General features: G+C 40.3%; 6 protein-coding genes across 8 annotated transcripts; 2 read left to right on the plus strand and 4 right to left on the minus strand.

The window, feature by feature from the left end:
- Nucleotides 1-3,341: 3,341 nt before the first annotated feature.
- si:dkey-22o22.2 (neural-cadherin) lies at nucleotides 3,342-161,931 on the plus strand (the record flags this gene model as incomplete). The annotated part of the gene is made up of 34 exons (XM_061717353.1): nucleotides 3,342-4,269; nucleotides 81,824-82,012; nucleotides 84,472-84,697; nucleotides 87,405-87,609; nucleotides 92,635-92,746; nucleotides 93,971-94,220; nucleotides 94,780-94,922; nucleotides 98,640-98,812; nucleotides 98,912-99,080; nucleotides 99,290-99,460; nucleotides 100,856-101,028; nucleotides 102,031-102,198; nucleotides 115,228-115,477; nucleotides 116,399-116,526; nucleotides 116,609-116,795; nucleotides 118,811-118,954; nucleotides 132,809-133,092; nucleotides 135,959-136,588; nucleotides 137,358-138,354; nucleotides 140,052-140,145; nucleotides 143,700-143,884; nucleotides 144,187-144,425; nucleotides 146,435-146,712; nucleotides 147,846-148,060; nucleotides 149,406-149,533; nucleotides 149,684-149,811; nucleotides 149,976-150,087; nucleotides 151,995-152,175; nucleotides 152,338-152,504; nucleotides 153,952-154,216; nucleotides 154,361-154,541; nucleotides 155,246-155,496; nucleotides 156,409-156,566; nucleotides 158,217-161,931. Coding segments are annotated over 34 exons (8,763 nt in total), but the record flags the coding sequence as incomplete, so codon positions are not given.
- Nucleotides 161,932-164,042: 2,111 nt separating this feature from the next.
- Nucleotides 164,043-171,296, minus strand: ccne2 (cyclin E2). The gene is made up of 12 exons (XM_061717354.1): nucleotides 171,279-171,296; nucleotides 169,672-169,708; nucleotides 168,665-168,746; nucleotides 168,519-168,572; nucleotides 168,060-168,202; nucleotides 167,661-167,796; nucleotides 167,409-167,555; nucleotides 167,202-167,297; nucleotides 166,867-167,001; nucleotides 166,595-166,706; nucleotides 166,281-166,438; nucleotides 164,043-165,382 (listed from the first exon to the last, which is right to left on the minus strand). The coding sequence occupies exons 2-12, from the start codon at nucleotides 169,683-169,685 to the stop codon at nucleotides 165,272-165,274; spliced, it is 1,188 nt and encodes a 395-aa protein (XP_061573338.1). The 5' UTR covers nucleotides 169,686-169,708; nucleotides 171,279-171,296; the 3' UTR covers nucleotides 164,043-165,271.
- A 3,436-nt stretch (nucleotides 171,297-174,732) lies between these two features.
- tp53inp1 (tumor protein p53 inducible nuclear protein 1) lies at nucleotides 174,733-188,845 on the minus strand. Its single transcript, XM_061717355.1, has 4 exons — nucleotides 188,615-188,845; nucleotides 184,001-184,363; nucleotides 180,017-180,563; nucleotides 174,733-178,984 (listed from the first exon to the last, which is right to left on the minus strand). The coding sequence occupies exons 2-4, from the start codon at nucleotides 184,125-184,127 to the stop codon at nucleotides 178,762-178,764; spliced, it is 897 nt and encodes a 298-aa protein (XP_061573339.1). The 5' UTR covers nucleotides 184,128-184,363; nucleotides 188,615-188,845; the 3' UTR covers nucleotides 174,733-178,761.
- A 7,524-nt stretch (nucleotides 188,846-196,369) lies between these two features.
- Nucleotides 196,370-216,395, minus strand: nagpa (N-acetylglucosamine-1-phosphodiester alpha-N-acetylglucosaminidase). The gene is made up of 12 exons (XM_061717356.1): nucleotides 216,239-216,395; nucleotides 214,152-214,357; nucleotides 213,445-213,712; nucleotides 210,830-210,969; nucleotides 210,011-210,119; nucleotides 208,337-208,465; nucleotides 208,054-208,256; nucleotides 207,656-207,703; nucleotides 202,166-202,294; nucleotides 201,668-201,799; nucleotides 200,469-200,544; nucleotides 196,370-197,774 (listed from the first exon to the last, which is right to left on the minus strand). The coding sequence occupies exons 1-12, from the start codon at nucleotides 216,319-216,321 to the stop codon at nucleotides 197,516-197,518; spliced, it is 1,782 nt and encodes a 593-aa protein (XP_061573340.1). The 5' UTR covers nucleotides 216,322-216,395; the 3' UTR covers nucleotides 196,370-197,515.
- Nucleotides 216,396-217,072: 677 nt separating this feature from the next.
- On the plus strand, nucleotides 217,073-242,642 carry ndufaf6 (NADH:ubiquinone oxidoreductase complex assembly factor 6). Of its 2 annotated transcripts, none has more exons than XM_061718501.1 (9): nucleotides 217,073-217,284; nucleotides 217,946-218,045; nucleotides 218,196-218,318; nucleotides 218,561-218,617; nucleotides 218,886-218,988; nucleotides 222,010-222,143; nucleotides 225,519-225,620; nucleotides 234,005-234,061; nucleotides 242,174-242,641. In XM_061718501.1, the coding sequence occupies exons 1-9, from the start codon at nucleotides 217,094-217,096 to the stop codon at nucleotides 242,300-242,302; spliced, it is 996 nt and encodes a 331-aa protein (XP_061574485.1). In that variant the 5' UTR covers nucleotides 217,073-217,093; the 3' UTR covers nucleotides 242,303-242,641. The 2 variants fall into 2 exon arrangements, with proteins under 2 accessions (XP_061574485.1, XP_061574486.1); XM_061718502.1 differs by having other exon boundaries at nucleotides 217,150-217,284; nucleotides 217,946-218,049; nucleotides 242,174-242,642.
- Nucleotides 242,643-276,505: 33,863 nt separating this feature from the next.
- Nucleotides 276,506-280,226, minus strand: LOC133441113 (beta-2 adrenergic receptor). 2 transcript variants are annotated; one of them, XM_061718504.1, is made up of 2 exons: nucleotides 280,015-280,226; nucleotides 276,506-277,865 (listed from the first exon to the last, which is right to left on the minus strand). In XM_061718504.1, exon 2 carries the CDS (start codon nucleotides 277,829-277,831, stop codon nucleotides 276,797-276,799), a length of 1,035 nt encoding a protein of 344 aa, XP_061574488.1. In that variant the 5' UTR covers nucleotides 277,832-277,865; nucleotides 280,015-280,226; the 3' UTR covers nucleotides 276,506-276,796. The 2 variants fall into 2 exon arrangements, with proteins under 2 accessions (XP_061574488.1, XP_061574489.1); XM_061718505.1 differs by lacking the exon at nucleotides 280,015-280,226 and adding an exon at nucleotides 278,978-279,196.
- Between the last annotated feature and the right edge of the window lie 8,132 nt (nucleotides 280,227-288,358).

Below are 288,358 nucleotides of genomic sequence, written 5' to 3' on the forward strand. Positions count from 1 at the left end.
TACAGCATGATCAGTCACACTCACGTTGTCTGAATTTTTCTGTTCATCTGTCTGCAGCAATTTACACGTTGGTGTGTCAAAAATCTTATGATATACTACTATGTCCAGACTGTTAAGAGTGAAGTTCCCAAATGGTGCAGAAAAATGCCAGAAAGGTGTTCAGACATGACACGGACGTGATTAGTTACGACAAGATTGATATAAAAAACTCTTGCTTCTACACAGTGGCAATGTGGCTGCCTTTGGGACGGGAGACCCTACATGTAGTGGGTGTTTTCTATCAGGGTCAGGGTAAGGCTACAGTTACTTTGGCTACAGAACCATGTATGAGAGACATAATCATATTTATATACATACATATGAAAAAAAATACACATGTATATATATATATATAAAATCTCTTTATTTGTCAGTATACATGGAAATACACCGAAATGTGTCCTCTTTTTTTAACCCATCACTAGTTAGACCAGGAGCAGTGGGCTGCCATTATTCTGTCGCCCGGGAAGCAATTAGGGTGAAGGGCCTTGCTCAGGGGCCCAAAGTGGTATATATATATATATATATATATATATATATATATATATATATATATATATATATATATATATATATATATATATATATATATATATATATATATATGCAGTAACTCGTGGATAGGTAGTGGTTGGAATCAGTAAGTACTCGGCATCTTCTTTTTTCTGTTAACACTTTGGTACAGCGTTAATTCATAACTAATGATGAGAGATATCAGAATGATCAGTTCAAAGATATTCATTAGGGAATCTTTAATATTTAATTAATGTAGGATCTTCTAGTCCTTTCTCTGGTAAAGTCTTAATGGCTACTGTTAAGAATTTTTAAGGAATTACTTAATTATTCATGAACCAGCCAGTCATTCCTGATTAGTTAATCATTTTGTTTTGATGATTCTATGATTAACTAACCATCACTTTACTTAAAACCACCTATAAGACTTGAGGATAAACCAATGGTTAAGCACTTATTTGTTTGTTAGTAATTGAGCAAAATATCTTATTGTGAAGTGTAAGTGACATTTCTTAAAGTGTATTTAAGTGTACTATGTCACTGGTAGTTCCTAGAATTTCCCTGCAGTTGTACTTGATGTGGAAAATAAAACTACTGTATAACTATGTTCAGCTGCCAGATGCCACTCCTCTGTCGCTGTAAATAATGGTACCATAAGACACTGCTACAAATTAAACACAAACACAAACCCTTCCACAAGTTGAGAGGCAGGGGAAAGATTGTCCAGCTGCAGCTGGAAGACAAACGCTCCATCGGCTGATCCAGGGCCACCAGGATCTTTACACTCATCCATAAAGCTGATGAAGTGAGGGACAGAAGGTCACCGAACAAACTGCTCTCCATCTCGGACAGTCCATCTCAACCCCTTCATGACTCACTGCAGAGACAGCTCATCTCTGCGTCACAGGTGAGCACACCATCACACTCCACATCTGTATATACTATTAATATTTTAATAAGTACTGCCATCCTGTGCCACCTCCCACATGTTGTCTATAATTTATGTAATTGCATTATTACATTAAACCTTCTGTACAGATATGCAGTCAAACCTGGAAGGTTAATATACTGAGGTGCGGAATGCTTCCTGAGAAGACTTTATTTTGAGAAAATATGTGCCTTTATTAGATGTAGAAACGTCTAGATCAGGGGTCGGCAACCCGCGGCTCTAGAGCCGCATGCGGCTCTTTAGCGCCACCCTAGTGGCTCCTGGAGCTTTTTCAAAAATGTTTCACCTTTTTTTCCTTTTTTTCCCCTTTTTCTTCTTTTTTTTCTTCCTTTTTTCTCTTTCTTTTCTCTTTTTTTTCCTTTTTTTCTTTCTTTTCTTGTTTTTTTTTGCTTTTTTCTTCTTTTTTTCCCTTTTTTCTTCTTTTTTTCCCTTTTTTCTTCTTTTTTTCTTCCTTTTTTTCTCTTTCTTTGTCTTTATTTTCTCTTTTTTTTCTTTTTTTCCTTTCTTTTCTTGTTTTTTCTTCTTTCTTTCCTTTTTTTTCCTCTTTTTTTTCCTTTTTCCTTTCCTTTTTAATCTCGACATTTCGGCTTTTTTCTCGACATTTCAACTTTTTTCTCAACATTTCGACTTTTTTCTCAACATTTCGAGTTTTCTCAACATTTGAACTTTTTTCTCGAGATTGTACTTCAACATTAATCTCAACATTTTGACTTTTTTCTCTAAATTTTGACTTTTTTCTCCACATTTTGACTTCTTTTTCGACATTTCTCCTTTCACCATTTGTCTTCATTCTAAGGTTTATACAAGACCTTTCATTTTTTGCGGCTCCAGACATATTCGTTTTTTGTGTTTTTGGTCCAATATGGCTCTTTCAACATTTTGGGTTGCCGACCCCTGGTCTAGATCCTCCATAATGGACTGACTGAGCTGCACCTCGTCCCCATGTCTTAAGAAACTTGTTTAATTTATGTCATCATCAGTAGTCAGCAGATGTGACTGAGAACATTTAAAAAACAAATCAAAACAGCAAACTGGTCGTGATTGGTGAAGGTTTAAATCCTCCACCAGACCCGTCCTCCTGTCTCTCTCCCCTTTGCTCTCCATCAGAAGCTTTCCAGTGGGCGGATCCCACGGCCTGTCACTCAGCCCTTCCCCGCTCACTGATTGGTTCTCCTCCTCCAGGGGCAGAGGGCGGTGCGATCAGCCACATGGAGCCAGTTTGGTGTCTCTGTGGCCGTTAGTCGGAACAGTTCTCCGACGAAGTCTCATCACACAGTGTGGAAGAGTTTCGCGCATCATCAACATCTCCTGAGCTGGAAGATATTCGAATTTACCTGCGCAAAACTTAAGATTTATTCCTCTTTTCATTTCAACCTCTATCCATGTTGCTTAATTTTCTTCAGGAGCAGCAAGGAAGAAAAGACTTATTCCTCCTGTCGTTCGTCAAAGTCCTTATTGATTGAACTAATTAACGGGATGGGGATGCCGGCGTCATAATTTCACTGGTTTCTTTTGCGCTTCTGGATTGACTTTAATCTCACTTGTGGAAAAGGGACTGAGCTGGCAGTGAATCATCTAACTAACACATAACTTTGCAATCATACCTGGGAAGAAATAATCATATTTAATTATAATTGTTCTAAAACAAAAACAAAGAAATTGCCGAGTTAAATCTGTACAGAAGACTGGAGCGCTTTTTGTGGCTTTGGCTGAGACTCAACTGTATTTTGCACGTAAAAAGTGTTTTGATGGAAACATGAGCAAAGCTGCGCCGGGACCGCGTCTCCTGCCCAGCCTGCAGCTGCTCCAGCTGTTCCAGCTGTTCCAGCTGCTGCTGCTGCTGCTGCTGCTGCTGCTCCAGGTCCCGCCGGGGCGCCTCTCCGTCTCCGCGCACCGCGGCCACCCGGCGCGCTACTCCGGCCACATCGCGGAGAACTCTCCGGCCGGGACCCCGGTGGTCGGGGTGAGGGTTCCGATCGCACCCGCGGGCTGTGCCGGCCTCAATGCCAGCCTCAAAGGGGATTACGCGTCTGACTTTAGACTCATCCATCGGCCCGGACCCCGGAGCAACTCCCGGGGCCACCTGGGCTTGGTCTCCGCCAAAGCTCTGGACAGAGAGTTCATAGCCATGTACGAGCTGCTGCTGGAGCTGGAGCTGCCGCCGCGCTGTCACAGGAGACCGGCCGTCGTTCAGGTCGAGGTGTCGGACAGGAACGACAACATACCCCGGTTCACCAGCGGAAACAAGACGGTCGAAGTAGACGAGTTGACGCTTCTCGGAACCGAGCTGGCTCGCTTTGACGCGAAGGACGGAGACGCGGAGAGGAACGGACGCGTGACTTTTTACGCATGGCCAGAGTCTGATGTTTTGCACGTGGTTCCGCAAACGGGCCAGGTGAGGCTCGTCGGGTCTCTGCTGGGGATCAGTCAGGCGACTCTGCGCGTGTGCGTGAAGGACGGCGGGGATGTGAGTCTGACGGGAGAGCCGGTGTTCCTGCGCGTCAGCGTCCGTGCGTCCGGCGGAGCGCGCCGGAGGCCCCGCGCCCTGACCGAGGACGTCACCTACACGGTGACCGTCCCCGACCGCGTCCGAGTCGGGGACCTGGTGTTCACGGTGCCGGACCTCAGGTTCGACCGGCGCTGGTTCGAGGTGATATCCGAGGCGGACTCCGCCGTGGTGCAGGTGGAGAGGGAGTCGGGGCGCCTGTACTTGGCGCGCAGCCTGCGGGAGCCGGCAGAGGTGGTGGTGAAGATCCAGAGCCTCACAGGTAAGACTCTAGCGTGATTTATGGTTCCGCGTTAAATCGACGGCGTACGGTACCCTACCCTACGCGTACTCTACGCCGTAGGCTCTGCGTTGGTGTAACGCGGAACCATAAAACAACCGTCTGTCTCCTATTTCAGTGCGTAAAAACGCAACAAAGTTACACATCCTCACGCTGGTTAGGGAGTCTGGTCCTTTTCGGACGCATACATATTTTTTGTTGTTGTTGCTTTTACATATATACATATAGAAATGAAGTTTAACGCTGATGGTTTACAGATCTGAAGTTATCAAGTTAAGATTAGATTAGATTAGATTAATTTATTATACAGTTGGGTAAATTTGGTTTACAGTGAGTGCTTCCTCATATAATCCAAAACCAGTACTCGAGTTGTAAAAAAAAATCTGGATTTTATCATATGGGGACAGATAATTTGTGCTGATTAAAGTAAAAAAGTAAAAAAAGAGTAAACAAATCTTATTACACTTAAAACAAGACTCGTCACTGGAAAAAACAACAATTTTCACCTGTTTCAAGTAGATTTTCACTTGAAATAAGTAGAAAAATCTGCCAATGGAACAAGATTTTTTTGCTTGTAATGCAAAGATAAATCTTGTCCCACTGGCAGATTTTTCTACTTATTTAAAGTGAAAATTTACTTGAAACAAGTGAAAATTGTCAAAAAGGTTATTTTTCTGGTGATGACTCTAAATGTTGAAATAGCAGTAAAACCACATTCATTGATGAAATGACATAAGGGATGGAAAGGGGAGGTGGCAGTTTTACAGGGGGGATGATTTTGACAGTTTTTATTTCAGGGGGGATGCCATCCCCCCTCATCCCCCCTCAACTCGAGTACTGTCCAAAACCATACACTCAACAACACAGGACAAGATAAAGTGACGACAGTGCTTTGGCTAAAAGAACAAAGAACAAAAAGGACGACCCCAAGATAAGAAGCAAGTTAAGTTAAAACATCAGTAGATAAAAACACTAAAATATTCAAACCAAGCCAAAGGATAAAAAACGTGCCTTTTCATAAAAACGAGATAAAGGAAACGATACAAAACATAAATACAAAGTTATGTTGCAGTTTCTCTCACTTGTTAATAGCACTGATGGCTGCTGGTACAAAGCTGTTTTTGTAGCGTTTGGTTTTGCAAGCAGGTACCATGAACCTCCGACCTGATGGAGCAGCTGAAACTCACCTTTAAGAGGGTGGGAGCGGTCTTTTAAAATAGAGCCAGCTATCCTCTGTAACTGTTTAGTATACAGGGATTCTGGATGAAGCTGAGACTCACCAATCAGCTTGCTCGACCATTTCACGATTTGGTTTAAACAATTTTTGTTTTTAAGGGACACATTTCCAAACCATGAAGCAAGACAGAAAGATAAAACTGATTCTATAAAAGCATGATAAAACAAGATCAGCATGGTCCTGGCAATGTTAAAAGTGGACAGTTTTCTCAGACAAAACAGGCGCTGGCATCCCTTTTGGTACACAGCTTGACAGTTTGCCTCAAAGTTCAATTTGTTGTCGATGACGGTTCCAAGATAACTCAAGTTAACTCGTGCTAGGTTGAGTCATGAACACCAAGGCAACACAAGGTGCTCCTTAAAAGGTAAACTGATCCTGTCAGGATGCTTAATGTGCTCATTTTATAGTTAATATTTCCTCAGAAATGACAAATGAGAGCAGAGGTTGCATGTGGAGGGTTTTTTTTATCCAGGGGTCAAAGGTTGATATCCTTGGTTGTCATTTGTACTTCTGGGTGTATTTCCATTGAAAGTGTATTGCAGGTTTTTTCCCCTTTAAGGACTGAGGGGTGTTCATTCACTCAGCTGGCTTTTTTCCAGCTGAGTTTGAATCCACCTCAACCGTCATCGGCTTCTTTCCACTCTTTCATTCATTCCTTCCAGCCACTAGACACAGCAGTGCCAAGTGTGTGTGCGTGTGTGTGTGCGTGTGTGTGTGTGTGTGTGTGTGTGTGTATGTGAATGAGACAGAGAGAGTCAGACTAGGTGTGTTGCCAGCAAGACGGTAAAGGACAAACAGAACTGACAGTGTTTAGTGTGTGAGGTGAGAGAAAGAGTAAACACACCCCAAAACACTTCACACTCAAATTTTACCTTCGCAGTTTACACAGACACTCAAACACAAGCCCACACATCCTGATATGTGACTGATAGCTCTCTTTAACAAGTTGACTGGAGCAAATTACTCAGGTGCTTAAAGGAATTTGTTTTGGTCTACGTACTTGGCTTTCTGCAGTGCTGCAGTTTCTCTTCTGTATTAGTAAAGGTCACTCAACCTGGACAGGAATATAAATGTCAGTGCCATCCAAAACTCTATAATACTCATCTGCCACTTCTCTTTTGCCCTTTTGGATCTCTTTAATGTCTCTTCTCAAGTGCAGTAATCTCTTTTCCATAGAATGTAACTGTTGATTTTCGTCACGTGGTGTTGTGGTTTAAGAATACTGCTTTTAGTATGGTCAAGTTTAAAAGGATTCAGACTTGCTTGGAGTTATCTCTGCCTGGCAGGCTCAGTTTAAAGGAAAACCGTCTTCCTTCTTTAAGCCGATCTCCCCAATTCTCTGCAGCCATCTTCCTTTTCTGATTTAGGGGTGCGAATGAGCAACTTACACCATCATTCGACACTTGAAGACTATTTTAGCTCACAGTTTGATGAGGTATATCTTATGTATACAAAATATTTCTATTCAATTGTATAAAAAATGTTGGAAAAAATAATATTGTCTCACAATTTTTACAACATTTTCCAGCGCTGCTTTATTTTGCAATCACTTAATGTCAGTTATTATTAATCTTCAGGATCTCAAATTGTAATATTTGACAAAGTGTATTCCAGTAAACATTTGTCATGCATTTAGATGAAAAGCTCAACACCTGAATGTTGCAATGGCTACATTCTTTTAGTTGTAAGCTACATTCCTTTAGTTGTAAGCCAAATTACAAAGCAGATCCCTGAAAAAAGCAATTTTTTGTTCTTGCATCCAAAGCTTCAAAAAGTTTCCTATGGCAACCAATGAATAGAATTGTCACGTGAGTTCTCAACTTTTAGTGTGACAAGGACATTTTTGTAAAATAAAAAACGTTTGAAATGTTTCAGAAGCATTTAGATGCAATGACACACCTTACTATGCCATTCTATAGTTCTTCTAACAGGAATTTACTGCTGCTATTTATTCAAGACTTTTCTTTTCTCTTCATATCTCATCTTGTTTTATTGCTGTTATTGCGACAGCAAGAGAGCTGCTAGACATCATTTTGTTTTAAAAAGCACATAAGATGTCTTATTTTTCCACTGAAAGGATTGATGAAACCATCTTAAGGATTGCAGATTTTTACATACCATCAATGAAAATACACCAACAGAGCAGTTTCATATGCATTTGACTAAAGTCCCTTGGAGAAGGTTATGAGTTACATTTCTTTTCCATTTAGTGAGATTGAAAGTTAGAAAACTCTGGGACGGATAACTTAAGAACATTGACAAAAATAAAAATGTATGCACGTACAAAAACAGTTCAAACCCATCTGCCTGATGCTGTGTGGCTGTTTTTAAGCAAAAAGGGCAAAGTTTGAGAAGAGAATTAATCACGTTTACCGGTCAACATTTTGTCAGTCAGAAATGTGCTGATGTCTTGCAGCTCGGATCTGTTTGACAGGATGAAACGACATCCAGATGCTGGTGCGGACGCCCCTCCAAAGTAAATGTTTAACCAAGTGCCTAAAGTCCTCACGTGTGGATGATGGTGGTGGCAATTTGATGTTCTAGTGAGATCTGGCTAATCAGTCAATCCAAACTGCATCTCAGCTGTTTATTTGTACAAATTAGTTGTGTTTGCTCACCTGGAGCTCTCCGAGGTCTGAACACATGGCTGTGACAGAACCAGCGCCCCGGACAGGAAGCTTTATTTGTGTTGAGGAAAACTGCAGAGCTCAGGTCGGATCTGGTTTGTGGCTTTAGTGGAAAAGCATGTGATTTGGTCGACATGGAGTTAAACGTGATGTAAACAGGCCGCCTGATTAGGACTGCCTGCCTTTTGTCTGGCGGTTCTGATGTTGATCCGTGGGAACACGGTATGAACAGATGTGGTACATTGGCATCTCATTGGTCAGCTAGTTCGGATGCTCTCACGTTAGTTCAACTGAAAACACACTTGTTTTATTGTCATTTGTAACAATTATGAATTTTGGGCCATCTGGTAATGAAGGCATTCATAAAGGCATAAGATGAGTCACTATTCTTATAAGAATGAATCCCTCTCTCAGCATCTTCCAGGCCCGCACATTTCTATTCAGACCTCATCTCCTGTGTATAATAAATTGCTCACACACGGCCCTCACAGCACAGACAGATATCTACATCATCTACTCACACGCGTACACACACGGAGGTCTATTTTACTCCACAGCGTCTCGTCCATCACTGCAGATGGCAGTGAATCTACTGAGTCGGTTTTATCCTTGACTCTTAATAAATGTTAACATACACACACACACTTGTTTGTCCTTTTGTGTGTGTGGAGGCCATGACTTCAGTGACTAAAGCCATTTCATCTACTTTTATAAACTCTATGAACTGCGTGATGGCTGGCACCGTGACAAAGGGTTCTTAGATCAAACAGGAAGGATAGAAAAAGACTGATACAGATATAAGACAAGTGAAATATGAGGATAAGATTAAATTATATTAAAGAGGAACATGATGAATCTGCATCGTAATTCAGCAGCGTTTTAGAAGATAACTGTAGTTTGTCATGAGGGTGAGACTGGAACACAAAAATAACACCGAGGTTTAACAATGTTTGTCCTGTCTGCTTATTTTCACATAATAGCACTATATAAGTGTAGATATATCAAAATGTGTAATAAAATGTATTTCATACACCAGTGATGTAAGTTTTATGTTATTTTCATGCAAATTATTTAAATTTAGAGATGCATTGATTGACTGGTTGTCTTCAGTCTGACTGTGAGCGGCTGGTCATGTCACTTTTTTAACCGACTCCATTGTGGTCCATATGTACAGCAGCACATTCCGGGCGAAAGTGATGCGCACGCTCTCAGCAGGTGTGACTTGGTAGTGTGGAAATATTTTACTGAGTGAAACATATACGCAACAACACCCCATAGGTTTTCTGAAAAGCAGGAAAATAGGCCCGGGAAGCCATCTGGAACACGCCCATCTTATGTCAAACGCTGTTAGCCGTCGCTACCAGCTCCTTCAGTCAATCCATGCAGGAGAAGCTGCTGGCTAATTTTTACATCAGGATATCCTGTTACAAATGTCATTTTGGTGGTGAAATCAAAGATGGCCGCTGTCTTTAGGCGATGCTGGGTTAGTACCGGTGACTACAAACTACTGATTGCTTCACTAAATTTCATAATTTGAGATGAAGAAGTGATGATGGCTAGCCATGGGCTAAGCTGACTGCCAATCAAAAGGCTATTTTCCATGTTATAAATCATTTTATTGCTTTATATTAATTATCTGAATGGTATGCACGTGTTATTGTGGGTGAAATCTGGTTATGGAGATCAAAACTGTTTCTTCAACCTAGCTGTAAATATTTGTATTACTTATGCAAAGTTGGACGTTTGAACATTGGAACCAATCGAGGTCATCCATCCATCCATCCATCCATCCATCCATCCATCCATCCATCCATCCATCCATCCATCCATCCATCCATCCATCCATCCATCCATCCATCCATCCATCCATCCATCCATCCATCCATCCATCCATCCATCCATCTCCTTTCATGTAATTCTTTGTACTGTCTTGCACTCGAATTAAAACTTCTTATCTTGTCCAAATCTTTTAGTGAAACCTTGATCTCTGCTTGCTTGTTTCACACTAATGTATGAAACACGTATGTAAGCAAGTGTGATTAATTGAAACGTGTATTCTGTCAAGTTAATGTGCTCTTCTCAGAAGATAATTTGTTGGAAAAAGATGTAACGCCATCAGTTCGTAGACTGTGTCTCTTTCAACATGAACAACCACGAGTCCTCATGGGTGAAACAAGCGAGTAAATCATATCAAATCAGTCTCAAGAGTAAGAGTTAAACATTCATGACTACCCGGTCCATATTTCAAGCTTAACAGTTGAACAGATACATCTGTCAGATACAATCTGGATTGAGGGGGTGAGCATCTCAACTTAGCACCACAACTCTTTAGTGTATCTGCTTTTTTTTTTTTTTCATAGCTTGAGAGGCTCATGACAGAAGATTTGCCAAATATTTTAATTTGAGATAGCTTTAAGCCTTAACACATAAAATGGATTTCACATAGACAGATTTTTCAAACAAGTGTCTATTTCAAACACAGCCATGTACTGTCAGTGCAGTCGTTCTCCAGATTGCATAATTACAGCATTGGTCTAGAGTGCAAAATGTGGCTGTTCTGCAATAAAAAGCTTTAAAAATGTTGGTAAACTGTTACTTTTCCAACATATAAATCATTGCACTTTCTTGACATTGAAAGTGTTGCTTCCATGCCTTTTGTTGTATCCGTACATTAATTATTACATTAAAACGGTCAAGATAGTCAGAAATCATAAAATGACTACATTTTCAAGGCGTCAAAAACATTACATGCGCACATTTTCCTTTGCTAATTGATTACTTTTTGCATTATGGGAAAGTTAAGCAATTGCGTGGAAGGTGGCACCAGACTGTCACACCAGATACCCGTGTTTGATGATGGGTAGGATGAGGAAATTAAAGAAAATAAATGTGGCTTTATATTGATAAATGGTGACATGCTAGTGGGAGATGCTACATGTTTACAATTTCTGTGCCTTTATTTTTGACACATAGACAAAAATATAAAATAATTTTTGTACTTATCCTACTAAAAGAGGCAGATAACTGGCCTACTAGCTATATCACCAATACAATTTTACACATGTTACAATTTTTGTGGTTTTCATGTATTTTGAATCGTTATGCAGTTGCGAGCTAGTATGTGGCATTTTATTTCTTGCATTATATATTATTTTCTTCAAAGCAGCTGGGCTACTCCTGAATCTTTCAGGTTTTTAGAGCAGCTTTACTGAGGAATTTGAAAGGCTTTAGATTCATTTTGCTAACTGAAGACAGGATTCAGAGTCAATAAAATGCCATAAACCCTACAAGCAAGGCAAACTAAAGCATCAGGTTTGCACATGTGAAACAGAGGGTTTGAGAGCTCTATTTAGAGGAAGAGAGCTGGAAGTAGGTAATGTAGCACAGGCACAGTCTTCACAAAACACATATCTTATATTTTTCACTGTCTCATAAAATGTAGTGAATGTATTTATCTGCATATTTAAATGCGAAAATCTTTCCTGTTGGCTAAAATGAATATGTGTGCCTCCACACTGACAGGCCGGTTCCCTCATTACAGCTCAGATGATGTTAACTATTATTAATTGTTTTAGCCAAAGTGTGTTCAAATGAGACAAGCGCACACACACCCATGCACATTATTACACAAACATGGTCCTGCTCTGTCAGGTTTTCACACAGATTTCCTGTGCTTGGCAGCCCCGAGGTGACAAACAAGCAAACATTTTTTTCCTCTGGTTTATTCCATTGTCTTTATTTCTGGATTTAGCCCGAGGCATGAAACAACCTGCCACAGCGCGTGTGTGTGTGTGTGTGTGTGTGTGTGTGTGTGTGTGTGTGTGTGTGTGTGTGTGTGTGCGTGTGTGTGTGTGTGTGTGTGTGTGTGTGTGTGTGACACCAAACACGACAGGGCTGTGTATCCTCGAGGCTGCTAAGCCTCACAAGTGTTTGTGTGTTTGTCAGTGTCACATGCATTGATCACATTCAAAATGCATGTTTATTTGCTGGGATTTCACAAGGTATATGTGTTTTCGTGCATGTGTGTGTTTGTACATGCATGCATTAATATTTGACCTTCACCAGATTCTTATTTCTTCTCACGTTTAAGTTGGACTCAGTAAGAAACAATGTTTCTTGGACTCTGTATGTCTTCTTGCTAGTTCTCATTTAGTTAAAAGTTGCTTTAGGGGTTAATGTTAAATTTAGGTTGAGGATAGGGGTAAAACATAGGCTCCAACAGACAACTGTCTCCCCGAATAGGAAGAACGGGTATAAATAATGAAAAGATGGGGGAAAAGTTGGCTTTAAGTTGATTGTTTTATAGTTCTCATAAGGATAAGGAGCTAGGGAATGCTTTATAATGAATGTTCCCAAAAAGATGCCAATACAAGTATTAGTGTTTGTGGGTGTGTGAGACACAGTGTAAAATGCTGCAGGATAAATGATTATGACAATGCAGTGAAGCTCCCCTGCTAGACCTTTTCAAATGGCAACAAAGCAGCAACATGCACATTAATAATACACAATATTCAGTGAATGTATCTGTTTTGACATGTACAAATACAGATGCATATGTTCAAATGTACATGACTATATTCATTTGAGGAAAGAGCTTCAGAAAAGTGTCATTTTGAATGAAGATGATAGCTCCCCATTTAATTATCATTAGCTGTTGTTGCTCTAAACTGCTGTTGTTAAAGAGTAAGTGTAATATCAATGTTCTATACAATTCAGTTTTAATTACGTACACTGTGGAGATAATTCTACAATTTGAGGAAATCCTGAATGCTCAAAGAAAGGTTTTCCTAAGCCCAAATAAAATACAGTCCAGACTTCTGGTCTTCACTTTTCTTCAGGTTCAGATCCAAGGTATTCCAAACTAACATTTGTGACTGCTGCAAGTTTTTATTAGCCTTAAACTATCAGTGAGAAAAATCAAAAACAAACTCAACTCCATTCTTGTTAAGTATGTGAAACCATTACATCTGTATATTTAAGAAACAACATTTGAGCCCTTTAGGATATTACAGATTTTAATTTGTAAGAGCAAAACTCAAATTACCACAATAATGTAGTAATGTAATAAAAACTACAGCCTCTTGGATTCTCTAAAGAAACTATTGCTAAGTCTGAAACCATATACGATCTGCTGCACTTATAATCTAGTATATCATATGCATGGTCCAGGGGTCATTAGTGCATGGTATGCCACCGTGAACACAGCTTTGCAACAGCGTAAACAGAAGCTGGTCATGGAAGCATTTACATATCTCTTGCATAATGCAAATCGTACAATGGTTTGCAAATGTTGAAAGAGCCATATTGGACCAAAAAAACGAATATGTCTGGAGCCGCAAAAAATTAAAAGTCTTGTATAAGCCTTATAATGAAGACTACACATGCTGTATGTATTTATATTATTTATATTATTAACATGCAGGCAATGAATGCAAATGATTCGGTCCAAGAAACGTTGAATCCGCTTTTCTCCTCAGTTATTTTTCTCTTTTTCCCTTTGGAAACAATCCCTTTGGCCGGTTTGTTTACAAAAGCCACCTGCCTGGCACCCCGCCCTGCTGGTGTGTGTAAATCTTCGTAAACAGAAATGTTGAAATTTAATATTTATTCTACACATTTTTACAGCATTGGAAAAAGTTAAGAATGTTTGTGTCATGTTTGTTCTACAACAGAAACCATATTAAAACAAAACATATATTTCCCTCCGCCATCTATTTCCATTTTCAAACGTTTTTGAAAAAGCTCCGGGGAGCCACTAGGGCGGCGCTAAAGAGCCGCATGCAGCTCTAGAGCTGCGGGTTGCCGACCCCCGGCATATGCATAACAGGGAGTTTTGAAAACAGGCTATGTTTCTTTAATTTCCTGTCCGTCCTCATTCCCTCTGTACATCTGACTCTGACACTCAATCATCTCTGTTTCACCCTGTTGTCCTAATAGGTTATTGATAGCCAATCAGCTGTGTCCTCAGGCCAGATGGCTCACCAGTCACCAAGTAGGACAAGGTCAACTGAGGAAAAAAAATGTCACAGAACTCAACTAAAATAAATAATGTTGAAATGTCACAGGTAGTTGGAATTCTTCATTGCTTTGGTAACATCAAACTAATGATTTCAACATAAAACAGTCAATAAATACTCATAAATACATGCAGTACGTTTTGGATTACTAGCTGTTTAAAGTCAGAAATACGATTATTTTTCAGATAGACTTTAGGGAGTTAGATAAGGACCAAAGATGCAGACAGTGCTGCTGATATTGGGAACTTTTATCAAGATAGCTGAGATCACTGAACTGATTTTAAGAAAAACATGTAAATATAAAAGGAATCAAGACAATCTTGGCTGAACTGGTAGCAGAGTTCGTACGTCACACACACAGTTGGGTTTGTTGTGCATGATGGCATACCGGCTTTTTTCGACCGTCTATCTTTTTTCCAGTTGTTCTCCAGCCTCCCTGTTTCCACTCTCTGGCCTTTAGCCTCTCCACCTCTGTCCCGGATTACACAACCTCATGTGGGTCACTCACTGAAGACAGTCTGCCTGCACACTCAGAGGGAGTCTGGCAGGATGGATTGCATGGATATTTTAATGTTGTCCTTGATTAAAAGAAAAGTTATTTATTTAACAAGAAAAACACAAAGGCTGGTCTCAAAACAGAACAATATTTGGAAACCTTCATACAATATCCCATACAATACAGATGAGGAAGTGTATGTCCATTCCTTCTAAAGGGCTGCTATGGAAGCTTCATTACTGTATTTAATGCACTAGTTTTTCATTTCACATTCACAAACAAATGTGAAATGGCCCCAAACTGGAGCAGCAGGTCATTTTTGTTATACTCAGGTTATATTTTTGTTGTTGTATGAAAAGGTGAGCCAGCATGGTGGAACACACCACCCCTACGATCAGTGCTGCCGCCACTCATCTATGAAGCTGGTTAGCTGTGGTTAATTACACATAGATGTTGTGCCAGCTCAGTCTGTGTCAATTATCAAGTGGGTGCAGAGGCCATTTAATGAGCACAGGCCTTTTTTTTTTTTTATGACAATATGGAGTAAAGTCTGTATGAAAAGGGCTTCAAAGTTAATACAGTCTGACTTACTCCGGAAAAGCAAGACTAATCTGCAATCAGACTCAGACTTCATGTCTTTAGTAACTGAAAAACGATTACAAATCCATGAAGATTAGCCTCTGCTTGCCAATCCAATCGTTTTATTTACACAAATGCAAGAAACAGCACTTAAGCATACACATGTAGGATCTCAGCTCTGCACATGTCCTGCTAAACATGTATGTGTGAAATGTTTCACTTCTGTTAACCCATTCCCCCAATACAAACTTAAACATGAGCACAAACATTGATTGCTTTTTACGTTGCTACGCCTCATCGTTTGTGTGTGTTTTCTCACTTATTTGCTAATTATCGCCCTCCACACTCTGCTGCGGTTTTCTTATAGCTCAGGATGGATGGATGGATGGATGGATGGAAATGTGGATGGAGCTGCTACTGTGCCTATAAACTCAAAAGGGCATTTATTAATGTTGAACTAATGCTTCATGGGTTAATCCCGGTTTATTATCTCCCGCTCTTTTCCGGGAACCACTTGTTCCTCAGGGTTCTGTCCTTAGTCCACTTCTTTCCATCATTTATTTACTTGCTCTTGGACATATCTTTCATGAATTCAACATCAACTTCTGATGACACCCAGCTCTATGTGTCCACCAAATCATCCTGATCCCTTCCAATCACCTCTCTCATTGGCTCACTCATAGCTATTAAGTCCTGCTTTTCCTGCAATTGACTTTAAGTCAACAGTAAACAAAATCGAGGTTCTATATATTTGTTCTAATATACTCTTACAAAATTTTACATCTTTTCAACCGCACTTGACAACTTGACTGTTTCCCCTTCCCGACAGGGGATGCCCTCTTTTCATGCCTGACGACTCACCTCAATGATGAATTACGTTTTTCAGCACATCACAAATTTTGGTTGAGACTTCAGTTTCAGCAGTAAAGAATTGACTCTCACCACATCATTTGTGTCAATAGACCTTTTAGAAAACTGTCTTTGTCCAACAATAGTTATATATTATATATTGTAGGTGAAGTATAATATAAATTTAACTATATGCTGTGTTATCAAACAACCACGTATGCATCTTCAGGTCATATGTGGTTCTACCTTCATATTTTAGACTTTTAGAAGAGTTGAACAAAGGATTGCAGGCCTTCTCTCATAATGAATTTGAGGTTTAGGTCATCTCGTTTAAATAGGCTTTACTAGGATTTTCTGTGGACAAAACAGGCTGCTTCTGGGGTTTATTAACTTGAAGGGAGGTAGGGGCAGTCGCCCAGCGAGAGAGAGAGAGAGTGAGAGTGAGAGAGAACACGGTTTTTCTTCTTTTTTAATTAACAAAAAGACATTTGTAGTGTTTGTAATGAATTTCCACGAATAGTGACCGTTGCACTTTTGCTCGAGATTAATAGGCAGTTAATTGTTCTCCAGGTCATTGCATGCTTACTCATAAGGAGTTGCAGCGTTTCTCTCTGTCAGGTTGTCGGTTCTTTATTTTACTTTATTAAGCGTATGAGATGCCTTATAGTTAAATCTTATTGTAAAACTGTCAACCAAAACATGCAATGTGAATCAAGCTGGATGCTGCAGTGCAATGGCTGCTGGCAAATGTAAATAATCAAGAAAATGAAGAAAAAAAACATTGCTTGAAATGATTGAATCCTGATGTCAAAGTTGACAAAGTCAGAAAGAATGGTTTCTCTTTACCTTCAGTTTTAATTCGTGTTTTACTTAAGATAGTCATAAAAATCTCCCAGTAATTTGAAGATCTGGATTTAATAACTAGATGCTTTAGTAGGAAGGATTCATAAGCCCTACAGACATTTGCAAAGGATGACTAATGACATTGATTAATTAAATGATTATTACAGCATATTTCCGTGCATTACTTTGAGAAACAAGGTCAGGTAAGAAATATCTAGGGGTGTAACGATACACTAATCTCACGATACGGTACAATACACGATACTGAGGTCACGATTACGATACGATACGATATTATAGCAGTATTTTTTTAACAACCTTGAATGAGGAACATATGACTGGAAAAAATGGTCTTTTATTTGAAAGACACAAAATACAATACTGTGCGTTTGCCCTATTGTTACAGTTTGTAATGCTTTCTAACTGTTTAAGTTTTAAAGAGCAAGCCAGGCCAACCATTTTCCACAAACTGAACTAAAAGTAAATGTCAGGTTTGCATTATGCATCTTCAGTTTCATAAAATAGTAAAAATATTTTGCCACAAACTGAATAGTTTCTCTCATGTATGATTTGACTTTTTTCTTTTCCAGAAATTTAACAACTAAAATTAAATAAATAAATAAATAAAAGTAAATAAATACATACAATTTTACATCATAAAAAAGATTGATTCATGCTCACCTTATAAGTGTAAGAGGAGATTTATTTTTGTTAAGAAGGTTATTTTGGTAATTCAGGGTTCATTATTTTATAAATATATTCTTTATATTCTGATGTAAATCAGGGACTATAATAACACTAGTCAGTTTATCTGTAGTGATTAGTCTGTTTTAGATTGGGCGGAGTGATACGCCACAGTACGGCACGAGGTGCTGTGTTGATGTTCTAAAATCCTACACTGTTGAGCGGACATTAAAGTACACTGGAACTCACGCAGAAGTTGTCCCCTGTTTATCCTACTCACGACCCGAAAAAGGTTTAATTTAATAAGGTATGGCTTAACTTTACACCAGCCTTACATAAGTAAAAGTTCAGAGCTCAAAACCCTGCAAGAGTCCCGTGATCGGGACCAAAACGGTACTAGTTTCTTCTGAGCGTAGTAAGATTTTTGTCCGCGGGTGGCGGCGCGGTTGGCACCAATACACTGCGCGTTAATAAAGATATTAATAAAGATATTCACACAAACATTACAAATTCTTTTCAGATATATCTTATATGTAGATATGGTTCCCAGAGCTCAGCAAAGTCTTTTCGTCTGCCCCGTGGCAATTTACTTTAATCTTTCCAGTCCAATAGATACAGAAAGCTTCTTTACCCACATTCTCAATGTAGAAGCATCCATGCTCTTCCAACACAATGCAATAACTCTCCTGGCTTGAAGAAGTCCAAAGTCCAGAACTGGATACTGCTTTGATGTTTGCAGAAAGTTCTCCGGGTATATTCCATCACACGCAGTTTGGTATTTAAGGGGACCTGAGCATTAAACGTCACTCACAGAAATTTTATAACCTCCTTCCAGAACTTCTGGATCTTTGAACTTTCCCATACGCAATAAAATAAAGTTCCTTTCTCATTCAAACATTTAGTGCAAACATCTGTAACATTATCAGACATGTGGTGGAGTTTAACAGGGGGTTATATATACTCTCATTAACCACTTGTATTGAAGTTATTGAAACCTTGTTTATTGTACGTTTTGCGATTTTAAAACAGGCACCATTTCAATCGAATGTCGTCCTTTTTCCAAGCATTTGATTTATCTAATGTTGAGTCAGTGCTATGTACAACTAATATACTGTAATATTTAGATACATGTCCCCTCCCTTCCAAATTTGCAAGTGTTATTGCTTTCTAATTTAGATAAAGATGGTAAACAAACAAACTTTTCGTGCTTGGAAGACATATAGCTTTTAAACTGTAAATATTTAAGTGTTTGTTTGAGATTTGGAATCCTGTGCATAATTGATTAAATGAAAGCAAAACGCCATCTACAGTACATATAGGTCTTTCCCTTTCTGAATACCTTTTGTATTCCATGACCTAAATCTTCCATCTTTCCAGCCTGGTGTAAACGGTTTATTACCCCGAAATAGGGGTGAACTGAGACAATGCAGCCATACCAAACTGTGATGCTATTTTTAAGAAGAGGATTTTTTGTACATCTTTTCAGTGTTTTAATGTCTGAAGAATATAGATATAAACTTAATGGTAGATTGGGGATGGACTCATGCTAACCCAGGCAGGGGGCGCCGTACTGAAATAGTATGATGCTGATATTAATTGGGCAGCCATATACCACCCAAGGGTGGGAAGTTGTAATCCTCCCCTTTCATAAGGCAGATATAATATTTTAAGACAAAGTCTGACTTTCCTATCATTCCAGATGAATTGACCCAATAATTTGTCAAGTTGATCATGAAACATCTTTGAAAGCGGCAGTGGGAGCGTGTAAAAATAGCCGAAGAACTGGGGAAGGATAGTCATTTTTATCGAATTTAGTCAGCCGACCATCGATAAAGGCAAAGTAGATAATCGATTCAATGTCTCATTTACTCTTTCCAGCAGGGCGTCATAATTAGCTGGAATTAAGGAATTTAAATCAGGAGCAATTTTCACACCTTAGTAGCTAAAGCCATCTTGTTGAACTTACTTGAGTTGTCTGTGACACTCCTAACACACGCAACTCAGAAAGTACTTTTATGTTTAAAAGACAACACAAGATCAAAGAGTCCTGTTTTTAGGAAAAGATTATGTCTTTAAAGCAGTGAGGATGACAGAGGTCACTCAATACAAGCGCGACAAGGGAAACCTTTTCAGAATAAGGATGAACTGTCAGACTCAGTGGCTCTAAGTGCAGAGATTTGTCAGTTTTATCCAGCAGTAGTTTATGACCTTCACTGATCCCTGCTGCGTGGAGAATCACTTTAAAAACCTTTGCGTCTCCAGAGTCCTGGCCTGTCCATCAATCGTCACCATGACACTCCTACTGCTCTCTTTGTCCTCGTCCTCCTTCTCTCCCTCGGGCTCTTTTTCCTCACAGCCCTTCTTGTTGACTCCAGGGGATACAGTTACTCTGTTGGAGGAAAGGACAGGGGGAGATGAAGGGAGGATTTCTGCTCGCTTTTCCTTTGCTTCATGCTAAGGTCGCAGTGCAGATTTAAAAGTATACTCGCTGCTCTTCAGCTTATCATCTCTTGCATGCTGTTTTTCAGAAGATCAAGGGGAGGAGACAAGAGGGAAATTTTGATCCCCGTCCTCCGAAATGTCCCTCCACTTTGCCATCGCTACCATCTTTGCTTGGACAACAAAACACTTGTGTAATCTGTGTGGAACTGTTGACAGTTGGATCGTTCTGTCTCTTTCCATAATCTATCCACCTCATGAGGTTCAGGTTTAATCTGTCTATCTTTAATTATAAATCTAAATTTCCAAATATATATATACTGTAGGGCTGGGCGATATGGACCAAAAGTCATATCTCGATATTTTCTAGCTAAATGGCGATACTCGATATATATCTCGATATTTTTTCTGTGCCTTAATTGGGGTTTCCCCCAAAGCATTATAGCATAGCATCTCTGTTAGCATCTCTGTTAGCTTCATTTTTTTCTGAGGCAAACCCTTAAAAAAACAGTCAGTTTTAATACAAAGCCTCGTGCCAAATGTCACACAGGTACCTTTATTAACAGAGGTCTGCACAATATCAACATGTATAAAACAAATTAAATAAAAATAAACTGCCTGCATATATAGAATAAAAATGCTTCTTGAATAAAATAAAACAAATATCCCTTTCCTGCATAACAATTAAATTAAAATACACTGTGCAATTAATACAATGTAGACAGTAACAGGCAGACTTTTCCACTGAGGTTGACAGTTGTGCAAATAACAAAACATTTGTGCAAATCTCAAATAAAACATTCAAGTCAATTTGTCACAAAATAAGCTATATCAAAATCATTAAAAAAAAATGTAAAAAAAAAAAAATATATATATATTTAAAAAAAAAAAAAATCGATATAAACGATATTGTCTCGTACCATATCGTGTTTGAAAATATATCGATATATATTAAAATCTCGATATATCGCCCAGCCCTAATATACTGTATATATTTGTTCCCCCAACATACAATCTTATGGGCTCTGGAGCTACAATAAATAAAAGTTATCACCAGACTGTGCAAAGACAACCGAACCAAACCTTCTGTGATATCATCGATATGTTTCTGAACTTTGAAGCGTAGTTATGAGTCATAGCCACCTTGGTAAGACCTGACTCGGTGAAACTTCGACTAAATCCAAACATAAGCGAGTTGGCTGGATCCTCATTTACCACAAGCTAGCTTTTTAAGCCCAGCTAATATCCATCAACCCTATGGTAATAACACAACGTTACATTTATTTTAATCAAATCCACTTATTCATGTTTTAAATTTCAATTTTGAAAGGGCATCTTAAACAAGGATTGTAAACATCGGAAATGATGACTGCTGGTTCTCTGGCACAGCTGGTCCAACCACAACTTTGTAATAAGAAGGACTATGCTCAGTTACGTCTGTTACTGATCAAAGCCAAACCCACCAAAATTACTAAGAGGTTAATGTGATGATAGCCAGCTATTTGAAACCATAGACCACATTGCTGCGGTGAAAAAAATAAATAAATAAATACGCCGATAATTATGAATAAATTGTGGTCTTACTGATGACATACATAGAAATCCAGTGGTCATGGATACAAAATGTAACTATGGAGGCCAAAGAAATGATTTTGGACCAGGATGTAAAGCATATTTATTTCTATTGTAAAGTCAAACAATCAGGGCAGATGGGATCAAGGAAGTCAAGACAAAAGTAAAAGACCATGACATGAGTTTTTAACATAAAACTCATAAAACATGGTAGCTTGTCTGTTTCCGGACAAACGCAACTTGAAAAGGCTGAGGTATAAAGGGGATTCGTACAAACTAGGGCAGGGGTCGGCAACCCGCGGCTCTAGAGCCGCATGCGGCTCTTTAGCGCCGCCCTAGTGGCTCCTGGAGCTTTTTTAAAAATGTTGGACCTTTTTTTTTCTTTCCTTTTTTTCTTTTTTTTCTTCTTTTTTCCTCTTTTTTCTTCCTTTTTCCTTTCCTTTTTAATCTTGACATTTCGACCTTTTTCTCGAAATTTTGACTTTTTTCTCGAGATTGTACTTCAACATTAATTTTGACATTTCGACTTTTTTCTTGAAATTTTGACTTTTTTCTTGACATTTCGACTTTTTTCTTGAAATTTTGACTTTTTTCTTGACATTTCAACTTTTTTCTCAACATCTCGACTTTTTCCACTAAATTTTGACTATTTCCTCGACATTTCGACTTTTTGCTCGAAATCTTGACTTTTTTCTCTACATTTCGACTTTTTTCTCAAGATTGTACTTCAACATTAATCTTGACATTTAGACTTTTTTCTTGAAATTTTGACATTTTTCTCGACATTTCCACTTTTTTCTCAACATTTTGACTTTTTTTTCGAAGTGCATAATGAAAAAAAAAATCTTCCATGTGTGTGTTGCCTTCATTCTAAGGCTTATACAAGACTTGTCATTTTTTTGCGGCTCCAGACATATTTGTTTTTTGTGTTTTTGGTCCAATATGGCTCTTTCAACATTTTGGGTTGCCGACCCCTGAACTAGGGGTATCTACTGGTTTTGACTGAATAGAGCCAATCTATGTGTAAGTTCTTGAGTCCAAGCTCTGGGTTAGAAGGCATTACAATATCTGAATACACAATCAAGAAATTACACCCTCAGATTGAAAGAGCTCACTCTTGAGAAAAGATTGAAATATACTGCTGCAGGAAAACTTCATTCGCTCAAACAAGCAGACAAACAGTTCCTCCGGAGGATGCAGCGGCAGCAGTTCAGGGAGCGTGCTTTAAGAAGAAGAAGGGCTTTCATTATGGCTTCGTCTGCACTCACAAATACACACACATGCACGCACGTCTTGCCTTCTTGCTGCTTATCACCTTTTGCTAAGCCGTGGGAGAGAAGATATTGGGGACATTCAACACTTTCAGGAGGCAGCTTGGTTTCCAGCAGTAAAAGCAGGATTTTTTCTAAGCAAGAACTGTGGTGAACTTCCTGTCACCCACTTTTCTCTTCCTCCTCCCTCCAACTTCTACATGCCGTGTCTAACAAGGTATTCCAGTTAATACTATAACACAGTTTTGTAGATTTGTACACATTGTTATTACAAGTTTATTTGAAATATTTGGCCGGTACTGTTCACTCAACTAAACCTGCCTATCCAAGCAGTTTAAGGTTTGAATTAATGACATGAAGTGGAAGAGTTAGACATGCTTGCAATAGTCGGGGTATGATGTTTTGAAGGAAATACATCTTTATTTTCATGGAGTCTCCACATGCAGGAACATTTTGAGAATATTAAAACACAACATGGCTTTTTATTTCATTGCTCCTCATCACAGTTGCTGGCTCTGGTGTTTCCACAACTGCTGTCCAAACTAAAGAAGAAAATAGGAGCAGATTTCAAGGCATGCCTTTTCTGTTGTATGTTTGTTTATTTTAATTGAAAAACAATGTAATCCTCCTATTTCTGGTTCTTGTAGAAGAGTTATAAGGTCTGTGATTGGATTGTTCCTTCCCCAAATGCACTTTTGTTGATGACGGGTGCAGGAAAAAAAAAAGTGAGCCAGTCTTTTATCAAAGAACAGCGCTTTATTAACAGGTGTGTGCTCTGGGCAATAACAATATTGCTTTTGTGTGAACATACGCTATTCCAGAGTAATAAATGATCACTGCCACAGCTGCAGTTGCTGTAATGCATCGGATGTGGATAAAAATAACGTTTGATTTTGTAAAAAGTATTATCAGTAAAGTAACATATGATGTAAATTATGCCAGATTTTGGAGAGCCATAATAACTGTGATCAAGCACTATCTTTCAAAATGATCCAAGCAAATTGTGACGGATCCATCATCTCCCATCGACCTTTTGGACTTCAGAGTTATGCTATCATTTCATCCACCATGCTGCACGCAGCGAGACGACTTCTCTCCAGAGTTTAAACGGCATGTCCTCTGATGTTCCAGTCTGACCAATCCATCTGCCGCGGACACACATACACACACATGCACACACACAGACACAACCAGCTGTCACGCAGCGTTCCCAGGGTACCTGACCCATTTGCCTCCTTCAACACATGGACACATATTTAAACACACACATATTTAAACCCACACACACACACACACACACACACACACACACACACACACACACACACACACGCACACACACGCACACGCACCCTGCAATTTAATGTAAAACAGGAATTACCACTACGCTGCACTTTACATTGATCTGTCCTCTATTCCGGAATTATGACAATAAATAATGGCCATTATGACGCTGTGATGCCGACCTTTGACCTTCTGGACATTTTATGAAAGGGTCTTCCATCTCTCTGTCCTTGTCTTACCAATACTTCAAGAACACCTTGAGGAAATATTGTCAGATTTATGTCATTTGGGATTCAGGGAGGTACAGATTTGATGTACATGTCTGAAGGGCTAAACTAATGAAGAGATGACATTTTATATCATGAGGTTCAAGGTTTATGAAGATGACAAAGGTGTGTTAGGTGACCTGCAGGCATCCTGATGTGTATGTTCATCAAGTCTCTTATAACCTGGTCTGTGGTTCATGACAGGAATGACAAGTAAAGCATGGATGAAAGCTGATGGATCAAGGACAAATGGTGGAAAATGCAAAAAGCTTTTTACTTTTTTGCAACGGTGTGAACACAAGTATTTATTTCAGGGTTGCAACAGATTGCAATGGGAATCTGGTACAGGGGCAATTTTATTTAATTCAATGCTTGATAGTGGTGAAAGAGCAAAACTAATGATATATCAAATATTTTAACAGTTGATAATAATTATGGTTTTGTACAAAAAGCAGTATCCTTGAAAAGATGAGTCTTTAAAGAGACAGAGCCTTTAAGGCAGAGAGGCGATTTCCATTGATGTGAGAGTAAATCACTGGAATTAGTTAATCACAGAAACATTCAAAGTTATTTGCATGTTTCATCTTCTTCAGTGCATATTATTATCAATCACTGAGATTTCACAGCAGCACACAGCTTTTTCATCAACGTCCGTGCATTGTTCAACAAGAAAAGCACATGTTTATACACATTACAGAGGGATGGCTGAGGAAGAAGTCAGCACAGGTAGCGAACTGGCCTTCCTGCAGTCCTGACCTCCCTCCCCAGAACAAATGAGTGCAGAGTTTTGAAATGAAGACTGCAGTGACGACGACGTCCGCTGTGTTTGCAGGAAGAATGTGGCAAAATAACCATTTTGCGTTGGCACGCGGTATCCTCCCTGCCTGAACACCTTTTTCAGTATTGTGACAAAGAAAAGTGCTACATTACAAGTTGATAAAAGCTTTTACTGTCCCAACTTTTTGGGAATATGTTCGGCCTGAAATGCGATTATTATTATTACATTTGTGTGTGTTTTGTGTTTTATATCCTAATGAAATATCCACTCAGTATTTGGATCATGTGGATTCAGACAAAAACCTCATGAACGTCTTCGCTGTGACACCGTTGTTTGAGAAGTTGGACTCGTTCATGACACCAAATAGTCCATCTTTAAACAAAGTCCTTGCTTTTCAAACAAACCTTGCCTAAAAGTCCAACACATCCAAGTGTTCCCGACAGAGACAGAGGTACAACTGAAGCGCGTGTACCCTTGAACTACCGGCCCGTCGAATCAAACTCCACCAAGTGAAAACACACTCTGAGAGGTAGATATAACATGACAATCAACCTGAGCACAGCACACACTTAAAGACACACACACACTACATTAAAAACAGGACTAAACTTCATCCAGGTGTCACATGATGCTTCAGGGATGACAACCAAATTGTGTACACAAATCCAGATCCAAGCTCACACACACACACACACTCCTTCAGAGCGGGGCCGGTAATCCAAAATGAAGCACATTTGTGTTTGCAACACTGTGGCCTCAAATCAGCTCTGACAGGACGCCCGCCGCTCGCTCTCACACACCCCGAGGGTCTACCGCGTCGTGTCACCGTGCCAACCAGTCCAGCCACCGTGACCTGCTAGCACCTCGCCGAGCACCTCGCTCAGCTGCGTGTGTTTGGTCTGTTCATGCTTGTGAGCGTAGTGACCCTGTTCCTCACCGTCTTGTCCCATTTTGTCTCGGGTGTGTTGACTGGCATCATTTTTCTTTCTTTTTTTTTACGTATATGTTCGACAAAAAAGTAGTATCTTTTTTTTTAATCTCCTTTACTTTTTCTTCTACTACCACTATCAAGACACAACTTTTGGATCAAACCCAAAACTTATAGCATGAATGTCTAGCTTCTTATGTTTTTTCATTGTTTTCACTACATATAAAACATCTGTCAAACTATTTTTTTTTTTTAATTTTAATTAGTAGCAAATATAATTTGGAAGATGTAGAAAAAATGTTACATCATTGATTGGAATTGGCAGCTTCAGTTCCTGATAAGAACCTCTGGTTTTAAACTGCTGTTTATTTTATATTATTTGGTATTAAAGCTTACTTTAAAGCACTTATAAATATGTTTAACTGAAAAATGAACACATGATCTCTTACTACAACTCAAAACATACATTTTATTCTCTTACACACCTGTTTAAAAGCATCATACGCTTGAAAAACCTGGCAGAAGGTTGTCCAAAGGCAGAGTTGAGTATCTGCAAGTCTGAGTACTCACGAAGGTAGGTCATTTCATGTGATGTTTCTGGATGTGCTCTTTTTCAAAAGTGTCTGAAACACAAAAGTGTAAAACTAGGAACATGGACACATACACAGCCTGACATACACTCCCCGCTGAACGCTGATGCACTGAAGGTGTGAGGACATTTCCATCTTCCCGCCTGCTGACTTATTGATGCCACTTGTCAAATATAAATGCATCTCTGTGATCCAGCAGAGATACACATACAAAGCAGAAGAAATATGGAAAAAAGAAAAGGAAAAACAGACATAGAGAGGATGTTTCACTGTTAGTTTGCCTCTCTGGAGGTTGTTGGTTTTTCTGTCTGATGTTCAGGGGGGTGGAGGATGAAGACGGGGAGAAGACAGAGGAAGAAGAGCAGGATTTCAAACTTGCTTCCAGGCTGGAGAGTGTTTTACTGGAGATATATTGCAGCCATGTTCATGGCTTTTCTTTGTGGTTGTTTCCTCTGGGGTGGTGATGGTTAAACAGTTGGTCACACAAACACCAAACACACACACGCAGGCTTTTTCTTTTGCAAAAGAGCATGAATCGTTATCTGGATTCAAGCATTCAAGAGTGTACTTTTGTTTTTGATGAGGATTGGGATCTTTTTTCTCAGACTGTCTGAGGAGTTTGCAGTATGACAAAGCTTTGTGAAGAACCTATTTTGGGATTTTTGTTTTTTATGGACTACAGATGGTTAAAAAAAAAATAATAATAACATATATAATAAATTTTACTCCTGCTTTCATTTTGGTGCATTTACACAGCATCTGTGTATGGTTTTTAATCCATATTCAGTTTTTCTTGTTAAATAACACAGGCTTAAATTGAATTAAGAATCATGTATGTATATATATATATATATATATATATATATATATATATATATATATATATATATATATATATATATATATATATATATATATATATATATATTTACTGCAAATCCTCACGTTATAGAGAAGTAGCCAGTGAGAAGTGTACAGTAAATGAAAGTTCAGGTGGCTTCATGATTGAAAACAAAATACCTCAATACCAGTAGTTGTGATTTATGGTTGATTGGCTAATATACAGCGATTTGGCACCCAGACTTTCATTTCTCTTTTTTCGTGATTGAAGATTGGGAGTTGTAGTTTCCCCACTTGCTTGATTTTTTTACATGTTGGTTTCTGACACAAAATAAATGACACAGATATTCTTAAACATTTTGTTAAGCTGATTGATACTGGAAACATCATCATCATCATTAATACATAAATTAAGAGCATATTTATTCAAACCAGGTATTTGGGGAAAAAAAAAATCTAAATTACAGTCCATAATTGGAAGGCGCTGTTAACAATGAATCGTGTCAGATTATCAGTTTTGAGAGGTGATGACATTTTTATTCTACTTTGTTTTGAAATGTCTTGAATTCCACTGGAGGTGAATTCTTTCGTCTATTAGTGGCAGCTGCAGGTGTGTTCATGAGTTTCAGACTCTAAAACAAACGTCCGGCAGTACTGTCATCGCTACGCTGCTGGAAACTCTGAACCGGCTTTACTTTGTTAAATGAGACGTGATGAAACGGACGTTTTTGTGCCCAAGTGTGTTTCTGAAGTTGTTGGGAGAGTCGCGTGAGAGTCAAACAGAGTGATTGCTGATGACAGACGCCGCGCTGGGGGTCCTGCAGCTGCAACAGCAGCTCACCTTCCATTGCCTGCAGTTTTATATGAAGCTTTGTCTGTTTGACATAGGTGTAACAGCTAGAATTAATTCTTAATGTTAAAAGAGAGAGCAAACTGAGATAAAAGGATAAAGCACAAAAAACGCAGTCCTTGTAACACGAATGTCTGGGCACAGTCTGCTTTGGCGATGTGAACCCATGAAACTGTGCAAATATTTTGTTTCAGCAGCCATATGGGGGACACGAGTCTGTCAACACACTCAGCAGAGACTCCATTTCCCAGACAACACTGCTCAGAAGTGACTTCTCAAATAACATGGCATGTTTCAGCATTTGAAAGACTCGATGACAGGTGGAGGGATGTGATGGATTGGTGAGATCCACCGGGCCGACAGCATCGGCGTGGGCACGTAGTGACAGGTTTATGTGAGACAGAGCTGGAGTGAGAACTATGTAACCAAAAGGTCACATGCACGTTTTCTGAATTAAAACTAGCCTTTAGTAACAGAATGGGTGCAGCGTCCTGTAAAGTCAGTTAATATATTGCTTTCAACTTGTCCTTTCAATTATTACATCGTCCATCATTCGCCAAGGAGACATCTGTAAAACATTTGTCTCCAGAGAGGAAGCAGTCTTCAATTCGGCTGTTTTTGTTTTAATGAGTGCAAGTCATTCTTATGTCCAAATTAAAAGATGTAAATATGTAAATATTATCAGATGAACCTCTACTCACAGAAAAATTTAAAAATGACACCTTTGCACATCTTAACTTCAAACAATCATTTCAGACATGACAAATATGGCAAAAAGCTCAGTCACTAAAAGGAAAGAAATGCCCAAACAACTATTGTATTAGGCTCGAGGGACATGTCTCATTATAGACGCAATATTAAAGACAGAGTGGAGGTTGTGATAAATGAAACAAAAATAAAACACTGGGTGGTGTTGTGTCCACATTCTTTAACTCTGACTTCTTTTATCTCAGGTTAAATACATATATAGGCAAAAAATGAAAACAGTTCTGCAGGTTTTTGTTCTATTGTAGTTACACTCAGAATGACTGATGCTTTTCAGTGAGAGGTGTTTGTTTGTCTCCATTGCAGACTTAAATGCGGTGAAGGGAGAACATTTTCTTATTCCCAGCAAGCTAGATTAATGTCTAAACTTAAGTGGCTTCAGTGCCTGAATTAATTCAAATAGCGTTGAAAACAGGAGTAGAAAACAAAACACCACCACATTGTTGACAGAGCAGCTAGTTGACAATCGTGCGTGTACAGCAACATCCTTCAGCCTTCAAATACGGAGTTTATCAACCATTAAACTGGATAAATGTGCCTTCTTGAAACATCTGTACATCTTTAGGTAATTATTTTCTTTCCAAAGCTTAAAACAAGGAAACTTGACCTCATTTTCTTTTGTTCTTGAAGACGTTTCACCTTCTTTCTGGAAGACTTCGTCAGTCCTGATGTCAGTCCTGATGTCAGTCCTGATGACAAAGTAAATTTGCTTTGTTTCTAGCCTTTGAGATAAACCATGATCTGTATATTTAAGAATCTACACCAGGGCAAAACTATCTTCCTGCCCATGTATGTGGGCAAAAAAAAACAAAAAAAACTTTTAATACAAGTTTTGAGGGGAAAGAAACACAGAACAGTTTTTAATTTAGCTCTATTACAAAAAAAAAACAAACTCGCTAGCTTTGTTTGACTAGACATCTTCATGTGTATTTTCTGTGAAGATGAAAGTCTGAATATTTGTCCCATCTGTAGTAATAAAACATGTTGTGCACACAAACACAAACACACACCTGACTCAACAGTCTCTCACTGAGCCCCAAAACAAGATTCATCAAGTAAAGCTGAACACACAGCCTGGAGCCAGACCTCGTTCACCTCCAAACACCTCCCGCAGGGCACTTCCTCCTCTTTAAACTCCCCTTATCCTTCCCCTCCCTCGTTCCCTCTACTGCTACCCTTGTTTACCCCTCTCTTTCTTCTCATAGTGCACTTTCTGTTTATCATTATTATTTTCATCCATCCCTTTCTCTTCCCTCCATGTCTCCATCACTCTGCTTCTCTTCATGCTTTTCTCTTGGTGTTTTTTCTTTTATCTCCTTCACATTTATTTCCCCTTTTCTCTTACTTCCTCTGTTCAGAGCATGAATCATATCTTTCTTCTACCCTCTTTCTTTCTTTTCTCCAACTTTTTCCTGTCTTGTATTTTTGTCCCACCTATTCTCCTAATGCACTTCTTTTTTATCGTTTGCTTTCTTCCATCATCTCCTTTTCTTGTGTCCTGTGTCCTCTTCTTCTCCTTCTTCTTCATATTTTTCAGTCCTGATGTGTCTTTCTTCCCCCTCCAACAACAAACTGTTTCAGATTCTGCCCCCCACTGACATTTGATTTACATTTTGGGGTTGTGTTTTTTTTTTTCCCCCTCAGAAGGAAGTTGAGTCCTCATAATACGACCTTGTAAACAGGTTTATGTCCCCAGAACATGTGCAATACAAGTACAAGTACACACAGCTAATGTCAGGAGGCCACAGCAGCAGAGGTCAAAGATCAACGTTCAAAGGAGGAGATGAAAGCTTTGATCAAAGCTTGATTATTTGTAAAGATGGAGATCATTTCAAACGCCTCTTTTTTTTTGTTCATCAGTTCCTTTTTTTCTTTCAAATATTTAGATTATGTATCATTGTTTATAAATGGTGACAGATGACTGAATATGATTTTCCATCCCATTACTTCTCTGTTTTCTTTCCGATTTTAACTGATTCTCTTGGTTTTCTTCTTCTTCTTCCCTCTCCTCTCTGCCTCCCCACTCTCCCTTTTCTTTCTTCCTCTCTGCCCTGATTCTCTCTCTCTCTCTCTCTCTTGCCGTCTTTCCCCTTCTCTGCTGTCGGATGCCTGGGGTGCATGTATCCTCAGATGTGTGCGGGCCAAAAGCAGGGTTGTGTGAGGATGCTGTGTGTATGTGTGTGCGCGCGTGCCAGCTGGCGACGTGTTCAGAGCTGGTGGAATGTTCTGGAGGGCTTCACAGCCTGCGACGAGGAGAGATAAGACACCAGACACACTGTCACACAGGCGCGTGCATGCATGTGCTTTTTGTGAGGGCAGCAGATCTTTAGGCTAACCTCAATCATCACAGGTAAACGCTAAAAGACGAAAAGCATACGTATAGATGGACATATGGCAAGGTGTGGCACCACCCACTGGTTTGCACTGGTGCCAGCTGAAGTCCCAGAGCTGCAATTTATGGAGCCGTCCATTTCAACTGCAGTTTGAACCCCCTCCCCCACCACATAAGGGGTGTGGGATGTTTTTAAGACATGCTTCAATGCATCAGTCTAGTATCCAACACAGACTTGATGTAAAAATTGCAAGCTGGGATTAAAGGGGGATATATTATGCCTTTTTTTTTTTTTTTTGTTAAATAGGCACAATTTTCTGAGGTACTAATCAAATAGCTGTGACATGTTTTGGTGAAAATACAACAGTGATACAGGTTAAAAAAAAAAAAACAAGCTTGGGGGGGTGGGGGGTGGAACGGAGTCAGTCACTCCACTTCACTCCTTCAGCTTCTTCTCCAGGGGGCACCTTTTCAAAATCGATGCTTCAGCTTTGGGCCACATTTTTTTGTGGTGCTGCAGAACGCAGCATGATGTGAAGTTTGGGGTAGATAAAGATGCAGAAGATGGATCACTCCTTTCTGATCTGGATTTTTGATGTCGCAATATCCTGCGAACCAGAATGCCTCAACTGACCCTCAAACAAAGGGATGAGGTTGTCATGTCATGTTTTAATGAGTTTATAGTCACCCAGCGTCTGAGTATCTGCTCTCAAAAACAGAAAATACCTTTTTGTTTAGTCCTTTAGCAACTTCATCCATCCATCCATTATCTATACCCGCTTTAGCCGGGTCATGGGGGTCTGCTGGAGCATATCTCAGCTCATCACAGGCGAGAGGCAGGGGTTCACCCTGGACAGGTCACCAGTCTATCGCAGGGCCTTTAGCAACTTCAGTCTTGGTAAAATATTGCATGACTTTAACTTCTGAATAAATCAACTCATTGACCACTAAAGAGTAAAACAGTTAAAAACAAGCACCAACTACTCATATTTGGGCAGGTTCAGAAAGAGGAGGGAGCAAATCATAATGAGGTAGTAATTTCCAATCTTTCAGTGAGGGCCCTAATGTTTGTTCTTAGATTATTTGCATTTGAAGAGACTAACAAACAAGCGTCATCCCTGAGCTGTGGCTGCTTCTGCTTGGTCTTACCTCCCAATCGGCCCCAGGTCTGACCTAAAGCAAACACTTTCTAAAGTGTCCTCACTCTCAAATTGGTCCTCACAAAGACAGATGTGGAAACACACACACACGCTCACACACACACAAACACACACATACATAAGTAAACTGAAGATGTGGACAAAGTCAGTTGCAAGTGTGTACTCACGCAGCTGATCTCTGTGGCACGCACACTCTCACACATCAGTTCAAATCAGTCAGTCGCTCGGTAAACAGGCTGGAAGAAGAGCAACTGTTAGCCGAGATTGGTTCAGAGACAAGAGAAGAAAACAGAGCAATTAGAGAGGAATTACTGATGTAACATTGTAAAGTAAAGCACAAACAAGTTTAGTGTTATTTTGTAATGGTAAAACACAGCGAGTCAGAGGCTGAGTCAGCCACCTCATGCTGTTAGTGAAAATCTGTTTAACCACTGCTGACATGAAATGCAAATGCAAAGTGCTTCAGTTGACACAATCAAACTCCTCTTCAACATCCAATCCGTCTTATAATATAGGAGTATTCATTTGTTTAAGGTGGAGACGGATTGTGGGGCGATGAGGTACTGGTACATTTGTTGGATGTGCAGTTTTTTTTAAGTATGAGGTTATGATGGTGCGATTACATGCTGTGGACATTTATGATTTCCTACCATTATTTTTACTATCTTCGGCATCACTGCATATGCAAAAACTTTTTCTTTGAAATGTGCTGGGCAGTAGGCCATACCACCACTTTCTTTTTACTTCGGCCACTCTGTTTGACCTTTCATCACCTGCAGCCCCAGGACAAAATCTCTTGATATTTTATAATCTAATTGGCAGATGGCCATGCAATTCATTAAGTGTGTTCATATTTTCCAAGTCTCCCTTTGATTTTAACGCCCCCCGTGACCTTTCCATCTCTCTGCCCTGAGGTCAAAGCTTCCACATGAGCACAGGAAATATCACAAAACTAACGGCTGATTTGGTATTAAATTCGTAGAGAGCACGCAACATTATCCATCATAGCCTCTCAGTAATGTTCATGTTTTTCTGAACTGTTATATTTGATCAGTCATTATATTCTTGTACCTTGATTTATTTCCCATTTGTCTTGAAGGAAGCAGCTTACCAAACTACATTGAATTCTATTGTTTCACTTTCTGTTGGTTTCTTTTTTAAATTATTTTTTCAAAGAACAAAGAGACAAAATGCAAACAATTGCCTACATATCATGCGCTTTGGACATTCAGTAATAAAGATCACAGAACACACACTCTTTACACTCCTGTGTGTTTGTGCACATGCCATCGCAACGGCAGCCTGGCACGGTGACTCTCGGCTAACACCCAATTTGTCTTCATAAAGCTCAAAGATCAGACAAAACGGAGCGGAAATGCAAAAAGGAAACATGAGAAAAAATGTAGATTTGGCACTAATAAGGAGCGCGCGAAGGGTAGCCGTGGCTACACTAACGACTTCCTGCTTCAGTAATTGGAAAATAAACGAGTGAAGGAAGAAATGACTTAGTACAGCCTGAAAAGATACTGTTAGTTATTATTTCATCGTCCTCCTTCCCCACTCTTTAATCATTCCCTCCATCCTCCACCTTCCCATCTTCCCATTACTCCTTCATCTTTTACCATCTCCCTCTTTTTTCCGTCCCTTTATACTCCAGCTGGCTCCATTTTTTTATCATCTCATCCACATAACTTTTTATTGGCTAATATTCCTCCCATCTTCATTCTTTCATCGTATCTGTCCTTCTTTACTTCATTTCCATTTTATCATTTTTGACATCTGCTTTTTATCTACATCTTCTTCCCCTTTGTCTTTTTTATTTCCCATGTTCTATTCATCTTTCCTTCCTCTCCTCAGCTTCTGTTATCCTTCACCATATCTTTTCTGCCCCATCACCCCTCTCTCTACCTCAGTTTCTTATCTTTCATCTCTCACTTTCCTTGATTCCTTGGTTCCATCTCTCTGTCTTCATTTAACCTTACACATACGTTCATCTGTCTTTAATTTCATACATCCCTCTCTTTGTCTTTGATTTCTTAATGCATCCTCAATCTTCCACCTTTTTGTTCATGTCTTTTATTTTGCATCTACCTTTAATTTATCATCTCCTAGCACCCACCTATCCAATACCCCTTTCTTTTTCTTTAAATTTCCTTCTTCTTTCTGCCCACATTATCAATCATCTCCCAAAAAAACTCCTCAGATTCTCATCCATTTCTCCATCCTCCTGTGTTCCACTGCTTCTCGTTATCTCTTTGCCTTTCTCCCATCCCTCCATCACATTATGTCTTCCTTTCATCCCCTGGCTCTTTCCCCCAGCTCATTTCACACTTTCGTTTCTCGCCCATCCATCTTTGTCACCCTCCACCCATGTTTCCTCTCCTTCCCTCCACCCTCTTGCTCCATGCTAACAGGATTAGCGCTGCCTCTTAACTATGCAGAGAAAATAATTAGTCGTGTCACTGATAACATTTCCACACCTCATTAGCAGGCCATAAGTCCTGCTTCTGTCTTCTTGCTCTGACTTTCCTCTCATCCCTCTGTCCTTCTGCCACACTTCGTTTCTCCTCTCTGTCTCTCCTTTCCATCCTGGGAGCTCACAGCTGTGAGAGTGTTGAATCCAGCATGATAGTGAAATGTCAGTTTCTCTAGCGGTCGTTTAAGTTGGCTAATTTCCCAAAAAGTTCAGTTGAAAAAGATCTGAGTCTTTTGCATACGGTATGCGCCTCCTTAAAGAATAATGTTCTGTCTCTTGTCTTGACTTATGGCTTTTTTCTTACAGTATGTTCTCTTGATCTGTGCTTTTTTATTTTAAGTTCTGTGTTCTTTATTACCAGTTCACCTTATTCCTTTACCGTTGGATGGATTTTTCCGTACTTCCTGTTTTATTTTGAAGAGCCAGATATAGGTTTGAATGCTCAATAGTTTGTACTTAACCCAGCAGAAGGCACTTCAGAAGACGGAGTTTGGATTTTCTGCTAACAGCAGGATACATCTCAGCTCACATAGCGCACCCACGCATTTCTGAAACTGTTTTCAAATAAGGGCGATCTTGAGAAGTCAATCTCAGACATTATGTTGGAAGAAATACAGGGAGTATAATCTTAAAACTACATTTTGTCCAAAAACCAATAGTATTTACGCCATTAATACTGCACATTCATGCAAAACACATCTCGGATAGTTAATTGTTTCAAATCTCCTTGATGAAATGGTCTCCTGTGCATCACAGGAATAACATTAGAGATCTCCAGAAGAGCACAGTCCAAAGAGCAGTGCAGCTGCTGTGCAGAACCCTCAAACTCCCAGGCCTCTGGTTGAGGACCTGAGCTTGAAGAAGGCAGCTGCCCACAGAATAATTAGTGAGGGTGCAGTTATATGACATATCTGCATGTATATATATATACGTGTATACACACTCACAACCCTTTATCAGGTGTGAGTTTTTTTTAAATATCAGATGCTCATCTTTTCTCTGTTTGCGATTTGTGTTCATTTCCTTCGGGGGCCCCTGGCTCGTTCGTTGCTGAGCTGAGGATTACAGTTTTCGACCTACAACGGCACTGTCTTTGGTTTTGTTCCTCAGTCATTAAACTCTCCCTTTGTTGTTCACTTGTCTGCCTCCGGTCTGTGAGACTGCGTTTGGATCTGTGACACCGCTCGGTTGTGCAGAAGAGCAACTTCGCGAGCAAGTAGTTTCATGTAAACTCTTCTTCTTGGAGGTACAATTTATGCATCATTACATTGTGGATAGATATTCTTTACAACAGACTACTCTTGGTAAGATGTAGGGCTGGACGATATATCGAGTATAGTCGATGTATCTCGGCTTCTACTCTGTGCGATTTACAAAATGACTATATCGTGAATATTCGAGTATACATTGCCACGCATTTGCTTTTAGCCGCGGGCATTAAATTACAGGCTTTTCTCACTCTCTCGTCTCATCTCTCCTTCTCAGAGACATAAAACAAGTGCACCTAGTTACACTCGTCAGTCACGTGGGTCCTTATACGACCAGCTGCTGGTGTCGGCGCTGCTGTCCGGGACCGTGGGTCAGTTCCACCTGCTTTAACTTTAACTTAACTTTAATTTAACTTTAACTTTCCCAAACGCGGCCTGTTTGCGCCGTGAGCTCATCCGCGCGGTTGCTACGCGCGACGGACTCTTCAAAGCAAACTGGGACGGTTTAGTAAAGACGGGAGGGGATGTTTTCTCCTCGCACGACGCGCACGGCTCTCGGGAGAGCCGAGGAGCCGCTCAGTGCGACACGCGTCCGCGCGCAGCCGAGGTTTTCTCTTCCAGAGCTGAGAAACGTCACCTAGTGTTGGTTAAATGTGGCCACATGAATTCAATCACTATCATCGAAACAAAGTCAAACAAGACTATATGACGTCATATTAGGGCTGGGCGATATATCGAGATTTGAATATATATCGATATATTTTCAAACGCGATATGGTACGAGACAATATCATTTATATCGATTATTAAATTTTTTTTTGATATAGCTTATTTTGTGACAAATTGACTTGAATGTTTTATTTGAGATTTGCACAAATGTTTTGTTATTTGCACAACTATCAACCTCATTGGAAAAGTCTGCCTGTTACTGTCTACATTGTATTAATTGCACAGTGTATTTTAATTTAATTGTTATGCAGGAAAGCGATATTTGTTTTATTTTATTCAAGAAGCATTTTTATTCTATATATGCAGGCAGTTTATTTTTATTTCATTTGTTTTATACATTTTGATATTGTGCAGACCTCTGTTAATAAAAGGTACCTGTGTCACATTTGGCACGTGGCTTTGTATTAAAACTGACTGTTTTTTTAAGGGTTTGCCTCAGAAAAAAATGAAGCTAACAGAGATGCTATGCTATAATGCTTTTGGGGAAACCCCAATTATGGCACAGAAAAAATATCGATATATATCGAGTATCGCCATTCAGCTAGAAAATATCGAGATATGACTTTTGGTCCATATCGCCCAGCCCTATGTCATATTGCTAAAAGTAAGTGAAAGTGATGCAAAGTAAAGGAGGAGAGGATGAAACATTGCAGTCCCTACACCTACAATAGTCTTCATATAAAGGTGCTCTAAAGGCCCCTCCTGCTCAGCAGCTCATCCTGGTAAAACCAGATAAAACCAGTTAAAACCGGGACCAGAAGATGTTCTTAGCAGATGTTCTTCAGACGGGGAGTCAGAGAGATGCAACGTGCACTTTCTGTTTTGAAATGACACTCACTGCTTAGTAACTGTTTAATAAAAACAGTTTTGGTAAATTTGACTTATTCCCCCTTTTTGCATGTAAGTTAGTTAAAATAAGCATATATTAATGCAGTATGAACAAGAATGTTTTAATGTAGACATATAGAATCATCATACTGGTGTGATTGTATGCATCAAAGTGTTAATTCAGGGCTAAGGCAAAATGTTGAGATATATATCGTGACATGGCCTAAAAATATCGAGATATTAATAAAAGGCCATATCGCCCAGCCCTAGTAAGATGCTTATTACACTCGTGTGAATAACTTGTGCTTCATACACAAACAGTTGCTGTTGGTGACCTTACCATTTTAATTAATTCGTTATGTCTGAAATCTCCTAATTAAAGCCTTTTTTTTAAAGACTTCAGCTACTTGGAGGATTGCTAGACACTTTTTACCGAGGAACCTGCCCTGTGTTTTATTAGCTGTCCCCAAGTAAAATGTCACATAGATGTATTACCCAGTTGGCAGTGTGGGATAATTTGGACGTTAAGGGGAACGAATGAAATGCCAAACCATGCAATTTAATTTATAAACACAAGATAAAGTTGAGAAAGAAAGAGAACTGAAATATCAAGGGAGAGAGATGGTGAAACAGTTCAGTGTAAAAAACAACAACAAAACTAAAGAAGCCTCAAGTATCAATCCAAAGATGAATAATATGGAGTAATAAAACTGAATGTACAAGTCTAATCTTTGAACACTTGCAAACTCTCTCTAAAAAGGAATCATATTAGACCGAATTTACATCACCAGACTACAGTCTAGTCTGACTCATCAAAGCTTCTTGGTATGTAGTTGATTTAGTTCCATCTCTAAAGCTGCAAAGTTTTCTTTTTCTTTATAGCAGGAAGTTAAAAGTTGCACATTAAAAATAACGTGTTGCTCCTAAACTGTAGCTGACGTCTGAATGTGTTTTTAGCGACACCTTTCTGAGCTCAGCTCGTCTGACATCAGCACGAACAGATCATGATGAAGATCTACCTCTTATTTATTTTCTGCATCTGTTTTTGAAAGGTACAGTACTGCTGCACTGATCAATTCATATTACAATATTAACCAACGGCCATGTTATGTACAATATTAAATCACCCCGGAGGCTTTGATTTGTCTCTTACATGTGAAATATTCTCGTATTGAGTAAATATACAATTCCAATATTATTCTATGTTATTTAAAGGGGACCTATTATGGCATCTAATACCTATTTTAAACAAGCCTTGAATGTCTTAAAAACAAGCTTTTGATTGTTTTTGCTAAATAAATGAGAAATTCAGCCTCTGAGCCATGTCTTTATCATCCCATTCTCTAACCTCATTATCTATGCAGGATTCTGAGTGGGCGGGGCTATGATAATGAGGCACTGTGCTGATTGGCTGCCTGAATGACGCGATACACCGCTACGAAAAAATGGCGGAAGCTCCGGCCGTCAGAGTTAGTTGTGGGCGTGGTTTCACGCATCGGAGGCCAACCTATGTAAATCGCATTTTGGTTACGTAACGGAAAGGAGCAGAACCTGAACGGCTCGTAGAAGCCACATGACACTGGACGGCTCATCCGGGCGGCTGTACAGACACTGCAGAATTTGGTTGCTTTCCTCCTTCTCTGAGTTGGCAGGCTGAGGGGAGACCACTTTATATATGTTAAAGCAAGAGAAAACATGTTTTTCATAATAGGTCCCCTTTAAGGGTTGCAAAGGATGCTTGATCGTAGTGTGTGAGTGTGAGTGGACATGGCTGCTTCTTCTTTCTCTCTGCGTGGTGATTGAAAGCCATCCTGTTCAGGGTACACCATGAACGAATGATGAATTAATTAATAGCATCACAGACAATGTTTTCTTTTGCTTGTTTGTGACGGGCCTCATCTTATGAGGCCACATTTAACATAATTAATTGTAAAACCGTCAGATTTTAGAGCCTAGAACTATTAAAGCTTAACTTTTTAATTAATTAACCAGTGTTTTACAAACAAAATCAGCGTTTCTGTCCACCTTCAGCCGCTGGGCCCCCATCCACCCCTCCATTCCTACTTTCTAACGGATCAAGCCACTCGTGTGAACGCAGCGCGCCATGAAACAAAACCGTCTTTTGCTCGTCAGTGTGGGCAGAAGGCACTGCATCATTTCATGTGCAAATGAAGCTCTCTAATTACAGAGGCCTCAATTAGATTCAGTGCTATTAAAAAAAAAGAAAAAACAAAACAGCAGTGAGACGACGAGAGCATTTCACCCGTGTTCAGGTTCATTTTCCTGGCAGAAATGTGCTAAAAACTGAGAACAGATGAGCAGAGGATGCACCTGCTGCATCCGTGTGCTTTTTTTCCTGCATTCCCAAGTGCAGATGGATTTATTTTTGAATATTTCTGTGTGTGCATTTGCCGTGTGTATCCGAGGTCTCACACACAAACAAGCTCTTGCCATACTTGCCCCACTGTGAACTCCCCAATAATTGCTGTCACTCAAACCCTCCAAACACACGTGTGAACACAAATCCCATACTCCGTCTTTCCTCTGAGGACCCACACAACACCCCAAACCTAAGAAGACACCCCCAGATCAAGACGAGAAGCGACACCTCAGCCTGAATGTGAGACAAAAGCCACAACTGTCTGAGTGGAAGGTTGCCTGTCAAGCCTGCTGAATAGACTCATTGTCCCACTCTTTAGCCCACGTTGTCGGCTTAATTGGCCCCTTTTGAGGCGAGGTCGGGAACTCTTTCTGCAGACAAGGGCCCCAGAGAACCGCCATGATGTTTTAAAGGGCAAAGACATAGCAGGAGAGAGGTGGAAAGGGTCATGTTTACTGCAAACAGACAGGATGAGATTTTGTCAAAGCAGCGCGGGGCTGAAAGCACACTGTGGATACGAGGCCATGAAGGACGGCCACTCTGTGTCACACTGGGGTTTGTTATGTGGAAGCAGCATGTGTGTATGTGCTTAGACTACAAAATGTCTCTCTACATACAGCTGGCTGTGTGCAAAGCTGACAACAATAAGATTTCTTTGGAAGTGCACTCTCTTGGGTTTTAACTAACAATAGTGCTGTTGCCACAAATGGAGAAAATAATACAAACATATGAAAAAGAACAATTCCTTAATATTGACATTAATCCATTATTTATTTTTATTTTTTTTTAAGTGAACATGTTACAAAGGACTCAAATGGAGCACATTTCCATCATACTTACACTACATGGGCTTTAATTACAGGCACTCTTTACTCTGATACTGAGCTCAAACCACCAATATCTTGGCAATGCGACTTCAAGCTAGCTTACAGTTACAGAGTTAAACTTGAGCTCACTGTCTGACTAAATGTAATCCTTCTTTGAGGAACAACACTTTGTGTCTTGTATTCATGTTACAACGTTGTTTTGTTTAGGATTTTGTTGAAATCGTTTAAGATGGATATTAGCAATATGTGTTGGTTGAATGAAAAAATAGGATTAACATCTACAAAGAACAAGTATAACCACTACTAATGATTCGAAACAAGCAATTATTACATATGATGAAGCCGCACAAATTAGTTTTTTTCATAAAAAAGTGTAAATGTATGAAACGAGAGAGTGACATACAAGAGACCATAAAAGCGATTTGATCGCCACAGCTATAAGAGAATTCACAGAATTTTAACATTAGATTGTTTTCTGTCAAGTTCAATTTTTTAAATGTATTATTTTGCCTTTATATCAATTTTCACGTGCGGATCCTTGTGTTGTAAAATAGGTGTAAAACAACAATTACAAACGATGTAAAAAAAAAAGCTACAGATATTGTGTTTTTAAACGAATGTCTTCTTTTTACCACAACACAAAATCATTAGAGATGAACTGGATCAATGATTGCAACATGTGTAATGTGTCACTTAACCATTAATGGCTGTGGTTGCCTGACTACTTGGTGAAGCCATTAAAAAAAGCAGAGGTTGCACAAAGATTGTGTGCTTTCTGCTTTTTTTATTATTCCCCTGTAAAACCTGCTCTAAGACAGCGGCAGCCAGAACTGAGGCTGACGCAAAAATGTTAAAACAAAATGATTAACATATTTTGCATTGCGGTTATAACATTTTTAACTTCACTTTTTCTTTGAAATTAATATGCATGTTTTTCGATAAAAGCAATTTATTTCAGTTCTATCAACACATTTAAGGGGCCTCTCTCCCTGCATGAAACTCCGTGTTTGTGTTTTAACTGAGATGAAACCAATCATCCTCATTAATTTTTAAATGTCATATTTTTATAACCAGATGAGCCTTGTAAATCCAACCAGATGACTGGTGTGCTAATCTGGCGGGGGTCCTGTGAGGGTCCCTGCAGCACTGCAGGATAGCAGATTCAGTGTCAGTTTGTGCATAAGGTTTCAGGGACTTGATGGCATCACGCAGCAGATGGACATGAATATGAGTCCACTGTGACTGAGAGTCACGGACTGGTGGTGTTAAAGCTGTTGTTAGTTCAGTCCAGCAAATAAACAAGAAGAAACATGCTGTCTGTGTGCATGTGAACAGGATTATCCATGCAGGATTATTGCTGGTTCAACTGTTGTTTAAAGTGAACAGCAGCTGTGAGCTGGCAGGAAGACAACACAAATTTTTACTCGTCTATGATTTTTGTGTTTTTTGTTCATGAAAAATGAGCCTGCTGCATTTCCTCATGCAAAGATGCATTCTTAGCAGTTACAAGTTCATTCATTTAGGTTAAAATGAGCCAAAAATACATGTTTAATGTGTAGTTCATCATATTCAAGCAATTATTTATTATTTCTTATGTGAATATGTCCTGATTGGACAATTAAAATGTTGTCATGTGTTATAATCAGATATGTCAAGCATTAAGACTACATATGCAGAAACACAATATTGTTCTTTAAAGGGGACCTATTATGGCATCTAATACCTATTTTAAACAGGCCTTGAATGTCTTAAGAAATAGATAATAATAGATAATAGAAATTAAGCCTCTGAACCATGTCTTTATCATCCCAGTCTCTAACCTCATTATCTATGCAGGATTCTGAGTGGGCGGGGCTATGATAATGAGGCTCTGTGCTGATTGGCTGCCTGAATGACGCGATACACGGCTACAAAAAAATGGCGGAAGCTCCGGCCGGCGGAGTTAGTTGTGGGCGGGGTTTCACGCATCGAAGGCCAACCTATGTAAATCGCATTTTCGTTACGTAAGGACGGGAGCAGAATCTGAACGGCTCGTAGATCCACATCACACTGGATGGATCATCCGGGCGGCTGTACAGACACTGCAGAATTTGGATGCTTTCCTCCTTCTCTGAGTTGGCAGGCTGAGGGGAGACCACTTTATATATGTTAAAGCAAGAGAAAACGTGTTTTTCATAATAGGTCCCCTTTAAATATGTCTTATCGCCTTTTATTACTATCTAAACCTTGTCATGTGCACTTTTTTTAACTTCTGTATGTAGTTTGGTGCTCAGACATGCTCACAGATTAGGATTCAGTGGCTGTTTGAGGGTGTCAGCTGCTCTCGTTGGCCTGCTGTGTCCTCTCTCTGCTTCTATCATTGTTTCCTCCCAACAGTCCTGTCCTTTAACCCCACATGCCAATCACATCCGAGCTAAGGCAGAGACTTTGAGGTGGGAAATGACAGAGGTGTCAAAGGGGTGGCACTCTGGGGTCCCATGGGTGATGATGCGAATGTGTCTTTATTGACATGACAGAGGGCATAAGCACTATGTTTTGCCATCCCCCACTTTGTCTCTTTCAATCTTTTGAACATGAACCACACTAATACACATTGTATTGCTCAGACACACAAAATCCCAATATCTTTTCAGAGAAACTGCTAAATTATTTGCCTATACTGTTTCAACTATACCATATTCTTCTGCACTCACATTGTATTCTTTTGTTAATTCATTGCAGGCAATGCACATAATACACATATTTAGGTGTCTGAATTGGCTGCCAACTGTAAAACTTTGAGACAACACAACCAGCTTCCTCATCTCCACATCCTTCTAAAATTGTATACAAAAGTGGGGGGCACAACGCTGTAAAACTCAGGTTATATGAAATTTCATTGGTCCGATTTCAGTTTCAGAAAGTATGTTAGCCTGACTGAACTGTCATAGCTGAACTAAAACATCCAGATGAAGCGGTTAGATGTCGAGTTGATGTTGCATGTAAACATTAAACTGGACTGATGCTGGCCTACATGCTTTGTTTATCTGTTGTTTTTGTGTTGAGGCGTGATAGGTCAGCTGGAAAAGCCCAGTGGTAACAAGCTGAAAGCTGACACTGTTATAAAGCTTTTTTTTTTTTCTCTTTCTCCTCCATAAATTGACCAACCAGTGGAAATGATGGGCAACAACAACAGCACATGAAGTTAAACAAATTCTTTATTAATAAATATAGATTCAGATGTTTACTACTTTAACCCTCCAGATAAAGGTCATTGTCTTAAACATCTGCAGCTGGGGGGGCTGAAGCTCCTTGGCCTGGTGCGGGGCAAAGACAGGCATGGGCAAGTGGGGCTGCTGTGCGGATCTACTGCTGCATCCTGACCACTCTGCAGGAGCTGCACCACTGATTAGCTGTTGCCTCTGAGCAACATACACTTGGCACTCTCAGCCTACAGTTCAGGGGAACCCCAGCAGTGACACCGCACACCCAACCGCAGGCCAGCCTCTGCACACGGGAGGGGGCAGACAGACTGAAGAGAGCCACGTGTGTTGCTAATTAAGCTGCTCACCCGACCGCACCTGTATCATCATGTCAGTCATGCCATCGCCACAGACACACCCACCATGTGAAGACCTCACCCCACTCAGTATCCACAGCACTCAACAGACTGAGGCCGAATCTCAATTCTCCCCCTACTTTTCTCCACTCGCCCTTCTTTTCTTCACTCGCCCTTCTTTTCTTCCCTACCCCGTAAAAAATAAGGGGGAGATTTTAGGGCACTTGAGATCTAGGGCACTTGGCCCAGGTGCCTGTCCCAATTCTCCTACTCCCCCTCGTTTTCATCCCTACCCTGATCAGGAAGCTGAGAGCCAAAAGCTGTTTTAATTTCAGCTGTGGCGCTGTTAATATGGCACTTTATTAAGTTTTAATATTTTTTCAGGCGTAAAAGTAACCTTTAAGATCCCCAACCTGGACTCAGTTTATCCAAATAACGCCTGTTAAGAAATTTCGGCGTAGGTTACGTAGCCTATGGCGTAGGTTACGTAGCCTATGGCGTAACCTAACAGCCTTTACTCCGGCGCGATTTTCGCGAACAACGGACAAAAAAGGGATTATGTACATTCACTGAGTGAATATTATGAAAGTAGAATATATATTTCTTGCTAGAAATGTAATCAAAACGCATTTTTATGCAGAAACTAACTCAAAATATTGATTTTATTCACTAAAAAATAAAAAAATGTACCCAATTTAATCCTGTACAGGGTCACGGGGGTCTGCTGGAGCCCAACCCAGCTCATTACAGAAGGAGAGGCAGGGGTTACACCCTGGATAGGTCAAAGTGCATAATCTGTCCCCTTAAAATTTATAGGTAGGATTAACTGAGAATGTTATTTAAAAAAAGAAAAGTAATTACAGCTTAAGTTACAGGAACCAATGAATACAGTATTAGTAATCTTGTGGTTTACTTAAAATAAAATACTTTTTTAATAACAAAAATGAAAACTTCATTAGTTAGCTAATAAATACAATCTGTCAAATGTATGTATCCCCCTCTTACGTGTAATATAATACAAATATAGGAGTGTACCTTTTCAAAAATATTTTGAGAAGTTGTTTCATGGTGTTTTGACCTTAAGTGTTCTTGGAAATTGTATTCTGAGTCCCGATAACTGTTTGGTAATTTATTTTGTCTCTCAGATGCTTTTCAACTTCTTGGGTTTTGCTGGCTGACTGAGGGCGGAGCATCTGACATTACTCTGAATGACTGACAGATGTCAGAGTAACACTCTTTTAAGATCTAATCTGGTTCTAGTCTAAAAGCATTTCCATACCTTTTTTAATACAGTTGAATTCCTCATGAATTCTGGCGATACGAAGACATGGAGTCCATCAAATCCTAATAATTAGGGTGAAAGGCACCAAAGGCTTTTACAGTAGAAGACCTGTTGGTCCACTGGTAGCGTGGCAGGTCAGTGTTTTTGCCTCAGATATCAATGAGAAGGAATGTCGTTTAAAGAAAAGAGCTTATTGTAAAACCAGACTGTCATTTGGAACATTTGGCCTGGAACATCCCTTGTCTTAAATAAATAATTTTTATGTTTCCACCTCTTAAGTGCTTGCTCATGGGAATTGTTGGGGTTGTCTTTTTGTTGTGCATTGTTGTGCATTGTCATGAAACTAATTTGAATTTAATGTTTTATTCCAAGTGTATTAATTAAAATGTTACTGAGTACTGCCCACACATTTAATGTAAAGTAGATAAATGACCATAAACCTGGATAATCTCAACCCAGACTAAAGAACCAAACTTTTATTGTTTTTTTCTCCATTATTGTGGAATTTCTTATCTCAGAATCACTGATGGGCTTCGTGTTTTTGTGATTATGTTTCATAATTTACAGGAGGACGGATTTAAAGCTTTTGTGCCCGCCTCGTTCACTTTCCCTCTCATTAAACAAAGTGCCACATCCATGTTCCATTTTAATTGCGTTTCCCTGACAACCCTGTGTTCAGGCCTGTTTTACTTTATTCTGGTCCCCCTTTGGGTGTTAACACACAAATACACACATGCACACACACTTCTCCGGCAGTTTAATTAAATCCATTAAAAGCCTCGTAGGCGCCGAGTGGCTCGGATCAATCCTCACCTGAATGGCTGCTGACTAATTGTTCCGTTAACGGAGGGTTAACGGACAGATCAAAGGCTCCGGCGGCGTAATTAGCAGAGGGGAGAGAGAAAATGGGAGAGCGAATTAATGAGAAACAAAGAATGCTGGGAGTTTTCTCTCTGAAATGTCAAATTAAAAGACTCGAAGCTTGGGTTTTTTCTTTTTTCTTTCACTGTAAACATCTATTCTCTAAATTTAATACTACATTACCCATCATTCTTGTTCTCCTTATTTCCTTATCCTGGAGGGGAATAAACATTTGGGAGCTGACTTTTTCATCTTGCACTATCTGACATCAGCAGGAAATCCTGAGTGCTTTAGTTTTCCGTGAATAGTATATAAGAGGAGGATGAGGATGAGGAAGAGGGGGAGATGAGTGAACAAATAATTAATGAAAGTATAACAGGCAAGGAAGAGACATGAAGGAGAAGTGGTGACTGGTTAAAGGAAGCAAAGTGTTAGGAGGAGATACAGAGGAACGTTGGATAGAAATAAGAAATTAAGGACAAAACGAAAATAATAAATGAGAAATTGGAAAAATAGATTGAATTCAAGTCCAAGAATAGAACTGACCACGGAAGTTTAAGACAAAGAAAAAAATAACTAACTGGTGTTTTACGTGACGTATTCAGATACTGGCAGGATATAAGATGTATTCTAGTCCTAAACTTTAGCATAAAGCTTTCTATGCAAAAATATCAATTCCATGAAGAAATATATGCTTACTTCATCCAGCTATTGTGGTTGTCCGTCCTTTTTATCAGCATAAACCAGCCAAAATCACTGGACACCCGTCCCTGTGATCTCTTGTGACAACTGAGAATCGATAGTGGACCTCAAGGCAAAGGTGACTAAGACACTCAAGAAACTAATGGCAAAAGAGAAAACGAGAGTGACCGAGCAAAGGACCAAACAAGCGTTAATGTTGCACAGCTACTTAAAATCCACACCTGCAGATGGCCTCTCCGAGTTAGAAGCTGCACAAGTTCCCAAGTGTCACTTTAAGTAACGTGAGGTGTGTTTTTCTATTCTATTTTTCTTTCCAATGGGGGATGGGGGGGTCTGTACTGATCAGAAGTAGCATCCCGTGGTTACTACTTTCTTCTTCTCTTTCTTCTTTTGCTGCATTCTTCTTTTTCATCTTCCAAATGTGCATTATTGCCATCACACGGTACGCAATGTTATTTGTTAGGTCAGTGGCACTTGGTTTACCCTGAATATCCGCATCATGGAAACACTTTATTGCTTAAACCAAACTGGTAGGCAACCAAAGGGGCTGTCATAACATATTGACATGTCACTGAAGAAATGTGACATTGTAAAATTAACATATTCATTACTAATCACCATTATTTAACCTAACCAGAGTCATTTTGATTTTAAACCACATAGTTATATTGTCAACACTATTGTTTGTACATGTAAGTCATATCTGATGGATGTAACACACATCTCACCTGGATATTTAGTTTTTAGATGTACAATACATCCTTCTACCTGTGGGGGCAGCAGTGCACAAAAAAGTGTGCAGAATGTTGCAGGAAGGCAACCAACAGAGGAGCATGTGCGTATTATTTTATCATCTCTTCACGTGATTACCTGTTAACTTTAGTGCTCATTGTCGCTGCATAATTTTGGGGTTTCAACACGGACAGACTCCTCAGAACATTTCTCACTCTTCAAGGCCCCCACATCTGATAGTAAAATATCAGTTGATCCCGCGTGGATGTCTGCTGTGCTGCTGACGTCCCTGACCCCCCAGTCTGGCCCTCGGCAGGAGGGCCCCCCTTATGAGCCTGGTCCTGCTCAAGGTTTCTTTCCTCCTAAAGGGGAGTTTTTTCTTGCCACTGTTTGGCTTAAGGCTTTTCTCCCACTAGGGGAGTTTTTACGTGCCATTGTTTATGTAATAATTGCTCGGGGGTCATGTTCTGGGTCTCTGGAAAGCGTCTAGAGACAACTTTTGTTGTATTAGACGCTATACAAATAAAATTGAATTGAAAAATTGAATTGAATTGAAAGTTCTTGTAAAAACTTTAAGAGCAGAGCAGACTGCACTCCTCATATTCAGACTTAAATTTCAGATGAATTGGCTTAATCCCTGTATAGAAACGTACAGCTGAATTGACACTGGCCTATGCAACTTACTTGACTTACTTTGGTAAGCAAATCATTTACCTTCATGTGCACGTTTATCACGATAACGAAATGAGTTAAGCTTTAGCTGTAGCTTAACTAAACTTTTCAGCTAAACACAGTCATATTTGGACTATTGCATTTTATTACCTCGTATTTATGTTCCATTGATGCCTTTAACAAGCACCCGACAATGTCGGACAATCTTTTAGTCAGAGATGGCATTGATGTAATCATGCATAATTGTTTTTTATGTCTTTTCCAGTCTTTTTTATTGATTTTTTTTTTTCTCTTTTTGTGCATTTTAGTGAAGCACTTAGTGATTTTCTGTGGATGGATCTGTGGAGAAGTGCTACATAAATAAACTATACTTACTTATTGACTTGGTAGCCGGGAGGGGAAAAGAAGGAAGGAAGACCTTAAAGAAAAAGAGAAGGAGATTAAAGTATAGTGACACGACGAGTGGGGACGAGGAGGGGCCACAGACGAATGGAAATTATCAAAAAAAGGTCTGTGGAAAGAAAACAACACACGGATCAGGAATATAATGATGTAGAACAAAAGAAAGTAGACACGACTGTCTGTCGCTGTGCTTGTGCGTGTGTGTGTGTGTGTTTTATACATCACAGCCTGCAGGCTTGCTGCAACTTTTAGCCCCAGTGTCCATCCGGCCTCGATTACAGCAGAGCCCAGCAGGCTTGCATCACACACACACACACACACACACACACATGCACACATGAGCAACACACACAGCCTGCAGCCCGTTCCTGTGTGTGCACGACTGTATGTATATTCTCGTGCGTGAGCGTGCTCTGCCTGCCAGGCCCCCCCCCCTCAGCCCCTCTCGGATCAGAGAGGGTTTTTCAACATTAAGCACTTTACGCCATGTCCTGCTCTTCTTCTCCTTCTACCTCCTCCTTCTCCTCTTCCTAGTCCTCCACCACCTTCTCTTCCTTCCTTTTAATTTTTCATCTTCTGCCATTTTCCTCCTCTTGTTTTATTCTTCTCTCCCATCTTTAGGTCTCATTGCATCATCCCCCTTTTCTCATCTTATAGTCCCTCATTCTCAACTTCTCAATACTCTACCTCTTCTTCTTCTCAAATCCGGTTTTTTCCTTCTCTGGTCTTCATTCTCTCCTGAGCTGCTTCTTCTACTTTTTTTTTATCTTGTCATTTTTTTGCCAGCTCATCTCTGGGGCTCACCCCTCTTTCCCTAAAGCCTCCTCCACTTTAGTCTTCTCTCACCTTTTTGCTTTCTACTAATCTCACACATTTTCTTACTGCTTTTCTTCCGCTCACTTCTTCCACTTCCACTTCTCCTTTAATCTTTATTTTTGTTCTGTCATCTTTTTTCTTACCCTGTCTTCTCTTTCTGCCTTTCTCTTTTTTATCTCATTTCATCTTATCCTATCGTTACCTCTGGATCCTCTTAACGTCATCTTCTTCTCTCCATCTTTACTTCCCACCCTTCCACTCTTTCTTCATAGATTGTCATTCTTTTTTGTTGTTGTTGTATGCTCTTCATTTTTTAACCTCCTGCCAGATTTTCTTGCTTTCATCACATTTCTGTCTCTTTCTTATCCTCCGTTTTCTCATCTTTGTACTTTCCTCTCCTCAGTATCACTGTCAAGGTTTAACATGTCCCAGTTCACACAAAGATATTTATTATATATTTCTTCCTTTCTTTTGGTTGATTCTTCTCTCTGCGGTGATAGGGGAATCAGGTGACTGCTTCCTAAGCTGACTGTTGATCTGTAGCTCTGTGAGGAAGGGATCTCTGATCCTCAGCATCTCTTTGACACGCAGAGTCTCTTCTGCTGGATTTCAGTTTCCTCACTAAGCCTCCGTCCTCGGGACCTCCCGGCTCCGTTGTGGACGGGAGCGGAGTGTCTCCTGTGAGCTGAGCTCAGTTAGACGGTCCTCAGCGTTTCCATGGAGTCCCCACTTCTCTCCATGCTGACTGTCTGTTAGGGATGGACGGTATGGACTAAAAAATGTATCACGATAATTTCTGGCATTTATCCTGATAACGAAAAAAATGACGATAAAAAAAATACCAATTCAACTCCACCTTTTTAACTATAAATCTATCTCGCTCTCAGATCCGCCATGTTTGTTACACAAAAACATCATCAACGGGAATTTATCTTTCTTTCTTTCTTTCTTTCTTTCTTTCTTTCTTTCTTTCTTTCTTTCTTTCTTTCTTTCTTTCTTTCTTTCTTTCTTTCTTTCTTTCTTTCTTTCTTTCTTTTAGGCTCCTTTCTTTCTTTCTTTCTTTCTTTCTTTCTTTCTTTCTTTCTTTCTTTCTTTCTTTCTTTCTTTTAGGCTCCTTTCTTTCTTTCTTTCTTTCTTTCTTTTAGGCTCCTTTCTTTCTTTCTTTCAGGCTCATTTCTTACTTTCTTTCTTTCAGGCTCATTTCTTACTTTCTTTCTTTCAGGCTCATTTCTTTCTTTCTTTCTTTCTTTCTTTCTTTCTTTCTTTCTTTCTTTCAGGCTCATTTCTTACTTTCTTTCTTTCTTTCTTTCTTTCTTTCTTTCTTTCTTTCTTTCTTTCTTTCTTTCTTTCTTTCTTTCAGGCTCATTTCTTTCTTTCTTTCAGGTTCATTTCTTTCTTTCTTTCTTTCTTTCTTTCTTTTAGGCTCCTTTCTTTCTTTCTTTCTTTCTTTCAGGCTCATTTCTTTCTTTCTTTGTTTCAGGTTCATTTCTTTCTGGCTCATTTCTTTCTTTCTTTCTTTCTTTCTTTCTTTCTTTCTTTCTTTCTTTCTTTCTTTCTGGCTCCTTTCTTTCAGGCTCTTTTCTTTCTTTCTTTCTTTCTTTCTTTCTTTCTTTCTTTCTTTCTGGCTCCTTTCTTTCAGGCTCTTTTCTTTCTTTCTTTCTTTCTTTCTTTCTTTCTTTCTTTCTTTCTTTCTTTTAGGCTCCTTTCTTTCTTTCTTTCTTTCTTTTAGGCTCCTTTCTTTCTTTCTTTCTTTCTTTCTTTCTTTCTTTCTTTCTGGCTCATTTCCTTCCTTCCTTCCTTCCTTCCTTCCTTCCTTCCTTCCTTCCTTCCTTCCTTCCTTCCTTCCTTCATGTACGTTGTGGGTGGATTTAACGCAGAACCATAAATCAGCTTCACACAAAAACGTCATCAACGGGAATTTATCGTTTTTATCGCAAGATGACAAATTCTTACCGTGGGGATTTTTTTTGACGGTTTATCGTGAACGGTATAATATCACCCATTCCTACTGTCTGTCTCAGATCCTGCTGTTATCTTTACCACCGACTGACTGACCCTCACTGCTGCTTCACGCTTTCTCCATCTCCGTCAGTCCTGCATTTCTCGTGTGTCTCAGCCGTCACACTTCAGCCGACTGCAGCTACACATTTCATCCTCTTCTCTGGGACACTTCCTCAGTCAATTAACGGGCACCAATCAGCAGCTCTCTGCTCGTGGCATGTGACACTGCAGAGCTCGGGTAGTGCACTGGGTATCAAAACTGAAAACTGTTGCAAGTGCTTCTCGTGCCTCTTTGAAACAGAACGTTCAAAGACACATCAGCAGCTGCTCCTCATCATCTTCACCAAACGACTGTCAGCTTCCTGTCATCATCCTTGCCTCCTGCGTTCTTATCTGAAATGCAACAGCAGCTTGAGCTTGCACGACGCTGTCCAACCTGCTGCTCAGCAGCCGCTGATGAAATAGGAGATGTCTATAAATGATTGTATCATGGTAGAAATTTCTCCAGGTCTGATTCGGGAAGTCGGCTCCGACATTCGTCCTCAGTCTCCTGAGGCTTCGACGCCGAGTTTCCTCGGTTGCTGTTGAATTTCTTTGCACGACTTTTTCTGATGTTTTGTGTCTCGGCTGATGTTCTGTCTCTTTGTGTTTCCGCCTCATCGGTTGTTTTGCATTCGCTTCTGATTATTTTGTTTCTCTTTGCACAATTCTTGCATCTTGTGTTTTATCTCTGCATTTCTTTTGTACTTCTCTGCATATTTGTTTTCTATGTTTTTTTCCACAGCTTTCATTTTTTTTACTGTTTGCCCTCCTTGACTAAAATCTCAATCATCTGAGTATGAAACTTCTTTTTTCTGAGTTGAAACAAATGGAGACTCCTTATTTCAACGTATTTGTTTCTTTGAAATAATTTTCAGGTAAAAAAAAAGTTGGATATTTCTTACATTTTTGTCAAGATGACAAAAGTGAACCCTGGGCTTTCTTCCAGGCTGTTTTGAGCATTCCTTCACATTGCATCTCCCCCGATCTTCTTACATGAATATGAGTAGATAAGAGAGCACCGGGGCTAGAGAGCCAGAGACAACCTAAAACCGCAGACACAGACAAATTCTGATGTATGCCATCAGTGAAGATGAGTCAGGCGTTAACATTTCCTTGACTGTCTCTTTGATGTGAGTCATCTTCACTCTGCTGCTGAGTACAACAGGGGCAGAGAGAAAGATCAAGTGAGACATAATGAGAACACACGTTTGTCATGTGGAACTAACTCATAACTCCAATTTTGGTCATTTTCAAGGTTTTCACTTCAGTTTAAGTGTGGAGATGTTTCAATACGGGCTGAGAAAAAACTCAGCACGGAACCCTGTAAAGCAAGATGAAGTGTTTTATGTCACTTTAGAAGTGAATTCACCTCAGAAAAAGAGGAAGGTATGAGATCAGAGGCGGAGAGCTGGAAATGTGAAAATAATTTAGTTTAACAAATCATTGAAATGTAGCTATGATAGGGACTGAGTTGAAAAAAAAGATATACACCAATATCACTGTCTACAGGGGCACTGTTTCTATATAGTACCTCAAAGCAACATCTGTGATAACCTGCAGCAGCAGGTGGCAAATAAGCATACCAGTATATGTGGGAAAAGCAAAAATCTATTGATTTGCAAAAACTAAAGTTGATCATTTGGAGACATGTTTTGATATTTAACTGACTTTTGTGTGTGAAACAAAAATGCGGTTTTTAGTTTTTCATATATTTAATTCTGTTCTGACTAGGGCTGGGGATCGATTCAAATGTCAAGAATCGATTCGATTCCGATTCTTAAGATTCAGAATCGATTATCAAGATTTGATTCGATCCGATTCCGATATTGATTTGGGTTACTGTTATCAAAACAGTTTTTTGAGCTGTTGCATGAATTATATGACTGTAGTTATGCAAAATATTACTACTAGTATTATATTGAGATTAAACAGCAAGTATTGGCAGCTAATGATGCTGTAAGGACCAATCAGCTCCCAGAATGCTGATAGAACTGCTTTCAGAAACATCATGTGGGTCAGAATTACCAAACAGATCCAGGGAGGAAACAGAGACGGATGAAATCGGTTTTATTTTTTCCCACATTCCGTTTTTATTTGTTCTATTTTCGGTCTATTTTGGTTTTTAATTTTTGAGCATTTGGTTTTTAGCATTTTTTGCAAATGTAACACCAAGACAGTATATAAAGTAATGAAATATAGACAATGTATGCAATTATAACTTAACACTTTAATGTTTTCATACCTTTAAACATATTTAAAGGCAAAAACATGGCACTAGTTATTCTCGTGTCCAACAAAACATTCCTTTTTTGGGGATAAACAAAAAAATAACCAAAAGTTGTAATATAATGATGAAAAAAAATACATAAATAAATAAAAAATAATAATAAAAAAAAAGAAAAAAAATCGATGTTTAGACATATGAATCGATTTTTAGGAATTAATATGAGAATCGATTTAGAATTGGGAAATCGATTTTTTTCAACACAGGCCTAGTTCTGACTGCTTTTTCCCCCCTCTTTTGGGTGTTCTGTATTTTGTATGGTTCACCACAGTATCATCATGTTCAGCACTGATTAAGCATAGGTTTATGTACCTGAGTACTTCCTGAAACAACCCTTCTCATTTATCCGGGCTTAGGACTACCACACTGAGCGCATCAGGCAGTAGGCATTGTGGGAAAGTGCCATGCCCACATGTACACTGTGCCATGTGATGGAGCTGGGGATTGATCTGGCAGCCTTCCAGTTGGAGGGGTACCAACTCTACCCACTGCACCAAGACCGCCTCATTTTTGTTTGTTACAGTACACACGGCTGTTGTGGTTTAAAAACCAGTCTGTTGTATTTAAATTATATATTTTGTATCAATGCTTGGGAGAAGTGAGTAGTTCTGAGATTTGGGGAGGTTGTGGAATAGAAGAAAGGCCTTCAGGGACCCATTTATGTCCCTGAACCACACTTTGAGTAACAGATTACACTTGATAACCTTGAGGTCCTCTTTCTGACTGCTTTCCAACCTCTGACCCCGGCAGAAATGCGATGGAGGAGGGTCTTGGAAAGAGGTGATGATGAAGATGCTGCGTGGGATGCTGTATCACTGGTAGAGGAGAGGGCATCGTCATAGAGACGGGATGGGAGGCAGATTGAATATGACAGAGACTGTGCTGAGAGTGAAGTGAGAGCAGAGTTCCCTTCCTCCTGGGACGCACTGCACTGCATGTGTGTGTGTGTGTGCACATGTGTATGTGTGTGTGCTGCAGGCTTCTGTGCCTCGACAGATGCTCTCATTAGTCAAACAGACCGTCCGCTCTGCGAGCCTCATTAACCAGCACACTTCGACACAATTAACCCAACCTGCACCATCCTTCTTACCTCAGCTGGAAGAAGAAAACTTTAACGTTGTCTTTTAAGAGACCATGAATACTTCTAAAAGTTTCAAATATAGTGGGGAAATACACTTAATTCCTCAAGCTCATCTTTGTGTTAGCTACTGACAGTACTTTGTGCTCATTTGACTGATTACATCACTCTGATGAGCCAGTTTCTACAAGCCACGGGTCGGAACGCCAAGGCCAGTGCCTATGGCTAATGTTCTCGACACATCACACCCTACCCATATGCCCCCTCCTGCAGGTCGTGTGATCACAGGATCCACACGAGTGGGGGAGGAATGGAGGGCATGTTGACAGGCAGGTCGGTGCAGAATCTGCACTAACCCAACAAAGAGCTGAGCCAGGAGGCAACGTCTGGTTAATCTATGTTAATAAAATGTGGGAAGGGGCTGAAAGAACAAGATCGTGGAAATAAGCTTCTGCTATGGGTTTCTTTTGCAGAGTTGCTAGAAGTTCAATCATTCAGGTGGGACTTGAGGAGCCACTGCTCCTCCATACTGAGAGGGGAAGTGGTGGAGGGGGTTCAGATCTGGGAGTATAATGCCTCCTAGACACCTTAGCCTGTCTAATTGGAAGAAGCCCTCTAGGTAGACATGCTGGAGGGATGATGTCCTTTGCCTGGCCTGGAAACTCCTTGTTATCCTGGAGGAGGTGGAGGAGGTGGCCGAGGAGGAGATGGAGATCTGAGCTCTCTGCTGTGGCTATTGCCTCTGCAACCTAAATCTAGATTAGTGGAAGTTAATGGATGGAAGGATCTCACTAATGAACTCTGGGTCACACTGTGTACCAGGAAAGCAGTCTCTCGAGTGAAGTCTCATGTTGCACCAGTGATCAGTGGCTCAGCTGTCACTCCATGTTCTCCAGATAAGATCCAGACGAGTCGAGCAAACTGAGATGGGAAGTGGTTTAAGTTCTTTAATGGGTGTAAATTTGAGAAGTGGGTCAAAAATGTACAGTAATGATAGGACTATAAAATGCTGCAAACACAGACTGTTGCCTGGCATCAGACAAATTAGACGTAACATGCTCTTTGAGCTCAAAGGCAGGTGACTGTGTGGGTCAAGTGACGGGACTTTGTTGGAATTAATCTTTTTCTAACTAGATCCCTTGACAGGTGATAAAAATATCTAGTTTAAGATATTCAACTGCAGTTTTTTGGGGTAAAGTATATTGTGACTTCAGATTTGCAGGTAGGATGCACACATGAAGCAAAGCTTTTAGGATTCAACATCACTCCCAGTTTGTCGACTTTGATCATTATTTGGATTTGGCTGTAAATATTGTAGATATAAAAAATATTCATACTTATCTTCTCGTGGAGTTTTGCTAAATTCTTAATACATTAGTTCTGGCATAAACTTGCTAACAGATACACAGACAAGCAAACCATAGCCGAAACCTAGTCTTATTATCTGTAAATACTTTATATAACGTTCACTCCTAATTAAATTTGGTTTGTCATCAGGAACATTTAACTTTGCGTATTCTCAATGATGTGGAGATTTGAACTTTTAGTTTTCCATGGGTGGTTTAAAACATGAAAATGATTCAGATGTGTTTCTGTGTTTCAATACTGTCCAAAAGAGACAGAGATATACCTCTATTTCCAGGTTCCCATTAGTTACAGTCTATGTCACACCTCCAACGGTCAATACCATATTTGACAAAACCCGAAAGCCACATATGTACATGTATCCATTTTGACCAGTGTTTTCTTTTTGTTTGTTCTTTTTTGTGCATGGGTGTGTGTGAGTGTTTTCTTTACCAGTCCTCTTGACAGTCTACAATATTTTATTGACCCCTACAAAAAAAGATATATATCGATTACATGAAAGTAATATATACTATAAATGTATCTTTAAATGTTCATGCATATGTAAATATACCAATATGAAACATGCAAGTCATAAGATTATCATCTATTTAGATATTTTATATGGTGTAGTGTGTACTATATAATGAGTCATGGCTAGCACACATAATGTGAAACATGTTTGAAACACATACACCTTTGTATGTGTTTGAATATACATACATACAAATAAACATATATAAATGCATACCTGAATATATATACATATATATATATATATATATGTATATATATGTATATATATTCAGGTTAGGTTTTTTATAATAATAACCAGTCATAAAAATAATAATAGTAATGATTTCAATGTTAATTCTGACTAAAGCAATGTTACAGCACCTTTTTTCTGGTGATTGTTACAAAGTAGCTCGAAGATTTTCATGCAGCTTTTCTGCTGTTTTACTTTTTCAATTTTGTTGAAATCAAACCTTTTTCCATCTATCTTGTTGGGCAAATTTGTTTTTAGTGAGTAAAGTTCTAGATCTTTCTATTTTTACATAATTTAGATTTTTAAAGAATAAACAGGATTGGAAATATAGGTAATATTTCACTTTGAAAAGCCATTCAAAGCTATGAAAATGTGAAAAGGTGTTTGCAAGTTTTGTAAAATTGAAAGACAAACATCAACTCTAGGTCAATGCAGCTGTTAGAAAAAAGATTTTATGTTTTTTATCTTTACACCAAAAATTCAAAGGTATCAAGATTGACTGTTATTGATGCGCAAAAAAAAAGGAAAGTGTCAGCTTGTTCAATGTAAAGTTTGTCAAATTATGTTAAAGTCTATCTGCACCTACGTGGCACATTCATGGCAGCCTTGAAACCACTGAGCCCTCACATAATAAATCCCAATTCAAACCCTCTTCTTAAGCATCACCCTGCTTTACCGATCTGAGGAAAGCATCGTAACTGGGACTCTGAAATCTTTTGACTTTTAGTTCAAAAGGAAAAACAGCTTGAAATCATCAATCCTGAGCAAAATGAGAGGCCCAGGAACAAGAGTACAGATTTCGTTTGGGAGTCGTAGGATCTCTCATGTGCTGAATTTTACTTCACACAGAGTGTAGATGACAGTAAAAACCTCATCTAGAGCATCACGGAGAAAAAAAAAGCTGATTTCAGGAGATTGTGGGGATAAACGAGACCTGGCAGAATCACTGATGGTGCAAATGAAGATGCAGAGTTTCAGCTGGGGTTGACAAAAAGGTCATGTGCTGACACAGTTCTCAGATGAAAGGAAAATTTAACTGATGTGTCTTAGGTTTCTTCCTCCAGTTGCTCTGAATTTCCTTGAGAAAGCATCACATCATGTGCAGATGCTGTCACTTTCATTTGTAAGACGTCTTAACTCCCCTGTGATGAATTACACCAGCTTTCCTGGCTCGCGTTGCGTGGTGTATTTCAACAGATTTCAACACTCTTAAGCCTCATAGCAGCTTTGCAGTGCTGAATGAGGTTAGCAGCAAACTCTACCGTTGCCTGCAATGGATTTATATTGATCCGAGGGCTGCAGAACGCTCAGGACGCCCACCGCCAGGCTTCCACAACCACCGTAACAAAGTGCTTTGGTCGCACTGGTTTCAGCAGGCCTCCTCGATTCGAATTAGCCAAAGTGCCGGCTTTGGAAGATTGGCCCAAATTGGCCGTGTGTGTACGCTTCATATTGTGTTGTTGTGTTGGATGACTGTGTTCCTGGGTGTCTGAAAAGCTGGGTGTTTATCCACACAATGGAGCAAATCTAAGCCTTTGATCACCAGGCCGAGTCGCCAAATCTGCGGGGAAGACTGCATGTGTGTGTGTGTGTGTGTGTGTGTGTGCGGGTGTAATCCTGCCTCTGTATTTGTGAGGACCGGCTTCGTCCTTAGACTATTTGAGCGAAGATATTTTGAGAAAGTCAGGATATTTTGGACGGTCCACATTTTAGGATAAACACTTCAGGAGTTGTTTGAGGGTTAATGCTTCATGTTTATATAGACTTGGGAGGTGGGGGGGGCTTCACATTTCTATGTTTGGATTTAAAAAAGGGGCCTGGGTATTTCAGAGAAAGTCCTCACAAAGATGAAAGTGTTGTGTATGTGTGCAGAACTAAAGTGCAAAGAAGTTTATCATATGAAGAAATACAGTAGGTGACGATATTAGCTTAATTCTGTTTAGCTGAAAATATTCCTATTATGTGTGTGTGTGTGTGTTATCTGAGTGCATGAGTTCATCAGTTCACTTTTTCATATGATGTATAATAAAACATAGATATTAATAACAATTTTCTTTGTTTTTTGGGGTTTCACAAAGGATGCGATATGCACTTGCTGCAGTGTTTGGGTTCAGCACAGGGCAAAAATCAGACCCATGTAGGGCACCAGTTGCTAGGCGACCAGAAAGCTTTCCCGGGAGTGGTCAACGGATATGAACGGCAGCAGACGTCCTCGTGGGCCGGTGTCCTGCACGTCTTAGATGTTTCTCTGCTTTAACACTCCTGATTCTAATTATTGGTCGTCATCGGCATGCCATCAAGTTCTGCACAAATCTGATAATGACACAGCCATTTGTATCACGGTGTGCTGAACAAGAGAAACATCTAAAAAGTGCAGGACACCGAAGACCAGGGGCCTCATTTATAAAGCTTGCTTGCGCACAAAGCAGGGCTTGAAAGATGCGCACGCCACCTTCTACGCAAAGGTTGGCATTTTAAAAAAAAACTAACCGAAAAATGTGTGTATCTTTTTGCCAACCCTGACCCTCGCGCACAAATATTTTGAAGATATGGGGAACTGGCAACGCAGACGGTGAGGTGGTGAAATGAAGCCAGATTCATGTCATACTTTTAATGTCATCACATATCAGACTTATAATACAATAGCGCTGATCGTGTCCCTCTGTGTTTGAAGCACAGCGTCAGCGCTTGGTGCGCTCTGGAGCTGCTGCTGCTGCAGCCGCGGTGCACGACACGCCGGGAACCTCCTCGTCACCCACCGCTACCAACTGTAGAGTGACTGAGGACAGAACAAATGAGTCCCGGGCCACTCTACGGAGCCCCTAAAGGGACACTGATTTTTTTCATATATATAATGAGTTTGCGCGCGCGTGAAACCTTTACGCGCACGCATAAGCCTAAATTATGGTTCCGCGTTACACCAACGCAGAGCCTACGGCGTAGGGTACGCGGCGACGCGCAACTACGCCGTAGGCTCTGCGTTGGTGTAACGTGGAACCATAAATCAGCCTTAAAGGTTTCGCGCGCACGTAAAACTCATTATATATATAAAAAAATCCGTGTCCCTTTAGGGGATCCGTACCTCTTGGCCTCCACCTTCAAATCACACTACTTCTTTTTTTTCTGCAACAGATCTGTCATTGGCACTCACGGCGTTTAGCGCAGCAACGACGTGCTGCCACTCACTCGCTTTATTTTATACTATTTATATACTATTTATACTTTTACTGTGACCACCAAATAATCTCGTTTTCCTGGCCTCCACCTCATCCACAACATCTTGATCTCAGTCTCCGTGAAATTTAGTGGCACAGTTGCCCGGCTCGACACGTCTCATTCATCCTGACGCGCAGCAGAAACAGACTGCAGGAAGCCGCTGCGCATGCTCAGCAGGCTCATTCATATGCAAATACAATCATCGTGTAGTTTGCATTGCCCATTTATGGTAGAAAGTGGGCGTGTAGAGGGCGGGATATGAGGCGAATTCACGTGCGCAACCTTCCAGCTGGACTGTGATTTATGCACTTTTAGTATGGATCCTACGCACTCTTTTATAAATGAGGCCCCGGGTCTATAACATATCCTTCTGTATATCAGCAAAATGCAGTCTTCATTTGTACTGAAGAGGAGTAGGATGTGAGCTGCAGCTAAGAAGAAAAAGCTGTTAGTTCATGATATCCCCAAGCCAAGGCAGGCGAGAGTTCAGGCTTGTCCAGGTGCCGAAGCTATAAGCTGCATTTTCAGGTGATTTTCAGGAGCAACTTGACTCCCAGATTCTCTGGGTACCTGACAGATTCTCTCCAACTGGATGCATAAAGGTGTCACAGGGAGCTGGATCTAAGTTTATGGATTGTTTTTTTTTTTCTTTTAGCTTAAGCGTGCAGGGAAGACCTCACGCCTCCTTTCCAATTGCCTCTGGAAAATCCATATGAAATTAGCTATAATCATGCAGTGTTAAATGCAAAGAAGTACAGCTCTAAACAAACAGCTCAATGCTCGAATGCCAACTTGCAGCTGAGGAGGAATAATGTTTTCTTAATGTTTCCAATAGCCTGAACTTGTTTTTTTCTCTTTCTACCTGCTTTTTCCTTTGGGCGTCACCACAGGAGATCAATCTGTTAACACCTTACTCTGTTGTTATAACCCTCCTCATTTTATCTAAGCTTGGGACAGGCACTGACACCTCTGGCTCGTGGGTTCAACAACCTAACTTGTAGAATTTGATAGTGGAGGGTCCTTGTCTTCTTTGAAAGCCTGTTTCGAGTTGTTGATTAACTAACACCTGCTACTTGCTTTGATACATAGTCAGATAAAAAAAATCCCTAAGCCCCAGCAGTTATTTTTAATTCATCCTAATAGGCTTCGCCAAGCTTCTTATAAAATTGGGATAATTACCTCTCTGGGTTGAGGTGCGGTTTAGAAATGTTTTGATACGTGGAGCCCTCTATGTCAAATACATAAACGTAGTTGGACATTTGATGGACAGGTACAGGCCACACCTTTGTTTTTTCCTCAACAATTGAGCTGTTAGAAGTCTCGCTGTTACCTTGAACCTCCTACATGCTGCCAAAGGAGAAGATAGAACTGCAGTCATATATCAAAGGGATCAAACGACAATCTGCATGAAAACTTGACAGTACGCACACATGCACGCGCACACAGTATCGCACACAAGTATGCACAATGACAAAAAACATGAAACAGACTGTAGATAAAACAAAGGACGCACACACACACACAAACAGTAATGGTACGGCGTTCAGCCTCTGTTGATTTTTCTTTGTCATTTCATATCATAGTGAGATAAATTCAACACACACGGACACAAAAACATGTGATGAGGAAATCCCATCGCGAGTCGAACGCTCAAGCATCAGGCACACACACTTACACTTTGTCAGAAGTCCTGAGTGTCACAGCAAGAGCCAAGCTGACACACACACACACACACACACACAAGCTCATAAAGTGCACTAAAATACACGCTGTTACCCAGATGCAGAGCCAGTAGCTCCACAGCTGCACTCCTTCAAATCCCTGGAGGTGACCTGCGCACTATTTACAGGCTCCACCCACCAGTAGACCTCTTCCACCAGCCAAGGAGACACATATATTTTTGGAAAGTATGAGTTACAAAACAAATCTCCATTGCTGCGACAATGCACTCATACTGACATGCGAACACGGAGGGAAAGGAGAAGCCCACCTGGTTTTCAGTTTGAGGAGACACACACACACCTCACTTTCACAGATGTCAGCACTGAAGTTCCTCCATCAATAATCAACAAAGTACCACACTAAACTTTTTAAATAGCTGACAAAAGTCTTTGGATATTCATAATTCAGACAACAGCTACTGTTTCTCACATCACCCTCGATTATTCCTTTCTTCTTCTTTTTTGTTCGTCAGTGTGGAGATGATCGGGAGGAGATAGTGAGCAACTCACATAAATCTACCTGACAGAGGTCTGTAGTATCCCATAACCTGTTGACCCCTTTACCCCAGAGTCCTCACTAATACCTCTTTAAAACTTACCTTTAGATCCTGTGAGAACCTCAACCATGCTGTAAATCACCCATCCTTTGGAAAAATGAGCATCCATGCCATCATTAGAATAACAAAGTCAACTCTTTGTGTCTTCTAACGACTTCTTTACTGGTCCTCCTTCTAATCTGTTCTCAACTTAACTTCTTATCTTGAATACTTTTGTCAAGTTTAGGTTTCTCTTGTCCAGTTTTATGGGGACAAGTCACATCTGGTTTATTCTGGGCTGACTTTGACTTTGAGCGTATCGGGTGTATTCTCTTCGACCAGTCCGGTCTGGGTGATTAGTTGATTAGTTGCCCTGGTTTTTGTATGTGGCCTCCCTTCATCTAATCCATTCTGGTCTTTTTTGCTCATTTTCCTTCTTCATTGTGTCGCGTCTATGTTTCACCGTGTCACTTTTGCAATCTCCTCCATCTTTTCTCCTGTATTTTTCTTTCTGCAATCAATTTTTCTGGTTGATTTCCATCACGATTGCACTTCAAATATTAAATTTCTCCTTTTCCTTTCAGCAATTTTTCACTGTCCTTTCATGTTCCCTGGCGTTCTCGTCATCTTTTCATCTTCTGCTGTAACTCTGGCAGAACAAATCTCACCGACTCACGCACGCAGAGACACATCAAATACACTCCTGTGATTGCTGAAGCGCTTGTTATTTTTTGAGGCCGTGTTGCTGTGCTCCACCTGTCTGTACCATCAGGCAGATTGAAACAACCATTAGGAGTTATTGATAAATCCTGTTCGACTTGTCCGGATGCCCTACTTCCCATGATGTGTTTTCCACTTGGCCAATCACAAGGAGAGATCAGACAGAGAAATTCACCGTTGACTGACTTGATTCTCGGTCTTTGATTTTCCTTTTATTCTTTCAGTGCTTTTTCTTTCTTTTTCTTTTCTCTCCCATTCCTGTTTTTGTTTTGTTTTTTTGCTGCATTTTCTCCCTCTCTTTTTGTCCCTCTTCTCTCACCATCATTTTCTTCTCTCACCCGTCTGTTTCCTCTAATGTGTCATTGATCCTCTGCAGTCGTGTCAATACAAATCAAGCTTGTGGATTCACTGTTTGTCTGTATTGATTGGACTCAGGGGCCACTGAGGTTCCTGAGCACTGGAGTGGGGGGGCCCCCCCAGGGCTATGTTTTATCCATGGGAAACAGGGATTCTCTCTGTCAACTGGAGCAAAGCTGCGCTTAGTTTGAGCCTGGGCTCGCTGGGAACTGAATGATGATGGCTGATGCAATGATGTCATCAGTTTGCTCGGTGGACTCAGTGGCCATATTTAATTTATGTTGCTCTAAAGTCTCATCTGATCCCTCTTTTGATCTTCAAACTCCTAGTTTGTTACATTACAGCAGAGGGATTGTACTGTTAACACAATCCCACAATACTGAATTATGTTTACATGTTCATGGACTTTGCCAGAAAGATACTCATTCATTAAGGAAGTAGACACTTAAAACCATATATCCTTTAAAATGTCAATCAATTGGTTCAGTCTTTGCATTATTAAACTAGGAAGGTAAAGTAAAGGTAAGTGGTTAAACTCTTCAATTATTAATGAAGCAACAGACTGAGTGTAGTATATGAAGAGATTTGCCTCATTCTATTTTTTTCTTATCAAAACCAGAAAACGTAATTGCTAGGTAAAGTGTCGTGGTGTCCGGTGGAAACAGAGTAAAAACAAATATATATAAAACATTAGTGCATAAATCTGAAAAACGTAGTCTTGCGTATACAAATTTGGAATATATTCACAACAGAATAAAAAAGAGACAAATAAAAGGGTCAAAAAGATAATTAAATACATAGAAAGTAAAACATATATACAGAACAGTGGAAGAGGGATGACAAGCACTGCAAATGAAAGTGACTGAGTTTGGAGGGTGCGGGTGTCAACACTGGCGGGAGTTGACTGCAGTGGGGAAGAAGCAGTTTTTGTGGCGTGAGGTCCTGGACCTGATGGATCGGGACCGGGAGGGTCTGACAAAAGTTGTGTCCAGGATGAGAGGGGTCGACTCGGCTGCTATCCTTGCTGCACGTCTTCAGCTCCTTGATAGATGGGAGCAGAATGAATGACGCACTGCAGCTTGGCCGTGTCCCTGGCCGTGGCTGCAGCAAACCAGACAGTGATGGAGGATGGATGCGATGATGGCAGTGTAGAGGTTCACCATCATCTTCACCAAAAGATGTTACTTCTTTCGCTGCTGTAGGAAGTACATCATCTGCTGACTCTTCTTGGTGAGTGAGCTGATGTTTTGCTCCCGCTTGAGCTCCTGGGTGGTGGTGGTGCCCAGGAATCTGAAGGAGCCATGTTGGCACAGGGTTATAGCAGAGACGTTTTATAAAAGAGACACCCCACTACGGTTGGGTTTCCTGTATCTGTGTCACGTGGGTTTCCCCACTCCCCCGCCCCTGTAGGAGACTAACAGCAGGTCCTGAGTCTATTGAGTCCTATGGGAAAAGTGAACGTGAGCACAGATTATTACCAATTCCTTCGCCCCATAGTAACCTAAGTAAATATGGGACCCATTTTTCAAAAGCCACAAACCTGAACATTCTGACACCAAAATGGCAATTTTCAGACCGACAAATTAGGAGAAAATTAACTTTGTTTGAGACCTGTCTCTGTCTGAGCAACACACTCTCATGGGATTTAGCTCTCATAGCTCTCCTCTCTGGTGCTGATTCAGAGATTCAGAGTCGTCAGTCATTGCAGAACTGCCAACGTTGTTTTCCGATCGGATAAACTGAAATTTAAAACTAAAATAAAACTTGCTTCTTTGCTTAATAATACGGTTATTGTTATTATTGAAGTCTTTTTGGAAGGGAAAAAAAGAATATTAGACTCATCTGATGGTTTTGTACTGGGTTGATATCAGACATTAAGGTAGCAGATAAAAAAAAAAAACGAGCGGCAAAATAAGGCGCAAATATTAAAGTTGTACTGTATCTAGTGTTGTCCATCCACACACACACACACACACACACACACACACACACACACACACACACACACACACACACACACACACACACACGTTCACAACACTTCCAAAAGGATGTGGGGAGAGGGGCGACCACGCCCACTTAGGAGACAGGAAGTGTATACCATTTCATAGCATTAGCAGAAATGGTAATGCGTGATCTTCTGTATAGAGTATCTTTGGTTATAGTTAACTGCTAACAGTCACCGCTATGGCTACTTAGAACTTAACTCTTAACTTTTGAGCTGTGTATAAAGTCCCAACAATGCATAACCTTTCGTACTTTCTAATTTTGCAATCTATTTAGCAATTGTTATTTTAAAAGGTACCGCCAGAGTGCCATGACCGTCTCTGCGATGACCCCGGAGGGTCTGAGGGCAAAGCTTAGTTAAGTAGCAGGCAGCAGCTCCTTTCCCTCACGGAAGGTTGCTAGCCGGGCTGACTGATGGATCGCCCCTGGTGGCGCCGGCCGCTCGGCCAGACAGCCAGCTCCTCCAGCTCCTCCAGCTCCTCCAGCTCCTCCAGCTGAGCCATAATCCAGGTTGGAAAGATGTTAGACCTGCTGCTTGGCCTTGACAGGGATTTATCTGTGATGAAGCCCTGGTGACCCGGAGGCTGCGGCCAGTCAGCTGAGTATCAGCTAGTCAGGGGGAGCTTTTCCAGTTCAAGTTCTATCACACATTGTGTGTCCATGTCAGTGCTTCCTGACTTCTTTTGACACAGAATGATGGAAGGCACTCAGTCTGGGTCAACTTGCTTATCACAGGTTATCAGTTTGGTCCCGTCTGGCCTGGACGAGTCTGCTAAAGATTTTCCTTCTCCATCTGATTTAACCCTCACTCAGGTCTGATTATTTCTTGCACCCTCTCCTATTTTGTTGAAGAAATACTGTTAGTTTTCTTGTCGTGTTGAGCTCATCCCTGATACACTTTATTTCTCCTGCGCGTCTTTCATTTTCTTTCCATTCTTTCGGTATTCCTCCCTTCCTCCTCCTTTTCCACTCTGACCACGGAATCAAACCCTAATTGCGTTTTCATGTTACTGTTCGCTCTTCCTCTGCACCCTTGAGAGCCCAGATGTCATATATGTGTCCTCCAGGACTTATGGTAGACATTAGTGGTGACATTAGTGGTCAGGACGAGGACGGGACAGACAAGGCACAAAACACACGCGAACACATGCTTGATTCCTAGAGTTTGTGCCTAAATATAATTTTCTTCAAAGCATTAGATTCAATAATCCTACAGGATAAGTACCCTCTTTATTTAACCCTCTCTTAAGTCAAACACATGATAGATTACAGTCATACAGGAGGAGATCCTGCTTTGGCCGGACTTTCTAAAAAAGAGCTTTTGGAAAATGCTTTCATGAAACTATCTACAAACAGACTCTCATCATTCCTTTGCACATAATCTTAAAACCGTTTTAGCCAGACTTGTTATCTGCAGCACGGTTGCCTGCTTGCTGTCACATGATTTATATCAGGTTGTCAGTGTCCCATCTGGTTTGTGTTATATTTGATGTTTTTTAATTTTGTGTTGCTACCTTTTAGCTGCCCGCAATAACTTGTTTTACTGGTTTTCTTTAGCGCTACATCTTCGCTGCGTGCTTGACTCAGATATATGCATTTTCTTTGCTTCCTCTGATGAGCTTTGCTTGTTGACGATTGATGGTTAATTTAACATTTGGTAAAAGTACAACAAAATCTAACATATTTGTATTTCTTGGAGTTGTTTTACATGGTGAATAATTTTCCCTCACTAAAATGAACATATTTTTCCCCAGCAGTCAAATTAGTGATAAATTAATCTATTTTCCCCATCAAATAGGCAGATAGATCGTAAATATTGATTTGTAATTTTCTTGTCATTTGTTATTCTCATCATCATTTGCCTTGTTATCTTAACTCTAAAATCTCCCTCTCTCTTGTTCCTTTCTTCCCTCCACTTTTATCCTTCTCTCTTCATCAGTAGTGAAAAATGGGGTTTAATTAACTGAGTGCCTGCAGGACTTTGGCTTTCTGTGCATATTTGTGTGTGTGTGTGCGTGTTTGTGTGTGTCCATGTGCATGCTGAGGTAAAGTAGGCCAGTCTATAAGGTGGTTAATTAGGATGCAGCAGGCCTCTGTCCATTGGCTCTTAGGGACCAGATGGAGAGCCGGGTTCACAAACAGAGGAGGGTTTGTTCCTTGTTTTTAAGTTTGCTTTGACTTGACTGCAAAACAGAACCCACATGGAAATGTCCTTCATTGCACATCACTCAGTTCTCACTGAGTAAGGGGATGTTTTAATGCTCTAATTCCATGTGTAACTAGTACCTGTCTCATTAGCATTGGTTGGAAATCTACATCCCTTTTCAAATTAATATTTAGCTACTTTGGCAAATATTAAATCTGAGCTTCATGCCTCAGCTACTACTATACCAATCAAAGTTACAGTTAGCGCATAGTTACTCTGGCTGTTGCGTTAAGCTGGAAACATGTTAAAAATGAAACTCCCAGTGCCAGAATTCTGAAATATATGTAATGATAAAGATATAAACATCTACAGTATATGTATGATTAAAATATGCCCAATAGATATGAACTCCCTCTGCTGACAAAGGAAATTTAGATTTTTAATCTTTTGATAACTGCTGAAACTGAAATACAGTGTTTTACGCTGATTGCTTAAAATTGTCCGATAAAAACATCTGACAATATGTTGTTTGCACACATGAAAATATGAATGTAGTTGATACAGTAAACAGCAACTGGCAAATCTTATCGCTCTTGGTGCCTGTATGTAAGAGCCACTTTCTGGAAAAGAATCAAACAACTTCCTGATCACGTTTAAAAGGAATACAAATTATAACTCACCGGATTCTTTTTTTTTTTTTTAAATATTTTTATCCCAATCTTTTCCCCTTTTTATCACCCAGTGCTCCTACCTAAGTGACAGTCCTGGGCACTGTTGTCCTCTACCAACCCCGGGAGGGCCCTGCACTGAGCTCAAGTCTCCTCCTTAACCTGAGGAGTGAGCAGCAGCTTCTTTTCACCAGACAGGGTGGGGTTTCTCCGGCCAGACGTAGCGCGTGGAAGGATCACGTTATTCCGGCCAGATCCTCCCCACCCCATCTGGTTGGCCCGGTTGGCCAGAGGGGGCATGTATAGCCCAGGACTGTTGCATGTTTTTGTGAGGGTAGCTCACAGTAGCTACCCAAGGGAACACGGGGAGAACATGCAAACTCCACACAGAAAGGCCCTTTCACCAACCCCACCCAGGGTGTGGGCACTGAAGACATGGGGGAACTTAACACGCACTTCAGCGCCGACAGCGTCCCCGGCGGGAATTGAACCCAGGACCTTCTTGCTGTGAGACGGCTGCACTACCAGCTGCGCCACCGTGCCCCAACTCACCCGATTCTTAATGGATTTTCCAGCAGTTTTTTTTTCTTGTTGCAAAAGTCAGATATGTTGCTATGATATATGATGCTTAGTTACACCGAAAATTGATATTTTCATGGTATTAGTAGGCCAAACAGTAATATAATATTTCGTGGCTGTGTCCAGGTACATGATGTACACAGTGTATCACAAAACACACATGCATGCATAGAGAAACAGTTCTGGTCATTTTTACTTAATTAAGAAAGAAGAAATAACATCTGATTCTATTAATATTATCAGTATAAACAGTACATATATACTGACAGAGAGATATTTAAAATGTTCAAATGCATCTGTAACATGAATATATTCACACATATACACAATACTTACCCACACATACTATCCTGTCCAAATTCTTTGTCTTGAAGTGTTGGCTACATATCACACAGGAGTTACTGCTGGTAAATCCCCCTCTCCCCACAGCAATTTCCCACTTCTTCCTTAACTCTTCAGTTTTAGGAAAGCTTCACAATGAAAAGACACTGGAGATGTGGGAGAGTCTACAGAGACATCTTTAAAAAGGAGGTCAAGTTCCTTTTTCTTCTTTCAAATTTTTTAAAATGTTTCTCCAACATAAGGTTAATACATATTTATTCTGAACCAACAAAAACATACTGTTATTGTATGAAAGTAGATGGAGATGGGATGAAACAGGAGAAATATTTTGCTTTGGTGCGAGATAATCGTTTAGTCTGTGACACGCCTCCTGTGCAAAATACTCTGCTCTAACAGTGTTATACCCGTCACACTGGGCTTATTTTTACAACAGCATTCATAATTTCAGCCGTAATCCCCATCTGTGTTGTAGAATGTATGATTTATACAGTTTCATAGATTTACTTTCATAGCTAGCGCTAAACATACCAGCTGGGCATCATTTCACTGGTATAATAATATTGATTTTCAATTGTGAAAAGTAATTCCCCGTTCCATGATTTTTGATGGTCTGAACGCTGCGCTTTTGTGACCGGTCCAAGATGGTGGCGACCTCCAGGGGTTCCTTTATGATTATTTTTGCAACCAATCTACTCTGGTCGATTGGTACACATTTCAAATTTCTAGGAAATTAGATGGTAAGTATCAAACGTACCACTTCACATTAGCCTGTGCCAATAATACATTTCTAAATGTTATATAAATGCAGCTATTTATGCCTATACCTTGAATTAATTCACCCAAAACAATCACTATAAATTATGTAATTATGAATAGTAATAATTTTAGGTTATGTTAGTTACTTTATTCTGAGTATGTAATAATAAACCTACATATAAATAAAAAAAGAGAATAACATAAAAATAAAGTCAACACCAAACAAATCAAAATATCATGCATGCCTTGAAAGGAGTGACAAGAAGTACAGACTAAATTGTTTAAATTCTTCCTCACCATTAGCCTTGTAATGATAATTTAACACAAAAAAACAACTATCATAAAAGTCTAAAATCCGCTATTTAAAATGTTTGAATACTTAAATATTGAAAATACTGAAACGCCAGGTCACAGGCTTTCAGCCTCTCAAACACATTAGGTAGCAACCACAGATATACACACACACACACATTTAAACACACACACACACTGACACACACATACAAAAACGCACACACACACACACACACTGACACAAAGCTGGAGTGCTTTAAGATGTTACAGAGAGGAATCATGTTGTCTCGGCAACCAGTCCCACAAGAACACCTGTAGACACGCCCCATGCTGTCAGTCAGAAAAACTAAAACAATTATGAAAGCTGTAGCAAAACACTTTTCTTTAAGAAATTCACTGTAAACCAGTTAAAACAATATTCATAAGTGCATAGTTCCTCAAACCTGGCTCAAGCTCTGTCGTGTTTATTTTTCCTGTCAGCATATTTTATCCGTGTTGATCCTTTTGGGACAGAAACAGGTGATCGTTCATGTGATCAGCCATGTTCTGTTGTGAAGGAATCTCTATCTGCCTTTGAGTCACAGCATCTACAACATCAACGTCTAAACATTTTAAAGGCAATTGTTCCCAAAGAGATAAATGTTGTGAACATAGTTTATTTTGGGGGTTATTATCCTCTGCATGTTTGACCTCTGACTACAAAAGAATGATGTGAAAGCACCTATAGTGTCTGTTTATTTGTATTTTGCAACTGATTATGAGAATTTTCTGGACCTTTTTTTCTGCAAATATCTTTTTATTTCAGTCGTCTTTTGAAGCCTCACAAACAATCTTGGCAGATTTAGGAGGTTATCTGGGGGTCTTTGTACTGCTTTTCTCCAGGTCTTTGCCTGTTTTGTCTTCTGTGTGTTTGACAACCTCCCGCACTTTCTTCTCATCTTTAATGTCTCTTCTCCGTTTTGATCTCAGTTTTTCTTTGCTGCTGCTCTGCGAGTAGGTTGTGAGCAACGGAAGTGTTAAAAGCACTTTTTATGGAAACTTGTCTTCCACTTTAATCACGTTTCATCATCGGCTGCCTGACAACCTGTGGGCGCGACCACATTTTCACTCAACAACCCCCCCCTTAGCTTGTTTCCCATCCCTCCTCTAATTGAAGCCCCTGTGAGCACCAACGTTCCAAGCGGTTTGCAGTTCTTGAAGCTTACTTAGTTGGCTGTCGGAGCTCCACATCCCACTTAACACATCAAGCTGCTGTTCAAGTCAGATACTCAGAAGAGAAAGACAGAAAATGTTTCGTCTCATTGTCTCTCCGTCCTCTCGATTGTGTTGCCTCTCACTCTGATCCTGATACGCTGCACATTAAACAAACCAATCCCCTCGCCCCGACAAACAAATGAATTTAAATTAAATAACAGCAGAATGAGAGTTTGGGGTAAACAAAGCTCAATTCCCCTTCTCTTTTCAGGCTCGTTTGCATAAAAAGGCGTAACACGCTCTGCATTGAGATTCAAATGAGTAAGTGGCAGCTTAAGATGGACTTAGCCACACTTCACTGGGAATATTTATCCGCTTGTGTAGAGAATGTGCCATTCTCGACTCTTACTGTTTAAATGGCTGAGGACAAAACATCGTTCTCTGTTCAGCACATCAGATTGTGAGGAGTTTTTAACCGCTGAGAGCTTTATGAAACTTTATTGATCGCTGCCAGAAAATCAGGGCATTGGCTCAGCCACACTGATCCGGCAGATAGCAGAGGACAATCAACTCACACAAACAGAATAAAGAGCTCCAAGCTCTGCCAACACTCATTGTATAAATATATTTACGTCAGGATTTTTTTTTTTCTCCAAAAAACATTTTGCTCTGAAGATACAACCAGAGGAAGAATGCATTGTGCCAAACATGAAGATTGCATAAACAATGTGACAGCAGTTCACCAGGGACCTAAATCTACAGTATATGAGAGGCACAGTAGAGATGACAGTAAGAGGTCGAATTAGATGGAGTTTAGAAAAAAAAAGAGGATTGAGGAAAAAAAAAGAAAACGAGTGGCATTTTTCCCAAAAAACAGCAGCTTTTCAGTTTTCTTTGTGTTGAAATCCAGCAGGGACTTCCAGCATCACACCACTGTTGTACTGTATTTCATCTCACTTGATGACAATATCATCATTCTTATGTTAGCCAGCCTCAATGTATCAGGACATGTAACATTTTTTGAAATTAATAAATAAAAATCTTGTCTTTGTGTGGTAAATACAGTCTGAGGCAGATGACAAACACATTTGAATCACATTTAATAGCAATCGTTTTATTGCCTTGCCATTGTGTCTTCTTTTTTCCTTTAACTACAAACACCTCTACTTTGGTCGCGTTTGTTGCTACAGTCTTGTGGATTGTTCAAGTGCAGTTTTGCCTACTTAAGTCATGTTCTCATGCTCTTTTAAGAGATAGGAGGCTTTCTCTTGACAACTCTTCTAAAACTGGCTATACTTGCATCCACACAGTCTTTTTCTAATTTTACTGTCATAAAATGATACGTTTGTGCATGTTCAATGAGGCCTGTGGAGTCTGAGATGTTCAGAGATGCTGTTAGGTTTTTGCAGATTCCTTAAACTTGGGATGAATTTACAAGGACATCCACCAATGAGAAGAAGTGTAATTATCGCCTTCATATTCTTTGGAATCCATAGTCTTGCAATCATTCATAGATTGAGAAGTAGCAACAATTACTTCACTAAAATCAATATTGATCAATTTTCCCAAACGGCTAACTGCCAGTCCTTTTGTTAGATATTCTGACACGTGATTTTCATTTGATGTTTTTTGGTTTGTCTCACAGATTGTAAAACTCCTGTTGTGTGTTTTGTTTTTTGGTGTTTTGTGTTGTAATTATAATTATTCTTCTGCTTTAGTGTGAAGTTCTTATTTCAAAATATTCTGCACCAGCTTTAGTTCCCATATTTGGCTTCCTTCCGTTGTTTATTTTAGTTAGCCATGTTACTGGTAAAATGGAGGCTGTAAAACATTGAGTACAGAATTGGTCATGAGTGTATTTCTTTCCTTTTTCAGAAAAAAATAACTAAGAATTCCTACAAATTGACATTTTTATCGTACGTCCACAAAGGGAGTTGGAGTGTAATACATGCATGTCATATACTTCAACCTCTGAAAACAACAGAAATGTTTACATGCCAAATTTGATTTTGTTAAATGCAAGAATCTAAACTGCTGCTGGAGCCTCGAAGAAACTGGCTTGTTTCCACAATTTTCAGCCCTTCAGCTTTGGCAAGAAAGTATTCTGACCTGCAGCAACAGATACAAAAGAACATATTGATTTTATAAACACAGCCTCTCCACAGATGCAGTCAGCTGCCTTGTTTACAAAGTATAACTTCCTATTGCTTCTGTATTTCAGTTGACTTTTTTTTGTCAGGTAAGATCAATGATGCTGTACTGCATGTCTTAACTTCACCATTCATCGACCGCCTCCCCTCGAGTGTGGATTGTGCTCGTAAAGACATAGATTTTAACGGAGTCGCTGCTCTGTGAAGAAACTCACTCGTTTGTCTAGCATGAATAATTGCGGCTCAGTTCAGTGCCAGTGAAAATTTCCTCTCACCAGTGTAAGGAACTCACCCCAAAACACAAGGGGATATGGGCAGAAGCAGAGGGATGAAAGGAATCATGCATGTAAAGCTGAGCAGAACAAATTCAATCTCATCTTTAGGCATTTGGTCATGCGTTAGACAGTCCAAAAAAGATGAAACACATCTTAACTCGCCGGCAGATGTGTTTCAGACTCACTTCAGTAAATAGACATCGTGAGGTTAACTAGAAAGTGTCAAAACAGAAATAAAACCTGAAGCTCACTTAAATGTCATCCTTTTAAACTCTTCATGACTGAGATGTGGAAGAAGTCAGTTAAATGACATTATGTTTGAGAGGTCAAACACTTCAATCCAGCGTGGAATTGGCTCCTAACTCAGGTTTTCAGTCAGCCATTCTTCTTCTTCCACTCCTCTTCCTCGCTCCAGGCTGACTGCTCCTGTGAGTGTTTGCATTTTTGCATGCATGCATACGTAAGCATATGCATGCACACAAGTGTTCATTGAGCACTGGCTCGAGATCAGTACACCGTTCAGGCTCCGAGGCACATTTATATGGTAGGAGGGAGTCCCACATTTCAACTAAACTAAAAGCAGTTGGTAAACTTTAGAAAACCGTTGTCCTTGGTTGGTAAAAAAGGCAAACCAACAACACTGACTTCAGTTGTCTTCGGTTATTGCACTTATAGTAAAATATCTATGGGCCATAGGCTATATAGATGACTGATTTGTGTCAGAAAAGTTCATTGTGGAGCAGTTCCATTTCCACAAATGTATTTTTTACTCAACAATTTTTTTTCTCTCAATCACTTTTAGATGCAATTTTACTCCTCTTTGAATCTTCCTTGAATAAATAATATGTTTGGTTAAATCTCGTGGCGAAGCCAGGATCTACATGCAGACTTTTTTCTTTGCTCTAAGCAACAAAAGCGCTGTCCTCTGTGAAACGATGTCCCACTCCAAACTCCTTCTTTTAATCAAACGGTTGGTAAAAACTTATTGGGATTCCTCAAGTGCACAGGTTTATACTGCAAATAGGTCTGTAATCTCCTAGTCAACTGGTCGATTTATTAGTCGATGCGCCTGGGTCGACGAAAATTCTGATTGGTCGATTCTTTAAATTCTTTTTACTATAGACGAATCCGGCGACCGGTTTGTGTGCGCTGCCATCTTGCGGCGGCGCCATCGCTGCGGTGGCAGGTGTCAATCTGCCACCGCAGCGCTGTTATTGTAACCTGACGCTCTACAGCATCATTATAGCTGGATTGATGATGTTAGACAGTGGCCTTCCATAAATAATGAAGGTATCTTAAATTAATGCTGATGTTAATTTATAAATAATGATTTGTTTGAGCGATAAGCAGGAAAGAATAGAGGAATAGGGAGATAAGGGAGTGTATGATTAAACACTGTAATATAGCTCTGTCCACCTCCTCTCCTTACGAGGCACGTCTGCACAATTAAATATTACCTGTTTATGTTTTGTTTTATTTTAGGTATCCAAGAATATTTTATTGATCGCCTGGCGTCCGATGACGAAAAAAAACGCAATTACAGGTCTCTAATTGAAGGGCAGAACTATCTCAGCTCCCGATGATACAGAATACATACATACATAACCCCAATCTGCAGATAAAACTAGTTTGTTTAGGAAAAAATATCAACTCTATTTGTAGCTGCAGAAGAAAAAAATAATCTCACGAGGAAAAGAAAAATATTGCTCACGCCATCGGAGCCTCTTCAGCATAAAAAAAAGAAAAGAGAAGTAAGAGTAATAAAAAAGATGTAGGCTACTGTATGTTGTTATATTATACTAATTTATTGAAACACATGGCGAGTCAAACATTTACCAAAGCAGCTGCCAAACACTAAACAAGGTAGTAAGACGTGGGTTGTGCAGAACTGCGGCAGTAAATCCTCATCGGAGCTCCATTCTTTAGGGATTTCATATGGATCCAAACCGTTAATAATCATTATTTTCTCCATATACCGCTCCCTGGCTTCCTTGTTTAAGGTATCCAGGTAAATTCCAGTTCCTTTCCAGCAGTTTAACATCTTTTTTTGCGTTCCGTCTGTTCACTTGGTGAAACAGAAAAGTAGTTTTGAAAGTCCCTCCCGTCTTCATTCACTATCAAAACAAATGCACGTGACGGGACAGGAGTTTTCCGATGATACAAATACATTAAGAGACCCTGGCAGGGAGCGGAGTAATAGATCCATACGTCTATGGGCTGGAGCGGAGGAGCGGAGCCGCCACCGCAGTAATGGCGGCCGCTCGACTTCCGGGTTTCGCCGGATTCGTCTATATTTCATTTTTTACTATATTACTATATTGAATTTTTTACTATATTACTATATTTACTACATTATTTTACTATATTTTAATTTTTTAGACCAAACCTCTTTCACAGGTAATGGTCTATCTTTAGACACCCCCTTGTTTTTGCTATTTTGGATCAGCCCAACCCATTGACTAGAGACGGATAGATAGATTGTAAAGTAGAAGGACAAGGTCCGGTGATTTGTTGAACTCTATCATGTCAAAGACATCTGCAGTGGCGGAATTTCATAAAAATAGACAATGGAAAAAAAGTTGAACGCAAACTTTTCAAGCAACCGTTTGGACATCACATCTCCACATCAAACATGACGTCGGCCTATCAGCTGAAAACGGTAGGCCAACTTGCCCCGTCCCTTCTGACAATATGAGCACATCAGAATTGACATATTTCAATTTTTTTGTCTAATAATTGTAACTGAAGGCGCCTGCCCGCAACAACGGCGGCATCCCGCTGCAAACTGAACCACCTGTATGCTGTTAAGTAATTAGCGTCGTCTCGCTTAATTACTGTTTAATTTCAGTTTAACACACTGTTGGAAAAAAGCACATTTAATAGCATTAACAAACTTGGTGTGGTCCAAGCAAGATCTTTTCTGCACTAGGAACCAACAATTATGATTTATTAGGGAAAGAATTGTAGTTTTGCTTCAAATATACTTCTTTCCAACATGACTCCAGTGTGTAGGATAAAACACCATTTCGCCAAGTTTACTGCTTTGTTGAGACATTATACTTAAGATCTACTTCTGAATTGATTTATGTTATAATAATTTCGAACAAAATGCAAAATTTGACACAGTTGGAGTCAGATTGGACTGTGCGAACCATCTATTTTAGTGATTAAAGCTCAAGATCTGGAACACTGCAAATCTGAGAACACATCTTCAAAACAGGCCGAGCATGTTTTCATAAGATTGATGGTAAACTAAGTAACTGCTGTTGTCATGGGTCATAAAGAACCCTCGGAACCTTAACATACATTTTCTGACAATGAAAGTTTACATCACATCACTCAAGGCCTTTTAGACACCGAGGCATGATTAAAATTGTGACCTCACATTAATTGAGTGCAGTGAATTAAGAAAAAAAAATTGCTGAAATGAAGTTTAGTCATGCAGAAGTCACTAAAAGTGCAAATCCCATTCCCTGGGAGCATGTTTGCAAGTATTGGTGACTGAACTTGATGCATCATCTAAACATGTCCTGTTTAAGTTAATAAAAACAGATACCAGCCACCGTTTATGCTTAAAAACCTGCAGCATTTGCAGTTCCAATTTCAATGTTTAGAGCACTGATATCTGAAAGATGGAGTTCGTCATGTTGAGCACAGGACTGACAACTTCTGATGCAACTCAAACTGACCAACATTCAGTCATAGAAAAACTGCTTCAAAGCCTCGTAAAAGTGAAATAACTCGCTCTCATGAATGTTTACCGTAGTCTCATGCAGCTTTGTTGATTGTCATTCTTGTCAGTCTCTCGGTTTTAGACCTTTTCAAACTCCTCGTTGACATTCTTTACCGTCTTAGTGACTTGAGGGGTTATTTGCCACCTTTTTCTATCTGCAGTAAAGATGTTAGAAGCCATAACGCAACACTGTCTTGGTATAACAGTATTATTCGGTAACGCTGGGTCTCGTGAGCTCTCCATCTGCTGTTGATAAAAGTCTCCGAAAGGGATTCTTCTAGTGTCAGTGACCTTTAATGTGGCTGGAGGTGTGAAGGAGGCATTTCGTCCAGCTGGCAGCTCTGCCGCCTCCCTCCCCCTGCTGGATATGTTTCCATACAGAGTGCTAGAGATCTTCCAGTTAGTGCCGGGGCTGACATGGTGCTGACCTCTGGTGCTGCTTCTGAGCGCGTTGATGTTTGTCACGATAATGGAAAAGATTTCATTTCACTTCCGTGCACGGCCCACAGCCCGCAGTATGTAAAACAACGCACCGAAATAGATGTAATTATTCTGGATTTTATGGCGTTACTGAAGACTGAAAACCGGTCACGCAGAAGAAGACAAGGGAGCACTGATTTGGAAGACTTCTTCATTATCGCTTCATCCTCCTCTTCTAAACTTTTTCCAGTTTGTTGTCCTGCTCTTTTTCTTTATAGGTTTCAGCAGACTCGCTGCATATATTAGCCTGGTATAGCGTATACTGTTATTTTTAGATTAAGCTGTCCATCTCACAAATAACATTAGTTTATTTTTCATGTTTTAGGACAACTTTGACACTGGAAAAAAACAATAAAGAACTATTTTCTGATGCAGTGTTCAAGAGCCATGATTAGCTAGTATTCTCAGCTTTAATGATTTTGGATTTCTTTATGTAATATAAACAAAAATGGTGACGTCACCATAAATTAAATGGGATTTGTCTTGAGCTGATTTTCATTTGTGTTAAAGATTAATTATCCCATGAATTTACATGTGATAGAGCCAGCCTGAATGACATTTAATGCTCTCTGGAGCTTCATTAGAAGAAGAATGAATATTCAGAGCTTGATCCGGCGGTGGTGACGGGTGATGCAGCAATATGATAAATGTATAACACTTTACATGTAACATGTACAAATGAAACACAACAGCAGCCATACTTGTTGGTCTTGGACTGCACAGCGCCACAAAAAGCAGGCTAGTAATTATATACATTATCAGCTGCAACACCATTAGCTAAGTGTAGCAACAACTATCTTTTTTCTTTTTCTAGTTCAGTCCTATTAATTACTTAGTAAACCGATCAATCCGGTGATTGTTCATGGCTGTCGTGCCATCGTGGGAGAACACACCAAAACTGCCAATACAGCCGTCTTGCCGTCAGTCCACTTAAAGCGTCGCCACACAGCTGAGCTCTGGCATCACTGTGGGTGACGTTCACACGCGCCGTTTTGTAAGAACGCCGTTTGGGTGGGCATTTTTTCTTCCACATTTTATGGCGTTATAAAGACTCTAACATGCTGCTAAATGCAGTTTGTTATTTGCACAGAAGAGTATTTTCATATTTTGACTATTCAAGTTCAACTCAAGAGGTAATGAACTGAATTTCTGAGAAGTTATTTGTTTTGTTTTGTTTATTTCTGTGTTCATCTGTTTGTGGATGAGACAGGGAGTAACAATATCCCCAGTGTATTTTGCATTAAGAAAGTTTGACAGAACCCCAGAAGGAGTGGAGCTTTTACTGAATATTCTCAATGCTCCCTTTCTTTATCCTTTATCTCACCGAGCCATTGACTTCATCTATACTTTGGATGATTTCTTTTCTTATTTTGTTTATTATCTTTACTTGCTATTTTCTTCCTCTGTACATCTCCTCCCCACTTCTTCTTCACCTCTTCACCTGCACGTCTTCATTGATGGGTACATCAGGGCCCGGGCGTCCTCATCCTCTATCCTTCTGCGCATCCTTCCCTCGCTCTCCTGCTCCAAGTTTCTTGAGGTGATATAAAAAGATGCAGTTGTGTTGTCACTTCCACTTCTCCTCCTCTCCTGTCACCAGCTCATCCCTCTCTTTCTCTTTGGTCTCTCTGAATTGAAGTTTCCTTTCTTATCTCCTGCACTTGCTGTGAAACGATGCAGATGCCAAAACATCAGCACCTCCGCACTGAACAAATCCCTCCTCAGAAACAGACAGACGCAAAACAACATAAAGAAAGGGACTGAAATCATACAGATGAACCTGTGTGTGTCTGTGTGTGTATTTTTGACTGGGCAAATGGGAGCACCTGCTGCGTTAGCGGCTGCGTGTTCTTTTGAAAGCTTTGCTTTATTTTGGAGGAGCCGTATCCTTTTCTCTCTTCCACCGTGTCCCTCCTTCAGTCTTCTCATGCAGAAAGGTGAAGATGAAACGTGCAACAACATGACAAATGCTGTGGAGAAATGTCACCTTGTCCCCTTTGGCTGAGAATTGCTCCTTTTTTATGCTGCTGTTTTTGAACACGTAAAGCTAAATTAGTGAGCAGACGTCACCACTACAAAGCTGAGACAACAACAGCAGCCAATTACAGAAGCAGCAACTAAAAAAACATCAAGATTTTGCCTGTAGAGTGTAAAAAGCAGCATTCAGATGGATAAAGAGAAAAGAACATTGACGTGCACATATTTTAATAGCTTATGTTGCTGTTAATGAAGGTGACACAGGGGAACTTTTGCCATTTTTGGCTCAGAAAGTCCACCTCGAGGCGTGAGGTGAGGTTGCTTTTACAACACTGTTTTTATTCCTCTGTCAAGCTCTTTCTTTCTTCTGTCGTTTCTTTCTTGACTCTGTTAGTCGCCTAGCTCTGGGAGCTGCGACTCTGTCATTGCTGATGTGTGACATAATGCCATAAAGTGATAGGGCGGTCGTTGCTAAACACGGCTGGGACAGAAGTTCAAAGTTACTTTGTAGGATGTTTTTTGGCTGGATCGCAGCATATTTTCGATCTGCGGATCGGATCGCAGCATCCCTATTTGCACTGAAGCTAAGAATAGTACTTTCCTTTTGGAAATTAAGAGTAATGTTACCCGGTTTGATATAGTTATCATAGCAGTATTATTTCTGCGCTCGCCTTCACTGATGGTCTGATGCTGCAGTTTATGCACTCAAACATCAATGTAACTAATCTCAAAAGTAGGGCTAAAGAGAGTAGTTAAGAAAAGAAGAATCAAACTAAGATTATTTATTTCATCTGTTCATCCTTCGGAAAAGAAACACTTTTACAGCACTAACTTGACTTGCCTGCTCGACTTTTAATTTTTAATTCTGTTTAGATGATAAAACTAAATGTGAATATTAAGCTGTTTCAGTTTATAAAAAAGGAGTAGTTTGTTATGACTTCACTACTGCAATAATATGAAATATTAAAAAATCAAGTAATGAGTGTTTTTTCTTCTTCTTCCCTTTGCAGGTGATGAGTGGTACCTGTGCAGGTTGGCTCTGAGCATGCCCAGTCAGGCTGACCTGCAGTGGGCGATGTTTCCCTCACCTTACCTGGCCACTGTGGGCCCTGACGCCAGTCCCAGCTCCGTAGTCTACAGACTATCGGCACGGCAACGAGATGGGATAATGGGACAAGTCCAGTTCTTACTACTGGATGGTAAGAGCTTTATTCAGATGTCTTTCTTTGCATAATGATAAAAAATGACCAATGTTGAGTTTATTTGGAGCACAGTACTGAAAGTCCACAGAAAAGAACTGTTAAGAGTTTATAAAGAATCTTCAGTCCTGACAAATAATGTTCAAAATGCACGAAAAGGTCTTTTAACATGCAAATTTACTCTATTTGGCAGCATGTTTTTTTTTATTGCATACCATATACAAACCTACGTTTTCTCCAGTCAATTTCCTTACGAGCTGCAATGTGTCTGCTCCTACTTTTATCTCCTGCCTGTATCTTTAATTAGGTCCGCTGCTGCGCTGCATGGCATTCTGTGACAAACCTGTTTTGCTCAAAAGAGCGATTTATAAATAAAATTTGACTTGTTGAACATCAATTACCGTCAAGTGCGAGAGGGAGAGAAAAGCGCACATAAATGGCATGGAGCTGCACTGTTAATCACTCCCCGAGGCAAAGAAAGCTCCCAGATTCGAGAATAAGGAGAAAGTCTCTGGAGAGGCAGCGAGTGGGAGCGTTGCAGGGTGGGCGTATAGGCGCCAGTGGCTGTAGATTTTTTTATATTTTTAATTTTTAATTCTTTTTTAAAGAAGAAGAAGAAGAAAGAGAAGGAAATCGAAAGAAGTAGGAGTGATATTTTATTTTAGGAGCTAATTTCTAATGCCATCATCTTAAACGCGCCTGATTTCCCTTTGGCAAAATGCTACTTGTGTTCTGACAAATAATCCAATATTTTCCATAGAAAACAGTTTCTTGCATCATATCCGTTTGTAAACATGTTTAGACAGTTTGCATATGCATGGGTTCACGTGTGAAGCCCTCAATGATATTTTACAAATGGTCAGAGAAGGGAAATTGGTTTTCCTTGGTAAAGGTTTGAGCTTTTGATGAGTTTCCATGTGGAAAAAAGCTACAAAGTGTCCTTATTTCTCTAAAAGCTTTCACATTGTACCTCATTATGCTAATTAACACTTACAGCCTTTGTGACATCCATGATTGAGGGCCTTCTCCTGAAGCAGCCACACACATTGCAACTATTTTCCTGATTAGTGCAACACATGGAATCATTTGTGGAGATAAGTCAGATAATAAAGTACACCGTTAAGAGGTTTGGACAGAAATTTAGTCTGCGGATGCCAAACTGTGCTCTCACTCTTTCAGCGAGCATCACATAAACTCTTGTTTATCACTCCACAAATAGACCAAGGAGGAGGAGATGATTGACAGCTTGGATGCAGCTGTTGGTTCAAAACCCTCTGGTCAACAGCTGGGGATTCTTCTCTTGTTTTTCTTTTTTTTCTTCCCAAACCTGACATATTATTCTCTCTCATCTCCTTTTGTTATTTCCCCTCCCTTGCACCTATGCAGGCGTCACTGAATTTCTATCATTTTCACAACTTGCTTGTTGTTCTCTGTTCTGTTTTTGTTTTTTTTGCCTTATATCATGCATTTTTTTCCCTTCGTTCCATCACTCCATCACTGCTTTTTCTCCTCCAGATTTCTCCACACGCTTTCAGCCTCTTAACCTCAGGGGGGGCGTGGGTGAAAATGAGGCCGCTATCCTCTTTTGAGTCTTCAGAGACTGTTAACAGCTAACGCAAAAACACACACACACATGCACAGAAATAAACACACACACACACACGGAGGTAAACAAGCACGCAGCATCCCTCCAGCAGCAATTTTCCTCAATTGGCTTTTCATAATAGGACAGCTGGGACTTCATCGAATTATTTAAATACAAGTGGGCAAGTTGAAAGACTAATTCACGCTTGTTTACATGACCAACTTAAATGAACCCATTGTTCAGATAAGAGCAACATTTAATATTCTTACACTACTACACCTATAAAGTCCTTGTTGCAGTAATGTCAGGAAAAGTGTCAGCAGAAGCAGAGAGCCATATCTGACCTACTTTCAGATTTGATTAAGTGGTACATTTTTATTTTGCTTTCTTTCAGTGTTTATGCTGAAAACTGGGCCAAACTATGCCAACATTTCACCTTGTGGGGTAGAAAAGTGTAATGATTAGTAAATAAAAGCCTACACAGAGAAATGTGAGAAAAAAGACATCCCCCAGGTGGCGCTATCACGGCAAACGTTACTGTTGTGCAACAGTAAAGTCACGTTATATGCTGTAAAAGAAAATGTTTGCATGAAATATTTTTGTGTTCTTCAAAATGTTTTGATTTTATGGTTTAGGTGTATAAGATATAGTTATGATTTTACAAGAGAGATGTTGTCATGTTTCTGGGCCCACCATGATTTAACACATCAAGTATTTCTTCAGAAATGATTACATTTTATGGGTAAGTGTAATGTATAAATGAAGGCGGATTTTCTGAAAGCTTTTCTTCCAATGCGACAGGCTTTTGATAATGCTCGAGTTCATGTACACAAGCCTCTTTGCCTCATTCCTCATCTCACCTCTGCCTGTTCAGGTGCTGAGGAGTGTTTCGAAGTGGACCGTCGAAGCGGTGTGATCAGGACAACAGGACGACCGCTAACACCCAGCAAAGAGTACCTGCTGCAGGTGCAGGCGGTGGACGGACGAGGCCGGAAAAGTCCGCCAGCCACCGTAGCCGTCCTCGCCGGGTACCGACCGCCACAGTTCACCAACTCCACCTACAGCCTGAACGTGCCTGAGAACGCTCCTGCTGGCCAACCGTGAGTCCTCGCAGAAACCCGACCGTCCTCTCATCTCTCGCTTCTGAGATGTGTCAACAAAAAGAAACTGTCAAAGTACTGCTAACTTTACTCGTAGCAGGACCGACTAGTGAGTCAAAGAAAATGGTAACGTTAAAGTGGTTTGACAGAATGAGCAACAACAGAGTTTTTTAAGGGGCTTATAGTGCAGATAATAGCTGTCATGCAAATATTTGTATTTGCTGTAATTTCAAAAGCATAGTGACTTTTCTATTTACGTACTCGTTAAAGAGCAATGCCTCCAGCTAGATTTGTCAAGGTTTTTTTCCCCCAATCTTTTTTGGTCAGACCTCTCAACAAACCACTATTTTGATTGATGACCTATTTTTTTATTATTTTTTTCAGCCATCCACGATCAGACCTTTAGCGTACACATTACTCCAACGTCTTCCCTTCGCCGTGGTTTCATGTAAAGTGACTCTAGTTCATTATTATTTTCATGTCACTTCCAGTTACCCAATGAACCGTAGTTACAGTCATTTCTGTTTTTAGTTGCTGCTGTTAGAGAGGCAGAAAATAATCTCAACACGGCGGTAAAGAAACCCTGGTGCCCACCAAAGCTGACGCTCCGTCACATTGTTAAAAATGCCTACGAAGATAGAAGTCAGTTAATGCTTAGGCACTTATTAAATGTCTTATTATCGAGCTGTGACAAAACTGCTGCTGTTTAATTGGTCAGTTGTAAAACAAAAAAAGTCCTGTACTATTACTAAAGGGAAAGATTTACATTTGACAGTGATTTCCATATGAACATCCAATAATAATACATATTCCATTAGTGCATGCAAAGGCAAAATTGTTCATCGCTCGCTACCTCATTCATGTTCAGAGAACCATCATTTACTTGTCACTGCTTTAAAAACCGAGTGTGAAAATGGCATTTGAGCATTTGCACGTCTGCCTCTGCGCATGTTTGACTGTGCACGTTTCCGTGGCCTTTGCTTTGCATGTCATGTGATGCGTGAAAAGATGAGCCCTGTAGAGCAAGACAAAAGAAAAGGGGAAGAGAAAGGACGAAAGGGAGGTGGAGGGACGGTGGCAGAAGGAAGCAGAGAGAGAAGAGAAGCAGAGGATGGAGGGATGATGAGGAGAAGGGGGTGGGATGGATGAAGAGGACCCAGATGTATGAACGTGGCCTGAGGCTGAGAATTTGAAAGTGTGGCAAATTCAAATATTTATTAAAAGTGAACCCTGGATAAACATGAAGGGGTGTGTGTGTGTGTGTGTTTGAATCCCTCAGGGCTTCTGGCGCAAAGCACATTGTATTAATATCCAGGCATCCTTGCCACCCTGTGAGCAGTGTGTGGGTGTATCTCAGTCTGTGTTTTTTCTTCTGTGTGTTTCTGCATCTATTATGTCCCTTTATGTGTTTTACATCCCCATGTGTGTCTGTGTGTGTATATTTGTGTGAGTGCGTGTTTTAATCAAATTAATTAAGCAGGTTGTCATGGTCTCGGAGCTGAGGGAACCCGTTAAGGCTGCACACTTTAAACGCAGCACTACAGCTCAGCCAGCATGTAACAGCTCATCTTTATTTTACAGGTCTGTTTGGAAAACAGAAATATGCAGATGCTTTTTCTCTGACCTGTGGTCCTGTTTACACTTGGCAAGACAGGGCAAGGTTGTGTAGAGAGCACATTACATATAAACAAATACTTGACACTGTCAAGAAATAAAGTGGATGGCACTGTCTGATATAGCAGGAATAAAAACGAGAGAAATAACAGTGCTATAATGAGTATGTAGATGTATCAAGAGCAATATTCATGATGGATAGATGTTAACAAACTTGGAGTGAGTATCTGAATGATGAGCATAACATAATTCTTCAATGTGGAGACAGGACGCCGCTCCTTTTTTGTCACTTATCGAACCAAATTTCAGTGGTTGTTCTACAACTAGAGGGACTTTGTGACTGATTAGAGCAAAGACCAGAATACATTTGGGAAAAATCTGCTATCTGTTATATATGATGCTGTACAACTGATCTTGTCCCAGAGGTTCTTCGGTTAGGGACAAGCCCCAGTAATGAGGAGCTACAGCTCTATCATGAGCAGGACATTTATCACATGTAGCAGAAATGGAGGGGAAAAAAATCACGATCAATTAATTCTAAGAAAAGTGCAAGAAATGAATAACTTTAAACTGAATGAGTAGTAATCTCCTGGACAAAATAATCTGTATTTTGGCATTACCTTTTGAGTTGGAGGACAATCAAGGCACATGTGTTGATGGCCCACCTGCAATAAGTCAAGTCTGCACAGTTACACATGCTTCCCCTGCACAGAGATGGCAGTGTAGTGATCTCTTGAACTGGTGCTGATGAAAAAATGTATGCAACATGACAGCTGATGCAGAAACCAGCCATGCTCACCTTTTCTCAACATGCACCCCGGAGACAAACTTCAGCTACATTTTTAGTTAAACAAAACCCTTGTTTCCAAAACTCTGTGTTCAAGATCCGTTTTTATGTTGTGGCCTACGAGCCCCTCCATGACACAAATGGGGGCTTGTCCGGGATCTGACCTTTTGCCGTGCCGGTGGATGTGTCGTTATAGTGCGAATGATGTGACGATTCAGCGCCTGTAACGCTTGTAATGGCATAAATGTCACTGCCCTTGTGTCCCTCTAACCCCTGCCCTCCTTTGTGTGTGTGTGTTCCGATCAGTGTCGCTGTGGTCCAAGCCGTCTCCTTCCAGAAGAAGACTTTATCGTACATGCTCCAGGTGAATCCTGGAAATCTCTTCAGCATCAATCAGGAAAGCGGCGCGCTCAGCCTGACCAGGACCGTAGACTACGAGAGCGGTCATAACCTCCACACGCTGCAGGTCCGAGCCTCCGAACCCGACACCGGCCTCAGCAGCGCGGCAGAGGTACAACAGCAAACACTTTCTCACATGCATACCATGCCAGATTTAAATGTGTATTTCTGTCTAATGACAACAGGAAAGTACTGTCTTTGGAGAAAAATTTGCAAAAAACTTTGAATAAAAACATGCTTTTCTGAGAATACGATCACAAGAAAGAAGTAAGGGAGTACATATAAGAGTATATGTATGTGTATATATATATATGTATGTATGTGTGTATATATGTATATATATATATATATATATATATATATATATATATGTATGTATGTATGTATGTATGTATGTGTGTGTGTGTATATATATATATATATATATATATATATATATATATATATATATATATTAGGGATGCAAATTATCGATTATTTCATTAATTGATAGTTGATAACCTTATCGATCGATCATCGATTAGTTGATAAGCGGCGTTTTTCCCCCATCTGAGATACAAACATAATTTTTTTTGCTTATATAAAATACAAAGGACATTTTAATGTATTCCTTAATCAAATATTTATTTGATACAAAAGTAACAAAAAGACATTTTTGTACCACAAGGAATATAATATAAAGTGCACTTCAAGGCTATTAGTAGTAGCAGCAGCCATAATAGTGTCATTTGTGTCAAGCAAATTTTAAGTTCTAGTTACGTTTTAAGTTAGAGTTTTGGCAGTGTTCAAAATAAAATGATGAGACCTGCTGTATTGGAGCACATTTTCTTTTAGTTAAAACTGTAGCGGGGACAGAGGTTTAGAGAAACCTATGTATGTACCGGGTGAAGGCTGATTTATGGTTCCGCGTTACAACAACGCAGAGCCGCCGCCGTAGGCTACGGCGGCGGCTCTGCGTCGATTTAAGGCGGAACCATAATTCAGGCTTTAGGGGAACATTTCGGAGAACAACCAGAAGAATATAGAGTGGATTAAAAATAAAAGTTAAGCACTGAGCTACATGTGTCTCCCGTCTGGGCCATTGCAAACTCATTGCCTGAGCATGATATTACTAAAACCAAACATATCCGCCGTCTCTTTCTTCTGTGTGCGCCGCGGCGGCAGCGAGTTGTGTCGCATTAAATGTGGTCCGGGCGTAATACCAGCTGGTGAAATTAAACGAAAAAAATAAATAAATAAATAAATAGATTAATTGTAATCGTTATTTTTAATCGGGTAATTTCATAACGGCAATTAATCGAAAATCGATTAATTATTAACATCCCTAATATATATATATATATATGTGTGTGTGTATATATAAAAACATGTATATGTGTGTGTATACACATGTAGTTGTGTGTAGTCAGTCTTTTCTTTGTTGAAGAAAAGACTCGAGAGGCACGCAATCATCAGTTAAAAGTAGGCTGCTATAATTTTTAAATCACCCTTTTTTTTTCCGGAGTCCAACGGGTTCTTTACGGCATTGGGCCCCAGGGCTTAAAGCCCTGCGTATTAAGACAGCACTGCTCCTTGGTTGCAAGTTATGGGTTACTCTTTGTGTTCACGTATTAATGCGCTCCTAAGGTTTTGCGAAAGCCGTGCAAGTCTGGACCATGCTGTAGCCTACGTGGTATCATTGCCCCTCTTTCAACACCAAACAGAGTAAATCCAAATTAAACCGGCAGCACTCGTCAAAAACACTCATTTGACAACAAAATGTGCAGGGGTTCACCCTCAAACCTCAAACAAGCTGATCTCTTATGAAAACTCATTAATTTCAAATGAGAGAATGTGCTACTGCTGAATCAGACGCTGTGATGCAACTGTTTCATGTACTGTTTATTCTGCATTTGGGCTCATTATGCAGGCGTGAGATGAAAAACACACTTCCCATGCTTCCCCAGCTTCCCATGAACTTCTCATGATGAAAACCTGGTGAAAACGCATATATTTAAAGCTACGTTCAGAGATATGGGTTAAGCATACGCTCACTCACACGCATGAAATCCTTACAAAATGCTAATCCTATCTGCTAAACACTGACTCCTGCCTTTAAAGTGAAGCTCTCTAGACTTTTTAAGCTTGGGATCCAGATTTTAAAAATAACACGCTCTCACACGCACACTCAGACCAATCCATTATCACCTGCTCTCAGTGTCCGAGTTGTTCAGACAGAGGAGAAAGTTGCTAAACTACCAGCCTTCCTCCTAAAGGTCCCTGCTGCTCTATAAGCTCGGCTGGCTAATTCACTCTAAAGGCTCCTCTATTCGTGTCGTTATTTGTCAGCTGTGTAGCCGCAGCCTCTTTAGCAGAGCTTATTTTAGGTACCTTCTGGCGTTTCTGTTGCCTACAGCTTCATCAGACATTTTGAAACCATCAACATGTGGTTAATCTTTTTCCATCTCTGTATAAAAGCTTCATAATGACACATGCTGTAACGCTATGGCTGTTTGAATAAAACCATTCTGCCAACATTATCCGCAGTGCAAAGAATGTCATGGTTAAATCATTTAAATCAAAATGTTTAAATGGAAAAAACAGCTAAAAAACAAAGGATAATCAGTGGTAACAGTGATTAGAGACTGAGAGTATCTTTAAGGAGATGGTATATCCTCATCTCTTTGGGTGTCTGAATTGACTACGAAGTCAAAAACTGTCAAAAGAAAATTTAAAAAAAGAACTAAAAACAAAAGAAATACGGCTCCATCACTTTGTTTGGGCTTAAATATGTAATTCAGTGAGATGTTCATACTTTCGGTGAACTGACACCAAAGACTTTGCTCAAACTCTCCCCACATCTTTATCTCCATCCAACTTTATTTTTATTTTGTATATCTATTTATTTTTTCAGTTGAAAGTTGAAAATCCTGAAATGCATCACAGGTTGAGCACATGAGGCTGCCACGATAAAACTACACTTGTAAATATATGTGAAATATAAAGAAACCACTTCTGAAGCTCCAAACCCTTCAAGGACAGAAGGTCCACAGTGAAGCCAAGGACCTATGGGGCATAGGACAACTGTTGGTTGTTGAATTTGCCACTTTCTGGCCATGGCAGGATTTCTTCTTTGCTGTGGAGTTTTCCCAACCTGGACCGGCTTAATGTATGGCAACAACGCGTTGTCTATAGGAGAGGTCAATGTTTCCGGCTGAGCCACACCACAGGGAAATCTTTGAGAGTGAAACTGGGTTGGTGTGTGGTGGCGTGAGCATGGCCGGCTGTCTGCACTGCGCGAGCGCTCTACCCCTTACTCTTTGCCTGGTAACTCAGGATTGTCAGCATCATCGTGTGAAGAAAAGGGAACGATATCAAGTCTCCTGTGGCAAAGTTAATCCTGAACTGCTGACTCAAAGAGAACATAAAATGGATACTGATACGCCATGTAGATGGGAAATTCTTCCAACTATCTCCTATCCGGTTTTGATTAACATTAAATATGTTAAAACTTTTGAAATAGTCTTGTTTAATTTTATCAAAAAAAAAAATAGACAAAAACATCTTGAGTGTTAAACATATTATTGAAACTGCTGTGAAAATAACCGACGGAGGATGAAGTGATGGTGTGATGCAGTATGTAAGTAGTGTTATAGTGAACAGTTGGTGTGTTGAAGGTTCAGGACTGCAGAGGAAATCTGTGCCCAGGAGTTTTAAAAAGAGGTAAAGGATGAGGCGAGGAGGGAAATACGTTTCTTTTCCCTTGCAGAAGGTATTTTTATAAAAAAAGTCTTGCATGAATTATGTTGGAGAACAGGAATATTGGTTAATTGAGAACAGTCAGTGCGGTTACATGCGCATCTAAATCAAGCTATTGGCAACAATCTAGCTAAGGATTAAACTGGAGTTTCAGAGAAATCTGAGTATACATAAGCACGAAGACAATCGATTATTGAGTGAGGTGCGTTCGACTCGCGACACTACTTGCGTTGTCATTCTTCCGGTAAAGTTAGTAAACAAGCGCGAAGGAGGACAACTACATATGACAAAATGGACTCTTAACGATGCAGCAGCTCTGTAAATGTCACACATACTAATCCTGATCACGTTGCAGGTAAGATGCAGCTAAGCCTTCCTCTTCCTCTTCCTCTTCTGTTACCGTGTTGTTGTGATGCCGTGACTGTTATTATTCCCGCTCCCGCGGTTTGTCACTTCCGGAAGCGGGAGTCAGTAGCTCGGCTTAGCGTGGGTTGCCTATACATGCCGGAATAACTGGGATGAGGACGCATTATCTGGCACTAAAAGCTCGATCTCAAGAGCTTCAGTTCAGTTCGACTACAGCCCGGTTAAGGTGTATACATGGCTTTTAAAACTTCGATATTGGTCGGATTAAAGGCAACAATTCAAATTTCTGTTCAGTGCATGTAAACGTAATGTCTCTCGACTCAATGCAAATGTGACACATGAGAAGTTTCCTCTTCAACAGAAAAATCTCACGTCAAGTACAACAGGGGTATTGTGCTTTCAGTTCTGACGACGACTAACTACATTTATCTATTTACATTTATTTATGTATTATTCATTTATTTAAGTCTTCAACAATCACAGTAATTACTGTAATCATCCATATAACCTGATACATGCGTGTCCTAGGTATTCTGTTGGGGGGTTCTTCGAGACCATAGCGTACTGGGTCTTTTGCCACACAGCCCCTTTACTAATAAACCAGAGGTCTGGTTTCTGACAGGAAGTGTGATTTGTCCAGCAAAGTGGTGCAAGAGGTCTGGTTTGGTGGCCTCAGGGTTCCCTCTCTACTTTCTGCAGAAGGCATGAACCTGTGGCCATCATCAATCTTTTAGTTTATCAAGCTTTGATATGTGCTCTCTCTGGGTTGGGGGTGGGGTTCTCCCTTTGGTGGAGGAGCTCAAGTACATCGGTCTCCTGTTCATGAGTGGGGGAAGAATCAATACCCAGCTTTGATCTAAATTATTAAACAAAAATTCAGTTTGCAGAACTTTAACCACCTTTCAGGTGATCAAAAACCTCCTGGAATCCACGACGAAATCCCCGTTGGGCTTGTGTGACTCAGACAACCTGACAGTACCTTTGAGAATACATCTGCAGTCGTACCAGATGATTAAAGAGATTTTCTCTGCAGGTTGTTGTACATGTAATGGATGAGAACGACTGCACACCTGAGTTCCTGCACTCCATTTACACCAGAGACAACATACCTGAGAGTGTAGCAGCTGGAACGTCCCTGCTGCAAGGTAACACGCACACGCACACACACACACACACACACACACACACACACACACACACACACACACACACACACACACGCACACACACTGATCTGTGGAACATGCTCTGCTAAACTATTTGCTCTCTATCATTGAACACAACTGCAACACATTTATACTGGTGGTTTTACTGTGAATTGTGCATGTGTGTGTGTGGGCGTGTGTGTGTGCGTGCGTGTGTGTGTGTGTGTGTGTGTGTGTGTGTGTGTGTGTGTGTGGGCGTGCGTGTGTCTCAGAGCCATCTGTCGGAGCTGCTGGTGGCTGCTGGAGATCAAACAGTCCAACTTCAGCAAGGCTTTGCTCTTATTAGGCAAAGAGCCAGCAACACATACTCTCTCACACACTTGTGTTCTCAAACATCTTTGCAAAGACCTGCGCTGGTGTGCTGCACCGCCAGGCCTCTCATCCTAACCCCAACCCCTTATACCTGAGCCATCAAAGAACCCTGAAAACAATGTAATCGGTCCTCACAAAGATAGACTAACAAGTAGCTGCATACATTCATTAGCGCACAAACAGTGTTTATGAAATCTGTAAAGTCTTCATCTTCTCCTGTCTTTGGACTCCTCTCGTCATATTTTCCTTCACGTCCTTCACTCCTTGTCACTTTTTCACCATGTTACTTTCTTTTACTGTCTATTTTATTTTTACTTTTATTTTTTCTTCATCCCATTCTCATTCACTCATTCTCTCCCGTTTCCTTCCTTGACTTTGAGCTTCTTCCTGCTTGTTGTATGTTATGACTTGTAATCCGTCACTTTTTTCTTTCATCCATTCCTCATTTAACATAATTATCCATCATTTCTTCTCTTTCACACTTTCCTTTTTCTCTCCTTTTATCCTCCTACAACACTTCTCTCTTCCTTGCCTTTTTCCTTGTGTTGTTTTTTTCCTTGTTTTTTTATTTCCAAGTCTCTTCTCCTTCCCCTTTCATCGTTTTTCTACTTTTCATCCGTCTTTTTTGTTGTATTCCTCTTCCTTTTAACCCCCCTTTCCCATTCTCTACCTCTTTTTCTCTCTACCATTATTCTCCCATCATCCTCTACCTGACTTTATCTCGTCTGTCCCTATTTTCTAAATTCCCTCCTCTCCTGCATCTCTATCCATCTCTTCACCGCCTCTCTTTCCCATTCCTATTCTCACCCTCATTTTTAACTCTTTCACTTCTTCTCCTTTATTTCCCATCAGTTCTGGCTCGTGACTGTGACTCAGGAGTCAACTCAGAGCTCTCTTACTTCGTACCAAGTGATGATTTTGACATCACATCTGGAGGTGTGGTCAGCCCCGCCCATCGCCTGGACTACGAACGACCTAATCACATCTACGAGTTTGTGGTCGTCGCCGTGGATGCGGGGACGCCCCCTCGCACCGGGACAGCCTCTGTCCGCATCCGGGTCGCCAATAGCAACGATGAGGCGCCCGTCTTCTCCCAGAGCATGTAAGATAATATCTATTTTATAGCTCATATCTATATGTGTGTGTATGTATATGTATATATATATATATATATATATATATATATATATATGCTCTGCTTCACACTATTTCTGATACTTTAAGTTTCCTTCTCATTGTTAATCTCAGGTTAATTATTAATGAAGCGTCTTCCTGTTTCTCTCCTTCTGTCTGAATCTCCCACCCACAGAGTCAATCTATTAATTAAAGGGGTGTCAAAATAAGAATCTATTTTAAAACCGCTGTTTTCCTCCATCTGTTTTCACTTCATCTTCACTTCCCCTCTCACTGTCTGTTTGCTTCGCACATCTGTTTTTTTTATATTCCTACTTAACCATTAATTTAGCTTTTCTTCCACTTAATTCAACTTTTTTAATGTCTGTAATATTTTCTCTTTCTGCGCTCTTTCTTGTTTTCTTCTTTTGTGTTCTTCCTGCCTTGTCTGCTTGCATCAGTTTTTATCTGTCCCCACTTTCTGAAACCCACCCTTGCAACGCCAGTAAACAACAGTCATCATCTCTTTCTCTCGCCCTCCCTGCCAGATATAAGACCTTCCTCAGTGAGGATGCTGGTCCTGACACGCTGGTCGCCATCGTTCATGCCAACGACCCAGATGGCGACGGGGTCTCCTACGCCATCACCGGCGGCAACGAGGACAGCAACTTCCAGCTGGACAACCAGAAGGGTGAGAGACAAGTGATAGGTGCAAACAGATCATGCTAGTTTTATGAGCCATCAAAAACAGGAACCAGGTGAAGAAATTGTGACTAAAAGAGCAGTTTTACTAATGCAGCATCGTCTGGTCAGTTATGTATCAAATGTATTTTTATGCTCAAATTCAGCTTATCTCACTAAACATAGAAGTAACAAAAACACCTAAAGTTCCCTTCACAAACCACTTAGAGTTGTTTGCGAAGTGAAACAGCTGTTCTGACTTTGCTCTGACAGATATGTTAGACACTCAAAACCCCTGAGCCTGTAAAGGTTTCACACCTTTCTGTTGCTAAACATGCACTCTGAGAGGTACAAGAGTCTAAAAAGTTCCAGCAACAGACAGCAAACAAAACTATGATGACCAAGCCCCTATATTCTCGTCATGTGTGTGTGTGTGTATGAGATAAAGAAAATGTGGAAACATGGCAAATTCCATTTCAGACATCAAGAAGAAAGAGGAAGACAGCTAAAGTCTTTCCTTGAAAAAGACCAAAAGAGTGAAAGTAAAAGGTTGTAAAAAGTTGAAATAAAGCAGATCACTAGATTAAATGTCAATCTTACTTTTAGGTAGTTTTTTTTTGTTTTTTTTATTTTTTAGCTTAGGAGACAGTCATATATAGTTGCACATTTCTATCCCGCTCTTCCTCTAATGGGACAAAAACAATTGTAAACATGTTGTTTGTTAAAAAGCCACTAGCTTTAATACACACAAACAACAGAAACAATCTTTTTTTTTTTCTTTTTTAACAAATGTTCACAGCAGCTTTCAGAATCACGACAACCCTCTAGACTGCAAAGTGGTTGTTTCCATAGAAACACGCATTTGGGGATAAGTGTGCTAGCAGTAACGAGGCCAGTGAACCCCCTGGTTGACACACTCACACAAATGGATAAATAACAAACATGAATACACGCGTGTATAATCATTACAAGCTCTCACATGCAAACTGTTGATGTTCTGCTCGACGTCGCAGACAGACGTGGTCGGCTCATTTCAATCCTTGTGCGTCTATCTTTGAGGACCTCCGGAGTTCAGGACCTTTAAACCTTTTGCCATTGACAGAATGAAAATCTGCATTTGCATGTTCAAAAACAGGAGAAGCAAGTGTTTATGTTCCTTGAACGTCCATCGTACTGTTAAAGTGGAGGCTGCTGGTATCACGTCCTTGGGTTTGTGCGTCCTTGGTGTCCTCACGAACACGATATCTCAAGAAAGCTTTGGGGGAATGGATGATATGCAGCTGGGCGCTGTGACAGAGCTGGAAGCTTGAGAAGACGGATGGAATAAGATGATCCGCTGTAGTGACCCATAAAGGGAAAAGTTGAAGAAGGAAAAAGGCTTTAAGGGAATTTTTAAAATGTTACTCATATAGTCACTTGGTGCCAAGCGTCTATGGTTTATGATCTGTTGCATCTTTTCAACATCATCCGCATCTAAAGCATTTATTGTAGCATATAATAGGAATCAATATGTTCCTTTTCATGCAGACCTAACTGTGCATTTAAGGCTTAGGTACAGTGTAGTAGTGTTTCAAATTAAAAACAGCAACCCGTGGTGCAACACAACGATGTAGGCGTCCGACCTACAAGTCGTTGGCTTGTGGTTGCTGCTCTTTTATTACACAGGCGCCATCCTAACTCCATGAAACATCAGAAATGTTCAACAAACTGTATTCTGGGCCGAAACAGGGCAAAAATAGGCAACAGGACAAGGATCCCTAAACGTTAAGTGCTGTGGTTGGACCTTAACAGAGCTGAGCATAAACGAAAGTGTGGAATCCTCAATTAATGTAATTAACAGAGGAGATAATTACTATTACTAATTAGTGATTAACTATTGTTCATCTGCAGTTTTGCCTACATCGTTTTAAGATCTGGCAAGGACGAGATAATATTTGTATTTGTTGTGACACGTAACACCTTAGATTTCAAAGATATTGTACTTTTATCTCGACTATAATCATCATTTGTAATCCTATAAAAATAGCAATTTGTATATTCCCGCCCCCATCGATTTCAGTCGTCTCCCTACCCAGTCCTCTTTCTCCCCTTTCTCTTCATTCTGCCGACTGTAAAGCAAAAACACTGTCGAATAAGAAGAATGAGAAGAATGATATGAGGTACAATAGGGAGCAGTTTGCATTTCTGCTGGCACAGCAAATGTAAAGCCAAAGCTGAGTATTATTCTGTTTGATTTCTGTGAACTGACAGATTCATTGCACCACATGTGTGCTGATGAAATGAAAATGAGGTTTAGGTCAGGGTGAGGGTCTGCTTTAAACAATGTTTTTCTTTTTTTTTTTGTATACATATTTGTGGCTGTTTTTATAGATATAGTTTGTCATCTGTTTTTGCATGTGTGTTTTATGTGTGTCTTAATCTCTAAGCTTCTCTGTCACCTTATCACCAACATGCACCGCTGCACTGCTCTAGTGCACACATGTCCATACAAAAACGGTTATGCATGTAAACCTAAACGATATATCAGGACTCTTGCACACACTCAGGCAGCAGGTGGCCTCTGGCTTGCTCATCTGTGTGGTTTTGTCACTTCAAAGAGTCGTGAAGAAGTTTCATGTCGATGTGATCCCGTCCTCCCATCCTCCCAGCCTCTATGCCTATATTCATGTTGCTACCAAAGCTGCTTTTTTGCTTGTTTGTTTATTTGTCTGCTCTGCCGCTCTGTTATGTTAATGTGGAAGTCATTGTCATTGTTAGTGCAGAAACGGGAAACTACTTTTTAAGCCTCACTTAGAATAATGTAGGTTGTTTTTTTTTGCAGCCTGCTGCTTGAGTTGACAGTTGCTGTCTTTCTGAGCTTAACATGTCAGTTTTTATTTGCTGTATTTACCTTTCCAATTCCCACAGATACGATTGACGAGGTTGGAAAACTGAAAATACTCACATGTACTGCATAACTGGGAGGCAAACTGTCTCAATTGTTGCTCACAATTTATAATGTGCAGCAGCTACGGGGTGCCACCCCCCCATATTTTTTAAATATTTTACATTTTCCTCTCCCGCAGAGCAGTTTGTGTACTGGGAAATGAGTTGCATCCTCTGGTAGAAGAAAACATGGGAGTAAATATAGTCAGTGTTTACATTTTCAAGTGAAAATATGCAAAATTAAATTAAACTTTCAGTCTTACAAACGTATATCAAAGGTCTGTCCCTAAAGTTGTCTTAAAAAAAAAGAGGTTAGATTCATTTACCGGTTGGTGTGAAAGTAAAACTGGATTTTAGTGATGATACCAAAAAAAAAAAAAAAATGCAGTTCCCAACTCTTTGTCCTGCGTGTTCCTGATTTGATGAATTCCTCTTTTAACACTGATATGTTAATATGTGAATAACATTTTCCTGCTGAACTGCATTTGTTCAAAGTGAGACTCATTTCAGCTATTTTATAAACAGATTTAGTTTGTGGTTCCCAAACTTGAAGCAAAAGCAGACAGTTCATAAAATTAGCATAAATTTACATTTGTTTTTCCAGACATTTTTTTTCTGCTTGTGAAATATTTGATAACTTGTATTTATGTGCATCCACTGGTGTTAAGTAACTGGAAAAGGCTCAACATATGGCTGTGGAGCACAGTGGACTTGTTAGGCAGCGTTCAGTGGGAACCATTTTAGTTAATTAGTCTATATGCTTCGTGCTAATGCTTTTATACTTTGTTTTTTTTTGGTGCAGGCATCATTAAGCTGCGGCGGAGTCCACCTCCGAGGTTGAGGGGCCCACAGTACGTCCTCAACATCACGGCCACGGATGATAATGCATCCGGTGGGCCGTACCCGCTCAGCAGCTCTGCTCAAGTCATCGTTGGGATCAACGACATCAACAACAACAAGCCGGTGTTCGAGGAGGTGACTGAAGTCGTTCGGGATTACTATCACTTCATCTAAAAGAAATAACATACATATTACACTAGTTCTAGTCTTTGATTGTGCTATTTTTGCTTTCAGTGTCAAAACTACGGCCAGAATGCGGCGGTGCTGGAGAACCAGCCACCGGGAACATTTGTTCAGCGCGTGCAGGCTCACGACGCTGACATGGGGGTCAACGGCGAGGTCAAATATGGCATCATGCACAGAGACGGCGTGTCGTCTGGGTTTAACATCGATCCTGACACTGGTAAGTGCCGTGGCGGCACGTAATCTCAGTAATGTTTGTGTCAAAATACACTCAAGACCAGAGCCATCAGTGCTCAGAAATAATTGAAGATGACAAAATGTTCTTCTGCTGTGTGTCTGTGAACTTCTTCACAATAACATCCACACAGTGACTAGCAGGAATGCTGACTGCAACAGTTGCCACGCTAAATTGGCTCTTGTATTCGCCAGGCGTGATCACGACCACGGTGAGCTTCGACCGCGAGCGTCAGAGGGAGTTCACACTGTCCGTGACGGCCACCGATCAGGCCGAGGAGCCGCTCATCGGAATCTGTCAGATCACGGTGGTGATCTTAGATCAGAACGACAACGGCCCCAAGTTTGAAAACAGCCGCTACCAGTGTAAGTACCTCTGCACGACCTGGATGGACTCCAAAAGCCCTGCATGTGTATCGGCAGGAACCTGAGTGTGGCGGAAACATGTTGACTGCATTTATTGTCACTTTCAAGCTGAAATCTGCATCCTTGTGATCCTGAAAAGCTCTTAAGACTGATGAAACGTTCCCCGCCGGCCCCTACGGGCCCGTGTTTGTTTACTATCTGCGCAAATATATGTTTTGATTAGGATCGTGTCAGAAGTTCTCCTCGTGTGATTAGTGAAAATACACAGAGGCTCATTAACTATTTAAGAGTGAGATTGAAATGTTTCTGGGACACGCACTCATTCACAGCTGGTTACTCTGTATGTATGTTGTTTTCACGGGACATTCCTACCAGAAAACACCTCTTTCTTCAGCCTCCTTTTTATTCATCCTACGGTCTTTATCAACATACAACGCCTCGCAAAGGTTCTGGACTTTAGGAAACGACACGACAAGCAGCTTGTGGGGGTTTTCACTCTATTTTCTGTTAGCTGTAACGTATTCAGAGAACCCCCTCCCTCCTGCAGAGAAGTCTGTTTACTGTGGAGAGAACAGTGTCCTCTGGCAGCAGAAACAAATTGCAGATGCCTGTGAAACATGAAAGTAAATTAAATTTAGTGTTCTTTTAAAAGCAAAATGTTGGTGTTCTGCAGTCAACATCTGCAATGAAAAGGAAAATACAAGCCTCAGCAGGCAAACTTCTGTCAAGCGTTGCATGTAGATGTGCTATTCCACTTGGGTTAAACTTCCTTTGCTATGTAGCCATTCAGCCACTTTATTGGCTTTGAAAATGTGCTTGTTTGGTCGGTTTTACAAAAGCTGATCCGAGAACAGATCATTCAAGGGTAATATTAAACTGACATGATCACTTTGCCTGCTGCTCCTGGTTGCTTGGGTGAAACCCATCAGGCCCAGCAGGATCTGAGATCTGTGACGCAGCACAAATGCACCCACGGACATCCAGGAATGGGAAACGGACATTATTATTGACATAATACTTGAAATGCAGTACTAGGGAGGGAAAACCAGCAGACCGCCTCCTCGCCGCTCATTGTTTTTGTTGTCCGATCAGCGCTGACGTGCATCACAGTCAGCAGGATTGGAGGTTATATTCATAAATTTAAAAATGTGCATGTTGACTTTGCAGAGTGAGACCCAGAAATGACAAAACGAGGTGACACACTGCTGACGCATCACAATGCTGTTTTCCCAATATTATAATATCTGCTTACCATCACAGAACACGCTGTTACACCGCCTTCAGTCAAACTCAATGAAATCCAGCCTCCGTGCATTCGCCGCAGGCTTCAGTCCGACTGGGATTCTGGGTAGAAGCTTGTTTTCCTTTTTACCGTTAATCCTTTGCTCCTCTCAGACTTCCTGAGGGAGGACACCCCAGTTGGGACCAGTTTCCTGCGAGCGGCGGCCCATGACGACGACCAGGGAAGCAACGCGGCCATCACTTACTCGCTGTCCAACCAAAATCCAGCTTACCTGCACATCAACCCCAGCACAGGCTGGGTTTATGTCAACCATCCCATCTCACAGGTGAGCAGCATCGCAGCAGTCCCCTCACACCCAAAAGAGCCTCACCAGGATCCCCCTAAGGATTTTATTCAACCCCTTTAAGCCCCCCTGAAGTGGGTGTTGCTGCTGGGCCGGTGGTGGTGTCCCTCTCTAGTTGGTTTACCTCTAAAGCAGGTTACTTTCCAGACGTCAGAGAGCTGGATCATCGTTTGTAGAACCCCACGGTGCAGGGAAACAGCTTATTTTCTACTCAGTGTTTGTCCAGTCATAATGCATTTTAAAATGTTGCCGCAATCAGCGGTTGTGTGTCCCTCTGTCATGTCCACAGCCATAATATCCATAAATGACTAAGTATCCCATGGTCCTTAATATTCACATTTAATGCTTTATCCTGCTTAAAACCGTCTGAAAATGTTCCCCTACTTCAAATTATAGTTTCACTGCTGCAGTCTTTCATGCTTTTCAGATCAAACTATTTTCCTGTGTACCTGTTTCCAGTGTTGTACAGATCCCGACGGCGTAGCCAGGATTATGAGCTTTCTGCTGTTTCTATCCTAAAAACACAAAACCTGTTCTCTGTGTGTGCATGGGGGGGTCTTTCCCTCCTAAAATTTGGCAAAGTCAGAATAAAAATCCACAATGAGATGAATCAAATGCCTGCCATGAATGATGCAAACCTTTCTTCCAACACTGTTACGTCCTCTCCGCTCGTCTTTTCTGCTTCTTTTAAAGAGACCTTCAGTCAATAATTAAATAAAGGCAGATTTATCCCTACCCACTTTCTCTCTTGACTCTTTTCCTCAAACCAAAACATTCTGACTTTTCTTTTTCTTTGATTAATGTTGAAGAAATGCTTGATATTTAAGATCTGACTGACAAAGCCATTAAAAAGGCAAACAATCTCTTCAGAAGGGTAGAAATGTGTAAAGAGCCAAACCAACACTTGAAGCAGCTCTGAATAAACACCACAGACGGATAACACTCTTTAAGCCGATCTTGACTTTTCTGCGCGTCTCCCTTTAGACATCCAGGATCAACCAGCAGATCGTGGCATCTGACGGGGGGAACCGCAGCAGCTCTGTGGAACTGACCGTCATCATCACCAACGTCCACAACCAGCCGCCGCAGTGGGAGCAGCCTGAGTACTGGGTCACTGTGCCGGAAAACACAGTGCGAGATGCCAAGATAGTGGTGAGTGAGAGGCAACCACACTCCCATTCTGTGTTTCCAGGTTAAGGAGGCACGATTTACATGTTTGAGACACTTATTTTCCAGGAAAACCATTAACTCAATAACACCCCCAAATTCAAATGTAATAATCAATAGGCAAGGCAAGGCAAATTTATTTATAAAGCACATTTCACACGACGAGCATGGACTCAATGTGCTCAAATACATAAACAAACAAACAAACAAAATTGCAGGTTTACAATAACAGAAACAGACAAAAGGATGTCCTATAGTATCCATTATGTTTATATTCAAATTTCTTTTTGAGTATGGGGGATTTGATTTTGGCCAATACTTAAAAATAAAAAAATGTAGCCCTGCTTCTTGCTCAAAGAGAACTGGGATAAGCTCCATAAGGACCCTGGATGGATGGATGGATGGATGGGTTTATCAGTTATTTATCTAACTTTGCCACAAGTAATTATCAACCCGAAAAACACTGGACAGAGATTAGCCAAAACCTGCAATTTAACACTTTTTTTTTTTTTTTATACTTTTTATTTTGTCTTTTTCAAGTTACACAGAAAGGAAAGAGAAGGGAAAAAAATTATAATAATAAAAATAAAAAATGATAGTAACAATCATAACATAACTACCTGGGGGAGATGTAATATTTTGACATTCTTTTCTTTCCCTTCTTTAAGGGCATAGCTGGGATTTGACCTTAAATGTAGACCATTTTTGCCACTTTTGAGCAAAATCCCTTCCTCTAATTCTCAAACAAAAAGTCAATTTTTCCATGGCGTATATTTCTTCAACAATGTCGAGCCATTGTCTCAGTCCTGGGGGATCGCTTCTCATCCAGAGTCTTGTCAGGGCCTTCTTAGCAGCAACAGTCAATATTTTGAAGAGGTAGATGTCTCTCTTTTCAGGGACTTCAACAGGCATAAGTCCCAGATATACAGTCCTTGGATCTTTAGGTATTCTCAGATTTAGAATTTCCTCCATTGTTTGGACAACATTGTGCCAGAATAATTGTATTTTTGGCAATTTAACACTTTTAATATTATTACAAAACCTGTACTATTGATCGTTACATTTGACTTGCTGGGTGTTATTGAGTTAATGGTTTTCCTCGAAAATAGGTGTCTCAAAAGTGCCTTTTTTTCTCTCTTCTTCTTTTCCTGGCCAGTCCCCTTTGTGGTGGCTTTCACTTCTACAAAAGGGCTTTAATTATCCTAGTGTGCTTTTAAAAGTTGCTGATCAGGAAATGAAAGCTCCTCTGATCATTATAAGGAGCTCCGAAGCGACATCGCAGGGAAGCAGACGCGTTAAAAGAGAGGAATGTTTAAACCGAGTCGTCCTCCTGCAGCAGGGAGAGAGCTCTGCTTTCTTTGGCCCCCTTCTCCACGACTGTGCAGAGCAGCCTGAGGAGGCTAGAAACGCTCTCTTCCTTTTCATCACACTCTCCTCCCTTTTCCTCTCATTCATCCCCCCGTCTTTCCCTCCATCTCTGTGTCAGCACGTTTAGCTGAGCTTCCAAACATTTTCTGCCAAGCTAACAAGAAACCCGCCCTGAGTCTGTCTCACCTGACTCACCGCTACCAGCACACACAGATTTCTCGTAGACCTCTGGTGATTTTTTTTTTCCTCTTTTGATCCCTCCATCCTAATTTACTCTCTTTTCCTAAGCCGTTGGTAAGAATATGGAGGAGTTTACACCCTCCAGCTGCTCGATTTCATGGAGGTTAGTCAGTTTTCAAATAGTTGTGGGGTGTGAGAGTGTGTGCGTGTGTGTGTGTGTGTTTTAGTTGTGTTGCTATGCTACTTTTAGACCTTGCTTCTTTTTCTTTACTGAAAATGATGGTAATGATGATTGGAGGTTGTTCCACCCACAGATCCATCTGTCAGAGATGATTGAAGCGAGGGAGAAAATTACACCTGCTGTCGCTGCATCACAATGGACTCTCATCACCTCCGAAAAACAGACGTTTAATTACTGTGTTTAACCTGACAGAGGCTGTGTGATGCGCAGAGGGGAAAAAAGTGGGAGGATTGGAGTCAAATGGAGAACATAAAGTGTTGATTTTAGTCTTAATATGGGACTTGTTGACAACGCAGACTTTTCCCCCAGAGGATAGTGATATAACTTTTTAGAACAGCCTACCCTCTCCGTGGCTGTATGCCCATAACATTAGAGAGCTGAAAGATGTTTTCAGATTCTTTACTCAAATAAAAACACCAAGACAACAAAGTAAAACATTTTATCGGAGGTAAAACTCTTACTTGAAAGACCCTACACAAGTGAAAATGCGGCATTTGGAGAAAAACATGATTATAGTATCAACGTAGACATCAGATGGTGATTTGCAGGCACATCTGTCTTATCCGGAGTATTGTACGTTAACCTTGCACCCATTTTACCTCAAAACCATTATTACTTTTGAATGTTACGTCCTGACTTGCAAGGGGAAGTAAATTATCTTTACTGTCATTATACAGGACTGTCTCAGAAAATTAGAATATTGTTATAAAGTCCTTTTATTTTCTGTAATGCAAAAATGTCATACATTCTGGATTCATTACAAACCAACTGAAATATTGCAAGCCTTTTACTATTTTAATATTGCTGATCATGGCTTACAGCTTAAGAAAACTCAAATATCCTATCTCAATCTCAAAATTTGAATATTCTGGCAATCTTAATCTTAAACTGTAAACCATAATCAGCAATATTAAAATAATAAAAGGCTTGCAATATTTCAGTTGATTTGTAATTAATCCAGAATGTATGACATTTTTGTTTTTTTTAATTGCATTACAGAAAATAAAGAATTGTATCACAATATTCTAATTTTCTGAGACAGTCCTGTATGTAGTACAATGACATTCAACTTGGCTTTTTCTTTAGTGTATAAGCAATAAATAAATCTAATAAATGAATGTATGCAAGGAAGAAAGTAAACTTAGCAAAAGTTAGCCGTACAGTATCCAGTTTAAAGTGTCTGTAGCCAGTGAAAGTGTCCTCGGGGGCATATCGTTTGTATGTTGATGTGTCGGAGTATTTATGCACCCTGTTTACAGTTATGTGTGTAGTGTGGTGGAAGTTGGAGTCATGGAGGCCAACAAGGCTGTTGCTGAGCCTGTTGGTTCCTGCTCTGATTGTTTTGAACCGTTTGCCAGGTAGCGCGGGTCAAAGGAAGATGTCCAGTGCTGTCCTTGCTGATCCTGTCTGACTGGCTTCTTTTCAACCCGGGGGCATAGATGGAGTCCAGATGTGGGAGCCCCAGCGCAACAGTGCACTCATTGCAGAGCTTTCCTCCCTGCAGCAGTCCCGACATACTGTACCACACCGATGCACCATTTGTCAGGATGAAGTCCAGTGTACTCCCGTAGAAGTTAAGCAGCAGTTTTTGTGGGAAGTCCGTTTCAGCTCTCTCAGGAAGAAGGATCTTTGTTGTGCTTTCTTGACTAGCTGGGAGGTATTAGTGGACCATGTGAGAGTGAGGTGTTGTTTCTGGACCATTACACCTCCTGAAGCCAAAAATAAACTTGATGTAATTAGCAAAAAAAAGTTTTTTTCGTTTCTTTTTAATTAAAATCAGGAGTTCAGCTCGACATCAAGCAAATGGAAGGGAGGAAAAAAGCTGTTAGCTGCTGCCCAATTAAAATACAATTAAAATGTAATCAAAACATTGTTACCTGAAGTTTAGAATCAAAGTCTCACGCTGTCGTTTTCTTTTTTTTTTTTGACGAGTTTACGATAATGTTAAACTAATTTTAAATTTAAACAATAAAAACTATTTTGAAAAAATAAACAATACAAAAAAGTATTATTTAGAATGTGTGAAAGACAATATTAAAGATTTTTTATTTTATATCAGTATATAACCCTTTTAAAAAAGAAAAACCAGCTACTCCAAATCTTTGAATGTCGGAAAACCAGATAGATTAAAGGGGGAAGAAAATGTTAAAAAAAACAAAACTGTTCAGTTTTTGGAATTTTCTATCTCTAAAAAACAAAAACAATCACCATGTTAATTTTTTTAATAAATAAAGGGACATCTGAAATGTGACTCCAACCATGCGCTGATGCTCATGATGTCAGAACCTAGAAATCACAGATTTGATCATTTTCCTAAGATGCTGGTTAAAAAAAATATGTCACTTCAGAATATTTACCTATGTACCACTAAACCGATGGGCTCAGCGGTTCAGCATCTCACAAGAACTGTGTGAAGAATTAAAATAGTGTCATAATGTTGAGGTAGTATTGTTTTTTTTAATGCATTAATTCTTTTGAAAGTTCACTTAATAAGTCAAACTTCCCAAAACTGACAACTTATACAAATCACTGTTTGAAATGAGTCCTCCTCCTCTTCCTCCTTTGTTCTTCATCTCCTCTGCCGCGTTAATTGCACTGAGGAGGAACTGTTGTTTTAAATTTAGCAGCTTAATAAGGTCTGTTAATCATGAGTTAGAGGAAGAGAGATGCTGCAGAGGTGGAAGCTGCTGTGTTAAATCTCCATATCAATAAGCTGAAGTCATCTCGCCCTCATGTTAGAACAGTCTGCTCATCAGCTGACTTCCTTCTGTTTCCTTTCATATCCTATTTATGTCTTCTGTGATTATTGAAGACACTCTGCTTTTCTTCATTTTGTTTAAATCTTTATTTTTTTTGTCTGTTTTCTGGAGGTCTGTACATCAAACAGAGGACTAACCTCAGATGGGCATGCACATATCTGAGAACTGATCTCTGCTCATGGGCCTAACTTCTCTTGAGGGTCAAAGTATTGTCTTTGCATTTTTCATAATGTCATTGCCAAAGTTTTCACATGGTTGATCCAATCACTGGGCAGGTGGAGCTGTGACACTTTATCCCTTTAATGGGCATATAATACAAAATGTTGCACTTAATGTTTGTGACCTCCACATTCAGTATATATGAGCTTAGGAAATTTTAATGAGCAAGTTAGGTTCTAACATCCAATTATGAAACTTTCCACATAATATAATGCCACCGGCAGGACTTGGACTCGTGTAAGAGGTTACAAATTACTGTTCTGAGGGGAGGAGTAGCAAACAAAGCCGTGCTACTAGTTAAAGTAAAAGTGGTGCAGTGCAGGATAGCCGAAAGAGAAGAACAAAAAAAAACAAAGGACAAAGAAATCTAAACAAGAAAACTGAGCACAACAGGGTAGGAAAACAGACTGCAAGGGAAGGGATGAAAAACAGGACAGCGTATACTCTAAGGGGCTGACAAGATACCAATGTCAACAATCAAGGAAGGCAGCAAGAGGTGGAGGCGCAGTTTAGAGAGAAAAAAACACTAAACAGAGGCCAGACAAAGAAGAGAACAAGAAAATCAAAACTGGCCAGAAGAACAAAAAAAGCTAAAAAGCACATCAGTAAATCAACAAGAAAGAGGAAAGAGAGAGGTTAAGGTCTTTAAGTCATCTCTGCCAAGATGTCCACTGTAGCGGTAGATAGTTTTGATCTTATAAAGTCCAAAGTTACTTTGGGTGGTTTTTGTTGATGAGAGTCTGTCTAATAGTCAAACTTGAGGGATCTAAAGTTTGAAAAATGCAGTTGCCTCGAACAGGTTGTGTTAATTTGATTGGCGAGAGACACCCCTCAGAAATTGAGCCCAAGTGATCAAATTAATTTCAAATAAGAGAAGGCTCCTTTTCTGTTCTAATACATGCTGCCTTTTGTTTTCTTTAATGACAATTTTGTGTAAAAAATCAGCACAGAGGCAGTTGTTTAGGTTTTCATTGTGAAAAATTTTTTTTTGTCATTTTCCAACAAACTGAACCAGTATAGTGAATTGGCTCAATTTCAAGTAAATCACAATCATTTACTCAACTTGCCCAAATACAGGAAAAAAAAACAAGTGATGGATTTAGGCCCTATAACATCTGAAGCTTTCTTTCACACAACGGCAATGTCATAATGCAGGGGGAAGAAAGAAAGATATCATCATGAACCCGCTGATGTCGAACTTTGTTCATTCAAACCGACCAACTAAAGAGGTGGTATTGTAGAATTAGTTCAGAGGCAGAAGTGTTTATGGTTTTTAATACTTTTAATCCTTGTATTTAATCTGCATAGAGAGTAATCTGTTGGAATAATTGTCCCTTACACTCAGACACCTTTATTTGGCTCTGTGTTTACTTGGTGTGTCAGATTTGATCCACCTCTAGTTTTGCCTTCATACCTTGCAAATTCAAACAATCAGGTATGACGTTGAAGACTAAGTACTGATAGGTAACCAATGTTCCACCATGGTTTCCATTAGGTGGGGTCTGGGGTAAATATCTATGTAGCTGGAATTGTAACACGGCCAACCTCCTCCTTGTCCCTCGGGCATCGTGTCATCTTTACAGTGGCAGATCCGGTAAGAACTGACATGCACCACAGAGGTGGCAATGAACGAGAAAAGATGACTCATACTCGAAAGGGAGCAAATTGAGACAGGTGAACTGTGTCATTTCCTGAGCACAGAATACCCCCATCAGCACGATTCAACCACCCCCACCTAGCCATATTTTGGTACGCTGAAGTACCTTACCCAAGGCAGATGCTTCCCAAGTTCCCAATAGTCCTCTGTTCCTGATAATGGTGAGACGTGACATGTTTGAGGGCCCTTAAAACTGCCAAGAACAGAAACCCACCCTATGTTGATATTTCATAAGTAAATACTCCGAAACATCCTATACGTGACTTATGTAGACATGTGTGTGCAATATATACGTACATTTACAAAGTCAAAGTAAAACAGCCTCTAAAATCACAATCATCACATTAAAGTTATATATGTATGTATGTATTTATGTTTATCTTTGAAATTAATAATAATAATAATAATGAATGGATCTAAGTTAATAATCCCAGTTACTAGTTGAAACTAACGGGATGGTTTGTACTCCAGCTGCTGAATCAGTCCCAGCACCAGCCGCACCAGTTGAGAGCAATTTCTCGCCATATCTCCACAGGCATTAATCTGTGTGGGAGAAGACAGCAGACATTGTTCTGCTCAGAACGCTGCAGTGGCGTCTAATGAGATGATTTCTCATTAGCGGTGATTCCATGCGCTCCGCTGCCCCGGCCCGCTGCAGAGCTGCAGAGCTGCAGGGCTGCGTGACGCCGCTCTAACATGTCCCGACATGACTCCTCACCTGGAAACTAGACGGCTAATACTTAAGCATTATTCAAATTAAAATGCAATTTTAGCAGATTATGCAAAAACCCAATGAGAAAATAATAGAGGAGATTGTGAAAGGTTGTAAATAATAATAGGAATAAAATAAAAAGAAAATCAAATGTAGATACTCATTATTTAAAAAGTGGTTCATGTTGTATATCAGCATGCACTAACTGGTGGTGGCGATTTAGACAATCTGACTGTTTAGAAATGCAATTTTGTTATATTTCTGCCATTCTGAAGTTTGCTTGAATATTATCAAGAGTCACTGTGGTCATTTTGTTTGTTTATTTGTTTGTTTGCCAGTATGCTAAGTGGCTCGCTGGGGCACAATGCTGTCACTGTGAGAGTGACAGCAGAGTGGGTTTTGGTGTTTTCAAGTGGGAGACAGCGTTTGTCACTCAGGAAATGGCATTTTAACTCTGAAGGAAATGTCAGCCACATCTGGAGTTGTACAGAGGTCTTGTTTTTCTCGTTGAACTGAGCTTCGCTAACAGTTTCTCCTTCTTTGTATTGTTTGTGAAAACTTAGGCTATCAGCTTGTCCTTGGCCGAGGGGCTCAAATGATTTTTCGTTGACTGTACTTAGGGAAATTGTAGTGGTCACTTTCCAAAAGACATTCAATGTCAGATTGACATTTGCAGATACATTAACACTGAAACATTTTGCATGCACGGCAGCAACAAAGGACTGGTGCACTGTTCAGCTCACTCTCCAGTGGTGGATGCCACCTGTTCTTGCTTTGCTCTTTTTTTCACTAAGCCAACTACCTGTCCAATGACGGTAGTTGGGGGACTGAAGTCCTAGTCTCCCCACACCACCTTTTGAGCCGAAATTGAAATTTTGTTTGTTAGGTTTTTTTATGTTGAAGTTCCATGGCTTTTTAGGATTTATTTTCCTAATTCATCAACTTTCAGAGGTACATAGCAGTATGGACAGAAGACAGCTTTTGTACAGTGTCAGTTTCAGCTTCTGTCCTTGCTGAGACAGCTCATGGTGTCACTGCCTGCCCCTCCACCGTCCTTGGTAATGCTGCATAGTAGTGATGTGCTGATCAATACTGAAATATCGATACTGCCGATACCACATATGTATGCTCTAAAATCAATTCTCAAATGAAAATATTGATACTTTTGATACTTCAGTCATTTGTGGTAATGTATATCATTAACAGGAATACAGTGGAAGGTAACTAAACAATTCAGATTTTGTCTAAATGACACGCTGCTGGTAGGAACTACTTTTTAAATTTTTATAGTAGTTCTTATTTTTGTTTATTATTCTCTTATTTATTTGAATGGTTTTACTACTTTACTTAGGATCTTTTTTTAGTGATGGAAAAACCTTTTTAAAACACTGGTTTTTCTGTTGTTGTAATAGCTCGGCTATATTGTGAATCAGGCTGCTACCTCAGTATGCTTCTGACTTTAAAATAAGTAGCTAAATAAGTGACTCTGATGTCTTGCATTCTTAAGCTATCTAAAATATACCAATTTGTTTTGATTTACCGGGCACATTAAGTGTATTTGGACAATCTATCGAATCGATATCGCCGATACCAGCCTGAATTTTACTCAATATTGGATCGGAAAGGAAATGGGTGGTATCGAACATCACTACTTCCTAGGCAAGTGAGCACTAAAAGCTAAATGCCTTAATGATCAGCTGTAACGGTGGATGAGAAAGCTCACGATGGTAATTTTAAACTTCAAAATACTACTGTTGTTGTGTAACAGAATGTAGTTTTAAGATTTTCATGCAAGCATTTAGTTATTGTAACTTCTAACTAAGTTTGTGGTCAATTCATAAAGATATAACCTGTTTTCAAATGTCTAAAGCTTTTATTTGAAGATGTGAAGATCTACTAGCTGCTGTAATGTCCTCAACGACAGAATTTTTCCAATAGCAGAAAGTTTTTACTGCATCCTCACGGCCTTCAAAGTATGTTCTCCTGAGTCGAACTTGCCATGAATGAACTACCAAGTACACAAACCCAATCTTGCTGTACTTAGTATTTAGAAACAGCTTTGATTTTCTACTGCTCAGAAGACGTTCTGTTTGATCCTCAGAGATTCTCATAGGCTGTATTAGAATAACTAAACAAACCCCCCTGTCACTTTACCCATAGGTTGCGTGAAGAGTACCTACGCACTCTCTTTCCCCGTCTTACTGCTACATGTTGCAGATAAACAAATCGAGCAGGCCTGAAGGGCAGCTGGAACAGACTCAACTTAGTTCAGTCATCACAACTTAGCGATTTTAGCTTCACTGGCTTAGCTTATGCTAACCTATGTCAATAATTAATATTGATTTACATTATTGTTATCAGATCCTTCCAATCATCCGTATTTCAAGTGTTGGTACAAAAATAACATCCCAAACAGCATCCGTAAGTGCTGCCAGAACTGAAAGTAGTCTAGCTGAGCTCTGTTGGGACCTCTCATCACTTTGCTAGCTGCATGCAGGGGTTGCACCTGCTGCAGGATCCAAAGCAGAAGAGGAGCTGCGTCCGAGCGGGACCTCTTGTTTCAGATGTCCTTTCACTGGCGGCATCAGAAATGACCCCCTGCATTTAGGTGACAAACAGTTCTCATGTGTCTGATGTGGTACAAAAATGAAGAAAAGTCACCTTCTGTAGAGTTGCCTCAACCATTTTGGCTTAATCCCGATGAGCAGAGGGGTCGCCACAGTGGATCATAGTCTTCACATCAATTTGGCCTGATTTCACACCAGATGCCCTTCACCATTCACGCTCACACACACCTATGGGCTATTCAGAATTGTTAATCAGCCAAGACGTACATGTTTTTGGACTGTGGGAGGAAGCCGGAGTACCCGGAGAGAACCCGGAGTGTGTGTGTGTCATTGTGAAAGAGCATGGAGCTTTTAAGATCCTTGTCCTTCAGGACAACACTCTTCCAATCTTTCCAGATAAGGATTGTATCTTTCACGGTTCACCGATGCCAACACATTTTAGAGTAAGAGATATGACCTGGATCGACCTATATGAGTAATACAAGCACATGTACACACATTCATACTCTCTTTCTCTAAGTCTCTCTCTGTGTGTCTCTGTCTCTCTCTCTCTCTCTCTCTCTCTCTCTCTCTCTCTCTCTCTCTCTCTCTCTCTCTCTCTCTCTCTCTCTCTCTCTCTCTCTCTCTCTCTCTCTCTCTCTCTCTCTTCTCTCTCTCTCTAAGGACAGGTTTATGTACTGCCAAGAAAATAACATGCATCTTAAAAGCTCTTTTGCTGGTTCATGCCTAGTGCAAGACATCGTGCAGGGACACGAACACACACACACACACACACACACACACACACACACACACACACACACACACACAGATCCATATTCATCCTTTCAAAATAAAATGAAAAAAGAAAGGAAAAATAAATCAAGTGAAGAAAAGTATCAACAAAGAAGAAACTGAAGCCTTTTTAGGCATGTTGCATAAGTACTGCGTTTTTTCTTCAAGTGTGTCATTTCCAAAGAAGGAAATGAAAGAGTTTAACTGCTCCTCTGGCCGTTAAAACGCTGCTTTCTATGAAATGTAGTTGTGTATTAGAGAGTGTCATTTTTCTGGTGAGCGTTATTGTTTATGGGTCTGGAGGCTGTTGGAGCAGTTGCAAAGATGAACAACCTCACTGTCGACACCAGCAGCTGTGTGATGACATGATGTCCACATGAACTCATACAGTTCTCTTTGGGTTGATCATTAGCATTATATTATATTGGCATTTGTACTTGAGAGATTATGTCTTGAAGCTTAAAAAGGAATATGTAGATATTAGAAGAGCTGAGCCATTCAGTGGCATTCACAGAGACATCATTTATTCTCTCTAAACTGTCCACTATTTACTCACCAGGAACTTTAGTAAGGTACGGCTGGTATACCTAACTCACCACTTTATTAGGTGTACCAGCTGTACTTGAGAAAGTGGCTGGCGAGTGTATGTTCATCCGAAGTGAAGCTCTTGTATTGAGCAACGTCACTAACTACAGAAACTACAACTTCATTGCAACCACCTGACTAGGGGTGGGTATTGGGAAGGACCTCACGATACGATACGCATCACGATACTTGAGCCACGATACGATACACATTGCGATATCCCGATTATGCGATATCCCGATTATTATATTCTACATAGTTCACCGAAAAATTTAAAAATGCATTACACATCTTAAAATCCAAGTTGTATGTACATCAGATGATAGTGATGGATCTTAAAATCCGAGTTGCACGTTCATTAGATTATAGTGACAATTCATGGGACAAACTGAGTCAAAACAATGTTTATATTATAACTACACAAGCTAAAGTTACAACATATTTGTATGTATATGTTTTTCATATTATTTACATCATATGAAATTAACATAAAATTTAGTATGAGGTTGCTTTAATTATGTGGCAAATGATAATAAACACAAGAAAGATGGGTACTAAAACCAAGGACAGGCACAGTGATCAGTCAGTATATATATAAATCCATAAATAAATAAACCTCTGTCCATTATTTTTCATTTTTTAAGGACAGGCAATTGTGTTATATAAAAAATAAATTATAAAATGAAATAAAACGTGAAATAAAACCGGAGCTCAGTGCAGGGCCCTCCCAGGGTTGGTAGAGAGTGGCAATGCCCAGGACTGTCACTTAGGTAGGAGCACTGGGTGATATAATGGGAAAAAGATCGGGGATTAAAAAAATAAATAAATAAAAAGAAAAAAAATCGATATTCAAATTTTGAATATCGATATTGAATCGGCTGGAAAAGTATCGCGATATATTGCCATATCGATATTTTTGCCCACCCCTACACCTGACCCAAACTCCTTACTCCAGTCTCAGTTATGCTGGAGCCTTTTTGCTGCTTGTACGGACTTTGTCACATTGCTTTAAGAGCCTGTTTGATTACTCATACAGTAAGAACCAGCATAATGGAGCACAACGGAGAAAATCTGCCATTATCGACATTCATTTTTTGTTGTTTTGTTTTTTGTTTTTCTTGTGAAATAAAGCCCTTTCACGTTTTTTGATTTTTGGATTATGCTGCCATGTTGGTAAATGATTGTCACCGGGAACCATTGCGACCACACTGTCGAGGAAACATAAACGTCATCTGCATATGATGCAACCTTATTGCGCCCAAGCTCACCTCTTTCAACCATGCCAACCATGTCATTATCAGGAATCAGGCTGTGCTTGAGCATCAGACAGAGCGCAGCACTTGTCAAACGAACAGACTTTGGGCATAAATCATATTTGCATGGTAGAGATTGCCTCGCGTCAGTGCTCACTAAGAGTCCTCGTAGTTATTTTAGGCTGTTTTTCTCGGTAAGGATTAAAAGTACCAGGAGGAGCCAAGGAAACCCATTTTCTTCCCCAAACTGTTTTAAAGCTGCTTTAATGCTGTGTCACCTGTTCTCCTTTGCTTTATTTCTGCTCTAAAAATATTTAAAGCGTCTCTGTGGGAAAGAAATGTGGGGATGAGGGGGAAAAAAAACAAATTAACATTGCCTTGGAAGCTCAGAGATAAGCAAGCAAACTTGCTGAGGCAGTTGAGCGTTCAAATGTTTGTTTTTGAATGTCTCATATAAAAGAAACACTTGGCCTGTTTACCATCATGTTGAAAGAGTGGTTGTATTCCAGCTGGAGGAATAAAGATTTGGTTGATCAACGTCTCCTTGGACTTACTCACAGTACGCTCATGGGACTGCAGAGACAAAAGCACCACGTGCTGCATGTGTTTCTGAGTGTTTCTGTGGAAAGAAGAAACACATATATAAGTATAAACCATTGATCATTTACCTTATAATTATTTTTCTCCATGTCCATTCAGACTGTCAAGGCCACATCTCCCCTTGGTGACCCGCGGGTGACCTACAACCTGGAGGAAGGTCAGGTACCTGAGACCAACATGCCAGTGCGCTTCTACATCAAACCAAACCGGGCAGATGGTTCAGCATCAATCCTGGTAGCTGAGAACCTTGACTATGAGACAACGCGCTTCTTCACACTGAGAGTTCGAGTGCAGAACGTTGCCGCTGTGCCACTCGCATCCTTCACCACCGTGTACGTCAACGTCACAGGTAAGATCGAGGAAGGAGTGTGCGCAAGGAACACCCAAAGCAAACAAAAGAAGCAGCGTAGAGAAGGGGAAAAAAAGGGAAAAAACATCCAATTTTGCACATTTCCACTTAATTTCAAGACAACATGACACAAGACAAAGTTAATGAATATCCTCCATTAGTATTACGCTAAGATTTTGCTATTATTTACTTCATTTAGTGCCTGAATCCATCACAGGAGCAGGAAGGATGTGCCAGTATATGACAATTGAAAGGGAACCAGTCTTTACTTCAATGATTTGACTGAAATTATTGGGATATTAGCGCGCATGGAAAATTGTCACAATTCCACTCTGACAAGGCAGAAGCATCAGTAACATAAATTAATTTATAACGAGCAGCAGTGCTGAAAAGGAGTGGACAAGGTGTAGCTGATATCAATGGCTGTCTCTGGGAAAAATAATGATAATTAAAAAGAAAATGCCAGGAACTTGTGGGGTGACCTTTATGCCAACTCGTCACTTTAACGGTGACTCATTTTCTAATCAGCATCTGTGGGTGGGTGGAGAGAAGGAACCAGGAGAAAACACTTCCTGATGTTGATTGGCTCTGAACAAACCCACACTGGATGCAGTAATTGGCTTAGCAGCGCTTGAAAGTGAACTGACAAGCAGCTTTGTGGACTCTTCTGGGCGTCGGAGGATAATTCCTCACTAATAACTCAATTTTCATTAGCGCGGGCAGATACGGTCCATCTTCACTTTCTGATGGATTTCAGACTTTTTTTTAATTCTCTCCTTTTGTTTCTTCAGAGACAATTTTTGCGATTTAATTTACTTTTCTAGAGCAAATGTTTCAAAAATCATGAAGACAAGAATGATGGCATTTAAGAAAATAAAAGATGATACGACTGATGCTCTGCCTTTCCTCTTCTGTCTTTAGACGTCAACGACAATGTTCCTTTCTTCCTGTCATCCACTTACGAGGCCACGGTTCCTGAAGGAGCGCAGATCGGCACGTCGGTGGTGCAGGTGTCGGCCACAGACCTGGACTCTGGTCCGCACGGGATGGTGAGAAAGCGCTGCACTTATTACTGGCGTGGATCTTCCTTTCTTTCTCCTCTTCCTCAGCTTCTGCTCCCTACTTCCTCAGATCCACTATGTGATCCTGAAGGATGCGAGCGGGGATTCTCAGTTCTTCAGCATCGACTCGCACAGCGGCGTCATCTTCACTCGCGCCTCATTTGACCGCGAGCAGAAAGCGTCCTACCTGATCGAGGTGCAGTCGCAGGACGGCTCAGAGTCAGCCCGACAGGGCCAGCAAGGCCAGCCGAACACAGGTATCACACGCACCCAACTACTGCAGCACTATGACTGCTTCCCCCTTTGCATTTACCAATGACACCAAGAGGTCATAATACTGAAATGTATCAGGCATCTTTTCCACATGGCAAACAAGAAATAGTAGTTTTTCTTGTTTTTTCCATACTACCCAGCATGATGTCAGTGATGCATTTCAGTGGGACATTTAGTTTGTTTCCAACAGGATTACGTGTTTTAGACAGAGGTTATGTAAAGATATACCAATGTATTGATGTTACCAGAGCACACAATCTTTGTCTTTTGAGCTGTGTGTGCTCTCTTTTGGAGCGAGTAAACTTCTAGCATTTTCTCTTCTGAATATTTTGCCTTTTTCGGTTAAAAACAGACAAAGTTGGATATACAGCCACAAATTGGCCATAATTATGAGCTGTCAGGTTACACAGTTACTGTCAGTAAACCTGACACTTGCTTATTTGCTTAAATCATAAATGACCTATTTAATGAAAGCAGTGAGGTTTACCTAACGTTACCCATGTTTTTTTTCTCATACCTAACATACCTAACCTTAACCATTTACTTTCTTGAGTGCATGTTCTCTTCCAATCCAAACAGTGGCTTGAAGGGCACCTTTTTCACAGAAATCAAAAAGGATTTTTCAAAGTAAAGTTGCTTTAAAGGTATGGAAAATGGCCAACCACAGCACCAAACCTCTCTGACCTACAAATGCAGACTTTGTTGCCTGTTAACACAAATAGATAAACACAAAGATTGTGACAGTTAATAAACCTTTATCCCTCATTGGAATAAAAAAAAATGTATACACAGTATACACATATATATATATATATAAAATCTCTTCACATTTAACCACAAAACTTTGTTTTACTTGTGGAGTAAGAGTTAGCTGCTATTACACTGATCTTTTTTTATCAGTTTATAAGTGTTCACTTGTGCATGTTGGTTATTTTTGTGGAGTCAGAGACTATTTAAATAAGAGGCAGAGATTATTTATCTATGTTAAGTAGACTAGCCAGCCACACCAATTCACTTCATAAACATTTCCTCTTGTGAAATGGGCCGTTTCCACCGGTACAGCAATCCCAGCAAGGAGGGCTTTGTGCAATGACTCATACAGACAAGCCCAAGAACTACTACTCAAAACAACCACAGCTGTAGGATACTGCTCATAAAACTTTGGATTAACAATTTTGTCTGTGCAAAACCAACAACAATCATTCACCTTTGTTTCTGCTCCACTGGGTGTGTTTAGTTGAAGCTAGTCTGGTTGTCACACTGTCTCTATCACGCGCTTGGTTTCTCTGATTGTATGGCTATCCAGTGGTGTGTACAGGCAGTTCCTCTTGGGCCCATTGGTACTGACCCCTGATTACCAGATTAATTGATTTTATCAAAGAAGAAAATAAACAGGATGACTTGCCACGCTTTATGATAAGTTTCTTGATATTATTTATTGTTATTGCCTCCTAAATAAATGAAAGAGGAATCATGATAATATATTCTATGGGCGTGAACTAAATCTGTGAATTGAAACAGCCGATCTAACTAGGTAGTAGAACCGCTATGAGTCCTTAAAAGTTCTCACTTCCTTCCTACAGTTAACATGAACGTTATTCAGCTGAAACTAATGTTGCATTTTGTTGCATTGACACAGATGCTGTTGGTGATGTTACACTGCTTTACTTTTAACTGTCAGCTTTTTTTAATGATTTTCTTTGTCTGACTGACTGATTACTTTAGTCCACAACCATGTTTTAAATCAATAAATCACAGTGTTAAAGTGCAACATTAACCCATTAACCCTTTAGCAGGGGAAATCAACCATATTTGATAACCTCAGAAGACCTACATAACATGGAAATGTGGGGGAAAAAAAGTTACAAAGTAAAAGAGGATCTTTCAATATTCTCTAATAACCCTCTGAGATGTCAAGTACTGACTGGCTTTAAAGGGTTAATGCACTGGATTCACCAAAAAAACATACAAGTAAAAGAAAGATTGTGTCTTCACTCAGACACGGCCTACATCAGGATCTTCATCACTGACGTCAACGACAACGCCCCGGCATTCGCCCAGCCGGTGTACGAGGTGAGCGTGGAGGAGGACAAGGAGGTTGGGTTCGTCCTCATCACCGTCACGGCCAACGACGAGGATGAAGGTCAGTCTGGTTTTTATCGTCTGTGGCTCCACTGAAGTCACTTTCGGTATTGATTCATGTCAGTTCAGTCAGACTGATCGAAGTCTCGTGCTGAAGACAATTTTAATCTCAAAGAGGAAATTAATGAAATCAGTGAACTCTTCTTTTATTCCTTTGGCATTTTTCCTTTCGGTCTCTTTTTTCTGATTAGTCTTGTTTTTTATTCGATCCTCCTATCTTTTTACTCTTCTCATCCTTTTCATTTTCTACTTATTTTCTCATCTGTTCTCCCCCACTCTTCATGTCAGTTCTTTTCTTCCTTTCATTTTATTCATCCTCCTCTCCTCTCTTTAATGTTTTCGGCACTCCATACCGCTTTAAATAATTTATTCTCGTTTCCTTTTCCTTTTGTCTTTTTCCTCCTCTGACTTTTTAAATCACATCCATGCTCTGCATTTAGCCATCGGGCCTGTTTGCGTTTGCTTTTTAGGCTTTGTTTTTATTTTTTTATATTTCATTGCTCTTGTTTTGGTCCGCAATATTCTGTGCAAGAAAAGAATTAAGTGGGTCACTTGTTCTCCCTCTTTGACAAGTAGCTCACTCAAGAAGCTCCTGGTCCAGGATGTTGACTCCACAGGTGCATGCTGGTCCTGCAGGATTCATTTTCAGACTCACACCGTTTCCCAGTCAGACCTAGAATTGATACGTTGCAGACGAATAGGCACATCTCTTTTTTGGAATTGGGAAAAAATTGTAGTTCAGGGCTAAGAGTTTAAATAAACCAAATACACATATGTTGCTTCTTAAATGTTTCTTAATGAAATGTATACTGATATAATGGCACGTCATTTTCAAGTGGACGTCCTTCAGTCAGAAGGTAGCAGCTTCAATCACCAGCTTCCCATTCAACTTGTCCAAAGTGTCCTTGGGCAGGATACTTAACCCCACATTGGCCCCAAACGTGCTCCTCTCCTGTAATTTGCTTTGGATAAAAGTGTCTGCTTAATGAACGTAATGCAATGCAATAAACTGAAATGTGAAATGATGTGTTACATGTGGCTGCTTGAGATAATGGTTTAAGTGTCTTCCAGACAGGAAATCCTGTAAATGAGCTTTGAATTATGTTTGTCCCTGGTCATTAGTAGCAGATATAGAGGGAGTGTCTGTCCTGGTTCTTGTGTGTAGTTCCTATGCGGTCTTCTTTTCTTTCTTTTTTTTACTAATAAAACTAATCTGTATGTGATCACTGGGATTTAAAGAGGTTGAAAAAGTTTGGCCTTTTTCAAGATTCTTATTATTAATGTCTTTTTCTGCCTTTCTGGCACTTATGTTTTCCCTTCAATTTTTTTGCCCCTTTTCCTCCTCATTGCCTTCCTCACTCGTCGTCTCCTTTCCTTGTTTTGTCTCCTCTGTTGTATCTCCTTTGCGCGTCTCCTCCTTCTTCTTCTCTTGCTTGTCACAGCTCGTTAGCGAGCGCCGCTGCTCCCTTGAGGTCGGCAGTTTTGATGTTTGTCTCTTTGTTTGTTTGTCCCTCATTCCTCTTCCTCCTCCGCAAAAAAAAAAACCAATAAGCAGCAGGAGCTAAAAAAGATAAAAAAAAATATCAAAAAGCAAGTGAGAAAAAAATGCCTCTCTCTTTCCTGCTCTCTGCTTCTTAATGGCGGTTGCCGGTGCCAACTCGATGCCTCTGAGGTTTTCTTTACTCAGAGTGGGAGCGGAGGAAAGTTTTTTCTCCCCTCTCTTTTTAATCTTTAACCTTTTTTTTTTCCTTGTTTACTGCAATCCGCTTTCATACAGTGTGACTCATTCACATTCTGCTTCATATTATTTCAGATTTACTCTGATTCCCTCAGGAGATCCCCAGACTTACTGTCACTCATCTTCCTTCCTCTCATTTCTCCAAACTTTCTCCCTACAGTTTTATCGGATATCAGAATTGGCCATATTTTTGTATATGCTTAAAATAAAACAAGGGAACTGCTCGGCACAAGAACTCAGTAACGGATGCCTCCAGTTCTCAGCTATGCGCTGCTACAAACGGAGTAAAGGTGTATAATTAACTCAGTCAAGCAGATATATATTAAGTCACATTCAAGAGATGATTCAGTTCAAGTGAAGGATACGTAACACTGCTGGCATATAACACGCATCTCTAAGGTGTTACTTTGGTTTTGTTAATTAATTGAAACTGAAATAGCTTTATTTGTCATTGAGCCAGCGTCCCGACACAACGAAATTACATTCCAGTAGAGCCCATCAAGACCACAGAATTAAATCAGTATTAACAACATCACTTTCCCACTGTTAGCTGTTATCATGTGAGAATGAATCCAGTGGGCAACATTTTGAGTTAAGAGTCAGTTCATGTCAATCTTTAAAAATATATCCCACCACTTCTTTTTTTTTTTGTGGTTTTGATGTGTTTTCTTTTTTCTTTTGACGTATTATGGAGCAAATCCCAAATAATAAAGCCATTGGGGAGTTTTTTATCAAAAAACAGTTCCTTTTTACAGAGAGCTGGCTTGATTTAAAAGAAGAAAAAAAATCAGTGTAGAAGTTAAGAGGGCCGTCTTGGAAATTATGCTTACTGGTATCTAAAATGTTATTCATGAGGGAGGAATGGTATTTAATAGGCCTAAAAGATTTGGGAAAAATATCGCAATGCACTTTAACTGACAATTATTGTAATCATGCTTTGATTTGCAATACCAAGGCCAGACTCAATATTCCTCTGTAATGGTTTTCTGAGACGTGTTGGAGCATCGCTCATCGTGTGGTTCAACTTGGACTCTGTCATCCTACTTGATTACAAATCAATTGCCGTTGTTATCATCTACATAGGGTTTCTGTTGGGTTGTTGTTTTCCTGTGTTCTTTTGTTTCATAGTATTTTTGTGACTATTTTATAATTTTGGAAAATTTAATTTATATTTCTGGATCAGTTGATTTTTTTTTTTTTCTGCTTGATATTTTAGTGTGGCTTCGATTTTATTATCATTTGAGCATCTTTCAGTGTCTATGCTGGATATTGTTCTTCGTCTCCTTCCTTCTCTGCTAATCCGTCAGATTCATCGTCTTTCCGCATCGCTCTGCCCATCCTTCTCCTTGCCTCTGTCTGTCTCGATGTCAGTCATTTGTACTTTGTTTCATTACTCCTTGTGTTGCCTGTTGGTTGATTTTTTTTGGGGGGGGTTTGAAGATCCTGCTTTTTAGAGGACTGTTTGATTGCTCATCTCTTACATTTGGGTCCTCCTCCCCTGAAACATGACACAAAAACTCCACATTTTTCAGCTCCATCTCTTCTTTTATCAAATGTTCTGCATACAATTCTGGGTAGCTATTATGTCTTTAGCCAAGAAGTTGGTAACTGAGTTTATTATCCCTACGTTTCATTAACTTAGCAGAAATATCAGAAGTAGAATTTCATGACTGTTTATTTTTTATGTTTTTACAGTGACCTGTAGTGCTGCTTTAATAGTGTTTATGGGCTCATGGTGTTGCAAGTAAATGAGGAGAACCGCACTTCTCATTGGTGACTGTAGCTTTGACTCTCTGACTACAGTGATCAGCAAATATATTAAAGCCTTCGTCAGACGCCACATAATGTACAATAATAATTGCAGCCTGTGCAGTTTACTAACTGTACTATTTCAAAGTTTTATTTGAATTTAAATAATTTATCAGGATCTACCTATTTTGTCTGAATTGTGTTTTCCAACTAAATTTCTGGAGGTGCAAATGTATGACTAAATATCCAAATGGCATAAAAGTGAAATAAAGAACATGCATCAACTTCACTGAGAAATTTGTGCCACTTTAAGTTTTAACTTAGTATTTTCTACGGCAACAAAGACGTTGGAAAAATTCAAAAACTATTTTGTTAATTTTCATCAATTCTCTGGTTGTCTGGTTCGACTTCATTTTATTGGCCATACTGTTTGTATTAGACTTCATTAAGACTCTTTCCACTTTCTAGCATCCAATTATTTGAGACTCCTGAGATTTGTAATTTCCATGATACCTATGATCATGTAGCTGCTTCTCTCATGTGCCGTTGTTGCTGGAAATGTCTCGATTTAGTACTTATTCCCTCCAGACTGATCCCTGCAAGGTTCAGAAAGATGCTGAACATGGGATTATGAAATGCAAAGATTGCAAATGCCTGCTGAGTCCCTCCAAAATGCTGATGCTTGATGCAGTTTCTTAGTCTTACCAAGGACTCCTTGCAGTAATTATTAACAACCCCCGACTCCATACCACTCAGGAGTCCAGAGACTGAGCTAAGGAGCATCAGCCATCTAAGCTCAAACATCCCACTAAAACCTTCCTAACTAGCCAGGTAGGTGGGGGTCTTACTAGGATTAACTAAAACCTCAAATCTGATCCCTGCTGAGTCAGCACTGCAAGTTAAGAAAGAGATATCTGTTGAGTTGTACGCATGTTTTTGAATATCTACCACTAATCCCCAATAAGCACATGTTTTTCTCATTGTGTATCTTTACATGAAACCTCTTCTACTGGTTTGACATTCAGCTAAAAACAAATATAGGAATGAAAAGCTTTGTTTGAAATCTATTATCATGAATGATGGATTAGTGTAGTGATTTTATCAGTCTGTCCTCTCAAAAACAAGTGAATGAGTAATGTATAACACAAACGTATGCATTTGTAGGCCTTGGCACAGAGTAGCAGTGTACAAATGCAGAAACACGTGAGAATAATATTTGCTACGATATGGAAATATTCATAGCCTATAAGTGATATCAGAAGGAGTGATCCCATTTGTTCGTTGAGGTCACAGGATCTCAGTCCCCCCTTCTGATCAGGTAATGCTGACATTGTTACCTTGATCACTTACGGGAGTCCAAACTTTGGGGACATCCCTCTGATTTGTATTGAAGGCTATGAACAAATGAACCTATTTAGTCGTATGGATATGAGGGCTTTATGTCTATAGTTTGTTCTAAAATGCAGTAACTTTCCAGTGACGCACTTCTGAAAGTGTAATTAGGAATCACTGCCCTCACGAGGAAGATCTGACTAAATGAACAATCTATATTTTTTATTAAAAGAATAGAGCATTTCGTACCAAACCAGCTGTTGGACAAAAAATATACAAAACTAAAAGGTTGAAACTTGGTAATTGAGTGTCTTCTATTCATTAAATGAACTTAAAGACCCTAAATCACCTTAATCATACTTTATAGAGAAGTTATGGTTACATAACTCCTCTTAAAAGCCATAAGATGAGATAAGATTTGTGTCCACTGGATTGCAGTATTTGCATCTTTAAGGTCTTATAAATGATCTGTGACAGTAATCATCTTAAAGATACAGTCCTAGTTGATCATATCGGTTCCCTTTTTGTTTGGTCGGTTGATTGCGAGTGAAGGTTCAGGTCTTTTCTGATTGTTGTCTGCTCTTTGACTCCTTATGCTCTCTTTAGTTCCTGATCTACAGTATTTGTTAGTTAGTTTACTCTTGGATCTCTGACTAAAATTGCAGTGGAAATGTAATGGATCTGTTTTTCATTTGTTGTCAAACAGAGATGGTGTTATATGATGTGGTGTACAGCAGTGGATGAATTCCACTGAACAGGAATATCATTCAGACTTCTCTGGAAACTTTGAATTTGTAATTTGTTGTGAATGGTGCTATACAAGTAAAGTGAATTGCATTGAACCAATATTGTAATCTTGCTTATATGTAATTCTACTATATATCTAATACAGCTGCAGAGCATGGGCAGATATGTTAGACCAGAAACAGATTCAAGACACACTATCCAGGGAGGAAATGTGTTTCTTGGTTCAATATATTTCCATTCCCATGTAGGCCTGCTGATATATGCCTGCTGATATTGGTGTATATCCAGCGTATAGCAGTTATGGACAGTTTAAGGTCACTGGGGGTAAAGAAAGAAATTTCTGAAAGAGTTAACGCTGCAATCAGAGATTGATGAGCTTCAAACTGCACTGAAGGTTTTATCCTGTGATTGAAGCAGCTGAACTGTCACCTTGACTTCAACACTGTGTGTGTGTAGGTTGTACATTATGTCCGGTTTCTTGTGGAAGCTGACAGGTTGAAGGACCAGTGACGTTCAGTCTAGATAAAAACTGTCCAACACACACACAGTTAGAGGATACACACACTCACACACACACAGTGTGATATAAAACTCCTGCATTTATTTCAGTTCAACTTTGTTGGAGTTGTCGAAGGTGGGGTGGAGGGGCTGGATGTGTGGGTTTAGATTACCACTCTTCTCCCCCTCTTCACCCGAAAGCTGATTAAACGCAGCAGCTTTTGTCACCCGTGGAGTTTTCTGGACCCATTTGGGCCTCCCAGTGGAAAATGTGCCGATTTAAAAGTGTTCAGTAATGAGATCAAGAGGCTTTTCTTTTTTTTTTTCTCAATTCTGCTGAGTTTGGTGTTTCAAGTGTCGCCTTGGGGTTTAGTAAACACGCACAAACACCTACCGCTGCACTGAGCCTGAATGATGATAAAGGATGAGCGAGCGAGTGTGAGTGATTGGTCATTTCACACGGACCAGAAGTGACGCTCCTGTGCAGACAGACACGTGTGACGGAGACGATAGCACGTAACTGAATGTGGCACGCAACGATTGCTACTTCATAATCAAAAGGGATTCCAGTCAGAGTGAGTAACAAGTCTGATAAATAATGCAGGGCCTGCCAGCCAACTCATGTCTGCTGCAGCATCCACACAGCATGCTCTTCTCACTGCAACTCACCTTTTTGATCCTGATGAGGTATTTAAGCACTCAGCACTCCGCTCATTCCTTCACTGCATGCCTGCTGCCACGGTGCTCACCAGACTGCCATCCCGCTGCTCGCTGTTTCCAATATACACTCTGCATCTGTATCCCCCCTTGGTGGGAGTTTAGTATCATCCTTCCCAAAGGGAAGCTCAGCAGGGAGCAGGAGCACAGTGAGGTTGAAACCCAGAAGATAAACGCTAATGTTGCTCACGTGGTACTTTTACATAATAATTTCCTCCTTGGAAGCTGACTGACTGAAGGTATAAGCGCCATCTTATCAGATAATTGTGCAGTATGGATAGAGCTTTCTAGTAAATAACTGCATGATACAGCGCAATCGTTCGCTGACACACTGCTGCAGTAGAGTTAGAATAAAGACCTAATTTTGTCTCCTGTCATGCCCGGATCATTTACACTTTTGATCCCAGAAGTGCATCTCAGGTCTTTTTCTTCTTATGATCTTTAATAGGCATGACACAGGAAAGCAAAACTAGGGTTATCACCACTTCAGTATGCTCAGAGTTGTGAGGAACTGCAGCCTGTCCCAGTTGACTTTGAGCGAGAGACTTAGTCCCCAGTCCATCAAAGGGCTAACGCGGTGTGACGGACAACCGTGCATGCTCAGAGCCGTGACCAGTTTGGCAGAAACAGTTACGTTAGTGTATAATTTTGTGAACTCTTGGAGGAAATTGGTGCACTAAACAGAAACACCACACAAACTTATGCAAATGTGAGGTTCAGAACAGGAGCCCTGTTGGTATTCGGGGGTAAGTTCTAACAATGTGCCACTGTGCTGCTGCAGCCTCACTCTAGAAATGGAGCAGATATGCATTGGCTGTGTTGCTCTTCGGTTTTTCATAGTTCATATTTTAATCCCTGTGAACTGAAGTTAATAACCACATTCTCAGGAAAACCACTGATGTTACCTTTTCCTTTGCCATCTGCATATAGTGATTCAAATAAACAGTCATAAAATAATGGCATTGTTCTTTGGGGTGCTTTGTAACACAAACAAGATAAACAGAAATACAACAAAAACTCAACCAGGTCACAAATTCTTCCATATACCGGTACTTAATTATGGTTCATAAAATGAATACAGAGGGTCTGCACCCCATGGCCCATATGTTAGGCCGCTACCTGTCCCACATACTGTAGCACCTGACTCAATGGCCCCTCCTGCAGGTGCTGGGCCCGCAGGACGGGCCATCCACATCATTTATTTGACTCAAGCCGACCGGGCCTCTTGATTGAAAGCCTAGTAACCAGACGCTCTTGAACAAGCCCCTTCCCCAGGCTCGGCTCCAGGGTGGAACGCATATTAGTATTTGAATCGCCCATGTCTGGCCCATCTCCTAGGACCGATTTGTCTTGGGGAACCATAGCAGCACCCGCTTCTGGGATCGTTCAGACATGAACTCTTCCACTACTATAAGGTGGCGATTCAAGGTGGAAACTGTGGGGATGAGGGCTTTTGTTTATGCTTCTGTCCCGAATTTGGATAAGTGGAAATGGATGGATGGATGGATGGATGGATGGATGGATGGATGGATGGATGGATGAAAAAGAATACTATTATTCAAAAAAGGAAAAAAACACAAATCTAATGAAAAATTGGAATTTACACTTGGTATTAATATGTTTCTTTAGCAATGAATAAATTGATCAGTAGCTTTTAGATGCTTTGGTGCTTTTTCAAGCACCTGCCCCCTCAGATATTATTGCTCCTCAGTTATTACTCATTTTTTCAGAGAAATTCATTCTTCTAGTAATTTTTTTTTTTTACTTTGGTTATAATGTATCAAATCTCAGAAACTGCTAATTGCAGAAAACCTCCATTTGACATGAATGTAGCACAAATCACAGCAGGACTGTTATTGCTTAATGTGACACAGTTACCAGTTGTTGTAATTTGTAGTCTCATCACAGCACAAAAGGGGTTTATTAGCTAAATCATATCCATGGTATCATGTCCCATTCCACTTTAAGGCAAACGCTGTGAGATGTAAGATGGAATTACACCACATTTTCCCAGTTGTAACATACTGGGGCCCATGTTCTGTATCAGTTATGAATCAAAGCAGAACTCAAGCATTACACCAGATTTCTGGGCACCGCAGTGAACTGAGTTTTAAAGGCTGCAGTATCACTTGCAGCCATTTGAGGCAACAACTTGTAATACTTTCTAATGTGCTTTTGAAATGAAAGGAAAATTCCTCTAGTGATGAGTTTAGTCCTTCAAAGTGTCGACCTGCAGTCTGTGCTCAGGGACAACATTCCCCTCCGGTCCATCTCTCGAGGAGCAGAGATCTGACCTTAATCTCAATTTTGGTTCTCCTGCTAGGCTGCGAATTAAATCAGCCCTATCCCCCGGTGTGTACGCGTGTGTGTGTGTGTGTGCATGTGTGTACTTGTGTATGTTAAGAGTGCAGCACCATATGGCCAGACTGATCATTAGGGAGGCTGCCTAAGGCAGAAACTGCTGTAGCCATTCCCCTTACACACATTTACACATATTCCCATTTACACACATACGCTGAGACGCTCGGTGAGCGTCACGACAGATCGTGCTTAAAGGCTCTGACGGACCAGTGCACTTAAGCTTTTTCCTCGAACACACAAACGCACACTCCCCAGTGACGTAATGAAGGTCCTCCATGTCTCCACAGATGGTGTTTGTCTCCTAAAGTCTCCTTGTTGCCGGTAAAACGGGAGAGTGAACTGAATCCAGACAGACCTGCCTCTGGGCTATAAACGTGTGTGTGTGTGTGTGTGTGTGTGTGTGTGTGTGTGTGTGTGTGTGTGTGTGTGTGTGTGTGTGTGTGTGTGTGTGTGTGTGTGTGTGTGTGTGTGTGTGTGTGTGTGTGTGTGTGTGTGTGTGTGTGTGTGTGTGTGTGTGTGTGTGTGTGTGTGTGTGTGTGTGTGTGTGTGTTAGCATTTCTCCACTTCATCTAGAGGAGAATCCATTTGAGAAAGGACAGGAATGAGGGGGAGAGTGAGCAGAAATGGAAGAAATATTTAAAAAATCTGAGAATGCAAACGAGATATAAGGTGAAAAAGGATATCAGGGGAGGATAGACGCAGGGCCTGATGAATATTGGACAAAAATGGCTTTTTCCTAACTAGCTATACTTAGTCAAATTCAATTCAATTTTATTTATACAGTGTCTATTACAATACAAGTTGTCTCCAGGCGCTTTCCAGAGACCCAGAACATGACCCGTGAGAAATTATTAAATTAACAATGGCAGGTAAAAACTCCTCTTGCGGGAGAAAAAGCTTAAGTTAAACAGTGGCAAGGAAATAGGGAAGAAACCTTGAGCAGGACCTGGATCATAAGGGAGGATGCTCTTGCCGAAGGCCAGCTGGGCAGAGCAGGAAAAGGGAGACAGGAAAGAGAGAATGACGAACAGAGAGATGAGATGCACAGATACAGTATATTGTCAAAGGTACAAAACAGAAGATATTAGTATTAATTATCCGTGAGCAGGAGAGCTTAGAGTTGTACGTACATATGACTGATACATGGTTAGTTGGTGGACGACAGAGAGGACTGTATAAACAGATTTAGACAGCAGACACTCAGGTGGTCAGAGGGCGGGAATGCAGATCAGGATGAAGCTCTTTAAGCTCTTGCCTGCAAACATGGACAGAAGAGAAAAAGAGGACAAGCACAATGGAGCCTGATTATGTTCATGAGATACTTCTAATCGATAACTATGGATGGAGCTGAAGAAAGGAAAGAGAGAAAGAGGAGAGAAAACAGGTGAGGGGCATCGCTCAGTGGATCATGTTGGTGTGCCGCTGCAGTGTAGCCCTAGCGCAGGATGAAGCTAGGTTTACAACGAGCCTTACCTTAGCTTACAAGATCTTACCTCTTTGGCATTGTGTTACCAGACACCTGAATGCTCCAGTTTAGCAAACTCACAATGTTTGGAAAGGAATTAATTTATCAAGCCAAGTATTTTTCTTACCCCCTTGATGCAGTGGCAGACCTTTTGTGTTATAAGGGTCTTTCACAGTACTCAGATGGCTGTATTGACGACGGTGGCATAACAGCTTCTTATTCACTGCCACCTGAAGACTCAAAATTCAAACTGAAACTGAAGAAGGAGAAGAAGAAAGAAAGAAGATGGTGTTTTTTTAGGGGTGTTAACACTGCAAAATGAAGATGAGTTGCTGTCCCAAGTGAGAGTGTTCAAGTATCCTGGGGTCCTATGGTTAGTGGGTTGGAGGGAAAGTGGATTTTTTGAGACAGACAGAGTCAGCAGTAATGTAGATGTTGTACCAGAGCATCGGGGGGGAAGAGAGAAGTTGGCTTCAAGGCATCTCTGAGAATTTAAGAGTTGACATAAATTTCAGCTCTCGTCTGTGCTCAGATAGCGAGCGATGGTGTACTCGTTAGGTGTCGGCCCATGGAGGGAGCTCAGAGTTGAGCTGCTGCTCCTTTACGTCATATAAGGTGGTTCATGCATTTTTCCAGGTTGCATGCAGAGCAACCTACTTTGAAAAGTCTCTGGACATGTTCCATGTAGGAGATCCCTGGTCATGCAGGCTGGGAATGCTGCAGCCAAAGGGTAAACAACAATTTTATTGGGCCTTAAATGTATTTTTTATATATATATATATATATATATATATATATATATATATATATATATATATATATATATATATATATATATATATATATATATATATATATATATATATATATAAATCTTTAGGATATGGTAAGTTTGAGGTTATGATTCAAGTTGAGCTGACGGACAAATGGTTTAAGCCAATGTCGTGTCCTCTGCAGCAATGGAATACCAACTCTTGTGTCTGCGTCAGTATATGTGAGCTACGCGAGTGGTGGACAGGATCTAATGATCCCCACTGTGGGAGAGACACAAATACATGGTTTTTGAGAATATTAGTTGCTGCAGTCTGCGCTTGGTCATCAGTGTTTGTATGATCTCTTGCCAGCCAGAAGGTTTGAGGACCTTGTATATGCCCGTGTGTTTACTGAGATATTATTCAAAAGTTTGACTTCCCAATGAGACGTCCAGTCGACAGCTCATGGTGCTTAAAAAGTCAGAAACTCCACAATATTTGTTTTGCCTGCAACTGTATTAAAGATGTAACTGCATGTTCAATATAATTTATGCATTTAGTTCAGTTTAATCCGCGTTGCCGAGAAAGAGAAAGAAAGAAAGATTAAAATTGGTTAAAATATTCCTTTGAGCTTTGTTTGCATCAGACTATTTCCGAACCTGAACTTTTGGGATATTGTATTAAACCCTTCACGTTACATTAAGCAGACGCTTTAATCTGAAGTGACTTACAGCAGAGGAAAACAGTCAAAGTACAGTAACATAGTAGATCACAAAGCAGGTGTAGATAAAAAACTATTTAAATAATTGCCACTAAGACGACATTCAAGTGCAGCTCGGGAAGTTATAGGGGAGTGCAGTTCACGATGGAGGGTGTTCTTGGAAGAGGACGGTTTTCAACACCTTCTTGAACATGGAGATCTATGGTGCCACAGGTAACTTAAGTCAGGGTAACTGTCTTGAAGATTTTTTACCTTCTACCCAGCTAGATTGGAGATTCAAGGCTGCATTGTAGGTGTTTTATAGGGGGAAACCTGAGTCCACCTCCTCTTTTTAGTGTTGGAATTTCCAATTTCACATAGATGGCTTCTTTTAAACTATCTGTTCTCTGTCCAAATTGTGAGCTTTATTGTCTTCGTAGGAATGTTTGTTATCCCTAAGGTTCAGGTGGACCTTTAAATAATGACCTGATGAGCTGACTCTCCTGTGTTGTGCCAGCATTTGTCGAGTTTAGTTTCTCAGATGTAAAGGTCGTGCATTATCCAAAACCGCAGTTTTTACTTGCATGCTTTCTCCTTAGGATGAACCGTTTTTTTTGCCAGAGGGTGCTGTTGGGTTTGAAGTTAATATCTTATGTTTAGAAAAGATCCCTCTGAGTTTCTTAGACATTCCTGTTTTTCCAGCTTTCTTGGCTGACTTGAAAAAGGCCAAGCAGAACTCAATCAATAAATGAATGAATAAATAAAAAAGGTTTGGTGTATGTGTGTAGTTTACCGGTAAACCTGTGTTCAGACTTTTATCCTCCTCAATATGCAGATCACATGCCAAAAATGGCAGCCTTTTGTCATTGTTTTTGTTTTCTTTTGTTGTTTTCTGCATCCTCTCTGGTGAACTTGATATTGCTGTCCACTGCATTGTGAAGGAATTTCCTTCATGTGTCTGGATTTTGACCCGAGGTGGTATTTACAGTTCACCATGATATTGATCCTATCAGTAATTACATTCTGTCTTTAGGTAATTCGGTTGGTCAATATTCCCAGTCAAGATTTAAAATACTTTCTTCATGATGAAACACTTGAGTTTTGGCATCCGGGGTCCGATCTAGAAATACCACATTTGTTTTATTGTTTATTTTATTTTATCACCAAAGAGCGAATTTACCGGAGTCAAATTCCTTGTTGGACAATGTTCGAACCTGGCCAATAAAGATGATTCTGATTCTGATCTAATCAGTCCCAACTTTGTTAGGCATACGTAGAGATATTGAGGAGTTAGGGTGATGAACATGGAGAACATAATTTAACCCCTTTCATAGGCCCCTTGAGAGCCTACAGATGGATTTTGGGGAGGAAATGGGATTTTCAGAGCAGCGGTGAGCATGAAAAGTGAATCAACGGCAACAGTGAGCGTGGCAGACAAGAGACATCAGAATGCATGAAGAGATGAGTCCCTTTTGGTCCTTAAATAGGCCTATGAGCAAGCTGGAGTAATTGGAATAAACCATGCAGGGGGTTGACAGCAAGCACAAAACACTGCTCTGGATGTCCCTGAGCGATCTCCCTAGGTGTTTCCTCATTTACTAGTATAAATATACGGTAAATCATACGATGATGTTATACACTTACCACTTTATTAGATATGTCAGGTGTACCTAATAAAGTGTCAGGTGAGTGTATATGTGCCAAGCGGGAGCATTGCTTAATTGGGCCCACTGACACAAAACCAAATACATATAAAAACAGCACAAAGTGACAGCAGCTCCATTTCTTCCGTCCAGGTGCCAATGCAAAGCTGCGCTACCAGATCACCTCAGGAAACACCATGGGAACCTTTGACGTGGAGCCCGAGGTGGGCACCGTCTTCGTGGCTCAGCCACTCGACTACGAGATGGTTCAGCGCTACGAGCTGCGGCTGGTGGCTTCTGACGGGAAGTGGGAGAACGAGACGCTGGTGGTGGTTCAGGTGGTCAACCGCAACGATGAGGCGCCCGTTTTCAGCCAGACCGAGTATCACGCCACGGTGACGGAGGAGCTCACCCTGCTCCCTGTGTTCATCCTGGAGGTTAGTGGCTGTGTTTGCATGAGTCTAATGTACCAAAAGTACTTTTTCTCCCCAAAAAAATAATACAAAACTCACTACTTACTTGCCTTCAGGTGCTAATGAGACCCTGTGCGGTACAAGTGGAGACTGAAAATAGATAAAACGATGGATTGATTTCACAGTAAATGTGCTTTGGTTTTTTCTTACTAATGCGCCACATCTTTTAACCATAACCACTGATCAAATATCAAATGTCAAACCATTTCTAATGAAATTATTTCAAATGTTAACGTGGGAGACTAGTCCTTCAGGGTAAAGGAATTTGTTGTCAAAATGACAAATCTTATGTAAAGAATTTGTGGAAAATGTACCAGGTTTATCTAACACTTCTCGTTACGCCTTAAACGTGGAGGTGAACTAGCCCGGAGCAACACCTCCACGGAGATCCGGTGTCCTCATCCTAACATATCACACATGTATGACGCAGTCTAACACTGAAACAGCTGCTGAAGGCACCAGCGTTTGACAGGAACCTCCTGAGTGAGCCGTCTGAAAAGTTGCCGGCGAAAAGTCAGAGCTGACCTTCTTCTTTAGCTTTCATTCGCCTTTCGTCACACATTTCTTCGGTAATTCACCGTAATGTGCAAGCGCCGCCAAGCTAAATCAGATTAAAAAGGTGGAAGCGCATCTAGGAGGCCGTGGAAGTAATCTCCGTCAGCGAGGCATGTGTCACCTAGTCCTCAACCTGGGCCTGCTTCCCCCTCGCCTGCTGGAATTGATTTGATGTGCGTTTCGTTCCTTGCTAGCATTCCCAATAGTTTTTCTGGCACGCGGCAAACAGGCCCTCCCTCCGCGCACACAACTCTCAGCCCCGTGTACTAATACAATTCAGCAGATAGCGAACGGGGGAGAAAATCCAATTTGAAATGAATATTTTTTGACTTCACCTGTGCGGCAGTCTCCTCCGCGGTGCCACCACCGCTCATCTTCACTTTTATGTACCTGCATCACGTTGTCTGGAAATGCAAAGAGACAACATGGTGGAGGTGGCTGCGGAAAGAGGGGAGGGCGGATGGGGCGGGGGACTTCAAAGGCTTCTGTAAACAACCCCTCTGGTAAGAAAAGAGGAGAAGAAAGGGTAAAAGTGTGCTTTTTCTTGCTTTGTCGGCGTCTATTAACTTTTAATTGCATTGTGCGTCTCGGTGACAGATGCGAGAGCGTGTCTCCTCGCTGCGGCTCTTGTCCTCTTGTTCAGGGAGATAGCAGGGAGGCAGGTTAATTAAGCAAACAGGACAAAACAAGGGAGAAATGTTTATTCCTGTGTTGTGGAGTCCCAGTGTGCAGGGCCAGCTGCTGCAATCTGCTCCCTGCTGCATGTCCTATGTGCTGGGTTGACATTTTTATATAATGAATTACTATTTTGATAAGAGCCCCTTTGCTGGGGGGGGGAAGGAACAAGAAGAAATAGCTTCATAGTAACAAGAAGAATGTTACTGAACTGCAATGACACGTCAACATTGCACCTTTGACTAGTTTACCAAATCGAATGTGACAACGAACTGCTGCGGTTCTCATCTAAAAATAATAATTTATTGCCAAGAAAAACTAACGGCTGGTGTTTTCTTTCTCTATTATTCAGTATTGCTAAAATTTTTATTTATCAGTATGAATTACAAGATTTTTTTTCTTAAAGTTCCTGACTAAAGGTGCTGTAACCACCTGATCATTTTGATGTGTAAAGTGCATTTCTAATTTCATTTTTGACATTTACTTTGCTGTATTTTTTTTAGGCTTTTCAAGGTTGAAACGTAGAGGTACAGACATTTGGTTTTAGATCTGAAGGGTTTTATTGTCTTTTTTAACATCATATGGACGTTTCCCAAACATAAAAACAGATCCTGCAGATTCATAGGTGTCAGATATGAGGTAAATTAACTATTTCTGAGACTGTTATATCAGCCAAGACACATAAGTCAGTCTTGGGCTCATGCACATTTATAGCTCAGAAAACTGTCAGACAATCAAACAGGCACTTTTTGTGACACATTTTAAGGTTTTTAGAAGGCAAAAAAAATCAGTTCCAGTATGTGACTTTATTATATGTCTAGCTTTCCATTAGTAACACTGATTAAGTTTACATGCAGTCAAAATTTGGGTTATTGCTAATATTCCGGTTACTGAAACATTCAGAGTATTCCATTTACATGGTAATTAATCATTTGGGAATCTCTCGATCAAACCAGTGACGCGCGGAGAACATCATGACGCAATTCCCGTCATTTCCGCTTCTTCTTCCTGTATCCAAATTCAAAACAAATGCTGCTTTGCGCAACTTTTCGCTCACCTTCTTGTAAAACTTCTATCCCGGTACTTTCTACCGTCTACAAATGCCAAAATGTTCATATCCTTCATCCTTCTTTATAAAATAATTAGTCTCCTCCTCACTCCAAAAGTGTGGCGTGGTCTTGCGTTTCTCCGTGTTTAGAAATACTTCCTGGACTCAAAAGACCAGGATTCCTTGCGAACAGAGCATGCGCAGAAAACAAATTCATGTTCCGTTTGATGGGGATATCTCGTTTGGCGTTTACATGACCGAATATTCAGGTTTTAAAAGGAGTAACCCAGGGGTCATATTCAGGTTTTTAAAAACCCGAATATGAGCAAATTCGGGTTATTCAAAGGGGTTATTGGTGTTTACATGGCCGTGCAAATTCGGGTTATTGCCAGTATTCGGGTTTTAAAACGGTTATTGACTGCATGTAAACGCAGTCAATGAGTGAATGTTTGGACGTACAGATCTATTCCATATCTCATGTCATCTCGTCTGAATTCAGATTGGCATATCACTGAGTGATGAAGGAGTTTTCTTTCGTCACCTTTTTCACAGGTGTCCGCCACCGATCCAGACCAGGAGGCCGACCAAAACGCCCTCCGCTACTCCCTCCACGGCCAGGGTGCCGGTGGCGAGTTCACCATCGACGAACGCACCGGGACCATATACGCCCAGCGTCGCTTGGACCGCGAGGAACGGCCCGCCTGGAGATTCCTCGTCCTCGCCACCGATGAAGCGGGGGCTGGGCTCACGGGATTCGCCGATGTGTTGTTAGAAGTCACAGACATCAACGATAACGTCCCCTTCTTCCCCTGCCCAGCTCTGGAAGTAGACGGATGCTTTGTCGGGCATGTACCCGAAAATTCCCCCGCAGACACTTCCATCATGGAGATGCGGGCGATGGACCTGGACGACCCCAACGAGGGCAGGAACGCCATGCTCACCTACAGCATCATCAAGAACATTCGCAATGAGATCAACCTCAACTTGTTCGCCATCAACTCAACCACGGGGACGATCTACACCGTTCTACGTTCTTTGGACCGGGAGACGGAAGGCCGGTATCTGGTGGTGGTGGAGGCTCGTGACGGAGGCGGCTTGTCAGGAACCGGGACAGCCACCATCCTAGTCTCAGACGTTAATGACCACCCACCCGTTTTCACTCAGAGGGTCTACTCCACTCAGGTAAGTCAAGCTGCCGGAAGCATTTGTTTATTTGTTTATTTAATTGGATCCCCATTAGCTGCCACCAGAGTGGCAGCTACTCTTCCTGTGGTCCACACACAACAAAACATCACATAAGACACAATAAATCAACAAAACGTAAACACAATAAGACATCAACAAAACATCACATGAAACACAATAGATATCATGTCTGACAAAACATAAAAACAATAAAAACAAGTAAAGCAAATATACAAAAACAATGCAAGACATAAAAAAAACATAAAAACAAACGGTATAGACTTCAAATTAAAACAAACTAAAGTACACTAAAACTAACCATCACAATACATTAAATTATATCCCATCTAATTCCCTCAGATTTAGATAACATTTGGATTCAAATGAATGTGTTTTTTAAAAAGTTTTTTAAAACTTGCCTTAGTCGTTGCTTCAATAATCGTAATTGGCAACTTGTTCCACACAGAAAGAGCCCGATATATTATGGACTTCCGGACTGCATCTGTTCTGGGTTTTGGTTTCACTAAAGAACCTCTAGTCGCCTGCCTAGTATTGTAACTGTGGTGATCTCTTACATGATGTAATTGTGAATACAGATGGTTTGGTTGTTTCTGTTTCATGTTTCTGAAAAAAAAACATTGAGTTACAAGCCAACCTCTCCTGGACTCTGAGCCATGAGAGACTGGCATGCAAACTTTCAGTTTTCAGCATGCACCTGCTTTTCTGTCGACATCAACAAGAAATCCTGTATTTTTATGTCCATCAGGTGACTGAAGACCTCGAGGTGAACAGTGAAGTTCTTGTAGTTTCCGCCACTGATGGAGACCAGGGGGAGAACGCTGCTGTAACCTTCAGCATCGTCGGCGGAGACGAGGACAGGAAGTTCTTTGTGGAGACGGACAAGCTGAATAGACGTGGCGTGATAAAACTCAAGAAGAAGGTCGACTTTGAGAAACCACAAGAGAGATCTTTCAATCTGACCTTGAAGGCTGAGGATGCAGATTTCTTCAGTCTGGCCTACTGTCTGGTTCAGGTGGAGGACTCCAACGACCACGCTCCCGTCTTCCTCCCACAGTTCTACGAGTCGCCCGCCATGTCAGAAGATGTCCCTGTGGGGACAATTGTCGCTCAGGTCACCGCGTCCGACCTGGACTCGGGGCAAAACGGACGCTTTTCGTACAGCATCTCCAGAGAGTCCGACCCGTACGGTCAGTTCCTGGTGGACCAGTCGGGTTGGGTGGTGGTGGCCGATTCTCTGGACAGGGAGAAAATCTCTCAGCACAGGATCATGGTCCTCGCTACTGATGCCGGTACTCCACCTCTGACTGGCACCGCCATCGTCATGGTGACCGTGCTCGACATCAACGACAACGGGCCGGAATTTGAAGCTCCCTATAAGCCCGTGGTGTGGGAGAACACCCCAGCAACCCAGGCGGTACGAATGAATGAAACGTCCCTGCTCCTTCACGCCACTGACTGCGACACGGCCTCTAACGGAGGCCCGTTCTCCATCCGGCTCCTCATGCTCACCTCGGACGCCACCAACTTCAACCTGACAGACTTCAGGAATGGAAGCGCGGCCATCACCACCCTACGCACCTTCGACCGCGAGCGCCAGAAGGAGTACCGCCTCCCAATTCTCATGATTGACAGCGGCTCTCCTCCTATGAGCTCAACCAGCACGCTGACTGTTGTCATCGGCGACAGGAATGACCACCCACACTTACCTGGACACACCCACTTTATTGTCTACAGTTATGAAGGTACGGTTTGGTTTTTTGTCAGTACCAGATATAAATGGGAATATGGGATAAATGAGAAATGGCGATCTCCTTTATTTTTATTATTTATGGTCCAATTGATTAAGAATTTCACTTAAAACTATACCCTTCTTATGTGATATACTTTTTCAATAATTATGACGAAAGAAGGCACCAAGGAAAAATGTCTTTTTTAGCCTCTGAACTTGATTTAAAGTCCCAAATGTCAGTGATAAAAGCTAATGGAGTTATACTATTTTACCTCATGTACAACCACCACATTGGTACTGCCTGCAAAATATTGATATTGACTGGTATCGATTTGCACTTGGTACCCAGAATGGTCCACAGCCTCTAAATGCCCAGAAGGCTTTCCAAAAAGTAGTACATGGGATTGTAGCCATGACGGACTTCACTAGTGATCAGACAGTTTGATGGGAGAGACGGCTAGTCTGTTTGTATAAAATAAAAATCTGTTTCCATTTTTCTATTTTTTCATATTCATGATGTTGCATCTCTGTACCTTTTTTTCTGTTAATAGATTAAAGGCCTACCAGACTCGAACATGCCTATAGGAACCCCACATTTATAAAACACAATGGTGGCTCAATGTAATGTGATTAAAACAGGCAAAAAGATTTTTGGAAAAGGACTACGGATCTTTTCCTAATTTAGTAGAGGATCAAAGTGAACCTCTCAAAAATTCAGAATCCATTGATTTGATATCTGTGCTTGTCACATTTACAAAATGTAGAAGTTGTTTTAGATTCATTTAGATTTTTTTTTTGTACTTGGTAACTTTCATCTATCCAGGAACAGGTATTAGTGATACCAGTTTTTCACCTGAGACTCTCACATCGCAAACTCATCCTTTCTCCTCCAGTGGAGAAGTTGGGGTCATAGGCTGCCTTGCTCTGAGGCATCCTTAAATCCTTGAGGTGGTTGTAGCCGAGGAACATTTGTCATTCCCTCATAAATGACTGTTCCAGCGGATCCTGACCAGCGTCTTTGCGATCGCAGGCAAACTCCTCTAACCTTCAGGTCCTCTGGCGATCCTCCCACCACCTCCTGAGTGCTCCATGTTCATGTTGTTAAGATTGTACTTGTCACACTCGACTTCACACAGCCTCCCACTGCAGCCCGCATCACTTATTTAGCGCTTCATACCATCTGTCAGCCGACTGTAATTTGGTAGAAAAACTAAAGTTTTCTGTAATGTATTTTTAGTGGATTCCCTCTCCGGGGTCTTTCCACATGAAAGTGCATTAACCTTTTAATACAAATCCATCATGTACTTCAACAACATGCAATGAACCAAACAATTAATTCCAGCTTAAGTCCAAAAGTTTGACATGCACATAAACAGGATACACTTTTAAAAGGCGGCTTATTTCATGGCTAAAGAGATTAAAGCACTGTGTTTGGCGTTTTTTTTTTTTTTTTTTGTTGGAAGACGGGGGAAAACAGTGCAAGTGATTCTAATGCGGGCACATTTTCCTGCTGTGCCATCAAACATTGACTGTGCATGCCAATGAGGCGTAGCCCGGCACCTTATCTCTTCAAAGAAGCCTCCACATTCCCCCCTTCACCTCTAATATTTTGGTTTTACCACGGGGAGAGGCTTTTTTTTTTGTAAAACTAATTGCTATAGCTAATACATTTTTGACTTTTTTTGTGTGTCTTTTACTCTCGTCCTTCAGGTATTCTCCCGACGACTGTGCTCGGTCAAATACAGTCCCCTGACCTTGATGACTGGAGTGAGAAAGTGTACCGGTTCGAAGGCAAATCAACCAGGTAATCCGACCGTGTTTGGTGAAACTTGCCTGAAAGATGATCTGCAAAAAAAAAAAAAAAGTGATGGAGTTGAACGTTGAAATGGACGGATAAACTAGATTAAGATTAACTAAACATACTAGTTAAAAAGAAGAGCAGCGCCTCAAGGTCTTACAGAAGATAACTATGCAAAGACCCAAATGAGTTGTAAAACTGATTAATGATTAGTGGAAAAATGTTCAAAATTGGTTCAATTTTAAAACTGATTCCAAGAGACTAGTTTGGTCGAGGTTTCCCAGCTAAGTAAAATGACCTGGAAGCATGAAAAAAAACTAAAAACGTGAAGGAAAGGAGCTTCAGTACTTCCTTTGTTATCTCCTTAAGCCAGGGAAACACTGGGTAACTGCTTTAGAGAAGAAAGGAGATCATTCCTCATCCTAACTCCTAGAAACAATAACAGCGTGACATTTTCATCTTATAAATAACAAGAAGGTGTGTGTGAGGAGCATATGTGAGCAGCAACAACATCATTCTTCACTTTTCAGCTTTTTATAAATTACCAGCTTAGGTGGAAATGCTGTATATTATATTTTTATACTAATATTATATAGAAAGTATGTGAATATAATTTTACCAAAGTGAAACAGTGATAAAAACACATTAGGAGAGGTCAATTATGCAATTTTTTTCTCCATTTTGTGGAGAAAAAGTGTGATCAGATTCTCATTCCATCTTTTCCAAAATCCTTACAAATGTCTTAACTCTGTCTTTAACTCATAATTTTTTCTAAAGAAAGGTGCTCGAGAAAAAAGCTAAAGATACAGTACAGACCAAAAGTTTGGACACGCTTCCCCATTTGTTTGAATGATAAAAGGGGTGTCCGAACTTTTGGTCTGTACTGTATATATCTTTTTTTAACTTTTTATCTGAGTCTGGCGGTTAAACGTTCCCATGTAGCCCCCGGTTCACCGAGGCAGTTAAAGCGCTGCGACAGAACCTCTTCTTTAGCGCAGAGGACCAACGTGTGGGCGTGGAGGTTAAGTCGCTTTTATGTTCTGTTCAGTTCTGCCGCTTGTTCTTTACGCTCATTACTTTCTTGAGTCTCTTAGACACGTCTCCCATGATGTCCACTCGAGCTCCGTGAGTTAGCTTCATTAAAGTTGATATGTGACATAATGCGGTAATGCTATATGCGGTTGTTACAAGGGTCAACCAGGATGGGAGTCCAAAGTCACTTTGGGTTGTTTCTTGCCAGTAGGAATACCAAGATGACAATACCTAAAATATTCCTTTAAATGATATTGAAACTGATATTTTATCAAGAAAAAACTATTTTGTGCTGCTTTAGTAGGAAAAATAAGTATTCAGAGTGGGCTAAAAGGGGTTGCCTTCATTAAAACCACATCTCATAATCTTGTAAACCACACAGCCTGGTTTTGGTTTCAGGGAATGCTCCATATATTATCGGTTGAACCTTTCATTGGTTGGCAGCGTCCTGCCTTTATAGTCCCAAGTAAGCTACATTTCTTCACGAAATATTCATTACTTATATTTCACCTACCCCAAACAATAAAAAGTTTAGACACATTCCTCATGAATAGCTTGTAATTTCCAAACAATACAATTCTAAGATCCAGAATGCAGTTTAATGTTTAATAGTTTATGTTTTATGCGAGCCTTCATGGGAGCTGCCAAAATTAAAACAGAGAGGAAGAGACAGTACAAAGATGCACTGGGACAAAAAGAGGAAAGATGAAATTGGGATGGAAAAACAGACAGTTTGAAGGGAGAAACAAAGACAGAATGAAAGGGGGAGAGAACAGAGAGGAGAGAGAGATAGAAAAGGGGATCTGACTTGTCAGGAACATTGCTATTAATACTTCATAACCAGCGGTATTGAAAATTCCCAGTGAAGCGCAGCGAGGGCGCACTCATTTTGTTTGATGAGGTGAGGCTTCATGCGGACGCATTGAAAGGAGAGCCTGATTGTGCTCCCTGCCACCTCCTCTTCTAATGAGATACCTACAAGGAGGAACGACGAGAGATGACAAGAAAGGGACGACAACAAAGGAACCACCTTGGAGAGAATTACCATGCGCACCCCTGAACCACCGCCTGTACTCCGTGCATCCAGCAGATAGCAATTTGTTCACAGAACGGATCAGGTTTAGGCTGGAGGTTATTTACATATAGAAAAGATAAAACCTAGAGGAAAATAAGAAGTGCAAAGAGTGCAGATGAAGAAACCCCGGCTGTCACCTCAAAGGCGGTCAATACAAGCAGTATGCTCCGTAAAAAGCCCAGAATATATGAACCTTGGTAGACGAGACCTTTTTAATATACTTTTTTCTTGTTTGTTTATTTTCTGTCTGCAAGCACTGCGATGTGAAACCTAAAAAAAATCTAAATTTATTCAAGGAAACTGCACTCTAACCATCCCCACATGCAGCGCAGGCTTGATCCTAAATTAATTTTTGCTTCAGCTTGATGATGGGTAACCAATCTATCCAGTCTGAAGTCTGGAGGTTGCAGCTGTTTGAAGAGGTTAAACAGCTACATGACCCTTTGGCAAATGTCCCGGATGATGGTTTGGCAGCAAAGTGTGCCAGATTATTCCAGATCAAGAGTCATGAACTTCTACATACTGGACAACTGACCTCCATCTGGTCATAGTCAGATCTGAGAAATCCCATCTGGGCAGGACGTTACCCAGGTTTAACATCCCTGGGGGCAATTATAAAGAAGAAGAATCAACTCAATCAATGTTCCTACATCTTAACTTGACAAAAGACATGTGAAATAGTGCTTTTAAACCTTTGCAATGTGAATATGTATTTTATTTTATTATATTTAAAGAGCTGCCTGCTCCATAAAACCAGTCCAACTGTTTGCTTCACATCTCAGATGCAAATTATGGGAAAAATACTCAGTATCCAAAGAATGTAAGGGTTTCAAAACTCCTGATCCAGTCCCATGATTTCCCTGCTCAGTGTGTCGACTTTACTGAGGAGGTTAAGGCATAAGTCGCAATAAACCAGAATTGATTTGTCTGGTGGCCCAGCATTTTATGGAGTTACTTTAAGAAGTCGAAGTGTTCCTGACACTTGGCATAGATTATTTCAAAGTTCTGACAGTTAATTGTTAGCGAGGGGATGACAGACGGTCCATGACACTAGTCGATGAGCAGCTCTTTTGTAAAATGCACAATTTGCACAGAGCACTGTAATAAGACTCCGGTGCAAGAACTCTGAGTGGAAACAAACTAAGAGCCAGTGTGTCTCAAACCTCCTTACTCTGTCTCCAAATGATAAATTAATCATCATCATCATTATTGTTATGATTATTTTTACTGACTAATGTATCTTTTAAATCACCATATGAAAAACAGTATGAACTGGAATTCATCATCCATCTGAACTGACCTATAAAACAAAACTCTACAACAAGAAATGTAACTTTTCCTTTTAGCAGTTGGTTCTATTCTTCCCCACAGACTGCAGCACGCTTCATGTACATCAACAAGCTACTGTATGTATCCATGACGATGGAAGTCTCCTGTGCTCTCTCCGGGTTAGGTTGTTCGGTCTGGACCAGAGATCCGGTCAGCTCAGTATCAGAGAGGGAGCTCCTCCGGGCTCGTACCTCCTGCGGGTGCGTGTGTCAGACCGCACCTGGCCCGACGTCACGTCTGCCGCTCAGGTGGACGTGACAGAGCTGCATCAAGACGCCTTGCAGCGAGCCGCCTCCATCCGCCTGACCAGTAAGTCCCCTGTTGATGATGCTCATGAGAGAATATCAGAGCAAATGTTGTAAAAAGATGTGCTGAAGTTACATCCTGACACCAGAAGCATGTTTGCAGGGCTCTGAGGTTTTCCTTAGCAAATGTAGTTGATGGGACACATTGAAATACCATTTTAAGGCCATCAGTTGGACTCATCTTCTGTTGGTTCTGTCTTCTCTTTCTGTTTTAATAATATTTGTGTTTTACTTGGTGCTTCTGCTTCCACTTGAACATTCATACCTTCAGGTTCTCAACTCTTTTATGGATTGTTCTGCTTCCAGATCTTACAGTGGAGGAGTTTTTCACGAGCAGCGGTGGTGGCGACCAGAGTCGGTTCCACCGTCTGGGACGGGCATTGTCTGAAATCCTGCAGATTTTGCCGAAGAACGTTCAGATCTTCTCTGTAGCGAACTCCAGCCAGCCGGGCGAGAAGGCGCTCAACGTTTGGTTCGCTGCTCACGGCTCGCCGTACTACAAGGCAGAGAAACTGCATGGCTACGTGGCAGCAAACAAAGCCAAGGTGAGGAGAGCATTGTAACTAAAAAAAAAAGGTGGAAGAAAACCTGAAATGTTGCATTTCTCCCCTGAATACCAACTTTAGATGGGACAAGTCATAGAAACTTGTTTTGAAAGCTTATAATGCATTAATTACACACACAGCTCAGCAGACACTAGAGATACTTAACACGTTAATCACTGCACACTTATACACTCACAAATTAGAAAAGGTTAAATAAGGATGCCACACAACGAAATGCAGACACATCGCTCCAGTAAGCACCTCTGTTTTGCAATGCGCTGCAATATATTCATATGAAGATTCCCATGCGCACTGGTTTACATATAAATGAATATTTCAGATGCGCCACCGCTGATTTCAAATCAGCTTGTTGAGAAGCAGAAGAATGATGGCACTTATGAACCATGGATACACGTGTTGAACATGAATTGTACACACTTGCACTCGTAGTCCTCTGAGCAAGGTCATATTCAAATAACTAACGCCGTCTTCTCCCTCTGCTGATGTTTCCTTAGACTATAAAAAGGTCATAAAACTGCCAAAGGAGCAATAAAAGGAGATAAAGTATCAGAATATCATGTCACACAAAACAGAAAGACATAAAAAAAGAAGTATTTGTTTTAACGAGTAGACGCTGAACTAGTTTCAAAGATAAAACAATATATACCATAATGCATAGTAATAGTACAATTGCCTGTTTGAAAATAACCTGAACATCAGTTCCCGAAGAAGAAATGTGTGTCTTTTAATTTGTCTGAAGTTAAAAGGCTGATTTAGAACAACAATGTCAGATAAACCGAAAGTCGGCACAAAAGAAAGATTATGTTGAAGCTGGCTCTGGAGACAAGGATTGAAGCCCTGCCTGGGGAGTATAAGTCACTGTGGATAAGAGTGTCAAGGGAATCACTAAACTCCAAAAAAAGAAATACAGACAGAGACGGGAAACCCTGAGGGAGTAGGATGAAAACCCCTCACCCATGTAGACAAAACAAGAGAGAGGGAGAGAGAAGAATCTGAATGACGAGCAGCGAAAGTGACGAATTTGGCAGCAGAAAGCAAATGACGGCAAAAGGGGACGTGACAAAGAAACAACAAAGTGCATAAATAACATTAAGGGAAATGGAGTGAAATCAGAAATCATTGATGCAGTTAGGATTCAGATCAAAAGCAAATGCTTTCATTGTCTGAAATACTATAATATGTTCAAACGCTGCTGATGACTTCAGTGTTGTTGTTTCTAGTTCGTCTTGCTTTGTTTCGTGGTCCCAGTGACTCTTACATTACTTCTATAGTCAATATTCGCTTTGATTTTAGCTATATGTACACTAAGCTTATTAGTATCAGTTATTTTACTTCTAGTTTATTTTTTTATTATCTTTTTTGTACTTTTTTCTTAATTTTCATGCTTTTGCTTCAGCAAGTTTTAATGATCTTCGTCCTAGTTTGTTTTCTTTTTTCCTCCCACATTTGGCTTTATGGGCCTGTTATGCATTACAAAGAGCTATTTTGGTTTCCGTGGTTAGTTGTCTGTGGGTTACGTATCGTTACAGCTTTAGTTATGTGCTCTTAGATCTGTTTATTATCATGGATGTGTCACCCTGACTTCATCCTGAATTGGGCTAATTGTAATCAGCTTTAATTCTGCTGCTCTGTAGTACTTCCAGATAGTGTACAATAGCTTTTATTCTTGCTACACGCATCAGTTTGTCATCCTAGTTTGAGTTAGTTTAATATTTTGGATGTCTGCCAGGTTCATCTTTTGTTATACTTTATTTCATTTTTGGGATAACCTTTGCCTCGACCCCTGTACCTCAGCATTTTAATGTCCTTCTTGTTGTCGTTTCTTCTAGTTACATTTGGCTTCAGCTCTTATGTTTGGTTTCTGTTGTCTTTATCTTTATTTTTCACAGCATTTTCCCCTTTTAAGTTTCATTTTTCATTAAACAAAACATTTGACTTTGTTTTTAAGCTCATTAACACATCATTCTTCTGCCGTTGTTGTTTTGCAGCTGGAGGCCGCGTTGGGGGTGTCGGTCTCTCAGGTGGGTGTAGACGACTGTCCCTACACCGAGTGCTCCCAGTCTGGAGGCTGCAGCAACGAGGTTTCGTTCGGTCAGACCCCCGTGGCTCTCAGCTCCGGTAACGTCTCTCTGGTGTCGCTCTCGGCCTCTTCCACTGCGCGGTGCGGCTGCAGGGGCCGAGAGCTGGTGCACCTGCCCTGCTCCGCGCACTTCTTCAACCCCTGCCTCAATGGGGGCACCTGCCAGGACGGACCGCTGGGATACCGGTGGGTTGGAAGAGCAATCAACACAAATGCAAGACATTTCAGTTTATTTTAACTGCTCGGAAAAAACGTTATTTGGAGCAACATAATTTTGACATCGCCGTTTAACTTCCAAAGACCTGGCGTACACACATAGACATATATACGTAGACGGCCATCGAGCGGTGAGCCGTACGTCAACGACGCCGCCATATTGGATGTGGCAAGACTGCGCTGTAAACTAATACAAGTAAATTGACTTATTTTCATAAAGCGCCTTTCTACAAAGAAATTTACGTTTTACGTCTCATTTATTCATTCACACACGCACTAATATACTTGGGAAACAGTTAGGCACCAAATATAATATATTTAATTTTCTCAGATGGCAAAAATAAGAACTTTATTGATCCCACATATAAGTAATTCATGTTATATCAGCTATAGAGAACAAGGTAGTGCCGAAAACAATATATATCCCCCCTCACAAAAATAATGTTATTTGTTGTCTGAAAAATGGTTCAAATGTTATTTTATTGTCTGAAAAATGGTTCAAATATGTTATTTTGTTACTTGAAAATTTTTAAATATGTTTCTCTATTTTTCCTATTTTTCTGAGGTGGGATATATTTTGTTTTTCGGCACTACCTTGTTCCCTATAGCTGATATAACATGAATTACTCCTATGTGGGATCAATAAAGTTCCTTTTTTTGCCATCTGAGAAAATTAAATATATTATATTTGGTGCCTAACTGTTTCCCAAGTATATTAGTGCGTGTGTGAATGAATAAATGAGACGTAAAACATACATTTCTTTGTAGAAAGACGCTTTATGAAAATAAGTCCATTTACTTGTATTAGTTTACAGCGCAGTCTTGCCACATCCAATATGGCGGCGACGTTGACGTACGGCTCAGCGGGCAAAACCACTCGATGCGGCGTCTACGTATATATGTCTATGGCGTACACACATGTGGACGTCACACGTTTTGTTGTCTATGTCATAATATTTAATTTCTTAACGGGCAACAAGAAAAAAAATTGGAGGATGATTCAGACTGGTGTTGTTAGGGATCTACTGGCTGCTGGTGAATCATAGACAAGGAAACACTGGAAATAATATGAAGCAGTGATGGAAACTCCTCCTGTCTCTCAGATGCAAGTGTCCTCCCATGTTCGACGGTCCGGAGTGCCAGCAAACCAAACACAGCTTCGGTGGGCAGGGATACGCCTGGTTCCCTCCCATCAAGCCTTGCTTCCAGAGCCACATCTCCTTGGAGTTCCTGGCCGAGTCGGCCAACGGGCTGCTGTTTTACAACGGGCCGCTCGGCCTCGTCCTCCCCGGGGAGCAGGAGGACTTCATCGCCGTAGGTGAGTTCATGGCTAAAAGTGCTTCCAAGGTAAAGTCCAACTGTTTGTGCTTTAAAAAACAATAAAGTTTCAAGCAATTACACCGCCACGTGGTTGACCCATCCTCTAAACTTGCCCAGTTACTCCCATTAACCACTGAGGCCTAGATTTACCTTTTGTGAAGGTATATACAATACCGGTAGTTCCTGTCCTAACATCTTACCGGAGCAATCAATACCACACATCAAAATGATTCCTTCACTAGCACTGTTGATCCCAAACTTCTTTTAGGTGCAGTCATCATGAATCATGTATAAAACTTGCCCAGATGTTAAAACAACAGTCGGATGCAGGTGCTGAAGTAATACAGCAGCCAGGGTTGCTCAACACCGGATTTCACTGTCACTTACGTCGGTTCTTTTTTTGTTTTAGACCCTCCGGCACCTTTTAATGGCGTGACGAACGAAAAGGTGCAAAAACGAGAGCACACAGCAGCTCGCAGCATCCAATAGATTTCCATCTGCTACTGTGAGCGGTGGTGACGCAGGCGTTGCTTCACCGCGGCAGTGACGCTACTGACTTTACTAAAAGTAAAAACGTAATTTTAGCACCTGAGCTCAGTACACACTCGTACTGCAGCTCATACTGCAGGTCTGTTGTTGTAAATATGTTTTCTGAGTGGAGTGAACACTTCATAAACTCTCAGTTCCAGCAGTCCTCATTAGGTAGCACTGGATTAACCTCCCAGCGCCCTTTCAGACGCCTGTTGCATAATGTGTTAGTATAGGTTATGTAATTATTGAACCCCGGTTGTTGCCGCGTGGATCCGGGACAGGAAAATCAAAGATGACACCACCACTAATGTTTCAGAAGCGTTTTATTTGTTTTTTTTTTCTACTTTCACGTTCAACATGTCGAGGGCGAGTTTGATCGGGGGGGGCGGCACAAACGCGCGTCTCTGACGGCAACAGCAGGCTGGTGTTGGAGGAGACGCGTAAAAACACTGATGGACCGGATTCCTGCAGTTGCTGATGGGATATGGCAGCTTACACAGCGATTCAAAAAGTTTTGTCGATGCAAACATCAAGTTTTTTTAAACAAAAAATTTAGTTTGACAAAGAAACAGCTCAGGACAAGCAAAAAAAAAAACATCTTGGTACAAATATTACACACAGCAGTTTCAACCTCCAAAAGCGTTTTTACAGCATTTGTTTTCTTTATTTTACACAACTGACGTGTTACCTTGATGCTTTTAAGCCCGTCTCCGTCGGTGATGAGGGGGAGTTTATGGCTGCTGCGTTTTTTTTACTGTAGGCTAGAAAGATAAAAATAAAAACTTAAGAACCCATCACATCTCCCCACCCAGAGTTGAGGAACGGGATTCCGACGCTGAGCGTAAACCACGGATCGGGAACGCTGACCCTTCAGCTCCCGCCCAAATCCACCATCAACGACCGGGGATGGCATCGCCTCGACATCTTCAGCGATGGAAAGGTAAGAGAGTCAGAGAAATGGGTGGATGACTGAGAAGGCAGCAGGTCCACGAATGGATGACAGAATGGTTAATGGTCAGTTAGGCAGATGAACTAAATAATGAGTTAAATATGGGATTATTTGAACTGTTTTCAATCTTTCTGTGTTCAGGTTGTGCAGCTGGTGCTGGACCAGTGTGGAGGCGTGGCGGTTAATGAGCTGGAGGGAATTGGAGGCCAAGCCTGGGAGATGGATGAATCCGGCTGCAGGGCTAGAGGAGAGACGCCCGGGAACCAGCGGTACGAGCGACCCTGCAGAGATTACAAACTCATGTCACTGCACACATTTAAGTCAATACTGTCTTCAATTTCTGTTTTTGAATCTGTTTTTATTCCCTCTGCCTTCTCTCCTTCTTACACACCGTTCCTTTTCTACATCGTCCCTCCTTCCCTCCCACCTTCAGCTATCTAAATGTGTTCCAGCCGCTTCAGTTGGGGGGAGTGAAGGAAATGTCTCCTTACAGACGTTACAGAAGTTTCACCGGCTGCATCCGAAACCTGGTGGTTGACAGTCAGGTAACGCCGTGCACAAATATGTTTCCACTGCCAAAATGAAAAAAATCTGCTGCCTTCTTGGAAAAAAGATAAAGTCCCTTTCATGTATATCATTCAATAAAGTCATGTTTAGACCAGGATTATGATTAAAAGGGTGCTGATTAGGATTAAGGTGAGGTTTCTTCAAAATCAGTGTCCTCTGAAGAGAATAAAAGCATAGTGCATGAGTGTTTCTGCGTTTTTAAAGTCTACAAGTCTGCATCTGTGTGTTTGTAGATGCATGAATTCACCCACATGAGCCCCTCGGTGGATAGTTTGTGTTTGTGTGTATCATATGACTATGTGCCCATGTGCTCGGGTGGTGGTGGAACAGATGGTGGTCTAAGCTCTGCTCAGAAGCCAAGGCTAACATAACAACATCACAGTCCAAAATGCAATATAAATGAAAAGAAGCCTCATCTTCTTCCTTGTCCTCCTGAAACTAAGCAAGCTGCTGCTGTTCCTCTGCTGCACAGTGGAAACCTCAACCACCTCCCAAAGATCCCTAAATATTCCCAAAGACATCAGATAGCTTCTCAAATGAGAAGACTTTGCAATTTGTTATCATTTCATCAACCCAGCATTGCAACTACTGTGTCAGTTCACCACGAATCCCTTGTGTTTTGGGGTTGTTTTATGTAGTTATTAAAGAGATTTGGATGATATTTTCCCTCAGTATGAGGATGACCACAGCTGAGATGAAAGCTGTGCTTACACTGCATGATACAGGTTAACTCAGCCGCATCATAGCATGAACACCATCTGCACGGATGTGCATGCACTTCCTCCGTCTGAGAACAATCCATGGTGCCAACTGTGTGCAGTTCATCTCGCGCGGGTTTATGTCGGTATAAATACAGGTGACTAAACTCTGACCACTTAAGAGACTGCAGTATTTTCACATCCTCTTCAAGTCCCCTTGTAGCTCAATTTTAAACATTTCCTGAGTACTTACAAAGAATGCATCAAAGTGTTATCTGAAATAGAAGCACTGTCGTTCTGAGAACTTCGGCTCTCTGCCGCCATCTAGTGGTAGTGTCACCACAAGACTGTCTTTTTTTTCAAATGCATAATCGGTACTCTTGAGAGAAATACACTTTTAGGTGTATGACTGGCTAATCACTGAAAAATATGTCCCTGAACACGTGATCAAATTGATCAAGCGCTCTTTTGAGCGCTCTTCTCTAATCCAGAGAGAGTGCGCAGGGAGCGAATGACACAAGAAATATTAGATGTCTTGGATTAAAGGTCACAGATGATGGATGGATTGGTTTTCTCATAAAGGCGATTCAAAGCTGCCATCTTCTCCGACGGACCCAGAAGTCTGTGATCACTGTAGCTGATGGTTTGTTCAAACTTATTCATTGGTTCCAGGTCAGGTTGACAGCAGTGATAAAATCCCATTTTAGGTGTACAGACAGACATTTAAAGACGCAAACAAAAGATAAACATGGAACACTTTTGGTGATCTGAGTTCAGATTTGTTGGGCATTGTGCTGTTTGAATGAAAAGATGCATCCACCCGTTCTGAAACAGCAAAAATGTGGTAATGAGTGGGTCTTAATGCGTTGTGGGTCTCTAACCTTTCCTCTGGTGACACCACCATGGCAACCAGAATGGCATGAAGAGAAAAGAGATGTTTTTCTTTGTTGTGTGATCAAAGCTGGTTTCCCAGGTGCCTTTCGAAGAATTCTAAACACATTTTGGAGCACATTTATTAAACCACACAGAGATGTAACCACAGTGCAAACTCCAGATTCCTGCTTATTGCACTTTAGACTGTAGTGAGGGAAATTGCATGCTTTTTAAAAATAACTCCCCCTCTCCTGGAGGGTTAAAGGAAGAACAAGAATCCTCCCTCTCAGTTCCTGGCTCTTGTTGTCCCTCAGGTGTACGACCTAGCAGCTCCTGGGGAGAGTGTGGACAGCGCTCCGGGCTGCAGGCTGACAGACGGGGTGTGTGTAACGGCAGCTGGTCCCTCTTGTGGTGTTCACGCCTCCTGTCTCGCTGACTGGGGCTCCTTCAGCTGCGAATGCCACCCAGGATACTCCGGACACAAGTGTGACAAGGGTGAGGGAACAAATGTGAACATGTCAGATCTTCTCCTTCGGGGTCACACATGAACATAAAAAAAAAAAAGCTGACTCGGAGACATTTGATTCCCTAACTTTCCCTGAGTTCATGCAGCTGTGACACATGAATTACATCACGTCTGTATCCCCCCCCCTTCAGCCCTCCCGGAGTTCTCCTTGGACTCGAATAGCGTGGTGCGTTTTCAGCTCAGAGGAGGTGGCAGCTCTCGACGTACCAGCATCCAGATGCTCCTCCGAACACGAGCCACTTCAGGCACCCTGCTCTCTGCTGCGTCCCGGGAAGCCAACGAGTACATTGTCCTGGAGGTCAGTGCAGTCCTGGGACGACTTTTGTTTTTTTTTACAAATATTTTTATTGACTTTTTCAATTACAGAACAAAGACACAAAACAGAACAAGGCACATTAATATGTACAAATAGGCACTTGAAGATATTCCAAATGTAGAGATTTAAGTGGTATATTTTACTCTTGTGGTACATACACACATTCTGTGCTTAAAGAACGCTGCATATATAAGTTGCATATATAAAAATAAGAATAAAAAATATATAATACAACAGTAGACTACAAAGCTGCAATAAAACCCCTACAGAAATTGCATAAAAGAGCCCCAAATCTTCTCAAATATGTTATATTTCCCTTTAACAACATACAGGACTGTCTTAGAAAATTAGAATAGTGTGATAAAGTTCTTTATTTTCTGTAATGCAATAAACAAAAACAAAAATGTCATACATTCTGGATTCATTACAAATCAACTGAAATATTGCAAGCCTTTTATTATTTTAATATTGCTGATTATGGCTTACAGTTTAAGATTAAGATTCCCAGAATATTCTAATTTTTTGAGATAGGATATTTGAGTTTTCTTAAGCTGTAAGCCATGATCAGCAATATTAAAATAATAAAAGGCTTGCAATATTTCAGTTGATTTGTAATGAATCCAGAATGTATGACATTTTTGCATTACAGAAAATAAAGGACTTTATCACAATATTCTAATTTTCTGAGACAGTCCTGTATGTAAGTTTCTCTAAAGCAAGGCATTGCAGTAATCCCTCAACCCAACTCTGCCTACTTGGTCTGTGAACAGATTTCCATGACAGTGCAATTTTATGTTTACTGTAGCTTCTAGAAGACAAAATACCACCATCTTCTTCCTGCTATCGTTCAAAGTACAGCTTGCAGGGAAAAAACCAAAAATACAAAACTTGAGACAGAGAGGAAGTTGCTTTTTGATGAACAGAGATTTAATTGTAATAATCTCTTTCCAAAATTCTTGAATGAGGGTACATTCCCAGAGACAGTGAAACGAGCTACCTTCCTGTACACCACACTTGACGCAAGTATCTGGTGTATTAGGATAAATGTGGTGTAGTAACTCTGATACATATATGTTCTCATCACCCGTTTATATTGTACGAGTTTGAACCTTGTGTTTATTGTTTGTACTTGGCACCGGTAACCTGGGACGACTTTTAACCTCCAACCTCATGTGACCTCTGTACGGCATCATGGGCTAGCTTACCAAAAGCGGCCTTACATTTCTTTCTTCTTTTTTTTTCTCCCCTTGTCTGCAGATATATTAATGGTTAATACCAAGTTTGGTAAAACTTTAAGCATATATGCATTTTAATCTTTTTTTTTTTTTCTAAATGAACTATAGTTTTTTTCTTTATAAGAATGGTGGCGGGATGGTTTGGATTGTGAAGGATTCATCTTCTAACGTCTGAATAACCTTTTTTTTCTTAGGTCATCGAAGGCCACATCTCAGTGCGTGCCAACCTGGGTGACGGCGCGCACGCGCTGCGCCTGCCCAACCACCGAGTGGACATCGGGCAGTGGGTTCTGGTCAGCCTCAGTCGCTATGACAACACGTTCACCCTGCGACTGGAGCAGGGCGGCGGCTCGCGGGAGGTCCGGGCTCGGCTGGGGAGCCGCAAGGAGATTGTGGTTCATCCGGCCAGCGTAACGGTTGGCAACGGGCCAAAGGCCGGAGACAAGACCGACTTCACGGGTAGGAAATGAACCCATTTGGATTTTTCTTCTCATCAAAAAGTCATTGTTTGTACAAGGATGTACCAGTCCATCTTTTCAAGAACACAAACGTCTTTAGTCCACAAAACAAATCAAACGAGGCCGTGTCATGTCCTGTGCGCAGGCTGTCTGCGGGACGTCCGGTTCAACGGTCAGGCCCTCCCTCTGGATGGGCAGAGCCGGGACTTGGTGACGGTGCTGGAGAGGCGAGGGGTCAGCTCCGGTTGCTCCAGCAGCGCCTGCAGCGGTCAGCCCTGCCGCAGCCCGCTGCGCTGCATCGACCTGTGGCGGAAGCACCAGTGCAAGTAGGTGAACCGTAAACACAAACGGCCGGGACTTCCGATCGTCTGCCACAGATTTAATCTTGGACTTATTAATTACATACAAAAATATTCAATTTTGGAGAACTCTTTTTAGTCATGCATATGCGCAATTTTAACTCTCCAATTGTCAAAATATTAGATACCTTCCCCTGCCTCATCATCATCATCTCTAGCCTCGACGCGGGGCCCCGCGGCTGCTTGAGACCCGGTCGGATCGGTGATTTTTGTAACAAATTTATCAAACGAGCCTTTCAGAGAGGCATTAAACTCTTCCATTTTCTTTAGTTTTTTTCTTTTTTCATCCCGATGGAAATTTCCTGAATCCGTCTCGTTCTCTCGACATTGTGTGACAGTTTGTTCCAACTCCACCCGTCTGGATCAGAGCAGCTGGTGTCAATGAGCCTGGTCTGACGCAGTTGTATTGAACAACGACATCAATCAGCAAGCACATCATTGCACATATATTTAGTGATATTCACAGACTAGTACACATTTAGGTCTGTAATGGAACGTGACTGTTGATATTTATAAGGGAAAAAAGGAAAAAAAAAAAACGAAAAAGAAAAATAAAATTGGAAAAAAAAAACGGCCCATAGCGCGAGGCCCCGTGCGGTCGCACGGTTCGCACACCCCTTGCGGCGGCCCTGCCTGCCGGTTACTCATCTCGTCATCTCTCCTCCTCCCAGGTGTCCCGGCGCTCAGGTGACGGTGACGGACGACTCCGGGGAGCAGCGCTGCGTGCCGTCGCCCTGCGGACCGTCCTCCTGCCGTAACGGCGGCACCTGCCAGGCGCTGTCCCCCGACAGCTACCGGTGCCGGTGTCAGGAGGGATTCAGGGGTCAGCACTGCGAACTGGGGCAGGTCAAAGGTCAGCGGCTGGCCGCCCTCAGTCCCAGCTCCATCCTGGCCATCAGCATGTGTCTGCTCTTCTTCATCGGTAAGGGCTGAGGATTCTAAGGAGAACTTTACTGAACTGTTTTTGTTCCGCTGAGACAAATCTCACTGACTTTGCTGGAACCAGAAGAGAAAAAACAACCTTTAACAATAAGAAGAAACTCTTTTAATGGAAATGTATCAGAGCTTTGATACATTTGATACATTTGATCCAGCATCTGACCTCAGACGACCTTGTCCGTCATTTTCCCAATCTGCTCTCGAATTTGATTTGAATCCAAGTCCTGTGATGATTTCTGATTGATCAGCTTCAGCTCTCTGCAGAGTCAGCCTGAGGTAAACTGTAAGCATTAGAGTCTCTGAAAGCCAGAAGAAAATAAATCGCCTGGCAAATGTCACACATGCACACGCAATATTGGATTAGGGCTTTTGTTTCAGCTTGTGTAACCGTTTGCAGATCAATCACTTTTCCATTAGATCAGGAACATGAGAGACAGAGCTGTCGCTGTGACGTGAGTTACGTAAGAGTTGACATGTCGGTCAGCAGCAGTTTCTCCTCTCAGCCTCAACACAAACCCAACGTTACGGTTCGGGTTCTTTTTTTTTCTCTTCAATTAATACGCTTCATTTCCTTGCAACTCTATTAATCTCTGCTTTCCTCTAAAGTGAGTGCTGGAGGTGATTTCCAAATTAGATGTTCTTCTGAATCTAAGTTTCTAACTCCCCTGCCAAAAAAGAAATGCTGTGTAAGCACTAGACCTTCATTATGTTCATCTTCGTCTTGGTAATGGTCCTTTTGGTCGTGGATCCACCTTGTGAAGGAAATGGCTCCACAGTGCTGTTTAACAGAACTTTAATACACACATACGAGTAAAGAAGATGCATATTTGTCCTTCCGGTGCGGAAACCCACTCATGAAAGATGCTGTATTTTCCTCTCCTCCGTTTGTGTGTAGTGGTGCTGGTGGCCGTGACGGTTTGGAACCAGAAAGGCAGCCGGAACAAGTTCAGGAAACGGGGAGTGTACCACATCCCTGCTGAACACGAGAGCTGGGAGGACATCCGCGAAAACATCCTCAACTACAACGAGGAGGGAGGAGGAGAGCAAGACCAGGTGCCCAAACGCATCTTCTCATTTTAAAGTGCCTTTCTGATAACACTGGGAACAAGTTAGCAGGCAACAAACATTTAAATCTATGTGTTTGAACACTGTAGACCTGGTCCTCAAGGACCGGGACTGCTACGTTGCTGTAGACACTGACGAACCAAAGTTCTTTCCAGTTTAGTGTTTGGAAACATGTTTTAACTGACTCTTTGACAGAGTTTGGCCTTAAGTGTTGAGTTTTGACCCAAACTTGACTGAAAAGATGCAGTCACGACACCCTTGGCTCATTGCCTTCATCATTTTTCCAAAAAGTTGTTTCTATGATTTTTGTCTCTTTCTTTTTCTTTTAACGTTTTGCTTTGCACTAAATTGTAGATTTTTTTATTTATTCTTTTAGTTTTCATTTCATACAGTGAAGCTGGACAGCGAAGCTAAAAGGCTTAAACAAATTACAGATTTAAAGTTTTGTTGCATTGTGGAAAACCTACTAACTTTTCTGGGAATTGAGTTTTGTGCTTTTATGCATTTTGCACACTTTCTCAAGTCACAAGATATTATTATAAAGTACCAGTTTAAGCAAGACCAATTTGAGACTACGCCTTGTCAGTCTGTATCCACAACATGAACTCATTATTGGCCAGTTTTGCCTCTTTTCTGGTAACATGCTCTTCCAAGTCCATCAATATTTTTTTGAGTAATACTGCCAACAAGTTAAATAAAAAGAAGAAAAACAACCCTGAAACCTCGGTGCCACAGACCACAGTTGTGGTCTGCAAGAAAACCAGCATAAACAGTTTACAAAAGGGCATTTTTACGGTCTCGGCAATGAAATAGAAATATTCAGATTTAAAAAAAATACAGTTTTGTATTTTGGTTTTGAGTATTGGACCATCTATTGTACAACAACAGTGTCACCATCAGTGAGCGGCTACAGCAGCATTGGCGCCGTCACCACGACTACAACATTTGGTCAAAACTTGAAGGAAAAAAACCCCAAAACAAAACAAACCTGATGATTTCTTAGCAGAGAGGAAACTGGTACCCTGTGGTTCTGTGTTTCACCTAGAACAACCAGCTGGAGTTCTGCACTTTTGTCTTCATTCATTGTCTGAGGTCATTCTTTATAAAAAAATAAATAAATAAAAATGCATACCTGTTTTTCACACACATTTCTACACATTCTTCACACAGATTTCAAATCTGCAATCATTTAAAACATCCATTCAGTCAGAAAAATCTCAAACTTTATTCTCTAAAAAAATGTTGTGTTGATGCATCTTTCACCCAACAATATTGTGTATAACACTAAACTGAGCAAGGCGTTCAAACGGGTCCTGAAGCTGAGCTCAGCCTAAATCTCAGTGTATCATTTGTTCCTTTGGCTGCATTTCTAGTTGTGATGTCTGTGATGTGTCCGACAGCCCATCACCTCTCTAATCCAGCCAGATGTGACCAGTATCATCTCTGTTGTCACTGATGCAGCTTTTCCAGCATTAAGAATTTCATGTATGACTGTGAAGAGCAGCGAAGTCCCGGAACAATATGAATAATTTCAGATGGTTGTTACAATCTTTATGACCTAAGTGGCCTCAACGGCTATTAAAATACAGTCTATTTATTCAACCTTGCATGTTTTCTTTGTTCTTTCCATCCCGGCAGAACGGCTATGACATCACAGAACTGAAGCGTCCGCTGTGCTCCAGTTTGTCTCAGTCGTCCTCCTGCACCACCGCCCCGCTCATCAAATCCTCGCCGGGCTCCCAGGAAGAGGTTCACCCGTCCAGCTCCTCCTGCAGCTCGGGCGCTCCCTACCTCAGCATCTCGCAGCACCATCACCACCACCACCAGCACGCCGCCGCCGACGCCAGCTACCACAACTACAGCGCTCACGCAGGCAGAGAAGTGGAGACGAGCGACGCCGGCAGCTACGCCGACGCCCCGTCCGGGTCGCGCTCCCACGGGGACTTCAAAAGCTACGTGGCGCGAATCATCTGGGAGGCGGACAACGACGGCGAGGCCCTCCCGCCGGACTCCTACCACGTGTGGTGCGTGGAAGGCTCCGGGTCGGCAGCGGGCAGCCTCAGCTCCCTCGGGTCTGCCGTCTCCCGCAGGAGGATTTCCACAGGCGACAAGGAGGAGCAGGAGGAAGATGACGAGCGGGGTTTTGTGAACGACAGGTTGTCGCGCTGGGGACCCAAGTTTCAGACACTGAGTGACATGTACGACCGGCCCCAGCTGGGCCTCACGTACAGAGACACGATAGCCTACATGCAGAGGAACCACAGCCATGACCCCCTGCCTCAGCACCAATAGGGAGCGCTGCACGACCACAAACACACACTCAAACTCCATGTGCATGAGAGGGAGCTCGGTGCTGCGTTCACTGCACATCTGAGGAAAAAAGAAGGGAAAAAGGCTGATAATCCTCAATATTGTTATTATCAATGAATGTTAATAGTAAGAAGAGAACGTATCCTCTGACTGATAATTCTGCAAAGTAACTGCAGTAATACTCACTGCAGTGTTACACGGCCCAATGTAAGTGTCGCGTGCATCGATTAGACATAATGATCCACAGAGGAACGATCAAGAAAACATCAAAACAATACAAGAAGCAGCAGAAGCAAAGTTTGGTGATGTTTGGTTAGTCCTGAAAGTACCTCAGTGATGTCTGTTCCAGACGAGCAAAATCAAAGATAATCAATGCAAAACATCACGAAAGTGAAAGTATTAATAAGACTGAGAGCTGTTTTGGTTCGTGCACCAAAGATCTACATTCCTGACAAATAAATCTGACTGGTGGTCTTAGACACAAACTCAGCAAACTCATAGCAGTTCTGGGTTGAATGGGTTTAACTTTATTCTGACGGTGTAGTTGCATGTGTTTGTACATTTTCAGAATTTTTTTTTTTTATTTCAAAAATCTTTTCATCTATTTTGAATGCAAACCAGTTTGGTTGTACTTTGCTCATATAAATGGATTCCCAGTGTCTCCTCTGTCAGGGCAGTGATGTGGACCTTTTAAAGGGTGAAAACAAAAAAAATAAAAAATGTAGATCGCCCTCAAAACAAACACGGTGCCAACAGACATCACGTGTTCTCTGAGAAGTTCTGGAACATCTCTGTGTGGATCAGATGTAGCGTGAACACAGCGCCAGCGCTCCCGTGTCCCAGGTCAATGATGGCATTAAACTCGCCTCTTTCAAGGCGGGAGCTTTACTTTTGTGCTCTTTGTGTTTTTCTTGTGTGGAAGGAGAGAGGAAGAAGAAAGTCATCGTGGTTCAGAAGCTTGTTACTGCTTCATTTCCCAGCTTCATCCAACGTCACACAACTTTTCTTTGTTTTTCTTCATTTCTAACATTTAAAAAGCTGTTCTTTGCATTTGTAGTAACTCAATCGCTGCGCTCCGCTCTCTCAAAACAAGACTTTCAGGGTCAAAAGATTTTGTTTTCTGAGGGAATATTGTCTCCACAATATGGTGGAAATGTTCAGGGAGAGTGGAGGTGCAAGTGTGGAGCAGTTTCACAGGACTTTCTTATTTGAGGGCAGTAAAGTGGAGCATTTCAGATGTTTTTTTGATCTCTGCCATGACAGTTGGCTTTGATCCATGTGTGAAACATCAGGACCACAAAGAAATGCTCCAAAGAAAAAAAGGTTTCACTCTTCAACTCATCTACAGTATGTGACTTTGTGCTCTTTGAATTTTCATAGGGGAAAAAAAAAACGCCATCAAAGCACCCGATGATGAGCTCCTAGTTTCTTTTCTACCTTCTCTTGGCACTAGCAGACGGTTGAGAGCTTTCAGACGGGACTTCAGGACCGGTCCACGGATGAGCCGTTTACCCTGCTGTGTTTTCACCCTGTAAAGTCAGATGAGAGATTATTTTTGTACTCACTTTAACAAATTCCCCAGAACGTCCTTTCCACTTGCTGTTGGTTATTTGCCGTGTTGTTGTGCTCTGTTGCCATTTCAACAATATTTTCTTCATTGTCTGTTAAAAGGGAGTCAGAGGAAGGAGAAGCTCAGCTGCTATCAAATATGTTTCTGTCTACTTGAGGGAAAAAATAAAATAACAGTAATGCTGTCAATGTATTTCTTGATGACAAGTTGCTTTTAAGCAGACCTAAGGTTGTGGTTATCGACTAGGTGCACATTCAGACACTAGATGGCGCTGCAGAGAGACACAACTGGCAGGACTTAACTACAAATGTTCAGATTTGAAGGGAAAAACTCAGGTTAGGTTTCTGTAAAGCTGAAGATTGATTTTGCTGATAAAGTCTTTGAAAATGATGAACTTAACCCCCAAATGAAACTCAGAAAAGCTTTTTCCTTAGCTGAATTTGAAAAAGTAAATACATCAGCTACATAGTGAACATCTATTTCTAATGTGAAATGTTATTATCCTCTAAATCTTTTTCTTTTTTTTTTATTCTATTATATGCTTTACAATTTTCATTTGAAGACCTGTTGCCATCAGACTTATTTTATGATCACTTGATAGAGTTTTCATGGCTCAGCTCGTGTAAATCCCTTAAATCAGACCAGTTTTTGTGATTACATTTCTCTGAGCAAATCCCTGAGGGTGTGATGAGACGCGATCTCTCGTGGTTACCAAGGACACAAACGTTTCCTTCCACATCTTTTCAAGCAGCAAGACTTTTTTTTTTAATTTGATTAAGAAAAAGATAGATTTTGGTTCAAAAATCATGTTCTTGTTACCTTTTGGCCTCATACATTTTCTTGACACCGCATGATGAATGTACTTTTCTATACGAGACGCCATTGAAGCAAGCAAGAGTACAATCATAGCAAAAACATTTCTCTCAAAGTCTCACCTGATAAAAGCATTTGATAAATGTGCGTAACTCAATCCTCAGCCATCACAAGGTCGACACGGAAGAGTTTCCTGGTTGCATTTAAAAAAGTCACGATTCTCTCCCAGAAGCTGTTTTTGACCGGCAGCTGAAATCGTGGGATATTTCAGGTCCAAATGTCAGAATATTTGCAGCTGAGATTGGGCTTACAGTGCTTGCTTTGGTGATATTTTCTAGTCCAGAGGAAAGAAGCGAGCCCTGAAAGAACCGCTCTCCAAGCTCTGCATCCAAATGACATGACGCAGGTGTCTTTTTAAACTGATGTGAAGCAGGTGTGTGTGAGTTTGGGCTTGTACAGTGTGTGACATCTCTTGGCGTATGTCGTAAATCCTGTGCTTTTGAAAGCAGTTTCATACATGTGTGAATGTTGGTGTTGAATTCAAACACAATTATAAGCCTGAGGGTTTTGGTGTCAGTCGTCGCTGCGTGGAGCTGATCTGTATGATATGATGTAAATATAGACGTTTTATAGTAGCCTATCATTGAATATTCCTTTTGTATGTGACTTTAATAAAAAAAAAAGTTAAAAAAAATCTTTTTCCCCAGAGATTTTATTATTATTTTTATTATTGTTGGCGGAGGTGGTGAATTGTTGGAAAAATAAACCTTTTTGTTAAACTACATTTAATGCAAAACAGGGATTATTATGAAATTAAAAATACTTTTTCTGTGCTTGAGAGCATATACTTAGGTATCTGATGTGGCTACCAACTCAAAAACCACTGAAAAAACTGGAGAAACTATAAATAAATAACCCTGCAACCATGCCAAAGTCTGAAAATGTCTCATCATGGGGACTGTGATGTCACGTGCCCTGGAGTGCACATGTGACCCACTGACCCCTGTGACTATGGATGCACTTTTAAGTCCTACGTCCAGTTCAGAGAAGAATTGTCCAGCTTTTAAAAGAAATGATCCAGCTTCCCCGAGACGCAGGCAGAGGCCATGAACGCTCCTCCCTCTGCAGCCGTCTGTAATCCACTCGTACAGACTCGTGACAACGGATGCAAACTGGAAGGACATTCCTGTACAAAGCATCCTTGTGTAAAATGAAGGTATAGGAAGGTGTAAAAAAAAAGATATATTCGATGTTAAAATGGCATTGGTTCGTTTGTAAGGACCCTATCGAAGTGATAATAATTTTGAGTTATTTCGGAGGCTTAAAATAGCTATTTGTTTCTGACGTCGGCACTTACATTAATAACCATTGTAATGCAAACATAAAACGTTGATCTCATGTTTGATTTTTGGTATATAAGGAAGATTTAGACTTCATACCAGGTAACTATAACTGAAAGCTAAATGAAAAACAAATTGCAACTCAGTGTCTTTGTTTGGTGCTGTATTTTGGAGCTTAAACTCACATCTAGACTTAACCTCTTGTGCGAGTCATAGTTTGTTGGGAACGTGACCTCTGACCCTCAAGCAGCCCTCGCGCCTCCCTGTCACACATGTAGAGCAAGCGTGGAGTTGACACGAAGCATACGCATTGTTGTACACAATGGTGCTGTGATGCAGCTGCCGTTGTCTTGGTCTCGTCGCGGGGACCAATCTGAGCATCAGACCGTGACAGAGAGGACAGTTTGGAGGTGTCTGTCTGGGGCGGCTCGGTTTCTTTAAACAGAACAATGAAAGAGGGAAAGCTGCCATTTTTATACATGCTTAAGACAATTTCCCCCCCCTCTTAAATCTTTTAATGACACAGCACATTCAGGTCTTTCAGCAAAGAAAACATGGAGGATGAAGACATGCAGCGTCCTCCCTACAATAGACATGTCCCTAGCATCATTTATGACCTCATTAGGAGAGGGCTTTCAATGTCTCCGAAAAACAATGACCGATGACAACTTAAGACACTTTTTGTTTAGCGTCATCAGGAAAACAGATGATTCAGCTACTAATATTTATTTTATCTAAGTGACTAACCCTTTATACAGAGGAACTTCTCACTCACTGTTTACTGATTGACTGCATCATTTGTTAAAACAATCACTTCGTAATCATCTATTGACCTCCTGATAGTTGATTATTGCAGGAAATGTCAAGTCGAAGGATACCCAGTGGGTTTTTTTTTTTTTTTTCCTTATTTGAGATTGTTTTGTTTCTCATCCCAACGTGATACTTTCACTTTCGGAGAGATGCTCCAGTCTGCTGGTATGGACACACAAGCGAATCACTGTCATCTATCGTGATATGGTACAGATGCAACTTTCTTTTCCTGTAAGTTGGGGATCATAAAATTCAGGGTGAAGATTTCTATTTCAAACAGTTCAATTTATGTGGGATGAAGCGACAAACCCCCAGTCCAGCGGGAGGATCTCCTTCACCGATGAAGGGCTGAAGAGACGTGGGCACGGATGCAGGAGACCCTGATGCTACACACCACCGGCAACTTCAAGTGGACATTAGAGCACAAGACAGCTTTAGCCATCCCTAATATGCATTTTACCACCCCACCTCCCTGACTAGATTTCTGCAACTCAAATGTAGTTAATCAAGACTGCCAACAAGGAGAAAGAAGCAGAGTAACATGTCAAATACTGAAAGATTAAGGATGTCTCAAACTGGAAAAAGACCCAAACAAAAAACAACTAATCTCTTCTCATTTATTTAAAACAATACAATATAAAAGAGAAAATACACTTCTGAAATGCTGTATTTACAAAAATAAACATTTTTTCCGTATCTTCCTACAGTTCACGTGGTTCATTGTTCACTGTGGAGGTTTACAGTCACAGGTTTATTCAATCACCACATTCTGGCGTTCTCTGGCTTAAATTAAGTAATGTACAGTTCTTCTTTTTCCCCCTCAAAAAGGCACTAATTCATAAAAGGCTAATGTACATTTAATGCAGAACTGGAATTCATCAGTTGTCAGAGCAGAGAAAAATCATAAATAGCGCTTGCCTTTGGCGGTGATGACGCTGAGCTCACTCACTGAGATTTTACATATGAACATTTTTCTTTACACATTAAGGCTTATTAATAAATACAAGCACTTAAACATGGGGGAATAGAAGAAAAATAAAATGTGTACAAATGTCAAGTTTACCAGGAATGTAACACGAGGATGCAACAGGGAGAGAAAAAAAAACAAGCAGGTCAGGTACATTAAAAACAGCCACACATCAGAGAGCCAGAACTTTCCTTTGGCTCCCGTAGATATAACGATGTGTAGCTCATACGTCCCTCTGTGGCACTAATGTACAGTAAATGCACATCAATTTAAATTACAGGTGTTGGTATTCATTTAAACACTCAATTTATTTTCAAAGTCAAATGTGAGCGATTGGAGAGGAGAAACATTAAAAAAAAAAAGAAAAAAAATTCCTCATTTCCTGAGAATCAATTGAAGCAGCACCTGACAGCATCCGAGGCTCATTTTAAAAGTAGCACCGGTGAAATTCCCAGATAATACTTATCAAATTATAAGATTTCACAAAACTAAAACTTTATTTAAAAGAAAAGCTTGTTCACCTGGCTTCCACCAGCGTCTCCACTTGAAGCAGCGGATTCATGTAAAAACATCCGTCTCGTCCAGACGGCTGCTGCTGGTTCAGACCAAAATTCACACTAACGGGGGGGGAGGAGGGAAAAAAAAAAAAGACAGCCGCTGGTACTGGTCTGCGGCAGATTGTCCCCCTACTCAACTACTTATCTGATGACTGCCTTTGGTACCAGGAGCCTGAGCTTAGTGTTTATTAAAAAAATAAAAAATAAAAAATCTGGTCCTTTTTGCCCAAACTGCATCCTGCGTAGCCTGCTGCGGTCCGAGACGTCTGCGTTCACATCAGGTCCGACTGAAGACAGGTAACACCTTTCACGGGATCTCATCTTATTCAGGGATTGGCAGGTTTCTCTGCACTGCTGGGTGGCGTTAGCAACAGTCCCGAAGCAACCGGCGAAAGCTGACAATCTGGGCTGTCAATCTGCCGCTCCTGAGCTTTCCTCTGCAGCACAAGGAGAGAAAAGAGAAGAGGGTGAGTTATCTGAACACCACGTGTAGTAACAGGACTTAAAACAGGCCGACTTCAAACCTAAACAATTGACTTGGAAGTGACTGCAAGTGTTGCCTTTTCACCACCAATGAAATGTCTAGATGTCTCAAGGTGAAGTTCTGAGGTCATTTCTATCTTTTACATATCACTGTTTCAAGGTAATATATTAAAAACACACCACACCTTCACTTTTGCAAATGTTGACATTTAAAAAGTGTAACTGCTCAACTCCAGTTATACTGGTAATGCTGAAAGGTCAATCTCAACAATTTCATTTAAATCCTCTGAATGCATGCGCACCATTTAGTTCAGCCCTGCTGCGACGCCACACTTGATGTTTGCCTCAAAAGATTCTCTTGCCGCAATTTTGCAGATAAGATCTCTCAAGAAATGGAGCACAATCAGCGCCATGCAATACGTCGAGCATGACACGTTGGCCCCAGTTCTACCACATGATCGTCTTCTGTGTCTCAATTAGTTCAAGTTGTGTTTATTGCCAAATGTGTGAGCTGTAAGTATGCAACAATTAGTTAATAAGTGTTACTCTAGAAGCTACTAGTAGTCATATACAAGCGTGTTTGATATTTAAAGTTTGCAATCGGAGACCCCAACTTGATTTGAGGCAATATAATTTCTTTAAAAGAAATTAATAAATAAAAAACATGAAGATTGATGCCATATACGCTTCACTGGACAAGTAACTGGTGGCTGTGAGGCTCGAGTCGGGCCACACTCGATCATTGGAAGCCTAAAGTTGTCTGGTGTGGTGCCATTGCTCTTTGGTAAAAATCAAGCTTTTTTGCGTCCAATTAAAATGTGAAAATTACTTCAATGGGTCAATTTTGCTCACCAGCAGGTCCAGATAGGTCACATGCGTCTGGATGTTGTGTCTTTCAGTTGTGTCAACTTTTGGAAATGTCTTGAGTTGAGGTTTGTCTTCAGATCGCAGGGTATCCATGAAGGGACTCATCCACTGCACACAGGAGGACACGCTTTCCCATGTCAGGCCTGTGAGAGACAAACATTTACACTTTTACCAATTTTGCATATGAACGCCATGCTTAATTGACATAATAAAAAAAAAAAAAAAAAAAACAACCTCAAATAAAGACAAAGGCTACAAAATGTACAGTCTTAATGGGTAAAGCAGATAAGGTGACCAACCTGAGACTTTATGAACAACGTCGAAAGTGGAGAAGTGGCAGAAGGCGGCAGCAGCAAGAATGCTGTAGCTGTAGTCCAACGAACTGATGTCCATCATACACAAATCCAACAACTGCAAAATACATAGTATGCGACATGTCAAGAGAGGGTCCTTACAGCATGCCATGCAAATATCACCTTCTATTACTTAGACATTAAGTCTTTCAACAGGAAAGGAGAAAAGAGGTGTGATCCTCTTCTAGTTCAAGAGGACGTGGCAGATGTGAAGGTACCTGTGTGATCTGGATGTACGTTTCCTGAGAGAACTGTGGCTCCAGAAAATTCTCTCCATCTTTCTGAGCTTCCACCTGTGAATACAGCTTCAGCCAGGAGATGGGCGTCTCTGGACACAACTTCCAGTCCAATGCCTGCAGGGGGACATTTCCATCATATTAAAAAAAGAAAAAAATATGTAGGAGTGCAGCACAAACATAGTTGAAGTTATTAGTCATTTTCTACAAGCTCTACTGTTAACTGGATGCTTATGGTGTGTACAGTGCAAGTTTGTTCCTGAAACCACCAGCTCCATTCAGCAGGTTAAAAAAAGAACAGTACTCAGTTAACATACCTTCATTATGTGAAGTTCTGTGCGCTGGATGTCCCACATGTCGCAGGCTCCATCTGTGACGTATGCAAACTCAAAGATTTTTGGAGGGTAGATTTCCTGAAAATAAAAATTAAAGTAGAATTATAAAAAGTGTCAAAAACATTGGTAAATGGCACATTTATTGCAAAGAACCGGCCTCAGCTGAATCTGCATGGAGAAGGTACTCACCTCAATCTTGGAGGCAATGAAGAGCGCTGTGATGCCAATGAGCTGCAAGTAATCCTTGTTGACGTTCTCTTGAGTCAGCATGAAGCGGTCAAAGTAGTCCTGAGCGAGGTATGCCGTTTGCCTCTGGAGGCTGTAAACTTCACTCACCTGTGTAAAGAAGCAAATGCAGATCAGTCTATAAGGCCTTACTCAAATGGCTGTAATCAAATGTAAATAAATGAATACATTTTCAAGTCCAGTATGAGAACTCACCTCCAGCAGCCAGTCTAAGAGAATTGCCCTCATCTTGGGCTGCAGATTGGGATGCCGCTGCAGGTAGCTCTTGTCATGGACATAGGAAAGTTCCTTGTTGAGCATTTTTATCCATACATCATCTGAACTGGCCCAGCTGAAAAACAAAAAACATATTTATTCAGTTAAGTTTTCTCTTCTTTTTTCCCCCTCAATAATTATTGATTCAATTCTTAGCTAAGGACAAGCATATTGACCAGACATGGAAAGGAGACGGAGGGACAAAAGCTTAAACCAATTCACACATCTGACTTTATCTGAAGGATTCAGATTTGATACTCAGACTGACCTCGTCAAACCAGAGCATTCAAATCTGAATACAGAGTTGAGGGAGTTTTTAGTTGTATAATTCTAAATTACCTCAGGCGAGGAATGGGGGACGCCTTGATGAAGAGGTTCTTAAAGCTGTACTGCCTGAAACCCGACGGGTCAGTGGGCTCCAGCTCTTTGTGGGGGGTTTCAATGAGAAGACAGGGACTCACATCATCCGCTGGCCAGCACTTCTGGAAAAGGAAAATAAAAACATAATGAACTCCATAAAAAAAGAAAAGGCCCTTCATATTATTCAGAGTTAATAACTAACGTATTTGACACTTAGGGAACTATCAAAATAAGATAAGCTACTTTGAGGCAGCTCACAGGAAACTCGTAGAAATACACAGTTGAACATAAATATAAAGAACAGGGTGTGTCACAATGGAGGGAGGGCTGTCCGTCCATCACAAACCAGATAAGACTTAAGCTTGGGATGTGTTACCAGTTTATTATCAGTTCTTAACACGCAATCATTAAGAGTTCAGGAGATGTGGAGACACTGACCTGTATTTCATAGCTCTGTTTCTTAGCAGAAGGTTGCAGCTTTTTCTTGGAAGGCTAAGGAAGAAAAAAGGTAAAGTTGCATTTATGTTTGAGTAAAAGACAGTAATACCAGAGTTATTAACCATATCCAAAAGAAAGAAACAAACCTCCGACTTCCTTTTCTTGAGGGGAGGTCTGACTGTTGGTCCAGGCGTGTTTGAATCTCTGGCTTGAAGTGTGATACGACCACTGAAATAAAAAAAAACACTTATATTAATGTCCACCTTAGGTTTATCTTATGATTAAGCACACAGGGCATTCATTTCAACTACACCCCATTTACTGCCCTTCACCGAAAATGCATTACTACTTGATATTCAACACTATGACTTAATTCTCACAAATGCAACTTCTGATTTATTTTTATTTTTCACTAAAACGGTTTGTAACTGGTTCAAGTGCACGTACACATCATTGTACTTTGTATCAAACAGTTGAATGGACTTCACTGAGTCTAATGAGAAAATCACATATGTTAATATTTATTGCAAAAGCATTACTGGGTAAACTACCGCTGTACATATCCAATTTATTAAAATATTACTCTAGCAGCTATAATACCAGATCAGAGAAAATTCTCCTCATGGTCCCAAGCACTCGAACAGAGTTGGGTAAATCAGCCTTTTCCTTTTATGCACCGCAAGTTTGGAATGAGCTACAACACATACTCAACCTTAAATATTTACCCTCTCTTAACATGTTCAAACACATGTTAAAATCAGTTTTTACAGAACAATGTCATTGTTTTTAATCAAGTGTCATTCTTGTCATGAATTCTTTTTAGCTTTCTGATCCTTGTATGTTTTATGTTTTGATATTTTTTTATTTTTTACAAGTTACTTGTCCTTGTATGTATTTTCTTTTATATGAAACTGAATTTATTTTTTTGCTGCCATCTTGACCAGGACTCCCTGGCAGAAGAGATATTGTATCTCAATGGGACTTTCCTGAATAAATAAAAGGATAAAATAAATAGATTCATTTGAGCATAAAGATGAAACTGTTTTTACATGACACAGGAAGTTTCAGTAGTAAACTCATCGATCCCCCAGGGGGGAAAAAGGGGGGAAGGTAGTTTCTCTGAACAGCAGGGTCTCCAAAAAAATTTGCTTACCTGCGTCTGGACATGATGGTGGCTTTAATTATGGCTCCTTTGTGAAAGAAAAAAAAGAAATAATGAGTTTATAATCAGTTTTATATTTCCACACCAACACTATGAGAGGATATGTGAGCATTTGTAAACAGTTTTAGGAGTAATAAGACACTAAAAAGCTGCTGACACCATTTCACCAGCTACCAGATTTGGGGCTCATGTGAGTCATCGAGTCCACAGGTTGCTCAAGATAGCTCTACTATAGTGAAATGGCTCTAAAACTAATAAATACACACTAAAGCTGTAATAAGTTGTAATAATCCTACAGGAAAGTGCTGTTTGAGTTGTTTTGATGGCTCAGTTTGGACATGGTTACAGTCTGTGGCCCAGCTTATGATAACCGATACAGCTTCGATACATTAGCTTCTGGTCGTCAATAAAACTGCATACAGTCGGGTTTTAATCATTATACCCAGCTACAAACAAAGGTGAAGGACCGTGTGTAAACACTGCTTAACTCTCAACCTCTAAGAAAACTGGAAAAAGTGACAAAAATGAAGAATAAAAAGAGCCAAACTAGCTTTCTGCAAGCTAGTGCTGCAGCAGCAGCTGCCTGGGAGGAGGGGGTTGGCGGTTCACTTTCAAACAAAAAAACCTTAAAAATACGGCCATCTAAGCAACCTTTCTGGTCTTCAGTGGTAAACTACCCTTCTTGGCACTTCTATTGTGTAGTTTTATTATTGAAATCGGCCAGATTTCCACTTTTATTGAGGACTGAAACTCAATGACGCGCCAATTTCTGAGACGCAGAAGCGGGAGGATTTGAGCCTCTGAAACTCTGCAAATCAGGGAGGGAAAACGAGGCAGAAAACCCCCAAATATCACCTATAATACAGTATATCCACTGCCCAATGCTGCAATAAACACCAGAGAGCCATATATCTTAGTGGGACCTCGTTCAAAGCCCATTACGCGCCAATAAAGTAAAGTAAAGTGCGGCCACCTCGGGGCTAAGCTGTGTGAGCTCTGTACCAGCAAAAGGTATGATTTATGGTTCTGCGTTACACCGACGCAGAGCTTCGCAGCATAAGGGTGCGCGTCGCCGCGTACTCTACGCCGTAGGCTACGTGCGTCGATTTAACCTAGAACCATAATTCAGGGCAACTTTAACTCTCAATGTTCAATATCACAGATAAAACTGATCGTCTACCTCTTTTACACACATGCAGTTTGATATCTGCAGAGAAAAAACGACTGAAAGAGGCGAAGGGCATCCTGAAAACATACTTTTCTAACTACTACTCGATGTGGGAGCCAAAAAAAAAACCCAAACCCCCCAAAAAAATCAAATATCAAGCTTGCAAAACACAATATACAATAAAACACAGATCCAGTGCAAGTATATAATACTATAGCAAGTCAGGAATTGAAACTTATCAGATCTGCACCCCCCTCTCTTCTCCTCTTCTCTTTTTCCAAGTCGTTTTAACCAAATAACCACATTTCTACTTGTATATTAAGCTCAAATCTCACTTTCTACACACTCTGAGGGCTTTGTGGGTAGAAATCTGGCCTAAAAGTGCGGATATTAAGCGGTAAAGCTGTCCTACTGGGGTCGGTGGTCTTACCTCTCGGGTGAAGAATGAATGAATGCATCAGCTGTGGCGCCGGCGCCAATCCTTATATCCGTGTGTCTGCCGCGCCCAGTACGCATGCGCGTTCCCGGTTCACATAAACCCGCTAAATGTTCAAATTCGAACCGAGATTCTCGCAAATGATCAACACTGAGCGGCGTAAACGGGACTAAGTTATTCCCTTCTACTGTAAAATAGGTTATTACGAGAATCAGGCGAAGGGAAACCGATTATTTACCGTGTTTTGGTAACCCCTATGTGCATTTCTAATGGAGACTGAATCGCATGAACCTTTTGTGAGGTTAATAAGGGTTTCTCTACATTGCGGTTGGATTTAAACGAAAAGGCAAGCGCCTAGGTCACCCTTTTGGTCGTATTTACATGGTATTACGTGGGAATAGTGGATGCAAAGTGTGTTTTTTTACGCGGTAAGAAACTGCTTCCGTGTGCGACTCCCACCCATGGGAGGAGCCTCCGTGACGTCAGGCCAATCAGAGGGCGAGTAGCGACGTCCACGTGGTTCCTCTGCAGAATGTAAACACAGGCTACACGTGGAGACGCTGTCAAACAGAGCTGCACTAAAGGGCTGCTCACACTACTGCTAGCACCGGTCGTTTAAAATAGGCATTAAGATAATCAAAGATATTATCGAGTCTACGATTAAAAGACATCATCCAAAAAAATAAATCCGAAGTACAAAGAAGATCGGGAATACATTAAGATACAAAGCCGCATCCCAAAGAAACCTTAGCACTGTCAAAGTACTAAAACAGTCAAACTGAGGGAAAAAAAGATCACAAGGAGGAAAAATGGCTATAAGGAGAGACTAGAGCACACTAAAGGATAAATTAAAGCAGAAAATATGTCAAACTCCAAATCCAAAAAAGTTGGCACACCATTTTAAATGTAAATAAAGACCAAATACAATTATTTGTAAATCTCATTTTATTGCCAATAGAATATAAAGAACATATAGGATGTTAAAACTGAGACATTTTGCCATTTCATGGGAAATATCAGCTAATTTGTTTGCAGCAGCAGCAGCTCTAGTGGGCTTTATTCAGAGTGTAGACAGGAAGGGGGTAGAGAGGGAGAATGGGGACGACATGCAGCAAATGGCCGCAGGCCGGGACTCGGAAAAATCCAAAGTACAAAGAAGATCGTGAATACATTAAGATACTGTACAAAGCAACATCCCAAAGAAACCCTAGCACTGTCAAAGCACTAAAAAAGTCAAACTGAGGAAAAAAAGATCACAAGGAGGGAAAAAATGACTACAAAAAGAGACTAGAGCACACTAAAGGATAAATTAAAGCAGAAAATATGTAAAACTCCAAATCCCAAAAAGTTGGCACACCATGTAAAATGTAAATAAAGACCAAATACAAATATTTGCAAATCTCCTTTTATTGCCAATAGAATATAAGGCAAGGCAGGCAAGTTTATTTATATAGCACAATTCAACACAAGGTATTTCAAAGTGCTTTACATTGACATTAAAAGCGGCAAGACATAATTAGATAGTAAATAACAAATAATATTGAATAAAATTATGAATAAGATGATAAGAAAAGAAGTAAAATAATAAAAAGCACAAGCTGTTAAAAATAAGGGCAGTAGAGTCCAGCAGGTAATTTAAGTACGCTTGAGTAAACAGTAATGTTTTTAACCCTGATTTAAAGGAGCTGACAGTTGGAGCAGACCTCAGGTCTACAGGAAGTTTGTTCCACCGGTGAGGAGCAGAATAACTGAATGCTGCCTCACCTTGCTTGGTTCTGGTTCTTGGGAACCACAACAAACCAGATTTAGATGACCACCAAAGAACATATAGGATGTTAAAACTGAGATATTTTGCCATTTCATGGAAAATATCAGCTCATTTGATGGCAGCAGCAGCAGCTCTAGTGGCCTTTATTCAGAGTGTAGACAGAGAGAATGGGGAGGATATGCAGAAAGGGCAGCAGGCCGGGACTCGAACCTGTGAACGCTGCAGGAGGACTGTAGCCTCAGTACATGGGCGGCTTGCTTTAACCACTGTTCCACCCAGCAGCTATTAATAACTGTCTGGAAAGTGAGAAGGCCAGTTGCTGGAGTTTTAGGCCAGTTCAGCAATTGGAATCTCTCCTGCAAAGACATGCTGATGGTATGATGTTGTTTACGATTGTTTTGCTGAAATATACGAGGCCTTCTCTGAAACAGACATTGTCTGGATGGGAGCACATGCCCTTTTACAACCTCTGTGTAATTTTCAGAATCAATGGCAACTTCCCAAATATGTAAGCTTTCCACACCACCCCATATCATCAGAGATGCAGGCTTTTAAACTGGATGCTGATAATAAGCTGGATGTTCCCTCTCCTATGTAGTCCACAGGACACAGCATCCATGGTTTCCGATTAAGAGTTTCACATTTTGATTAATCTGACCACAGAAGAGTTTTCTGTTTTGACTCAAACTATTTTAAATTAGCTTTGATCCAATGAAGACAGTAGCATTTCTGGCTCTTTTCATATAGGGCTTCTTCTTTTCACGATAGAGCCATGAGCGGCATTTGTGGATTGCATGGTGAATTGTCTGAAGATCACCCGCATTGAGTTTTGAACTTTGGCCTTGTCCCTTATGCACAGAGAAAACTGGTGATTGCAGGATCTTCATAGTCTGCAATTTTACATTGAGGACCATTTTCATGACATTGTTTTGATGTAGTGTGTTTCAGATTGATGAACCTCTGCCCGTCTTTACATCTGAGAGGCTCTGGCAATAAAGAGATATAAACTGAACACAAAGTGACAACAAATGACCACAGGGACACTACATATCAAATGACTACAGCGAGGCACTAAATGAGACATCAAAACATACACCACTCAGCACTGACATTATGGCTACCTGCCTCATATCAAGTTCGCTCTCTCCATCCCACAGTCTGGTATCAGGATGATCAGTAGGTTTTTAGGGGTGGTGGGTTGTAGTCTTTGTGTGGAGTGGTTGCATCTCACATGTTGTCAGATATCCGATCACATCAGACTGTAATCTGGGGAGTTCATAGGCCAGCTGAACCCCTCACACTATTGTTGGGTTCTTTGAGCCTTTAAAACAGACTTTTTACAGTAGCCACTTCTGCTCTGCAAAATAGTTTGTTGACCAGTTTTTCCTGCAGTACATTGCAGTAGATGGTGAATATTGTTACTCACATTACCTATTTGTGTTTTATCTGTGTACAGTACTCTGTAAAACAAAATGAAAATAGATGAAAAATAATTGGAAGAGCAGTAAAACTACATTCACTTTTCAAAAGTAGATGTTTTTTTCCTCATAACCTTTACTATTTCTTTATAATTATGTAATATGTTTGCACATTTTCATTACATTTTGCAAAGAAAGATATTTTGGTCTTGGTATTTTTCTCATTCCTTTTACCAGGGATTATACAAAAATCCTAAAGCTAAAAATAATAAGCCCCTCAGCCAGACATTTGTGTATGAAAACATTTATTATAGTTATAAGAGATCACATGTATTAACTATTACAGTTGCAAAACAGTTGACCCCACATTTTATTTGCTTTTTTTGTTTCTGACATCAGAACAGAGTGAATTGATCGGTCTTACATCAAAAATACAAAGAAGGAGAACAGTTATGTTGATAAATAAAAAGTTAACCCAGAAATCCCTACAACTTTTTTTTTTATTTTATCTTATTTTATTTTTTTACTTTTTGGCAAAGTGCTGTATTATTCCAGTAAACTACACAATAAACAAATATGTCTAACACTCGGTGAAAAATAAAAATGCCACAAGATAATCTTCACACTTTAAAAATAATAATAATAAAAAATGAGAAAAAAGGTTTTGCTACATCTTTCTGTCTGGTTTGTTGAGTCATTTAAAAAAATCTGTACTCAGGCTGGGCGGATGGTGACGGCGAGAGCGTATAAGCTTCCTCCGAGTGATGCATAGTTGGTTTCTGATGTCTATTTATCTATTTTTATGTACTACGTCCAATCAGAACGTTGGAAAAAAAAATTAAAAGAGTTCAAGTTCTTCATTGATGCATTGTCATTCCAACATTTCAACCTGGAAGGCACGTGATCCACAAATTTCAAGGCATTGAACAAAAACATTAGAAATCCCTGTTAGTTACTGTGGTGGAGAGATGAGCTGACAACAGAAACTAAACACAAAAATAAAACATTAAAGGATCCTGACAGCAGGAGGACCCTCTAACATCTCCTCCGATTCCTTCTTCAATTCCTTTTAAATTTACCTTTTTGAAAAACATTGCAGTAACAGAATAAAACATTGCTTGTAATTGCAAAAAACTGATAGCAGAGAGAGTGAAACATTCAATAACTAAAAGAAAAAATTAAATACACCAGAGACTCCCTCCACTATTGCATTATTTACAGCAAAACACACAAAAGGGCTAATAAAAGTGTGTTAGTGCTTTCTTTTTAACGCTACCATTCCACTAACGCTACCAAAGACTCGAAACCACACTGCAAAAAGGTTTTCATCCCAAGTGACTGCGTGCTTTCTAAAACCGTTTTCAGCGAACGTGTTCATACAGTACTGAACCGACAGGATCCATTCCCTGAACTTTGACTTCAAACTGAATAACTTTACGTGAGTCAATCTCTGGTGACGAGTAAAATATCAGGTTTGAATGACACCATTCAAAGAATTCTTGAGTAAAAACGCAAAACGTGAAGTTTAAGTTCTTCACTTGATTAAAGATGATGTCAGATTTACAGCTTAAAGCGAAGCCCATGTCTGACTGGGGAAAAGTTGAGTGTGATTCAAAATCACTGCTTCATAGCTTATAACTGTGGGGAAAAAATCAAATAAATAGACAATAATCAAGCTTTAATAAATTCCTCTTATCTTAGTTTGACCAATTTTGGCTTCAACCGAGTCAAAATCTTGAGAAAAGGAGTTATATTTGACTTTTTTGGATCATTGGTCTAATACTATATGTACCTACCGGTACTTTGTTATTATAAATTTAACTTTTTTTCCCCCTTTACAGTAATGATTTTGAGAAGCCCTCTGTCACTTTGACTGATTGTATATTTCTGTCTTCCTGCAGTGTGGTGACTCGGCCTCAGTCATGCGTTCCTCGCGACACATTCAAAAACTAAGCAGTCCACTATTTGAGAGCACTGAGGCCAAGAGGCCTAGGTTAACAAACACTATATGCAAAAGAACATCTGTATTACACGTTAGTGAAAAGTTAAAGAGCACTGCTACTTTTTTTTTTGGTTTAAATATTAGTAAAACAAAATGTAACTAATTCAGAATGGAAAATAAAACAAGAGGAAATAGTCGATTTCTCAAAGCATGTTAGGTACACTTGAGCAAAATAATATATCACTGATGAACACCAACAGTTTGTCTGCAACTTGATGGATTCCCAATAACCGGGTGCCGGTCTATTTTCACAGTCCTGGGACCAAAATAAGCTTTTAAGACACTGAACTAAAAGTTAATTAACTTTTCGCAAATGATTTCACGAGGAAAAGCTCGCAAGGACGAGCTGGAACAGTCCAAGCGCGCGCACAGAATCATCAGCCATCAAGTAAATCTGCATTTTCCTAAAGTGTAAAGGTGATTGGTTGTGACCCTGAGAAGTGGACTGCAGATTCATTTGAGAACAAACGTAAAGAAGAAAAAAATAGTACTTTTCCATTTTCTTTTCTTTTTCCACTGCCGTTACATGAACACAACTCTACAACCATGCAACACGTCGCACACTAACATACAGTAAACCAAACATACCTAAGCAAGAAACTATAGATGTGTATAACTTCATACTGATATGTAATTTGTTTTTTTTTCTCTTTTCAAAAAATAACATGGAAGTTTTTTTTTTTTAAACATACTTTTTTTTTTTTTACATCTTTTCTATTCATCTCAAAGCTACCGTTAAAACAAGGCGTTTAGTGATATTTAACCCAGTAAATTTTAAAGTCTTTTTTTTTTCTTTGAAACAAAAAAAAAGTACTGAATTATAAAGTCAGAAGCAGGTTCAGTGTGGGCCACAGGAAGCGTTGAATTTACAAAATAGTGGTGTTGCAGGAGAATAAAGTAGGTATAAAAATTAGGTGCTAGAGAGCTCAGAAGAATTATAAAAAAAAAAAATCAAAGAAAATTGATCTACTAAACAAGGGTCTAACACAATAACAGCTGCTGATATTGGGTTTTGCTTCTTGGCTTCATTTCTAACTGTGAGGTTCTACGATTCTTAGTAAATAACTGACTATATTAGAGAAATATGAGGTTAAATGAATAAAAAAAAGGCAAGAAGCTCTCAGATAAACACACAAAGACTAAATATCAGTATCTGAGGCTACAAGAGCAGAAAACAGACTACGAGGAAAAGCAGCTACGGTACAGGGGCAAGTCTGAAACTGTCTACTGTCTCTCCCTTTTCAGTCACTACACCCTCCAGCTTAACAGGAAAACCTGTCATGATCGCGTCTAAGTTGGCTAAATGGATCTACAGCAAATACATCCTCGCCAGGAACTTCAAATATGGACTTAAAATATTGTAGTTTAACACTTCAGCCGTGGAAGTACCGCGTTCTCTTGTGAAATGCAGAAACGTAGTAGAAACAGGTGGAAAATTGACATTTACAGCTATCATATTATTTTACAGGCTTTTATCCTTTAAGGTTTTAAGTTCCTGTTTCTCTCCTACTGTATAGCACCAGCAATACTGACAACACTCTGCGCACAAATCTTCATCACAACATTCCTGAACTGATTAAAAAGAAAATTTGTACTGCTGTGTTGAACACATTCAAGTGATTTAGGATGTTTCATGACTCCTGTCACCTTGCAAAGTTGTTTAAAAGTTGCCAGGCATCCATGTATCATTTTTTTGTGAAGACCCTGAAAAAGAAAAAAAAAAAAAAAAACCACCACAGGAACATCCTGCCACACCGTGAACCTGCCGCTGAGTAAAGTGACCTACAGCGTTGTTTTCTACACATTACGTTGTCCGTTAAGAACAATGAAGAGAAAGAGGTGAGGGAGTCACTGTGGCACCTCTTTCTCTCTGTGATTGGACATAAAGTAGTCAGAAAAGAGGGAAGAAGCAAAAGACTTAAAGAGGAAGGGGGATGACTTGATAAGTTTTTTTTCTTTTCTTTTCTTTTTTTACATCCTTTCTTTCCAGCATCAATGTGAAGGAGGATGGATGAATAAATGGGGGGAAAGAGGGGGATGAAAGAGACTCTCCACTGGCCACATGATCTGATACAAAACAAAAACAAAAACATTCCCTGTTTCTCTATCCTTTCAGTTTAAGGTGGGTCACCGGTGGTTGATGATGTAACTAGTTGGTTGCTGGTGTTTGTTTCTTGACAAGAGAGAGACGAAAAAAACAGAGGTTGATGTTTATGGATGACCAGTGTTTGAATCCCGTATTGTACTGAGGTTGATAATGGGGGGGTGGGTTGAGGGGATCATGGCGCCTCAGAAGTTGAGGTGCCTCTGGCTGGGCTGGTGCAGGTGGATGGTGCCACCCTTGGGTGGGCGCAGCAGGTTGAGACGTCGCAGGGCCTTGCGGGAGAGCGGCTGGGCGCGCTGGGCCGCGATGCTGGGCCGCGGCTGCAGGAGGCCGGTGTTGGGGGAGAGCGCCGCAGCGTAGCAGGCGGAGTGGAGACTGGAGCGGCGCGGCACAACCGCTACATCTGGCCTACAGGGGGCGAGAGACACACGAGCGCAGAGAAGATTAGATAACTGACACGCAAATGATGGCGGTCAACAAAGCTGAGTAAACACACTCTGGTTCCTTAGATGTTTCACTTCTATCACAAATCAGAGAAAATACAGTGTTTACAAAGTAAAATATTATAGCTACTCTATATTCAAATAGTACCAGAAATGTATTCTAGTTACATCACTACTTTTTTTTATTTTCTTCCCAACAGAAAGTAAATTATTTAATTTTGTGGTTCTTCAAGCAGAAAATAATCTCAGCTGTATTTAACCTGTCGGCACTAGGTCTGTGTTGAAAAAAATATAATTTCCAATTCTAAATCGATTCCCATATTAATTCCTAAAAACCGATTCATATGTCTAAAGATAGATTTTTTTTTCATCATTACATTACAACTTTTGGTATTTTTTTGTTTATGCCCAAAAAAGGAATGTTTTGTTGGACACGAGAATAACTATTGCCATGTTTTTGCCTATTTTAAAAGGTATGAAAACATTAAAGTTTCAGTTATAATTGCATACATTGTCTATATTTCATTATTTTATAAACTATCTTGGGGTTACATTTGCATAAAATACTTAGAACCAAATTCTCAAAAATTAAAAACCGAAAAAGACAGAAAATGGGAAAAAAACAAAACAGGATGTGGTAAAATATAAAACCAATTTCATACTACTCTGTTTGCTGCCCTGGATCTGTTTGATGCTGTAATTCTGTTCCACGATGTTTCTGAAAGCAGTTCTATCAGCATTCTGGGAGGTGATTGGTCCTTACAGCCATTATTAGCTGCCGATACTTGCTGTTGAATCTCAATATAATACTAGTATTCATATGTTGCATAACTACAATCATATAATTCATGCAACAGCTCAAAAAACTGTTTTAATAACACTAACCCAATCGGATCGAATCAAATCTTGATAATCGATTCTGAATCTTAAGAATTGGAATCGAACCGATTCTTGACATTTGAATTGATCCCCAGCCCTGGTCGGCACATGGGTTTACCTGTGTCGAGCTCCATCTAGCGCACATCTCGCCTTCTCCTTTCCGCCTGAGATCGTTGGGTCGGAAGGCCTGTTGCTGGACAAAAAGTCCAGCTCCCCGTCAAGAGCGCGTTGTGGCAAGGGGTCGAGGGTCAAGCGCGGGGGGCTGTGGTGGGCGTAGACGGACATGCTGGGGTGTTCGATCAGCAGGTTCTCCAGAGGGCTGGCCTCCAGAAGGACCTGCTGGCTGCTGCGGCCGGTGAAGCAGGGCGGAGGGGTGACGAACCAGCTCTCCTCCAGAGAGCCGGCGTCCAGGCGCAGGAAGCCGCCTTCCTCCTCATCATCCACATCTTCATCGTCCTCTGCTCCGCCTTCTGGGTCGGTGTCAGCCATAGAGTTGAGGGAGGTGCAGGAGGCATAGCGGACAGCGGGACTGGCTATAGGGGATGGGATCATCACCAGGTCATCCTCATCCTCCTCTTCCTCCCCCTCCTCTTCTCCATCTTCCTCACCAGGACTGACCCTGGATCCAGGAAAGCCGTCACCACAGTGACTGGAGCAGGCTTCAGCTGCAGAGGGAGGAAGAAGAGAAGGAAACAGAATTAAGTAATGTCATACTTTTACTAACAAATAAATGTTCTTTGAAGTCCTGCCTGTCTGAGCAATAAAAACCCAATGTGTGTGTTATGAGTTTGTGTAAAGAATGAATACATCCTTAGTGTGCTCAAATGTGGTAAAGTTTTACTGAAGTCCCTCTTTTATTTGGTATTTGAGGCAAAAACTAAATTTTCATTTTTTATTTTATATCAAGGACATTAAGAAACCATCCTTGAGCAATAGTTAAATAGTTCAGCTTCCTCGTTTGGCAGACCTTTTGTTCAGCAAATATTGACTTATGTTCTAATTTTAACATAAAACTATGACAGTGTTCTGACTTCAGTCCACCAGCAGATGCCACTGCAGCCTGTCAGTCTGCTAGGATGCATTTAGGGTGTGCTAAGCAGCCAGAGGGTGCTGGAAAACATTTGTCCACTTGTCTCTTTTAACATTCACTCAATTTATCAGTCCCTTACTGTGCCAGGCCAGTTGTTTGTACACTTTTTGTACACTGTTTGTACATCTTTTACAGTTGACTACCCCCCAATGCCTGTTCCAGCCACAGGGGATGTTTGTCACAGCGGGGGTGCTTATTGTTGCACAACACAGCCTAACACCTCAGGACTGCATGTCCAACTGATGCCACAGCCTGCACACATGTTTCTGAGCAGCAGACATACATGCATGCTGCTAAGCCCGTCTCACACTCTTAAGAGTGGCTTAATCGCTTCACAACCACCTAATCCTTATTTCGTCCACAAGGGGAAACAAAAACAACCGCTTGCGCATTCTTCTGCACATAAATCAGCTGTGAGCGTTGCAGGATCTTTCACTGCTCGACACCTAACTCTGCTCGTGCAAAACTGGTCACTTACAAAAAGATGCTGGTGAACAGATGAGTCTTGTTTTTAATCCAGCATCGACTTCTAATGATTAACTGAGAAACAGGAAGTTATGAGGTGGAAACATGATCTCTGGCTAGCAGTCTGAATGCTAAAAATAACCTTGTGTCAACTAAGCAGATGTCTCTGTTTGATTTCAGTTCTGTTTAAGGACACGAGATTTTCTCCAGTGGTCAAATAAAGCTTGCAAATAAAAGACATATTCCACCTCAGCCTGACTCTGCAGTGTTCGGTACTTTACCAAACACACAAACAACTCAGATTTAAGACAGCTCCATCAGATAATCTCCTCCTCTGACCCATCTGCTCTCACTCAGAAGGTACACAAAGGTGAGACCACTACGTGAACTGTTGCCATGCATGTGAGCAAGAGTCTGGAGCTCGCTTCCACATGTGGAATGAGCAGCATCTGGTGGCTCTGACTCGCAGGATTTCACAGAGGAATCCTTGTTTACCGACAACAAGACAAAGAACTTGCAACGGTGCTGACTCAGAGGCCATCAGCTCACATGCACAGTTTATCATCTCAGCAGCAGCGGTGAAATCCTCACGGTACGAATCCGTCAGGAGCTGATCGCCTCTTGCACACACGTGCAGGTGGAGGTGTCAGCTGAGCAATCAGACTTTCCAGCATGAAAAAAAGGCCCTGTCATTACAAAGAATGCCAGCAGGGATTTGAAGACTGGCTGGCTGTGTGTGTTGCTCTGGTTAGGAAATGAACCGGGTGACCCTCCGCATCAGTCTGTCTTCTCTGCAAACCACAAAGACTCACGAGGGATTCACAAGAGCAGCTTTCTTCACCTCTAACCAGACAAGCTTCATCTCCTCACCCTCATTGACCGTTGATATTTTTGCAAAAATATCCCAGTGACTTCGATTCAGATTAAATACCATACCTCCCATGCAACTGCTGCCTATTTTGCAAACAGCAAAAAACATAAACACAAATCTGCTTAGTAAATTAGTACAATGTGCATGGAGTTCTCCACCATTTAGGTTTCCTGTTTCTGCAGGGATCTGCATCTCTGGGTCACAAGTGTTAATATATTTTAATAGCAGTTTGTAGGGAAATTAGGACAGTACTGTTTAGGGAGGGTGCAGGGGACAGCTTTGAGACCATAAATGTCTACCTACACTGGTCAAAAAAGGTAACCATCGGGGTGTATTTTTACCTCCTCTGACTCCTTCAGCGCTTTTGTTTGGCTTATTTATAGGCTGATATCTCCATAACGTCCCTGATGTCCAATATCCTCCTCTGCGGCTGAAACATAGCCCACCCATCCTCCCCCTAACCTAAATATTCACACAGTGCAGGAATCGGAGACTTGAAGAGTCAAGTCAGAACTGGCAGGTGATTGCAGGGCCAAAACAAAGTGGCTCCAAGATTCAGTGAGCCATTTGGACGCCCCTGCTGTGTGTCATGTTGCCACATTCAGCTTTTGAAACTTGCTGAACTCTGCTCTTGTCTGCTCCGTCTGCGATCTGTTGTTGGTCTCAGACAGCTCTGGAAACTTGGCTCCACATTTACCTGCCATTACGAGCCTCTAAAATTATACAGTATCTTTCCCTCCAACCTGTCGCTCCATGCTGGTTTTATCTTCTCTCTGCACATTAAGTGTCAAAGTAATCTTAACTCAAGGTCTGTTTACCAAAACAAAAAAAGCATCTTCAGAGTGTATATTTATGCTTTTGCTCTACTATTCTTTCAACTGATTTTTTCCTTTTCTAATCACTTGCGAAGAAAAAAAAAACACACCAGCTGACTGATATCGTGAGTTAAACGTGACTCAAAGGTATAAGATAAAGAAATGCAGGTCAGTCAATAGTGTGAACTGTGTTACCTCTAAACTGATGTGAACTGAATTTTAACTGTTAAGGTGGAGCGTTGACACGTTGAGAGAAGCGGACGTGCATATAATTCCATTCATACCACTTTTTAAGAGGATGCAAAATACCACTTCTGTGTCCAGTTAACGACAGCAAACCTTTTTGCACAGCCTCTTTTAACACATGTCGTATATAACAGCCGCAAACATGTGTTCTGTAACTACCAGGGTTCATACGACACAAACAAAGGTCAGGGGATGGACACCAAACTGACGCTGACACTGTCAAGCAAACAGAAGCCATTTTTTTGACTCTTCAGTGTGCATTTAGACTATGGGGGATATCAGCTGACCATTTGTGTTTGTTTTCCTCTGTTTTCATCATTGTTACATGACCATTTTAGTATTTTTCACTGTGTGGTCCAAGATGCCACTTAAAGACCTTACTGTTACCGTTTCTCACACTTTATTACAATTATAATAATGTCAGATGGGGAGCAAAGTCGCAGATGCAGACTTAGCATCATTTGATACTTTTGACTTCACCCAGGAGGAGTCAACACAAACTCGCTCCATCTCTAAAAGCTACAGATAAATTAAAAACATGGCAGTAGATATTAGAGATGAAGCTTTGAATGTTAGGTAACTTTTTACTATCATTTATCTGTGCATCATACTAACCAAGGTAGTTGACTAGAATCCAGTCTTCGTCCTCTTCTTCTTCCTCTTTGTCGACAACGGGTCTGCTGCATCGATTCAGCTCCTGCACGTCGTCCCCGAACAGAGCGCTGGCGACCCTCTGGAACATCCCGGTGCGTCCTGCAGGGGCGTGAGGCTGAGGGAGGGGCGTAGCTCAGGGCGACCGCGGAGAAGCGGGGCAGTCTTTTTGGTCATCAGCTGCAGGGTGAACAGTGGGCGGAAGGCTCCGGAAAGGTGCTAAAGTGCATCAATAGGTGTGGTCATGGATCACCTGATGGCCAGCAGACACAGGCTGGACATCGCTCAACATCAACAAGTCAACGAGTGCAAAAGTACAAAAAAGCCCTGTGACGAGAGAAGAAATGACAAAAATCAGCAATTTTATAATGTTCCTCAAATCAACTGAGATAAATACAAGGCAAGTCTTAAACATTTAGTTCAGATACATTCAATTCACATTTTCAGTAAATATAGAGTACAGTAACATTGACATCACAGCTCTCTTTTTGTCTCCATCATTCCTTAGAGAGTTGTTCTGACTGAATGCTCCACATTTTTCACCAGTTTATCTTTAAACTGAGTTTGCTTGCTATTTTCTGCTGAGTAAGTTATGTGCTGTTGCTATAACAAATCTGACCGGTGCAGCTGGAAACTCTGAGTCTGTAGCAGCCGGTACATGCAGACCAGAAAAACCAAAACAGAAGCTGGAAAGACTTGCTTTCCAATGGTTTGGAGTTATGCGAAGTATTAGTGAGATAAAAATGGTTGGATAAGGCAGATTTACATTTACAGCATCTCAATGGCTTTTTTTCCCCCAAATCAAATGGGTTTTTTTGGCTATTTTTTTTTTTTACAGCATTTTAAAGTGGAGAGTAGAAGTGGGTTCACAGTGCTCCATAAGGTTTTTGTCCAAAAATAAAATATGGCTCCAAAGGTGTTATGAAAGTAGGTTGCCAAGTAATTATCAAGTTACTAATGACCTTATCAACCAGGACAGATACTGTAAATACTATGCACCCCTAGGGAGAAGATCCACAGAAATGGTGTAACAAAAATCTTATATCCATGTGGTAGTGGTGTGTTTCAAAATATATTTCTATGTTTTCTCTTCTCCTGTTTTAGGATTTGGCTAGTTATTTCTCATCATTTGCTGTATTTTCACACAGCCTGATACTTCTACAAAAGCATAATCTATTGTTTGTTGTCATGCCCAACTGTAAACATTAACAGCTGCAACTTTGACCTGCCAAGAGTCATCGCCTCATTCCTCATAAATGATATTCAGAAGAAGGCTGGTAAACAATGCAGCCCAGATTAATAAAAGCACACAACAAAGACTCCAACAATGTCTTTGTTAGTATTGTATGTTGATGCACAATTATCTGGGCTGTAAAGTGAATCACCATCATTGGATTAATTTCCTTTTCAGGCCTTATGGATGCACGCAACAGCTGCAGCTCTTGTGATATTGATCTGATGGAGGCAAACACAGAGAAGCTGTACTGCCTGTGTGTAACATTCAGCTACGAATAAAGAGCTCTGCTGTCCTGTGGGTCACACAGACACAGCTGGCTGGAAGCCTGCGTGTTGAACTCACTGCAATGTTTCACATTAGGAAAGTAGACCAAATGAAAAGTGATCACTATAACCGTCCCACATGCAGCTGCTCTATCAATGGCATCCACTGGCACAGTACTAGTGGGCCAGAGCCAAGTCTGCACTGCTTTGGTTGTGTGTTAAAACTATGTCATCTGTCATTTTATGATTTCACTTCAATAACGACGATCCTCTTTCCATCCAGCTGCCAAAATATATATCTTGGTTTAAGTGGTGATATCGTCTAAATCAAGATGAAAAAAGATCTAAAGAGTGCATAGACTGACAGGTTATGTCTATGTTTTGCCTTTAAGAATATTTAAAAATAGATGTAGACATAAAATGTGCTAAATGCAGATGAAACCCTCAGCATGTGTTGGTGGAAATAAATGCATAAAACTATTTTTGGCAGATGCATGAAAATAACTCAATGTAATGGCACAAACGTTTAAACAGAAAAGAAAATAATTCAGGAGACTTTTTTTCGTTAAAAAACAAATTCAGCACACAAGAAAGGTAACAACACTTTCATGGAAAAAATGTATCTGTTACACTGATTAATCTTTATGGACATAGTAAATAAACTCTTTTCTGTGTGACAAAAAAAAGAGGGTGAAAAAAGCTTATACAGATTGGTTAGGTTTGATTAACACTTTATTTCTGACCCCCTAAATATATAATTATATAAGTTAAACAAAACTGTCCACCAGGTTAAATGAGCATTGAAGAGTAAGTTATTTTGAGATAACAAATTGTACAAAAATAAATGGAGCAGAGGTAGAAAAAAAATGCAAAAAAAATGTGAAGAAGCAAAAGATGCTCTCCTTCATATATTTGTTTAATGATACATGTAAAGAGTATTAGTAAAGGTAAAAGTATGGGTTATATTTTAGAACTCAATGCTCTTTAAACCAAACAAAGGCTTATGTTTTGCTTAAATTCCGTATTGCCCTTCAACATGAACATTATCTGTTGTAATAACTCATAATCACCACTAGAAGGCAGACATGAATACTTAACCTAAATCCGAACCAGTTTATGCGTCCAACAACATGAAATCACATATTTCCGAGTTTTTCTGTCTGCATGTAAACGCGCCCCACTTTTCAGTCAAAATCCTTCTGATGCATTCAAGTCCCCAAGCGCGCGGTCGTATTTCCCAGCTGTCAATTTTCACTTCAACTATAGAAGAAAACACTGAAAGTGCTTTACTAAAAACAGTACATGATCTCCGCCTCTTTTAAACATCGAGCAGCTGACGAAAAGCAAACAGAGAGAGGTTTTAAGATAACTAACTGATAGTTAGTTTTACCATCAACAACAAGCTGATAATCTTTTGCACCTGTTTCTCCTCCATTATTCACCCCCCTGCCTAGTCGGCAGTGCATTTCATAAATACGAAAAGGGATTTCTGCCGTGTGACCATAGATCATTGTACGCATGAATATCCTTTAATCGGTCAGACAGAGCAGGGATATGTGCTGAACCAATACGCATTTGTATCTATTACATCAGATCCCACATTATTTATTCATGAAAATGTAAAGCAGGCAGTTAATAAAGTGGGCTCCGTGGGACGCAGAGAAAATCCTTCAATCCGATTTTTTATTATATGTAGGCGACTGGATTGAGGATAAACCACAATGGATGACTCTTAATCAGGCACATAGGAGGATAAAGCACAGATTACATGCATTTTAGTTGGCAAACAGGAGTTTATAGCTACACTTTACAGACTCTAGCCTGTAGATATTGTAGATTTATATTGTAGATTTATATTTGTCTCATCACCTTTTTAGTCTCTCTCGGTGCAAAATAACAGTAAATTCCCCCCTTTTCTTTTTTTTTTACAATCTTCCCTACAAAGTACTGCTTCTAACCTGTATGTCATTCAATGTTATATGAGTTTAAAAATGTCTCCAATGTAAACAAGTGTAATGCTTTCTTGGAATAATGCATTTTAGTTGACTTTGTATCAGCGAATCTGTACTGTCATGAAACTGTACCCTATCCTATGCAACTCTCCTAATAAATTCTTCAATCAATTCAATCAATCAGAGGTTGCTTTATTCACAGGGATCTCTCATTTTACTGGTCTTACTTGTTGTGTAAAGATGCAAACTGCACCTCAGTATAACAACTTCAGGGCCAGTTGATGAATCTCAGAAAACAGCTGTGTCTACCATAATTTTCACGTAACCCAATATTTTAAAATATGTTTTCATCACCAATTAAATTCCAAAGAGATTGACTAAAGGAGTAAACTCTAAACGTAAGGCATTTTTCATTTCATGTCATTTCATTTATTCCATTCATGGTATATATTCTCAATAATGTTGTACAAAATTTCATGAAGTACACATTATCACCATGAAAGAAAAGGAGCAGGAAGAAGAAAACTTATGATTTCACCCAGTACATGAAGGATTATCAACGTTCTCCTTGATAAGGTCTTTAATCGTTGGACTGATCGACTAATGGGCTAATTTCCTCGGTGTTAATTTGATTCGTGCAGCAGTGTGCAGAGGGAAACTGGTGTGGTGATCGCCTAATGTGAGGCAGCAGCAGCAGGCTGGGAGCTGGACGAGCTGTGATGGTTAAACAACGGGAAGGGGAGGAGAATGTAATTCTACACTAGCCAGGCGAGACCGCACAGCTCGGCTGCTTGTTAAAGTGCATATCCATGAAAATGTCATGAAATATGTTTCACAACTACATAAAAACCTTCATTGACAAGACAAAACAAGCCATTAAGTCTTGGGGTGATAAAGCCGATAGGGGCTCGCGTTTGAAAAGCCTATCAGGTTTGAGCTGAGAAGACGAAGACGAATAAAAATCGGAAAAAATGAAGGCGTAATAACACATTATGTCTCCTTGATATCACGCCAAAAACTTATGCATGAACTGTCTTAACTGTTATGCAAATAATAAGGTCATTTGCATCAACAAAAGAGACAACGAGGCCGTTAATTTTCACCAAGAGGAAAACAAAGAACCCACCTGCGGCAGAAAGAGGAGATGTAAACGACCCCAGATAGAGATAAAAATCCTTAAAACGGAGGTAGATTCGTCACTTTTCGAAAAATAGAAAAACGTGAGGTTTCTTCGCGGAAGAAATAAAATAGGAAAGTCGTTAATTTAAGGACTGTACATCGGGTTTCACAGTGCGTCTGAGCGTTTTTTCTTGCAGTCCGTTTCCTCTTCAGTTCCCCGACTGCGCCTTCTTTTGTTGTTGTTGTGGAGCTCAAACAGCTGATCGCAGTGACGTCAGCAAGGACGGCCTCTCCGAGGGGGCGGGGCCTGGAGCCGCTCGTCCAATCAGAATGCACGGCGCCGGCAGTCACTAACCCACGTGACGCGCCCCCTCCTCTTAAAAAAAGGGCATGACTGGGCAAAGCGCCTCGTTGAGCAGGAGTCAAATGTAAGCTTTCCCCTAAAACGGAGAAATGTTACATAAACAGGCCTGCATCCGGCGCGAGCATCGGGCTTCCTGTTTTCAGAGTATCCACCCAGCTTATTAATACCACAATTTTAATGGAATACCGCTGCACAGCTGTCAGGCTTCAGTAATAGAGCCAGGAAACTTGAGCAGACAAAGAAAACATTAAGTGGACATTTTCAGAAAGAAACTTAAAAAAAAAACTTCCTAGTTACATTTAATTGCTTTATGTTTTTATACTTGGCAGTTTTGTTCTAGTCATCCTAAAGCACTCTGCAGGGTCTTGAATGTCCACGCTGTGTCCTGAGTTATCTGGTATGGTGACATGACACAATGTTTTCCTCCACTAAACTAACTATAATGTATCAATCCAAGGCCAGGACAACATCTTAAGGCCCGTGGCTGTACTGAATTCAGAAATGCATAAATAATCAAAACATTTGTGATGTCTGTTTTGGTAGTTTTTTTTTTTGTCTCCACACAAACTTGAAAAAAAAAAAGAAAACCATCATAGGCACCTGTTGCATATCAAAAGATACAAAGTTATCAATTTCTAAACTGCGAAACTGTTTCTTTTAGCAGTTAAAAGTGTGAATACGATAAATAGTTGATAAACTATTAAAGAGTGTAGTACAAAGCACAAAAAAGCAAAAAATCACAACAATAGTATTTATAGACATGAAAACAGGTTTTGAATGCAGGATTTATCATTTTATCACAAACTAACTTGAGGACAGCAACTGGTGCCTTAATAATAGTTAACAACAATTACTGTACTTTTAAGGATGTTAAAAATGATGTCACAAATGAATAGTGATGGTTGCCTCAGCACCAGCAAAAATAAAGAAGCAGGTCCATTTTTCATAATTTATATTGTCTTTATTTACGTATTTATTTGCATTAATGTTCCATTTTCATGGATCTGCCATTTATAGGGAAATGACAAACAATAAAAGCTTTCAATTGCTTAACTGAATAGAACTGAAATATTAAGTGTCTGGTTCTGTTTTCAAGGTCCAAACAACATGAACGCTCACTTTACAGAAAATACTTTTTTCCAATAAAATGTGTAATTTATCATAAATAATGGACATTTTCTGGGCACTGTTTGCAATTCCCATTCTTTTAATGAGCCGAGCATCTTAAAAGTACTAATCTACAACAGCTGCTGGTCTCAAATTATTTCATGTATCTGGGATAGCTTCGTGCCTTATTCTGGCTGTTTTGTGTTTTTATGGGGGATTTCTGCATCTCTTTGTGGTCAAACATTTAACTATTTTGACTTTCTAGCAAGCCCTGCGTTGGACCAGCGACCTGTCCAGGGTGAGCCCCAGCCTGGCGCCTGTAATTAGCTGGGATAGACTCCAGCAGACCCCGTGACCTTGCAAAGGATAAAGCGGGTATAGAAGATGGATGGATGGACTTTCTAGCAATAAATATCACCTCAAACACCATTTCCAGACATGGGGCCCTAAAACCCTGACAGTGTCATTGCTGGGATCAGGATACAGGTGTTCTGTCACAGAGAAGCAGGGCAAATTTTTCCAGTAACACAAAAAAAACCCTTCAAAACATCCATGAGGTGGAAGGTGGGGGGGGTGGGGTGTCATACAGCAGCAGGACATGGGAACATGGGAACATGTTACCCTAGATTTTTCCATTCTCAAATAACAAGGACACACCTGTACAATTTTGACATCACAACACTGATAAGATGTCCTTCACTGCTCACTTCCTGCGAGTGTGCCTGTGCTTTTTATATGTTCACAATTTACCCCAACCTACAGCTTGAAACCAGACAATCTGCACCATCTGGGCTCTGAAAGTTGGCAATGAGAAACATATATATGAAAAAAAAAGAAAAAAAACGGTAATGCAAAATACAATATAGGCCTATTTATGTACTGATTAACCACACTGTGTGAGTAACAGCCCTTTGTAATTTTTAACCGCTCGGAGTACATTTTGTTCAGCTGCTCCAAAATCTACAAAAACAAAAGCATCACATTTGAATCACAATTAATCTGCCACCTGTGAAAACAGCCCCTAACAAATTAACAGTGAGGTCATGTTTGAGAAACATTTGCTAAAATCCCAGACCAGCTATTTCAGCTTTATATGTAAAGTGTTGACAATAATCTTAGGACTAACTTTAACAACGAGGTGAGGAGCCACATGGCTTTAGTTATTGTAAAGTGATGCAAAGGATGTATGTTTGTCTTTTAATTGATACTACAGCCCTAATGAAATCCACACGGTGTTCGATACACAACGTCCATGTGTGCGTGTTTATGTTGTCGGGAGATTGTGAGGCCTTGACATCCTTATGAAAGACAATAAAGGCCAGTCCGTACATGATAAACCATTATTAACCTGGTTTAAACTTACAATGAAGTTAAAGTTATATGAGATGTAGTATAACCGTTTATATTGACGAGTCTCCAGAAATAAAAGTAATTACTGTCCTCTGAAGACATGAATACACTGGATTTGTATGTGTGCTAAAGTGACCTTGTAAACATGATTTCAAGCTTTACGATATAATAAACTACGATAACATTCATCCGTCACAACAATGCACAGTTGTGATCCTCCTGCCGCGTCTTTATGTAATCTGGCTAATGTTTACTGTCAGTGTTGCATAAATTTGTTCTCCGAGTGGATAGTGAGGTCAACAACCCTGTGCTGTTCCCACCAATGACTCACTGAGTGAAGAGGAAATTTTTGCTTGTTTGTGCTCAACCTAAAGTCATTTTCTCCCAAGGCATTTTTTGGAGAAAAAAAACATAAAAAAAAGCTTCAATTATAGTTGTGAGTTTGAATTAATCTATTTTTAATGCTTGAAGTGAGTATTAAAGAATCAAGAACAATGTTTCATCTAAAATTTCTGTTGTGTGATTTCTAAATTTGAATTTACACAATAATTATGAGGAGAGAACTTCGATCGTTTGCTTACAGTAGGTGAAAGTAACAAACCATTTGTGATCACTCAATGGTGCAGAAGTTATATGTTTTGATTTATTAAAGTAACATAAATTAAATGGCCTGAAGCTGTATCATACTCTATTTTTATCTTATTAGATATTTTATGTCCCAATCTTGTGCTAGATTAGATAGTTGCTGTGGTTTTGAATGTGGAATATCCAGAGCACACTCTTGGTCTGTTGTCAGTCCCTTCTCCAGCTTCTGATTGTCGTCATGGAGACGTGACATCACTCAAGGTTCGTCATTAGGTTTAAGCACACAGGTAGGAATGTGAACAGATCTGACCTCTGATGGTTTACCAACAGTGCAGTAACCTTCTGCATGTACAAGATATTCAGGAATCTACCAGGATCCTCTGACGTTCTCTATGAAATTTGAAGTCCGGCATCTAAGTTTGATTCATTTCATAGAATTTCAATGTGCTCACTCAGGCTTCAGACAAAGATCAGTTTCATGTCAGGAGCTTCAAGTACTTGCATGCTTTGGCGAGCTGTGAAGCCACATGAATCCTTCATTGGATGTCGGCATCGTAATTTATTTCAATCACATGCTGTCATTGTGTGAGAAAGAGCTGAGCTCAAATAAGATGATCAAAAATCTGAAAAAGTAAAGCGGGATTAACTGAATTTCTTCTTTTCCCCCATTATTTTGGGTCCAAAGTTCACTTAAAAAAATACAATCAAACATGCCCATGCACGCATCCAACAAAACTGCAACAGAGCAAACTTCTGTTAAGGAGACAGAGTACGAGACAATTATTATATATAAAAAAAAGAACTTATTAATAAACGTGGTTAAGTTTGCATTTTAAAGGCATTAAGGAAGGAAGCAGGCAAGCGAAAAGGCAAAACGGCCTTCTGTGAGACTATGAGAAAGTTTTTATTGATTAATCTACAGATGTAAAGTGTATTCAGCTAACCGGCAGGTGGACCAACTTCATGGGCAACAGTGTGTTTGATGAATTATTTGTTATAAAAAACATTAAATAATAGATTCAAAAACCCTGTTAACATCTCCAAATGGTTATTTTGTCTAAGCAACTGTCCGAACGCCAAAGATACATAATTTACAATATTATAAAACAAAAAGTATAAAAAAGAAAAATCCTTCCACTGGAAGATGTAACCAGCTAATGTAGGTTACTATTACCAGTGATGGAAAGAAGTTCCATAGGCTAATTTATAAAAGAAACAATATTTGCTCTAGATATAGTTTTTTTTCTTGCTGTTTGAAGTTAGTGTGTAATGAGTGAATCTGCTTCCTGCTTCCAACTGTCACCTTCATGGGAATGGGTTGGTCTGGAGTGAAGGTGATGAGTCAGATGGGAACTGGAAGAAGGTGGAGAAATACCAAAAAGTTGACAAGCTATCCTTTCAGTACGCAAGTGTTTTTTTTACATCTGTACTATATATTTCCGGATATTCTGCACCACATGTGTCTGGCCATGTAAGGTAATAGTATAAAAACAAGGGTGGAGAAGGAGAACATTGTTCTGAAGTGGACATTTCCAGGGTTTCACCTCTGAGTGACTGAATTCAAGGTGTTATGGATTATAAATGAGGAAACACAATGCTGCAAGTTCTGAATGTTTCAGTTTTTGATACCCATTTTGGGTGGAGTGTCTCCTGAACTTACTTAATCTTTTACATGCAGAACCACAAACAAAAACATGTGAGCACACCCAGAGGAAAAATGCAGTGCGAGAGGTTGGAGGGTTTGATGAGCTGATATCACACGCAGACGGTACAAAAAGCCGACTCAGAGGAAAAAAAAGAAGAGTTAATTCCCAAACAGAATGAAAAAGAAAAAAAGAAATCCTTTCAAACTAGTCTGGGAAGTCCAAACGGTGAACTGAAAATGACATCCTCCTCTGGAGTTGCATCAGCCGTGCTGAGCAGAGAGGGAGGTGGGACGAGTCGCAGTCAGAAAGTCACAGGATTTGAATGTGTTGTCAAACATTTATCTGTGAATTTGTTTTCCTGCTGGCTGAGCTGCAGTCATGTAGCTCATAAAGCAAGATAATGATATAGGCCACGTTATAAAAACAAACCGTTTTGTTCCTCCTACAGGACAGGCATTAACCCATCAGGCTGGAGAAAAGTTCAACTGCTCGTGACGTAGTGAGACAGTTGAAGAGAAATGTCAACAGAGCATTTTGCCAGGCAGCCGCCCAAAAAAACTGTTGGATTATGCAAGACTATAATTGATTTTCATTAATGAGTAATCTTTTACTTCTAAACCAGAATTAAAAAGAAGTTTAATTTAATCTAATAATTTGTTTTTCTTCATGTAGCATCAGTTTACAGCAGTGCAGAGAAAAACCCAACAGTTCCCTTTCAGCAATCACTTGGCGGGAGTGCTAAGGAAGAGTAAATTAATCACAATCCTTGCAAAATGAAAAGAAAACAGTCAGTTCCTTGCTTGTGAGAAGTTGGAACCATGAAGCAGCTTTCATTTTCTTATGACACAAATAAAGATCTAATGATTTCCATATGATTTCCGTATGAAATACATTCTTAAATATGTTCTTATCCGTCTGTTTTAGAACCTGTGGTGGATTGGCATACATACTTATAAATAAATATCAAGCCAAGTTTTATGTTGATAGAGTTCCAACATCCAACAAACAAAACAAACGATCATGCATGTACTCATGTACATGCATAAACGGTAACTGGTCTCATTCCACAATGAACAATAATATAACATTTATGTCACTTTTGGATTACAGACTAATGGAAAAATTATGGTAATCATGGAAATAACTTGATTCCAACAACAACAAAAAACCCAAATGATAATGATTAATGTTACGTTGATGCTAACATGAGCTCTTTTTGCCCTAAATTTAGGATTTGCATGAAGTAACTCTTTGCAATTGGGAAGTCATATGGGAGACTTTTGAGGGGCTGCTGTAATTTAAAAGTTGAGGGTCAACCGTCCATCTGGTTGGTACTGTGCTGTAAATCCCTCTAATCCAGATGGGTAAGAATCCTCAGACGCCTCACTAAGCTTCAGGACGGATTCATCACAGCTACAGAAAAAAAAAAGAAAAGAAAGAAACCTTCGAACTTCAACTGAGGTTCTCCTCCTCTTTGCAAAAACAAATAAAAAAATTTAAATAAATTATAATACACTGCAAACAGGTTCATTGACAAATGCTTGCAAAATACCTGGACCTGTGTTGATATCCATCCTGAGTGTTTCCATCCACAGTTGAGCAGAGCTTCAGTACTGTTCCAACTCAGATATGTGGTTGATGATCATGTGGTTAAATCATCCTCTGTGGCTTGAAACAATGAAGTAGGGATTGACACATATGCACTTCCTTAAGGTTATTCAGTCAGTAAATCATCTGCTTCAGTTTTAGATTAGGTTTTCATTAACTATAGTGACACTGATCTGAACCAATCACCACATTATACCTATGAAAAAGTCCCTGCAGGTTAAAAGATCCTAAACAGTAAGAAACATTAATCTATTTAAAAGTACATGAAGTGAAAATGGAAACTCAAGTTGTCCGGGCCGTGGTCGAGGGTCAGTGCCGCCCTGCGGCGTCGCTGGCCAACAAAAACGCTGCTTCAGTTCCAGAGATCTGTGGGTCAAAGTTCAGCCAAACAGCTACAATGGTGCGCTGCAGTGTCTTCACGGTGATGCAACTCTGATTAAGCCAATCGATGAGGTGGAAATGTCAACAAATTTACCCAGGGAAACATGTAATTAAACGTATTTACTTGTGTGATTTTAGAGAGCAGTTTAAAGTAGAGAACATGATCAAATACATTCAAGTCATGTCATATCAAGCATGCCGTGCAACATTTGACAGGAATTTTAAATAACACAAACTCTGTTCATAAATAACAGCAAGCTTCAAACATCTTAGATTAAACCATTAAGCTACATTAATGGTTTAATCAGTGTTTTTGGCTGGTTGCCAATATAACACATTTATCTTTTTCTGAAATATCTTAATTGTTGGATGGATCCATAAAATCTGCTCTAGACATTCACATTTCCCTCCAGACTGCCAACATGTAAACTTTATAAGTGCAAGGTGCCAAAGTACAGCTTAGAAGGATACAAGTAGTACCGAGATAAACAATATGAATCTCTGGAAAAGATGAAACCTTCTTGGTCAGGTACCAACATGCAGCCGTGTGCTGTCACAGACCAAAACCTACACTTTCCCCTGTAATCGGCAATAATCTAAGAGGATAAAAATCAAAGATGTGAACTGAATTCTAACTTTAATTTCCCTGAAGGACAAAGAAATAATCTATTTCAGTCAGAAGAGTTGGCAAGCCAACATATCAGCAGACGTTAAAACAATCTGAATCTGGACATTTACAGCAGGCAAAGATCACCTGCTACACCGACTTCAAATGTCTGGTGACTTTATTATAAATTACATTATATTAAGAGTTTATTTATGCCAATAAACACCAAAAAAAAGCTTGAGTTCATACAAAACTGCCATCTTTACATCTGACAGTTTAAACAGTAAAGTAAGAAAACTGTGCTTCCTTAAATTTCCATTGTACAAAATTAAAAATTAAACACATCAGCCTGCATATTGACCTTTTTTTGTTATTTTACATTCAGGCACAGAGTAAAAAGAAAATGCTTGAAAAAACTTTTTGTTGATAAGAAATTGTTTAGTTTACTTTAAGTACTGCAGAGTAAAATTCATCTGATAACGTGGCAACAAGTAGACAAGTTTATTTATGCCGCGAGACGTCCGTATCACAAATTAAGTTAAATTCAACTCAATCTTGGTCTCCCTGGATTACCCCACTCAACCTCAAACTAATGACTTTGTTTTTGCAAGTTTACCACATAAAATGTCATATTAGATATAAAATATTCAGGATTTCAACATTTTTGTGAGACTAAAATGTCAAACTTTTCAAGACCTGCAGAAAAAAAAAATCTCTGGGCCATAAATATACCAGTACTAATATCAAAATGTATTTTTGCAACCTTCATGTAACTGTATTCCTGATCAGATCCTGCAGAATTCACTCTGATTGATTGGTAATCGAGCAGCTGGCAGGGCACCCCAGGCCACCATGGTGATCTGCTGTGTTAACACTGTGCTCAAACCCAGAAAAGCTGAGTCAAATCTAAAAAGATGTGTGGAAAATTCATATGTGAAACAGCTTGGGGATCACAGTTCATCAGTTTATATGAGAACATTTGAAAATGTTATCATACCTGAAGTGGCAATGGATCCAGGCAATTGGTGGCAAAATAAAGCTGTAATGCCTCAAAGTCTTGGGTATAAATGAGAGTCATGAGCCAGGACCCGAGGAGCTCCCAGAAGCAGTTTGAGGTCAGCCGAGGCTCAACCTCCTGCTCTCCATCCTGTTTCTTTTCAACAGGACTCCTGGTAAATATTTCTTAAGATTAGAAGAAGGTTCAGCAAGTCTCTTGTGCGATAACGGGGTTGCCACTCCTTATCCTTGGTCGTCCGATAGCTACAACTTCCTGCGTGGCAGAGCCCAGACCTCATCCTGAGAGTCTGAGTCTTCCAATCCAAGATCCCCTTTTCCAGATCCCCTATTGTTCCCAGTATGGGAAGCTTCTCCGTTAATGTTGGTCAGTGGTACGTAGGAGTAATCGTGACGTCCAGGAATGTGAGATGCCACTGAGCTGCGACACGCCCGTACGAGGTGAACCGTCAGACTCGCCAACAGAACAGAAGCCAGGGCGACGGTGATTATCAGCCACGTTCGCCTGAGAAAAGAATTTAGAAAAACTTTAAAGACTGTTCCCCAATGAGGCAAAAATAATCCTGGATACAGCGATGGGTATAGGCCAGAGGTCGGCAACCCAAAATGTTGAAAGAGCCATATTGGACCAAAAACACAAAAAACAAATATGTCTGGAGCTGCAAAAAATCAAAAAGTCTTATATTGTATATAAGCCTTAGAATGAAGGCAACACATGCTGCATGTATCTCTATTAGTTATAACTGGGGGAAGATTTTCGAAATGTCGAGAAAAAAGTCGAAATGACGAGAAAAAAGTCGAAATGTCAAGATTAATGTTGAAGTACAATCTCGAGAAAAAAATCGAAATGTCGAGAAAAAAGTCGAAATGTTGAAAAAAAAGACAAAATTTCGTGAAAGAAGTCGAAAGGTCGAGATTAATGTTGAAATCTTTGTTAACAGAAATGTTGAAATGTAATATTATTCTACACATTTTTACAGTATTGGAAAACGTTCAGAATGTTTGTGTCATGTTTGTCCTCCTACAGAAACCACATTAACACAAAAAATATATTTCCCTCCCCCATCGATTTCCATTTTCAAACATTTTTGAAAAAACTCCAGGGAGCCACTAGGGCGGCGCTAAAGAGCCACATGCAGCTCCAGAGCCGCGGGTTGCCGACCCCCGATATAAGCGATACTAAACTTACAACTGAAGGGAGGAATACCTGATTATAATAGAGCCAAACAGGACAAAGAAGCAATGTTTTCTAGGAGAAATCTACCTGCTTTCTGCAGAAAACTGACTATTCTAGCTACATATGTCCAAGTAAATACACTAATGGTTTTATTCTTGACTGTATCTGCTTGTGTTTTTAACATATCCATTAATAAAAAGCTATAAATACAATATTTTTTACAATGCTTACAATGTACTTGCATTCATTTTTTGACTTTCTCTACCAATTCAAGAAGTGAATCAATTCAAGAAGCCTCAGCGTCTCTCGCCCTCTTGCTCTGACCGCAGTAATCATGAATTCCTTTGCGAGGATCTTCCCAAAGCCCTTCAATGATCTCATTCCTGTCGGTCTGGACCGATCAACTGAGGGTGCCGTTTCATCAGAACTTAACACAGCCCTGGCCCACTTGGAGCCTCCTAATAACATTTTAGGGCTCTATTTGTTGGCTTTGGCTCTGTTTTTAATACTGTAATCCCAGATAAACTGGTACTGAAGCTTGGTAACCTGTGTTTCGGAGTGTTTCTGGATCACGGATTTCCTCGCTAATAGGGCTCAGAAATAGGGTGAGAGTAGAGGATTGTACGTCATCTGCTCTGGTCCTGAACACGGGTACACCACAGGGCTGTGCATTGAACCTTGCCCTCTTTCTGGGTATCCACATCACATCTGACCTGGTCTCTGAATACATCTTACCTGGTTAAGAAGCCCAACAACGGCTTTTCTTTCCCAGGAAACTGAAACAGGCTGGACTCTAATTGACTGCTCGTAAATGTTTACAGAGCCACAACAGAGAGCATCCTCTGCCTGGCAGCTGTACGGCACAGGACAAAAACGACTTGGTGCTGGTGGCGAGAACTGCACAGGGGATTGTAGAAACCCCCCCCGCCCCCTGGATCTGGCTAAGTGCATCACTATGGATCCCACCCAACCGGGCAAATGGATTGCTTATATCGCTTCCCTCAGGAAAAGAGCAGAGAGACATTAAACCACACACCATCAGGATGAGAGGCAGCTTCTTTCCCCTCAGAGGTGTGGAATCCCCCCCCTCCCTCCATACACACACTGACACACACACACCATCCCCCTCCAGTTACACACACAGACCACTGCAATCCTGCAGAGACAAACAAGCTCACCCGTCGTGTCTTAAGGACCGGTACTTGCACTACTGCACTTTACACCACACATACTGTGTATGCTGCAATCCTCAATGCTTATATCCTTTTATAGTTTGCATGTCTAAAGTGTAGTTTTGAAGCCGAGAGATATCAAAATGAAATTTTGTTAATTGTATGCATATTGTCAGTATTCCTAAATTGCTTTCCAGGAACCATAACAACAAATAACACTCCTCACTTGCATGCAAAAGATAAGGAGTCTAATGAATACATCAGAACGAATCTGGCCCTATTAAATTTCTAAATCAAACTGTGAAATGTAGCACCGCTCTTCGTGATTTCTCAGCATCATGCAAATGCCTAAAGTTAAATTATGTTTAAAGCATGTGACATCTTTCAGTTTATTTTCATGGGTTTCACGCTAAGCCACACCAGAACAAAATGGAGGAATCAAATAAGTGAAAAGCTGACAAAAAACGGTTTAATTTATAAAAAAAAAAAATGTGTATATGCATTTGGTTTATAGGTGAGGATTTATTTTATAAATCTGATAACCATTGGATTCTTCTTTTTTTTTTCTTTTTTTTTTTTACATGTCAGCTATGAAAAATGGTGGAGAAAGACTAAGACCATTTAAACTTTTTCTTGTCTCTTTCATTTTGTTATCCCGTCTTGTAAATGAGATCAGGAGTTGAATTTAAAGCAAGAATTGAAATCAACAAAACGCTTAAAAAAAAATAGCAAAATTATGACTTCCTGAGAGAGCTTTTTTCTTTCTTCAAAAAAAACATCAAACATGGACAGCAGGGGTGAAAGGTCAGAGATCGTAATGAGTTTATGTGACTTGACCTTTGACACTTACTCGGTCAGGTAATGTTGCCGATTGTGAGCGGCTTCGTCTCGTCTCATAAACATCTGTCGGGCCAGGCAGTGTCCAGCTGTGGAGGGAAGAGGAAAAGAGATCAATAAATTATAGAAGACATGAAGCATAGCTGCTCACTTTTTTAAATACGATCCAGCGTAAGAGGATAATCCCCCTACCCCCCTTAATAATTTCATTCACAGTAACCTTTAGTCGGATGTAATTAAATGTGACCCAGAGCAAAACTAATCCTATTTTAGTTACACAAGGAACTGTTTGCTCTATTTTTTGCAGAGAAAATGAGTGTATTGAAAAATGATCCATGGGCCAATCTGTAAACCACTGTCATGACAAAAGCAATAAAAGCCATCAGGATTACAAGATCGAGTTAAATACTCAATCGCATCAACTTCTGTTGCATCCATCACACGCCATGCATGGAAGGAGGCTTCTGTATTTCCTTTTTTGGCTTCGTCCTGGTTAATGTCTATGCCGTTGATAGACTTTAACCCCTACGTGATATCAGGCTATCTCTACGCTAAGAGCTGTGACTCCATGATAGCAAGAAGTGTCAGTGACCTACAAAAACAGAAACAGAAACATGACTCAGATCATGCTTGTTTCTACGGTGGTTCACGTGTCTCATCCTTTGATAAGTCGCAATTTATTCAGGGGGGAAAAAAAAGAACAAATAATTTAGCTATATTTGAACACAATAAATTATATTTAGAGATTATTCTGCTCAAAATTAAATTTAAAAATATCCTGTATTTGACAAATGATGCATGTTTATGGGCAAATGCATGATTGTGTTACAGTATTGGGTTTTAGGAGGTGATGTGGGTGAGTTACATTTCCAGTTCTCCCAGTTGAGTTGAGACAGTGTTGCTTTGTTTGAAGTAACAACAACATAGATGGACTGGTCTCCAGTTCTGCTCTATGCAAATAATAAAATGTTTGCTTAATAGGAGCGCATGCACAAAATAAAAGACCCTGCGGCTGTGTGTATCTTGTTCTTAAACATACAGTGATGATGTACTCTATAGTTTCGGTGTCGTAAATTCAGCCTTCTTGTTTGCTAACGGACGCCAGAGGGATGCAGGGAAACAGGGAATAGAGGAAAATAAAGATAATAACTGATTCATCTTGTTGTCATCATCTATTTGTGTGTGTTTGTTTAAGGTACAAAATGTTTGCACCTCTGTGTAAGGTGTCGTTAGTCTCTGCTGGCAGCGTGGTGTTGCAGCTTCCTGTTTGCGGGTCACATGGACAGAGGTCGTCACAGCGACACTCCTGAGCGCAGGACACGCCGAAGAAACCCAGACGACACACTGAAAAAGAGAGGGAGAAATATTAAATCAAATGGCATGATATTTTTTATATTTTACTTGGGCAAACCACATTTACACGGCAAAATATTTGGATTCATGATCTGAGTTTGGAGACAAAAACGGCAGAAATTTTTTTTTGTGTCACACTTTATCTTGCATGCTAAGCTCATCTTGGCTAATTCAGTTAAAAGTATCAACAGTGCTTGCTGCAGATCTGACATTGTTGAGTTAAATACCATACGATCAGTATGAACCTAGTGACTCCTGACAGACCTTCAACACCTACAATAGCATTTCACAACACACAACTTCCAACAGAAGGCAAGACCCAACATTTGGCCCAACTGGCCATCAAGTACAACCTACTTTGCTCGCAGGTTTCACCATGGAAACCAGGGGGGCAGGCGCAGCGTCCATGGACAGGGTCGCAGGTACCGCCGTTACTGCAGGAGCAGGTTCTACTACAGCTGTCACCATAAAAACCTGGAGGGCATCCTTCAAAGAAGAAACACAGCCAAGTGTATGTAGTCAATTGTAGTATGTAGTCAACATTTCATGAAACCGTTCAAAAGCAAACCATCTATTATGTAAACTCAACAGCATCTGTCAGCATCATATATCAATGCCGCAAGGAGGATTTAAAATGAATAAAAACAAAAAAAAAGATTTAATCTATGAAAGGTAAATCCACTTTGCATGCTTAACTTGCATCATTGCTTGAGTTAATAAATAAATAGCCGGCACTTGCATTAGTTATCCTCTCCTTGTATTTTTAAGTATCAAGAACTGAGGATCTTTAAATGTTTTCCACAAGTTTAGTTTCTTAAAAGAAACACAATGTTCATTTTAAAGCAGATACAGTCGTGCATATGTTCACAAAAAGTTCACAACACCAATGTGTGGCTTGTAGTTCTAGTTTATCCTCAACGTCCTCAAATCAACTTCTACAGAAGTGAAAAAGAAAGCATATCCTCTTTCAATCGGAGGCGTTAGGAAAAAAATCTGGTCCTTATTAGGTCTAAATATTAATGATTGTGATATAATACGTTATTTAATTAACATGAAATAAATCCAACTATTGATGCAGTGTGTGATTTATAGTTTGCAGATTGATTTGAAGTAGTTGTGTTTTCTTTTAAATCAATTTTCATCTAGTTTTAAAAAGTCGCTTACGGATCATTAAACTTGGTGGGTATTTGTTTATCCTTAGCTCTCATAAGGTCCAACCACAGCCTTTCAGCCAGACGGAGGTCTGGACTTTGACTGGACCAGTGCAACTTCAACTTCAGTCATTCTGTGATAGATTTGCTGGTTTGCTTGTGATGATTGTCCTATCCAGCATGATCCAGTTTTGGCCAAGCTTTAGTTGACAGACAGATGGCCTAACATCCGACTCTAAAAATAATCCTGCACATGCGGACCCATGAGGTAACTGATGGGTCCAAGATGCCCAGGTCCTGTGGCTGCAAAAGAAGCTGAAATCATCACCAGTCTACCATCTTGCTTGACACTCATATAAATCGTGTATGCTAATGAGCTGCATTTCATTTTTCACAAAACATGAACCTCTGCATTATGGTTTCTACAGGTCCACTTTGGTCTCGTCTGTCAAGATGGCATTACTCCAAAAGTGACTGATGCAGAACTGACTGATGCAGCGCAGGGTACAGGAGAAGGAGAGGGTGCTGGATCCCTGCTGATTAACAACAGGCTTTGCAAAGTGACTTCTGTCAAATCAGAATATGACCAGTTCAGTCTTCCTATGCCACTCCTCCTGTTGTGGTGATTTTACGCAAATAACTTCTTTGTAAGGCTCTTAAATTTGTCCATGACCTGAGTTGTTGTTTCTCGCAAAGCCTGTAATTTTGGTAGCCACTTGCATATTACGGCTCCCATAATATGCCGATATATGGCATCCTCGGCTCTGAAGATGAGGGGTTCGCAGACCTCCTTATCTCCTTATTAATAAAACCTACCCAGGTCCCACCATCCTGCACCAGTCGGTTTATCAGACCTAACATTTAAGTGTACCCTCAAGACATGCAAAAATTGGGGTAAACACGGCGTGTACAGCAACGTAAAAAGGCCTATAGTCAGCAACAACTGCTCGATCGATATCACTGCTAATAATACTTTCTCCTTGGCATTGAACACAGATCTGAATGTCCCGGTCAAGTAAATAACCAAAACCTCAGCTTTTTAGGAGTTCAGACTTTCTGGAAATCAGTTAATCATTGATTAACAGCAGGTGGCTGCTTTTCATGCTCTTAATTCTCAAGGAACCAGCATAGATATTTATATATACTTGGCTTTACACACACTGCTTCTGGAAATTAGCTTTTTGTTAAATAAATAATGGCAAGGTGTGATGTGTCATCTTATTTTTTATTTACCAATTTTAAGACCTGGAGAGTGCAAGATTATTTTTTTATTAGTTCCTGATATGTTAAACCTGACGTGTAAGACAGAGTGATGACGGTGAAGATGATGATGATCAATGTCAGCGCTTACGCCCCAGAATTTGCCTTGAGTTGTAAGAGAAAGAGAACTGGATGACATGATGAAGATTATCGCCAGGAATGAAAGAGTGGTGGCTGGAGGATATTTTAACGGTAATGTTTGTGAAGGGAACAGAGGAAATGAGGAGGGGATGGGAAAGTACGATGTTAGGGAAAGAAATGTTGTAGAATTTAGGATGGCTGGTGGTACAAAAGAGCTCCATCAGTGACCGGCTTCGTCACCCACGATGCACCACCGAGAGGCATCGCAGGTCATTCCTCCCCGCTGCTATCAGTAGCCAGTGGACAATAATATGTGCAATAACATAAGATGTGCAATAATATAAGATGTGCAATATCTGCCAATCTGCCAGTTTAGCTCACAACACTCCACCTGCTGTTTTTGCACTGTTTCTTTCTCAACCAACTGTATATACTGTTCATATTTCTGTGATTATACATATTTTATATATATTTTTTGTATTTTATATATTTTTTATTTCTGACTTTTTAGTCTTTTTACCCCTCCCCTGCATGTGTGTGCTAAGTGTACTGCTGCCAACAAAAATAAGTTTCCCCACTGAGGGAGAAAATAAAGGATATCTAATCTTATCTTATCTTATCTTATCTTACAACGAAGGAAAGGAGCAAAAAGAAAATCAACTCGTGGACATTAAGAAAAGAATGCCACTGTGTTGAGTGAGGCTCTGGGTCACAGTGACAAACCTTCAGATGAAGGATGAACTACAGCAAATGTCATAAGGGAGACAGATAGGAAGGTGCTGAGTGTGTTATCTGAACATAAGAAAGAAAATAAGGAGAGATGATGGTGAATGCAACGAGGCAGTTCTGCAGAGTGTAAGTGCGGAGCTAGTTAAACAATACCAAACCAGAAATACAAAAAGATGTGACATAAGGTGAAATGTGAGGTGGTAAAAACTAAGCAAGAGGCCTCCTGACAGGTTGTATAAACGGTTGAACAATAAGAGAGGAGAGAAGGATTTGTAATCATTGGCAGAAGAGAGATCAACATAAAAATGATGTACGGCAGGTGAGGATGATTAAGGATACAGATGGAAGAGTGTTTACAAGTGAGGGAAAGGTGGAAAGAGTCATTTGGAAAACCTATTAAAGAGGAAAAGAAGGGTGGAGGGAGCAAAACCTGTATAACTAGAACCGTCAGTAAGGAGGAAGTGACGGCAGCTTTGAAGACTTTTCCTCATGCCATTTGTATACGTTTTATTGGTTTTATTTAGTTCATCTGTTGAACACTTTGATCAACCTTGGTTGTTTTTAAATGCGCTTTATATATATATATATATATATATATATATATATATATATACATATATTCGACATCGACATTGTGAATTAACGCAAACAGCAGTTGGTCCGGATTACAAACCGGTGGAGGTTTGAGACCAGAGACGAGGGACTTGAGCATTTAACTAGACTGCTGAACAAAGTCAAGAGTGACATCAAGAGCTTCAGCAACTATCAAGTATGAAGCTCATTACCCACACAATGAGGATCTGGGTAAGAGTCAGAGAAACTAGGCTGAGAAAGGTCATTGCAATTTGTGATAATCAGCAGTGTGGTTTCATGCCAAGAAAGAACATGATGAAGTAAAGTGCTTTTCTGCTTTTCAGAGTGTTAACGGAAAAAAAAATACAGAAGAGTCATGCTGCGTCTGTAGATTTAATGTGCAACGGAGCACAAATGGAGGAAATGTGGCATTACATGAGGAAGTCTGGAGAGATAGAAGTATGTTAGAGGGTGCAGAATATGCATGAGGACAACATGACGGTGGTCAGATGTGCACACGGGTCCCACTTCTACCTGCACCAAACGGCTTCCAGGTAGAAGTAGGTCTGCATCAGGGTTGGGCCCTGAGCCCCTTCATATCTAACATTATGATTGACAGGAGGTTGGAGTGGAGGGGGGTCTCCATGGGCTATGATATTTACAGAGGACATTTTGATCTGTTGTGAGAGTAAGGAGCAGGTGGAAGAAAAGCTGGAGATATGTGCCGGACAAATACATGCAATACAAAATACATGTGTGTAAGGGAAAGAGAAGCTAGTTGTTACAGCGATGATGCAAGGAGCAGAGGTGAAGGAGGTGCAAGAGTTTAAGTACTTGAGCACAGGCTTGGTGGAGTGTTTGGAGAAGATCTTCAGCTATCTGTGACAGAAGAGTGTGGGCAAAACTGAAGGGAAAGGTTTACATAAGCCTTTGGTTTACAGTCGTTCTGTGTAGCTTTGAGACGGTGCCACTGAATACCAAATACAGAAAAGAAATACAAGAAGCAGAGCTGGAGATGGCAGAGATGAAGATGTTCAGATTTTCTTTGGTAGTGACGGTTTTGGACAGGTTTAAAATTGAGTGCGTCAGATCGAAGACAAAGAAAGAAATCAGACTCGGACTGTTTGGAAACACAAAAAGACGGGATATTGGATATATTAGTAGCAGGATGCAAAATATGAAGATCAAAAGAAAAGGAAAGGGGAAGATTGATGATCTAATTTCTATCTGTGGCGTAAGTGGAGATGCAGATAGTTGGTGGGACAAAAGAAGCTACAGAAAGCAGAGCAGGATAGAAACAAATGATATGTTGTGGCCCCTAAAGAGGAAAGTAAAAGGAGCGGTCCTATTTCCTATTTTACATGACTGCATCCTTCTTAACCCCACCCCTTTTTCTAAAATATATATTTCTGTTTACACAGAATCACAGTAAGCATGAGCACAAAATAATGATAAATAGTAACATTAGTGACCTGCAATTTGATGATTTCCTCAGTATCTGCAGACTGTTGGGAAAACAAAGGTTTAAAAACTCTCAATGCCGACAGGTGAAGCTGTGGTTAAACAGGGTGATTTGGGTTTTTAATCAAGGCTTGTTTCAGTTTTTGACCTTTAACAAATTCACTTGAGGTGCCATATATATATATATATATATATATATATATATATATATATATATGTTGGGTCTTAAAATATAAACCCCAGGAGGTTACAGAGGAAAACAAGTACAGCAGTAGTCGCAGCAGTTCTCACATTTCTGTGAGCACTAATTTGAGCAGTGGAAATCTTGTTGTGCGAGTACAGATCAACATCTTTGTTTTAGGTTTATCTCAGCCACTTAAGAGCTTCTGACTCATCTGAATAATGGCTGCAAAACCACCTGTGTTATGACGAACGCTCATGAGTCATTCCCAAGAACATCTGCTTTATATACAGATTTAAATGGGGCTTTGGCCTTTGTGAGAGTTGATATCAGCGAGGGAACTTAACGTGTGACATCAGAAGGAAAAACATGCAGAGGATAAGTATGTGTGACAAGATGAGGCTTGTTTACCTTCACTGCAGTTTTCTCCTCTCCATCCTGCATCACAGACACAGCCATCTGCAACACGGAGACAGAGATGAAACAGCAGACACACTTACAGGAAGCTGTCACAGCAATGTGAACAGAACTTAGGAGAAGAGCTTCAAGGGAAACATCTCCATCTGTCCAAAAGCAGGAAAGAAAGATGGAACTTGAACTGTCACAAGGGAATCCGGGTAACCCGGGAGCAATGCAGCTCCTGGACCTGAGCCACATATTTCATTGTGATTCAACCAAACCAAACAAACAGTGTATCAGAGCTAATAAATCTAAAGTATCAAACATAAAAAAGTCATGTTTAATATTCAACAACTTCTGTGCTGCTCCTGCACCAGCTGTTACACAATGAGCTGCAGCTCCACACTTACTGGCACCGCAGACACCGTGGGGTCCGCAGGCAGCTGGCAGACACGCTACGGAGTCACAGGCCGCTCCCCGCCAGCCCTGCTGACACCGGCAGCGCCCGTTCACGCAGTCACCGTGCCCGTTGCAGTCTGCCGACTCGCAGCGCTGATGGACACACAGTACGGTGGAGACATCGCGTTCACAGCGCCACCTACCGTCTGATGTGCTGGGGGGGAAAAACATTGATAAGCTCAAATGTTTCACTCACAACTGTTGCAAGTACACTAACAGCTTAAACGAACTCACCAGTGATCAGACGGGTAGCTGGCCAATGAACCATTCATCACGTAAGTGGAGGAACCTCCTCCATCCAGATTAATGGCATTGATCACACCATAATCCTTCAGGAACTGAGCCAACTCCCAAAGATTCATGCTGTATGGACAGAAAAACAGGCAGAACACGGAAACTGTAACGTTTGAGACAAACAGCTTCATTGAAAATCCATCCGGACTACTTTGTGAAAATTGGAAAAATTATGACCTTCTGCGAATCCTATATCAGTTTTTAAATGTGGCCATTGGTTTGTTTTACTGTACAATCTATATTGATCACTGATCTGAGTGATTGTGTACCAAAAACAAACAGCAGCATGGCAGTTTGTTGTCATAGTCTGCCCTGTAAGTTATCTGTTATTAAGTGAGCAGCAACCACCCCTGAGATGTTTATGTCTGCGGACAACAATGCCTCTTTAGCAGCTACCGCTGCTTGCCAATTTCAAAGCCCAGAATGTTGTTTATGAGGGACACAGTCACTCTCCGAGGTCACCGTTTGGTTCGGGCTGACTTTTACATGTTTTATTGAGCAGGTGGTGACCTGATATTGACTACAGATACACAGAGGGCAGTGCGTATGTTCAGACATGTCAGGATGGCTTTTCATAGCCACATCATTAACAACAACACATTAATCTGCTCCAGGGTTGCAGGGTCACTGCTTACAGGGTGAAGTGAGAGAGAGATCAATACAATCGACCCGTGGAAGTATCTTCAGTGGGTTGAGGGGACATTAGCCGGACAGTGACACTTAATTTAATGAAGAAGCCCTGGCATTAAAATTCCCTTTTAATGCACTTCTGGCTAAAATAGTCTGTGTGAGATATTTTTATCGTTGCCTTCAGTGCTTGCCACTGCTCTTAAATCAGCCCCCCCCCCCCCCCCAACACCAGCTGATCATCTCAATCATCTGTTCCCCAGTTGTGTTTAGATACATTTTACAGCTTGCTCACAATGTTGACTTCCTAAAAAGCATTTATATGGACTGTTTTATTTGTTTATTTTTAATCAAAGTCATCTGCACCCTTGTTACAACATTCCTAAAAGCAAACAAGCAGGTCCAATAAGATGATGTGTTTGTAGATGATTTCTCATGAGTGTCTGTTTGCTTTTTTACACGTGCATGTGCAGAACTGGTTTCTTTATCTGTGCACTATAATTTAGGGTTAAATACTGAAGCAGTACAGAAAGTTGGAACTGGAGGGATGGTTAGATAATATGTTTTGTTTTGCAAGTGAGACCATCAGTTGAAAAAAAATGTGAAAAACTTTGCAGAGGATTTTTTTTTTATTCCCATCAAACCTTGCAGACATTTGCAATAACAAACGTATCAGTACATGAGTACAACTCAAAATGAATGCAGAAAGTTCAATTTCAGTAGTGGCCCCAAGCACTGAAAGTTATATTTCATGTTTGAGTTCTCAGTGAAGCACAAAGCCCTACTAGTTGTGTTGAGGTAGTGAATAAATCATATGATTTCTTTATTTTACTCCTTATCTGTGCCTGCTGACTCTGTTCTCCGTAGAAGAAAATTCACTCACTGCTTTGCGAATGAAAGACACTGCTGTCCTCCCTGATTATGTGTTCAGATAGAAACAGGAGGTAGATAAAAACATCTTTGAGCTCCTGTATTTGATTTTCTCACCCTCTCACTCCTGTTTGTCCATCAATTTGAAGCAGGATTAGCTTTCCCTCTGCATCGTGGCCCACTGCAGTCCTGGCTGACACCACATCCGCAAAAAACCGCAGCGACCCTGCAAAAGTGTAAAAAAACGAAAACGACAGAAGTTCTCCATTATAGTTTCTTTGATTTGCAGCTTGCTAAACTTTGCTATTTTAGATACTAATGTTGCAGATGCTTAGATTAAAATTAACCTTATGTAAACACGGATAAATCAATTCCAGGGAAAATTCCACACACCTGCTTTACTGCCTGCGTGTTTGTGGGTGTGCCCTTAAAAGTTCAACGCTATTTAAAAAAAAAAACAAAAAAAAAACGCCTGATGTGAACCGTGGCAGGTCCACATAGTTTCACTCTTGTGTCTGAAAGTTAAACATGAGTGTTTGAGTTTTGGCGCTGCGATGAGTTTACACGAGGTCACAGACAATTTTCAGTGTCAACAGACTTTGCAGGACTCGATCAGAGGTCTTATTAGTTATTTACTGCAGAAATCAAGCTGAATCTATTTGGAATCCATCATGGACCCGTTTGAGATCAGCTGAACTGATCCTGAACAAAGTAGAGAGGGAATTCTAGCAGTTTATCATTTAATTCTCTAGACTGAACTGAACTGAAATGTTTGTGGAAAAGTTGCTGTTGCAAGTTTACTGCAAGTTAATGCTTGCATTGGTATGCTGTAGATTTTCAATCATCCTGTTGATTTATTCTACATGATTGATTACTTTCTACGTTACGAAAGAGATTTCGTTGTTTGCAGGGTGGATGTTGAAGTCAACTTTGTACCTGTTTCTTGTACTTTGTCACATTCGGCTTCCAGGCTCTGGTTGATGTAAATTTCACCGTTCCTCAGCAGCCATATTACACCACTGACCAGCTGGACAAAAGGGTTGGACTGGTTCAAAACATCGTCCTGAGACAGATACCTAATTTAGATTTAGGAGAGAGAGAGGGGAAAATGAAACAATAAATGTGAATATTTCATGGCTGCACATAAACAGAAACAGCAACGCCAGATCATCCTGAAGTAAGCTGATAATAATAACAAAACCCCACAAGAACAACAACACAGAGATGTCATAGCCGCTTAAACATCCTCTACTTATAACAGGAACAACACACAGTCTTTTTGTGCGTTTAAACGTTGACTACACAACCACAGTAAATCTTGCATCATGTCAGAGTTCCTGGGACTTCTGACCAAAGTTATAAAAAGAACCAAAAACAACAAGTTAAATAGACTTTTTTCCTGGTTTAGCAGTAGATTGTGAAAGTGTTTGTTTACTTGGATCTGTTAAAATGTGTTCAGGGTTCATTAGAATTTGTAGCACTATTACAGTGTGGTAATCAAGCTAAAATAGTTGAGCATAAGTTTTATTTATTTATTTTTTTTAAGTTGCACTTGGCATTAAACCAACCAAGACAATAATTTCATCCATTTCCAGTGTATTGTCTCCTGTTGCTGTGATTCTTTTGACATGATAAACAGCAATGAGTCATGCAGACGTGACCTTGTCACCTGAGGACTGTTTTGGAGTTGCTCATTAAATCGGACCAGAGGTTACACTGTGAGCTACAGGCCCACACAAACAGGAAACCACTCGGCTAAACTGGTGGTTTACTTCACACATGATCTAAGGAGAGGCCAGCAGCCTAGACAGCCATGAGAACAGAAACATGAGGACAGCTAGAGAAGAGTGTAGGGTGGTTATGAACGATATACTTCCTGGCTGCGAAACCGGGCATGTTCAAACACTGATAATACCGACTATGACTGTAGTGTGTTTGCATACTGGATTTTAAGGAAGTTAAAGGAGCTGTATGTAAGAGCAATAATAAAACGAATCATAAAATGACCCCGATATGTCAACAGACATTTAAAAATCATGTTCATTTCAAATACTTCTGTCACTGACAACAGCACTCAAGCCAGGATATTCCAGTTTAAAAAGAGGAGTTGCAGCCCTCAACTGATGTTTATGTTGTCATTTTTTGTTTTGGCCTGAAGCTCCACCCTCCACCTATCTCCCAATCACCAAGTCAGTATCGTTTCTGAAGCTCCACCCTCCACCTATCTCCCAATCACCAAGTCAGTATTGTTCCGGCATCCGGGTTGCCAGCTCGGCTCTAATTATCGCAGCCATGGCAGCCTACGTTCCTGCTGCATTCTGCAGCCTACCTGGCAACCTCTGGTCGGGGGGAGGAGGGGGAGGGTACACGCCGCTCAACAATAGTTTGAAAGTGACTGCAGTACCAGTTTTGGCCATTTCTTACAGACGGCTCCTTTAACTTTAGACTAATTGCTCTTTTGCTCAGATTCTTTGTGCGTATGATGTAAAAGCTAATTTTCCAACAGTATAAAAGTTAAATATATTATACCGAGCTTCAACAGCAAAGAGTCAATATCGGCGTAATTAATGTTGAGCAAAAATATAAATTGTAGAGCAGTTTTTGGAATATACACGAATGTCTCCTAAAGATTTTCTTCAGGCATCGACAGTAGGGTAAAGACCAACTGTTTCCGTAATTGAATTAAATGCAGACTGATTCCAACTTCTAATCAGTCCCTAAAGCCAAAGGCAAACCCGATTAAATCCGTAAACCCAAAAAGACTAAGAGGAAGAGCAAGTTTTCACAACTAGAATCCATCCATCCATTGGAGATCATGTTGCGGGGGCAGCAACCTAAGCAGTGAAACCCAGACCTCCCTCTCCCCGGCCACCTTCTCCAGCTGCTCTGGGGGGATTCTGGGGGGGATTCTGGGGGGGATACCGAGGTGTTCCCAGGCCAGCCAAGATATATAATCCCCCCAACATGTCCTGAGTCATCCCTGGGGCTTTCTCACAGTTGGACATGTCCTAAGCCTGTCCTTAGGGAGGCGTCCAGGAGGCGAACACCTCAACTGGCTCCTCTAGGTGTGGAGGAGCAGCGACTCTACTTCGAGTCTCTCCCCAATGACTGAATTTCTCACCCTATCTCTAGGGAAGAGTCCGCCCACCCGACTGAGGAAACACATTTCAGTTGCATGTATCCGTGAACTAATTATTTCGGTCACTACCCACAGCTTGTGACCATATGTGAGGGCGGGAACGTGGATCCACCGGAAAACAGAAAGCTTTGCCTTTTGAGTCAACTCCCTCTTCACCACAACAGATCAGTGTACTGTCCGCATTATTGCAGAAAACCATCCGATCTGCCTATTGTGCTTTTTTTTTGCTTATAAATAAAAAAATAATATACGAGTGACTAATTAATTTATCAAATCATTCAAAACATCAGACTGAGGTTTGATGTGAGAAAAAAAAAAAAAAGATCTGACGTGTGTGTTTACATTTCTGAAAACGGGTACTTTTTAGCATAAATCTAAACTCTCACACACATTTTAAAGCTGGCTTCCTTACCCGAAAACCAAACTTCCATCTTTCTTAATTCCAAACTGGGCATTTTGCACTCCGCCGCTGTCCCGTACCAGCCTGCCATTGCTCACCACGTTTCCCACACAGTCTCCCGTCAATGTCTGGAAGAAGCCAGCGTTCTGGGCGTACAGACACCCAGCAGCCTTGGATGTCTCCGCCACAGAGACCCTGTCTTTATTCTTACAGCCATCTGGTCCTCCTGGCTCCAGCACCGACACCGTTCTCAGCGGGTCATGGACCACAGTCATGTGACCTGGAAACAAAGATACAGCAGGAACGGATAACGCTTACACTTTGGATGTACAACAACAGAAAATCCTGCACTTACCAAAATCCTAATTACTACAATAAAATAAAATAAAATACACCAAACTACTCTCCTACTAATTATTGTTCAACTAAAATCAGGAAGATCACACTATTATTATCACTTTAATTGCATCGGTAGCAGGCAGAATTAATGCCTCACACCCACAATCAATTTAGTGAATGTTTTACAGCTGTTCAGGAATCATCCCCATTTATTGCAAACCCATCTGTATCGATCAAAAGTGAGTAAATGAATAAAGAATTTAAGGGAATGATGCAAGATCAAACACTGATGAGGGCCAGGTTCAATACAACAGATTAGATCAGTTCAAACTATCTGCATGTATAGTGTGTTCCTTTAACTAATTGCAACCGTCACTAACCATAAACCCATCTGGACGTTCCATGCACATCTGTCACAAACACCTTGGACTCAGCGACCGGCTGGTCTGTGTGGTTACTGGAGCGCCAGCTCTCATGAGTGGTGTTTCCATAAATGATGGGCTGGCAATCTCTGACATGGCGATGAGAGCGGGAGGACCCGTGTCCGTGAGGATAAGGCAGGAGGACATCATCGTCCATGGAAGTTCTACAGGACGCACAATTGTGTGAATTATAAAATAAGAAAGGCACAAAGTCCAACTGTGAACAACAAGCGCTTAATGCGCGTCTTCTTTCCATACATTCACATCTTAAACTGTATATCTAAATACTTATACATTAAACCACCTATAAATTAGTCAATTAGACTTCACTTTTCATCACCTGAAGAAAAATAAAGAGACCCAACAAATTTCTTATTATAATGTTTTATGTAGGAGAGAATGAGGGAAAAAGTGCTGATAAAAATAGCCTGATCATACACAAATGGTATATTATTATTATAACACGTCAAGTAATCACAATCACCTAATTTATATAAAGACAATCAGTTCTATTACAATTGAATCAACATTGTAGTTATTTTGTTACGGTAGAAAATACAAAAATCTGCTGGTTCCATGTTATTGAAGATAAGGTGCCTGCCTGTTTGAAGGACAGTGACTGATCAGTTAACTTTAAAATAAAACCTGGAATTATTTTGTATATCCTTTTGTGAGCAATCTAAAGTACAGTATAAACATGTGGCACATCTGGAAATACTTTGTATTATAAACTGTTAGAAGCCAAGTTTCTTGAAATAGTAGGGCAGCAATATCAACAAACTGTAATTCAACTACCTGTCCTTAGAGAAGAACGACTCGACAAGGGTGTTACTGTATTAAACCCAGGGCTGGGCGATATATCGAGATATTTTCAAATGTGTTTTATTTTAGATTTGCACAAATATTTTGTTATTTGCACAACTGTCAACCTCAGTGGAAAAGTCTGCCTGTTACTGTCTACATTGTATTAATTGCACAGTGTATTTTAATTCAATTGTTATGCAGGAAAGGGATATTTGTTTTATTTTATTCAAGAAGCATTTTTATTCTATATATGCAGGCAGTTTATTTTTATTTCATTTGTTTTATACATCTTTATCTTGTGCAGACCTCTGTTAATAAAGGTACCTGTGTGACATTTGGCACGTGGCTTTGTATTAAAACTGACTGTTTTTTAAAGGGTTTGCCTGAGAAAAAAATGAAGCTAACAGAGATGCTATGCTATAATGCTTTGAGGGAAACCCCAATTACGTCACGGAAAAAATATCGATATATATCGAGTATCGCCATTCATCTAGAAAAAAATCGAGATATGACTTTTGGTCCATATCGCCCAGCCCCAATTAAACCCGATGGTATTATTTAACCATTCAACAGCATTTAATTTGGTAACACTTAATTACATTGCCATCTATTGCAAATCTCTAAATCTAATACAATTGTGTTGGGTTTTTTGTTTATGTTTTTTTTTTTAATAATGAGAGCTTGTTAAATGATACAACACCACCATCTTGTGGCAATTACCTGCAACTGCACCAAGAGTTGACCAGGAACTGTCAACTTCCTTGAAAATGAAAGCAAAGCGTGATGTGTCTTGTGACTGGACAAGTTTGCTCTATAAGTATCATCAATATCACTGCTGTGAGAGAGAATACAAACCATACACATATGTGTCATATGCATATTGTAAAGTAAACTACTTTTGGTTACTTACACGTGTAGACCAAAGTTCTTATTGGTTTTAAGGTTATTGGATCAGGTTTTCATACTTTGAACCCACATAATCTGATAAGAGTTTAAACAGAGTTTTATTGCCCAACAGCTGTTCAGTAAAGCCTCGTGTTGTGTACTGAAGTAGCTGTTTTCTCACGAAAACATTGTGTTATTATGCCTGGTATTATTCTCAACCGAAATAAAATATAGACACACAACAAGCTAAGTCAAAGGTGACTTAAAATAATATTTTTAGATAAGTCCAAACATACTTCTTTGCAGAAGCTAGCAGGCTAATATCACATGGCTGGAGTAGGAACTGCGGATCTCACCGGAGTGTTTTGGCCCCTGACGTCCGCATACAGAGCCACAACAGCAGCCACACACACGACCATTTCACCGACCCCGCTGCCATATGAGGTGCACAACTATCCTGTCAAACTTCTCTCTCCTCCTGTTGAACCCACATATTCCAGGTGCAACACGACGTGAAGAGAAAAACAAAACAATCAACTTCCTGTCATATTCCAAAATAAAAGCTGCACTATCAGAAAGCAAACACAATCGAATATATTATTATATGTTTAAAAAAAAAGAAAATTGTGGGAATAAACATAAAAAAATGTATATTTTGCCTTTTTTATACAGAGGCTCTCCATTATTCTCAAAACAAGTAAAAAGTGGTTATATAGTAGTCCCGTTGATGGTTACTCTTATTTTGGCATTAATTATATAATTTCTGGTAATACTTAAATAATAATAGAAAAGGTACTCTACATATCTATATCTATTAAATATTCTATTGTTTTTACACCTCTACATTTTTTTGTAGTATAAAATCAAGTTAAAGTTAAAATGTTCATTCTTATTTTTCAATCCAACTTGTGTTGGACTGTTGGAGGGGGGAATGTTTTAATGTAACACAAGGAAGTGGTGTCATGTTGCATTCATGGGGGATTGTAAATTGGACACTAAATCCTCTGAGTCGAGATTATCACGTAAACTTTAGTAGGCTAAACCATAAACCAGATCTGAAAAGTTGGCTGGAGTTCCAAATGTTATGCTTTCCCCCCAAAAATAAAGAATGCCATTGTAATACAAACTCTTCCAATTCAGAAAGGACGTAAATGGGACAATTTACGTCATGCCTCCGAGGTACCTGAATGCAACGCAATTTGAAGGGGAACATGGCAGCCGGCATCAGTGCTAAACAGGGATTATTAAGTGGTAAAACCTCGCTTATTTATCGTCTTCACAGAAAAATAGCACCAAAGAATGCTACTATCCAACGAGTTGGTGAAATACAGAGTGTACGAGCCTCAACTAATACTACTGAGGACTCTCAGCAAAGTGAAAACTACTGCCTGGACCTGGTTAGGTGGGTTTGACTGGGTTACATGCTGATCACATGGGCTTTATCGATGGTTTTTCAATGTTTACCAGCTTTATTAACGGGACATATTGCCCCAGAGCTCAGTCATTTAAATATAATAGTCATGATGAAATAAAAAAAAAATGTATTCATTGATTAGATTCAAGTATGGCGTTGTATGGAAAAACTTGTATAAGCGAAGCTCCATTTAAATATTCGGTATAAAAGTGGAATATTATTTATTACAAAGGTTTAAAAGACGTGTTTCGAAATAGTTGTTTGTGGTCTAATTATTTTACGTTTACACATCATATCGGCTTACTCCAATTTGTCCAGAAGCTTTTATGGAAATGTTTAATAACATTTTGTATATCTGATATTTCTCGCCTTTCTGGCAGAATAGTTCAAATCCACATCAATCTTGTTTATTATATGTGTCTTTAAATACCTGATTTAAAAAAAGTAGGAATATAAGCTTAGGAAAATGGTATAAGTGATGGTAGAGGTCAAATTTGTATTTGTATTTGATCCATGTGAAAGGCGTAGCACAGTAGTATAGTAATATTAGTAGTTTCCATAATACATGGAAATGATTTGAAAAGGAGTGATGAAAATGTATATCTTGAATGCCTCATCCATGTTGTCTGTGCTTGACTCTCGTCCTCAGGTCCAGAGACTATGAAGGCTTCGTATGTTCCCTCCTCCTCCCGCAGGAGGCGAGGCGCTCATCTCTGGCGGTGAGGGCCTTTAATGTGGAGCTGGCACAGGCAGGTATTCCTTCTGACTCCATGGCTGGAGCTGCAACTGAAACCAATAAGCATAGTGGTTTACAACGTCTAAAATGATTTGTGTTATCTCACGGGCAGTCTTTTTCAAAGCAATTTGACATCAGACTATTTAATTTGCTCTTCCACAAGGTGAAAGATTCAGTTTCCCAAAAGACCATTGGTTTGATGCGAATGCAGTTCTGGAAGACGGCGATAGAGGAGATCTACAGAGATGACCCTCCAAACCAACCAGTCGCCTCTGAGCTGTGGAGGGTAGATATCAGCACACAACAAGTTGAATTATCCTTTTCCTGAAGACTGAGCTCCAGATTGATTCAGAAAACAGTCTGAAATCTATGAAAATGATATGTATAACCACCTGAAGCTGCATGTGACTTCTTCTGCTCGGTTATTACAGAACTACGAACAAAACTCCCCAGTGCTTCCATCGGTCTTCAATAATTGATCTTGAATCCAAAATAACATTGGTTTTAATTATTTTGTATTTCTTGCAGGCAGTGAGGAAACACAGCCTGTCAAAGAGATGGCTGCTGAGGATAATTACAGAGAGGGTAAGACACCACCTGTAATTTAGTCTCTTGACAAAATCTTTAAGTCTTTTGTCTCCTTTTCCATTGAATTGCTGAATTATGTATTTCAAGCCTCTTCAAAGAAAATTACCTTTTGAATTTTGAACACAGCTGCTATACACAACCTATGATGATGAGTAAGAAGTAAATGTGTCATTTAAAATTGGCAGTGCCTCTAAATGATGACGTTATCATTTGTTGTAAGTGACAAGTGCGTTAAAGTTGACCGTCATCAAAACTGTTTCTCCAGGAAAAAGATCTGGATGACAGAGCGTACAGAAACCTCCAGGAGCTGGAGACGTACTCGGAGAACACGCAGTCCTCCTTAATGTACCTGCTGCTGGAGTGTTTAGGTAAGAACGAGTTTATATGGCGCAAATTCATAAAAAACAGGATAGTTAAGGAGCCTGATACGTGTGATAAGTTCTAAAGTTGACATGGTTAGACATTTATATGCCATATTCTTGCACAACTAGAAGACATCGCCGATAGAAGAGTTTGAAGGGAGCATTTCTGCAGTGGCTAGGCGGACCTGCAGATCCAGGATGATTACTGGATTATCAGTCGTTTTAGATTGCCGAGAGAGATCCTGTAGGTCTCTGTGCTGAATTGGTCCCAGAGTTACAGAGGGAGACTGGGAGGGCTTGTGCCATGCCAGTGCCAGTACAAGTCCTCACCCGGCGTGGGTTCCTGGCAACAGGAGTCTTCCATCTGGAGCTGGCTGACAGGTCGGGCATCCCTCACTCCTCCTTGAGCTGCCCGTGCCGGCCCGTAAGGACGGCATAACATTTCCCTACAATGTGTCTGAACGGGCAAACATGAAAATGCAATTTGTGGCGAAGGGCAGATTCTGTCTGTTTGATATGAATCTAACATGTCACTAAAAGTGACTAAGTCTGCCTTATGTGCTGGCAGGATGCCAGAAAAGTGGAGTTTCTCCAGTAATGGAGCCCGGTCTCCTCATGTGTGGTGAACTCCTGAATCCCTGGACCTTCTGCGGCTGCAACTCTCCGCTGACGGCCATGTTCCTCCTTTATTTCAGCTGTGGTGCAATATTTTGATCCTCCTGCATTCACAGCCTTAGCCCCCACTCCCACTCAGTATATTTTCTTTAACTACTTAGGAAGGAACCTCTTTAGGAGGAAAGAGCACCCAATACAATATTTTGTCTTTCCTCCACCTAAGACACAAGTTGATCAGTTTCCCATTCTGTGTAAAATTCCTTTTTTTTTCTTTTCTGTTATTTGGACAAAAGGTGGAAGAGTGCCACGTTTTTTCTACTCATTTGTGTAGTAATCAGCGTGAGGAGACGAGGCGGTCAAAGTGGCCGGCGCAGCTGTGCTTAATTCCACATCGGATGGAAGGAAAAGGTGTGCAGGAACAAGGGTGTACACGGGTCCTTACATCTGAAAATTTCTGAGCTGACATCTTTTCCTAGATTTGGACCATCCCGACTTTTAATATGAAAGCCGTGCAATTCTTCATACATGAAGTCCCTGATCCTTAAAGGAGATTCCGGCCACCCTGTATTCGGTCACTACCCACAGTACACAACCACCTGTGAGAGTCATAACTTAGCTCGAGCGGTATTACAGTTTTTCACAATTGTTTAAACACATTTCCTGATAGACTACCTCACTTTCTCAAAACTCTAAACAAAAATTACAAAACTCACACACAAAATGCAAAATCCTTCACTTCTCTTGCAAAAGCACACTCTATCATCAAAACAGTGTTAACTCTTCACTAAATGGTATTTCCTTCTCAAATGCCAAACACACACATCATTTGAGTAGACATTTCTAAGCACCCACTGAACACTGATGTGCAGAATGGAAGACACTATAGTATGAATGGAAAACACTATATGAATGTCTCAGTAGAATCATGCATGTGTATGTTCAGTGTTACACCTTCAGCTGTTGGATGAATATATCACCATATAGTATTCTTATGTATAGGTTACTCAAATAGAAAACAACACACAATTCTTTACTGTAACAACAAATAATATTTTTACAGTACAGTATTTGGACTCAAAATGTGCAGTCCACTGGACATCACAGCAAGCTGTGGATGAAAACTTGACAGAAAATAGAAACAGAACAAAAGTATTAGGCTGCATCCTGCCCTTCATCCCTGGTTGGCCACAGGACCTCATCCACGTCGCAGGCGATGTTCTCCCTGGCCAAGCAGCGGGGGAAGAATCTCTTACAATGCCGCATGAAGCCTTGACAGGCCTCAGCAGTGAAATCGCCACATGCGTCCTCCATGGCCTGCAGCAGTGGGATCCGTGTCTGAGGATTTCTCTCGTATACCTTCCATCTCCAGGCAGAGAAAAACTCCTCAATTGGGTTGAGGAAGGAAGAGTATGGAGGGAGATATAGGACATCAACTTCTGGATGGACCCTGAACCACTCACGGACCAGAGCAGCCCGGACCAGCTCTGTGTCCTCCATCTGGTCTGGCTGGACAATGATATTGTAGAGCTGGTCCAGGAATGCTAGAAGAAGTGCAGTGTTGTAGGGGCCAAGGGTGGCATGGTGATGGAGGATGCTGTGCTGATTGATGGCAGCACACATTGTTATGTTCCCTCCACGTTGGCCAGGGACCTCTGTGACGGCACGCTGGCCGATGATATTCCTCCCTCAGCGCCTTCTTTTTACAAGGTTGAACCCTGCTTCATCAATGAATATGAATTCAATGGGAAATTGCTGATTGCATGTTGCACAACAGCCTTTGGAGTTTAGAAATGTGATTGACTGTGTGTTCTGAGTGAACAGCAAGAGAGGGAATTCAGGAAGAGTGTGCATGATATTGGGAATTGTGTGTAGTGTTGTGAGAAATGTGTGGTATGGAATGGGAATTTGAGTCTAGAGCAGTAAATGTGCTTGGAGTTCAGCAGGATTGGTTCAGCCACCTGAAACATGAGTTTCAGGTTGTGCACATTGTGTCTGATGTTCCAATAAATGTGTTTAAACAATTGTGAAAAACTGTAAGAGAGCCTTCCTCAGGATGCAGAGAAGAGAAACTAAAACTGGATAAATATCATCCTTCCTGCTCATCTCCTGCGTTTTTCGAACCTGCGACCGTTGCTGCGTCTTTCCCTTTTCTGATCACTAAGCCTCTTAACTCACCTAACGTGTACCTGTCCCACTTCCTTATCCACAAAGATGAACTCTGCTGTCACTGTTAAAAAATAACAGTAACTTTTTAAGTATATTCGTAATCGTATCAGATCAGATACTCCCAAAACATTCGGAATATGTTTCTTACAAGCATATTTTTGTTCACAGATGTGCAGTGTGATATTTTTAACACAGAAATCAGAAGAGGAGTAATGAGCCGTACTATGTGTCTAATTTTGTTGGCAGGTGTGAAAAACGTCCACGCAGACCACGCGGCAAGTCACATCGGTAAATCTCAGGGAATTGTAACTTGTCTGAGGGCGACTCCTTACCTCAGCAGTCGACGGAAAGTGTATCTGCCCATGGACATCTGCATGCTGGTGAGTGGAGGCGTCACTGTGGCTTCAGCTCCGTTTAACGTGAAACCGTTCAGGCCCTGAGGGGAGAAAGTTACCATAAACGTCTGCGGCTCAGCTGATCATGAGACCTAGACATTTAGGAGGATGGTGCATTTCAACATTAGAATTGTCAAAATTACCATTTTAATGACTAAAGTTGAAAAAAACCGATCGAGTTAACGTCATGAAAAGCAGCGGAGATGGTGAATAATGTTTTAAAATCTTTTTTAGAAAATAACTTGTTGAAATATACACTGAGGTTAAACAACTTGCAAATAGATCAATAATAGGGGTTCAAACACATTAGAAAATACATGTTTATTTATATATATATATATATATATATATATGATAGCCACAGCAGCTATTCTTCATATGTTGGTTTCATGTGGGACGAGTCAAAGCTTATTTTAAAAATTTCTGATTTGAATTTTTTTTTTTTTTTGAAGGAAAAGAAAATCACTGACTTATGCAAACATGTCTTAAAGGATCTTTTACCTTTTGCTTAAAAGCTGTTTATAGTCTGAATTTCCCTCTAACAAAGCATCATTGGGCAGAATTGTTCACTGGGACATTTAGGTTGAGTTTACCGATTCTTGTTGAAGGACTAACAAACCAGCAACAACTAGAGAAAGATTGCTAAAAGGGAACCATATGGCAAAAGACAAGGCCTCAGATTTAAATCCCACAGATAAATAATATCGCAGGCATTTTCCAGCACCATCTGGGCTGTCTGCGAGCAAGGAGGCCAACAGCTGTTGCCGCGGTAGCTGAGGGGGTTCTATAGCAACATATGCATACACATGCATTTGGGCTCCTGGAGGAAGCATCTAAGCTTTGTCCTTCGAATCCTCCAATATGGAGCCCGAGCTTCTGCAGGCTGAGCTTCTGCAGAGCTCGGCCTGCAGGAACTCGGCCTGCAGAAGCTAAGGCTGCAGAAGTCTGAGCTTCTGCAGTCCGAGTTCTGCAGGCCGAGCTTCTGCAGAGCTCGGCCTGCAGGAACTCAGCCTGCAGAAGCTAAGGCTGCAGAAGCCTGTGCTTCTGCAGTCCGAGCTTGTGCAGCCAGGGTTTCCGCCTTACTTCCTGAAGAGGGCGCTGGAAGTGCACCGTTATACCCTGCAATCACAGAACTACTTATGCATTATGTAAAGTAATACTTAACGTTGTTTTAATCAGCAAATAAGAATTATTCATCTCTAAGCTGAGGAGGGAATTCAAGAAATTATATGCTTATGAGCTCTGCTCATTTAAAACGACGAATCTTTACCGAAATGATTCTCACTACTGAACTTGAGGGGGCAAAAAAGCACAAGCCTCAATTATTGATCCCACCTGCCTTCGGCGCTGTTGCCTACTGACTGACTGACTGACTGACTGACTGACTGACTGACTGACTGACTGACTGACTGACTGACTGACACGTGGAAGCCTGCAGCTCACTTATTTCTGTAAACCTGCACACTTGTTGCACCTTGATGCATCATCATGCCAACATGATGATGCATCGAGCAATGGCAGTTAAAAAATCATTGCTCCCAGTACTTGAGGATTTTTGGTTGTATACGAGCTTACTAAAGTGTAAAACAAATGTCTTAAATACGTTTTTCTTGACTCTTTGAATCCTGCAGAAAATATTGGGATTTGCTTCAGACTCATCACGGATTCATGTTCTGCACAAAAGCTGCGCTCAGAGCACATGTACTATCTGGATTGCATCATTCTTTGTACTCCACGATGCCTGGTGTGTGCTGCTGTTGTGAAATGAGGCACACCGAGTCCTTATTTAGAATTTGTCCTTAATAAAAGACATAATCGGTCACAGGTTTGACCCACTCTTTATCCTCTAATTGTTGATTTCCCTTGGGATTCACAACATGTTATCTTGTGTCTTAAAAGGCTAGAACTACATGTTGTTTTTAATGAAGGTGGATCAGATTTAGATTTCCTGGTAAGATGATGCACGTTGAACATTTGACAGGAAGACAATTTAATGGCCATCTTTGGCTTCCATGAATCACTTAGAACATTTTGGCAGGTACAGAAATGCTGATTCCCTCACCAGTCAAATGTTATGTTTCCCTTTCCTTAAACACTTTTATTTTTATCAGCTCACCTTCTATCGTTGCCTGACATTTCATTGTATTTTTCTCAGTGAGAGGAAACTGGACTCTGACTCACTGGCAAATTTATTAGATAATTGGTCTTTTATTTTGGTTCCTTTTTGAGAGATGATGTCAGAGCATTTCACTAGAATTCATTCAAACTGAAGGAGACTTCTGATCCAAACACAGAATTTCCTTCATTGTCAACAAAATGCTAGTGACATATTTGATTGGATCTCTTTATTAGTTTAATCATTTTTAGTCCAGGACCTTCATCTTGTCCCTGACGGCTTTGTGAGCATATTTTTCTCTAAGTTGTGATTATTGACAGAAAAAAACCCTCTTTTTTTTTCTTTTTTGTTTGTTATTCTTTCTTTAAAAATTCTAAATATGTTGTCTCCAAAGCTCCACCAGCATATTTTTTCAAGGTATCCTTAAGCTTTGTACAGTTTTACACTTGAAAATGTCTCTTTACAGCCAAACATCAGTAGTTTTGTAAATAACCATCGGCTGACTGTAAGAATAAATCAAAACGGTGGAGAGAAAAAGTTTTCTGTTGTTTATATGAGGGAGTGATGCTGTAAACGTCTTCCTGTGATCCGCCCTGCAGCTACAGCATGAAAAGGTTTTATACTTTATGTGAAGATTTGAATCCTTCAATACGGTGGCATGCACTCATTTTGACAGCTCTGGTAAAAGGAAGTTAAGAGAATAGGTAAGCATGTAAAAGATTATTATTCATGGATGACAATGTTTTTCATCATGATTTTTTTATTCCCATCTAGAATGTTTTAAAGTAACAGAATGAGTTATTGTTTACAAGAAACACTTTGCACGAACTTGGTCGTCTTTAAAGTTTTCTTTGGGGGGAATTTTCAACCATTTTGTCCTGCAAAAAAATAATTATGAGCGATTCTTGGGTGTTTGCAGCGAAATGAAATTAAGTCTACGTAAAACTGATTGAAATGACCAAAGTCAGAAGACCGAAGCTTTACTATGGAGTCTTTTGCAGCCTGAGCTCGAGGGCTGTTTATCAGCGTGGGGGAGCCTTCCCACTCTTGGCACAAGATCACACCTCTTGCTGGTGTACGCAGAACTGAATCAGAGTTTCCGAATTTTTCCCTTTCAACAGATTAAACGGATAACTCAACCCGAGTGTGAAGTGGAGCTAAACTGATGCAGCTGAAACACAGAGATACGCTCTGCTTTTGAACTGACACATCATCTGTGACCTTGTTTGTGTGTTTTTCTCCAGCATGGAGCTTCACAGGAGGACTTCATCCGAAGCAGCCGGGAGCAGATCGTCCGAGATGTTGTGTACGACATCGCGAGTCAGGCTCATGTTCATCTGCAACACGTATGTACTTTGGATAGTTAGATCAAATGTTTGTGGGCATCAAAGATACTCTTCCAGATGTGACACTCGCCCACACGATTGTGAAACCAAAGTCTTTAGAGTTCTGCTTTGATATGTAATTCACCACTTTCCAGAAGTGGGCTTCTAGACATTTACATATATTTTAGTGTTATTATTTATTTGATGCTTCTGTGTTAAGTAAAGCACAAGAGTTCAAAGACGAGTTTCACAGAGTATTTGTCTCAATATTTAGTTCCATGCGGGATCTGAGACAAGTGGCACAAGGCAGCAGGTGTGTGAAGAAACATAAAAATGCCTTGCAAATTAGTTTTTTTTTTTTTTTTAGATGAGAATACATTAGGTAAGCACCTGCAAAAGAAGTCATTGCGAGTGGGATCCTGCTGTCTGAACATATCAGGAGAACTCATTCCACCACCGAGGGAACAAACTTGATAACATAATGAAGTGCATGACGGGAGCAGCTGGCTGTGATGGTTTTTATAAATGTTAATGGTTAGTTGGTGGAAATTGTTTTTAACAGAGATCTTCAGAGAGAGAGAGTATGAATGAAAAGTCAACTTTGCTCTTTGATTCTTTTCCATCCTTCACTTGCATCTAAAGGGTCTTTTTTCACCACAGCAGCTTCAGCAGTGGTCCAGAGCCAGTGTTGAACCTGGAAGCGGTTCCTTGTTTTTCAACAGCCAGCTGTGATGAAAGCATTGGTTCAGAGGAAGGAAAATTGGTGCTAGATGCCAGACGTAGTTACAAACAAGACAAAAAAAACCCAAAACATTGTGGCTGCCAATGACAAGTAGTTGTTTATGTTCTGTTCAATTCAATTTTATTCATATAGCGTCTATTAAAATACAATACTATGCGCTTTCCAGAGACCCAGAACATGACCCGCGAGTAATTATTACACAAACAGTGGCAAGAAAGACTCTAGGGAAGAAACCTTGAGAAGGACCTGGATCATAAGGAGGGCCCTCCTGCTGAAGGCCAACTGGGCAGAGCAGGAAAAGAACAGAAAGACAGAATTAAGTACAGAGAGGAGAGACACGGAGTTATTGTCAAAGGTATAAAAGAAAAGATAAATTAGTATTAACTATCTGTGAGCAGGATAACTAAGAGTTCTATGTACATATTACTGAGTCATGGTTAGCTGGTGCCCTACAGAGACGACTATATAAACAGATTTAGACAGCAGACACTGAGGTGGTCAGAGGGCGGGACTGCAGGTCACGCTGGTCTGCAAACATGCACAGAAGAGAAAAAGAGTGGGCAGACCAGCACAACAAACTACGAGAACAATGGACAAAAATTATGGTGATGAGATACTTCTAACTAATAACTGAGGGTTGATCTGAGGAAAGGAAAGAAAAGGAGAGGAGAAAAGACGGGGTGATGGGCACCGCTCAGTGGATCATGATGAGCTCTACTCTTGTCCTGTAGCTGCAGCTATGACTAATGGCCCTAAAACACTAGAGTTTACACTAACTAGAGGTTTACTAAACACTTACTATAGGCTTTACTAAACAGAAAGGTTTTAAGTTTGGTTTTAAAGGTGGAGGTGGTGTCAGCCTCCTTAACCCAGATTGGAAGTTGGTTCCATAGTAGTGGTGCCTGATAGCAGAATGCCCGCCCTCCAAATCTACATTTGGATACTCTAGGAACTACAAGTAAACCTGCACTCTGAGAACAGAGAGCTCTGACAGGAACATAAGGCACTATCAGGTCTTGCAAATATCGTGGAGCTAGGCCGTTTTGGGCTTTATACGCTCTCTTGTGGATTCCTGTCAGCACTCGCTGCTGCATTTTGGATCAGCTTGAGCCTATTCAGAGAATTACTTGGACATCCTGCTAATAACACATTACAGTAATCTAGTCTAGAAGATACAAACGCATGAATTAGTTTTTCTGCATCACTCTGGGAGAGGATGTTCCTTATCTTTGTGATATTACAGCGATAGAAAATAACTGTCTTACAAATCTTATTAATATGCTGTTTAAACAACAAATCCTGATCGAAAATAAAACCAAGGTTTTGCACAGTTGTACTGGAGGCCATCGCAACACCATCTAATCCCTTCCTAAGATATATGGGACCAAAAATAATAACCTCTGTTTTATCTGAATTTAGAAGCAAAAAACATCCAGTCCTTGATGCATTAAGACATTCCTGAAGTTTTCCTGACGGTTCTGTTTCATCTAGCTTCATAGACGAATACAGCTGCGTATCATCAGCATAGCAATGACAATTGATGTTGTGGTTCTGATTATACTTCCCAAGTATAAGAAGATTGGCCCCAGCACTGAACCCTGCGGAACACCGTAGCAAACCCATGTCTTTACTGAAGAAACCTCATATTCATGAACAAACTGGAATCTGTCAGATAGATGTGATTTAAATCAACCTTGAGCTGTCCCTTTAATCCCTTATGTAGCTCTGGTAGAGGGAAAAAAAAAACAAATGAAAAGGGATTAAAGACTGGACACCAAAACCAAGCGGCAGTGGTCCGTGGAGCTGATGAACTGCCTGGTTCTGCCATGGTGTTTGAAAAGAGATGCCAACTAGACTTAGCTGACATCAGTCTGATCAATTCCAGACATCCCACCCTCTTTTCAGATGTTGCTACCAAAATGACATCTGAAACAATTACTGCTGGTGCTGAAAATAGGACTATTAGAGCTCCGAGGAAAGATACCAGGATGCTCCATGAGCTGTTACTCGGATAACTGGTGCAGTGTTTTGGTCCAAAGGGCTTTGTGAAAGAACTGACTCATGTGATCTTACATTTATTCTGGAAAAATCTGTTCATCCATCTTCATTGCTGCTACCGAAACAACATTTCAAACTAGTACAGGAGCTAAAACGAGAAGGGAACTCCCTTGAGCAACAGCTGGAGCTAATCAAATGCAGCCTCGTGGTCCTCGGGTCTTTGTGGTTCCCAGCAGAGGCCCGGGCAAATTTTCGAGCTTGGGCAGAAGCCTCACCTGGAAGAGCAGAGTACTCCGGATGATGTATGGGCTTGAGGCCAATGATCTAGAGCAGTTTTTCTTAACCCTGTTGGGCACACTGCCCTGCAGGTTGTAGATGTTTCCATGCTCTAAACCAGGGGTGCTCACACTTTTTCAGCATGAGAGCTACTTATAAAATGATCAAGTCAAAATGATCTACCACCTACTACAAACAATGCAAAACATATATTTATTTATAAGTATATTGAGGATTCTTTATATTGCATGAGCCAATAATGCTCAACACAACACAACACAATTAACTATGTACATTTTTTGTCATTACCCGAGTTTACTCTGATGACTTGCACTGAATTGAATCAGCCAGGGATGCATAGTCTGGACGGTAACTGCAAAAAATACAAAACATATATTTATTTATAAATATATTGAGGATTCTTTATATCGCATGAGCCAATTTTGCACAACACAATTAACTATGTACATTTTTTGTCATTACCTGAGTTTACTCTGATTCACAGCGCCGTGTAACTGTACTTCTTGAAAGCTGGAGAGCTTTGATCGAAGATAATATTTCCGCCTTATTTTTAAAGTCTCGGAACAATGAGTCAGCTGCTTCAACGAATGCCTCTTTTACCATCTCTCCGTCTTGGAAGGACTTCTTGTTCTTGACGATGATGTGACTCACCTGGAACGATGCTTCGGTGGCGGCTTTCGCTTTTGAAGTGGGTTGCGTGAAAAATGACTGCTGTCCGGACAACTGGGATTTCAGTTCCTTCACTTTTCTCTTTCTCAGCTCGCTTTTCGGCGGGAAGTCGGTGTCGTATTTTCCATGAATAGTCCGAAAATGCTGCTCCACATTCCCCTTCTTTGGTATTGCAATGGTAGACTGGCAGATAAGGCAAACACACTTGGAAAATGTCATCGTGAATAAAAAGTCGTCCTCCCATTCCGTATGAAAGTGATACGTTTTTTTCTTCTTACTTGGTCCAGCTACCTCACTCATTTTTATACCCTTTCTTAGGTTAGTTAGCACTTAGCGCAGTTGTTTGCTCATGCGCAGCGACCTATGACCTCAGACAAAATTCAGATGTCATCTGATTGGCTGCCCTGTATGTCAATCAAAAGACGTGATCGATGATAGGTTGACGTCAATTGTTTTTAATGTCACGCGATCTACCAATAATACCTTCGCGATCGACTGGTAGATCGCGATCGACGTATTGAGCACCCCTGCTCTAAACACACCTGACTGGATCACCGTCGGTTTATCATCAAGGTCTACACAAGTCTGTAAGAGGCCTACTCATTTGAGTCAGGTGTGTCAGAGCAGAGCATCATCTGAGACATGCAGGACGGTGTTCCTCGAGGAACACGGGTGGAAACACTGCTCTCCAGGCCGTTCACTAGCTCGCCCGGGTAGCAACCTTCATCATCCGTGGATGAAAGTAGCTGCTCTGCTAAGCTTCATCCTCTGATCCTTCCAGCACAAAGTCCAACCCGAATCACAACTATTACCATCACAACAAAATGACAAGAATAACTTTCTCACAGCTATAAAGTCAAGTAAAGAGAGTGCGAAGCAGCTAAAGTGATGACAACATTTTGGGATTTATTTTATATAATGAGGTACATAAAAATCCACACACATAAACCCCACAGTTGTCATAGATGTGAAATCTAGCTATGGAGCCCAAAACAGTTTTTCTGACCCAGGCTTGAAGCATTTTTATTTCTGCTTAAAGGGGACCTATTATGGCATCTAATACCTATTTTAAACAGGCCTTGAATGTCTTAAAAACAAGCTTTTGATTTTTTTTTTTTGCTAAATAAATTAGAAATTCAGCCTCTGAGCCATGTCTTTATCATCCCATTCTCTAACCTCATTCTCTATGCAGGATTCTGAGTGGGCGTGTTTTTCATAATAGGTCCCCCTTAAGGGTGACTGTTTAACCTGAGAGTCAATCCAGATTGACTTGCTATATTTTTATTAACTTGCAGGTTTGTGCCAGTCATGCATCCCAGAGTTTTAATATCATCCTCTGTTGTTTTATGGATCCCGCTCAAAACAGGGGCTTTAAATCCTGCTTGTAGCACTGCTCATAAATATCAGTTGGGATTAGTACCTAAATAATACCTGGAATAGAAAAGACCATTTATAAACACAGTTTATAAATGCTTTTTGTGATGTTGTGACATCCTTTACAATTACAGACTTTCTATATTAACACATTTATTTTTAGGGAGAACAAGATGCACATTGTGACGTCTGTATCTTTTGTAATCCATGGTCCTTTACAAAAATGCAGACTTCACCAAAGGGAGCTTCAGCAGCGAAGAGATGTAATGACATATAGAGGCTGTATGCCTATGGGATAATCAGACCGGTTCTTAATACTTCACAAACTTGGACCACCTCTGATCTGGCTCAAGCACCATTCCAACACCTGGTTCTAGCTTGACAAAAAAGGGGTGTAAGTGGCCTCTACTGCGCTAATAGGCTGGCAGCGAGTCCCAGGTAATGAATCTCTTCAGGGTGTTTCAGCATATCGCCAGTTCTCACATTTGTGTCATGTACCCACTCACAAGTTGTTACAGGTTAGATGAGTGGGGCTTATTAATGGTGATGAAATGTGGTGACGCAGGAGCTCCTGAAATCTCAAATGATGGTTCAGCTACACATCTGTGTTTATCTGAATCCTGGATCCGGGTAAGGAAAAGTTTAATTCTTGCTCCATTAAAGGGGGCAAAACAATCACTTTTTTTTTGTCTGAGATTGAATCTTTAGATGTCTGAAGTGACTCCCAACTGAAAAACTCATGACATCATGTGACTCCCCGATAGTAACTGTTTTTAGATCATGCTGCATTTTCTGAATCTCGGAAGAGAGCAGCAGATGACTTTAAGACTGACTTCAAGCCTGAAGAAAAGGGCGCTGACTCCACCGCCCCAAACCAGCAGAGCTGTAAAGTCGAAAGGGATCTGTAGTATTTTGACCAAAGCATGCCATAAACATATCAATCATGGCTCAGGAATTATCTTGGTCTTTTATAAAACATCTCCCTTCATGCATAAGCTCTTTTTAATTTTTTCTCATTGTAAACCTGTGATGCCTGTACAATGACTGTGACTTCATTCAGGAATAAAGAAGAAGTGAAACTCTGTTTTCTAAGACTCGCCGACACATCTATTTTAAAAATGTAAATGAAAACCATTGATGCTCAACACTTTGACATGTGGTGATTTGCAGCTGCACCTGCACTGTGGCAGGTACTTGAAAACCTTCCCGGATGTCTTATGTCTAATAACGGACTAATGTGACTCTTAAGAGTTTGCAGACAATTAGTCTGGAGTTTTATCGTCTCCACTTACACGCCTCATTGATTGTTGTACCTATGGAGGCTTTTTATTTGAGCTGCTACTCAGCTCTTTCCCTGCTTTTATATTTAGTTTGTCCTTGTTTACACTAATTAGGAATGAACGGAGAAGCAATAGCATATTAAATTATCGTGTTTACAAAGAATTTGAAGTGATTAGTGTTTAATTTCCTGTCTTTGCTTTAGGGGAGTTAGAGCTACACTAATTAACTTACATCCCCGAATCATGAAAATGCTGGGATAGTGTAGGAAAAGAGAAAAGAGACAACATTTCTTGCATTTGCCTCAACTCAAATCACATCGCAGACAAGAACCCAACATGTTTCGACTTTTATCTCGGTCCAATTTTTGCGTTGCAGGCAGCCAAAAAAAAAGTTTAGACGAAGCTTATTAATGAGGTCAAAGGAAATGGTAATAACATGTTTTTTTTAGTATTAAGAATATATCAAACAGATATCATCAAACAGGTGATGATTCTGGTACAGAAGCAGTAACCATGAAAGGCCGACGACACAAAGAAAGATCAGAAGCAATTATCATCCTTTGTCTTCTCAAAACTTCAAAGAATCTATAGAAATTTTGAGCAGAAAGGGCAAAAGCGGCATCCTGAACTAGATGAGCTTGATCTGCCAACCTCAGACGGCGCTGCTCAAAGCTCCGCCGGGGAGCGATAGCTGACGTGACCACGCGAGAACGGGATCACTGTGGTAAACTTCTCTCAGAAAACTTCTGAGCAGCGGAAATCTGGAAAGAAGATCGGAAAATATTTAGCATCTTCTGAGCTTTCAGACGTCACCAGAACGTTATTAAAAGAAGGGATGGCAGTAAAATACCCCTTTCTTATGACGTATCCATGACATATTTTTCAAAATACATTTCTTAGTTTCAGATTTTTTCTGTTACTGGTAAAATGGGTTTAATTAATTCATTTGCCAACCTTTTGTGTCCCAACTCTACAGGAGTACACTCTGTCCCCCCTCGTACTCTCTTATCTAACAGAAAAATAGTGAAATTATTTGCCTGTCCATGGCGGAAAAAAAAAAACTGGGCTGAACTAGGGCTGTTCGATTAATCGATTTTAAATCGTAACCGCGATTATGTAATTAGAACGATGTTAAAACGTGAAAATCGTAAAATCGGTTTTTCACTTTTTTTTTTTTTTTTTTTTTTTTATACCTTGTCTGCACACATATTAATGATTGATACCATATTAATGATTGATGGAAATACCTCTCAATACCTGCGACAAGTGCCCCATGGGAGAGGCTCTTTAGTGTAGGAGGGGGCGTTGGAACATGCCACCGGGCATCCCTCAAGCCAGATGCGGTAGACCGGCTCGTGTTCCTTGCAAAAAACTTGCAAATGTGAATAGCAAATGTAATGACTGACATTACACACCTCTACCTCCTTCATGGGTTGCATTATTATTTAGCATGCAAAGACCCAGTTTAGTTTAATTAGAAAATGTCTTGTTTTATTTAATTGGAAATATAACTTACTGTATGTTTGCAAGTGCTGATTTGCAGATTTTTTTTTTTCAGAGATAAAACTTTATATTTTATTATATTTTTAAAACTTTTTTTCAACTTATTTTACAGAGTTTTGCACTTTATTCATTCATTTTTGGTTTAATAAGAGCAAAATTTTCACTTAAAGCCCAATAGGGCAAATGTTCAATAAAAAAACAGCATATTTGAAATCATTTCTTTGCCTTTTGTCAATTCACAAAATAATCGTAATCGAAAATCGGATTTTGAGAGAAAAAAATCGAGATTTTATTTTTGGGCAAAATCGAACAGCCCTAGGCTGAACTAAAGTTTAACCTGCTGATATTTCTGTGGTTTCGTTTTCAGCCGACACTGAGGAGAAAAAACGTATTCAAATGACTTCCTGTCATTAATGTGTGGATGAAATATCTTTACAGAACGTATGTGGAAAGGCAGACGTGGGTTCACATTAAGAATTAATTGTGGATAAGTGCTTTTCTGGCTTGTTTAATTCCCATGCGCTGCGCTCTTTCTCTTTCAGGCTCGATCGTTTAGCCACAGCGTTCCAGCACCTGCCACTCCAGCCTTCCTCCCCACAGTAAGTCTGAACACCTTCAGGGAGACTGGATCACATTTTTCTACCTGCAATTTTTTAATTGCTTTGTGTGAAATAACTGACATGTTTTCAGAAGATGTCTAAAGAAACCTGGCATGACTCACAAGTATAAGCATCTCATGAAAAGTTTTGCATAAATGGCAAAAACATTTACGCACTAAGAATGTCTATTCAAAGAAACCACTGCTTTTATTAACAAGAAGAGAGAAAAGAAAGATCAAGCTATTTCAGAGGATTCTTTTCCATCCACGCACGTGATCCCAGACATCATGACCTCCATCATCCTCATTTTCATCCAAAACATGATCACTTAGCCCTTTAAGATTGAAAATGAAGGGTCTCCCTGTTTAATTCATGGATGTAGTTTGAAAAAGTTAAACAAAATCCCATCAGGTGGGCCTTAAAATTGATTTTACTGAAACTGATGGTGATGACTCATTGCTTTTTCTCAATTAATCTTGAACTTGAACAAGATGGGGGGGGGGGGGGATTTGATTAATAGAAGTGTAGTCTCACCTGCTGACTATAATACAAGAACATTGAGACTCCTTTTGAAGGTGAAAATAAGCAGAGGATACAGATTTAATTATTCCACAAAGAGATGATTCAAGTCACTTGAAAGGAGAGCGGCTATGCTCACTTCAGTGTCTGGTTTCATCAAGGAGTGATTCATCCATCTCACACGTGAGAAATGAAGACTGCACGAGAACAAAACATGAGAAAAAAGTACGATGTTTCCTTCCTCGAAGAGCCGAGGCACATTTCTTTGAAAAATTTGCACATTGTTTTTATATGGTTGCAAGAAATATAACAAAAACCACTGAATAATTACAAGGATTTCTTCTGATTTTCCTCTAAGTTGCTATAATAGACTGATGATGAACTGATTAAACTCATCAGTATACAGAGGGTTGCAAAAGTATTCACCCCCCTTGAACTTTGTGACCTTTTGCCACATTTCAGGCTTCAAACATAAAGATATAAAACTGTAATTTTTTGTGAAGAATCAACATCAAGTGGGACACAATCATGAAGTGGAACGAAATGTATTGGATATTTCAAACTTTTTTAACAAATAAAAAACTGAAAAATTGGGCGTGCAAAATTATTCATCCCCCTTAAGTTAATACTTTGTAGCACCACCTTTTGCTGCGATTACAGCTGTAAGTCACTTGGGGTTTGTCTCTATCAGTTTTGCACATCGAGAGACTGAAATTTTTGCCCATTCCTCCTTGCAAAACAGCTGGAGCTCAGTGAGGTTGGATGGAGAGCGTTTGTGAACAGCAGTTTTCAGTTCTTTCCACAAATTCTCCATTGGATTCAGGTCTGGACTTTGACTTGGCCATTCTAACACGTGGATATATTTTTTGTGAACCATTCCATTGTAGATTTTGCTTTATATTTTGGATCATTGTCTTGTTGGAAGACAAATCACCATCCCAGTCTCAGGTCTTTTGCAGACTCCATCAGGTTTTCTTCCAGAATGGTCCTGTATTTGGCTCCATCCATCTTCCCATCAATTTTAACCATCTTCCCTGTCCCTGCTGAAGAAAAGCAGGCCCAAACCATGATGCTGCCACCACCATGTTTGACAGTGGGGATGGTGTGTTGAGGGGGATGAGCTGTGTTGCTTTTACGCCAAACATAACGTCTTGCATTGTTGCCAAAAAGTTTGATTTTGGTCTGATCTGACCAGAGCACCTTCTTCCACATGTTTGTGTCTCCCCGGTGGCTTGTGGCAAACTTTAAACAACACTTTATATGGATATCTTTAAGAAATGGCTTTCTTCTTGCCACTCTTCCATAAAGGCCAGAATTGTGCAGTATACGACTGATTGTTGTCGTATGGACAGAGTCTCCCACCTCAGCTGTAGAGCTCTGCAGTTCATCCAGAGTGATCATGGGCCTCTTGGCTGCATCTCTGATCAGTCTTCTCCTTGTATGAGCTGAAAGTGTAGAGGGACGACCAGGTCTTGGTAGATTTGCAGTGGTCTGATACTCCTTCCATTTCAATATTATCGCTTGCACAGTGCTCCTTGGGATGTTTAAAGCTTGGGAAATCTTTTTGTATCCAAATCCAGCTTTAAACTTCTCCACAACAGTATCTCGGACCTGCCTGGTGTGTTCCTTGTTCTTCATGATGCTCTCTGCGCTTTAAACGGACCTCTGAGACGATCACGGTGCAGGTGCATTTAAACGGAGACGTGATTACACACTGGTGGATTCCATTTATCATCATTAGTCATTTAGGTCAACACTGGATCATTCAGAATCCTCACTGAACTTCTGGACAGAGTTTGCTGCACTGAAAGTAAAGGGGGTGAATAATTTTGCACACCCAATTTTTCAGTTTTTTATTTGTTAAAAAAGTTTGAAATTTCCAATACATTTCGTTCCACTTCATGATTGTGTCCCATTTGATGTTGATTCTTCACAAAAAATTACAGTTTTATATCTTTATGTTTGAAGCCTGAAATGTGGCAAAAAGTCACAAAGTTCAAGGGGGGTGAATACTTTTGCAACCCTCTGTATATCAGTATATTTTTGTCAAAAGATGTCTGGTCAGTGTCACCTTGTCATAAGTCCACACAAGTTGGCGACGATGGAGGAGAGATCATGACATGACCACTGCTTTCATAGAGCTGGATTGGTTCTTAAATGTTTGTCAAGATAGGGAGCAGAGGTCATGAACTCTCCTCCTCTGCATCTCTTAACAGTACTTTGAAGGAGATGTGATGGCTGACTCGTATGGGCTTGCAAAGTGGTAGCGAGTGGAGGGAGATGCCAGTACAAAGTACCTTTTATCGACTTTTTCCACATATACAAAGTTAAAATGAGCTTGGTTTCCACTTAAGTGGAATGACATTATTTTAGCCTTGTCAAAAGCTTTAAATAGCAGTTTATTTTGATGAAGATCCATTTCCTCCCAATTCATTGCCTTTTTGATGCAAATATTTATTTTTTTACTTACCGTACTTAAAAACTGCTTTGTTTTGGTCTCTAACAAAAGTGTATACACTTTATATAATAGAGCTAGAGTTTAAGTTTGTTTTATTGAGAGATATTACTTTTAAAACAAACGTAAATACGATCTAGTTATCATATGTCTTGCATGACACTTTATAAAGTTGTGGTTTTGAGCGTGTAATGGCACACAACAGCCAGTCGATTTCATTGGCTATGAGGAAATTCAGAGTCAGGACTTTTAATCAAACAGAATTTGACTTGATTAGGAGCAGTGAGATGATCTTATTGATGCCATGTAGGATTATTTGTGACAAGCTTCAAATTGGGCCACTATGATTGTTGTAGAGGGCAAATCAGCCTTTAAATCCTTAAGCTTTACTATCCACCAGCCACAACTTTCACAGGAGCTCATAATGCATTATATGCACAGAGCTGGAAAGTTTACAAAGCAATTTCAAAAGCTGTGGGTGTGTTCACGACCTTTCTGAAGCGATGTTAATCCAATTTTCTGTTGTTGTTGTTGAGGCTTGTATAGCTCGTAGGACTGTATGGATCTAACTGTTAATACCAATTGTTTGACTGGAATTGTGTCTTTTGTCGGTGTGCAATCAGATTTACAAGCGATGCGTAGCCTTGTGACATGGCTGAGACCCGACTTATCCCAATTCAAGTGGCTTTAGTGGGAAGCATTTCTAGGCAGCCACACAGAGGTTGGTGTAACTCCGGCAGCTTTTGCAAAAACTAGTCAGCAAAAACAGAAGAATTGCTTATATTTTGCTGTCATGTACCAGATGCCTTTCAGCATGTGTCATCTGTATCAAGTGCTGTTTCAGCGGACTGGCACCTTCACCTGAAAGTCTGATACAGGACTCTTGAATCATCAATCCATATTTTAAGCGAATCAGAACTTCATCAGAATTAGACTGTGGTGGCGGTAAACGTAGCCGAAGAGGTGAAGTGCTGCTACTGTCACTCGAAGTGAAGAACATTAACACGGAAAAAGAAATCGTCGTTTACAATTCCACCTGAAATCATCACCGACTGCTGGTCTTCTGTTTATCCTGTCCAAAACCAAGAAAACGCACGCAGGAACAAGACTCAGCAATGATTGTGGTCACCGTTGGGATGGCAGGTTTTGACAAAACTTCCACATATCAAAACCAACTCTGTTTGTAAAGCATGGCAGCGAGAGCATTGTGGTCAGCTGTTTCTTCGCTACTTTGGGTCCTTGAAGACTGGCAGTCAATTCAAATGATTACTAAGAAATGTCATAGAGTCGTGTCAAATAAAACAACCAGGACATGAAGCACTTGAACACTTTATGAAATGCTAGAGTTTTCTTCTTGCTTAGGGAAACGGTTCAAAAAGATAAATGAATAAATAAAATTAATTGAGAAATTAGAGAGATAGATGTGTTTAAAATGTATCACAGGTCTCCACGGCTGCTGGGGTGACATGTACTCTGTCGGCAGTAAACTCTGGGAAACTCAAACTTCCAGCCCGCAGCTCAATATTTGGAGTTAAGAGGCACTCATACTCAGCAGGTTGTCCAGGATTACTCCACGATAAGTTTTGCAGCCCGCCTCTCCAGCCCCTGCCGGTTTGTCTGAGAGACTTTTGTGTTCGCCAAACTGTGGGAAATCTATGTAAAGAGCCAGTGGACTTTTAAACACGATCATTCAGCCACATCTCAGCAGAAAATACAACGCTGCACTCCTGATACTCCTGCTGTTTCCCTGTCGATTCAAGCCCGTCCCAGTGATCTAACACCCCGTGATTATCAAAGACAAAAAAAAAAAAGAAGAAGATTTCAACCTTATTCTTTTCTCCCGCTGCACGTCCTTTGCCTCTGCTCTTCAACTTTTCTGGATTTGGAGTCTCAACGGAGTGTAGAAGTACATCAGAAGCAAGGGGTGGGAAGAGCTGTCAGTGTTTTGACCCAGGTCAGTGTTTGGAGAAGCTGAAGCTTTGATCGAGATTCTTCAAAGATATCCAGGAGGAGTTTTGCTGGAGGAAGAGCGGATACTAACTGACATGAGATATGAACAGTATGAATGAATATTAGTTCATGACCAGTTCTTGATCATTCGCAATGATTCACAAACATCTTTGCAGCCTTTCTGTTCAGCAGCAAGAAAGGAACTTTTCAGTTGGTTTGTGTAAAAACATTTCAGTTTTTAAAGAATATTAAAAGAAGTACCCGTATCAAAATCTTTTATATGCAGAGGTGGCAAGTAACGAAGTACAAATACTTCGTTACCTTACTTAAGTAGAAATTTTGGTTATCTATACTTCACTGGAGTAATTATTTTTCAGACGATTTTTTTACTTTTACTCCTTACATTTTCATGCAATGATCTGTACTTTTTACTCCTTACATTTTAAAAACAGCCTTGTTACTCTATTTCATTACGGCCTTTAAAAAAAAAACTATCCAGTTAAATTGCTCCATCCGGATAGAGTGAATTTGGTTGTGGTTGTTTCAGATGTTCTTGTCCAGTTTTGTTCTTACATCCGTTGCCCTCAGATTCCTGCAAATAAACTTGGATGTACATTCCAATAAAGGTTAGGATAAATGATAACATGCCTGAAGTTTGACTTTTTGCACCATTATAATACTTATAGGCAACTAGTCATCATATCTTCTGCTCTCTGAAACACATGTTTATGCTCAATAGTACACATATATGGTTCTTTAATATATTTGCATTATACTAAGATGCATTCATTTTCAATGGCTTTTGTCCTTAATGGCTTTCCCCCCCTTACATTACTTTTACTTTTATACTTTAAGTAGTTTTGAAACCAGTACTTTTATACTTTTACTTGAGTTGATACTTCAACTTCTACAGGAGTATTTTTAAACTCTAGTATCTATACTTCTACCTGAGTAATGAATGTGAATACTTTTGACACCTGTTTATATGCAAAACTGTCTGCAGTTGAATTTTAGCAGTTAATCTTACTCAGAAGCTCGAAAGACAACGCAGCTCTCCAGTCAATATGATGAATTGATATCATCTATAGAATAATTAAAAAAATGAGTCTGCACTCATGTTCTGAGCCTGTGTTACCTTAACTGTTATCTGTGACCACGAGGTTACTCTGACCTTCTTAATAACAGTGCAGAGCTGAGCCGCGCTACAGTCCTGTTGCACGCTGCAGTGGACCGTCATTGCGCAGCAGAAAAGGCTTGTGGTGCACGTGTGTGAGCATATTGTGTCTGTGAGATACTGGGCCACATCAGAAAGCCAACATAAGCCTTTTTTGCCGTCTTGCTTTTTTAAAACTTTGATTTCAGTGTAGTTGCTCGTTTGTCGTGAACAGAAAGAAAGGCAGAGCGCTGCCAGGGAAGCCTGAGGGACATGAAACGCACCGACTCCTCTACATGAAGGTTTATTTAGACCTGCCGCAGAGGTGGCACCATTAAAACTGAAGGTGTACATCAAAGCCTCAAAGAAAACATTTCAAAAGATAAAAGTTCTGTCACCGTTTTAATTCTTTTAATCACCAGTTCGCCTAATTTTCAATGTTGCAACATCCCTTGTGTAGTGTAAGTGGATGTTTGTGTTTTTGTGACCAAATAGGTGGAAAAAAACTGCAATAGAGTATTTTATTTATCACCAATTATTTCAGCGAGAAATGGGGAATGGAAAAACACTCACTAAATAAGAGATTGTAGGCGGTATAAAGACCTTCAGCCTCCGTCACTGCATGAAACGACTAAGTGAAAAATGTGAGTGGGATGGAATCTACAAGTCGCTAACTGTGGAGGTTCAGAAATCTATGTTTGGTTTAACCCCTGGAACCCTGTGGACTGGTTAAGGCTTGAGTTGGGACTCACCGCAGGGGCTTGAAGAGTTCTGTGCTACCATGAATGACACCTGACAGCACCGTAGGGTTTGAAGGTTGGTAAAACTTCAGGTGTCGGTCCTGTTATCCATCACATACCTCCGTTTTTTTGTTTTGGTTCAGCTGTCGGAAGCAAATCAGTGTACAGAACCGCTAAAAAGCCAGAGCTTTATAAGATGAAATATTTGAATTTCATCAGGCATACACAAACAGCACTCCTAATAAATGCCCATGTTGCTCAGGGGCTGAAAATTGCAGCATTAAAGTAATTTTCTTTCCTTTTCACGGCTCCTACTATTTAAATTTATAAGGGGATTTTTTTATTTTTTACTCGTCCTTCAGCATCTTTCTCCCTCCCCCAAGCAAAGTTGAAAGGATTGCAGCAACTTGCTTTTGGACGGCCTGACAAAATGGAAATGGATGTTTTCTTGTAATCACGAGCTGAGCTTGTGTATTTGCAGGAAATTGCATTTGTCGCAAAATATGTCAGCGTTGATGTGGTAGCACAACACAAAATACCCACTCTTGCAGTCAGAGTGTGAACAGAAGACTTTTCCTACTCTTTAACTGATCTGCTTTCTTGGTCTGAGTCATTCTGGTGCTTTTTGTAAAAAATAAATAAATGCAAATGTAACAATGAATCTAAATAAAAGCGAGAGAGAGTGGTGAACATCTTCTGTTTGTACCACAAAGGCCTGATGTCTTAAATCCTGCAGAGGTGGAGGTCCTTTCATAAGATTCCCTCATTTTCTTTAAAAACCATATCAACCAAGAGGCTCATCATTGATTTCAGTCTCTTCCGTTTAAGAAGAATGAAGACTGATGTGCTTTTGGGGACTTGAGAATACATTTAGCATTTCCCAGCTCTAGATTTTGACACGGCCAATTTTGACTGTCAATCTTGATATCCACCTCTTACCCTGAGATGGCACACTATTGTTTTGTGTTTTCTCTCGTATGTCCAATTTGATTCACTAAGGCACAAGATGATGTCACAGACCAGTTATAAAAATCCACCTGCTGTGTCACCACAAAGAGCCTGAATAAAATTTCTATGAAATGCTGCAGAATTTTTTTTTTCTTTATTATAATCAAGTGTTTGTGAGACAAAATTAATTAAACACAATTTAAGATTTATCTTAATCACAGATAAAGTGGGATGGCGTCTGAAAATGTTCTTAATGCACTGTTTGCAGGTGTATTTGTTGCTCTGGATGGTCGGGTATAAAGCCCTTTGCACACTTAACCATGTTCAACTTGTGTTGTGTGTTGCAGGTGGTTTTGGAAGACTACCTGCAGAGAGTGAGGAAAGTCGATTTCGATGTTTTCCACAAGAGCCTGCAGAGCAGAAACCCCCTCCTCCCCATCCAGCTGTACTTCCGCTCCTGGAAGAAGACTTACTGACTTAAGGCCGAACTGCAGACCAGAAACCTCAACTCTCCTGATTCAGACTGCACGCTGTCCCTTAGCAGCTAGAACGACATCGGGGCTCAGCGCCGACCCTAAGGGCCGTCACTTCAGAATTTTGAGCTGACTGCCGTTTTTCAAGCTCTACAGCTTTGATATTTAAAGGATTTGTTACTTGAGCCAAAAGAGTTGCTGGAGATGCGTCTTGAAGTGTTCATCAGAAAATGTTTTATTCATAAATGTACAGGAAAATATAACACTTGTCTTCCTTAGACTTAAAGGAGACTCCTGTGGCGTTGTTTCAGTCATTTCAACCAGTAATATCTCTCAATTCCATCAAGAGGTTTAGATTTAGAGCGATAGCCTTTACATCTGTCCCACCAGACTCTGGTTCGTCACATTAAGGTCCTGCAACATCACGCTATCATCGGTGCCTGCTCTCCAAAACTGTATTTTGTTAAACAACTAATATTCCAGAAAATAAAGCCATGAGAAAATGAAGCTCCCACTGCATCATCACCATCTGTGATATTACATTTTTCATCACTTAGACAACATTTGTGGAATGTGACCCACGACGTCCAACACACTCGAGACATTCAGACAAAGCAAACATTAATCGGGTGGGGAAAGGTTGCTGCAGCGGGTATTGCATGCCTCCTTTTACTGATTAATCTTGGAAAATGTCAGGTTTGCAGGAATGGGACTCGGGTGCAGGAGATCAGGGGGCAGAAGTAGAATAAATGAAATGAAAATGAAAATGAAATGAAATGAAAAAGTAGGAAGGTGATGTTTTATTCAAACCTAAAATGATGGAATCACCATGATATCCAGGATGCAAGAGACAAGACGAGATACGGCTTTCAAAGGAATATCTTCAACAAAACCCAGTATGGGAACATGAATGACTGACGTGTTGTCATGGAGTTGATGAATCAAGTCTCATCATTTTTGCCACTTTGGTAAAGATCAAAGTAAATTTAAGTTTATATCCTGCACATCCTTTTCATAATCCATCCTCAACACAAGTCTTGTCAGTTTTCCAGTTTAGACTGTTGAATAAACCTTCATGCATATTATATCACTGCTTTTAGCAGAAAAACAGTATATATACACTCCCCAGGCACTTTAGTAAAGCAGGTGTACCTGATAAAGTGGTCGGTGAGTCGACATACTGAAATAGACTCTAATATACTCTAATTCATACTTTTATATTTTATTTTGGTAATGAAAGAGAACAGGAGAGGTTGCCTGGTGCAGGAGGAGCCCTCGGGAGAAGCCTGTTATACAGCTGCCATGGTTTCTATGGCAACTTAAGGAATTCAGTCATCCATAACATCCTGCAACTTTTTTGTAGCAAACCTGCTTTTAATCCAATCTGAATTTTTAGACTTCTGTCTGCAGTAGTAAAAGTCAAACATCTCACTGCACCCTCCACAGAGTTATATTGATTGTGTTGACTGATTGTGAGTTGTTTCTTTATAAATACAACGGTACAAGATCTTTTTCCTCTTTTTCCTTCTCTTTAGGCTGAGCAGCAAAATAAAAAAACACAAGCGTTTGTTCATGAGACTCATGAAGCCACAGATGTGTTGGCAACATATGGAAAAAAAGGAACTATCAAAATAATAACGAAGATGGTTTGAGCGGCAGGCAACATGAAAGAAGCACCTTATCTCCGAGCACACTCAATACAAAGCATCCTTCGGAGAGAATGCTGGAATTTACTACTGCACACATTCACAATGTCTGTGAATGCTGCTGTTAGTGAATCAGTTTGTGTCGCGGCTACAATAAACTATTTTCTGCAGCTATTACCAAAAGCGACAGGGCTCCGGATGGAAATGAAAGCTGCCCTGTCAGTTAGATTCACACCGAGGCTGGGAATCACAACAAAAAGTTGGGCCAATTTTGACTTCGTTGCCTGAAAGGTAACCAAACCTGTCTGTATCAGCAGAATAAAATACCACAGGTAGATTTAAATAACTCTTTAGTCAGTTATTTGGACAGTTCGATTGGATTGAACTCCCTGCAAAACATTGTCAGTATTCATCTGCTTCACTTAAATATCCTTTTTCTGCGACAAAGTTTAAGTTGTCCTCCTCTAAATGTATTTGATAACTGGTTTTACCTGTTAAATCAATAGTGAGCCACATGTGTTTTATCATTAGGGGCTTTGATACAAAAAAGTGAAAATATCTCAAACTTTCATCCTAAAAGGGAGGTTCTTCCTTTATAATTCCTTTATGGTGGGCTGAGGGATAAATGCATCCCTCAACCTGGGTAAAGTGAAGGATCACAGGTATCGAGCTGAAGAAAGTGATGCCAAGCCAGGAAATCCAATAAGAAAGTACAAAGCCCTAAAGAGATGTCAGGATAACGTAAAGACACAAGTGCAAATGAGACTCAGATGTTAACACTGAGGATAGGTCAGGGAGGATGAGCAAGATGGGGAAGGAAGGCTTGACATTTCCAAAATAAAACAGGGACTAAATCAAAGCTCCCCGGCTTAGTGGTGGAGCCTGAGGGCTCTGGGCAATATCCTCACTGTTCCTAGGACTACACTCAACACGTAACTCACACGTAGCTCACCTGGGATCTGCTGGAGACACTCTCCAAGCTTGGAGCTCATCTGTTCCTTCAACCTTGGTACTTTTCCAGATTCTCATGTTTCTTCTTCTTCCAAGTCCAGTTGGTTAGTCATTAGCAGTTTATCAGTCAGGATTTTTGCTCTTTCAATCTCCGCCAGTCTTGGAGGCATCTCCCATCTTTACTTCCAACCCAACCTGTACACTACTCCAACTTCTTTTAATGCCTTACCTGTCTGCATCTCACATCCTGTTATTATGGGCTGGATTGTCTCTGGGGCGTATTTGCAAGCTGCTGGAGTCTTGTCTGGTGTAGTAGACCCTGGCCTGTACTGCTCCTGTGTCCTTGTGCTGCAGTGATTAATGGGTAGGTAGGATTTCTTTAATCCTTCAGTGATATGCGCTGTGCTTCTCATTTCACGGTGGTTCCTCCTCCATCTCCTCTTCCTTCTTCTCATTGGATTTCTGCTGCCTGAGACATTTACTTCATCATTGGGGAGCATCTTCTTGATCTTTCTGGATCTCTGTTGTTTCCTCCTGGACGGTAGCTTTGACACTCACTAATCCCTTCATGTACAGCACTGATATCACATTCTGGTCCTCCAGGGCGGCTGCCCTTTATGTTCCCTGCTCCAACGCACCAGATCCAGATGAATCATCATCAGTTTGTCATCCAGGTCTGCACAAGTCTGTTAATGACATAATAATGACATATTTATTGAATCAAGAGTATTGAAGCAGGGAAACATCTAAAAGCATGCAGGACCAGAGTTGAACACCACTAATGTAGAGTCTCAGGGTTCTGGATTTGGGTTGAAGAAACCCTCCATGCATCACGAAGAGTTTTTTTGTCACATCAGTGGCTTCCATCTCTTCGTGTGGCCAGACCATACACTCTGATTACTGGAAGGACACATCTGCACCACTAGAAGATGTGATGTGAATACTCTATATACACCTCTGGGTAAGAGCTTCCCATTGGAGATATAATGCCATGATTATTTTTTATTTTTTTATTTTATTTTTTTTTTAATAATGCCATGATTATAATGTTTCAGCTTATATGAAATCCCTTAACCCAAATGAAAAGGTGTGGAGCTTCCCATACTTTCATGAGCCGTGTCTGAAGACACGTCTCATGGCTGTAGGAAAAAACCTCTCTGTTTCAGAATGCTCTTTCTTACTGTTGTCTTTGTTTGCTTGGTTGCTCATTTGTATTTGAGACACTTCTCTGGGCCATTACTGTGTGGTGGATCCTGAACTGGTTGTTGTTCCACATCAGCCTTAATTACAGTTTGCTTTCATTTGCCACGCCTGTGATCTGCATTTGAATCTTCAGTCAGCTTCACACGGCAAATAAAAGTCACTATCTAACTAAACTTGGATCATAGTTACCCATTTCTTATTCATCAAAACCCTCACTCAAGTCACTTCCGCTAAATAATGAAATAGATAACTGGTAAAGAGGAATATTCATTTTAAAAAGATGCTTTGTAGGAATCCATGATCTCTACTTGACATTTAAACAAACAACTACTTGACATTTAAACAAACAAGAAAATAAGCAGAAAATGTAAAAAGGTTATTCTGTATTCAAGCTTTGTGACCCACAGAAGGGTTTGGCCTTGGTGTATTTTCTCTCATTCATTAACAAAATGCACTTATTGATTGACTGTCAGTGCTGGGGGCTATGAATGAAATTAGTGATTTTAAGATCAAGGCTGAAAATTTATGAACATCTGAGGACATTTAACCTGGGGATATCGACTTTTGGAGCAAGTGGCACTTTTCAGAGGTAATGAGAAAACTTTTTTAAACAGCTTCATCAGAGTCTTGTTAAGATGATCTCAAACTGGGACATACCGGTGAATGTACATGGATTGTTAAAGAGACAAAAGAACAAATGTTTTCGGGTCAAAGTGTTGTGAACTTAGAAGTAGTGTTTATCTGGAAACAGTTTTTATGAGGAACTCTGTGGACCACAGATGCACTTTAAAAGGAAAGCATTGGTCACGTTTGAATGTAAAACTATAGGGCATGGAAATCAGTACCTTCATTAATTCATCCTGCTAGGAGGAGTTCGTTAAAGTACGACACGTGAAAATGGCATTAATTGCGCCAAAATTACACGATTAATTCAAAATGGCCGACTTACTGTTCGGTTTCGGCCATGGCGCCAAGAGACTTTTCTTTAAGTTGCGACATGATACAGGTGTGTACCGATTTTCGTGCATGTCCGTCAAAACGTATTATGGGGCTTGAGGCACAAAGTTTTCTAGGGGGCGCTGTTGAGCCATTAGGCCACGCCCATTATTGAAAACCATTAAATATCTAATTTTTCACCAGGCCTGGCTTGACTGCAAAATTTGGTGACTTTTGGGGCACGTTAGTGGGGGCAGAAAGGCCCTCATTTCATTGGAAGAAAAAAATAAATAAAAATGTTTTTGAAGTGTATAGTCTACCTACATGTCGGCAGATTTGAAAATACCAAATGTGCTTAAATCAGAGCTGATTGACTGATATGCTCAACAGGAAGCATTTTCAGAGCCCAATAGTGTGCAGGTTCTTCTCTGATTATATTCCACATGTCAGAAATAAGAACTGTCTTCATGAAGCCGTTTCCCTATTGGGTTGCAATAAGCAAATCGAGGGCGGAAGAACATAACCTCCTATCTGCAAAATTGTCTGACTGGTGTTTTTCACTTTAGATGACATCACAAGGTGGGCTGCAACTAATCAGCCTGTCTGTACGTTATTTCCACCCATATAGGTATCCTTAAAACAAAATAGCATTCAACACAGTTTTTTCTGTTTTCCCAAAAAAGTGAAATTTTCAGATAGGAGGTTCTGTTCTTCGGCCCTCGAAATGGCATTACAGTGGAAAAGTGCAGGTCGAGTGGAGAGAATGAAGATGAAAATAAGTAGATGAATGATTTGTATAGAAGCTGATAAAAATATGACTGCGGGAGATCTTTAAGAAGATTGATTATGGTTCACCGTTCGATTGTGCTTTTGAACTATTTTACTTAAGTCTTCAGAAGAAAACCTGTCCTCTCTCCTCTCCAGATAATCCAATGTCTGAAGACTCCAGTTAGCATCTAAACCAGTCGACTACTCAAAGCAAGGTCTCTGAACTAATGAAGCAAAAATGAATCATTTTGGCTCGAAGAGGAATCTAACATTTGGAAAAATAAGGGTGCAAAATTGCATGATGACAAGAACTCTTTTGCAATAAGCACAATGGTGGGATGATCAAACTCAGAGCTCGAGGACCTGTGCAATGCTTTAAAAAATAAAGAGACAACTGAAACAGGTTAATAATTCCACACACACCTTCAAAATAGTAAAGAATGGTGCCCACGGTTGTTGAAGATGTTGCCATGCTCCTCACAGACCATTTTAAAGTCAAAAGAGCAGTGATTTCAGGATGCAACCCAGAGTTACACAGAACTGAACACATTCTGCAGAGAAAAATGGTAATGGATGTTCATCCAGCAGCAGTCTCTATGTCATTGGCTTCAATAAGAAGGTTCTCCTCACTTCTGCTGCTACTGTGTGTCAAATATACGGACACAATGGTGTTTTTTAAAGCCCTGCTGCTTCCACAGGTGATTCATCTTTTGGTCTTGACATGAGAGCATTTCATGAATTGTTTGCTTCCAGAGTGTGAAGAGAATTTCAGGTAAAATAGAAAATGTGTTTCTGAAAAATATCTCTTACAAAAATTTTCAGCTGTGACAAGGCAGGGCAGGCGGTTTTTGGCACAAGGCCCTTCGTTTGCTTCTTCGTGGGTGTGCAACATGGAAATTAAGGTGATCCTGATTAGAATATTGAATATAATGTGGCATCTTTCCAATTTTGCCTTTTGAGAAACCCACAATAAAATAAATATCTAGCATGCGTTGGGGTGAATAAAAATGTTGGCTTTAGCCTAAAGGTTAGTAATATGCTGTTAGATACAAGATCCTAATCGTATTTTCTCTTTATCATCAGAAACAAATTAACTGATTCAGGTGATTTATTTTAATTTCATTTTTAGTTGTTTTGCAAATTGTCCATGCGTGTACTGTATGCATTGTTCCCTGCTCTGACTTGAATTTTCTTATTTGTAATTGCAGTCGTTTCAGTACATTGTGCAAAGACCGGCACATTTTATGATGTCTATTCTCCTAATAATAAAAAAAAGGAAAGGAATAAAAGCAAGGCATAGTGCTCAGAAAGTGTATTTAATGTTTTCTGGAGATGCTTTTTTTTCCCTTCTTTTGTTAAGTTTATGCCATTTGGAATGAGTTTCTTGGCTCTGATGACTAAACAAGTACTGTTTTGTCAGATTTAATTACTAAATATTGTTGTGCGGGGGAAAACAATTATTTTCCTTTTTACTGTTTGAAAGAACATTATCATGTATTACAAGTGTATCAACCAAGTGATTATAGTCTTTTTTGCATGGAATCTCTCTCTCTCTCCAGCCAGAGCACATTAACATATGACAAGTGAAGTTAATCCTATATGATGGGTTTAAACAAGGGCGAAACTTTAGTTTCAGAGGTGGGGGGGACACAAGTAGGAATGGTAAATTTGTGTGTGTAGCTGTAGCGTGGATGTGCAGAGTGGCTTTGTAAGACTATGTGTGTGTGAATGCAAACAATCAAACAATTTTAATATGGATTTACTTTTTCAGACAGTTTAACTTTTCCTGATATATGTATTTATTATTATTTTCGTTTAGTGCTATACAATGATAAAAAAGAGTCTTGAATCTTGTGACCTCTTTCTCTGTGGGCATCCTTTATTTTTGACACAACATTAACATGCCACATAACAAATCAGCTCTTACCTTAAGACAGTATAAAAGCTTTACAGGCTTACTTACAGGCCTCTGGAGAAACAGAGTTCTTGACCAAGCTTGATTTTTCATTTTCAAAACCTTGGCCACAGAAAAAACATATGATTCCATTGACTCCTTGTTTATAATGGAGCCAAGGAAATTCACAGCACCACTTCTCTTGATCTTAAGGTTTTGTTGCTGTTCTACAATCACTTTTGGGCTAACATGGTTGGGTTCCTGCCTGCCTACCTGCACTTCTTCACTTGCACCTGTCTCCACATATTTCTCCTATGAAATATGAAAATAGATCATGTTCATTCCTTCCTTTCCTTATAAACAAACCAAAATCACCTAACCATTTACAACATATTAAGTTGAGTAATATTTGGCTACTCATCTCTGCACAGCCTACCTGCAACACAGCAGTGCTGCTGCTTTTTTGTCCCGCTGCAGAAATGTATTTTAAACTGAGCTGCGGGCTCCTCTTCATTTCTGCTGCTGCCGCGTCCTGGCTGTCTGTCTGTGAAGGCTGATTTATGGTACTGCGTTAAATCGACGCAGAACCTACGCCGAAGGGTTACGGCGTAGGGTACGCGGCGACGCGCACTGTGCGGTGCGCATCACCGCGTACCCTACGCCGTATGCTCTGCGTTGGTGTAACGCGGAACCATAAATCAGGCTTGAGCCCGCACTGAGGGGAGGGGGAGCGAGGCTGCCAGGCCATCAGTACCTTCGCACAGACTGTCTTGATGATTCGCAATTACAGGCTGAGCCGCCTACCGTTAGTTTTTAAACTATAAAAAGTGGGGGGGACAAATACATGATTTTGAAAAGTGGGGGGGACATGTTCCCCCTGTCCCCAGTGGAAATTGCGCCCATGGGTTTAAACCTACACGTCGGAAACTTTTTGTTTTCTTTCTATCTTTTTTTCCCAACTGGTGTCATTCAACCTACTTTTTATTTAGACGTGGCAGGTGCCAGATTAGGCTTTCATTAAGCCTCATTCCTTCAGCCTAAAGCCATCACTGTTGACATAGAGAGCTGTAATTACCAGCTGCAAACTGGGGAGCCTTGCTGTTTACATCAGCAGACAGAGCCGGTTTATATTGCAAAGAGAAGTGAAGCCATTAATTAGGCCATATCTTCCTAGTCCTGAGTAATTAGAGTCAGTGGAAGAGACATTTATTCATTTTCATTTCTTGGAAGTCACTGAACTTCTGCTCCATTTTCAAAACTGCATTTAAAAAGTGCTTTGGCATCATGGTGCAGAAGACCTTCACAACAGGCCAACAGACCGAGTTCAGTTGATGGCATAAGTTTGAAGTTTTTATTTTCCTTAAAATGATGTTTTAAAATACAGTCTTTATACATTTGAGGACAATTATGGATGTCTGCACAGAGGTTATTGTAGAGCTGTCACAAACCGTGAATGCGCCTTCACCCTGAATAAAAGTGTCTCGCTATCTGAGTTTAATTAGAAAGAGTTTGTGAATGTCTTGTACTTTTCTAACTGAAGACTAAATAGATTCATCAAAAAATAAAGAAAAAACATATGTAATACAGTGCTTTTTCTGGCGTATTCACTGAAGAAACTACAAAGAAAAGTCAACCATAAATTAAAGTGGATTGACAACATAATGTGTTTACAGAATTACCACTAATGAATTAAATTACTTATTTGTTTATAGCTTTAGCATTTTTGACGTTTCCATAATTTGTATAACAGTTTTCAAATTAATGCTGAATGGGAACATTGACTTTACTGGTTATTGTTTTCAGCCCACTGCTTCATGTTCTCTAGTTGAGTGATAAAAGCTTTGAGAAAACATTCAAACCCCCTTCCTCTTGGTTTAAGTCACTGGACTCATATGTGTCAAAATTCTTGTGGAAGAATAAAACACCACGTATTAGCTTAAAGACATTACAAAAATCCAAAGAATGTGGAGGCTTAGGGCCAATCCCAATGTTCACCCTACTCACTACCACTAGCCCTCACCCACTACCACTAGCCCTCACCCACTACCACTAGCCCTCACCCACTACCACTAGCCCTCACCCACTACCACTAGCCCTCACCCACTACCACTAGCCCTCACCCACTACCACTAGCCCTCACCCACTACCACTAGCCCTCACCCACTACCACTAGCCCTCACTCACTACCACTAGCCCTCACTCACTACCACCAGCCCTCAAAATGAAGCCACAAGGGGTAGGGCTTTGTAATCTTCCCTAGGGATTGGGACACCACTTGCTACGTCACTGCGTGGTTTACGTTCGGGTACGTAAGCGACTGCGTAGTTACGTTTGCACATACGTCACACCATATCAGGAAGCCGAGAGCTAAAAGCTGTTTTAATTTTCGCTGTAGCGCTGTTAATATGCCACTTTATTAAGTTTTAATATTTTTTCAGGCGTAAAAGTAACCGTTAAGATCCCCAACCTGGGCTCAGTTTATCCAAATAACGCCTGTTAAGAAATTTGATCCGATGTTTTCGGGGATGAGAAGAGCCGCCGGCTCGGGCGAGTACAGACGTGGTCGCCGGGTCAACCTACGCCGTCGTCCAGGGGAGAAAGTGATCCAACGAACTGACCTGCAGCTATGTGGCTGAAATAAATCATTTAGGAAGATAAATGTTGGTTTAATAGATGAAATCTAACAGTTGTAGCTGCCACATTAGTTTTTCTGAAAATAAAGTGAAGCAATAAAAAATATAATATAATATACTATAAAGTAATAATAATATAAAGTGAATATAAAGTGACATTTTCTCTGGCCCTCCAGAAGTTGCGACGTTTTTTCAGATCTCGCCAGAATAAAGGCTTATTTATGGTTCCGCGTTAAATCGACGCAGAGCCTACGGCGTAGGGTACGGCGTAGCCTACGGCGTAGGTTAACATGTGTTGGTGTAATCAAAACGCATTTTTATGCAGAAACTAACTCAAAATATTGATTTTATTCACTAAAAATGATAAATGTCCGCCATGTTTTTTCATTTGATTCAGCAAATGATGACGTAAAACATTCTGGGAAATTTTCTCTAACCCTCGGTCGGGGAGTCAGCATCTGAAATCCCTCGCTCTGAAGGGCTAGATTCATACCCCCTACCCCTCGTTATGCCCACTACCCCTACATGCAAAGAGGAATTGGGACACCAATACCCTCACGGGAACGCGCAAAATTTAGGGGTAGGGCTGAAAAGTAGGGCTAGGGGGTGTATTGGGACTGGCCCTTAGGCTTACACTTCCAGTAGTAACTTCCAGCGGGCGCGGCGGCAGGAGGAGTCATTCCCAGGTGTCTAGTCTTATGTCGTCAGTATGAATGGAGGGATGTTGGGCCATTTCCCCCTCCGCCTGGGGGCTCCGGCGGCGCCAGGGGGCTGCTCTTGGAGGTGCGGTGGGGCCCTGGCCCGGCTCAGTGGGCCAGCCCCCGTCAACCTGGACGGCCAACGTGGGAGTGTGGGTGCCTATCAGGGCCAGTACCACTGGCCTTGCCTCCTGGCTTCAGCCTCTGCTCCCCCTCCTGCCCCCCTACACGACTCAGACACACACAGGTCTGAGGGGGCGGGGGGTCCGGGGCGTGGGGAACACTGTCCCGCATGCCCTGGTACTTCCCGCCCCACAATTTTAGTAACACCGTAAACACCGCACACACTCAACAATTAATAGAGATACACTTAACAAGGATACTTGTTAAGTGTATCTTGTTAAGTGGGCCTTGCTGGGGGTGGGTTTCCTCCCGCCCTCTTCTCGCCCTCTGTGGGGTTGCTGGTTGCCCTCCTCCACTATAGATACAGTTCAGGTGGAGCATTGATAGGACCAATACACACACACACACACACACACACACACACACACACACACACACACACACACACACACACACACACACACACACACACACACACACACACAAAAAACGGAGGTCATATTTGTCACAGAAATCCATTATGTCCACAAGGTTTTTCTTTCTTTTAAAGGACAAGTATCAGTGTTGGTGGTGGGTCAATGCTATTAACAAGAATGAAAAGCAACAGAAATGTAGTTGTGTAACCCACATGGCGTGTTTCACTCAGCAGGTACGTCTATGTCTCGACTCTAGGAGGAGACTTGACATTAACTTGAAAAATATGAATGAAGTATCAAATAAGTCTTTATTTTAAAGCAGACACACACTAACAATTGACTCTTTTTTGTATACATTTTTCCTGAAGGTAAAAATAAAAGTAATTCACAGCCAAATTTGTTTCTCTCTTTAACAAGCACACATTGACCACAGAGATCTTAAAATACACAAAAAGCTGACACTCTCCAGTGTCCCCAATGCAGATATTATCTGTGTGGAGTGATGAAGTGTGAACTTAGACACTAGATAATAATTATTTGTTTTTATTAAGACAATGGGTCATTTTCTTGCATCACTGTATGAATTGTGATTGTGAGAAAGTTGGAACTTGATTGATGACGAATGCTGTTTTTCCCATTTCTGAAGTTCATCCCGCAAATTATTAAAGCTTTCATAAAAGCCAGAAAAAGAAAACATGCACTAATTGCAATTTATTCACAGTTCCTGTAATTTCATGTACCTGAAGTGGACAAGAAAAAAAAAGCCATCAACTGAGGTGTAATTAAACTGCACACCCAAACGTCTGTGGACCAAGAGGCAATACTCTTTCCATGGTTAGGCAGGTGTATCTTTTTAGTGCAACAGTGCAGCCTTATGAAAACCAATTTCGTTCAATCAGTTCCAATACATGTTTTGAAACATAAAAAGTCCTTGACTATTGAAGGTGACACATCTTTTGAGATCTTTTTTTTTTTTTAAAGTACAATCATTTGTTCCTTTCAGCAAAAAGGTCAGATTGATTTATCTGGAGTGTTGCTGCACAGCTTCAAGGGGCGAAAACCTCAGAACAAGAGAATAATTCATTGATGACAACAACAAAAGTAACACCAGACATTAATTACCCTAGTAGTCAGGTTGCTATTCAGGCAAAGAAATAAGATCTGAGGAGACTCACTGCACACACCTATCACAAGACATTTATTTTATTATCTTTCTTTTATATATAATGAAAAAAAAAACTATTTTCATGAATGTAAACCTTCAAAGGGAGCACATATGCATTTTCTGAAATAAAAAAGAAATGATTGATGACTGGCTGATGTTGCTTAGAGAATTTACTATATTGATCATTTGTTACATGAGTGATGTTTACTGTACATTGTGTTGTTTTATTTGGTGATTTAATGATCTATGATAAATTATGCTTTTAAAAGATGTAGGGAACCCAGTAGTAGTAGTACAACAACATGGCTGAAAAGAAAAGCGGTTTTTGAGCTCAGCTGGCCTATCTGGAATCCAGACCTTGCAAACATCAAGTAGATCGTACAAAAAATGGATAAATAAATGAAAAAGAAATGCCATATGACAAAGGAGAGCCAGACTGGATATCTGAACCCCTATATCAAACACCAATGTCTGTTAGATCAGTTAGTCATGGTGTTCCACAAGGTTTGACGTTTACTCAAACTTCCCTCATACTATGCAGATGATACTTTGCTTTACCTATGAAGCTACATGAGACAAGTCAGCGAGCTGGGCTACAAGCATGTCTTAATGACATAAAGGCTTGGCTTGTTATTTTCTAATTAATGACTTCTAATTTGCTGCTGCTAAACTCAGGTAAGACTGAGGTTTTGGTATGTAGAGAAGACAATCTACTTATGTAGTTACTCTAAACAGTTATACATTGGGATTTCACACTGGAGTCAGGAACCTTAGAGTTACAGTACTGTTGGCTCCCAATTTTTACTTTAATTCACAAAAAAATATCTAGTACTGCCTTTATTGAGACATGCACGATTTCTAAAATAACCTACATCTCATCTCAGAATGATGACAAGAATGAACCCAAACACTGTTTGCTCAGGGCCCTCCCAACTTTCTGTATTCATACTCTCTTTACTTTTCATGTTGGCATGTGTATTTGCCACTGTTTTTGTCATCAATTTAGTCTTTCTCTCTTTTGTGTCATAGCCAAAATCCTTGGACTAATCACCTTCTGTTTGTTGGTGTCTCTTTTCCACACCTTGTGACCCAGATGGCATCTCTTATTGAGACGGTTGCTTCTAGTTAACAAGGGGTTTTGCTTTCTTGCTAACAAGTGTCTTTTGGGTTCCTTTAGTTAATTCGTTTTTTTCTTTTTATTGTTTTGTTTTTCTGAAATTGAGATTCTATACACTTCAAATTGGTTATAAATAATTATAACTGACTGGATCATCATTGGAAAATGTGTGAATTTTTATTGCACTGAAAATGTATATATTTAATTGGACTGTGCTAAATGTGGCAAACTTTCAATGCAAAATGCCTTGAGATTAATTTTGTTTTTAATTGGTAGCCTACTATACAAATAAACTAAACGGGATTGAATTGGACTGAATTGAGCCGGGGCAGCTTCTGAGGGGCGTATCTGGTTTTTAGTTTGTGCAAATGAATTTGCAACTCTGTTGGAAACTTGATGAAGAGAAAGAAAGAACATAGTTCAAATATTCTTGTTGTTGTATCAACTCCTCTTTAAACTCTGTACCTGGATCCTGCAACAGGCTCACAGGCTGACCTGCTCTGTGCTTGCTGTTGGCTGTAATTCTTATTTTGTAGTGGCCTCTGTATAAACATATGTTGCCACCTCCAATAGCTGATTTGATGAAACAAAGCATCTCATTGAAATCCATCTCAGTGATGAGTCACCATCTACACCGTCCTATTTTACCTCTCTGCAGAACCACTGTGTTATTTGTTGATGGCATGCATTAGTAAACATTGAAGCCCCATTGGTCACTAATGCATGACACTGCTACACAAAGAAAACAGCGTTTGAGAGTATCGAAAGCTTTTATAATACTGTTGATGTGTCAGTGGGAAGCAGATGCTTTGTGAGATAAGGTTCTGCAAGTTCCTAAAAGACCAATCTGTATCAACTTGGACAATGGATTTCTTTAGAATCAGTTCCATTAGTGAATCAAAGTGTGTGATTCTATCTTAACAGCTGTTTTTGCCAATTTTCTCTCTGTAACACACGTTACATTATCCTGAAGCACGCTCAAAAGAAATTTTCAGTGTTTACAGAGCCATGCGATTGTATCAAAAACATTGAACATTTCTCCCAGGAAAATAGCATGACTCAGAGCTCGTTCTCTATGGCTCGGTAAAAGGGGGGAGATTTGTAACTACTGGAAAGCTGCTATCTGATGTCAATGTTTAACCCTGTCTAATGTTCACGTTGAATTACTATAGGGTCCAGACACCGGCCCCTTTCATAGCCATCTGCGGTGTTGTAAGATAAACACAGAACCCTGAGTTTCCATTACCACGAGAGTTGCACAAAACCTAAATATCACAGAGAAAAACCTGTAATGTAATGGAAACTCCTAGAATTAAAAAAAAAAAAAAGCCAAATGTCTAAAAAACCTTTTTTATGCTTTCATGAGGTGTTTTTTCAGAAGTGTCAATAGCCCAGTTTCGCGTAAAAGTGTAATGGAAGGATGTTTCTCACGTTTGCTCGTCTCCGCCATTACTGGATGTGACGTCATCGCTCTTAGCACCTGATCATATGACCGTTTGAATGATCATCCGCTGCCTTCATCTTCTATTAAACATTTTTCCAGCAGTGGTAGCGGCAGTCACAATAATTTGTCCAAAACTGTAAAACTGTATACGTCCATCTTCTTCATAGTCAAGATGATATTTGTTTTCTTTGAAGAGAAGTTTCAACGTCATTACTCAAGAATTACACTCATTCACAAAACATGGTTCAATTGAAACATCGGCCCCGCTGCAGCAGTACCTCGTCACAATTTCAAGCATTATAAGATACCAATGCATAAACAGTTACAGTAAATGAAAAGGTCATGTCCGTGGAATATGTTGTATAGCGTGCTATAGATTGACTATGACCTCACAGAAATACTGCATGTGAAGGGTAATCACTTCAGCACATTGTGTTGTGTGAAAATAAGTGACAAGCTTTTCCTCCACTTTCTATATGGTGTTAAGAAGCCGTTTTCATTTCATATATGACCAGTTGCTTGGTTACCAGAAGAGACAAGTCCCATGAGAGACATTACAGCACTTCCACTGAGTTCTAGCTGAACATTAAACTCACATATTTTTACAGTATTTTATTTCAACACACATTAGTCAGAGCCTGATCAGACTTCTTTCTTTCTTTCTTTCTTTCTTTCTTTCTTTCTTTCTTTCTTTCTTTCTTTCTTTCTTTCTTTCTTTCTTTCTTTCTTTCTTTCTTTCACGTTACTTTATACGTCTGTGTACGTCACCATTTCCCGGTACAACTAGCGCCAAATTCAGTCACCACAACAAAGATGGAGGACTACGCTGTGCTGCAAGTGTTGCTGCTGGCTTCTCAAGCCTTTCTTGGACAGCGAAAGTTTGTGATCCAGCAAGTTGATCTTGCTCGTCGAGAATGCTACGAACAGCGATTACGCTCGAGACGGGTAAGTGTCTAATAAACGCTGAACGTGAGATGCCTTTGTTGTTCTGAATGTTAGTGAAGAGCTCGTCCTCACAGCGCGTGTGGCATGTGAGATAAACATGGGTTTAAAAATGGGGCTCCATGTGGCATTGGCCACTGGTTCTTTATCTTTATTGACCCAATGTGAATTGGACTCTTAAGTATATTTATGTGGTTTCCCAAGTGGGACCCTAATAGGACACCCCTTTTGTGCCCATCCCCATTCATCTTTCATGTACCGTGAACATTACCACTGTGAGGAATTTACATAGAGCCAACATGGACATCCAATGTCTTTATATCCCAGATGGGTTCAAGTACAAATATTGGCTGGGTGGATTTTCTGAACAATTTCAAGACTATGAAATAAAATCCCTTTATCCAGCAATTATTTGGACTAATCACATTAGTAAACATTAATTTTGGTATATTATGGCACAGCATATGCTGTTTGAGTCACATAAAAGCTGGAGAGTTTTTTTTTTTTGTTTTTTTGCATTCAAAAAGCTGTAATGAAAGATCCTGAAAGTTTAATTTACTATCTACCTTAGTTGATTGTGGTTTGTTGATGAGGCTGATTGAAGTGCACTCCTGATGCTGATAGAAACATCGTAGCTTATCCAATCACCTGTTTGCAAAGTGGTAGTGCTTTTTGCACACATTGGCCCGGTTTCCCAGATCAGTTAAGTAGCTCTTAACAGCGAAAGACTTCTTTCACAGGCTCCTTAAGAAGGTTTGAAAGAAGTCTTTCGACATAGTTCCCACCTGCATAACTCTGAGTAGGCTGTTTCATCCTGCCAAAATAGTTTTGAATTATTAAAACACGTGCAAAGAACTTCCAAGGGGGTCCTGGACTGCCTTGGGTTGAATCCCAGTAAACAAAAATACAAATTGGGGTGGTTTCTCTGTGGATTGTGTTGTTTACTACAGGCGCCATCAGATCTCATCATTTTGGTGTCTAGGTATAACTTCAAACACTCTTTGTAGTGTTCTTGCCAGGAAGAAGCCGCTACCTCAGCAACTGAGTGCTATAACCATATTGTGTGTGGGAGATTGCTCTGCATTTGTTTATGTAGGTGGCAAAAGTAGAATTTACATTGACATGAAAACCAGAATAGATGTTTTCTCTGCAGAGAAACTGCATTGTTAAGAAGAAATGAGCAGTGCTTCTCACTTTACCTGTCAGCGACTACAGTTGAGGATAAACTTTGCTGAACTTTTTTTCTTCCAAAAGAGACTTATGTATGAGTGTGTGCAAGTCTCCTACAGAGACTATAGAGTCCAAGAGAGTTATGAAATGTCTGAAATGCTGCACATCATGTTTTCCTCTGTTTCGACTATTGCTGTAAGCAGGATATACAAAGTACAGGAAAGAAAAGGAGTGGCGCAAGAATGTAAATATTTAATTGATATATTAATCTTTATTTAACAACAGAGGAAAACTTTTGAGTTTTAAAATGTCTTATTCAAAACACATTCTAACAATATTCTTTTATATCTACACAGATGAAGTATAATTTATTTATATGTATGCATATATATATATATATATATATATATATATATATATATATATATATATATATATATATATATATATATATATATATACTACTGTGTAGAGGGTTAAAATGCATCACTAATACAAAGACCAAATCATTTCATTTCCTCTTGTCTATTCACTTAGCAGGATATGCTTTTCTTAAAATTTAAGTATTAATCCATCCATGTTCGGTGTGATCTTTGCTTGAATAAAACAAGCCTCCTACAATTTTGAAAGTATACTCAAGGGCACAGACACAATTAAATGCCATGCTGGATATTTTGGAGACGATGACTGAAGCGCCACTAATAATTAGGCCACAGCACTTGCCACGGAAACCAATCTTTCCTTTCATCTTGTCACTGTGACATCTTGGCTCATTAATCTCCATTTACTTACCTTGTGAGTGTCAAATCTTCAGAAAGGTTATAAATTAGGGCTCGTCTCACACCTGCAGCTAGAGTTTCTACAGAATAAACTAATTAAATCAACAATGAAAGCATTAAAAATTCACATCCTGAAATTCACAGCGCGAACATCTCGTGCATAAAAAACTTTCAGCTAATTTGGGAGACCAATTGAGTAAAGCCTCTCGGTGAGCAGATGGAGGTGTCACAAGCAAGAGATGTTTTTTTTTTTTAATAACAAGAGAACAGCTTGGAGTTTCACAAATAACCAGCTAATATTCAAATTGAAATTTGATGACCGGTCCAAATGATTTAAAATTCAATTTGAAGGGACGTGAACCTCACGGGAGTCCAGCGAGGTCAGCCGGGTTCCTTATCTGAGAAGGGTGAATGTCTGTACAAAGTTTCCCAGTTCATTAAGTCATTGGAGATTGTTCATTATAGAGGTGGAAACTCTCTTTCACATCACTGAGATTCATTCAGTCTCTGGGGAAGTGGCTGTGGTTCCAGACTTATAAAAGTCAAACTGACATTTGGAAGGTCGGTGGTTCACTCTCTGCCTCCTCAGAAGGTCTGAGGTTAAAATCAGCTCAGATATTACAATGGTATTACGGGATTAATTAAAGCTCTATATAGATATGGTAAATATGTTTACAAGATCAAATCTGAGTCTACTTGGACCTGCATGTATTTCTGTCCAAATACTAAAAATCCTCAGATATTTTTGAGGTTAAAATAACATCTCTTTAGTAAATGTATTTATATCTGTTTTGTCAGCATAATAACAGCAGGATTGTTGAAACTGCTTCTTTTTTTACTGGGAAATGAGGCAGTTTTTTTCACCTCAAGAAATGTTACAGTATTTCTGCCATATTCTGTTCTATATTCTACATCTAGTCTATTTCATGGTTTTCCTTTTTCTTTTTCTGGAATTTAAATCGATAACCTTTTTATTGACCATTACTGACCTTGAAAGTCTTGATTGTTTTGGTTTTTGGCTCAAACCAAAGAAAGGTCATAGATGAACACTAAATTTGCTGTACCAGAAATAAAATAAAATAAAGAAATAAATGACCAGAATAAATTACGGTAAGTCAAAGAGCAGGTTTTAGTGTCAGTTCATTTTCGCAGAGCAATCACACTGAGACGAAATAGTAGAGTATGGAGGAAATCGATAGGTGATTTTCTTTAACACAGCACTGATTTCAGAAACCCTGGGAGACACAATACAGACTGATGGGTGCAGCTGATGGTTTTCTTCCTGTGTCTGGTATAATACATACTTTGATTGGCTCCCTAAAGCTACACCAGTGAAAATGTATCAGAGAATCCATTATTCATCACCATTCGCATTTTGAATAGTAATGCGTTGTGTTATACCAAATGCTAAAAATAAAAAAAATAAAATAAGGATGAGTCAACTCTGCAGTAAAAGAAATGGCTCAATATTTTGGGATATGCAGATATCAGCATTTATTCCAATCCATTAATACAAATGATCATCAATAGTTCATGTTTACGACTACAGTCGTGTAAAAAGAAAGTTCAGTTTTAAGATTTTACATGTCAGGATATTAAATAAAAACTAAATATAGGTAAATGCAACTTCCGTTGGATAGAGACAATATATTTGACCAGGTTATTGTTTAACAAAAACTAACCTAAAATACAAAATTAGTGTGTGAAAAACAAAGTAATTCCATAAAAATTAAGAAAAAGGGTAAGTAGGAGTGCACTGCAAATCAAATGCATTTGATTTCTGGATCTTTTCTACAAAAGCGGATCTTTTGGTAGTTTACTGGTCTGGTGATGATGATGATGATGATGATGATGATGATGATGATGATGATGATGATGATGATGATGATGATGATGATGATGATGATGATGATGATGATGATGATGATGATGATGATGACTTGCATTTATATAGCGCCTTTCACGAAACCCAAGGTCACTTTACAGAAAACCAAGGAAGAACAAACAAAACAAAATACAATCGGGACAAAACAACAGGGGGGGGCACTAATGGGGAAAAGCCAGGGTGAGAAGGTGGGTTTTGAGTTGTGTTTTGAAACTGTCCAGAGAAGGGGAGTCACGGATTACAGCAGGGAGAGAGTTCCAAAGGGTGGGGGCAGCAACACTGAAGGCTCTGTCCCCAAAGGTCTTCAGTCTGGTCCGGGGGATGGAGAGAAGACCAGCATTTGAAGACCGCAGGTTCCGGGACGGAGTGTGGTGATGGAGGAGGTCAGACAGGTACTAGGGGGCCAGAGTGTGAAGGGATTTGTAGGTGAGTAGGAGGAGTTTGTACCGAATGCGGAACTTAACAGGTAGCCAGTGGAGGTGGATGAGGGTGGGGGTGATATGCTGCCACATGAGAACCCTGGCAGCTGAATTCTGCACGTATTGGAGCCTGTCCAGGGTTTTACTTGGAACCCCAGACAGGACTCCATTGCAATAGTCCAGTCGGGAGGTGATGAAAACGTGGATGAGTGTTTCTGCCACAGAGTCAGAGAGTGAGGGACGGAGACGTGCGATGTTTCTGAGGTGGTAGAAGGCAGATTTGGTGACCGACTTGATGTGTGACTGGAAGGAGAGGGTGGAGTTCAAGATGACGCCCAGATTACGGACCTCGGAGGATGCTGTAATGGTGCAGCCGTCCACCCGGATGAGCAGATCTCCAACCTTCCGGAGCAGTGACTTGGGGGCCACAACCATGAGCTCCGTCTTATTGCTGTTCAGTTTGAGGTTAGTTAGTTAGTTGTCATCCAGGATTTTATGGCTGAGAGGCAGTTAACCAAAGACTGTGGGGGGAGCTGGGAGGATGGTGAGGTGCTGAGATGGAGCTGGGTATCGTCAGCATAGCAGTGAAAACTGAGACCATGATGGCGTATGATCTGGCCAAGGGGGAGCAGGTAGGTGGTGAAGAGAATTGGACCGAGCACAGAGCCTTGGGGGACACCAACACAAACTGAGTTCTTTTGGTGAGATAAGATTGGAACCAAGATAATGCAGAGCCAGAGATACCAAGGAGAGCAGACAGGCGTTCGAGGAGGATGGTGTGGGAGATGGTGTCAAAGGCAGCGGAGAGGTCAAGGAGGATAAGGATGCTGATTTTACCATTGTTTGCAGCAGTGAGGAGGTCATTTGTAATTTTGATGAGAGCGGTCTCAGTACTGTGGTGGGTTCTGTAGGCTGAATGGAAGGGTTCATAGAGCTCATGGTTGGACAGATGCTCTTTCCAGGATCTTACTGAGGAAAGGAAGGTTGGAGATCGGCGGAAGTTGTTGAGGTCTTCAGGGTCCAAACCAGGCTTTTTCAGAATGGGAGTGATGGAGGCGATTTTAAGGCTGGGGGGCACTGTACCAGAGCCTATGGAGGAGTTAATTATGTCAGTGATGACGGGACAGAGGGTAGGAAGGCAGGCTTTCACCAGAGCAGTTGGCATGGGGTCCAGAGAGCAGGAGGAAGCTTTGGCTTTGGTGACCAGTTTGGTGACCAGTGCGGTGGTGACAGGGGAGAAAGAAGAGAGAGAGCAGTGGGGGGGGGCAGGGAAGCTCCAGGGGCGCACCAATTAGTGAACCGCCAGGGGAGGGAGGGTCAGGTGTGAGGAGTTGCTGGTGAATGGTGTCCACCTTAGCACCGAAGAACTCCAAAAACTTGGAGCAGCGCCACAAAATGCCACAAAAAAACTGAAGCTGCAACTTTCCAGGCTGAAAATGTTAAAGTTCTGTTGCAGACGGAAGAAGTAAAGAAGTGTCTCTCATCCTTCTTTTGCTGGTTCATCATCAGTTGTCAGTCTGACTCCTTGTGTCAGTTGCTTTTGGTTTTTCCTTCCTCCATCTCCTGCATCCTACGTTGGAACACAGGAAACTGTATTTGTAGGCAGGCCACCCGGATGAAAAGCATGACCCCAGTCCTCACTTTTCACTATGGTAACGAAACATTCCTGGAAAAAAATCCACTTCCTTGTTAATGTGGCAAATTCAAGATAATGAGAGATCAAAATTCATGGAGCAGCCTTCTTTGACAGCACACCTGTTCAATCTGCCGTCTTATTTCCCTTTTTACATTTTTACATGTCGTGCAGTTTAAATGTTTTTTTATAAAAAGGGAACAATAGATAATTAATCACACAGTTGTTTACAGATGGGACACAGACAAAGAGTTAGTTCCACTCATGACTCATGTAACTCTGCATCTCAGAAGAGGAGGATCATTATAGTTTCATTGAAAGTCATTTTTTCTCTTTTTTGAGTATTCAAAACTGGACACTTGAGACTCTGCTCTGTCTATGAGGAGAAAAATGTACAAACTCGTCTTGAAAGTCCTCTTTGATCAATCTGATTGCTAAAAATCAAAGACTTGAAGGCAAATGCATTTATTTGGAAAGTTTGTTTGGTCGAAAAGTTCTTATGTTTGTCGTAAATGAATCTAAATGTGCTCAGACTTTTGAGAAATACTGTAATAATTGTTCCATCCCAGCGTTTCATGTCTTTGTAGCCAGTGTAGTTAATTTAGTTCAATTCAATTCAGCTTTATTTATAAAGCAGCAAATCATGACAGATGTCATCTCAAGGCACTTCAACAAAACAGTTCAGCTCTTTCCAAAGTAGTCTAATTAATACAAAACCAATGAAATAACTATAATTATTACTTTGCAAAGGAAAGCAACAGATTGCATCAAAACTTTTACATTTAATACAACTTTCACTTGAGACAAGAGTACAACCCACAAATCAGAAGACATTGTGAGAAAATGAAATTATTAAATAAATACAATTAAAAAAAATAGACGTAGGAGGTGGCAGTGTGGAGGAAATCTGAGAGATGAGGATGGGCGAGGTAATGGATGGCTTTGAATGTATATGAGAGGAGCCATGCAGTAGGACTGATAAAGAAAAATTGTAATTGAGTAAAAGTATCTTTACTTTGCTTAAATCCTACTCAAAGTAAAAGTACTCATCTAAAAATGTACTCGAGTAAAAGTACAAAAGTACTTAATTTAAAATGTAATTTGAGTAAAAGTTACTTTCAGTTATTTAATGCAAAAAAAGGATGAGTCACGAATCAAATCCAGCACAAGTTGTTTTAATCAACTTTGAGGCATATTAAAGTACACATCCACACTTGTAAAAGCTCAGCTGAGCTCAGTAACATGGTCCTCTTACTTCTGCAGAGCAGGACAAAAAGGACAGTCACAACCTGTACTGTAGAGTGCAAACTATTTTCAGTCATATTGTCCAACCGACAACACTAAAACCAGAATTACCACCACATGCTTTCGTATTAGATGTTGATGTCTTGAATGCTGAAAGCTCTGTTCCGGGCAGGCACATTTTACACTGCATTATAATGTTGTTGCCTTTTGTGCGTTTGAACGTGAATAAGTCTTCCAAGTTTGGCCGAGGGTTTTTGTGGTTTTTGTGGCTGGTTTCTGCTCGCATTTAATTTTTTCATCATAAATTTTGTACTCAGTAACGTGAGTGGGTTCAAATGTAGCGAAGTAAAATACTTGGGTCAAAATGTACTCGAGTAAAAGTAAAAATTACATATTTCAAAAACTACTTAGAAAATTACAAATTACTCATAAAAAGTACTCAATTACAGTAACATGAGTAAATGTAATTTGTTACTTTCCACCCCTGATAGATAGATAGATAGATAGATAGATAGATAGATAGATAGATAGATAGATAGATAGATAGATAGATAGATAGATAGATAGATAGATAGATAGATAGATAGATAGATAGATAGATAGATAGATAGATAGATAGATAGATAGATAGATAGATAGATAGATAGATAGATACATAGATAGATGAACTCTGGACTCTTAGGGAGGTGTTTGTGAGGGAGGCTGAGGAAAAGACAGTTGCCATTGTCAATAGAGGAGGTGAAGAAGCCGTGAAAAAGGATAGCAGTGGTGGTGGGGGGCGGATTATTAAGGTTGCGTAGATGGAAACATGCAGAGCTGTTAATCTTATTGATGTGAGCATGAAATGATAATGAGCTATTGAGGGTGACACCCAGACACTAAACCTGAGGGGAGTACCCTAAACTAGAGAGCTATTGATTGAGAAGGGAAAGGCATCAACCCTGGATAATGTAGATTTGGTTGGATTCTGGAGGAATTTCAGAGGGCAAGGATGCAATTCTGAGATGGACATCTATGATCTCTGCTCCCCAAGACATCACCAGATGAACAACCATCATTGATCAGTAGCTGATATTGTCAAGGGTGTGGTAGATAGGACCCAGATGCAGGAGTTCTAAAGACAGTGATTTGATCATTTAAACTACACCAAAAGCGCTGCTGAGCAGGATTCAAAAACCAGAAGATGAACAAAAATCCAAGTCAAGACGTAACTGAAACAAAGACAAAAGTTTCAAAATAAAACAGGAACTAAATAACAAAACTGTGACGGATATAACCGATCTTGCTGTTTTATAGCAGCTTCTAAACCTTTTCCATGTTTCAGCAAAGTGGTTTACAATGTTTCTCATCACCCATGCAGACAGGTAGACTCACACGACAAACAGACTGCTTAAACAGTTGTGCTTCAGATTTCTACACAGAAACTTTTAACTTTAGATCATGCTCTAATAGCCAATGAGCTGAATTCAGTCTTTCGTAATGAATAGTCTATTTAAGTTAAAGCCCTTAATTTTACCTGCCATTCTCATTCATTAAGAGTTGGAAAAGTAAAGGAAATTAACATCTTTTCTTTTCAATTATTTTTCTCCAGATCTGGCAACCCTGGTCACAAGCCTTATATTTGCTCCAGAAAACTAAATAACACACACGAAAAAGAACCCCCCCCCAAAAAAAAAACAAGTGTTTTGCTTCAGATTGTAGTAAAAGTTCAAGTGCAAAGTCTTGTGTTTATGTCATACTTGCTAATAGAAACCCACTTTTTATCTGTCTGTCTGTCATTATGCATCATTTCTATAACCTCACAAAGATCTCGACAGTACAGTACAAGGACGAGGAGTAAAAACTGGCAGCTTCTTAGCCTTAATCTGAGTACGATCGGAGTATTGTGGTCCATGCAATCGTACTGACTGTTCAACTGAGTTAATGTGGTGCATGGATAAGTCTGATGATGGTGCAGGTTGTGGCCGTAGAAGAGGGGAGTCTGCCAGAGTTTACTTTGGTGACTGCGATGGAGACAGAGTTATTCTGTCCTGGAAGTGCCTGAAAGTCAGCTATAAATATCATTCCTGCTTAGCCTCTCCACTGACTGATAACTTTGTTATCGAGATTTATCATTTGATGATTTAAGACGACGTAGGTTTTTTCAGTCTTGAACAAAACTAATTCATAGATCATTCAAACTTTGGGTCAGAGAGTTCTCCTTGAATGCACTTCACTATTATTGCCGGAACTAAAGCAGCTTTTTTGAAAATGCAAATTTTATGCAATAATGAGTCAAGGCAGGTGAGTGGGTTGGATTCCAACTCATACGCTGGTGCAGTGATGATGTGTTTGTGGGCTCAAGTTTGATGTATTATGAATGACTAATTCAATGTTAACTTTGTTCAAATGCATGCCATTCGGGTCAAACAAGGATAAGCTTACAGATGTTTGGAGTAAATACTTTCACCAGCAGCCCAGCGTTACATTAAACACATGATCGACCACAGAAACTGGAACGTCGGCGACAGATCCGACATGAAACAAAAGTGTGTGTCCTTGAGCCAAAGAGGGAGAACTGTTGGGTGAATGCTGAGAGCTGAAAGTGGGTTGGATTCAGTGTTAGAGGCCAGTTGGAACAGTTAAATCTGGTTCTGGCTGTTAGCCGTGAATGAGCTGAGAGGCGCCTGTGCCGCTTCTACATCCCAACACTAAATCCATAACAACTCACGCTGCTTGAAAGCTCCTCAACAATGTTCCCCGCTGCACTAATTATTCTGGTGCTGGGGAAATGGAGAGCACACACACACACACACACACACACACACACACACACACACACACACACACACACACCACACACACACACACACACACACACACACACAAAAATTGTACTGTATGTCTAAAATGGCTGAAAGTTATAATCTTTGTGCCTTTTTGTAAACTTTAAAGAGAATAACATATTTCACTTCAACAATACTTTATTATTCCATGAAAGGAAGTTCGATACTGCAGCAACTTTCATGGTCCAAGTTTCTTTAAAGATTCATAGCTGGTTATAGCTGTGGGCAGGAAGGATCTCGTGTAGCAGTAGTGTAGTTTGTGTTGCAGTGGGTCTGATGAAGCCTCTGACTGAAGACACTGTTATGAAGAGGATGCTCAGAGTTGTCATGATGCTTTCATGGTGTACTGTCCTTTGCATAATCAGCTCCACAGGCTCCAGAACAGAGCCAATCTTCTTTCTCAGTTTTCTTTTTTTTTAAGTCATTGGCTCTGATGCTGCAGCCTTGACAGATGACTACAAATGTGATTGCACTCTCCATGACAGATTTATAAAAGATAAGCAACATCCAACTGCAAACACTACAACTTCCTTCCTGTAGACCGCATTCGTGTTGCATCTCCAGTCCAAGCTGTGCACTTCTTCTACCAAAAAACTTATTTGACTTAATGCTGGCTCTTCTTATATCCACAATCATCCCTGTTGTCTTGTTCACATTCAAAATGAGATGATTGTACCCTGTACTCAGTCTCCTGTCCACCACTGACACATCTGACAACTGCGGAATCCACTCAGCATTTCTGCAGATGACAGGACTGACTTGTACTGAAGGTCTGAGTTGTACTGAGTAAAGAGGAAAGGTGGGAATGCAGTCTGTATCGCTCCTGTACCTGGACTGCAGAGATGATGTTTCACAGTAGCATGTCCTGTTTGTCCCAAAGCCTCCTTCTAATGGGATATGAACAGATGTGTCAAGTAACGAAGTACAAATACTTCGTTACCTTACTTAAGTAGACATTTTGGTTATCTATACTTCACTGGAGTAATTATTTTTTCAGACGACTTTTTACTTTTACTCCTTGCATTTTCAACTATTTCAACTATCAACTATCCAGTTAAATTGCTCCATCCGGATAGAGTGAATTTGGTTGTGGTTGTTTCAGATGTTCTTGTCCAGTTTTGTTCTTACATCCGTTCCCTCAGATTCCTGCAACTAAACTTGGATGTACATTCCAATAAAGGTTAGGATAAATGATAACATGCCTCTGAAGTTTGACTTTTTGCACCATTACAATACTTATAGGCAACTAGTCATCATATCTCCTGCTCTCTGAAACACACGTTAATGCTCAATAGTTACATATATGGTTCTTTAATATATTTGCATAATACTAAGATGCATTCATTTTCAATGGCTTTTGTCCTTAATGGCTTTTTTCCCCCTTACATTACTTTTACTTTTATACTTTAAGTAGTTTTGAAACCAGTACTTTTATACTTTTACTTGAGTAAAAAACTTGAGTTGATACTTCAACTTCTACAGGAGTATTTTAAAACTCTAGTATCTATACTTCTACCTGAGTAATGAATGTGAATACTTTTGACAGCTCTGGATATGAACAGAATGTTCCTAAGGTTAACCCCACGGTTACCCTAGTAACCTATCAGAGAAGGCTAATTTCAGCACTTTACTCAACCGGTCAAATGTTTGGACGCATTTTCCCATTTATTTGAACGAGAAAGTCTGGACTTTTGACTGTGAACATTTATTCACAATCTCATACTTTCATTCACTACACGCAGTTCCTGACTATAGGTGAAGGCTGGAACATCTCTTGATGTGTAGAGTGGTAACTTTACCTTTCAGCTAAATTCTGTCTTCACCTCGGGGACTAGTGCTCCATCAGCTCACTACAGACGCTCTTGAACTCTGCCTGTCGGCCTCATGCGCCACTCCACACTCACTCTTTAGCAAGATCCAAGATACTCAAACTCCTCCATTTAAAGCAGCAAATCTTTACCGTCTTGGAGTGTCCAATCAGTCATAATAGTAATGTGATAGATCGTCATAGTATGTCATTAAATCTTAATGTAAAATGCACACACCACATCCAGCTTTTTGTATAATCAAAAAATCCAATGTTCTCGTGCATCTTTGATACATTTACTTTAGAAGTTGTTCTCATTAAAACGTTGTAGATGAGTCTGGTTTGACCTTATTAAGAAGCCTCATCTGCTTTTGGTGTGAGAGCCTTGTGAGCCTCAGTGAATGATCCGACTGATTGATTGTCTGATTAAATTATCAAACCACCCAGAGGACTAAATCCTCCCAGATAAGCATAGTGCAGTTGACTTCCTTCGACTTCCTTGGGTTTATCTACCAGCTTACTCACTTCATATATACAAAGTGTAATAAGTACGATCTTAGTAAAATCACCTAGGAGCTTGAGGCCGGATTGTGGCGGGATTTATGAAAAAAATCCGTATACATTTTAAGTTTTCTAGTAATAATGTCAGATGAAGCGTTCCAAACCCAAAAGAATGAGCCCTCTAGTGTATCTCTCCTTTGCCTTGAACAGGCTGTGTGCTGCAAAATGTGCTGCAATTCGGTCCCGAATTTCCCGCGCTGTCCTGCGGATGTGACGTCACATGACGCTGCATGCACGTTCTCCCCGTTCTCCCGTGCCGGCTTCACTGTTGGCTGCAGTACCCCCAACGGCCGTCGTGGTGAAGGGTCGCGCTAGAGAGTCTAATTTCTTAAAAGGAGCTTCAAGCTCCTTTAAGGTGTTATGTATTAAAAAATTACAAAAACAAGTAAAACCATTTGGTCCGCAGGTCCTACAATTAGACAAGTACAGCCTCAAATGAACAACAGAACATGACATCTAACCACATGTTATTTATTTAACAAGCTTAAATGCACAGCGTGATTACAAAAACTAAAACTAAGCAAGTCATGTTATTAATTCCGTTGTAGAACTGCTTTTAGTAGCTATAACTTGAATTAATCTGATGTTATTACTTTGATGCATCTGTAATGAATTGTTTTGGTCATCATTCTTCACATTGTTGCGTAGAACCATTTATGTTTAGAGACATTTATGTTTCACATCTCTTTTAAGTTCCCACCGGAGCAAGATCTTACTGGGCTTACTTGATGGACTACTTGAAATCATTTTTCCTTTCGCATGATACACTTTTGATCAAGCTTTCGCTGTAGAGGAGACGATCGCACATATGTTTCCAAAGGACATCAACACATAAAACAGTTTTCTTTTTACATACTTAGGGAGGTAGGGTGATTGTCTTTTGGTTCATTTATTTTAGGATAGGTATGTTTGGTTATCTTTGGTAGTCCTGTTTTGTTTCTTATTTCTTAAATTGAGCCTCTTTTGTGTTATGTTTTATTGGCTACTATAGACGATGGGGTAACATTCGCCAATATCCACATCATTTTTCACATGATGCGTTCATAAACCTTTGCCAGACAGCTGGGATTTACTGGCACACACATGATTTATCGTAGATGGATTCTTTCCCTCCCTCCCCTGCTGGCCTCCTCAGGGAGCTGGAAGCTCAGCTGCGTCATGGGAGGATATACCCACCATGTAACTTATAGACTTTAACAGTGTTGCTTACTAAATATTTCATATATAATGTGCCATATTGATTTTACATCTCAGCAGTTTGGTTGAGTTAAAACCCCTTGAGTACCAGGGTCCCTTGTACAGGGGGCAGATGTCATGTGGGAGCAGAAGCCCGATAACACGGTTAAACCAACTCTGTTTGTCCTACTAATCTACCGGTAGTTCTTTTATTCTGCTCTGATGTCTGTAAATCTGCGTACTCAAAGGAGAAGTCCCCCAGCATAACAGAGGGAAAATGGGAGCAGTGCATCTTTAAAACATACATTTATATTACATTTTGTGGGCGTTTGCAAACCAAGGTAACCCTGCACAACTTGATAAAACTGTCAGTAAATATCCTGTTAAAATGAAAATCAGTAGGCTATATCTTCTTGTATATATTCAATTGTGAAACTCCAAAGCATTTCAAAACACACGAATGGGCTTTTTTTTCACTACAAAGACAGTTCCTCAGTGTTCTAGTAGTAACACAAAGCCACAAAGACTAAAACTGGAATCCACAACAAGTTACCCAGGTGTCTTCCATAACAGAACCTTTCCACTCTGAATGATTGACGCCACAGTTCGAAGACTCCTGCAGCTTACGGCTGAAGTATAGACGTGCATTTTTTATCAAGTGAGGCTGCTGATGGAATTTACAAGTACTATATTTTATTATTTTATGAGGTTTGTGTATCATTTCAGCAAGTGACTTGTGATGGCGCATTTTTTTTCTTTTTTTCTTTCATTCCAGTCAAGTGAAACAACCTTCAGACAGCCGTAAGTGGACTTTTGGACATGTTTAACGACGTTTCTGCAACCAGAGAGACATAAAAGTCACGGGAAATCAGGAACAACTGGTTAATAAATTGGGTTAAGGATGACAGCTTCACATCGTTTTATTATCATCTTTTTTTTTTATATATGCTACTAACCAATGAAACCGTTCTCGGAGAGTCTGTGCGAGAGCCAGCAGCGTATGTTCAACATAATTCCTTCTTGAGCATCGGTTGGCTGTGTTCACATGCTGTTGTGGATTTGTGATTTATCTTGGCGCCGACATGTCATAACAGAGCAGAACTTATGGTGCCAGGAAATGTTATTTACACCAATCTTTCATCATAATGTTCACACTGAAGCCTTGTGTTGTTGTTGGTGTCGTATTCGAGTCCAATTTACTTTCCTTTAAAGTGTTATAATCATGTTTTGAACATGTTCATTTTTAGAAATACTCGACCACCTGCTGCCTTTTCAAAAAAAAATCTTTTAGTACAAGCTGCAATTTACAATTGGACATGGATACATTGCATACACGTGTTGAATAAAAGGATTTTTAGCTGTCAAGAGAGCTGTTGCCTTGTCCCCCGATGCATTCATTTCATCACCCACCTGCAGACTCACCCACCTTCAAACCTGTTGCAGGACTTTGAAGTGATTTGTTCCTGCGTGTCTGTCAGCATGATTCACAGCGTTGCTCTGATGTAAACTCTTGACACCTGCAAATCCAAATCTTATTTTATTCTCCGTCCCAGTTCTCACATCTGGCTTTCCATCTCTGGTTTTGGTCAGATGGTACAATCTAAACCACTTAGCTTCACAATAAATTATTTCATCAAACCTGTACAGTATAAATAACCCTTATCTGTGACAGTGAAAGGAAATGAAACATAACAACATAAGTCTTGTCGACACGTTGACCTTCTTTCGTCTTCCTTATCCTGACAGTTTAAAAAAAGATGTCAGTCAGTTTTTGTGTTTTTGTGCCCTTTTTCCATGAAAAGAGGTAAAGGAACAAAATAGTTTCAGTGCCTCCAATATTATTAGCCAATAATAATAACGCCAAATTCAAGTCACGGCTCCTTCAAACTCACCAAAACAGACCTTTTAGGTATCCAGTCGCATATGTCAGATTGAGCTCACGTAGCAAACTAAACCACACAGAGGGCAGAATTTTGGTTGTAAAAAATTCCATTACTTGCTGAAATGTAATATACAACCTTGCCTAAATTCACACATAAAAACAAAAGGAATACGTGTTTGAATGCATATTGTGATAATAAGTCTGCAATCAGTGAAGTGTATTTCCTCTTTAAGCTGCACCTGCTGTATATTCACAGCTCCATCACAACAACGATGCTGCCCCCAACTTCGCTGGAGCTGGAACTCTCTGGGTTGTTTATTGCTTTTGACTAGGATTGTGTAGGTTTTTCTTGTGTCCCATTCCTTTTTAGGCCTTCCTCCTGTTCATTTATTTACCTCTCGTCCGCTTGTCATCTCCTTTGATTATTGTCACCTGGGTCTCGTTACTCTTGTCTTTCCTGATTGAGTCACCAGTTTGTCTTCAGCCGTTGTGTGTGTATATATACCGTAAATGTTTATCTCCCGTTCTCCTTGTCCGTCATGATCCTTGTTGTGCTTTTCTATGGTTCCCGTCTGTCATGCTTACCTCCACCGTTGCTCTCCTGCTCGGTCCTCTCGCCACTGCAACACATTTAGTTCTTCAGGAATACCTCCATGTTAACAAAAATAACTGAAACAAGATACATGGTATGGTGAGGTTGGAGGTTGGGGTGGTTATTTTTAATAATGTTTTGCAACATTGCTTCAAATACTCAAATATACTGTATGCATTTGAGCACAGGAAGACATGCTTTTATTTTCCATACTGTCCCCTTAAAGGAGCATGAGGCTCCTTTTAAGAAATGAGACTCTGTTGAGACACTGCTGTTATTGTTTTGGTTGGCTCCGTGCCGGTTTCGTGCTTTGTTTGTGGTTTTTTGTTGCAGATTTCCAGTGCTTGACGTGTGTTTCCGTGTGTTCCTGCTTCCTGGATTGGCAGTGGATGTCGTCACCCCCCCCCCCCCCCCCCCCCAAAAAAAAAAAAAAAATCACTGGGTTTGTATGTGTATATTTATGTATGTGTACGCATATGTATGCGTATATATATATATATATATATATATATATATATATATATATATATATATATATATATATATATATATATATATATATATATATTAAATATAGTAATAATGCACATATATATACTTTTGGTTTCTACCGTCATGGTATCAATCATTAATATGTGTGCAGACAAGGGAAAAAAAAAAAAAAAAAAAAAAGAAATGAGACTCTCTAGCGCCACCCTTCGCCACGACGGCCGTCGGGGGTACTGCAGCCAACAGTGAAGCCGGCACGGGAGAACGGGGAGAACACACATGCAGCGTCATGTGACGTCACATCCGCAGCCCAGCGCGGGAAATTCCGGTCCGGAATTGCAGCACATTTTGCAGCACACAGCCTGTTCAAGTTAACGGAGAGATACACTAGAGGGCCCATTCTTTTGGGTTTGGAACGCTTCATCTGACATTATTACTAGAAAACTTAAAACGTATACGAATTATTTTCATAAATCCTGCCTCCATCCTGCCTCATGCTCCTTTAAATGCTTCAATGAAATTAAGTATGCAGCGATTGTGGAGTAGCTCATCGCTAGAAAGATGTAGAAAAAAGCTATTTAAAATAATCCAAAGCAGCATTGGTTGTATGAAGTAAAAATAAGGATTTAATCCTTGACACCCTGCGTTGGCATTGGGAGAAACTACTCAGAATGGAAAATAAAGAGAGAGAAATATCAATGCTCAGTGGAGGTGAAAAGATGAAGGGCACTTTGAAACTAGCGCAAGCAAGAAGGCAAATAAAAAGAAAAAAAGATTTTTTTTGTACAATGAAACATTCCAGTGCAAACATTTATTTGACAGCACTGCAGGTTTTCCCACATGAATCGGCTGAAGGAACTGGGAGCCACGGCAAATTGCTTCAACACTTTCCATGTAGAAATCTGCTGGGACCTGCAGTCAATCATCACTCAAGTTGCACCCTGATACCAATAAGCCTGCCTGACTGCGGTGAGTCTGACCTCGCCCTTCAGCTCTGAGAGCAGCTTGTTTCAAATGGCATTTCAGTAGCAACGTTTGAAATGGGAATGTTTGCAGAGATTTAATCAAAATGAACTTAAAGTGGTATCATATAGGTTTATATAAGCAAAGCCCACCAAGCTAAAATGGCTAACTCTGGCTGACATAAGGAAGGTGTGTTTCAGCCAGCTTTCCACATCTTCTCATTTGCACCAAAAGAGAAAAGCTTCAAATCATTAGTCAGACAACCTATGGATGATGTCACAGAGGATGTTTAGTTTTTCTTATACAGTCCATGTTCCTGTCCTGCATCTATTTTTGAAAAGTACAAGGGTCTGGGGGCTACTCTTGATTATTTCAGGCTTAAGTTACTTCTTGTGAGGAAATGATTTCTGTTAATAGTTTGTGACTTGAATATGTTATATGACACTTACTGTATGTATCTACTTCAGACATGCATTCATTTATTTTAGATTAATTTATTGACCTAAACATAGTAAGTTATTCTTACAATTAAAAATTAACTCATGGCATGTTTTGATGCACCACATTTTTTGTTTAAATGTTTGGGTGGAGGTGGTTTGCTGCAGATTATTGGGGGTGTCTTTATGCAACATAGCAATATGTTCCTCTGGGCCCTAATTTGACAACTGTAATTAATACATTACAGACACATATCGACTGTTTCTCATTTATCACAATTCAGTTGAATGTTGAGCAAATATTTGTGCGTTGACTTTTAAACATACGGCTGCACATTACAGAAAGAGAAAATCTTTTTTTTTAAATAGGTTTTAATCAGTTACACTGAACAACCACTCCACAGATTGAGACAGGCCTCAGCTATTTAACATCACACTAAACATGACAAATCTTCACAGGAAAAGTAATATTAATATCCAAAATCTGTAATTATAAAAATGTCATGCTTTGTATTGATGTGAAAAAGAAAAAAAATAATAGTTTTTTCACAAGAGCAATCCACAAGACATGCAGAATATGTTTTGTCTCTTAAAGAGAATCACAATATAAACGGCAAAAAAACATTTGAGTGGTCCACAGATATCTAGATTCGTTGAGCTGTTCAGTCTCGTCAACAGCCTTCGGTCCGTCTGAGTTTTCAGGTGTTAGTGGTGTTTTGTCCGTGGGAAGCCATAAGAAGTTTGTATGCACAAAGTCTGAACTTCTGATCCCTCACGCTGTAAATAATGACGTTCCAACAACTATTGGTAGCCAAAATCCAGAAGGCAATAAAGGAAAAGTTGCACCATTTATTCCCCAAAACATTCCCGACCACAAACACGGCGATGGGCGTGAACGATGCTGTGAAAGCCACGGTTAGAGTCCCGATGGTCTTGGCTGCTTTAATGTCTGAGAATGTGGGATTGCTTGTGTTGTGGCACTCGGTCCGTGCCAAGGTTTTCCTGCGTTTTGAGTGTTGCCTGATGCTGGACAGAGAGATGATATTAATGACGACGGTTCCTCCGAGGAGTGTAAAGTCAAATGCGGGGAAGAGGAGGAGGATGTTCCAGGCCTGGCTGGGGAACTTGCCAATGGTCCCTAAAGCGTAGTTGCACATCCGGCTGCAAGAGTTGTACTCCAGAGCTATCTCCCTGCTGAAGACCATTGGAAACACAGCCAAGAAGAAACTCCCCACCCAGGAGAGAAAAATGAGCGTTGTGGTCCTTTTACGAGTGATGACGGAGTCCTTGTGCAGCGGTCTCAGCACTGCAATGCTACGCTCAATCGTGAGCAGGAAGATGGTTGTGATGGAGACAAAGGTGCACCCGGCAAAGATTGGGCCGATGATGTTACACGGGTGGAAACCTACTGACTGTGAGTTGTATGAGGTCCACTCTGGTGCCGAGTCAGTCACCATGAGATAGACCTCAGCGTAGACTGACAGCGGCACCACAAATATCCCCACAGCCAGATCGGCCACGGCGAGGGACGCCTTTAGGTAACCCTGTGGCGTGTGGAAGTGTTTAGTCCCAAGAATCACGGCCAGAGTCACCAGATTTCCAAATAAGGTGGCGAGTATCAACAGCACCATGAAAAGCACCATGAAGATTTTGTTGGCAAGCGTACAGCAGCACACGGTGCAGTGTGCTGGTTCAGTTCTGTCCAACATCGTTGGAGTGCTGGCCTCAATCATTGGGTAAACGGATGCTGCATATTCACATTGTCACCTAAAGTAAACACGAACAGAAAAAGATGTCAAGCACTGGGTGTTTGAGAGACAGAGTTTTAGACAAGACAAATGTTTGAGAAAGCATACTGCAACAAAAGCATCCATCTCTCTGGAGGTAAACATATTTTATGAGTGAATTTATTTATTCTTAAAAATATCTGGAGATGACAACTGTGGAGCAGTTGGATCAATTATCCTTTAAAACAATTTTAACTTGTCTTATTTACACTACAAGTGTCAAAGATGCATCAACCTGCAGCACAGGTTGATGTCATTTAAGTTACTACCTCAAGTCAGTTCTTCACAATTGATGAATGGAACAACATGGAGAACAGACCCCCCCCCCCACGTGGGTGAAACATAAAAATTGTATTTTCAGTATCTTAGAAGAATCAGTTTCTTTGCAAAGTGACGGTAAGCTGCCATAGCCATCCCTCCACATCATCCTTTATGTCATTGAACCTACATGTTACTACAATTATGTACAAGAAAACAAGCCACAATGACTCTTGAAGTGGTCCTTTTTGTTATTCTCGGACCCTTCCATCAAGGCCAGAGGGGAGAGCGGTCAGTTCCCTCACAATTTTTCATTCTGTTGATGTTAACAGGGACACTTGGTGGCCGAAATGTGAAAGTGCACGTAGCAAATAAAACACCCACACTGATGCATTTTCAGAGGACCTTTGGCCTCAAGTATAACTCTTCTGTTGAAAATAAATAAAAATACATTATAATTTTTTTTTTAATACCTGAAGCTATTCCTTTTACTTGTCATATTCAAAGGAATTCTCAACCACTTTTTGGTTGATTGCGGCGGTCTGCATATATCTAAAAATGTTTTTATAGTGGTCCTGAGATTTCATGCCACCACAATATCAATGGAGAAACAACAGCAGGAGCAACTACAAAAATGTGGCAAGTTGGGAAAACCAGAAACAGAAATGATTTGCAAAAACAGCTCTGAATGTTTTGCAAAAGAGATGCATTTTTATATATATATATATATATATATATATATATATATATATATATATATATATATATAATTTATTTATTTTTAATTTACTGTTAATATTTTCCTATTGGCTGATGAACCCTGCCTTAACTTACTTGCGGCAGCAAAATTATGCGCTCTCATAAGATGTTTTTAAATTACTGTTGCACAAGAGCAAAATGACATCAGAGTCGGAAGTAAACATGGGCTGATGATTCAATAAGCAGAGTGGCTTTGACATCAGCTGGCAGGAGGCTTTGCTCTGCTGCTCACGTGCGTTTGGGTCGCGCAGCGCCGTGATGGATGGATGGATGGATGGATGGATGGATGGATGGATGGATGGATGGATGGATGGATGGATGGATGGATGGATGGACGGTAGCACACTAACTCCAGCTCGAGGATGAGTGACGCAATAATCTGCCCGGACAACAGCTGTAGTAGTAAACAAAACCCAGCTGACTGCAGCTTCTTTAATCCATTGGCAGGCAGGTTTCTGGGCTTCCTCCTACATGTTGAAACTGTCGAGTTACATGGAATGAAAAAAGGAAAATGTACACCCAGAGCTGTTCTATGAAAAGTATTAGTCACTTTTCGGACACAGTGAAATATCCAAACTGAAACCTCCATGCGCGCACTGTTGGATCCAGAAAAGGCAGACTGAAATCGCAATGTTAAGACCTTATTCTGAAAAGTAAATGAAATTAGATCATTTTGACTTAAGAATATTTGCATTCAGTAAAAAAAAAAAAATCTCCAGGCTTTTTTGTTAGCACTTATTCCGCATTTGGATGTCAGTTGTCATATCCCTACGCTTTTTCTCTTCATTATACTCCCATCCAAAGGGCGCAGTCATGCAAAAACTCCTCGCATATAAAAGGAAAATCCCTAAAAAAATAATAAATAATAAAAATCTGCCCCATTGCACGGATGAGTCCAGAAAGGCTCTTATGTAACATCCTCTTTAAATATATTTAGTCTACTTTTATTCATTTGTGTTTTTTTTTCTTTTGTCTTTAAGAAAACCATTATGATCACTGCACATTTTAAATGTTTTAATCTATTTTCCTATTGTTGTTACTGTGGTGCTCATTTCACTCGGATATTCTGAGTCTGATAATCGTAGACACAACAGTCACAACTCACTACTTACTTTCAGCCTGAAATTTCTCTCAAGAATCCAGAAGAAACCAGTGGCGCGCAAAACTGCATTGAAATCCACACAGAAAACTTCCACTGCCGCTTCACACATCCCGCAGTCCTCAAGATGAAAACAAAATAAGCTGTAGTACAACGGCGGAGGATCAGAAGTCACTTTCCGATGTGCATATGTTCTCCAGTGCGAGGGCGGCTGGGATGGATCCGCGGCCCCGACCTGCGGCGCGCACTGACCGTTGGCACTGACGCGCACCGCTCCGCAGGGACGTTAAGTGTCTCCTCCGCTGGTTCCTTCATTGGCCGAGGATGCTCATGATGACAGAACAACTCACCGCCCATAACATGACGTCTGCCGAACGCCAAGAAGGGGGTATCTGCGCCAGAGGTGGGTGATGTTTCCCATGGGTCTACAATAGAGAACCTCAGACCAGGGGCGTCAATTGGGTATGGCAAGGTATGGCAGCCGCCACACCTTTGCTTCAAGGGTTAAATGTAAATGTTTGTTTTTTTAAATACATTTATGGAATAACTACAAATGCAAATAAGAACAACACAATCGATTTCACTAGTTATTATACACTGCAAAAATTCAAAATCTTAACAAGAATATTTGTCTTATTTCTAGTTAAAATGTCTAATTTTTAGTCTCTTTTTAAAAAAATCTCATTAAATTTAAGACAAGACTCAAAAACAACCATTTTCACCTGTTTCAAGTAGATTTTCACTTAAAATAAGTAGAAAAATCTGCCAATGGAACAAGATTGTTTTGCTTGTAATGAGAAGATAAATCTTGTTCCACTGGCAGATTTTTCTACTTATTTCAAGTGAAAATTTACTTGAAACAGGTGAAAATGGTCAAATAACAAATAAATAATAATAAGTTATTTTTCTGGTAATGACTCTTGTTTTAAGTGTAATGAGATTTTTTGACTAAAAATGAGACATTTTAACTAGAAATAAGACAAATATTCCTGGTAAGATTTTGAGTTTTTGCAGTGAGCGAGACTGCATTTGAAAAAGTTCAAATTTTCTTGACCACACAGATAAGCTACATAGCAGACTCTGTGATGAGTATTTGCTGGACGTGTTGATTGATAGTTAAGTTCTGTGACTCGTAACCTTGCCATACCTTAGCTTCCACTGAATTGACGCCACTGCCTCAGACTCCTCTTTAATCCTAAAAGCTCCACATTTTTCTTTTCTTACTTTTTTCATTTATGTGGCATTTAATTTCAGACTTGATCAATCAAGCGTATCACCCACATGTGGATGTTCTTATACTATAACCAAATCATAATTATGAAAAAAGGGTCTTACTTAAAGTGGCACGTGACAAGCTCTGAGAGGAGTTCCTTTCTGTTAAATGACCTTCATAACCTGTTTCATAACCTGTTTTTAGCTTTGCAGGACTGGAATATAACAATTAACCAAGTTACTTTCTCAAAACTCCAGGTTTGAGAAAATGTTGGATCACAGCCTCATACTGGCAAAAACCTTTAAAGGAGCATTCTGCTTTATCACCCAATTTTGTCTACATGTCTGGTGGAAGTTCTTCAATCAAAATTCTGCTTTAATGCCCTTAGTAGGTGTAAGTCTTGAAATCTGTTAAACATTTGGAAATGGAAGATTTCAAGAGACACAATCCTGAAAAAAGAGTTAATAATTGTATTTATTAGAGGCCAAATTGTTAATATTTTACCCAACAGGGCTTCATGGTAGGTTTATCTTAATGCTGAATGCATATAACATGAAACACAGATAATTTTGAGTTAGTTGACAAAGCGCAATGATGAATCAGTTACTTCACATTAATGTCGCAGTCACTGGTATTAAAAGAGATGTAGAAAAATGAGCCACACTGGGAAGCTCTGGGTTCAGTATCTTGCCGGAGGACACGTTTACATGTGAAATGGGACTTGAACTGAAATCTGAAGGAAGAGCTTCGTACCTGATGACTTAGATAACGCAGAGAATTCTATAACAGAGAGCATTTATACTGTAGATCTGTTGCCTAGAACAAAGTCTGCAAAAGACTTGAGAAGTATTTTCATTTTGAATTTGTTACAAATTAGGTTATTAGACAACAAGTGAACAACAGGACTGGTCTTTCAGCGTCCCAGAAAGGCTGAGTCTTTCAGAAGAAATGATGGGGATCTGAGGGTTTTGGTTGGAATTCATGAACACTGTGGTCGCTGTGTCCTCCAGGCTAAAAAGGAGCAAGACCATGGGTTGTTATCAGGTCACAGTTCAGGTCCCAGAATCCGGGATGGTGTTATTGCACATGACAGGGGCAACTTACACATCTGGGCACCGTTAATGCTGCATGATACCAACACGTCCTCTAACCTACGCCTTCCTAGGCTGTCCCTTCAAAATGTTAAATATAGTCCACAGAAGCAGAAGAACTACACAATATGACTTATTGGGTCATGAGTAATCAGAAACAGAGTGTTGCGCATGAACAAGCAACAAGTAAGAGACTGAGGGGAAGACGGGGGAGAATTTCAGACCATCTAACATCGTTTTTTTATTTATTTCTTTTTATTGATCTATATCTATATATGATATATAATTTATAGGTGGTATCCATGTGAATGAAAGGTTGTGTATGTTCAGAGCACTCCTTGAAGACTTTACTTGTGAGTTGTTTAAAGGATATAACTGATTGTTGCAGATGCCTGAACAGATTTTGGTTTATATGAAGGAGGATGATACACAGTGTCAATCTTTGCTGCCACCCAGAAAATCTTTGTGGGGGACTCTTTATTTATTTATTTTAACTTTGGTGACCCTACATGATCTTCGTGAGGGAGATTTGTTTGTTACTTGGTGTTATTAGTTCAACATTGTCACTTCAAAAGAGGATATACAGTTTATAAATTAATATAAGGAAGAAATCTATTAAAAACCTACAATAACAGAAAAAAAAATCATTTTCTGAATAAAGAGGGTAGGAGTTAATGGACAAATGGACACCATATACCAGCTTTCATGAAATCTCTGGAGGTTGTTTTTTTATTATTTTGTATACCTTATTCTACAAAGCATATTTCATTTGTTTATTCTATTTAATCTTTTTTTTTAAATGTACCATTTATGTATATACTTTTTGCTTTTCAGAAAATCCTGTGACTCAGCCACGGGATGAAGAGTAAATCCCACGCGTGCATAGCTGTGCTATCATTTGTCTGCAGGTTTCAGTCCAGTGCTTTACTGGGCACAACGCAACATAAGCATAATCCCATGGGTTTTTTTTTTTTTTTTCCTTTTTTCCCCCCTCTGTGTGGTGAGTAATCCCCAATCCAGAAGTCACAGCGGGTGACTTCAGTCTGATGCTTCGGATCACAGCTTGAATTTGTTTCAGCAGCTTCACTCATCCGTGCATCGACATGAAACCTGTCAGATTCTTTGTTTTGCCATCAGAATTGTGAAAGTAGTTCAGTAGCAATAGCACTGACCTTTGAGGAAATTCTTGGTGGACTTTTTTATTTCAATTTCTTTTGGTCAATGCAGTGTTTGACCAAAATCACATGTTAATCAGCCATTTCCACATTTATATGAATATACCTTATCCATTTGCTAATCTAAATCCACCCTACATCCCTCCTCTAGTCTCAGGCCCACCACTTGGAAACAAACAAAGCTCCACAATTGTCAACGTTGTTCCAGTCCCTTTGATGCCTCTGACAACTGACAAGCATTTAGTCCCTTTCAACACCTACCACTCTGCTGTTTGTAATTCCTTGAATGCTTTCATCCCATCCCATTTGCAAATAAATATGCAAAACAGGTTTCTCAAAAAAATATAGAAACAAATAGACTCAGGCGAGCAGGATTATGGATAAAAACAGATCTAAATGCACACATTTGTGAGCATTGGAGTTGTAATTAATTTAATGATGCAAATAAATGAGAACTGTTTGAGATCACGTACGACCTGCTCCTATTTTCATTAGACCTGTTCCCAAATAGATGTTTGTCTCAACTCTGTGGTGGAACACAGGTATATAAATGCTTTTGCATTAGTGGCAACACCATTAAAAGAAAAAGGAAAAACTCTGTTGTTTGTTTTCTAAGACTAATCGACTTTGCATGCACCTCTGACAGTCTGTTCGAGAATGTATTGATGTCGTCATGGCAGCAGCACACAACTCAGTCAGTGATGGAGTCAACTCTATATATAAAATAATACAAACCCCCCAAAAAATAAATCACCTGGACATGCAACCAGTCTCATCTTCAACGAAGACAAAGTATTGCATGGTCTTTAGCTTCTGCACCACTGTGGAAAAAAAAACTGGACATGACTCATATTTAATAAGGTTTGTCGCAAGTGAAAGTTAAAGACATAGGGAATGACACAAATAGACGCAGAGACAAGGAGAGAAGACTAACATGACCAGAACAACATAATTAACTTCACAAAACTCCCTATCAGAGCCAAATCAAACAAGTAAGAGGCCCCGAAGGAGCCACATTTCTTAGGGAAAGGCAGAGCCATCCATCCACAGAATCCTTCTTTAACAAACGATGTATGTTCATTTCACCAATCACACCTTGTTCAAGCACCACATGTAATACTAAAGAGAGAAGAAATAAAAAGAGTGAAAGCTTCTACAGTTATACATTTATTTTGAACTACATGCTTCCAAACACACAATAAAAAAAGCACATAAATTACCATTACATTTAACCTCTAAATAACAAAGAATTATAGGAAGCCTGTACTTTTTTATTTAATTATTATTAAACTTCAACTGAAAGACAACTGTTCGGTAAATGTTTTCTCGCAACTGTTAGCCAAATATAGGTAAGTCTAAAGTCCTGTTGCAGTATTTAAAACTTGCTTCTTTAGCTTTATTGCTTTTTAGCTTTTTAGCTTTATTGACAGCCACTGTTCCTTTTTGGCACAGTAGCATAGCATCCATCTATACTGTGGTCATCATTCAATATGAGACTTTGGAAAAAAGAGAAGCACGATAGATATAGTCAAGATTGAAAGAAAGGGCAGAGCTGTTGTGGCTAAAGCATCAGTGCTGCACAGTGTGATTTGTGAGAATTAGAGAAAGTGACAGCACCAATAGATAAAATGTTTTTCATGATTATTCATTGAATACATGCATGTAGAATCTTAAAATAGAAAAATACTTGACATCCATTTAGCTGCACATTTGGTCACATCCTTTTTGGTAAATTGGGACACTGTGTAGTAAGGACTTTGTACACAAGACATTCTCCCAATCAGCCTCAGTCCATGTTGGTAATATTGTGTTCGAATTCTAGATGAGTGCTTCCACAGGCTGCGACAACACTAATGCCTAAATCTCTCACCCTCCAGCTCTGATTGTCTGTGTGAACAGCACCATCTCATTTCATTTCAGCGCTGTTGTTATCTCTTTATGTGAAGCATCTTTCTGAATTCATCTCAGAATGAAAAGTCTTAGTGACCATTTTTTTATTACCTCTTTTTGGAATGTGGTGGAGATGATAAACCAGATGATGTACCCGTTGACGTGATGATAAACTCAAACATCAAGACAAGACACTTGTGTGTCATTGCTCTTCATTCAGTAAAGAAATACTCTCCAGTTCTGTTATAACTCAACACGTTATTCTGCATTTGCCTCAAAATGCAGCTTTGAATAATACATCTAAATGAACCAAAATGAACGTAACTCTGTGCTCTATCTTTTGCATCCAATTTGCACACATCCTGTAAAAAAAAAAAAAAAAAAACTTTTGAAATGTTCTGCAGAATTTGAAACAAACTTTTTGGGTGGGTTTGCCTATTTATTTATTTTTTTTAAATGAACCACAGTATATTTAATTTTGAAGTGAACTCATGTCTCTGCAATTTCCGGTGCACAGCTGCACATCACCAGTATGTGACTGGGTAAACCAATAAAATAATAGAAAGTAATAAAATGTTTATTTAGATATGTTGGCACTACTAAAAATTATCATAAATTATTCCATTAAATGCATGTTTCTAATTAAACCTAATCTATGTGCATTTATGAGTTTCATCAGAAATTAATTCCACTGAATTCTCCCTACTGAATTATAATGGATGGCATTAACTTTTATCTCTCAGATTTGTTCATGTGTTTATATTCTGCATTGAGGCCGCCTCAGCATGCACATGGAGAGAGAAACCCTGCTCCGGGAGTTTATTAGATGTGTAATATAAAAGTCAAGTAGGCACGCTGAAATTACAACATCCTTATTAATATGTTGGGCTTAAATGTCAGTTTACATTTCTTAACTGAGGGCTCCAAGTGAAACGTTTATTAGGTTCAAATAGGCATTGGTGCTCCAGTGATGCTGGGTCATTCATCAGCTTTATCCACTAATAAACAGGATAGAGATGTAAAAACTCTTTCAAATAAACATTCCAGTTTAAATAAAAGATGAGAAATAGCACCACCAGCAGTTCTGTCTGACTACAAATGCATTCTAAGTATTACTATGCAGAACCAATGTAAGGAGACACCAAGGGGGGTTAGAAATGCCTGACGAATACTCAAGTACATCTGTACATGTGACTGAATCCAACATAGTGACAGTCTGCATTTGTGGTGAAATAAAACGGTTGTGTGTGACATTTGAAACTGCGGAATGCTGGTGTCGTGATGCCAAAGTGCTCCAACTCAGTCTCATTGGTTTGAGAAACAGGAGTGAAATCAATAAATTAACATTTATTCTGACAGATGGGCATGAATTATGTGGTGTTTAATGACATTAAGCCCAAGTTTCAGAGTACAGGATTTCATTTGGAGGTTTTTTCAATGCGCAGCAGAATAGTTTTGTTTATTTTGTAGATGTGACAGAACCCCAGTGACTTGAGCAATATATTTCTAACTAGTGGAGGAATAAATCAGAGTTCATTAGCAGGCACCACCATGATCATTTCATTGGGATGTATAATCCAGAATCATGGCACAAACTTTCATTGCTATGCTGATGATAAGCCGCTCTATTTGTCCGTGAAGCCAGATAAAACAGAACCGTTAGCTAAACGTCAGGCATGACTTAAGGATAGAGGTTTTTGCCTTGCCAAATAAATTAGGAAAATGCCCTCTCTAAGTCCAGGTTGATTTTTTTTTTATAAATATAAAGGGAGCATTTGCAAAGGGTATAAGAGTCGAGGGAGCACATTCATCTTAAGGAAGCTAATACGACCAAACAGGGAAAGGGTTAAGTTTTGCCATTGCTACAGGTCTCTTTTGACTGAAGTACAAATTGGGTCAAAATTCTATCTTCGTAAATCCCTCAGGTCTGACACTTTTATCCCCAAATAAGTAAAGCCAGATCTCGACCCTCTAAAAGGGAAACTCTCCCGGACAACCGTAGTAGTTAGGGTTCCCAGTGGCATAGCTTCAGATTTATTAAAATGTATTCTATAGCCCGATATGTTTAAATTCATTGAAAATATCCACAATTGCAGAAATTGATAGTTGAGGGGAGGACATAAACACAAGGATATCATCCTTGGGTAATTTTGTGTTTTTCATGTCCGTTATTCCCTTTACATCGGTATGCAGTCGAATAGTTTCGGCTAATGGTTCCAGTGCTAAGACAAAGAGGAGCAGGCTGAGAGGCATATTTATTATTAATAATAATAATAATAATAATAATAATAATAATAATAATAATAATAATTTCAATTTATATAGCGCTTTTCACCTGAAACGACAGATCTCAGAGCGCTTTACAAAGAAACTAAAAACAAGACTAAGAAACGGGACAAAACCTAGCTACTAAGTAAGATAAAAAGTTGTGGGCAGCAAAAAGATAAAAAATAAATTAAAAAAAATATTTGAATAAAAGGGGTTCAAGGGAAGAGTTGAGGGGAAAGCCTGCTTGTAAAAAAGTGTTTTAAGGCCCGTTTTAAAGGACTCCACAGAAGGTGCATTCCTGACTTAGTCAGGTAGAGAGTTCCATAGGCGTGGGGCGGAGGCAGAGAGGGAACGGTGTCCCATCGTCACAAGCCGTGGAGAGGGGACATGAAGGAGAGTGCCGTGGCTGGAGCGAAGGGTGCGTGCCGGTTTATGAATATATATATATATTAGGAATGGGTGATATTTTACCGTTCACGATATACCGTCAAAAAAATTCCCCACGATAAGAATTTGTCATCTCGCGGTAAAAATGATAAATTCCGGTTGATGACGTTTGTGTGTAACGCTGATTTATGGTTCTGTGTTAAATCCACGCACAACGTACGTGAAGGAAGGAAGGAAGGAAGGAAGGAAGGAAGGAAGGAAGGAAGGAAGGAAGGAAGGAAGGAAGGAAGGAAGGAAGGAAGGAAGGAAGGAAGGAAGGAAGGAAGGAAGGAA

The sequence above is a fragment of the Cololabis saira genome, chromosome 3 (genome assembly GCF_033807715.1).
Source record: "Cololabis saira isolate AMF1-May2022 chromosome 3, fColSai1.1, whole genome shotgun sequence".
In the NCBI taxonomy this organism is placed as follows: domain Eukaryota; kingdom Metazoa; phylum Chordata; class Actinopteri; order Beloniformes; family Belonidae; genus Cololabis; species Cololabis saira.

Excerpts from the sequence above, each read along its gene's own strand:
- ccne2 (XM_061717354.1), bottom strand. Across the intron at positions 168,573-168,664 it reads TCAAGAAAAGGAAGTCGGAG|CCTTCCAAGAAAAAGCTGCA; the intron begins GTTTGTTTCTTT and ends TTTCTTCCTTAG. Across the intron at positions 166,707-166,866 it reads CGTACATCCAGATCACACAG|TTGTTGGATTTGTGTATGAT; the intron begins GTACCTTCACAT and ends TGTATTTTGCAG.
- tp53inp1 (XM_061717355.1), bottom strand. The coding sequence starts at position 184,127 with ATGTTCCAGAGGGTCGCCAGCGCTCTGTTCGGGGACGACGTGCAGGAG. Across the intron at positions 180,564-184,000 it reads GATTCTAGTCAACTACCTTG|CTGAAGCCTGCTCCAGTCAC; the intron begins GTTAGTATGATG and ends CTCCCTCTGCAG. Across the intron at positions 178,985-180,016 it reads CTAGATGGAGCTCGACACAG|GCCAGATGTAGCGGTTGTGC; the intron begins GTAAACCCATGT and ends CGCCCCCTGTAG.
- nagpa (XM_061717356.1), bottom strand. The coding sequence starts at position 216,321 with ATGGCAGCGGGGTCGGTGAAATGGTCGTGTGTGTGGCTGCTGTTGTGG. Across the intron at positions 214,358-216,238 it reads TCAGGGGCCAAAACACTCCG|AACTTCCATGGACGATGATG; the intron begins GTGAGATCCGCA and ends TGCGTCCTGTAG. Across the intron at positions 208,466-210,010 it reads GGACAAACAGGAGTGAGAGG|CATGAATCTTTGGGAGTTGG; the intron begins GTGAGAAAATCA and ends CTGTCCATACAG.
- ndufaf6 (XM_061718501.1), top strand. The coding sequence starts at position 217,094 with ATGGCAGCCGGCATCAGTGCTAAACAGGGATTATTAAGTGGTAAAACC. Across the intron at positions 222,144-225,518 it reads CCATGGACATCTGCATGCTG|CATGGAGCTTCACAGGAGGA; the intron begins GTGAGTGGAGGC and ends GTTTTTCTCCAG. Across the intron at positions 234,062-242,173 it reads CTCCAGCCTTCCTCCCCACA|GTGGTTTTGGAAGACTACCT; the intron begins GTAAGTCTGAAC and ends TGTGTGTTGCAG.
- LOC133441113 (XM_061718504.1), bottom strand. The coding sequence starts at position 277,831 with ATGATTGAGGCCAGCACTCCAACGATGTTGGACAGAACTGAACCAGCA.